The sequence below is a fragment of the Pelophylax lessonae genome (genome assembly GCF_965119305.1).
Source record: "Pelophylax lessonae genome assembly, chromosome: 6".
Taxonomy (NCBI): domain Eukaryota; kingdom Metazoa; phylum Chordata; class Amphibia; order Anura; family Ranidae; genus Pelophylax; species Pelophylax lessonae.
The window spans coordinates 84,479,848-84,756,121 of NC_138773.1; the positions used below are offsets into that span (position 1 = coordinate 84,479,848).

Genomic DNA, 276,274 nt, shown 5'->3' on the forward strand with positions numbered 1-276,274 from the left:
TAACATACATTTGAACAATATTCTGGATATCAGCAGCCAGCCCAAAAAATTGTCACTGCTTTATATAGATTCATCCAGTCTTACTATTATGAGGAGATATGCTCTATCACCTGCCACTGCACTCATCTGAGTCAACAGGTAAGACCATGTACTGCACACCCTCCTACAGATGCTCCATCATAGTAGTAAGATACGATGGACCATGTGACAGTTGTACTGGTAGGCTTCTGTTCGAATATTGCCCACAGGTATATTACCAGAGGAGAGGCATAGCTGTAAGAGCTGATCAGCATAGGGTGTTGCTATGGTATAGACTGACTGCACAGTGTGAATATACTGTATTTACTGTTTATCTGAACATGAACTAACCCTTTAACTACTTTGACTGGAGCATTCCTTTATACTAGTTCTCCCCTGTTTTAGAATGGATCATTCCGCTGTACTGTCTCCCGTTTTAAGCATGTGTTCATATAATCCTTGTCAAGTTTACCTTCTGGTGATAGCGGCAGGTCCCACTTCTTTCTTTCCCGCTACCAAATATTGTGTATCCATTCCTATCCAAATATATACAACGTTTGACTAGTGCTAGTGAAATGTCAAGTAAAATCGGTACATGCCTAAAAATGCATGACTGCTTCACTGATCAGTCTTTGTAGGGTGGTATGCAGGATAGTTCAATTACTGGAGTGTTTGGAAAGGGGTAGAGGAGGTGGCTGCAGGCTTCAAACAGAGCTAGATGGACTCTAACAGACAAGTGAGGTTGGAAAAAAAAGCAGCGCCACTTCAGTATAGATCTAAAAGTAATTTATTACATAAAAATAATGTAGTAACTCACACAGAAGAGATAGTGGGTCAGCATAGTGGATGGTTCATCTGCTACACTGTGGGGAGTTTGGGTAGGTAAACTGTGGCAGCCGCTGGTCCTGGTTGTGCTGGTGGAGTCCGACACTTCCTGTGTCTCTGGCGGCATTCCAGTTCCCTTGCATCACATCCAGTAGTGGCAGGGGGGTGCTTGCGTTTGGAGCATGCGTGCTCCTTCCTCAGGCATTCAGGACTCTGTAAAGGCCAGTCAAGACTCCCACCCCAAACTCCCTCATCCATGTCTTTATGGAGCTTGCCGCTTTATGTTCTTGCTGCTGTTCCCCATTGAAGAGATTTTGTTTTCCCTAAAACATGATGTACAGAGAAAACTACACTTTAAGAGGAAATTCCAATTTCCATCTCTAGGACAGAAAATGAAGCAAAAAATATAAACTGGCAAGTGTTTTAAACCTTCCCTACTCTATCCAAAACTAAAAAAAAAAAAAAAAAAAAAAAAAAAAAAAAAAACGGCTACACATTACACTTTTAGTGACAAATGAATGAGAAAATAAGTTGAGGTTTTCGATTATTAAGCCTGTTTCACATGGGCTTCAGCTTGTCTAATGGCACTTTTCCACTGCAAGTACCGGCTCGGCTCTACTCGGCCCGGTTTGGTTTTCCACCGCATGGTAATGTGTTGGAACGGTTCGGTACGGTTTGCTTTTCCACTAAAGTAGTACTAAAGTAAGTGGGTGGGATAACAATGATTCTCTGACCAATCAGTGGCTAGTAGTGACAAACAGTCAAGGCTGCATGCAAAGGATTGTGGGATATGGTACCGGTACGACCCTGTTGGAACCACAACTGAGGTGGTACTGTTTAAGCGAGCCATACCGTTCGGTTCCATGTAGTGTAAAATCGCCGCCGTACCGTACCGAACCGTTCCTACACCATACCATGCGGTACCAGCAGTGGAAAAGCACAAAAGCGAGCCGAACCGTTCGGTTCCATGCAGTGAAAAAGCGCCATAAGAGTAGTAGGACTTTTAAGGTGCCTAAAATAACTAAAAAGCCATAGGAAACTTCATATATTCATAAAAGAAACCCAAGCCCCTTTTCCTTTCTTTTTTTGTGTGAGGGGCTTGGTTTTCTTTTCTTTTTGGAAAAACCCTCATGGGCAATTGCCTTTTTGATCTCTGATGTGTGGAATTTTTTTCAATGATGTCTTGCTGCTGAAGTTGGCCTGGTGTATAAGAAGTGGAAGTAGCTCTTGCAGATTTGGTAGTATTTATATAATACACCAATTTATTACCTGTATTTTGACATATTATTATTACTACTCAGTTTGACTTGCTGCCTCAGCTCCACTTGTCCCCCTCTGTGGGAGATCCAACGCGGGGAGGATGTTACGCTCATTGGGTGCCTTTGGTTCCCTGGTGCGAGCTCATACATCCCCACTTCACAGCATTGCTCCATGCCACAGGTACGGACAAAGTCCTCCTGGTGTCTGCAGTTTGTTGAACATTAGATTGCACTGGTATAATTGATATCTGTATTTATTATGCTGTTGTTCATTTATATATGGAATTAGGTATATTGATTATATTTAATCTATTTAATAGTGAGACTGATACCCACGCTTCTTTCTGAAGAAGCCTCTCTGGCAAAACCGGTCAAAATATCTGAAAGCGTAATGGACAATTCAAGTCTAACAATCTCATATAGCACAGTTTTTATCTAAATGTCTTTTTTAAACTTTTGTCATTAAATAAAACTTTTTTTTATATCATTTAATATATGAAGTTTCCTATGGCTATTTAGTTATTTTAGGCACCTTAAAAGTCCCACAATCCCTCCTTGTTTTCTTTACACATATAGAGATATTGGTGCCTTAGAAAGATGATGATTGGCACCATCCATGAACACTTTTTGTATAAGAGTAGTGTGAACAGCAAGCTTTGACAAAGCATCTGCAGAGCTTTTAGCAAGCCTTGTTGAAGCCTTTAGCCCCGTTCACACTGAACGAGACTTTGAAATCACACAATTTCAAAAAGACACAGGTCATTTCAATTTCAGTTGCGACTTACCTGACAACTGTGCAACTTTTTGTACAGATGTCTATGCAAGTCGAACCTGAAAAAGCAAAAAAATCAGTGCGGTACCACAAAGTTGGAGTCACAAGGATTTGAACAGTTCCATTACTGACAATAGGGTGCACCTTGCAATGTAATATGCAACTGTCAAATCGCAGGGGTGTGAATGAGGGCTGAAAGTACCACTCAGCTCTAGTTGGCAAGTGTTGCACATAGATTCTAAGAAGAGAGTTGATAGCTACCTAAATAAGCTGCTAGCAGGTTTTAACACTTCTAGCAGCTTGTTGAAAGCCTGCTAGCAGCTTGTTGAAAGTGGAAATTAGCACTTCCCTTAACCCCTCCAATACTGGGCACTTTTACCCCCTTCCTGCCCAGGCCAATTTTCAGCTTTCAGTGCTGTGGCACTTTTAATGACAATTGCACGGTCATGAACACTGTACCCAAACTAAATTAGCTAAACCAAAAAAAAAAAAAAAAGTTTTGAAACAAAAAACGGAATTTTTGTAAAATCTTACCTGTAAAATTCCTTTCTCCGAGTCCTCCGACAGTCGCCGCCTCTTCATATTCGTCACAATGGGGTATTAGACTTTGCTCCGAAGGAGTAGCTAGGCAACAGAATATGTTAACATTAAAGCTTTTAACACATCCCACCCTCAAGGGGTGGTCCCCTCAGTCAATACCCTCCTACTTCCTGCAACCATATCTCAGTTTCAGTGGAATAGCAGTAGAGTATACAACCAAACCCCAAAAGAGGGGCGGGGGCGGCGACTGTCGGAGGACTCAGAGAAAGGAATTTTACAGGTAAGATTTTACAAAAATTCCGTTTTCTCTTAAGTCCTCCGACAGTCGCCGCCTCTTCATATTCGTCACAATGGGGACGTCCCAAAGCAGTGCAAACATGAGGGGTGGGAAACGCATCCGCGCCGTAAGGCAACGCAGTCTCCGCATCAAGGAAAGGAACCTCACCAAAGGAAGGAAACCAGCTGGGCAACAGGAAAAAAACTTGCTCAACAGGAGCAACAACCCAGGAAAAAACAAAGAACCAGGGGATAAAAACTTATCCCAACAGCCAGAGGTCCCAACAAGGGACCCTAGGGAACTGCCGCACTAAGAACCTTGCGGCCAAAGGAAGCATCCGCCGATGCCTGAACATCCACCTTGTAGAATTTTGTGAAAGTGTGCACGGCCGACCAGGTCGCCGCCTTACACACCTGGGCTACAGAAGCCCCATGACGACAGGCCCAAGACGTACTCAGAGATCTAGTAGAGTGCGCCTTCACAGGCACAGGGGGAACCTTCCCCTGCAAAGCATAGGCCTGTTCAATGGTCTGCCTGATCCATTTGGCGATGGTAGAGGCTGACGCCGCCATGCCCTTCCGAGGACCCTCTGGAAGAACAAACAAGGAATCCGTCTTTCGAAAAGACTCAGTCGATTTAAGGTAAACCCTTATCGCCCGAACAACATCCAAAGAATGTAGTCTCACCTCTTTCGGATGTTTAGGCTTCGCGCACAGCGAAGGCAAGACAATATCCTCATTGAGATGGAATTCCGAAACTCGCTTCGGAAGAAAAGAAGGATTAGGTCGCAAGACCACCTTATCCAAGTGAATAACCAGATACGGAGACTTGCAGGACAAAGCCGCCAGCTCCGACACTCTGCGAGCCGAAGTGATCGCAACCAAAAAGGCGACCTTTTTGGACAACATAGACAACGAGATCTCCCTGATCTGTTCAAAAGGAGCACGTTGTAACACAGATAGAACGAGATTCAAGTCCCAAGGGGGCAGAGGATCCCTCCTAGGAGGAACCAGATGCCGCACTCCCTGAACAAAAGTGCCAACCAAGGAGTTGGAAGCCATGGGACGTTGAAAAAGAACGGCCAGCGCAGACACCTGACCCTTTATCGTAGCCAGCGCCAAACGCTGATCGACACCTGTTTGAAGGAAGGACAACACTCGGGAAACCGAGTACTTGCGGGGTGAAAACCCCCTGGACTCACACCAGGCAAAATAGGCCTTCCAAGTACGGTAGTAAACCTTCCCCGAGGAAGACTTCCTCACGTTGATCAAGGTATGAACGACCTCAGGGGAGAGACCCCTCTCCTTCAGGACCTCGGTCTCAACAGCCAGGCCGTCAAAGCCAGCGACTGTAAAGCAGGATGGTATATCGGCCCTTGAGACAGGAGATCGTCTCGAAGAGGCAGACGCCACGGGGCGTCGACCGCCAGATTCACGAAGTCTGTGTACCAGGACCGGCGTGACCAATCCGGCGCCACAAGAATCACCGTGCTGCGTTCCAAGTGTAACCTGCGAAGGAACCTGGACAGCAACTGAATCGGTGGAAACGCGTACATCAGCTTGTACTGATGCCACGGGGCCACTAACGCGTCCGACGCGTCTGCCCGAGGGTCGCGCGTCCTTACCACGAACCTTCTCACCTTGTTGTTAAGACGAGACGCGAACAGGTCCACATCTGGAAGACCCCACTTCGCGCACAACATCTGGAAGACAGCCGGGTGGAGAGACCATTCCCCCTGATCCAGGGTCTGGCGACTCAGATAGTCCGCCTGCCAGTTCTCCACCCCCGGAATGTGAACCGCCGTTATCGCCGGGACATGAGTCTCGGCCCAGGACAGAATGTCGGCCACTTCTCGAGCCGCTCGGGCACTCCTGGTTCCCCCTTGGGTGGTTGACGTAGGCCACCGCCGTGGCATTGTCCGTCTGCACCCGAACCGGGCAGCCCTGCAGCCGGTCCGTCCAACGATGACGAACCTTGCCCTCCTTCCTGGGCACGGTGAACAGATTGGAATAAAACCCCCGAAATCTGTCCCGATGAGGCACCGGAACCACCACTCTCTGAGCCCTCAGGTCTCGCACCGCCAGGTGCAGATCCCGTAAACGCTCTGGAGACAGTTGAAGATTTGAGGGAAAAAATCTGCTCTCCGGCCGAGAGAGAAACTCGATCTTGTAACCAGATCGAACGATCTCCTGAACCCACCTGTCCCGCACGCAGGCCAACCAGGGTTGAAGAAAACCGAGCAAGCAACCCCCCACCCCAAAACTGGGTGAGGGCGCCCCTTCAGGCCGCACTGTTATGGGCAGCGGGTCCGGACTGACCGGACTTCTGTTTACCAGACCAGGGCTTCTTTTGAGAGCCGTGTCCCTTGAACGGTTTGCCCTTGTAGTGCGACCGAAAGGCACGAAAGGACCCCTGAGGGGGCCGAAAATTAGCATGCTTCTTCCCAGAAGCCCCCTTAGCCTTGGGGAAATGTGGCAAGAGAGTGCTCTTACCTCCGGTGATCCCCTTAATCAACACATCCAAGGACTCCCCAAAAAGGCGAGACCCATCATAAGGCAGATTGGCTAAGGTCTTACGTGAAGATTGGTCCACCGACCAACACTTCAACCAAACCAGGCGGCGAGACAACACCGCCACGCTGTGTACACGTGCAGCCAACGGGACTAAGTCCAAGTCCGCATCACACAGATACATGACACCCTGGTGGATTTGATCCACCATATCCAGGGTCGCCGGCGAGGCCGAATCGGCCACTAGGACGCGCCTAAGCATCTGCGTCCAACTTGCGACAGCCTGGGCCGCCATGAGAGAGGCAAACAGAGCTTTAAGCATAGAACCCGTAACAGAATAAGTATGACGGGCAAGAGACTCCATTCTTCTATCCGTGGCATCACGGAACACCGGGGAATCCTCTGCAGGAATCGCAGTGGATTTGTTCAAAACCGCAATTGCGTGATCCACCGGGGGTGGTACACACCACCGTTCATCAGTGGAAGGCGAAAAAGGATAACGCAGCTTGAACCTACTTGGCACAGCAAAAGGTTTGCGTAAATTGCGCCATTGTTCCTTAACAGCGCGCTGAAAATCATCATTGCAGGGAAAAACCTGCGGCGTCCTGCGTTTTCTCTGCGTCCCATAAGCCGCCAAGGCAGCGGGGGGACACACTTCATCCTGCAAACGCAGCGTTTGTTTTATGGAAGCAATCAATTCATCCATGATTGCAAGCTCTTCAGGCGAGCCAGGGGGAGAATTATCAACCCCCTCAACCTCAGCCTCCACCTCGGACCCCACTAGATCCAGGGAGGAGCGGGATAAGGAGACCCCCGCCATAACAGCCCCATCACCTTCACCCTCAGAATCAGAGGAAATAGAAACTCTGGGTCTTTTAGTAGATTGAGCAGCCACCAGCATCTGCACCTGAGCAGCAAGGCTGGCCACAATAGTGGCCAAATCCCCCCCTGGGGGGAAACAGCGGTCCCCTGGTTTTCCACCAATGTGGCAGGAAATTTGCCCTCCTGAGAATCCATTGCCCCAATATGATATGCCGGAGAATAAAGGGTTAACTGCCCCTTTAACAAGCGCGGCAAGCGCAGCCCACCGCACCACACACAAGCACAATGAGACCCCCACAGGGACAATAAACTGACACAGGCAATGGATATAGCAAGAACAGAAGGATAAAACCTGAGGAGACCCTCGCCGCTGCTGCTGCCACGATCGGTGTACCCAGGAGAAGTGATGAGACCAGGGCGCTCTATTAAAGCCTAGGGGAGGCTACAAGAAAATGGCCGCCATGCATGTAGAACATGCGGCCGGAGCGAGTGCAGGCAAAATGGCGCCATTTGGCGCCGAAACCGCCGCTCCTACAGTACAGTAATGCACATAACACCATCCATATAAAAAAACATGGCTGATCGCCACAGCGATCGCTGTATTGTGCCCAAACATGCCACAAAACATGCCCCACAGCACACAGCTTCTCACACTGAACAAGGCTGACACAGACAGTGTCACACAGCTCCCCCCCCACCCCCCTTGCAGCCCGCAGCATGCAGCAGAGTGATAGGGAGACAAACAGTGTGAACAGAGGCAGGTTACAGTCCCAGACTGACACCCCCCCAGACAGACAGGTCCCCACATAGATACACTTACCTCTCAATGGCGTGGGGGACCCGCACAGGCGAACAAGCCGCTGCACATGAGGCAGGGAGAGTCGCATACAAGACGCACAAAATGGGGGTTAAGAAACCGCACAGCGTCCAGTGAGGTAGCCACCTCACCAATCATCCCTGCACCGAACAGGGATGGGTCGTTCACTGCGCCAGGAGCGTTACCTGGCTGAACGCTCGATGGCAGGCTGGGAAGCCACTGACCCACGACCTGCGACCAGGGGGATCAGCCCGAGACCCAGCCCGCACGAATCCTCTTCGTCAGAAGAACTAACAAATGCTGACAAAAAGAACAGCCAAGTAAAGGTAGAGAAAAAACTCAAACAAAAATCAAAAAAGAAGAAAGAGGCTGGGGCACAAAGCCCCAGCACAGAGAGAACCAGCTACTCCTGACAAGCTAGACATTGAAACTGAGATATGGTTGCAGGAAGTAGGAGGGTATTGACTGAGGGGACCACCCCTTGAGGGTGGGATGTGTTAAAAGCTTTAATGTTAACATATTCTGTTGCCTAGCTACTCCTTCGGAGCAAAGTCCAATACCCCATTGTGACGAATATGAAGAGGCGGCGACTGTCGGAGGACGTAAGAGAAACTGGATTTTTGTAAGAACTTACCGTAAAATCCTTTTCTCTGAAGTTCATCGACAGACACAGCTCCTTATCTTCATGACATATAGGGTTATGCTCCTCCTTCTAGGAATAGGCACTAGGCAGGGGGGAGGGGAACATAACCACGCCTCTGGGGGCTGTCCCTGCAGGCATAACCCCTCAGACTCTGCAATCCTCAAACAGTTTAGTTGCAAGCAGTGTTTTAGAAGACAAACATCGCATCGGAGGAGCCATATGGTGCACTCCCTGGAGAAAAGAACGGATAGGACATGCGTGGCTAACGGGCGTTAAAAATAAATAGCCAAAGCCGAAACTTGGCCTTTGATAGTACCAAAAAGCCAACCGCTGTTCAACCCCCCTACTGCAAAAATGCCAAAACCCTATCGAAAACAAGCGATGGTGCACCGTCAGCGATTCACACCATGAAATGTATGATTTCCACTTAGGATGGTGTATCTTCATGGAAGTTGACTTCCTAGCCTTCAAGAGCATAGGAATAACAGAGTCAGAAAGACCCCAATATCTCAACACCTGACTTTCAACAGCCATGCCGTTAAAGCCAGAGATTGTAAAGCAGAATGGAAGATCAGAACTTGAGAAAGCAGATCTTGCGAGGAAGTCTCCAAGGGGTATCGGCGACCAGCCTTATAAGGTCTGCATACCTAGGCCCAGCGAGGCCAGTCTGGAGCCACCAGAATGTTTTCCACCTCTATCCTGCGCAGAAGCCTCCAAGGTAGTTTTAATGGGGGAAATGCATAAATCAGCCAATACCGACCCCAAGGAGCCACCAGTGCGTCTGTGGCGTTGGCCGGAGGGTCTTGAGACCTGGCTACGAATCTCTGCACCTTCTTGTTGAGGCGAGAGGCATACAGATCGACCCCGAGAGTCCCTCACCGAACACACAGGAGGCGGAACACCTCCGGGTATAGGGGCCACTCCCCTTGATCCAACACCTGATGATTTAGGTAATCCCCCTGCCAGTTTTCCACACCTGGAATGTGTACAGCAGAGAGGGGTGGAATAAAGCTTTCCACCCAGGCCAGAATCTAGGCCACCTCCTTTGCCACCAAGACATTTTTGGTGCCCCCTTGGTGACTGATGTAAGCCACAGCCAAGGTGTTGTCTGAATGATTATGAACTGGACAACCATGCAGACAAGTCGTCCAATGACTCAGACAAAGCTTTATTGCTCTGAGCTCCAAAACATTTAGCAGAAGGTTTGACTCTTCCATTGTCCAGGTACCTTGGGCACAGAGCCTTCCCAACACCCCACCCTAGCCCGACAGGCTGGCGTCCATGGTTACCACCGTCCAAAACAACGGAAGGAAGGACTTGCCCTGGCTCAGTGCTGGAGACTGAATCCACCACAACAGAGCAGATTTTGTGTTGTGGCTCAACCAAATCACAGAATCCAAGGACTTTGGATTTTTGTTCCATTTTACAAAAATCTCCCCTTTACAAAGGCCTTGTATGGAACTGAGCAAACGGAACAGCCTCGAAGGTCCATACCATCAGACCCAAGGATCATATGCAAACTCGTAGAAAGGACAGATTGGTGTCAAACAACTGAATCGCCCCCTGCAACTTTTGCGAGGGAAGAAAAACCCTCGCCAAGGCTGAATCCAGAGTCAAGCCCAGATAATCCAGTCTCAGAACCGGAGTCAGCGCGGATTTCTTCAAATTGATGTTCCAACCAAACTCTTGTAGAGGTCCGACCGTGATCATCCGATCCCCCCAACAAGGCTGAATGAGAGTCCGCTCTTAACAGAGCATCCAGGTAACCCAGTACCACAATCCCCCGCCTGCACAGCAGTGCTAATACCGGTGGGTGCTAGTACCTTGGTAAACACTCTGGGAGCGGAGACGAGACCAAAGGGTAATGTCTCAAATTGATAATGCTCCTCCGCTACCGTAAAGCGAATAAACCGCTGGTGTTCAACAGCGTAGATAGGGATGTGTAGATTTGCGTCCTTGATATCTATGGAGGCTAAGAAATCTCCCTGATGCAGAGACGCTACTACTGTGTGGATTGACTCCATCCAAAACCTCTGTACCTGCACAAAGCAGTTCAGGGCCCTGAGATCCAGGATGGGACACACCTTGCCTTCTTTTCTGGGCACAGTGAATGGATTTGGATAAAAACCCTGAAAACGTTCCTGATCAAGAACCGGCACAATAACTCCTTGCGACAGCAAGTCGTGTCCCTCCCATCGCAAGTCCCTTAACAGGACTGGGGATAATTGAAGATTTGACGGGAAGAACCTGTCTGATGGACGAGACCAAAATTCCATCTTGTATCCTAATCGGATCAGTTTGTGAACCCATTTGTCCTGAATCAAGGAGGTCCAGGGTTCCTGAAAGATTTAAAGATGTCCCCCCAGACTCGGGTGACGGCGTCCCTTCGTGCAGCCGAGGACTTGTCTGCAGGTTCAGACTGGCCGGACTTAGATTTTCCCGACCATGGCTTCTTGGAACCCCCAGAAGACCTAAACGGTTTACCTTTATCTTGCGACGCGGAGGCATGAAAAAGACATTTGTGAGCAGTAAAGGAAGGCCCCCGCTTTGTATGCAGTGCCTTACCCTTAGTGGATCGGGGCAGAATAGTGCTCTTACCCCCCCGTGATACCTTTGATCAACTTGTCCAGAGAGGATTCAAACAGCCTCTCCCCTGTAAAAGAGGAAGATCAGTCACAGCCTTCTTAGAAGCCTGGTCAGTCGATCAGCATTTTAGTCATACCATGGGCCTAATAGCAATTCCCACTGCTGACGTCCTGGCCACCAACAAAGCCGAGTCCAGGGACGTATCACACATAAACACCAGGGGCTTGGGTCAACTGGTCTATTTGTTCCAGTACCACAGGGGGAAGCCGTGCCGTTTCCAAGTTACTTTTCAGTAACTTCCTGCTACTACATGCAAATGGCAGGGCAAGGATTACACCCGTCGATCCATGGGATCCGGAAAGGTTGGAGACTCTTCCACCGGTACCAGAGTCGCTTTACTCAACTTGGCCACCGGAGAATCCACTTTCAGTGGTACAGTCCACCTATTGGACACCACCTCCGCAAAAGGATAACAGCGTGCAAAACGCTTAGGCACCACCAACATGTGCTTAACTACTTTAGCATTAGCCGCCGCAGATGTACTGCGGCTGGCTGGCGCTCCCAGGCAAAAGCCCATACGTGTATGGCACTCGCCTGGGAGGAGCTAGGGGGGCGATTGCGTGCCGCCGGAGGCGCGCTCCCGCCCCCACTTGTCAGCCGGGAAGCTAGTGCGCGTGGCAGGCGGCTCCGATGGCCGCCAGCCACTCACGATCTCCCGCCGCTGACAGAAAAGGACGGACAGCTGATGTAAACACAGCTGTCTGTACTTCTCCCTGAAGTTATCACAGCTGTCATGTGATCTTGCTTTATAGCAGTGGTTCTCAAATCCGGTCCTCGGGACCCACTAACAGGCCAGATTTTAAGTATTACCTTGGGGGATGCAGACTAGAATACTGCAATCACTGAGAAGCAAATGAGATCACCTGTGATGTAATTTAGTTATCTTGCAAACCTGGCCTGTTGGTGGGTCCCGAGGACCGGATTTGAGAACCACTGCTTTATAGGATCACATGTCTCTGTGATGACTTCACAAGCCACGCCCCCCACAGTTAGAATCACGCCCCTACAGTCACATTTAACCCCTTCATCCCAAACAGGGTTTACCCCTTCCCTGCTAGTGTAATTTTTACAGTAACAGTGCATATTTTTAGCACTGATTACTGTAGTATTGTCACTGGTACCCCCAAAAGTGTCAAAAATGTCAGTTGGGGGTCCGATCTGTCCGCCGCAATGTTGCAGTTAGGCAAAAAAAACGCAGATCGCCACCATTACTAGTAAAAAAAGAAAAAAAAAACAATAAAAAATTACAAATCTTTCCCGTAGTTAGTAAACTTTTGCACAAACCAATCAAAATACGCTTATTGCGATTTTTTTTACCAAAAATATGTAGCATAATAACAAATTGGCCTAAAATGTTAAAAAAAAAAATTGATAATTGATTTTTAAATTTTTTTTGGAGAATTTCATATAGGAGAATGTGAAAAATAGTGTTTTTTTTTTTTTTTCAAAAATTGTCGCTATTTTTTTGTTTATAGCGCAAAAAAAAAAAAAAAAAATCACACAGGTGATCAAATACCACCAAAAGAAAGCTCTATTTGTGGGAAAATAAGAACGTCAATTTTGTTTGGGTACAGCATCACACGACCGCGCAATTGTCCGTTAAAGTCACGCAGTGCCGAATCGCAAAATAGGGCCTGGTCATTGAGCAGCCAAATCCTCCGGTCTGAAAGTGGTTAAAGCGGAGTTCCAGCCATTCACTCACCTGTCCAACGGTCCAGCGATGCGGCCGCCCGAAGCCTCGATCCTCTCCCTCGGCGCCGGCATCACTGCTGTGGGCACCCGGCTGTGAAAGTTTATGGCTTCACAGCCGGGTACCCACTGCGCATGCGCGAGTCGCGCTGCGCGTCGTGATTGGCCGGCAATCTTCTGGGACCTCTGACGTGTCCCAGAAGATTGCAGGGAGGGAGGGGGAGAGGAGAACTTCCGTTCAGGGCGCCGCGGCGCTCCGAGCGGAAGTGGGAGCGGGTGCCTGTCAAAACTAGGTACCCGCTCCCCCCCCAAAAAAATGACATGCCAAATGTGGCATGTCAGGGGGTCAGGACTCCCTAAAGCGGAAGTTCCACTTTTGGGTGGAACTCCGCTTTAATGCGTCGCCATTGTTCATCCACAATAGTATGAAAATTCTGGACAAGGGAATACCCTGCCCAATTTACGGGATTTGCGGGAGCCAAAAGACACCTGCGTATCTGACGCTGTAGGTTCATCAGCCTATTTTAGAGTTTCCCACACGGAAACAATCAGGGCTTCCACCAATGCGCGTTCCCGCACGACGGTTGAGGAGGACAGGTCCTCTTCACCGTCTGAATGTGAAGACACCAACCCCTCAAGGTGGTCTGCGTCCGCGTTAACCATATCGGTCTCAGAATCCGAAGACCCCGCCGATGGAGGTGAGGGCGGAGGGCGTTTGTGGCTGGCAGCACCAGAAATGACAAAATCCACTTTTGACATCAGGCTTTGCAAAACAAAAATGCAATTTCTGGCAGTGACTGTGAACCAGAAGGTCCCGCAGTCGCTTCCAGGGGGTCTGCAGGTGAATTTTTATCCTGGGACTCAATTGCTCAAATAAACTTTTTTGTATACTGTCCCTTTAAGACCGCAAAAAACGCGGTCCCACCGCTATTACTGCGGATTCCCAATTCCCAATTATTATGTAATAATATAAGAGCAGAAGAGGAAAAAAAACCCAAAGCGAAACCCAGGAACGTTACCAGACCACAGAGAAGCATCCAGCCTGATCAGTGTAAAAACAAAACAAAAATGGATTTTTGTAAAATCTTACCGTAAAATCCTTTTCTCTTAGCTCATTGACAGACGTAGTCCTCGGTGATACAGCACCTTCGGGTTATGTTGCCTCCACAGGAGCAGGACTAGACAGGAAATAAAATGCTCTGGCCACACCCTAGGGGCAGTCCCCGAGGGTATATCCTCTCTCTCTCTGCCACAGCAAATCAGTTATGTCACAAAAGCAGTGTTTAGAGAATTTAACCCAACCCAACTCAAAACAGAGGGGCGGGTACTACGTCTGTCAATGAGCTAAGAGAAAAGGATTTTACGGTAAGATTTTACAAAAATCCATTTTCTCTATCGCTCATTGACAGACGTAGTCCTCGGTGATACAGCACCTTCGGGAAGTCCCAGAGCAGTATCACAAATGAGGGGTGGGAAAATGGAAATCAAATCCAAATCTAGAAGGCCCAACCGGTGCCAACTAGAAGTTTACAATGCTCATCCTTAATGATGAGACTCAACAAAAAAAAATTTTTCAACAGAAAAAAACCCTCGAGGTAGACCACCGGTCTCCTCAAATTGCGGCCTGCAGCACTTTGCGGCCAAAAGAGGCATCCGCCGATGCCATCACATCAATTTTATAAAATTTTGTAAAGGTATGTACCGACGACCAGGTGGCCGCCTTACATACCTGGACCACTGACGCCTGATGGCGAAAGGCCCAGGAAGTACTGAGCGCTCGAGTGGAGTGCGCCCTAACAGGGAACGGAGGACTCTGACCCTTAATAGAATAAGCCTGTACCACCGTCTGTCTAATCCATTTGGCAATAGTCGCGGCAGATGCAGGCAACCCCTTTCTGGGGCCATCCGTGATCACAAAAAGTGAATCCGTCTTACGGAATGATTCCGTAGCTTTCAGGTATACCCTGATTGCCCGAACCACATCCAAGGAATGCAACGCATGTTCCCGATGATGATTGGGCTGAGGACACAAGGAAGGTAGTACAATATCTTCATTCAGATGAAAATCTGAAACCACCTTAGGAAGAAAGGATGGCTTAGGATGAAGTACTACCTTATCCCTATGAATCACTAGGTATGGGGACTGGCATGATAATGCAGCCAGTTCTGACACCCTGCGAGCAGAAGTGATAGCCACCAAGAAGGCCACCTTCTGGGATAAAGTAAGCAAGGGAATCTCCCTGATGTTTTCAAAGGGAGGTTTCTGTAGAACCGACAAAACTAAATTAAGATCCCAGGGCGGTAAGGGCGCGCGCACTGGTGGAGCCAGGTGCCGCACCCCCTGGATGAAATTCCGCACCAAGGACTTGGTAGCTAAAGGTTTCTGAAAGAAGATTGCTAATGCTGAAACTTGACCCTTGATGGTGCTCAAGGCTAGTTTCTGCTCAACCCCTTTTTGCAAAAAAGCCAATATTCGAGTCACCGAATAGGTACGTGGAGGAAATCCTAAAGATTCGCACCACGCAATATAAGTCTTCCTTGTGTGATAATAGACCTTGCTGGAAGTCGCTTTCCTTGCTTTAATAAGGGTAGGAATGACTGAAGCTGACAACCCTCTGTCCTTCAGTACTTGGGTCTCAATGGCCAGGCCATTAAAACCAGCGACTGTAAAGCACGATGGTAGATTGGTCCTTGAGACCACAGACACTCCCTGAGACGAAGTTCCCACGGAACGTCTGCGACTAGCATGTCCAAGTCGGCCAGGCCGGCTTGACGAGGCCAGCCTAGAATTTCTAGGACCACTGGCGCTGACTGGATCTGAACCAGGCGTCCCTAGAGCTATCTGGCCCCGACCATCCGAGAAAGTCTGGTCGTTTTCTGTTCCCACACATTTATCAGATACCTGATTCCTATCAGGAACGGTGATCTTTTCTGGTTGGACCTCAGGGACCGAAGTCACCCAGCTAGAGGCTTCTTGGTCTGTCTGGTCAACCAGATCCGATTCCTGTGGGGAATAGAGACTAATCTTAGGAAAAGGTAGAGGAAAAGATCTATTCAGGGAACGGTGACTACCGCTCCCTGTAGTACTTAAATGTTGGAAGGGAAGAATCGCACCGTTAGTAGTAGTCGATGCTCGATCTAATGTCCTGAATACCGGTGAAAACGTCCCCCCACCCTCAACCCGGGTGGGGGCGCACCTTCAGGCTGTGTAATCCTTTGCTTCGGGTTTGGCTGAGTCGGTCCTCTGTTTGTCCGACCAGCCTTTCTTGAACCCTCCTGGAGGAGTCTTGCCTTTCCCGCTTGTTCCAGCCGGGCGTACGAACCCTTTATGGGCGGTAAAGAAAGGTCCTCGCTTGTTGCGAGGTCCCTTAGCTTTAGCAGCCTGTGGCAATAAAGTGCTCTTGCCCCCAGTGGCATCTTTAATGATTTCATCTAGGGTGGCCCCAAATAGGCGATTCCCCTGAAAAGGGAGATTCGTCAAGGTCTTTTTGGAACCTAGGTCAGCTGACCAGCATTTTAACCACAGCACACGTCTGAGGATTACCGCTGACATAGATGCATGCCCTAATAGGGGGGTAGCATCCAAGGCTGCGTCACAGACAAACTGTAGCCCTTGTATAATCTGTTCCATCAAATCAGATGTTCCCTGGGGGATATCTTTTCCCCTTAGGTCTTGGCGTACCAATCTCGCCCATTCCGTTAGTGTCTGGGAAACTAGACCAATAACAATTACTGGTCTAAATGCTGACCCTATCAGGGAGAAGATAGTGCGGGACTCCGCTTCCATCTTTCGATCCACCGGATCCTTAAAGGACGAAGTGTCCTCCACTGGGATAACCGTGGCATTATTCAGCCTGGAAATAGGTGGATCCACCACTGGTGGTACCGTCCATTTCTTAATGATGGATTCCTCAAATGGATAGCGTCTAGCAATACGCTTGGAAATAGTAAAGGTACGCTTAGAATGCTCCCATTCTCCTTTAATTTTATTACCAAAACACTTGGGTACAGGAAAAACCTTCACCGTTTTAATGGGCTTGTTAGTACCAAAAGGGAATCTCTGTTTCAGTTGCCTCTGCCGGTGAAACCTCAAGTCTTAAGGTTTCCCGCACCGCCACAACTAGTGCGTCCACCAATGCTTCTTCCTGAATTATAGCGGGAGAAAGAACGTCCTCCTCACTGTCTGAGGGAGCTTTACCTGAGATAACAGCCCTTGCAGAGGGACCTGCAGCTGCAGTGACCATCTCTGAATCTGAGTCAGAGGTGTCAGATAATATAGGGGTAGGCGGGGGTCGCTTTCTTGACCCCCGTCCCTGACAGGCTGCCTCTACCCGAGCCACCAAAGACTCCAAAACTGCTGTAAATGCATCCATACTCTGTGCACCGGCGGGTCCCGTGGCCCCCTCGAGGGAAACAGGTGGGGGTATTTGTGTGGCAGGGTCCATGATTATTCCAGTAATTTCCCGGAAAAATACAATTCAAATTTAAATAAAAAACTTTTTTTTTTTTTTCTCAGACCCCCAGCGCCACAAAAGCCCCTCAGTGTTACCTGCTAGGGATCCCTATCGATCGAGAGAGAGAGAGAGAGATAGACCCCCAGGCTCACCACTTGATGCTCAGAGTTCACTGCAACAGGTTACAGCGCTGTGTTCACAAACAGGAAGTCTTTTGGCTGGCTGCCCAGGAAGAAAGGAGGCGGCTCCACCCCTCTGCACGCCTTCCGGCGCCTCCCCTAGCTCCACGAGGTGTTTGGATCACCTCAAACATGGCCGCCCCCATGCTGGAGACACGAGGCTACGCCAAAATGGCGGCCTCGTGCGATCTAGCAAACAATGGCGGCGGTTAGTACCGAATAGCGGCGTGACTGCAGAGCATCACAACACCTTCTCTACATGGGGATTTAGCCTGGTCGGCGGTACCGGCCCTGGCGGACCGCATGGCCGTTCGGAAGGCCTGCTATCGCTGGAGACTTGACTAGGAAAGCAGTCTACATGTCCGTGGCTACTGACTGGTAGGATACTTATATTATCACAGTAAGATACCCATACTGCCACTAATTACAATCTTTTTTAACATGTTTTACAATTAGATTGTCAGCTCCCAAACCAAGCCTCCTGGCTTTTTGCACATAAAATCACTACCAAAGTAGGGGGATCTGTGCCATGTTATAGGATAGAGGGGAACTCATCCTTACCATACAGAGAGGGGCCCGCGTTCACCACAAGACCCGTCAGGGGAAAAGGGGGAACATGCTACTCACCATACCGGAACCAGGCAGGCACCAACTCCTGACAGTACCCCTCTCCAACGGGGCGGGAGGGCTGTCGACCAATACGGACGCCGTGACTCATGGTCCTTGGCGTTTCAGCGAGACGTTTAACTCGCGGGGTCAGTCCCTCCAGTGGGACTATGTCGCGGCCGACCCAGCGCGGAGCTATGGCCTGCACGCGCTCGTAGGCTGAACTGGGGTGACCACCGGATCTCAACATCCAGCCCGTCGCCCAGTTCAGCTTTCTTGCTTGAAGATCTCACAGGAACACTGGAGAAAAAAGCGGTCTAAAAAAATCTTTTTAAGAAAAAAATCCTGCCAGGGCCGAAGATCCCAGCAAGGTATCTAGGTCCTTACTCCTGACTAGACAGAAAAAAACTGATTTGCTGTGGCAGAGAGAGAGAGGATATACCCTCGGGGACTGCCCCTAGGGTGTGGCCAGAGCATTTTATTTCCTGTCTAGTCCTGCTCCTGTGGAGGCAACATAACCCGAAGGTGCTGTATCACCGAGGACTACGTCTGTCAATGAGCGATAGAGAAACACTGTCTGCAAAGGAAGAGGAAGAAGCTCTTCCTCTATCATTATTAGCCATGCCACATGCCTGTCCATCCCAAGGACCTCAAGAAAAATGGCCACTCATACATTCTCAATGTGGAAGTATAGAAAATGCAAACTAATGGGAACACAGAGATCATGAACCACAGCAAAATGGTGGTCCCAACGGCGCACCATGCGGTCTCCAGGACCCCCCAAAGGGGTCCAAGAACAAAAGGCATCTAAAGGTCCCTAGCCAGGGACCCACCAAGGACAATCCCCCCCCCTCAAATAAAGCGCCATAACAGCCACATTATTACCGCCCCCAAGGTAAAACCTGCTAGGGGATTTTAAAGGGGTACACCAGATTAGTACTCTGGGGTGCCAGGGAACCGAGGGTCCGACCATTCCGGGGGGGCCACGCCCCCCTGCGACCGCCAAGGGTGTTTGGGGGGACAATTTTATTCATCATACCACGGTACCAGGTGGGCACCACTCCGAAACAAATCACCTCCCACCCAGGATGGGGGTGCTGTCAGCCAAGGGGAAGCAGCGGCATTCCAGGACAATGCGTCCCAGCGAGACTGTCCACTTGCAGGCTCATCCCCATCTATCGGGGCACTGTCATGGCAAGGCCTAGTTCTGGACTGTAAACTGCTCACGATTGCTGGCCAGGCTGGGAGACCTGAAGGATCTAGATTATCCAGTGCAAAAGCGCAGCCGGCTGTTTCTTCTAGTTCCTCTGGATCTTGGTCCTCAGGAACTATTTAAAAAATAAAAAAAACTCTCTCTCCCTCTCTGTTACAAATAAGACCGAAGTCCCAGCAGGGAGCTAGGTCCTATTCCTAACACTAGGCAGAACAAACTGTTTGATGATAGAGTCTGAGGGGTTATGCTGCAGCGACAGCCTGCATAGGCGTGGTTAAGTTTTTTCCTGCCTAGTGCCTATTCCTAGAAGGAGGAGCATAACCCTATGAATCATGAAGATAAGGAGCTGCGTCTGTCGATGAACGATAGAGAAAACTTGTTTTTCTTAGTTTCGGTTATCCAACTTTGCAAATAATTGTTCTTCATATAATTTAGGCCAAAACTTATTCTGTTACATTTCTTTGGTGAAAATAATCCAAATCAGTCTAATATTTAGTCTGTAGGAATGGTACAGAGTCCACAAACTATGATATACATTCATCCCCTTCAACCTGAAATGAAGACAGTTTTTGTTTTATCCATTTGTATTTATAGCATTTAACTAAAAGGCAACACCAACGTCAGGAAAAAAAAAAAAAAAAATTCAAAAAAAGATTACCGAGTTGGAAAAAGGATCACCCTCCCCTGTCAGTATTTTGTTGAACCACATTTTGCTTTAATTATAGGCCTTTAGTCTGTTAGGATATCTCTTCACTAACTTTGCACATCTAGACTGCAATTTTTGCCTGCTCTTCTTTGCAGAACTGCTCAAGTTCAGTTAGATTTGATGGTGACCGTTTGTGGACTGCAGTCTTTAAGTTATTCCACAGATTTGCAATGGGGTTTAAGTCTGGGCTCTGACTAGGCCATGCAAGGATGTTCCCCTTTTTCTCCAACTACTGTGTGGTCATTTTTGCTGTGTGCTTTGGGTCATTGTCATGCTGGAAGGTAAACCTTCTTCCCATTAACAACTTTCTCGTAGAGGGCAACAGCTTTTTTTTAGGAATTTGACGGTAATTGCCCCATCCCTTTTTCTTCTATCCTGACAAGTGCTCCAGTCCCTGCTGCAGAGAAACACCCATACCAAGATATAATCACCTCTATGCTTTACTGTAGGAATGGTGTTATTTGGATTATGACTTCCGCCAGACATATAGTTTGGTGTTGAGGCCAAAAAATATGTAATTTTAGTCTCATCTCACCACCCTAAAACGCATCTGGAAGATTCTGAGGCTACTTGGAAAAAGGTGCTATGGTCAGATGAAATGTTTGGAAAAATTAACTAATTTCTAATCAATTATTGGCAAATCGTGCGAGAAATATAATCGAAAAAGAAATGTGTATGAGCTGTGACCTGTGAAGAAAAGATGATCCCCAAACACAAAAACTTTTTTCTGTAGCAACAAAGTGAAACGGAAGGCTTGGTTGGTCGAATTTTGAAATCAATGGTGGCACCACTGGATCTTTCTAAAGAAAACTTGTTTGAAATTCGACTCATGTATGGCCAGCTTTAGTTGAGTTTGTATCTGCCGTGACCCTGAAAGCCAGAGGGGAGTGCTACACATGATTTAAAAGCAAACAATGTACTTTACTCACTAGTAGAGATACTTTTCATAGGTCACGCAACTCAAAAACCGCATCAAAAAAACGCAACAGGGTGTGTTGATGCGTTTTCAATGCATTTCAGCGAGGAGGTGCGAATTATTTTTTTGAACTGATCAAAAATGCAGCAAGCAAGATTTTTGAACACCACAAGGAAAGCGCAACAGGCCAGCCTGAAGACAAAGAATTTAAAGGGATAAATTTTCTTGAGCTTCCCTTGTGCTAAAGGTGCCAATAATGGCTAACAAACACACTCATTTAAATTCATGATATTAATTAAAAAGTCAAATATAAAAATATAATACAATTATATATATATATATATATATATATATATATATATATATATATATATATAAATGGATTTTTGTAAAATCTTACCGTAAAATCCTTTTCTCTTAGCTCATTGACAGACGTAGTCCTCAGTGATTCAACACCCTCGGGTTATGCTGCTCTCTACAGGAGTAGGACTAGACAGGAAAGAAAACAATCTGGCCACACCCTAGGGGCAGTCCCAGAGGGTATATCCTCTCACTTCCTGCTCTAGCAAATCAGTTATGTCACAAAGCAGTGTTTAGAGAATTTAACCCAACCCAACTCAAAAACAGAGGGGCGGGTACTACGTCTGTCAATGAGCTAAGAGAAAAGGATTTTACGGTAAGATTTTACAAAAATCCATTTTTCTCTATCGCTCATTGACAGACGTAGTCCTCGGTGATTCAACACCCTCGGGACGTCCCAAAGCAGTACCACAAATGAGGGGTGGGAAAATGGAAATCAAATCCAATCTAGAAGGCCCAACCGGTGCCAACTAGAAGTTTACAATGCTCATCCTCAATGATGAGACTCAACAGTAATTTTTCAACAGAAAAAAACCCCCGAGGTAGACCACCGGTCTCCTCAAATTGCGGCCTGCAAAACCTTGCGGCCAAGTGAGGCATCCGCCGATGCCATCACATCAATCTTATAAAATTTTGTAAAGGTATGTACCGACGACCAGGTGGCCGCCTTACATACCTGGACCACTGACGCCTGATGGCGATAGGCCCAGGAAGTACTGAGCGCTCGAGTGAAGTGCGCCCTAACAGGGAACGGAGGATTCCGACCCCCTTCAAGGGCTATCCGTGATCACAAAAAGTGAGTCCGTCTTACGAAAACAAGTTCGTAGTAGTCAAGTGTATCCTTCTGAACCCCATCCAAGGAGTGTAATGCAAACTCCCAAGGATGGCTAGTCTTAGGACACGGGGAAGGTAACACAATACTTTTATTCAGATGAAAAACTCTGAAAACCACTTTAGGAAGGAAGGATGGATTCGGAAGAAGAACCACCTTATCCCTATGAACCACCAGATATGGGGAATGACAAGATAATGCGGCCAGTTCTGACACCCTGCGTGCAGAAGTAATGGCCACCAAGAAGGCCACCTTCTGGGATAATGTAAGCAAGGGAATCTCCCTAATATCTTCAAAGAGAAGTTTCTGAAAAACCGACCACACTAAATTAAGATCCCAGGCGGGAAGGGTGCGCGCACTGGCGGAGCCAGATGTCGCACCCCCTGGATGAAATTCCGCACCAAGGAATGAGTAGCCAAAGGTTTCTTGAAAGAAGATTGCTAACGCCGAAAACCTGACCCTTGATCGTGCTCAAGGATAGTTTCTGCTCAACCCCTTGTTGCAGACAGACCAAAATTCGGGTCACCGAATAGGTATGTGGGGGAAATCCAATAGATTCACACCATGCAATATAAGACTTCCATGTGCTGGAAGTCGCTTTCCTTGCTTTAACTGAAGGTAGGAATAACTGAAGCTGACACTCCCTTGTCCTTCAGTACCTGGGTCTCAATGGCCAGGCCATTAAGCCAGCGACTGTAAAGCAGGATGGAAGATCGGTCCCTAAGACCGCAAATCCTCCCTGAGAGGAAGTCTCCAAGGAGCGTCCGCGACTAGCCTCACCAAGTCGGCGTACCAGGCTCGACGAGGTCAGTCCGGAATTTCCAGAATAACTGGAATTCCCTCCACCTCTATCTGCGAAGAAGTTCCCGCAGCAACTTGAGAGGATGGAAGGCATGCCGTAGCTGATACTGCCCCCACGGGGCGATCAGCGTTTCTGCTGCGTCCGCTAGAGGATCGCGGCGCGAGCTACAAACCTCCGCACCTTCCTGTTAAGCCAAGGTGCCAACAGATCCACATCCGGGATGTCCCAATGAAGGGACAGCTAGTGAAAAACCTCTGGATGAAGAGGCCATATGCGATTGGATCCGAATCGGGCTGCTCTAGAGCTGCTCGCTCCAGTAAATCAGACAAAATCTGATCGCTCTCAGTTCCGATACCCTTATTGGTAATCTGGATACTATCGGAAGAAATGACTTCCCCTGGTTGAGCATCGGAGACTTCCTGGTCCGCTCGCTCAACCGGATTCCGATTGTCCAGGGAATCGAAATTCTGATTCCATTAAAAAAGAATCTCCTTCAGGAGAATTCGGGTATGAGACTGGGTATACGGTACTGCCTCTAAGAAGGCCACCATCAGTCCCAGCCAACTGACGGACAGCAACATCCGAATCGTTGACTGAACCTTCTGGAGTTTCTCCGCAAGGAGAAACTCTCTTGCCCAGGATGTATCCAACCTTAGGCCCAGATAGTTCAGTCTCCTGGTGGGAACCAGGGATGATCTTTGGGAAAGCGAAAAAACGCTGATGTCCTGCGATGATGGGGATATAAAGATAGGCCTCCTAAATGTCTATGGACGCCAGGAAATCCCCCTGATGCAGGGAGGCCACCACTGTACGGATGGACTCTATTTCTTCCCAAGTCCAGATTTGGACGCACCTTGCCCTCTTTCCTGGGCATTTGTGAATAGGTTCGAATAGAACCCCTGAAACCGTTCAATGTTAGAAGGGAAGAATCGCACCGGTGGAAGTGATCGAAACTCGATCCTGTGTCCTCCAGAAAGACATCGCCCCCACCCCAGAGATGGGTAGGGGCGCATCAGGCTGTATCTTCAGGCTTGGCTGAGCCGGACTTTTTGTTTAGCCGACCAGCGCCCTCTAAAGGGGCTTTGGAGGGTTTCGCCTTATCGCCCGCCCTCGCGGAACGAACAATTCTTTATGAGCAGAAAAGGAAGGTCCTCGTTAGTTACGAGGTCCTTTTATCCTAACAGTCTGTGGCAAGACAGCAGGTGGTACCGTCTATCCTATAAAGAGGAATTCCTCAAACGGATAGCACCTAGCCATGCGTTTGGAAATAACAGGGGTTCGTTTCAAAACGACCCCATTTGGGTAAAGGAAAATCCTTCGCCCTTTTGGTAGGCTAACAAGTACCAAAAAGGAATCTCAGTCTCAGCTACCTCTGACGGTGTAACCTCAAGACTAAAGGTTTCCCGGACGGACACAACTAGTGCATCCACCATTCTTGTGCTATGGCGGAGGCAGAAACGTGATCCTCACTGCTGAGGAGATATTACCTGAGACAACAGCCCCTGAAGTATCTGATAAACAATAGGGGTAGGCGGGGGTCGCTTCTTGACCCCCGTCCCTGACAGGCCACCTCCACCCGGGATACCAAAGACTCCAAAACTGCCGATAATGCATTAAAAACAAGTGGGGTACTGGAGGGTCCTGCGGCCACCTTGAGGGGATCAGGTGGGGATACCTATGTGGCAGGGTCAATGATTATACAAGACACTTGCCAGCGACAAAAAATGACAAAGTAAAAAACTTTTTTTTTTTTTTGTGTCCCCCAGTCGCAACAGCGCCCCTCAGTGTTACCTGCCTTTTTGGACCCCACAGAGAGAGAGAGAGAGAGAGAGAGAGAGACCCCAAGGCTCATCCCTGATGCACAGAAGTCTTCATCAGCTTGCTCAGTGCTTGTCTTGTTACAGACAGGAAGTCTTTGGCCCTATTTCCTGGGTAAAGGAGGCGGCTCCGCCCCTTAACACGCCTGCCGGCACCTCCCCCTGGCTCCATGAGGTGTTTGAGTCACCTCAAACATGGCCGCCCCCATGCTGGAGACACGAGGCTACACCAAAATGGCGGCCTCGTGCGATCTACCAGACAATGGCGGCGGCCTGCACAGAATAGCGGCATGTCTGCAGAAGGATCTCGGCCTCACAACCCTTCACCCTCATGGTGGTCAGCGTGGTCGGCGGTACCGGACCCTGGCGGGCCGTATGCGGTCCGTGGCCGTCGGGAGGCATCTGCTTAGCTGGAGGAATGATCTGGAATGCAGTATACATGTATAGACATCGCCCTGTGGCTTCTGACAGGTAGGATACCTTATACTATCACAGTAAAGTTCTAGTACTGCCACTGACTACAATCATTTTCACGTTTTTACAATTAGATTGTCAGCTCCCAAACCAAGCCTCCTGGCTTCTTGTACACAAAAATCACACTCAATTAGGGGGATCTGTGACATGTTATAGGATAGAGGGGAACCCATCCTTACCATTACAGAGAGGGGCCCGCGTTCACCACAAGACCCGTCAGGGGGAAAGGGGGAACATACTACTCACCATACCGGAACCAGGCGGGCGCCAACTCCTGACAGTACCCCTCTCCACCCAGGTAGGAGGGCTGTCGACCAATACGGACGCCGTGACTCATGGTCTTTGGCGTTTCAGCGAGACGTTTAACTCGCAGGGTCAGTCCCCGTCCAGTGGGACTATGTCGCGGCCGACCCAGCGCGGAGCTATGGCCTGCACGCGCTCGTAGGCTGAACTGGGGTGACCACTGGATCTCAACATCCAGCCCGTCTCCCAGTTCAGCTTTCTTGCTTGAAGATCTCACAGGAACACTGGAGAAAAAAAGCTGTCTAAAAAATCTTTTCTAAGAAAAAAATCCTGCCAGGACCGAAGATCCCAGCAAGGTATCTAGGTCCTTACTCCTGACTAGACAGAAAAAACTGATTTGCTAGAGCAGGAAGTGAGAGGATATACCCTCTGGGACTGCCCCTAGGGTGTGGCCAGAACGTTTTCTTTCCTGTCTAGTCCTACTCCTGTAGAGGGCAGCATAACCCGAGGGTGTTGAATCACGAGGACTACGTCTGTCAATGAGCGATAGAGAAATATATATATATATATATATATATATATATATATATATATATATATATATATATATATATTTTTTTTTTTTTTTTTTTTTAGCTAATTTTCGGTTTCAGTTTCCGGCCAATTGCATCCTGCATTTTCAGTTTCGGCACACCTCTACTTACCAGGTATACAACAAAGAAATAAAATCGAGAAAACAAAAAGGTTTTACTTGGAATGATAAACAGTATAAAATCTCCCTGCAGTTGTTACAACAAGAGTTGAGATTGTCGAATACAGGAATTAGGTAAGAGATAGTTATTGTGACACTTTATTTTGTTTTGCAGATGAGCCGTCACAAGGACTGGTTTGGGAGACGTTGCATTAAGCCCCCGTTCACACTAAGGCGACCTGTGAGGCGACAAGTCGCTCCGACTTAGAAAAAGGGTCCGGAGCTTCTTTGGGGCGACCAGGAGGCGACCGCCATAGACTTCAATGTTATGAAGTCCGTGGCGGCCGCTCCGAGGTCGCGGCGCGCTGCTCGCACTGCGACCTCGGAGTTCGCGGTGCGAAGTAGCGTCGCCCCTATGTGAACGGGGCCTTAATGTTTTTCTAGACAACATTGTCCCGTTCTTAAGTTTTTGGTGACAATTTATTTTAGTGGAATAAGTAAATGTGGGGTTTTTAGGAACCTTTTCCCAATTTTTGTTTACGTATGTTTAGAGTTTGAAGTCTACTCTAAACTTAGTAACACAACTGCTCAAAGTTTGGGCAATTTTGCTTTTCCTTTTTATTTTTTTTCCATCTTCTACCAGTTGCTAGACCTCTGCAAAATGTTGCTCCTCTCACCTTCCATGACCACAGTGGGGGAAGCCTACTTGTTCATTCATAGGAATCAAAGATGTTACATAAGAGTACAGATCATGAAAACTGAATAAATGTGAAGCTGCGCTAGTTGGAATCAAGGTGCCTAGACACGTAAGAGAACCTATGCCCGGGAAGGGATTGGAGGTGTAGACCCTTTCTCAAATTCTCTGAGTACTGTTGGCTGAGTTGAGTGTGTGTATGAAAAGGGAAAAATTAATCTACATAGTACAATGAAGGTGTTAAACATGAATATTGAATGGCTTGATATATAACCAGCTGTTCCGAGACGGTATGAATACATTTCTAAAAAAAAAAAAAAAACAAAAAAAAAAAAAAAACTGTCCAATGGCCAGGAAATACTAAGTATCAAAACTGGCAAAAAACCAGGACTCAAAACCTTAGCCAAACACAATGTACAAACTCAAAAGGACACAAACAAAACATTTGAAAAACAGCAGCTGCAAGCTTTACAGGCTAGCCATACATAAAGAGAGCAGCCCTGATTTTTTAGTCTTTTGTTCATAATTATGTAAATATCAAAATAGCTTTGGAGAGGGAAATCAAATGAGGAAGAAATCTTTGCAGGCTCGTGTTACAATAATACGCAAGGAGGGGAAAGGATGCAACACTGCTCCAGCTACGGAACGATTGCACTATTAAATGCAGATACAAAACTTTACGCGAAAATATTAGCGACGAGACTAAAGGAATTGATGCCTGAATGGATCCATGCAGACCAGACGAGATTTATCCCTGGGAGGGAAGGTAAAGATAATGGGACAAGAACCCTCTTGCTACTGAATAAACAGAGATCGAAGTAGCACTGGGGACCCCCTATCAATAGATGCCTATAAAGCATTTGATAGAGTAGACTGGGGCTTTACGATGAGTACAATAAAGAATTTGGGAATTGGACCAAAGATGTTGAGTTGGATTAAAGTATTATACAACCATCCTACTGCGTTAATGGAAGCCTATCGCCTTCATTTGAAAAAGAAAACCACAGCTGTAAGCATTACAGGCTAACCATACTTAAAGAGAATAGCCCTGATTTTTTTGCTTTTTGTAAATACCATCTCTCAATGCAGCTATTTGGTCATTGGGATTCAAATATTTTTATCTTTCGCTTATAGAAGGTTTTAGGCATTGATTGCTGTGTCCAAACTTTGTCAACTAAAAAGTGGTTGTATGAAATATGAACAAATTTTATATATATTATATACACATACACAGTGGGTACGGAAAGTATTCAGACCCCCTTAAATTTTTCACTCTTTGTTATATTGCAGCCATTTGCTAAAATCATTTAAGTTCATTCTTCTTCCTCATGAATGTACACATAGCACCCCATACTGACAGAAAAACACAGAATTGTTGACATTGTTGCAGATTTATTAAAAAAGAAAAACTGAAATATCACATGGTCCTAAGTATTCAGACCCTTTGCTCAGTATTTAGTAGAAGCCCCCTTTTGATCTAATACAGCCAGGAGTCTTTTTGGGAAAGATGCAACAAGTCTTTCACACCTGGATTTGGGGATCCTCTGCCATTCCTCCTTGCAGATCCTCTCCAGTTCTGTCAGGTTGGATGGTAAACGTTGGTGGACAGCCATTTTTAGGTCTCTCCAGAGATGCTCAATTGGGTTTAAGTCAGGGCTCTGGCGGGGCCATTCAAGAACAGTCACGGAGTTGTTGTGAAGCCACTCCTTCGTTATTTTAGCTGTGTGCTTAGGGTCATTGTCTTGTTGGAAGGTAAACCTTCGGGCCAGTCTGAGGTCCAGAGCACTCTGGAGAAGGTTTTTGTCCAGGATATCCCTGTACTTGGCCGCATTCATCTTTCCCTCGATTGCAACCAGTCGTCCTGTCCCTGCAGCTGAAAAACACCCCCACAGCATGATGCTGCCACCACCATGCTTCACTGTTGGGACTGTATTGGACAGGTGATGAGCAGTGCCTGGTTTTCTCCACACATACCGCTTAGAATTAAGGCCAAAAAGTTCTATTTTGGTTTCATCAGACCAGAGAATCTTATTTCTCACCATCTTGGAGTCCTTCAGGTGTTTTTTAGCAAACTTTATGCGGGCTTTCATGTGTCTTACACTGAGGAGAGGCTTCCGTCGGGCCACTCTGCCATAAAGCCCCGACTGGTGGAGGGCTGCAGTGATGGTTGACTTTCTACAACTTTCTCTCATCTCCTGACTGCATCTCTGGAGCTCAGCCACAGTGATCTTTGGGTTCTTCTTTACCTCTCTCACCATGGCTCTTCTCCCCCGATAGCTCAGTTTGGCCGGACGGCCAGCTCTAGGAAGGGTTCTGGTCGTCCCAAACGTCTTCCATTTGAGGATTATGGAGGCCACTGTGCTCTTAGGAACCTTAAGTGCAGCAGAAATCTTTTTGTAACCTTGGCCAGATCTGTGCCTTGCCACAATTCTGTCTCTGAGCTCTTCAGGCAGTTCCTTTGACCTCATGATTCTCATTTTCTCTGACATGCATTGTGATCTGGAAGGTCTTATATAGACAGGTGTGTGGCTTTCCTAATCAAGTCCAATCAGTATAATTAAACACAGCTGGACTCAAATGAAGGTGTACAACCATCTCAAGGATGATCAGAAGAAATGGAAAGCACCCAAGTTAAATATATGAGTGTCACAGCAAAGGGTCTGAATACTTAGGACCATGTGATATTTCAGTTTTTCTTTTTTAACAAATCTGCAACAATGTCAACAATTCTGTGTTTTTCCGTCAATATGGGGAGCTGTGTGTACATTCATGAGGAAGAAGAATGAACTTAAATGATTTTAGCAAATGGCTGCAATATAACAAAGAGTGAAAAATTTAAGGGGGTCTGAATACTTTCCGTACCCACTGTGTGTATATATATATATATATATATATATATATATATATATATATATATATATATATATATAAACCCCAGGTGCCATGGGGACTGGAACTTGCATCCTGATACCTGGGCTACACTGTAACAGTGGTCTAACCAAGTGCCCTTCCTGTGGGTGAGCGGACTAAGAGGTCAGGTTGGATGGTAATTGAGGTCGTGGCTTTGCAGCCTGCTGGAGCGGGATACAGAGCACATTTCTGTGAACTGGTGTCCTCCACTGATGGACGGGGCTGTGATGAGTGCAGCATGTCTGCCATTCTGACTGAGGGTTTCCCTTGCTTGCTCTCACTGCCCACCCACCTCGGACATCTTGGGGGCTTGATCTGGCCCCCTTTCCTTACCGCCGGTGAGTGGACGGGGCGTGACAGGGGACATGTACACAGATTATTGGGGCATTGATCATCAGTTAAGCCCATCAGTGCATCCTATCAGTGCTAGCCCCATCAGTGTTAGCTCATGAGTTACTTGTTTGCAAAATTTTATAACGGAAACTAAAAAAAAAAAGTAAGCAGTTCCTATTGCCCGACGCCCGGAGCATGCATTTCCAGGCACTGGGCAGCAGATTTAAAAAAAAAAAAAAAAACTGGCTCCTATATCAAAATATTAAAAAATTGTCAAACCCTGCTCTATAGTACGTACGTGTCTCATTTAAGAGCACTAAGTGTAATTTCTGTTTGCTGCTTCGTTCCTCTGAATCACTTCTGACAAGTGTTCCTGACACAAAGAGAAAAAACGGTGACAGAGGGGGCTCCAGCACACAGGCTGTGATTGATAGTCTCAGCTCAGTTTGTGTGAAGGGGTTGTACCCCCTTCCCTCCAATCAAGTCTCAGAGCTTTTCAGTGTGTAACTTCAGCTCTCTGCCCCCTGTTTTTTGACAGCTCAGTCAAGCTTTATGAATTCTGGACTTTGAATGGATGTAGAGAAGCAGATAAACAGGTACAACTGACGGAGGATTTGTTTAATTTCTGTGTAACACCTACAGCCAGTCACTTCATTGGCTATATGTAAGGGCTTGCAACCAGTTTAAACCTTTTTAAAAAAATAAGGAGGCCAAGTATCTTTTTTTTTTTTTTTTAATGAAGACTTTACTGTACTTTGTAACAGACAAAATGCTGTGCAATTTACCTGTATCTTTAAAAGAATAAGCCTTCCAAAACAAACTAAATGCCTCATTAAAGTGTTACCGAACCAACAATAGTAAAATGAGTGTGTATATGCAGTAAAGCACGCTTTGTAAACTCACTGTGGAATCTAAGGGGTTAATCCTTTGCATTGTGTATAAAGGCGGTTTGATCCAGTCTTCTCTGATCCGCCTCTTCTTTCACTGTCTCCAAACAATAACCTGATCTTTACAGAGCCAGGAGAAGGGCTGCACATGCTCAGTTTGGTCTGCATTGCTAGAGAGTTTTTTTTTTTTCTTGGGAGAGTGCATGTGATCAGCACAGGGCCAATCAGCACTGTCCAGACACAGGGTCAGGGGAGAACGAAAACTCCTCCTATAAGCTTTACTAGGAACTGATACAAGTCACAAGGCTGCTAAGAAGAGTGGAGTCGTTTTATTGCATCACAGGAACACCCTTTGTTTTAGGCCTACCCAGCCGTGACCAAAAAAAAAAAAACACATTTAGGGCCGGTTCACACATATGCTATGCGGGATCCCTGCGAATCCACTGCAGGTTCCCGCATCGCACTCAACTCGCAGGCAGTTCACACTGCCATATGTCATTCACTGAGGGGTGTCCATACAGAGTTCACTCCCCCAGATCAGTTCACATATCGCAGTGTGAGCTGTCAGTTGGCACATGAATCGAATCACATTAGGTGTAAACACCGATGCGATCTGATTCTGGTGCGGACCAAAAAAGGGTCCTGTGCGACTTTTGTCTACTGCGATGCGAATTCAGAGATACAATCTGTATGGCTTAATTCGCAACGCACAGACATCGCATGTGATTTGCAGAGCAGTGCGCTCAGAATCACATGTGATGTCTGACATCGCATATGTGTGAACAGGGACTTCGGGCCTTTGTACACTAAGCGTCATCTGTTCCATCATACCACCACATGAAAACCGAATCCTACATCTGTCTTCAGTTCACATCAGTATACATCCATTTTTCCATGTCATCTCTTAACTAAACACCCGACATATCTTATGAAAAATACTAATATAATACAGATTAAACAAACAGCTGACGTAAAAGGGGCGACCTCAGTTTATGTCCACAAAAACAGAAAAGGAAGCAAAGCTTTAGATTTTTTTTTTTCTGCAGACATAAACAGGCGCCGATGTAAGCAGATGTACGTCAGTTTACAGCCGCCCGCTTATATATATTGTGGTTCAGTCTGGAAAAAGTGACTGACAGATCCAGACGGAATGCCTGTGTGAAAGGGCCCTCAGAATGCCTGTGTGAAAGGGCCCTCAGAATGCCTGTGTGAAAGGGCCCTCAGAATGCCTGTGTGAAAGGGCCCTCAGAATGCCTGTGTGAAAGGGCCCTCAGAATGCCTGTGTGAAAGGGCCCTCAGAATGCCTGTGTGAAAGGGCCCTCAGAGGCAAGAGAACACTTGGGTTTTGAAAAAGTGTTTAAGCCCCGGTTCACACTACTGCGTGTGCGGGGTTCGCATGTAATGTCGGAGCGCACTGCTCCGACATTACATGCGATCAGCTGTGCGGTGCGAGTTTAGCCATACAGTTTGTATGGCTAAATTCGCATCGCACCCGCAGCAAACACGCACAGGAGGCATTTTTGCTGCCGCATCAGGATCGGATCGTACAGCGGTTCACACTTGTGCGATCCGATCCTGTGCGAACTGCACGATCGCACTGCGATATGCGATCAAACTGGGGGTGTCGTTAAGATTACATTGACACCCCCAGCGGATCGCATATGGCAGTGTGAACTGCCGAGGGTGCGTGTGCGATGCGGGAACAGGCTGCGAGTTCGCAGCCTTCCCGCATCGCATCAGTGTGAACCGAGCCTAAAAGGAAACCCGTGACAAGAGACCTACACGGGGGGGGGGGGGGGGCGGGGGGGCTGCCACCGCCAACAGGCCCAGCATAAAACAAACAAGTCAAACATTTTGATCTGTACACAAAGTAGCATAAATTCTGACCTTTTTTCTGTATTTTTTATGGGTAAACCTTGGAAGTAGATTGGTTACCATTTGGTTTACAAACCCCAATTAAAGCACTATTATTCACTGTATTTCTCCTATGATAGATTACCTTTAAATTAGAACAGCTGTCAAATATTTAGTTTACAAATTGAGAAGAGCAGGGATAGAGCCTCAGTCGGGTTTTCCTTGGTGTTAAAGTGTTAGTAAAACCTACAACAGTAAAATCGGTCTGTATATGCATTAACCACTTTAGGACCGGAGGATTTTCCTGCTTTACGTCCAGGCCACTTTTTGCAACTTGGCACTGTGCGAATTTAACTGACAATTGCACGGTCGTGCAACGCTGTACCCAAATTAAATTTATGTCCTTTTTTTCCCCACAAATAGAGCTTTTTTTTGGTGGTATTTGATCACCTGTGCGATTTTTACTTTTTGCGCTATAAACAATAAAAGAGAGACAATTTTGAAAAAAAAAACAATAATATTTTTCACATTTTTTTATATGAAATTCCCCCCAAAAAAATGTAAAAATCAAAATTTTTTCACATTTTAGGCCAATTTGTTTTCTGCTACATATGTTTGCTAAAAAAATATGTATAAGCGTATTTTGATTGGTTTGCGCAAACGTTATCGCAGCTACTAACTACGGTCATTTTTATTGTTTTTTTTTTTTTTTTAACGAGTAATGGCGGTGATCTGCGTTTTTTTTTTGCGGGACTGTCACATAGGAGATCCGCCCGCTTTGTTTACACAAGCGGACGGATTTCCTCACTCGATCCCCAACGATCGGGGAAGAGCGGCGGTGATCACCGCCTCTCCTCCCCTGGCCCGACTCTCGCTGTGTCTGAATACAGCGGGAGTGAGCCTCCGGCGGCGCGAGCGCGCCGCCCACAAGGGGAGGAGTCCAGCGACGTAGGTCTACGTCGCTGGACGGAATGTAGCCACTTTGCCGCAGTACGCTCCATGTGAGCGGTCGGCAAGTAGTTAAAGAATGCTTGTTTTTACTCACTGTGGAACCTAAGGGTTAATCTCCTCTGCACTATGTAAAAAGGCTGTTTGATCCAGTCTTCTCTGACCCTTCCCTTCTTCCACTGTCCCCCAATCCATCTCCTGATAAAACAGAGGCTAGGGGAGAAGCTGCACATGCTCAGTTTGGTGTGTACTGCTAAGGAGTTTTTTTCTCTTTGGAGGGAGCATGTGATCAGCACAGGGCCAATCAGCACTGTACAGACAGAGGGCCAGGGGTCCTGCATCCTTACAGGACAGTCAGAGCAGAATGAAAACTCCTCCTACAACCTTTATTTAGACACTGATATAGTTTAGACACTGATAGAAGTCAAAAGACTGCTCTGATGCATTCAGGTTTATATTTACTAAAACTATTGCATTTCCATGTTCTGTGAACTGCAGGAAACCAGATAAAGTGAATGCAGGGTCCTAGGTTTAGCAACACTTTAATACCGCCATCAACGAGACAGAAATGTGGGGAATCCATTCATCTGGGACATGACTAATTGAAATAATTTTTTTTCTGACCCTACTGGTGAGAATTCCCCTAACCCTCCTATTTGGAGCCAGATGTCACTAGGACAGGAAGGAGAAAGGAGAACTCCCCCCATCAAAATCACGTAAAAATAAAAAAATATATCAGTAGTCCTAATTCTTCCACTATCTCAAAAAACAAAAAATCTGGCTTGAGTGTCACATTAAGTCTCCATTCACACTGGTACAACTTGTCAGGCGACTTGGTCAGCCTGACAAGTCACGCACCGTCGCGTCCCATAGTGTAGTACAGGACCGGTTCTAATAGGAGCGACACAAGTCGCTCCAACTTAGAAAAAGGGTCCTGTACTACTTCGGGGCGACCTGGAGCGACTTGCATAGACATTCATTTTATGAAGTCCATGCAAGTCGAGCTGCACGTGACTTCACAGGTCGCCCCCTAAGTCGGAAGCGACGTAGAGTTAACGGGGTCTAATTCCCGTAACTGATAATTATAGTGAAGGACCTTCAAAATAAAAAGCACACAGTCTGATTCAACAACCATCTTCTACTTTACTCCATCAGGTACTCATTGCACACAACTTTAAATAGTTTAAATAATATATTAATTTATAAAATAACAGTAAAAAGCATTTCTGAGAACTCCGCCCGAGAAGGTAGGTCTGCAAAGTAAGTTTATAGCCCCATTTTTTTTTTTTTTTGTTAAAATGTAGAATTTTAAAAAAATTCCTCCTTTAAAAATTTGCCATCACAATAAACCATACATGAGAGTTGTGAAATCCCTTGTTGAGCATGAAATGTAAAGTAGAGAAACTTGTAGAAAATGTATTTTTTTCCCGTTCCAGGAAAACCTGACAAAAGGCAGACAAACATTGTTCATTTTTGGTATTGAAAATATTCTCTTTGACCATTTTATACATTTAGAAGGTTTTCTGGTTTAGGGTATCCAAAAAGAACAAAGTCTGGTTCATATAGTTTGTAGAGCTTTTGTCTCCATTCAAGAGGGATTTTGGAGAACCAGTCCTCCTCCCAGCTACTAGCAGTCCTGTTCCGATAACTGGGAGGAAACTGGAAGAGGGAGTCTAAGTTTAACTGCCTTAAAAGTTGAGATGCGTCTTCATCAAGAGTCTCCAACTTGCCTATAAAATCATAATCAATCTGGCAAGGATGACAAAGGCGGTAAATTTGGCGCCAGTGTTCGTTGAAAGGCTGCTGTTCTTCAGTCCGGGAATCTAAAAGGTACTGAATAAACTGAGAGAAAGATGGTTTGGCTCCCAAGGAAAAGGCCTCTCCTGCATTAGTGGGAACACTGGTTCTGTTGGAGAAGCGGGTTAGGATGGGTATAGCAAAACTCCGGTAGAAGTCTTCATTTTCAAGCTCAAACTTACTGCGGAAGGCAGAGATAAGACGAACAAAAGGATCTCGTACAAAGATAAATTTGGTGTATTTTTTCAATTTGATTTTCATCATGTGTCTAGAGAACTTCCCATACCTTCGCCAGAACTTGTTAAAAGTTAGGTGACTACTGGTATTGTGGACATCCTCACGAGGAATCAGTAGGGGGTCTTCGTAGGGAACACCCTTTCTGTCCAAGAGACTCTCACTCAAGACGATCATTACCCGCTTCCAGTTGGTACAGGCTACTTTCGGAACGTAGCAATAAATAACACCGTGTCGATCATCCACTATTAGATGATCCAATTCCTTGTTGGGAATGTCGTCAAAGTCCCGATTTTTTGTCTTGTAATTGAAGCTCGAATTGCCACAGAACCTGTGCAAAATTAATTTTCTCTCCTGCTGCACCAGTTCCTGATCTTGCACAGCCTCCTCAAGTTTTGTTTTAGAAGACCAGTCATAGCCCCTAACATTTTCCTCCAAGCTATTTGGCCCTTTCAAGGTCTCTTTTTCACCCTTTGCGCTTTGAAAATCATCCTTTACGGTTGCAAAGTTAAGAAATCCATCCAAAAACCTGTCAATGTCAGAGGCATGTTCGTTTTCTGTGGTTGGAGAGGTTGTTGTATGCTCCCCACCTGAGTGTGCAGGGAAGGATTTGGAGAAGGAAGTGTGAAGATTAAAATTGGCTGTTCCAACATTGTCCCAGTAAACGATGATGAAAAGTATCATAAAAACAGAACCCAGTACCACCACCAAGCAAAACAAGCGTGATTTAGTCATTCTTGTGCAAACTGTTGAACGTCTTGTCACAATGCTTTTACAAAGTGGTTCCCCATTCTGAGTCTGATGAAATCAACCTGGAAAACATGAATTTATGTTATCTCTATTGGCAATGATAGTGTAACAAATCACACATTGCAAATGCAATAAAAGAAATAGGAAATGGTTTTTAAATGCATTTTCAAAACTATACATTTTTCTTTAGCCAGCTTACTAAAAATATAACTTTTTCCGGAAAGGGTTAGTAATGGCAAAACATTTTTTTCTAAAAAAATATAACAAACATGTCATACTTACCTGGTCTGTGCAGTGGTTTTGCACAGAGCAGTCCCCATCCTCCTCCTATTGGGAGCCACTTGCTTAGGGGGCACTTATGCATGCTCACTCATGAGCCCCGCTCTGTGTCCATAAGACAGAGAGAGTGACTCAGCCCCAATCCCTCCTCACTGGCTGTGATTGATAGCAGTGGGAGCCAATGTCTCCAGCATCTCAGCCAATGAGGAGGGAGAACTGCTGCTCTCGTGAACATCACTGGATTGTGATTGGGCTTAAGTATTAGGGGGGCAGGGGGTAGCTGCAAGCTGAAGGTTTTTTTTTTACCTTCAGCCTTTAGAACCACTTTAATTAACAGTTGCAGGCAGTAAGTTTTAAGCTAACATACGGCTATGCTGTTTGGCTCTTTTTACACCTATGCAGGTGAAAAAGTGTGTGCGCGCATGTTTGCACATTTAGGGAAGCGCATTCGTTTCAATGGGATGCCTCAATGCATGACCCTGGCACAAAAGAAGTGCAATGCATACCTGTAGGCACATGCTTTGGCTGGTGCATTTGGGGTACAATTAAAAACAAATGTGATGATATTGTACCTGTTCCCAAGTTGCATAAGTGTGAACGAGGTTTAAAGAAGTTCTGAATAGGCAACAATAGCAGGATATTACATTACACAAAATTAATGGATCAGAGGAGGTACAGAGCACCCTCTTCTTTCTAGTATGTCAGCCATGCCTGCATTTTTCACCTTCAGAAGCTGTAAACAAGTACAGGGCACTTAAAAATAGAAACCTTACCCAAAGGTTTATAAAAACCTATTTTTAGTAAAATATACATTCTTTTGTGCACATAAACAAAACATAATCTTGACATTTTCCATGTAATATAAACAGGACTGCTGAAAAGGGATGCACTGATACCAGTTTTTTCAGAGTGGGTAAGAGTACGGATACTTTTACCAATTACCGATACCTATCTTTTTCATGCGGTTTCGATCCTTCTGAGGGCGATCGAAACAAACCTATGGGAGCTTATCAGTTATGTCGATGAGTCTGGTACTACTCTTTTGGTGGTGCTATTTAATTACTCTCCTGGGAGGATCATTCCTGCCTTTGTGATGCCAGATCTGCTATGTTAAACCACATCACCTCTGGAATATTTACCCCCCTTATGACCAGGCCATTTTTTGCGATACGGCACTGCGTTACTTTAACTGACAACTGCGCCATCGTGCGACGCTGTACCCATGTAAAATTTATGTCCTTTTTTTTCACCACAAATAGAGCTTTCATTTGGTGGTAATTCATCACTCCTTCAGTTTTTATTTTTTGTGCTATAAAAACAAAAACCGACAAACTTTGGGGGGAAAAAAAAATGGGATTTTTGACTTACCATAAAATCTATTTCTCTGATGTTCATTGACGGACACAGCTCCTGTCATTCTTGACCATTGGGTTATGCTGCTCCCTACAGGAGTAGAATTCTAAGTAGAAACTTCTGGCTACACCCATTGGCAGTACAAGGGGTATACTCCCTCGACCTGCTATAGCCACTTAGTTTTGTTACAAGCAGTGTCAGGAGAATTATAACTCCATAGACGGGTGGGTGCTGTGTTCATCAATGAACATCAGAGAAATGGATTTTACGGCAAGTCAAAATTACTATTTTCTTTCGTTTATTGAAGGACACAGCTCCTGTCATTCTTGACCATTGGGACATCCCATAGTAGTGCCAACATGGAACAGTCCTGAACCACCATCTGTCTGATCCAACTGAAAATGTTTGCAGAGGAAGCAGACAACCCTTTGCGAGGTACATCTTTGAGCACAAAGTCTGACTTCCTGAAAGACTTTGTAGCTGCCAGGTACACCCTAATTGCCCTCACCACATCCAAGGTATGCATGGCCTACATGGCAAGCATGGCAAGCATTCCTTAGGATGTTTAGGCCTGGGACAAAGGGAAGGCAACACATGGTCTTCATTTAAATGAAAAAGTCAGAGACCACCTTAGGAGGGAACGACTGGGATGATCACCCTTGAAGGAACAGGTGTTGTACCGCCCCAAACAGACCTTGCCGGGGTAAAAGAGCGAAACTCGATCTTGGAAACTAACAACTTTGTGGACCCACTTGTCTTGCACCAGGTAGGTCCACGGGTCGGGAAACCAGCGAAGATGTCCCCCCATCCCCCGATATGAGTGAGGGCACACCTTCATGCTGAAGGAGCCTTGTCCACAGGCCTGGAGAAGCCTGCTCTTGGCTTGCCAAAACCAGGTTATTAGGATCTGCCAGAGGAGGCCCTGAAAGGCTTCGAGCCCTTGCCAGTTGACGCTGAGGGACGAAAAAAACCAAGAAGGAAGGTCCAACGTCTATGCCAATGTCATCCAGGGTAGCTCCAAACAGATCACCTTGAAAGGGAAGATCAGTCGAGGTCTTTTTCGAAGTCTGGTCCGCAGACCAGCATTTGAGCCAAAAGACACACTGAAGGAACACCACCAAAATAGAGAGGCAAGCCATCAGGGGAGCCACATCCAAAAGAGGCATTAAAGATAAACTGCAGCCCCTGGACCAGCTAGTCCGCCAGTTCCGAAAAGGCAAGAGTTTTTCACTCTTCAGGTCACGGCGAAGGAGCTTAGCCCACTTGGTCAGAGTTTGCGACACTAGGGCAATGGTAAACACTGACCTCATTGCCGAACCAGGTGTACATAATGCAGGCCACAGCCTCCGCCTTCTGGTCCGCCGGATCCTTAAAGGCTGGGGACTCTTCCACCAGAATCATGGTTCTCTTGTTTAATCTAGAAAACGGAGGGTCCACCACTGGTGGCACAGTCCACTTAAGGAAGGACTCCTCATAGGGGTAACGCCTAGTAAAGCGCTTAGGAATCCCACGGGGACGCTTTGGTCGTCCCCACTCTTTAGCGACAATTCTGTCAAAATAGGCAGGGAAAGGGAACACCTTTGCTACTCTAGATGGGTTGCGAGTGCCAAAAGGTACCTGCGCCTCCATTGCAGCTTCAGCTGCGTCCCCCAGCTTCAAGGTCTCACGCACAGATACAATCAGTGCATCTACCAGCTCCTTTTCGTGCGCAGTCGCAGACATGGAGGAATGATCCTCACCATCAGAGGATTCCAGGCGCATGGTCATAGGCCCAGCAGGGTGACCCACGTCAGCAGTGGAAAAACCAGATTCAGAATTTGATGAGACAGATGAGGCAGGGGGCCGCTTTTTGCTAGCCCGATGCCCGCAAGCCATCTCCACCTGGGACACAAGGGACTCCAGGACCGCCGTCAGTCCATGAATAGATGAGGGGATCAGGTGGGGAAACGTGCTCAGAGTCACCAGGGAGACCTCACAAAAAGTGTAACACACTGCTAAGGGACAACCCCCACCGCACTTGCAGCACCACCCGGTTGTCAAGCACAAGGCACAGAGCGATCTTCAGCAGAGAGGGAGAGGACCCCACCAGACTCACCACCTGCCCACACAGGCACCTGCAGTCACCAGGAGAAACTGCACTACACATGCGGCGATCAGGAAGCTAAAATGAGCCAGGAGTCAGCACGAGCTAAATGATCAAGGAGTCAGCACCAGGGAATAAGGAAGAGGCTCACTGAAAATCGCCACCCACGGGGCTTCATTGTCATGGCTGCCGCTATTTGCAATGCATTCCACCTCCCGGACTACACAAACATGGTCGCCTTGTATAGGAGTACCCACCACCAGTCGATCGTCCAGTCACCGGCGGCACACCCCTCCGCCACCATCGCCAGTTAGCGCTCTTCCCCCACCACAGGTAAGGGGCCAGACCACCCAAAAAAAAAAAAATACATGTATACATGGAGGGAGGGGCAGGATGAGGAACTTGGAAGGGGGGGGTGCCTGCGGGAAGAAGGGGAACCTGGTGGTCTGATCGTCCCCCCTCCACACCCAAAACCCTCCAGGGATAGAGCTACTCACCATACCAGGAACCAGGTGGGCACCGCTCCAGACAGATCCTCCTCTCCATTGAAATAGGGGGGCTGTCTGCCAGGAGGAACGCTGCGACTCAGGCCAAGGCCAGGTCATATGTGACCTCGCAAGGCGTTTAACTCGCAGGGCCAGGACACATCCAGTGGGGCTATGTCGCGGCCGACCTGGCGCGGAGCTAAGGCTTGCATGCGCTCCCTGGCCACACTAGGGTGACCACTGGATCTAAATTATCCAGCCCGTCGCCCAGTCTGGCAGTTGATAGTAGATCTCACAGGGAAAATTCAAGAGGAAAACATTTTCTATCTAAAAAATTTTGCCAGGATCAAAGATCCCAGCAAGGAACTAGGTCCTTACCCCTGACTAGGCAGATAAAAAGTGACTATAGTAGGCAGAGGGAGTATACCCCCTAGGACTGCCTATGGGTGTAGCCAGAAGTTTTTTCTGCCTAGTGTCCTACTCCTGTAGGTGGCTGCATAACCCAATGGTCAAGAATGACAGGAGCTGTATCTGTCTATGAACGAAAGAGAAACAATATTTTTTACTTTCTGCTATAAAATGCCTCCAATAAAAAAAAAAAAAAAAAAAAAAAGGAAAAAAGTTAAAAATTTCTATCAATGACTATCATGACTATCAATTTAGGCGAATATGTATTCAGTTTTTTTGATCCCAATAAGCGTATATTGATTGCAGATTCTATAACTTTTGCGCAAACCAAACTATGGGCTATATCTATCTACGGAATTTATTTATTTTACCAGTAACGGCGCGGATCAACAGCGGGACTGCAACAGTGGACAAATCAAACACTAAGTGGCACTTTTGACACTTTTTTTTGGGAACCAGTGACACTAATACAGTGATCGGTGCTAAAAATATGCAGTCACTGTACTGACACTGGCTGGGAAGGGGTTAACATCAGGGGCGATCAAGGGGTTAACTGTGTGCCTAACTTGTGCTTGGTTACTTTTGGGGAGGAACTTGTACTATGAGAAGGCAAAGATCCGTGTTCCTGCTTTGCAGAAACACAGAATCAATACCTTCCCTACTGACAGAACGTCAAGTCTGCCTTGTGTACATAGCAGAGCGCCGCGTCCTGCTTGTGTCCTAAAAGATCAGTGGGTCCCAGTGGAGATAGATAGATAGATAGATAGATAGATAGATAGATAGATAGATAGATAGATAGATAGATAGATAGATAGATAGATAGATAGATAGATAGATAGATAGATAGATAGATAGATAGATATATGCGCAAGAGGTTAGAGCGCACATAGACCACTTTTATAGGGGGGGAGGGGGGGGCACATCTGTTTCAGACAGGCAGAGCATGAGAGTGGATGGTGTCACCTTGGCTATCTTGAAGACTCCTGTTTCCATCATGGCCTGTGGGACTACAAATCTCCATTTTCTTTCTTCTTATAGTTGGACTTTTCAGCTATCTTTGGTCACACATTCATAAATTTATATGCACTATATCGAACTGATGTTTGTTTTTAATCACAATTTATGCATTGGATCGCTTGGCTATTGAACTTGGTATTTTGTTGAGTGCTGGGTATCAGGACACCGTGTACAATGGCTGTTTATATTTTCTTTCACGTTAGCACAGGTTTAATATTAGAATTAATATTTAAGATTTTGAGATCAGACACTGTTTTCTAAGGCTCCATTCACACCTGAACGTATGGTTTTCAAGCTTTTTTTTTTTTTGCAGGTATTGACATCTAAACAAAAACACTTGCAATCTGCAAAAAAGAAGCTCATGTACTTTTTTGAGCTTCAGGCGAAAAAAACGGCGATATGTCAACAGGGGCCATTGAAATTAATAGGCTTTTGCGTGGGCATTTTGAGACTTCGGAGATGAGCATTTTACGAGCTTAGGTGTGAACAGGACCTTAAGAGTTGATCTTCATTACCTCCAGTTTCCTTATTTACTAAGTGAGGTTATTAGGAGCTGCCTGAATCTGGCTCCTGTGTCGGTAAAGTTACCAAAATGGGCAGCAGGGACTTTTTAACCTGGCGCAGGGTATTTTAAAGGGCCATACAGGTGGGAAAGCGCAAGGGTTTTATTGGCTTTCCCGAAACGTATACTCTTTTTGAATGACGCCCCAATGCACAAACACAGCAGACCTAAACACATGTGTGATAGCCCACTAAATAGCATGGATGTGCATTGTGGTGTCACATGCCAAGGGATGCCAAAAGTGGTACTGTACATGTGAATTTTTATTTGGTTTAGAGTTCATTCAAACTTAATGAGCTGTCCTCGTGCTTTGCGTTGTGGACAAATCCTTCATACCCTGTATACCTTGCATTACGCTTCCACAAATTCTAAAAGTGAATAAATGTGGTCATTGTTTGACATCTTCATTTGTGACAAAGACCTGCACTTGCTGATCGTCTGTGTATGTTGTATTAAAAAGTGGAAAATGATTAAAAAAAAAAAAAAAAAAAAAAACACATACATGATTAAAGTTTAACTAGTGTTCACCATCAATCATGTGGAAGCCCACGTTCACATTGGTCCGATCTGACATGTCAAATCAGAGCCAATTGCACCGTCCGAATTGGTGCGACGCTGACTTTCGATGCCGAATCGATACCCAAAAGTAGTTTCTGTACTACTTTTGGCGACTTCGGGGTGCGATTTCCATATACGTCAGTGGAGGAACCCCTACAGGTGTCGGTCAAATCACCCCTGATGTCGAACTGAAATGCCAGGCTGGAAATCGTGCGAGTTCAGCTGAACTTGCACGATTTCAAAACGGCCTCAGTGTGAACCTGAGCTGAATGAACCTCAGACTGCTGATTTTTCCCTCTCTAAGTAAATTTGGAAGTGGAAGAGGCGAATTCCATGCACAGTCTAAGTGAGAACAGCTGAACAGGCTGACACACTCCAGCAAATTTGTGGATATGGCTGAAGCTGTTGTTTACTCAGACTAAACTGGCTATGCTGAAGAAGGCACTGAACTCAGGGGAGAAATAGCTGATCTGTCCACGTGTCACAGATAAAAAAAAAACTGTCCACAAAGATGCTCTCTTTTTAAAACAACCCCAGAAGTGACCATTTTTAGTAAAATAATGCTACAGTACCAACATCTCTTTAAAGTGTATGTATTCATCTACCCAAAAGTGAGGGGGAATTCCCATCCAAAGCCCCTCTTACACGGGTCGGATCTGTTTTTATCTCTCAGGAGATTTGTCCACTGATTCTCTTGCCAAGAGGAGCAGGGCAGATGACCACTCCGTTCCCACTCAGCTTATGCAGAACCAACCAGGACACAGCCTGCTTTTCTCTATGGGTAGTCGGATGTAAACAGATCAGCTGTCCATTTACACCAAGGCTGCTCGGGGCAGCCTTAGAGGGAACGGATCCCCTCCATTTTTTTTGCTGGATCGAGTTGGACCCAGAGGTAGCTGGTTGTAAATTGACACAAGTCCAATTAAATCTGGCGCACCATAGGGGAGAATCCCTTATTTGGAAGGAGGCTTAAGCTGTCACGAGTCTGTGGTAGTGAGCCCTTATAGATCCCCAGCTCAGGATTCCCCAGGGCGCGGAGTCTAAGCCCCAGCCTGCTTCTTCACCAGGGCCCCTGATGGTGGGGATGGACTTGCAGCAGACTGGAACCAGGTCGCGGCCCCAAGGTAGGCCCAGCTGAGGATGTGGAGACCGCTGGCGCGTGCAGGGTAAACAGGAGACTATAGGGAGATCCAAGAGACAAGCCGAGGTCAGGACAGGCAGCAGACGAACACAGTCGGAGAAACGAAGCCGGGTCGGTACACAGGAGATCAGATACAATAACCATGGGATACATGGCTGGGAGCTCAGAGAACAGCAATGTTGCTCAAGCAAGGAGCCGTGCACTGAGCATGTGTATATATAGGGAAGCTGCAGGGAGGTGACCCAGGAAGTAATTGACAGGAACAGGATATAACCCACAGTGGAGTAGGCAACGCCCTATAGAAGCCCAAACACCACATGTGAAGGGAAGCAAGACAGAAGCACTGCAGCAAGGAGGTAAGAATATACAGACAAAACTATAGGCTAACTTGTGACATAAGCCCCGTATATGCTATGAGAAAATATGGGCGAACAATCGGCCGGTTTTCATTAATGATCCACAGCAAGTCAGAACTGAAGATAGAAAAAATGTACGCAAACGCTTGTATTTTTTTTTATTGTTTCTGATCATGCGTAGTCTTTCATTTCTGATATTTCTCGTACAATAATCGTACGGTACACATTAAATGAAAATAGTTTGCTTTTTTTTTTTCGTACAAAAAAAATGTGAGTTTTTCCCTTCGGAAATTTTTGTTCAGGTCGGAATCAGCAGTCGAAAAATGCGTACACACAACCAGAAAATTGTACGATTGTTCCTTGGACCAAAATGTTGGTCCAATTTTCTTATAGTGTGTACGGGACATTAGACAGTTGTCACCAAAACATGTGTCCTCAGTGGAAGATCTCTCCTCATCTCAGGACATCTTTAAAATGTAGGATTTCTCCTCACTTTGTCCCTGTGACAGTGGTCACCAGGACCAACAGAAGGGTCAAAAAAAAAAAAAAAAAAAAAAAAAAAAAATATAGTATGCCTTTTTTTTTTTTTTCCAGATAGAACTGGGGTTATGAAAGAAACAAAATATTCAACAGTTAATGGAACCGTGCCATGAGATAAACAAAGCTGGCCTTTTCTGACCACTATAAAAATGCTAGTTGACCGGTTATCCAGATCATTTTGCGTTATTAATTTTAGCCAAAGACCCAGAATATATATGAAATAAAGAACTCATGAAGGATTTCAAATCCTCCTGAGCTATCCTGCCAGGAAGTAGTCACTGCATGCTGCCAATCATAAGCATCCAAGGAATTCCTGGTTCAGACTAGGATCCCAACATGCCTGAGCTCATCCCTATTCATGAGTACCCAAGTACTGAAGGCAATGTATTTTCAGGAGGTTGGCAATCGTGTGTAGTCTTATCAATGCTTTTGAAGCAACCTGAAGACTAATGCCAGGTAAATTAGTTTTCTCTCTTTTTTTTTTTCAACAGTGCGGGTTGAAAAAAAAAAACAAAAAAAAAAAAATGGTCAGCTCCGGTTGGAGCCGCTGTACTAACCATCCAGTGGCAGCGGGGGGGGCTGGAACAGCGGCCCCTGGCTAATGCCAGCGCCCCTTGGCTGGAGGAGAACATCGCCCCTTGGCTGGTGGCAGCGCGGGGGGGGGTAGGACAGCGCCCCTTGGCTCGAGGCAGCGGGGGAGAACGGCGCCCCTTGGCTCGAGGCAGCGGGGGGAAAACGGCGCCCCTTGGCTCGAGGCAGCGGGGGGAAAACGGCGCCCCTTGGCTCGAGGCAGCGGGGGGAGAACGGCGCCCCTTGGCTCGAGGCAGCGGGGGGAGAACGGCGCCCCTTGGCTCGAGGCAGCGGGGGGAGAACGGCGCCCCTTGGCTCGAGGCAGCGGGGGGAGAACGGCGCCCCTTGGCTCGAGGCAGCGGGGGGAGAACGGCGCCCCTTGGCTCGAGGCAGCGGGGGGAGAACGGCGCCCCTTGGCTCGAGGCAGCGGGGGGAGAACGGCGCCCCTTGGCTCGAGGCAGCGGGGGGAGAACGGCGCCCCTTGGCTCGAGGCAGCGGGGGGAGAACAGCGCCCCTTGGCTCGAGGCAGCGGGGGGAGAACAGCGCCCCTTGGCTCGAGGCAGCGGGGGGAGAACAGCGCCCCTTGGCTCGAGGCAGCGGGGGGAGAACAGCGCCCCTTGGCTCGAGGCAGCGGGGGGAGAACAGCGCCCCTTGGCTCGAGGCAGCGGAGGGAGAACAGCGCCCCTTGGCTCGAGGCAGCGGGGGGAGAACAGCGCCCCTTGGCTCGAGGCAGAGGGGGGGGGGGAACAGCGCCCCTTGGCTCGAGGCAGCGGGAGGGGGGGGGGGGGGGGGAACAGCGCCCCTTGGCTCGAGGCAGCGGGAGGGGGGGGGGGGAACAGCGCCCCTTGGCTCGAGGCAGCGGGGGGGGGGGGGAACAGCGCCCCTTGGCTCGAGGCAGCGGGGGGGGGGGGGGAACAGCGCCCCTTGGCTCGAGGCAGCGGGGGGGGGGGAACAGCGCCCCTTGGCTCGTGGCAGCGGGGGGGGAACAGCGCCCCTTGGCTCGAGGCAGCGGGGGGGGGGGAACAGCGCCCCTTGGCTCGAGGCAGCGGGGGGGGGGGGGAACAGCGCCCCTTGGCTCGAGGCAGCGGGGGGGAAACAGCGCCCCTTGGCTCGAGGCAGCGGGGGGGAACAGCGCCCCTTGGCTCGAGGCAGCGGGGGGGAACAGCGCCCCTTGGCTCGAGGCAGCGGGGGGGGAACAGCGCCCCTTGGCTCGAGGCAGCGGGGGGGGAACAGCGCCCCTTGGCTCGAGGCAGCGGGGGGGGAACAGCGCCCCTTGGCTCGAGGCAGCGGGGGGGGAACAGCGCCCCTTGGCTCGAGGCAGCGGGGGGGGGAACAGCGCCCCTTGGCTCGAGGCAGCGGGGGGGAACAGCGCCCCTTGGCTCGAGGCAGCGGGGGGGGGGGGAAGAATAGCGCTCCAAGTCAGATATTGATGAGCAAAGGGCCGCATCTGGCCTCTGGGCCGCAGTTTGAAGACCACTGCTGTAAACTTTGAAGCACACAGGCAACTTTTGCTACAGCAATTCACTGGCCATGATCACTACACTAATAAACTGTTAGCGGTTGCTAACACATAGCTAACAATTAAGTGTAGCATGTAGTAGTGGCTTATCGCTATTAGTAGCACAATGCTCCAAATTTTGGGTGATAGATTGCTGCTACATTGTATAGGTGCAGATCTGCAGCAATTACTAAAGGTCAGTAGTGGGACTACCAGAGACAACGGCCACTGTAGGAAAAAAATCACCCATGTGCTCCCACCCTAGTATTTCCATAGACTATGATAATAGGTAAAAAACACTTAAAATATGCTAGGAAAAAAAATGCATTACTAAGATCTGAGATGATGCCACGTCCCCTGGCAACGTATAAGAGTCCCAGTTGAAAACAATGCAGCGTCCAAGAATTCCGTACCGGACCAAGCAGCTGAAAAATACTTGGGAATGCTGCTATCCTGAACAGCCCCTCCAGCTGCAGCATTAGTCACACCAGGAGAATAGACCCTTGCTTTTTCATGCACCTGTTCAAGGCCAACTTCTATATACGGGTCTCAGAAGAGATATTTACAACAAGCACTTGCTTGGTTTCCAGCAAACTTCAAACCGCTTTCTTGAAGGCATTAAAGGCGAAGTCCACCTTTTAGAAAGAAATTATAAATGCACGTATATTTGCGCAAAGAAATTGTGGATTTACTATTTTTTTCCCATAGAAGCCTGCAAAGTGTTGTACCTACAAACAATGGTTAGTGAATGCGATGCCAGGTTCCTACAGACTCTTCCTCCAGTTCTATGCTCGTACCAAGGTATGAACTTTTAGTTAGAGAGCTGGAGGAAGCGGACTACGAGTGCAGTGTATACCACGCTTGCAATTCACTAAATAGATAAATTAAAAGAGTAAATGGAAGAAGAGACAAGACAGGCCTTCAATAGAGTCACTACAGAAAGATATAAATGGGGAAATAAACCAAGGAAATAGCAAGAGTTTTAAAGAATAAAAAGTTGATCAATTACATTAAAAAAAATAATGAAATGGACCCTTCGACAACAGAAATGGCTAAAGCATCCCAGAGTTACTATGGGGCTCAAGAAGTATAACAAAAAAAAAAAAAAAAAGGATTCAAAAATACATAAAAGAAGCAAAATTACCTAGAATATCAACAGAAAAACTGCAAGAACAAAGGGGTCTGATGATAATATGAACAAAACAAATATAGTCAAACACTAGCAGCGCTAAAGCAGACGAACTTAAGTAATAATTCAAAAGTCCTTCACCATAGAGATGGGTATTCAGGTCCTGAAGCGGGTAGGTAATACACAGTCCTTTATAAAGGTAAGGGTGTGAGGGATCCTGACTGCAGCACCAGACTTCCACCACCACTTTGTGCACCCCCCTATCCTTAACACTCACCAGATGACAGTGAATAAAGATCCTTCAAAGTTTTCCACCACTCGGCTGTAAAACTGGACACTGGACCCACTTTTCCTCCAATATTCACACAATCTCCTCCGTTCAAAAGACCATGTAAGTGAACAGAGTGGGGGCAACAATAGTGTAATTCCGCCAATGACGTTTATTAAAACACACAGCAAACAACACAATGTAGCCCCTCTCCCCTCAAGATGTCTACTTACAAGAAGAAGCATCTAGTGAAGGCATTGAGTGAGAATATATATCCGCTGGACGGCTCTATAACCAAATTCTAAACCACTCCTGGGGTCTTGGAAGAGCTCCGGCGTGACTGTAGGTGTCCTAAGCGACCGCGCACAACGGGTCTGACGCGTTTCGTCTTCCGACTTCAACAGAGAGCCCGCTGCAAGCTGCAGAAAAACTGCAAGCTCTCAAGGTTCCAATCACACAGGAGGAGATAATGGTGGCATTAAAAAAACTCAGCGATAGGGAAAAGCCCAGGACCCGATGGGTTCACAATCTGATATTATAGAAAGTTTAAGGAAATCCGAATACCAAAATTTTGTAGATATATGAATGGGATAGGAGACGGAAAGGAGATGAGAGTAGAATCATTACAAGCATTTGTAACAGTAATACCCAAAGAAGGAAATGCAACCCTATGCTCAAGTTACAGGCCGATAGCGTTCTTAAATGTGGATACAAAACTCTATGCGAAAGTTCTAGCAACTAGATTAAAAAAGATTTAATGCTGGAGTGGATCCATGCAGATCAGACTGGTTTTTAACCCAGGTAGAGAGGGGAAAGATAACGGGATAAGAACATTGCTACTACTACTACTACACAAATCCAGGGATGTTAAAACCCCAAGCTTACTACTGTCACTAGATACTGAAAAAGCATTTGACAGGGCAGATTGGGAGCTTGTGCTGGAAACAATAGAGGATTTAGGTATTGGTCCTAGGATGAACCAAATAATAAGAGCATTGTACAGGAACCCACTAGCATCAGTATAGGAACCCAACAGCCTCAGTAAAGGTTAACAGAAACCTATCTCCTCCATTTGAAATGCTAAGGGGAAGAGACAGGAGTGTCCGCTTTCACCCATTTGTTGTGTAGCTGGAACCAATGCTAGCTACCATACGGAACAACGTATAGATATAGGAGGAGTAGAGATGGGACTCGAGGAACATATGCTGATGATATCCTGTTCTACATTTCGAATCCAAGAATAACTCTCCCAAATGTAATTAAAGAACTAAAAAAATATGGGGAAACATCACATTTTAAGATAAATCCAATCAAGTCAAATATCTTGAACATTGGGTAAGTAAGAGAGAAGAACTGGCATTACAAAAGGAAATCCGATTTACATGGGCGAAAACAGAACTAAAATACCTTAGGGATAAATATAACTACATCTTTAAAAAAACCTATACCATGTCAATTATATTTGACACAGAAACGTGTAAATAGGCCCTTACCCCTATAATTTGTATACAAAGTAACAAGACAGAAAAAAGTGGGGTTTTGCGGGCCAGTGGGAGTAGAAGGATCACGCCAAAACCAATTAAAAACAAGTTACATTTTATTCAAATTACAAGTAAAAGACATGGGCGATCACGCACATGTTCACAAGGACAAGACACATAGAAAAATTCAATAAAACCAATAAAAGGTCATTAGAGTAGAAATACATCCCATAAGGAGAGAACCAAGAGCCTGTATAGGATGGAAGATAGGTCTCAGATAGAGCGCGGTCAATGTAGGTCCCCAGCAAGCCGATGCGTTTCGCTCAAGGTTTCCTCAGGGCCAGAGAGACCATGACAGACCAGTAATTCCTTTTAATGACTCAGGAGGTGGCAGATTGTGGCAACACGCAGGACAATAGATATCAAATCACTCAATACTCATATGTAGCATCCAGAGTTTATGTATATTCTCATGTGTATCTGTGGTTAAGTGTCCAGCCCCTCAATCACTGCAAGGGAGCCACTTTATATGCTAAATAGGGTAACAACTCATAACTTGATAGCGGGAAATTCCTTAATACATCCAAATATCTCAGGAGTCCGATGATCAACACATTAGTATCTGTACTTCATATATCCAATTACAGCTTCCTCCTCACTCAGGCGGACCGGGTAGGATGGTTATTTTGTATGTATATATAGAGAGGGATATGCGATCATTACAACATATTTGCAGTATATAAGTAGCTTCAGGTAGGAACAAACACCGTCACATAATCCTAATTCAGGGAGGCGGGGATACCAGTATGTCCCGAACTAGACAAGTTCTTTTTGTGTAGTTCACGCCAATTATATTCCTTTGTTAAATGAGAAAAAAGCAGATTTAAAAAAAAAAAAAAAAAAATGTCAACACGTCAACTCTCCCTACTGGGCATAATAAATATGGTTAAGATGGTAATACTACCCAAAATCTTACACAAATTTCAAATGTTACCAAAAGATATTTCACAGACATATTTTAAAGTAATAAAAACAATGATATTAAAGTTCATTTGGCATGGAAGAAGCCTAGATTACAGTACACGACACTTAGTAAAGATAAATCATGGGGGGGGGTTAGCTGCACCAGACATAAAAAGATACTAACACAGCAGTCATAATTTCACAAATGATAGAATGGACAAAAAAAAAAACTAAGATAAGAGATGGGTTAAGATTGAAACTACATTAAGTAGAACACACCTGGGTAAGAACATTTGGATTCCACCAAAATATAGGGAAACATTAGGAGATATACATCAAATGACGAGAGTCGTTTACAAGACTTGGGACACGATACATAGACAAGCCAAAGGGAATATAATTCACCACTATTACCACTAGACGGCACAAAATACTTTGCACCGGGGAACGAGACACAATATGGCAATTGGATCAAAAACACGCAGTTAAAAAATATTACACAAGCAGGAAAAATAAGGCCAAATCAGAAACTTAAAAGGAGTGTGGAATGCATGTCAATGAATGGAGATATTTTCAGCTAAAACATTTTGTAGGGTCTCTGCCACAGCCTATCAGATCCAAGAAGGATCTGAACCTGGTGAAAAAACGATGCAACCCACAAACCAAAAAAAAAAAAAAAAAAAAAAAAAACACGGTACAGATATATAAAATGCTTACTGGGATTACAAGTCTGAAAAAGCCTCCATTCATACATGGGAAAAAGAGATAGGATCACGAGTGGGGGGGGGGGGGGGGGGGGGAGCATCAAATAAATAGAATATCGAGAGCTCTACACAATTCTGCGGCAGATGTAAACACTATTGAAATGAACTATAAAAGGTCTATTGAGATGGTATATAAAATATCAACCAGAGAAGTCCCCACTTTGTTGGAGGGTTGTGGCACGCAGGGCACAATGTTCTATATTTGGTGGGACTGCCCAAAAATTCGTAACTTTTGGCAGAAGGTGCAACAAAGTATTGGGGAGTTTAAAGGGGTATTTATCATTGATGACCCATGGGTATGTTTATTTCATAAAACCGATAAAATAAAAAAACGTTATAAAAAGTACAATAGTACCAAACCTGAAAAACGCAGATAAGAGGGCAATTCCAGAACTAGAACCAGAAAGTCCCACACCTAACTGGTTTAAAAGAATTGAATATATTTACAATATGGAATATCTAGGCAGCAAAGAAGACCAATTCTCTGACCAAAATAATCATTTTGACCAAATAATTATTTGGTAATGATTAAGCACACAGTCAGTGTGTGAAACGTGTCTACCTTGTCACGATTGTCATATTTGGATGTCCAGTCAATAAATCTGGATTTTGACTCAACCTGGAGTGCTGCCAATTCCTTTTCCTTTTATCAAGTTTCCACGGAGGTGAGCCGGGGCATGCACCGGTGTGAGTCATCAGGCAATTACACCACCTTGAGCAGTGAGTTCTTTGTCTCTTCAATAGCAGAGAAGACCAGGCAGAGGGATTCTCAAATGCGAGAAATGGGCAGACTATAAAATACTAGTAAATACCTAGAATTTTGGGGTGAGTAGGGGAGGAAGAGGGGAAGCGGGTAGGTGAAGAGGAAGGAGAGGATGCACAACAGAGTAGTAGATAGGTAGTTAACGGGGGGGAGGGGGTGCAAAGGTGTTATTAAAGCCTCCTTATATGGAGGTGGATTTTTGTACTTGTATATTGCATTGTAAATTAATAAAAATCTTAAAAGTAAAAAAAAAGAAGGGGGAATCGAGCTGTAAAGCGCTTTGACCTGAAAGTGGAGTAGGGTCTATATTTCTAGGGAGTTAAATATGTTACAGGTGTGGGGAGATTGCATTGGGTTGATTAAAAGGATATTACGCTGCATCTGTTCTAAGATTTGAGTTTACTTGGAAATAGCTGCCCAGCTGCTTACATGTATTGGGTCTCATTCAGATATGCAGACGGGAGCAGTAAAAGTAGGTGGTTGAGCAACAAATTTACTGCCCACTGCCCAAACTACATGTTCCATTTACTGGGCAGTACCACCACTGAACACAACCCATTCTATTTTTTTTTTTTATATGCATTATATTTAAAGAGAAACATTAGCCTCCTTTTTCTTGGCACTGTCCATCCCTCTCCACTGCCACCATTTTGGCATGTGCACAGATGTGCCGAAAGGGCTCTGCCCGGCCTTCGCACATCTGTACACATGCAAATTTCCCACGCAAAGATAGCAAAGGTTTGAGCCTTCTACAGCGCCTTGAAAAAGTATTCATACCCCTTGAAATTTTCCACATTTTGGTCATGTTACAACCAAAAATTTAAATGTATTTTATTGGGACTTTATGTGATAGACCAACACAAAGTGGCACGGAATTGTGAAGTGGAAGGAAAATGATAAATGGTTTTCAACATGTATAACAAATAAATATTTGAAAAGTGTAGTGTGCATTTGTAATCAGCCAATACTTTGTAGAACCACCTTTCATCACTGCAATTACAGCTGCAAGCCTTTTTTGGGTATGTCTCTACTTCCAGCTTTGCACATCTAGAAAAGGACATTTTTGCAAAATAGCTCAAGCTCTGTTAGATTGGATGGAGAGCATCTGAACAACAATTTTCAAGTCTTGCCACAGATTCTCAATTGGATTTAGGTCTGGACTTTTATTGGGCCATTCTAACACATGAATATGCTTTAATATAAACCATTCCATTGTAGTTCTGGCTGTATTTATAGGGTCGTTGTCCTGATGGAAGGTGAACCTCCGCCCCAGTCTCACTCTAACAGGTTTTCTTCTAAGATTGCCCTGTATTTGGCTCCATACTTCTTCCCATTAACTCTGACCAGCTTTCCTGGCCTTGCTGAAGAAAAGCATCCCCACAACCTGCTGCCACCTCCATGTTTCACAGTGGGGATGGTGTGTTCAGGGTGATGTGCAGTGTTAGTTTTCCGCCAAACATAGCGTTTTGCTTTTAGGCCAAAAAGTTCAATTTTGGTCTCATCTGACCAGAGCACCTTCTTCCACATGCTTGCTTTGTCCCCCACATATCTTCTCGCAAACTGCAAACAAACTTCTTATGGCTTTCTTTCAACAATGGCTTTCTTTGTGCCACACTTCAATAAAGGCCAGATTTGTAGAGTGTACAACTGAGACCGGGTTCACACTGATGCGAATCAGATGGAGGTTTCCCAGCATCAAATTTGCATGACAGGAAAGTATGACCAGCTCTCAATTGAGCCAGTTCACACACCCCTGGGGTGGTCGCGAAGCACACTGGAAAAGGGTTCTGTGCATCTTTGTCTCTGTTTCAGGTGGGAATACAGGCAAAAAATTGGACTGGATTCGCACCTGAAATAGTGAACAGGGACGCACTGCACCAAAGGCACCAACAGGCAGCTGCTTCAGTGTGAACCTGGCCTAATAGCTGTCCTGTTGACAGATTCTTCCACCTAAACTGTGGATCTCTGCAGCTTCTCCAGAGTTACCACGGGCCTCTGGGCTGCTCCTCTGATTAATGCTCTCCTTGCATGGCCTGTCAGTTTAGGTGGACGGCCAGGTCTTGGTAGGTTTGCAATTGTGCCATGCGCTTTCCGTTCTTGGATGATATATTGATTGAACAGTGCTTCATGAGATGTTCAGTTTGGAATTAGGGCCAAAACAACGAATCAATTAATGAACAACTAATCGATTATGAAAATAGTTGTCAACTATTTTCATAGTTACATAGTTGGTGAGGTTGAAAAAAGACATCAGTCCATCCAGTTCAACCTATGATGTGTGTGTTTGCTGTTAACCGTACATTGCATACCCCTCTATGTTGTGGTCTTTAAGGCGCCCATCTAATAGTTTTTTGAAACTATCAATGCTCCCTGCTGATACCACTGTTTGTGGAAGAGAATTCCACATCCTTACTGCTCTCACAGTGAAGAACCCCCTGCGTATTTTAAGGTTAAACCGCCTTTCCTCTAGTTTTAGTGAGTGGCCACGTGTCTTATTGTATTTCCTTTCTCTGAATAGGTTTTTCCATATGCTAGGGTTTCCAGTACAGTATTTGTACATTGATATCATATCCCCCCTCAATCGTCTCTTCTACAGAGAGAATAAGTTCAGTGCTTGTAGTCTTTCCTCATAGCTGATGCCCTCCATTCCCCTAATTATTTTTGTTGCCCTTCTCTGAACTCTCTCCAGCTCAAGCACATCCTTCCTGAGGACCGGTGCCCAGAACTGGACAGCATACTCCAGATGTGGCCGGACCAGAGTCTTGTAGAGAGGGAGAATAATCTCTTTATTTCTGGAGTGAATCCCCTTTTTTATACATCTCAGTATTCTGTTGGCTTTGCTTGCAGCGGCTTGGCATTGCATGCCACTGCCAAGCCTGTTGTCTACCAGTACCCCCAGGTCCTTTTCCATCCTAGACTCACCCAGAGGTCCCCCCCCCCCCCCCAGTGAGTAGCTTGCTTTCTGGTACCCAGGTGCATTACTTTACATTTTTCAACATTAAACCTCATCTGCCATGTAGTTGCCCACCCCCGTTATTTTGTTCAGGTCTGCTTGTAAGTTTTCCACATCCTGCCCAGAAGATATTGGCATGCTTAGTTTAGTATCATCCGCAAATACTGAGATTTTACTTCATAACTGATTAGTTGGCCTGCATACAGAACGCATTATGTTCACATATCAGAAGACACAGTGCAGCACACATACAGCTCAGTACACCATTCATACATGTCAGTAAGTGCCCGCGAACTTGTAAAAGTGTGAGGAGCAATGCCTTATGAGACATATTGTCCTGGGCAGGAAGTGAGTGGTTCTAAAGGCAGAAGTTTTTTTACCTTGCAGCTTGCTACTGAGGGAACTCTGAAACCAGGAGGAGCCAGAAGCGTCTGTGGGGGACCCCAGAAGAGGAAAATCAGGGCTGCTCTGTGCAAAACCATTACACAGAGCAGATAAGTACGTATGTATAACATGTTTTTTGTTTGTTACGTTTTTTAATCTGCCCAACAACAAATTGGCCAAAGAAAAAAAGGCATTAAAAATGCAAAACGCAAATCACAGCAAAATCACATGCGCAAAACGCACAGCAAAATGCACTTCAGGAATGGATCAGCGTTAAGCAGGCCATACACGCATCGATTTTCGGAAAAGAATATTCATAAAAAAAAAAAATCTGTGCACATTCGCTGAATGAAAGAATGTCGTTTGAAAATTTCACTTGCTTTTAACATTAGATTTTAAAGTGAATGTAATTTCTGAACGAAAACCACATTTACGGTCTGAAAATTCCTTCGACCGGGAATTTTTCTATTCTTCTCTTTCGAATCTTCCCGTCACAGTGGGGTCAAATTGATGTTCGTTTTCGACCAGTGACGGGAAGATTAGAAAAATCTAACGAATGTTCTTAGAATTACTTTTTTTTTTTTTTTGAAGGAAGACATACATCGTTTTTTATGGCCAGCATAAGTGACAGCAGGCGCAGGGAGCTTTTATCAAGCCACCGGCCTCTGACAAGGGAGTCTGTGATACATAATATATTACACTTCTGTCTGAAAAATCTGAAAAAAAAAAAACAAAAGCAGTCTTTCATTTTTTTCCCCTTTAAATAAAAGATTTGATCTCTGAAGCTGATGATATTTACCAGATTCAACCGCTAATAGTATAAACAAATTATATATATATATATATATATATATATATATATACATACATACACATACACACACACACCTCTTCTGTCTGTTTTTCCCCAGAGTGGATTAGAGATTTTGCTCCCTATCCATATAGTTGGTTATTTATATTTATCCCTGAGAGATTTAAGAATAAAATTGCCTTTTCTTTTAGGCCGCATTCACACTTGAGCGTAGCGTTTTACTGCTTTTTTTACCGCAATTTTTACCGTGATTTTACCGCTATTTTGAGACGTTTTTTTTCAGGCGTTTTTGGAGGCAGGCAGTGACATCTATCAAAAACGCTGGTAATCGGCCCAAAAAGAAGCTCATGTACTTTTTTCAGCTACAGGCGTTTTGCAAAACGCTCAGATGTGAACAGAAGCCATTTAAATTAATGGGGTTTTGCTTGTTGGGCATTTTGGAACGTTTTTTTTGAGCGTTTTTGGAGCTGAAAAACACTAAAAACGCCCAGGTGTGAATGGAGCCTTCAAGTTTACATATTAACTAAATTAAACATCACACTTTTTTTTTTTAAGGTTATTATCTGATTAGTCGATTAATCAGAATAATAAATAAAATCGGCCAACTAATCGATTATGAAAATAATTATTAGTTGCAGCCCTATTTGGGATATTTTTTTAATAACCTAACCCTCGCCATCTTTGCATGGGGAAAAGCTGCACAGATGCAGATGTGTCGTAGGGTTCAGCGAGACCCAAAACCCTGCAGCACATTTGCACACGAGCAGAATCCGGGAGGGACAAAAAAAAAAAAAAAAAAAAATTCTATCCAATTGTGAGATGCCAGTTTTCTCTGTCTTCTGTTCCCCCTTGCCGCCAGGATCTATGGAGCCCTGTATGGGTCTTGTGCTCCGTACTCAATCTATGAACTTTATATATTAAATTAATCTATGCAGTTAACGTATTGAAGGAGAGTGCTGCACCCTTGAAGGTAGCATATAGTAATTGCATTTGCACAGGTGGTTGGATGCAAGACTGGTAGCTGCTTCCTAGATCATTTATTTAGCACAGTTTTTTTTTTACTTTTTTTTATATAGGGTAAAGAACAGAACAGAGGTTGCACACATTTTAAAATACAAAAATATCCGAGATAACGGTTTGTTTCCCAGGAGGAAACGGTGGTGCATGAACCTTCATGACTTCCTTTCTGCACTCGTTTCTTTTAGTCTATTGTGGAACAATCATTTCCGGTCCTTGTTCTTTACATTTAGAGTTTAGACATGTCATCAGTGTTCTTAAAGTGGTATTGAAGTCATTTTTTGTTTTCAGAAATTGGATATAAACCAAAACAGTTTTTTTCCCCTTTAAAAAAAAAAAAAAATAAAAAAAAAAAAAGATGATAGATTAGATTAGATATACACTATCTCACAAAAGTGAGTACACCCCTCACATTTCTGTAAGCATTTTATTATATCTTTTCATGTGACAACACTGGAGAAATGACACTTTGCTACAATGTAAAGTAGTGAGTGTACAGCTTGTATAACAGATTAATTTGCTGCCCCCTCAAAATAACTCAACACACAGCCATTAATGTCTAAACCGCTGGCAAAAAAAGTGAGTACACCCCTAAGTGAAAATGTCCAAATTGGGCCCAATTAGCCATTTTTCCTCCCTGATGTCATGTAGAACTCGTTAGTGTTATAAGGTCTCCGGTGTGAATGGGGAGCAGGTGTGTTAAATTTGGTGTTATCTCTCTCACTCTCTCATACTGGTCACTGGAAGTTCAACATGGCACCTCATGGCAAAAGACTCTTGAGGATCTGAAAAAATGAATTGTTGCTCTACATAAAAGAGGTCCTATGCTAGTGATCAACCGATATCCTTTTCTTCATTGCCGATACCGATACTTTGGTCATTGCATATCGGTATCGGCTATTTTCGTACATTTAAAACCCCACCTCTGTACTTAAAAGCATTCAAAACGCCAAGTTTGGCTGTTTTGAATGCTGCCTTTTTTTTTTAATCTGGCGACAGGACCCGGAAGGGATGTAATGACATCACTTCCGTGTTTTTGCATGGAGACCCGATCAGAGATGAATGCAGCTTTGATCGGGTCTTCAGCGGCCATGCAGGCTGGTTGCCCGGGTCTCCCGGTGGGAAGGGAGACCCGGGCAAGCCGTGGAAGGTGGCGGGGGGGATATGTCCTCTCCCGCTCCTTGCAATGACAGCCGAGCGGCTTCTCAGCCACATCAGTTGTCATTACAAGATAGCCGACCGTCAGCTATGGACGCCGGTACCGGGTTGATGCCTCTAGCTGCAGGCATCACTCCGGTACAAGCACTTTCCGAAATATGGGTAAAATCAGCCACCTTGGTGGCCGATTCCGATATATCGGGGAGAGTGCATATCGGCCCTCGATATATCAGCTTTGCCGATAATCGGTCGATCCCTACACTAGGCTATAAGAAGATTGCCAAGACCCTGAAACTGAGCTGCAGCACGGTGGCCAAGACCATACACCAGTTTAACAAGACAGGTTCCACTCAGAACAGGCCTTGCCATGGTTGACCAAAGGAGTTGCGTTTATGTGCTCAGCGTCATAGCCAGAGGTTGTCTTTGGGAAAAAGACGTACTGTGACATACTAAAGCAGAGCATGATTCCCCCCCCCCCCCCCCCCCCCAGAGACCGGGCCGCAGGGCAGTATTCCAACATAACGACCCTAACACACGTCCAAGATGATCCCTTCCTTGCTAAAGAAGCTAAAGGGTAAAGGTGATGGACTGACCAAGCATGTCTCCAGACCTAAACCCTATTGAGCATCTGTGGGGTATCCTCAAATGGAAGGTGGGGGAGCGCAAAGTCTCCAACATCCACCAGCTCTGTGATGTCGTCATAAAGGAGTGGAAGAGGACTCCAGTGGCAACCTGTGAAGCTCTGGTGAACTCCATGCCCAAGAGGGTTAAGGCAGTGCTGGAAAATAATGGTGACCACACAAAATATTGACACTTTGGGCCCAATTTGGACATTTTCCCTTAGGGGTGTACTCACCTTTGTTGCCAGCGGTTTAGACATTAATGTCTGTGTGTTGAGTTATTTTGAGGGGACAGCAAATGTACACTGTTATACAAGCTGTACACTCACTACTTTACATTGTAGCAAAGTGTCATTTCTTCAGTGTTGTCACATGAAAATATATAATAAAATATATACAAAAAAGTGAAGGGTGTACTCACTTTTGAGAAAATATATATTAGTGCATTCATAAAGTATTCAGAACCCCCTTCACTTCTCTCAATTTTATGTTGCAGCCTGATACTACTACAGTAGTTTACATTTTGTTCTCATTAATCTACACTCTGTACCCCATAATGACAATTTTAGAGATACTTGCCAAACGTATGGAAAAGAAAAAACTAGAATATTACATTGGCTTAAGTATTTAGACCCTTTGCAACAAGACTTGAAATTTAGCTCAGGTGTCCAAATTCTCTTAATCCTTGTGGAGATGTTTTTACACCTCGATTGGAGTCCACCTGTGGTAAATTACATTGATTGGACAGTATTTGGAAAGGTCCACACCCCTCTATAAAGGGCCTCACGGCTGACAATGCATTCTGCTGCACTGAAGGTTCCCAAGAGTACCAGCGACCTCCATAAGCCCACGTTCACACTTTGAAATCATGCAAGCTCAGCTGAACTCGCGCAATTTCAAACCCGCATTTCAGTGCAAGTTCAGGGGCAATTTAATAGACATATGTGCGGGTTTCATGCTAGGGTTGCCACCTCATCCCTTTAACCTCTTGCCAACCAGCCACTGTAGTTTTATTGCAGCAGGTCAGCTCTACTGCATGCAACGACATACCTGTACTTCGTTTCATGCAATAGCCAGTGAGTGCGAGTGCTGATTGGCCAGAGAGGGAGTTAATCAGCAGGTCCAGCGGGCGGGATGTCCGCTGGCCACCTGCAAACGCTCCCCATTGAGACAGAATGGTGGTCTGCCTATGTAAACACGGCAAACCGCTGTTCTGTCACAGATGAACACAGGGATCTTGTGTTCCTGCTATTCAGAAACACAGGTCTCTGTGTTCATCTAGTAAGTCCATCCTCCACACAGTTAGAAAGCACTCCCTTGGGACACACTTAACACTTTGATCGCCCCTGGTGTTAACCCCTTCCCTATCCGTGTCATTAGTACAGTTTTCGTGAAATTTTTTTAGCACTGATTACTGTAGTAATGTCACTGGTCCCCTCATAATTGTCAGCTAGGTGTCCGATCTGTCAGCCACAGAACCTATGTAATTAATGTGTGTCCTGGTTTAAAGGAATGAGGTGGCAACCCTAGTTCATGCACAGATGTCTATTAAATGCGTCCCCAAAGCTGCCAAAAGTAGTGCAGGAACAACTTTCTGGTGCCGCTAGGAATCGGACTAGCAGTTGCCGGCAATAGCCTCTGATTTGGCATGCATTTTGGGGAAAGGGGAAAAAGCTGGACATAAGATATAAGTCCTAAGGCTACATTCACACCTGAGCGTAGCGTTTTCACGCGTTTTTTTATTTTACTGCGATTTTTACCACGATTTACAAGCGTTTTTTGTGCAGGCGTTTTTTAGATTGAATAGAGACCAATGGAAAACGCCTGTAATCTGCCCAAAAAGAAGCTCATGTACTTTGAGCGTTGGGCGTTTTGCTCACAGCGTCAAAACGCTCAGATGTGAACAGGGGCCATTGAAATGAATAGGATTTGTCTTATTGGGCGTTTTGAGAGCTGATCCTAGAGCAGAAAAACTCCCCAAAAACGCCCCAAAACGCCTACATGTGAACGAAGCCTTAAAACTTGAACAGAACTTGAATTTTTAAAATGTACCTCTCGTATTCAAAATCCTTGAGTGGTTAAATATAAAAAATAAAAACAAAAAAAAAAAAAAACAAACATATGAGAACATTATAAAGATTTATAGAACATTAGATGTTTTAAAGAAATATATGCAGTTTTCTTTAGATCAAAGTACTATTGGCCGATCACTGTTGAGGGAGTGGGGGAGCCAATCAGCCAGGTTGGACTATAACAGAATGGAACAGAAAGTCTGCCAAGCTAAATAAGTAATGAAATTATGATGATCACACTACGATCTTCATCCATCCAAAACATATTTTAGTTATGAGCGTACTCTGATAAGATAAATCGTTTTAGTAGGGTCCAGTAACAACAATATGCTGCTGGACCTTCCAGTTCTGCACAACCATTCTAATCTCAATTGTCCCAAGTCTAAAAGTGAACCTTCAACTAAAATTCTAAAACTGCCTCTATTTATTCGCTCTCAAAAAATATACACACAAATTGGACTAATGCCTAGTACACAGAAATCAGAAAAAACGGACAAAAAAATACAGCTTTAGAAGCAATTGCATGATAATCTAATTGTTAGTACACTGCTTTCGAGAGCTGATGACGACAGTTCATGCAAAATTATCTGAGGGGATAAAACTAATGCTAAAATCGGAGTGTGTAAATGCTGCATAGAAACCAAATCGCTTCCAGGTTTTATTGCCAAAACTGAAGTTGGAAGCCGATTATCTACCATAGCTGCACCAGATTTAGTAACTACCCCTATATGTCTAAAAAGCTAGCAGACCCCTGGCAATCATACCTACCAAATTGTCCAAAAGTATTTAACAAGCCCTCCAAATTATTGAGCTCAGTCGTTTTCAGCAAAGGGTGCTGTTATGCCTATCAGATGAAAAATCCCACTTTCGAAGCATTTGTACGATAATCTGATCGTTTGCACACAGCTCTCGAAAGCCGATCACGACAAAACAAACCTTTTTCTTGTAGGATACCAAAATGAACAATTTTTGTTTAATCAGTACAGTATTCGTCCGGAAAAAAAAAATAAATAAATTGGGAAGACCATGCATGTTCAGAAACTAAAGAATAAATTACACCACTTACAAAGTTGTATTCTGTCATATCAGAATTTTCATAACTTTAGTAACCGATTGGTTTTCGATAGGAGACTATATTGCAATTAAAACAAAGAAACAAAAAAGGGTTAAGATACTTAGGCTTCTTTCACACGGCCGCTCCGTGTGAAAGGTCCGCTGCGGGACTTTTTTTTTTTTTTTTCCACAGAGCGGATGACATTTGTGTCATCCGCTCCGTGTGCCCGCATATCATCCCATCCGTTTGCGGATGATATGCAGACATAATGTAAGTATATGGCACTGCGGATGTCAGCGAATGACACCACTGACATCCGATTTTCCTTCCTTTCCGTTTTTTACACGGAAGAAAAAATAGGGTTCTGTTCCATTCGAAAAAAACGGAACAGAACTGACAGGAGGAAAATCGGATGTCAGCAGATGGTATTCCGCTGACATCCGCAGTGCCATTCACTTACATTATGTCCGCAAATCATCCGCAAAAAAATAGGATGATTTGCGGACACACGGAGCAGCCGTGTGAAAGGACCCTTACTGACAGCCCCAGGTTCCAGCCTGTTGACCCATTCGACCCCATCTGTGTACACACTAGTGTAGTAGTAGAAATGGGAAACCTCCCTTGTGGGCAGGTACTGAATAATAGGGCAGAGCTAGGGGCGTTCAGGGGTTAAAGGTGACAGACTGCTACTTGAACAAAGATGAGACACCGAAAAGATGTTCAAATCTACAGATGTGTGTAGGAAAAAAAAAAAAGAATAAAAAGGATCAGAATTGTCCAGGATACAACTGAACAATGAAGAGAAAAATATGAAAATAATTGATGGCTTTGAACTTTGATGTTGGCAAAAGAATTCTTTGAATAACGTGGACAGTAAAAGAAACAAATTATCGTATTTTCCGGCGTATAAGACGACTTTTTAACCCAGGAAAATCTTCTCAAAAGTCGGGGGTCGTCTTATACGCCGGATGCTGAAACTTCGGAGCCGACTGAACTGTGCGGTGGGGGGGGGGGGGGGGGGACTCAAAAAGGGCCACGGTATGCCTGCTTGGATTGGCTCTCCCTGCTTCCCAGCCCTCCCTGTCTCAGAGACTATGGTATGCCTCTTTCACCCGTCTGCCCCGCCCTTGTATCCTATTACCGTACCTCCTTCTCTGCGTCTCGCTCCCGAGGACTGCAGTAAAGCGGTGCAGGCGCGCATGTGCGAGATCTGAGAGGCAGAGAACAAGGTACGGTAACAGGATACAATGGCAGGCCAGACAGGTGAAAGAGGCATGTTTTTCTGGTCACATCGCCGCTCTCTCTCTCTTTTTTCCATACCCCGGGCATATGGTATTTTTAATCATAGATAGCATCTAGGTGGTGCTGGATCACACTATATAAACGTGGAAGGGCTGGTTGTGTACAGAAAGCAAAAATATCTTTGCGTTACAGACAGGATGCTGAATTGGTTATGAAAACTGAAAATTCAAGTGACACAGTATCGTCTATGACAAACATGCATTCAAAAATTAAAAAACACTGTCACTGAGATCAGGGGCCATTTTATTTTGTTTCCTGAGTTAAAACTTGCCAATTATATTATCCTCTAACTATTGGGTCATAGTTTGAAATCAAAGATTGAAATATTGGCCATATTGAAATCAAATGTGATGTTTTTTTTAATTTTTATTTGGTGTGCGTTGGAAGAGGGGTAGTATATCCCAAACTCTATATTTTACCTGGAAAAGTTGGGGGTCGTCTTATACGCCCAGTCGTCTTATACGCTGGAAAATACGGTAATCCTTAAAACTCAATACTAGAAGCGGTCATGATTTGGACATCAAATATTTTAGCAGACACTTAACCACCCATCTATAGGACCAAAATATGTGACCACCCCTCTAATGAATTCTTCAACAAATCAAGCCCACCCTTTCTAGAAGACCAGATGAAGAGACTAAAGCAGCCTTTTTTGGACATACACTATATGGCCAAAATGTTGGCTACGAGACCAATCTCACCTACCTATATGGGCAAAGGTATGTGACCACCCCTCCAAATTGATCCTTCAACAAATCAAACCAAAGCTTTCTGGAAGTCCAGACAACAAGGCCAAGGCAATCTTATTTTTGATATACACAGTGGGGTTTATTTAATAAAATTTTGTGTAAAATCAGGTGCAACACTGCATAGAAACCAATCAGCTTCCAGGTTTTATTGCCAAATCTTATTTGAACAAGCTGAAGTTAGAAACTGTTTGGCTACCATGCACAGCTGCAATAGATTCTAAGTCCACCCTAAGGCCCCTTTCACACAGGCGGACCGTTCAGATCCACCTGTCCGTTTTTTTGGCGGATCTGAACGGTCCCCCCATGCATCCCTATGGGGCATCGGATGTCAGCGGAGACATGTCCGCTGACATCCGACCCGATCCGTCAAATCTGGACGGATGGAAACCCTATTTTCCATCCGTCCAGCGGATCGGATGGCATCGGATGAGAACGGACCGACGGTCCGTTCCCATCCAATTTCCCCCATAGAGATGCATGGGGAACAGACAGCTGTGTCTTCGCACACAGCACGGAGACACAGCTGTCCTCCTGCTGCTCAGCGGGGGATCGGTGGCTCGATCCCCCGCTGAGAAAAACGGACTCCGTCCAACGGACGGAGTGTGTGAAAGGAGCCTAAATGTCCAAATAACCGGCAGAAACCCAGCCATCACACCTACCCAATTGTTCAAAAGTATTCCAACAAGTGCTCCAAATTACTGAGCTCAGGTGTTTTCAGCAAAGGGTACTGTTATGCCTAGTACACACAATGAGAAAAATCAGCGAAAAAAATCTCACTTTCGAAACGATTATGCAATAATCTGATCGTTGGTACACAAGCTCTCGAGAGCCGATCACGACAGTCCATGCAAAATTATCCAAAGAGACAAACACGAACATTTTCCTTGTACGATACCAGAACTATTTTCGTTTAATCAGTTCAGTAGAAGAAAAGGGAAATAAAAAAAAAAAAAAAAATCGAAAGACCAAGACCACACATGCTGGAAAACAAAAGAATACATTTAAATACAATACATTACGCCACTTCCGAAGTTGTATTCTGTTGTACGAGAATTTTTGTAACGTCTTTATTTTCAATTGGAGACTTGCATGCAAAAAACAAAAAAAAGGATGATCATTTGTCTGATATGTTCATTGTGTGTACAAGGTTTTGGGCTCGGTTCACATTGCTACAACGGTAAAGGCAAGCAACTTTGCCCTGCTACTTGCTTTCAACTTGGATGCTATTTAGGGCTGAAATCGCACTCAAGTCAGATCAAAGTAGTGCAGGACCCTCTTCTAAAGTCGGAACGATCAGTTAAGATGGCACTCATTGGGAAACAAATTAGACAGGTCATGTGACTTGGGGTCTCGTCAGATTCCATGCCACAGCAGTGTGAACCGAGCCTTACAATCAAGCCTACAGAGACATCCTACATAGCTGCACGCTTCCTACCTTTGTAACAGTTTGGGGAAGGACCTTTTCCGTTCCAACACAACTGTGCGTCTGTCCACAATGCCAGCTCCATAAAGACATGGTTTAACCGGTTGCCGACCGCCGCACGACTATATACTGCGGCGGTCAGCCCCGGCCAGGCAGAGTGACGTATCGGTACGTCACTCGCCTGTCACTGACTTGCGAGCCTATTGCGGGCGGGCGCGCGCCCGCCGCGGCTCGTTCACAGACAAGCCAGTGCGTGTGACCGGCGGACTCGATGTCCGCCAGTCACACTACGATCGCTCCTGTGAAGGGAGAAAGACAGAGCTGCTTGTGTAAACAAGCTGCCTGTCAGTTCTCCCTGTGTAAAAGTGAAGATCTGTCCGTTCTACTATGTAGAACGGTTGATCTTTGCTTTTACACCAATAGGAATGTCCCTGCACAGTTAGAATCACGCCCCTAGGACACACTTAACCCCTCCCTGTCCAATAAAGTTAACCCCTTCCCTGCCAGTGTCATTTTTGCAGTAACAGTGCATATGTATAGCACTGATTACTGCAGTAATGTCACTGGTACCCCCAAAAGTGTCAAAAATGTCAGTCAAGGGTCCGATCTGTCCGCCGCAATGTCGCAGTACCGGAAAAAAAAAAAAAAAAGAAAAAAAAAAAATCGCAGATCGCCGCCATTACGCGTTAAAAAAAAAAACACCAAAAATGACAAAAATCTTTCCCTTTGTTAGTAAACGCGATAACTTTTGCGCAAACCAATCAAAATACGCTTTTTGCGATTTTTTTTACCAAACATATGTAGCATAAAACAAATTGGCCGAAAAATGTTAAAAAATTTTGATTTTTACATTTTTTTTGGGGAATTTCATATAAAAAAATGTGAAAAATATTGTTATTTTTGCAAAATTTACGCTCTTTTTTTGTTTATAGCGCGTGATCAAAAAAAAAAAAAAAATCGCACAGGTGATCAAATACCACCAAAAGAAAGCTCTGTTTGTGGGAAAAAAAGGACGTCAAATTCGTTTAGGTACAGCGTCGCACGACCGCGCAATTGTCCGTTAAAGTCACGCAGTAAAAAAAAAAAAAAAAAAAAAAAAAAAAAAAAAAAAAAAAAAAAAATCGCAAAAAAACCCCTGGTCCTTTAGCAGCCAAATCCTCCGGGGCTTAAGTGGTTAAGGAGTTTGGTGTGGAGAACTATAGTGGCCTGCACAGAGCCCTGACCTTAACCCTACTGGAAACCTGAAGGATGAACTGAAACACTGGTTGCCAGCCAGGTGTTCTCAGCCATCCGTACCCGATCTTACAAATCCTTATGTCCTAGATTTGACAGGTACCCGGTCCCACTTCTGCTCGGGCCGCCTAGGCGGCTCGGGCGGAAGTTCTTCTCTCCCCGTCCCACCCTGCAATCTTCTGGGACATGTCAAAGGTCCCAGAAGATTGCCTGTCCATTCAGTACATTTTCATTTTTAAAGCAAAGGTAAATGCATGCGTTGGTCCCGTACGCATACGTAAACCGCTATCGTACCACACACGTGAGGTATCTCCATGAACGTCAGATCAAGAGCAATAATTCTAGCAACAGACCTCCAGTGTAAATCTAAAGTGATAACCTGTAAAGGCTTTTAAAGAGTCGCCTACGGATAATAAAATGTACGTAGTTTGTTGCCCTTGCACCTGAATGCGCAATTTTACTCACCCCTTTCATTCATAGGATTTCTGTTTTTTCAAACATGAAGGCTCAGCATCACATGTGGGTGTTACCTAGAGCAGTCTGTATGCAAATGAATTCTGCCTAGGAATGGCTACTTGTCCACAATGACTTCTACCTGTCAAGGCATTTTTTGGATAACTCCTCCCAAAAGCCATCCCACCACTTACATTAGGACTATTAAGAAGAGTACTGAGACAGGGTGCTGTTTTCAGCAAACTCTGTGAAGCACCCTGTCAGCACCCCCCACTATCTGCCTACATTGAATTGAGAAGCACAGAGACCAAGTGATGACATCACTCAATCTAAAATCTTGAATTACTAGCATGTTGATGAGAAGAGGAAAGGCATAGGATTGAAGCAGATTACAATTCAGCTTTGCGTGAAAAAACTACAATTCCCATCTGTCACCACAGCAGGCCCTGTAGTTCTCAATACAATGATGTCACCTCATTCATAGCGCATCAATGCTTCCTCCAGCCCTGTAACTCAGTGGTATGGACCTGCGGCTGGAGGAAGAGTCTGCAGGAGCCAGAGCATTGCCCCTGCCATCCACAGCACAATGCTCTGCAGACAACACAAAAAAAATAATAAATACGCTTTTATTGATTTTTGCAACACAGCTGCATTTTTTTATTTTTTGTAAAGTACATTAACTGCCACCAGTGAATGTAGGACATCGGTGGCTTTAGCGGGTTTTCCACACACTCCGATGGCTGTGCAGCTGGCAAATCACTTTCACACAAGCCAATAAATGCCCAACACCCCCGCCATGTTTTTTTTAGGCTCTGCGCACCCATTGGCAGATCTGGGACCGCCATAGCGAGTGCTTCTGGGTAGAAGTGAGGGAGATCGGTGGACAGACACTTCCTGCTAATAACTCCGAAAAGTTGTATAAAATGTCACTTCCAGGTCCCCATGTCACTGTCCCCAGTGTAGTAGTCTCAGTGTAAGACGGGGGATCTTTTACACCCTTCTCATTAACCACTTCAGCTCTGGAAAGCTTACCCTCCTTAAAAATGACCAGGCCATTTTTTGCATTATGGCACTGCGTTACTTTAACTGATAATCGCGGGGTCGTGTGACACAGTACCTAAACGAAAATGAATGTCCCCCCACAAATAGAGCTTTCTTTTTGTGGTATTTGATCACCTCTGCGGTTTTTATTTTTTGCACTATGGACAAAAAAAACGCATCATTTTTGAAAAAAATATATATATATATATATATATATATATATATATATTATATACACAGTGGGTACGAAAAGTATTCAGACCCCCTTAAATTTTTCACTCTTTGTTATATTGCAGCCATTTGCTAAAATCATTTAGGTTCATTCTTCTTCCTCATGAATGTACACATAGCACCCCATACTGACAGAAAAACACAGAATTGTTGACATTGTTGCAGATTTATTAAAAAAGAAAAACGGAAATATCACATGGTCCTAAGTATTCAGACCCTTTGCTCAGTATTTAGTAGAAGCCCCCTTTTGATCTAATACAGCCAGGAGTCTTTTTGGGAAAGATGCAACAAGTCTTTCACACCTGGATTTGGGGATCCTCTGCCATTCCTCCTTGCAGATCCTCTCCAGTTCTGTCAGGTTGGATGGTAAACGTTGGTGGACAGCCATTTTTAGGTCTCTCCAGAGATGCTCAATTGGGTTTAAGTCAGGTCTCTGGCTGGGCCATTCAAGAACAGTCACGGAGTTGTTGTGAAGCCACTCCTTCGTTATTTTAGCTGTGTGCTTAGGGTCATTGTCTTGTTGGAAGGTAAAACTTCGGCCCAGTCTGAGGTCCAGAGAACTCTTGAGAAGGTTTTTGTCCAGGATATCCCTGTACTTGGCCGCTTTCATCTTTCCCTCGATTGCAACCAGTCGTCCTGTCCCTGCAGCTGAAAAACACCCCCACAGCATGATGCTGCCACCACCATGCTTCACTGTTGGGACTGTATTGGACAGGTGATGAGCAGTGCCTGGTTTTCTCCACACATACCGCTTAGAATTAAGGCCAAAAAGTTCTATTTTGGTCTCATCAGACCAGAGAATCTTATTTCTCACCATCTTGGAGTCCTTCAGGTGTTTTTTAGCAAACTCCATGCGGGCTTTCATGTGTCTTACACTGAGGAGAGGCTTCCGTCGGGCCACTCTGCCATAAAGCTCCGACTGGTGGAGGGCTGCAGTGATGGTTGACTTTCTACAACTTTCTCCCATCTCCTGACTGCATCTCTGGAGCTCAGCCACAGTGATCTTTGGGTTCTTCTTTACCTCTCTCACCAAGGCTCTTCTCCCCCGATAGCTCAGTTTGGCCGGAAGGCCAGCTCTAGGAAGGGTTCTGGTCGTCCCAAACATCTTCCATTTGAGGATTATGGAGGCCACTGTGCTCTTAGGAACCTTAAGTGCAGCAGAAATCTTTTTGTAACCTTGGCCAGATCTGTGCCTTGCCACAATTCTGTCTCTGAGCTCTTCAGGCAGTTCCTTTGACCTCATGATTCTCATTTGCTCTGACATGCATTGTGATCTGGAAGGTCTTATATAGACAGGAGTGTGGCTTTCCTAATCAAGTCCAATCAGTATAATCAAACACAGCTGGACTCAAATGAAGGCGTAGAACCATCTCAAGGATGATCAGAAGAAATGGAAAGCACCTGAGTTAAATATATGAGTGTCACAGCAAAGGGTCTGAATACTTAGGACCATGTGATATTTCAGTTTTTCTTTTTTAATAAATCTGCAACAATGTCAACAATTCTGTGTTTTTCTGTCAGTATGGGGTGCTATGTGTACATTCATGAGGAAGAAGAATGAACTTAAATGATTTTAGCAAATGGCTGCAATATAACAAAGAGTGAAAAAATTAAGGGGGTCTGAATACTTTCCGTACCCACTGTATATATTATATATATATATATATATATTTTTTTTTTTTTAATTTTCAGTTATAAAGCACACCCAATAAAAAAATGTAAAGCATTTAATTTCTTTACCAAATTTAGGCCAATATGTATTCTGCTACATATTTTTGGTAAGATAAAAATCTCAATAAGCATATATTGATTGGTTTGCGCAAAAGTTATACAAACTGAATATTTTTAGGGAATTTCTACTTATTTTTTTTTCACTAGTAATGGCGGTAATATTACTGCGGCAGAGTGGCTCGTTATCGTCTGACGACATAGTACTACGTCGTCAGACACTCCCCCTTCTGGGCGGCGCTTGCGCGCGGCCGGAGGCTCGCTCCCGCTGTTTTCATTCACAGCGGGAGTCGGGCCAGGGGAGGAGCAGCGGCGATCTGCCCCGATCGCCGGGGATCTAGTGTGGAGATCCGCCCGCCTGTGTAAACACAAGCGGGCGGATCTCCATAGTGACAGGGAGTGACAGATCGGACTGTTCAGCATAGCTGGACATCCGATCTGTCCATGACTCACTCAGTCACCTCCCCCCCTACACGTCAGTAAGCACCAGGCATACATTAACCTCTCCCTCTCCAATAAAATTAACCCCTTCCCTGCCAGTGACATTTTTACAGTAACAGTGCATATATATAGCACTGATTACTGTAGTAATGTCACTGGTACCCCCAAAAGTGTCAAAAATGTCAGTCAAGGGTCCGATCTGTCCGCCGCAATGTCGCAGTCCCGCAAAAAAAAAAATCGCAGATCGCCGCCATTACGCGTTAAAAAAAAAAACACCAAAAATGACAGAAATCTTTCCCTTTGTTAGTAAACGCAATAACTTTTGCGCAAACCAATCAAAATACGCTTATTGCGATTTTTTTTACCAAACATATGTAGCAGAAAACAAATTGGCCAAAAATTTTTAAAAAAATTGTTTTTTACATCTTTTTTGGGGGGGAATTTCATATAAAAAAAATGTTAAAAATATTGTTATTTTTTCAAAATAAACGCTCTTTTTTTGTTTATAGCGCAAAAAGTAAAAATCGCACAGGTGATCAAATACCACCAAAAGAAAGCTCTGTTTGTGGGAAAAAAAGGACGTAAATTTCGTTTGGGTACGGCGTCGCACGACCGCGCAATTGTCAGTTGAAGTCACACAGCGCCGAATCGCAAAAAGTGGCCTGGACGGAAGACAGCAAAATCCTCCGGTGGTAAAGTGGTTAAAGAGAACCTGTCACCAAAAAATGCATCACATAGGCGACTTTTTGTCCCCTATGTGATAGATAAAACCAATCCTACACCCAACACAAGCACTTAAAAAGCCCATAAAAACATTTTTTGTGAACCCCCCTCAACATACACAAGCAAATGTATGCATCTATACACGGAAGTGTTGACTATGTTACAGGTTACATATTGCTGTGCAAGTCAGAGTGAGCAATAATTCTAGGATCATTATTCACAGTCTGTTCCAATTTTAATTTTAGGGTTTGGCATGTTGGGTATCCATTTACTTGGTGCAACCTCATCTTTTAAATGATATTCCCCCCCCAAAATGGTGTAATATATAGGGTTATTGTGCCCAATCAGTGTATTTTTAATGAAATACTGCGTTTCACATATCGTTGTGCTAAGATTATGTGGAATAAAAAATGGAAAACTACCACTATTTTATTCTCTGGGGTGGCTGCTTTCAGAAAATATTTAAAGCCAAACTCCAGGAAAAATAACTTATTTAAATATATATAACTCAAAAGCCACAAAGGATATGAATCTACTTCGAGTGCATCAAATGCCCTTTTAGAACCCAGATATTACCATATAAAAGTGGCAATGATATCATCCCTGCTCTGTGCAGAAAGTAGAGTTGGGTGGTGTTGCTGGGTCCCTCCAACACTACAGGCGGCCTGTGGAAAACTACAGAAGGGGGCGGAGACAGGACCAGTCACCGTGCACAAGGAGAGAGAGCAGCAGTGAGAGGTCTTTATTACAGGAAGTTCCTGTACAGAGGTAAAGTCTCACACTGGATTACTGCACAGATCTGGGAGAAAGTCACAAAGCACACCACAATTCCGTCCTCGTTCACAATGGAGCGACTTGACTCTTGATTTGACAGGTCAAATCGCATAATAAATCACATCCTATTGTTGGCCATAGCCATGATCAAATCGATGCAGCGCTGGCAAAAATAGGACATGCACTACTTTTGCAAATTTCAGGTGTGACTTGAATAGACATCTGTTCATGAAGCTGCACAGATGTCTTCAAGGTCGCACTGACATGCAACTTTGAAATCGTGCAACGTCATCTGAAATCAATGTGAACGAGGGCTCAAGGAAGAGGACTCCTGTATTGAGAACGTTATTTGCTTATCTTAGAGTTCTGGGAGCCCGTCGTATAACGGGCGCGATCACAGGAGGGCCCTGGGGAGGTCTGCACTGCTGGTTGTGGTTGTCTGCACTGCTGATCACGATGTCAACAGAAGTTGGTTAGCGACTCTCTTCACCGCTCCTTCTCACGATGTCAGCGAGTGGGTAGAGGAGAAAGAGCCGATAATCAGCTTCTGCAAAAGTGCTACCAATCAGTGCCCATCGTACCGCCAGTCAGTGCTGCCAGTGTCCACAAGTGCTCGTCAGTGCCCCTTCATCCATGTCGCCCATCAGTGCCGCCCATCATCAATGTCGCCCATCAGTGCCGCCCATCATCAATGTCGCCCATCAGTGCCCCCTCATCACTGCCGCCCATCAGTGCCCCCTCATCAATGCCGCCCATCAGTGCCCCCTCATCACTGCCGCCCATCAGTGCCCCCTCATCACTGCCGCCCATCAGTGCCCCCTCATCAATGTCGCCCATCAGTGCTCCCCTCATCAATGCCGCCCATCAGTGCCCCCTCATCAATGCCGCCCATCAGTGCCCCCTCATCAATGCCGCCCATCAGTGCCCCCTCATCAATGCCGCCCATCAGTGCCCCCTCATCAATGCCGCCCATCAGTGCCCCCTCATCAATGCCGCCCATCAGTGCCCCCTCATCAATGCCGCCCATCAGTGCCCCCTCATCAATGCCGCCCATCAGTGCCCCCTCATCAATGCCGCCCATCAGTGCCCCCTCATCAATGCCGCCCATCAGTGCCCCCTCATCAATGTCGCCCATCAGTGCCTCCTCATCAATGCCGCCCATCAGTGCCACCTCATCAATGCCGCCCATCAGTGCCCCCTCATCAATGCCGCCCATCAGTGCCACCTCATCAATGCCACCCATCAGTGCCCCCTCATCAATGTCGCCCATCAGTGCCCAAGCCAACAGTGCCCCCTCATCAATGTCACCAATCAGTGCCCACCCATCAATGCAGCCCATCAGTGCCCCCTCAATGTCGCCACTCAGTGCCCACGCCAACAGTGCCCCCTCATCAATGTCACCCATCAGTGCCCCCTCATCAATGTCGCCCATCAGTGCCGCCTATCAGTGCCTCCTCTTCGATGTTGCCCATCAGTACTGCCCCCTCAGTGCCCATTACCGTCTCCCCATCAGCACAAATCAATGAAGGAGAAAAATGAGCTGTTTTCAAAATGTTATAACAAGCTGTGATAAAGTGTTTATTTCCAAATTTTTGGGGGTTTTTTTTGTTTATTTAGCAAAGAATAAAAAAAAAAACCCAGCGGTGAATAAATACCACCAAAAAAAAAGTTATATTTTTGTGAAAAAAAAACAAAAAAAAAAAAAAAAGACTTTAATTTGGGTACAGTGTTGCATGACCGAGCAGTTGTCGTTCAAAGTGCAACACTGAAAATTGGCCTGGACAGGAAGGGGGGTATAAGTGTCCGGCAGGCAAGTGGTTAAATGTGTCTGCAATAAATGCAAAACTAGCTCTGGCAGTGAAATGGTTAAGCAGCCCCCCCAAGAAAAAGAATTGATGCCAGCGTATTGGTCCCTGCCAGCGTATTGGTCAGCGTGTTTGTGTACAGAGAGCCACGCATGCGCAGCTCAGCGTACATCTATGGCACCGCTCTGTGCCCTGATGACTCCCATATACAGGGTTGGGAACGATGTCTTTGGGGCCAAAGGGTTTGAACCCGGGGGAAGGCGGCAGGGCAATGCTGGGGGGTTGCTTGCCAGGTAGGTCTGCCATTAGGTAGGATTAGATATTCTGAAGCCCAGTTTACATTTATTTTCTTGCAGCTCTCCATTCCTGCCAATCACCAAGTGGACTGACTGTTCCTTTAAGGATCTCTGTAGGTGTCTGATCCCCATCATCCCTTGTGTGCAGCAAGCTCCCAGTGTGGAGGAAGGTCTACAGTCCCCCCTCTTCTCCTTCTGGCTGTAGTGTTTGATGTGCAGGCAGCTGTATAGAGCGAGTCAGTGCAGATCTCCCCCGGGCCCTCCAGGGAAGAGGAGGATGGGGGGGGGGGGGGGTCAGTGATCGCCATAGAGCGGCGCTGTCAGCTGATGGGATGAGAGTATAAACATACATACACCGTACCTGCGGCCCCCCTAGGGTGACACACACTCCATGTCTGCAGCCGATCGTCCTCATGTAGCCGGAGGATAACAACACCCGCACCGCTCCGCTCCGCTCTCCAGCCTTCTATCACCACCCCGCTATCCAGCTAAGCCGGGAACCGCAGCCCCGCCCCCAGACAGGGACCAGAGAGGCGGGGCCCTATACATCAGCTGAATGCGAGAGGCAGCGCCGCCATCTTTGTTGTGGTTGCTGAGGGCAGCAGCGCATCATCTGCTACTGTTCCTGTCCTGATAAAAGGAAGTGCTGGAGGCATGATGTGACACTAACTAAACTAAAACATTCTTAAAGTGGCATCAAACTAAAAAAACAAATTTTCATCTCTGGAAGGATTACCCCCCTTCATGGCCAGGCCATTTTTTGCAATAGGGTCCTTGCACACGGTCCGCCACTGTTGGGGGACTCTGTGCTGCTCAGCGGAGGATCGATCTGTGTGCGCAGAGGGAAGTGTCAGAGCCCCGCTGTCCTCTATGGGGGAATCGGATGAGAATGGACCACCGAATCCGATTCGATCCCCTGGACAGATGGAAAATAGGGTTCTGGAGGTGCTGTTGCAGTTTCTGCCGCTGGCTCTGCTGCTCCTGCAGCTGGAGGATCTGCTGCACCAGCTGCTGAAGAAAAGGAGGAGTCAGATGAAGATATGGGATTCGGCCTGTTCAATTAAATCGTGTTACGTTTAAAATAAAGAAAACTTTATTTAAAAAAAAAAAGAAAATAGGGTTTCCATCCTTCCAGATTTAGCGGACAGGATCGGAATCGGATGACAGCGGGTGTCAGCGGACATGTCTCTGCTGACATCCACTGCCCCATAGGGATGCATGGAGGATCCAATCAGATCCGCCTAAAAAACTGACAGTCGGATCGTTCGTGTGAAAGGGGCCATACGTTGTTCTGCCGAAAACTCCAACTTGCCGAGAACTCTAACAGCGTTATTTCCAGTGAGTGTACACCAGGAAAAATTGGAGATTTCCACCACTTGGTGTTTTCACACATCACCAGCAGCCTTTACACTCCGGCAGATGCTATAATTAGTGCAGAATGTTAGTCCGCCCGCCAGTAACCAAAAACATGGCTGCCTCCAACTAGCGGGTGGTAGGATTGCCACCTCATCCCTTTAAACCAGGACACATATGAATTACACAGATTCTGAGGCTGATATAATGCATATAATTCACCAACTGAGTTTAATTACCACCTTAACTGCTTCCAGACCGCCCGCCGCAGTTATACCGCAGGTATACGTCGGTCGCGCGCCTGCAGCTAGGGGGCGAGCATGCACCACCGCTGGCCGGGCTCCCACCCACACTCGGCAGCAAGACTCTGATGCACGGGGAAGGCGGCACCCCGCTGAGAGAGAAGAACGGTCAGCTGTTGTAAACACAGCTGAACGTTCTTCTCTCTGGAATGATCACAGAGCTCCTTCTATGTAGGAACACAGGTCTCTATGATCATTTCACAAGCCCATCACCCATACAGTTAGAAACACACCCCTAGGTACACATTTAACCCCTTGATCACTTACTGTGTTAACCCCTTCCCTGCCAGTGTCATTATTACAGTAATAGTGCATATTTTAGCACTGATTACTCTAGTAATGTCACTGGTCCCCCCAAAAATGTCAGTTAGGGGTCCGATCTGTCTGCCGCAATATCGCAGTCCCGCAAAAAATCGCAGATTGCCGCCATTACTAGTTAAAAAAAAAAAAACCAATAAAAATGACATAAATCTTTCCTGTTGTTAGTAGATGCAATAACTTTTGCGCACACCAATCAAAATACGCTTATTGCGATTTTTTTTTACCATTAAGGGGGCAAATCCTTCTGGTCCAGAAGTGGTTAATCAGCCACAGAACCTGTATAATTAATGTGTGTCCTGGTTTAAAGGGATGAGGTGGCAATCCTAACCCTACTGTCCGCTAGTTGTCACCACCTTTTTTGGTTACTAGCGGGCAGACTAACAATATGCACTATACTAGCCTCTGCACATGTCGTAGTCCCGCTAAAAATCGCTGATTTTTAGTAAAAACCTAGTACTAGTCCGATCAGATCCGCCTGTCAGTTTTTTAGGCGGATCTGATCGGATGCCCCATTCAGCCCTATGGAGCAGCGGATGTCAGCGGTGACATGTCCGCTGACACCCGCTGCCATCTGCATCCGATCCTGTCCGTGAAATCAGGAGGGATGGAAACCCTATTTTCCATCCGTCCAGGGGATCGGATGGGACAAGCTGTCCGCTCTCATCCGATTCCCCATAGAGAGCAATGGGGCTCTGACAGCTCCCTCTCCGCACTGTGTGCGGAGAAGGAGCTGTCATCCGCCGGCTCAGCGGGGATCGGCGGATTGATCCCCGCTGAGCAGAGCACGGTCTGCAACGGAATGCGGACCGTGTGAAAGAGCCCTAAAAATTACATAAATCTTTCCCATAATTTGTAGACACGCTAGCTTTTGCGCAAACCAATCAAATCACACTTATTACGATTTTTTTTTACCAAAAATATGTAGAATATAAATTGGCTTAAAAGAATGAAAAATTTTTATTTTTTTATTTTTTTGGAATGTTATATAGCAGAATGTGAAAAATATTGTTTTTTTTCAGAATTGTCGCTATTATTTTGTTTATAGCGCAAAAAATAAAAATAGCTTAGTTGATCAAATACCCCCAAAAGAAGGCTCTATTTGTGGGGAAAAAAGGACATCAATTTTATTTCAGTACAGTGTCGCACGACCGCACAATTTTACATTAAAATAACACAGTGCCGAATCGCAAAAAATGGCCTGGTCATTAAGGGGGCAAATCCTTTCGGTCCAGAACTGGTTAAGATGCACGTCCAAGAGACTCTTAAAAATATCAATACTCCCTGCTGACACCACCAATTATGGAAGAGAGTTCCACATCCCTATTGCCCTGATAGTGAAAAAACACCTGAGCAGCTTAAGGTTAAACTACTTCTCCAATCTCATTGTGTGGCCCCATGCCCTCTTACACTCCCTGACACTGAGAAGTTTTTTCTATGCTGGAATCACCATTGGGGTATTTGTACATTGCTATCATGTCCCCTCTTAAGTGTCTCCTCTCCAGTGAGAATAAATTTAGTGCTTGTAGTCATTCCTGGTAATTGAGGTCTTCCAGTCCCCTATTAATTTCTTTGGACTCTCTCCAGTTTTACCACATCCCTTCTTAGGATTGGTGACTAGAACTGGATAGAATACTCCAGATGTGGCCTGACCTGGGTTTTATAAAGTGGCAGGATTATAGTTTTATCTCTGGAGTATATCCCCTTTTTTATACATGCTAAATTTCTGCCGGCATTGGTAGCTGCTGCTTGACATCGCATGCTATTGCTCAGTCTGTCATCTACAAGGACCCCCAGATCTTTCTTCATCCTTGATCCCCCCCAGAGGTTCTCCCCCTAGTGAGTAGTTTGCGTTTATGTTTATAGCCCCCACGTCCATTACCCTACATTTCTCCACATTAAACCTCATTAAACCTCATATGTAGTTGCCCACTCCATTATTTTGTTCAGGTCTTTCTGTAAACTATCTATTTCCTGATGTGAAGTTATTGCCCTGCATATTTTTGTGCCGTCTGCAAAAACTGATTTTAAGCTATTTATCGGACCCTCTACGTATATCAATTATGAATAAACTAAACAGAATTGCTCCCAATACAGAGCCCTGGGGTACCCCATTTACCACTCTAGACCAGTCTGAGTACGCGTTATTTATCACCACCCTTTGGACACGACCCTGTAACCAGTTTTCTATCCAAGAACAAAATGATGGTCGATGCCTGCAAACCTTAACTTGTAGATTAGGCGTTTATGGGGAATTGTATCGAATGCCTTTGCAAAATCCAGATACACCACATGCACAGGCCTCCCTCCATCTAGATGGCAGCTCAATTCCTCATAGAATGTTAGCAAATTGGTCAAGCAGGAACGACCCTTCATAAACCCATGCTGATTACTACAAATGATACGGTTTTCTATTGCAAATTCTTGAATATAGTCCCTTATCATCCCCTCCAATGTTTTACCTACTATTGATGTTAGGCTGACTTGCCTGTAGTTTCCAGGAATATATCTCTGCCTTTTTTTAAATATTGGTACCACATTGGCTTTTCTCCAATCAGGTGGTACAATTCCCATTAGTATGCTGTCCACAAAGATTAGGAATAGCAGACTGGCTATAACCTGACTGAGTTCTTTGAGGACTTTCGGGTGTGAGCCATCTAGTCCTGGTGATTTTTTTGTGTTAAACTTATCTAGTCTTTTCTTGACTCCGGCCTCTGTTAGCCACGAGGGTACGTCCTATGGTATGCTACTAACAATACCTGTGTGGTCAGGATACCCCTCTTTTTCCTGTGTAAAAACAAGAAAGCATTCAGTATAGTTGCCTTCCTTGTGTCATCTATAACCATCCTCCCATCATCGTCTTTTATGTGGGCAATGTGCTCTGATCTTGCTTTTTTACTGTTAATATATCTAAAATTTCCTTGGGATTTTGTTTTACTCTCTGCCATGTGTCTCTCATAGTCTTTTTTTTTTTTTGCCACCATGATTTTGTTCTTACACTTCTGACAATGACTCCTCCGCTTTCTATTTTTAAAATGCCACCTTTTTCTCTTTAATAAGACTGTTTATATTATGGCTTAGCCACCCAGGTTTAAACTTCACTGTTCTACAGTATATTTTTTGCTTGTTGGAATGCACTGTGGGATACCTTTGTTTAATATGTTCCTAAAGCATTCCCATTTTTCTTATTTGAATTAATAATGTAGCACCCCTCTGATACTCCAAAGGCAGGATAGCAACTCCAGTGGCCGGGGGGGGGGTGTAATATTTCACCTCCCTGGCTGAGTCCATGGCTAAAATAGGGGGACAGAGAAAGGATATTGGGCACTCTTGTCTTTTTAAAGTTTTATTGCAGAGCGGATAAGCAGGTGAGGGTTAGGGGTCCCAGACACCATAGCAGATCACTTACAGACTCTCCAGTTTGAGATCAATGTCCAGCTTCAGAGTGTCAGAACCTTTAGGCTGACCCAGCAACACTTTACGCATTTTCCCAAATTTCAGTGCATGTGAGTCACCAGGCCCTTCTGAGAGACCAGCCTTCTTCCTGGCTCTCTGCAGCAAGGGGTATCTCCTGGGTCTCCTCCTTGGCACAGCTTCCAACAGACCATGCAGGACAGCTTCAGGACCACTTCAGCCTACGTTAGGCCCCAAATCAGACTATTGGGTCTAACAGCAGAGATCTATCCAGCAGCACCTCCCTAGGCCTCAGCTCAGGGAAATTGAGCAAGCACATGGCTTACCCAAAATAATTATATCCTCCTCCAGCATGCACCAGCGGCATAAATCACCTACTATATTGGATGAGGAAAATATAAATATGTATAACTTAGTTTTGTTTGTGAAATTTCATACTATGACCAGTGATAGCAGTGACATCTACTGGAAACAGTGAGAAATCACAAGCCAATTTAAGCTTAGGGAAAAAACTATACAATCAGTCTGAGCTAACTACTGCCCAGCCAAAAACTAAATTGACAAAATAGCCACTGTTTAGAACTAAGGGAGCTCCAATAATATTACAGAGGTATTGTTATAAGGTTAAAGCTAAAACAGGCGTCATGCCAAATTTTTTTTATTTTTTGAAGATTGCAGCAAAGGCTTAGAAATGTAATTTATTTTTGGTTGTCTGTGTCCCTATTATGGGGACCACAATGAATATACACTATATTGCCAAAAGTATTGGGACGCCTGCCTTTACACGCACATAGAATTTAATGGTATCCCAGTCTTAGTTCAAAGGGTTCAATATTCAGTAGGCCCATTCTTTGCAGCTATAACAGCTTCAACTCTTCTGGGAAGAGGGATGAGGTGGCAATCCTAACCCTACTGCCCGCTAGTTGTCACCACCTTGGAACTAAGGGGCTAAGCCCAACCCCTGAAAAACAACCCCACGCCATAATCCCCCCTCCACCAAATGATTTGGACCAGTGCACAAAGCAAGGTCCATAAAGACATGGATGAGCGAGTTTGGAGTGGAGGAATTAGCTGGCCTGACCACAACCCGATAGAACATCTTTGGGCAGAGAGTGGATAGCCTTTCCAGAAGAGTTGAAGCTGTTATAGCTAAAAAGGGTGGGCCCTACAGGCTGTCCACAAGGTTTAGGAGTGTATCTAAGGGAGTGTTTGACCATTTTTCCAGAAGCGCATTTGTGAGGTCAGGCACTGATATTGGACGAGAAGTCCTGGCTCACAGTTTTCACTATAAAGGCCCGTACACACGTACCGATCGTCAGCGAACGATCGGCCGTCTTTTGTCCCTGGGCTGTCGGTGTCTGTTGAAAAGTGCAAAGACAGCACAAGAATTTTGTCCGCCGACTACAGCCGACTGCAGAAGTGATGTCATGTAATTGTTAACTTTCCCTGTGTTTTTTCTTTTCTGAGCATGCCCAGTCTTGCAAATCTGCGGTCTGTCGTCCGAATTCTGTACTGACTGGCGAACAATCGGCCGCTCTGGTGTCGGCATACAAAAATTTTTATGCTTGCAAGACAGACTCTTGTCGGCAGAATGTGCGCTGACGGCTGTCGGAGGCACCATACTAACAAGCGTACAATCGGCAGATCTTTCGTCCGCCGACGTTTGTATGCCGACGATCGGTACGAGTGTACGGCCCTTTAACCTTCAAGTCTCAAGCAAGTCCCAAGTTACTGTGGCGAAAAGCAAACAAGTCAAGTCGAGTCACTGCTAGAAGTCAAGCAAATCAAGTCAGGTCATTTATTTTGGTCAAGTCAAATCAAGTCAAAATACTGATCTACCCCAATTTTCACCTTTAAATCAGTTAAAAGTCAGTGGTCAAGAAAGGTTTTGTTTTATTTTCAACATTAACAAAACAGCTTAGTGCTTTTTTCTTGGCATATTAAAGAAACACTTTGAATGCCCAAAACAGCTCAAAATCCTTCGTCCGGTCATGTTTCAACACCACAATCACTAAAAACATGTTAAGTATTTCCATTGTTAAACAGCCAGTGTCCTAAAAATCAGAACACACTGAGGTGCTTTAAGTGTCAGAAACTTAACAGGCACATTCATTTTGTTTTAACACATCTTGAGAAAATGCAAATATTTATTAACTTAAAAAGTAAAGTCATTTCCAGTCATATGTCCCAAGTCAAAGTTAAGTCTCAAGTCATGAATACCAAGTCAAAGTCAAGTCGAGTCTTTTATTAATTTTAGTCAAGCAAGTCTCAAGTCCTCAAACTGGTGACTTAAGTCTGACTTAAGTCAAGTCATGTGACTCGAGTCCCCCACCTCTGCCCTTCGGAAGAAGATACATTGCCTACTTCCTCTTGTATTGCCTATATTTTCAATGCTGTGTGTGCCCATGCTGGGGAGATTTTTTCCAGATTTCCAATCTCTATGTCAGTGTGACACCTGGTCAGGAAGTGGGAATCTCCACAATGGGTAATAATCCATGTTCTCATCAAACTTGTCCCTGGAGAGGGCTCTAGGGTACTGGGTGCTGTAGCAACCACCAGCTGGAGAGAGACTGGATTATGAAAGCCACCATGAATATATTTGCCAGCACACCATGGATCTTCACATTGAGCCAAATCACATGCCTGATGAAAGGGTCATGTGTGACTCCAAAGCATTGCACTCTCATGTTTGTGATGTGATCATGCTTTATTTAAAAAAAAAAAAACATTTGGACTTGAAGATCTGTGTTGTGCTGGCAAATACACTATATTACCAAAAGTATTGGGACACCTGCCTTTACAAGCACATGAATTTTCACGGCATCCCAGTCTGTAGGGTTCAATATTGAGTTGGCCCACCCTTTGCAGCTATAACAGCTTCAACTCTTCTGGGAAGGCTGTCCACAAAGTTTAGGAGTGTGTATATGGGAATGTTTGACCATTCTTCCTGAAATGCATTTGTGAGGTCAGGCACAGATGTTGGATGAGAAGGCCTGGCTCGCAGTCTCCGCTCTAATTCATCCCAAAGGTGTTCTTTTGGGTTGAGGTCAGGACTCTGTGCAGGCCAGTCATGTTCCTCCACCCCAAACTCACTCATCCATGTCTTTATAGACCTTGCTTTGTGCACTGGTGTGCAGTCATGTTGGAACAGGAAGGGACCACCCACAAAGTTGGGAGCATGAAATTGTCCAAAAGGTCTTGATATGTTGAGACCTTAAAATTTCCCTTCACTGGGACCAACCCCTGAAAAACAACCCCACACCATAATCCCCCTCCACCAAATTATTTGGACCAGTGCACAAAGCAAGGTCCATAAAGACATGGATGAGCGAGTTTGGAGTGGAGGAATTTGCCTGACCTGCACAGTCCTGACCTCAGCCCAATAGAACACCTTTGGAATGAATAAAGCCCCGTACACACGTACCGATCGTCGTCATACAAACGTCGGCGGACGAAAGATCTGCCGATTGTACGCTTGTTAGTATGGTGCCTCCGACAGCTGTCTGCGCACATTCTGCGGACAAGAGTCTGTCTTGCAAGCATTAAAATTTTTGTATGCCGACACCAGAGCGGCCGATTGTTCGCCAGTCAGTACAGAATTCTGCCGACAGACCGCAGATTTGCAAGACTGGGCATGCTCAGAAAAGAAAAAACACAGGGAAAGTTAACCATTACATGACATCACTTCTGCAGTCGGCTGTAGTCGGCGGACAAAATTCTTGGGCAGTCTTTGCACTTTTCAACAGACACCGACAGCCCAGGGACAAAAGACGGCCGATCGTTCGCTGACGATCGGTACGTGTGTACGGGCCTTTAGACTTGATACTTGCTTGTGACTTGCACATGTGTGACTTACTCCCATGTCTGCAGAAAGGGTCTTCCAAAAAAGCGCAATTATGTGAAATGATAATGAATGCTGAACAGAGGTTTTAACTGCACTTTGTTTCTCAGATGCTTTTTTGTTATAACAGATTTATTACAGCCTGAAAAAACAGTGTTCACTTTTCCTTTTATTGCTCGGATGATAGTTGTCATTCAATGAAGGGTGTGATCAGAGATTAGGATGCAGCACCAGAAATGGCTGAATCAGAGTTTCATGTTGCAGCAGGAAAGAGATTTTTGTTATCCTTTGCATGATATGATATTCTGAGCTGGCAGCATATCTTCTCTAAATTGAACAATGAATACTCACAGATTTTCTAAGCTGTCTCCACTCAACCTAAAAAAGGAGTTTTTAACCTACTTGTGTATCTGCTGAAGAACAATCTCCTTGCGTTCCATGCTGGGGACAGGATGTAAGGTCAAATCTCCCAGTGGGGACACAGACAGGCAATAAAAACCCAAGCATACAGAATCACGGGCAAGGCTTAAGCCCCTCAAGCATGCTGGCTACTTTTAAATCTTCAGGAAATTGTTCTCGTTTTACAAAGTCATTGGGCTTGATTTACTAAAAGCTGGAGGGTGAAAAATCTGGTGCAGCTCTGCATAGAAACCAATCATCTTCCAGGTTTATTTTGCACTCTCAACTTTTATTAAATCAACCCATGACATTTGGGGATCCTCTCTGGATACAGGCATGCTTTATTCTCACTTAACACAGTTTAGCACTTCTGGGACCTAAAGGTAAATTATGACGCCCAGTGCTGTATCTTGACCTAGGCCAACAAGGCCCAGGCCTAGGGCGGCACTTTGCAGGGGGGTCAACAAGAAAGCTGCACCCGCATAAAAAAAAACAGCCTCCTTCCGGCTCCTGCACTAAAAGGGTTCCCGCCGACTTGCACTACACTTTTAGAATAGTGCCAGTCTTATGAGGTGAATTGGGCCGGAGGGCAGGGTCCAGGAGACAAATCAGTCTGGCACCCCCATAAAGCGGTCACACTGCTACCTGCTGGTATGATAATACCGGCCGGTCAGGACATTCTGACAGACCGCAGGTCGCCAACCACACTTAATTCAACTGGCCCGATGGCCGCCAATGCTAATAAGTGTGGCACTGCAGCTTAATGCTCCACCTACTCTCCTTCGCCCCAAGGTATGGCAGGCATCATGTCAATAATATAATTTATTTCTTTAAACATTCTTGTCCTTGAGCGAGCTTATTGAATTGCATCATATACAATTAAGACTTTTAATTGTATATGATGCCAATAATATTTTGGACTTGCTCACCTCATACCTGCTATCGCAATATGTCACTAGATTAGTAAGATTACTCCTTTCTTTTAGGATATTTGGATTTGTGTTTTCTGCCACTGATTATTTCACTTATTTGTATAATGACTATAGACTTCCCAGCCATTATAAAAATAGGTGAAATAAGCCTATGATTCTTTAAATATATCAACAGCAAAAAAACTAAGGCAGAGCATATTGCACACATAATTAACAATGATGGGAGGATGGTTACAGAGGACACTGAAAAAGCAACCGTGCTAAATGCTTTTTTCTCGTCAGTCTTTACACAGGAAAAGGAGGGGTACACTGACCATGACTGTATGGTTAGTAGTAATAAACAGGACTTGCCACCATGGCTAACAGAGGGGGAAATCAGGGAAAGGCTGGATAAACTTAACACAAATAAATCACCAGGACCGGATGGCATACATCCGAGAGTACTCAAGGAACTCAGTAAAGTTATATCGAGACCACTGTTCCTGATCTTTGCTGACAGTATTAGGACAGGAGATGTACCAGGGGATTGGAAGAAAGCTAACGTGATTCCAATATTCAAAAAGGGCCAGAGGCATATCCCGGGAAATTATAGGCCTGTCAGTTTGACATCAGTAGTATGTAAACTTCTGGAGGGGATGATAAGGGACTATATTGTAGAGTTTGCTAAGGACAACAACATCATCAGCAGTAATCAGCACGGGTTTACAAATGGGCGTTCTTGTCAAACCAATCTCCTTACATTCTACGAGGAGGTGAGCTGTGAGCTAGATAGGGGGAGACCAGTGGATGTGGTGTACTTGGATTTCGCTAAGGCGTTTGATACAGTTCCCCACAAGCGCTTAATTTATAAAATAAGGTCTGCAGGTATCGATAGCAGGGTTTGCTCTTGGATACGGAACTGGCTAAAAAGGCGGGTCCAAAGGGTAGTAATAAACAGCGCATACTCAGACTGGTCTGAGGTGGTAAGCGGGGTCCCCCAAGGCTCAGTCCTGGGACCAACCTTGTTCAATTTATTCATAAACAACATTGAGGTCGGGATCAGTAGTTCGATATCAGTTTTTGCAGATGACACAAAATTGGGCAGGGCAATAACTTCACAACATGAAAAAGATATCCTGCAGAATGACCTGGACAAAATAACAGAGTGGGCAACGACATGGCAAATGAGGTTTAACGTGGAGAAGTGTAAGGTTTTGCACTTGGGGACTAAAAACATAAAATCACAATACACGTTAGGAGGGGAGCCCTTGGGGGAATCAAAAATGGAGAAGGATCTGGGAGTATTGGTTGATGATAGATTAGGAAACAGCATGCAATGTCAAGCGGCAGCTTCCAAAGCCAACAGAATATTAGCATGCATAAAGAAAGGGATGCATTCCAGAGATAAGACTATAATCCTTCCACTTTATAAAACTCTGGTCCGACCGCATCTGGAGTATTCCGTCCAGTTCTGGTCGCCAGTCCTCAGGAGGGATGTGTTGGAGCTGGAGAGAGTCCAGAGAAGGGCAACTAAACTAATTAGGGGATTGGAGGACCTTGACTATGAAGAGCGTCTACAATCGCTCGATTTATTCTCCCTGGAGAAGAGACGTCTGAGGGGGGACATGATAGCAATTTATAAATATCTTAATGGGGATCCCAGCTTAGAAAAAAAGCTGTTCATTCGAAGGGATTGCATGAGGACTCGAGGGCATACAATGCGATTAGAGGAGAAGAGTTTTAACCTCAGGCAACGCGGGGGGTTCTTTACTGTTAGGGCAACAAGATTGTGGAATTCTCTACCACAAGAGGTGGTTTCTGCGGGTAGTATGGTGGCTTTCAAAAGACTCTTAGACTTACATCTCAAGGATCAGAACATTCAGGGGTATGGGAGATGATTACAGCCACACATGCCTACACAGGTTGAACTGGATGGACTATTGTCTTTATTCAACCTCACCTACTATGTAACTATGTAACTATGATTACAATTAGTGGCAGCAAACACAAGTCCAAATATCTTGAAAGAAAGGAGTAATCTTACTCATCCAGTGACATAAGGCTGCATTGGTGGGCACTGATATGCTGCACTGATGGGCAATAATATGCTGCTCTGATGGCCACTGATAAGGCGGCAATGGTGGGTACTGATAAACTGCACTGATGGGCACTAATGAGGCTGCATTGATAAGGCAGCACTGATATGCTGCACTGATGGGCACTAATGTGGCTGAACTTATGGGAACTGATGAGGCTACCCTGATGGGCACCGATAGACTGTGGTTGTGGTCTGTTGTTTACAGATGACAGGGCGGGTCATAAACAGGAATGGGTGGGGCCTTTACAGGAAGGGGTGGGTCATATTTAAATTAAGGGGTGCACAAGTTTAGTCAGGCCTAGGGCAGCACAAAACCTAAATACACCACTGATGACGCCTACACCATCATTCGTCAGCCTGCACCATCAAGTGTTCCGTCTCAGCAATAAAAGCCTTCCAAAGATTTAACACTCAATTACATTTCTAGAAAGAGATATGCAGTCAGATATACATTGTACTAACAACCTCCATTTTCAAAGTTTTACCTCCATTTTCCTGTTACAGAAATAGTGCTGGGTATCTAAATATTGCTAAGCAGACCAAAAGTGATGATCTCAGTAATCAGCACTGAGTACCATCAATTTTACACAGCACTTTACATACTGTGCATTCACATCAGTCTCTGTCCCAACCAGCTTACAATCTAAAGTTCCTAGCTTACAGTACATAAATACACAGACAGGAGCCATTTAACCAACGAGCATGTCTTTGGTAGGTTGGAGGAAACCAGAGTACTCATAGGAAAGCAAGAAATGCAAGCACCTGAAGAACATGCAAACTCCATGCAGATAATGTCCTGGCCTGGAATCAAAACGGGGATCATAGGCATGCGCAGGGGGTGTGCCAGGTGTTAAATCCACAACAGAAGATCTGGCGCCCGCTGAGAAGATAGTGGTGAAATAGTACAGCTTGGATAGTCTTAGCTGCTCAGGAATACCTCCATGGGAAGGAGAGTCAATGGCCTGCGCCTGCGCCTGCACAGAGTCCCCTCTCCACCGGCACCTGTGGTAATCCCTCTCCATTGTTCGACAAGGACACAGATGCAACCATAGTGACACAGTAAGATTTTCTTCCTAGGCGGCCACCCAATGGTTTTAAATTGTGTTTTTTTTTTTGGCTAATATAAGCTGGATTTTCATGTTAACTACCTTGGAGCCCCTGCCTGTCATTGTACAGTTGTTAATGATTATTGATTATTGGGCTCTCCTTCACCTTTAAGCCAGTCTTCAAGCTGTCTTGTGTTCTGTGTTGTTTGGTGTGCCAGGTGTGCCTGGGCACACCCTAATTACTATGTGCAGTGCAGATTCCCCCAACTGCCTGGACTTCCACCCTGTTGGCCCCACGCCCCCCAGTGCTGCTGGCTTCCCTCCTCTTCTCTCCCCCAGCTACTACATGGGATGTTTCAGGATGGAGAGTGGGTGAAGGGGCTAGTAAATATGTAATTGAATAAACACAGTGAACACACTCATTCACTGCATTCATTCATAACTGAAGCATAGTAAATTGAGTTTGCTATGCTTCAGTTTGTGAGTGAACAGGAAGCCGTTCAGCCCAGAGGACTTCCCATTTATTCACAGCCCTGTGCAGCTGAGGCTGCAGAGAAAGGCATGGGTGTTTGAGCTTTTGGGTGCACACTCTAATGCTTTGGGTGCACACTCTAATGCAATAGGCTGCATACACCTATGCCAGGGATCCAAGAAGTGTAAGACATTTTATTGGTGAACAGACAGATGATTGAAAAGGTCCACCTCCTTTCATTCATGAAAGCTAGAGTTTGGCCTCTATGAATGGAGGAGGTGGGTGCAAAGGGTGGGCATAGTTGGGCATCCTTGATGAGTTGGCTCTATTAACCCCTGCCAGCACCAGAAGTTTGTGGCAGTGGAGGGTGGGGGGGGGAGGAGGATTTCAAGTAATGCCACAGCCAGTAGCACAAGGGACACATCACACTAACTGTAAGTAATGTCCCTTGTGCTGATTTTATTTTTCTGGCTAAACTTAGGCTTTAAATCTTGTCTTTCTGTTGTCTCAGTAGCCTACTTGCTGATCACTGAATGTTTTAATAATAAATAGTTTTGCATTCCCATCTTAAGGTTTTTCCCTTCTCCTGTCTCCTTTTTCATCTCCCCAATTTTTCTGGGAGGAGTCATATTTCCAGATTTGTCTACAGCTCCACCTGGAAGTCACATCCAACACTGGAGGTATTATAAGCTATCTGTATGAGCTTATGAGTTCTACTAAGTGAAGATGAAAGGGTTAAAAAAAATATATTTTTTTTTCAAGTATGTATTTTTAACAGGATAGGACAGTAAGCCCTCATTTGCATTGGAGCGACTTGTCATGCGATTTGACAGGTCACACCCTATTTTCAGAGATCGCACTGTTCAAATCGGTGAGACGCCGGCTTTTACAGCGCCGCATCAATTTGAAAAAGTAGTTCTTGCGCTACTTTTGGCAATTTTGGGTGCGACTTGCATAGACATCTGTGCATGAAGCCGCACAGATGTCTTACAAGTCGCACTGACACGCAGCTCTGAAGTCGTGCAATTTCAAATGAAAGTCACACAATTTTAAAACCGTAGTCAATGTGAACGAGAGCTAAGCTATGAGAAGGTTATTGCTCTGCACTCTTCCCACAAGACTTCATATCTGGTTGTGTGAATGCAGCACACCTTAATCACTTGAGCTCTGGAAGGTTTTGCCCCCTTTTATGACCAGGCCATTTTTTGCTATTCAGCACTGCGCTAATTTTACTGACAATTGCACGGTCATGCAACACTGTACCCAAATGAAATTTCTTATTCAAAGTATTTTATTAGAGTTATGTACATACAATAGATACAACAGAAGTGTAAAAGTACCCAAATTAAATTTATATCATTTTTTTTAACACAAGAGCTTTCATTTGGTGGTATTTGCTCACCACTGGGTTTTTTTATTTTTTACGACATCAACAAAAAAAGATAGAAAATTTTGAACCCCCATGATATTTTCTAATTCCTGTTATAAAACATATCCAATAAAATGAAATCTCTTCATAAATTTAGGACAAAATGTACTCTGTTACAGATCTTTAGTAAAAAAAAAAAATCCCAATAAGTGTATATTAATTGGTTTGTGTCAAAGTTACGCCCCTTTCAGGGACGGTTCACATTACTGCGAGTGCGGCGATCGCATGTAATTCGGTGCGCACTGCTCCTTCATTACATGCGATCGGATGTGCGGATGCGAATTCAGCCATACACTTTGTATGGCTGAATTCGCACTGTATCCGCACCAAACACGCACATGACCCTTTTTTCCAGCCGCATCAGGATCGGATCGCACAGTGGTTCACACTTGTGCAATCCGATCCTGTGCGAACTGTCAGATCGCACTGCGATATGCGAACAAACTGGGGGTGTCGTTAACATTTCATTGACACCCCCTGCGTATCACATATGGCAGTGTGAACTGCCAGATGTGTGTTTGCGATGCGGGAATAGGCTGCAAATTCGCAGCCTTCCCGCATCGCAGAAGTGTGACCCTGGACTCAGACAGGTCGGACTCTGTCAAGTGGATCCGCCTGCTCAGAGGGGTATCTCTCTGCTGATCCCCGCTGAGCAGGCGGATGACAGGACTGTATCTGCTCCACTATGCAGAGCAGACACAGACACAGCCCGCTGTTCTCTATGGGGCAGTCGGATATAAGTAGACCGCCTGTCAGTTTCCATCCGACTGTCATCTGATCCGATCCGCCGGATGGATGGGGAACTGATCCCCATCTGTCTGTTTTTAGCGGACAGGATCAGATGCCAGCGAGTGTCAGCGGACATCCGCCACTCCACAGAGAGCAATGAATGGTGCGATCGGGTCTGCCAGAAAAACTGTCCAGCAGACCCAATCAGTCCATAAGTGTGAAAGGGGCCTTAATGCATCTACAAACACGATATTTGTCAATTGATCAGTCCTGATGACATATTCTATTTCTTGAGGCACTAAAATGTCAGGACAATACAAATACCCCTCAAATGACCCCTTTTTGGAGAGTAGACAGTCTGAGGCATTTATTAAGTCCCCATTCATACTAGCGCGACTTGTCAGGCGACTTGGTCGCCTGACAAGTCGCGGTGGGTCGCCTGCCATTGATTAGCACAGGACCCGTTCTAATAGGAGCGGCACAAGTCGCTCCGATTTAGAAAAAGGGTCCTGTACTACTTTGGGGCGACCTGGAGGCGACTTGCATTGACTTCAATGATATGAAGTCCGTGCATGTCACGCCGAGGTCGCGGTGCACTCTGTGCACCGCGACTTCACAGGTCGCCCCAGCAAGTCTTGGGGTCTTAGAGGCATGACAAGATTTTTTGATGTTGTAATTGTTTGTCACAATGTTTTGGAACATTAAGAATTTAAATCTTTTTTTTTTTTTTACATACTGTCACCAGTGCATCAACAGTGTCATCATATGACTGGTGTGGCGGTAATCAGGGATACTGGATATATTTTGTACACTGTTATTACTTATACAATGATGATCACTGTATCAGCAATAGCTTTAGATGTCACTAATGGGTTCCCCATTTATGAACAGCTTGCTTTGGATTGTGATTTGTGATTGTAGCAGAATGCAAATTGGCCTAAACTGATAAAGAAATGCGATTTTTTAAAAAAAATTTTTGGATGTGTTTCATAGCAGAAAGTAAAAAATATTGGACGTTTTTTTTTTTTTTCAAAATTGTCAGTCTTATTTTGTTTAGAGCGCAAAAAAAATAAAAACCGCAGAGGTGGTCAAATACCATAAAAAGAAAGCTCCATATGTGGGAAAAAAAGGGACATCAATTTTTTTTGGGTACATCATCGCACGACCACGCAGTTGTCAGTTAAAGCAACGCAGTGCCGTATCGCATAAAAATGGCCTGGTCAGGAAGGGGGTTAAACCTTCCGGGGCTGAAGTGGTTAATAAAACAAGGAAATGATTACTTCTAAATGTTTATAGAGTATGTTTAATATAAGAACAAAAGCAACTTAAAATTAAAAGTATAGAATGAAACAACATGTTGTCTTAATTTATTTGATATTTGAGCAGATGTGTTATATGAGATATTCCAACTTTATCTATGTTTGTTTTCCATATTCTTCTAGGCTCTTGCAGCAGCGCACATTATCTCTTGTTATCACGTGTCTTTTTATAAGTCGTTTGTGGCCTGTTTTTGATATTTTGAGGCAACATCAATGTTTTCGGGCTGGCTGGAATTTCTTCTGGACCTAAAGAACAGAAGATCAGACACGTTAAAATACAATCCTGTATTATGGGATGCCGGTCAGCTGTATTTTGGCTAAGGAAAATGACCATGACTGATTAAATATGGTGTCAACTTTAAGGGAGTGATAGGATGGGTGCCCAGAGAATCAATGTTTCATGGTTTTTCTATAAAAAGATGTGACAAATTCATATAAAACAGATATCATAATAAACATTAACAATAAAGGCACCTATACTGAAGACAGGCAGTGGGTGTCTTGGGACCTCCATTTTAAAGAACTGAAATCCTATTAATAAAAGGGGCATGCTGGGGACAATAGGTCCAGGTGGAAAGACTAGATAACGCTGGACATCCTTCAGCTAGGAAATGAGATGGGCTGCATCTGACTTTCTGTGACTTCTACTAAACACCAAGAAGCAGTTCCAGTACAAAAAAGGAGAATATACATCATCGTAAGGTGGGAAGTAGAGTTCAATCATTTGCCTACTGGGCACTTTCACCCCCTTCCTGTCAAGGCCAATATTCAGCTTTCAGCGCTGTCACACTTTGAATGACAATTACGCAGTCATGCAATGCTGTACACATTAAAATGTATAATTTTTTTACACAAATAGAGCTTTCTTTTGGTAGAGTTTAATCACCGCTGGGTTTTTATTTTTTGCTAAACAAACAAAAAAATACAGAAAAAAACAGGTAATTTTTCTCCTTCACTGATGTTCGCTGACGAGGCTGCACTGATGGGTACTGATAGGCGGCACTGATAGGTAGCACTGGTGGGCACTGAAAAGCAGCACTGATATATGACACTAATAATGAGGCACTCATGGCACTGATTAGCAGTACTGATAGGCACTGATAGATGGCACTAGTGGGGACTAATTAGCAACACTGGTGGGCACTGAATAGCAGCACTGGTCAGCAATGTGGGGACTGATGTCCTTGTAACAAAAGGCGGTTAATGGCTTTCTTCTTTCTTCCTCATGCTGTCAGCGTTAGGGGAAAAAAAGGAGATAACCGGCTTCTGTTTACTTCCGTGATCAGCTGTCATTGGCTGACAGCTGATCACGTGGTAAAGGGCCGCTGTGATTGGCCCCTTACCCTTATCTGTGATCAGCCGAGTCTGTGATCAGCATGAGCATTGGAGGACGTCCATGGAAGCCCTCCCGGCATTTTAAGCCAGCACTGTAGCAGTCTTTCAGGCTACAGCCCGTTTGCTGTCCTTTAAGCCAGCCATAGATGGTTCAAATCTCGGCCGGTTCAGCAGGGACCAGCCAAGCTCCAAACCAATGTCTGGCCAAGCTGAATGTACCCAAGTTGATCGATCAACTTGGGTACAACCAGCCTGTTGGATTTTACATCCCATTAATGCTAGCCGCTAGCAGTAATCACTGTGTTCTCCAAGCGGGGACAGCTTTCCTTGCCTACCTGCCGAGAGAACACAATGGTTCCACCGGAGGGATTCCCCCATTAAAAAAAACAAAAACTAAAAAAATACACTTTAATATATATAGCCTAGCTATTTTAATTCTACATTTAAGGAGAAACTGAACTCTGGAAGCTGTGCCTAAAAAAAGGCAGGTAAAAGGCAAATGACTAGACTCCTGTATTGCCTGTACTGTCACTGCAGCTGATCTTGTACCATTACAGTAAACCCCCCTCCATTGCGGGGGTTACGTTCCGGACCCAGCCACATTTTTTACTGTCACTGTACGTGTAAAAGCATTTTAAGGTCTTTAAACACACTTTTAAAACAATAGAAACTCATTTAACCACCTCCCACCCGGCCATTGTACATATCCGGCCAGGTGGGAGTCTCGTCCTTCTGATCAGACGTTCCGGAACGTCCTTCAGAAGGAGCGAGATTGCGCCGCCGCGGGCACGTGCATCGGCGCGATCTCGATGTGCCTGTGTCCCTCGGACACAGAGCAACAAGATGTGGCAGGAGGGCCCTGTGATTGGCCCTCCTGATCACACGACGGCTGTGTCCAATCACAGCCGTCATGCAATGTAAATACAGTCGTTGTAACGGCTTCGATCTCTTCTCCTCCTGACAGATCCTGTCAGTGAGGAGAAGGAGAGGATCGATACTGCAGCCGGGGGTATCAGTGAGTATTTCTAAGTACTCACTGATCACAGGGGGGGTCTGTGCTGGTAATCAGAACATTGATTACCAGTGCAGCCCTGGGAGGGGGGGTGCCACTAGAGCCACCAGGGATGCCCACCCATGACCACCAGGGATGCCCACCACGGCCACCAGGGATGGCAAAAAGGGCTCAGAGAGCCTGCCAGTGGTGCCCTCCTATCAGTGCTGCCCACCAATGCCATATATCAGTGCTGCCCACCAGTGCCCGTTATTGCCATCTATCAGTGCCGCCCACCAGTGCCCATTATTGCCCAGCAGTGCTGCCTATCAGTGCCCATCAGTGCCGATCAGTGCAGCCCATCAGTGCCAATCAGTGCCGCCCATCAGTGCCATCTATCAGTGCCCATCAGTGCCGCCGATCAGTGCTGCCTATCAGTGCCCATCAGCGCTGCCTATAAGTGCCCACCAATGCTGCATATCAGTGCTATCTATCAGTGCCACATATCAGTGCCCATCAGTGCTGCATATCAGTGCTACCTATCAGTGCCCATCAGTGCTGCATATCAGTGCCACCCCATCAGTGCCACCCCATCAGTGCCTCCTCATCAGTGCCTGTCAGTGCGGCGTCATCAGTGCTCATCAGTGCAGGAGAAAACGTATTTATTTACAAAAGTTTATAACCTAAACAAAAAAACTTTTTTTTTTTTTTCAAACTTCGTCTTTTTTTATTTGTGCACCAAAAAAATAAAAAACCTGGCGGTGATCAAATACCACCAAAAGAAAGCTCTATTTGTGGGGAAGAAATGACACAAATTTGGTTTAGGTACAGTGTTGCATGACTGCGCAATTGTCATTCAAAATGCAACAGCGCTAAAGCTGAAAATTGGTCTGGGAAGGAAGGGGGTTTAAGTGCCCAGTATTGAGGTAGTTAAACACATAAAAAATACTGAGAGACATAGCAAGAGCTATGGAAAACACAAAAATATTTCATTTTTAATGATTTATATAGTAAAATAACATTACAAAAAAAAACACAATATACCGGGACCGCAAAAACTGAACCGCGATGGAGCGGGGGTTTACTGTAATGACTTACCATGTCTTGCTCTGCACTGTGACGATGTATGTATGCCGCCATCTTTGTAGAGGCAGGGTTTTGCTTCCTCAGGTCAGAGCCTTCAGCAAGAAAAACAGTTAGCAGCACAGTAGTGACATCATCAAATCTCACTCCAAATCTGGTAAAACTAGCTGTAAGCGGCAGCAGTGCTTTAGATCTCTCTAACAAACCTATGAGGGCTTCTCAAAACAGCCATATTTATACTGAGATTATATTACACACATGTGAACTCTATTTAATAATTAGGTGATTTCTGAAGGCAGTTGGTTCCACTAGATTTTAGTTAGGGGTATCAGAGTAAAGGGGGCTGGTTACAAATGCATGCCTTACTTTTCACATATTTATTTGTAAAAAAAAAATGTTGAAAACCATTTATCAATTTCCTTCCACTTGACAATTGCCACTTTATGTTGGACCAATCACATACAATCCCAAGAAAATACATTTACGTTTTTTGTTGTAACTTGACAAAATGTGGAAAATATCAGGGGGTATGAATACTTATTCAAGGCACTATAATTGGTTCCTACCAACCCTTTTTGTTACAAGGAGATAGGGAGCCACTTACACAGCATAGAGCTGAGTTCTAATTATTATTTTTTTTAAATAACTTTTAGAAGGGCCTGGGAGCTTTTCAATTTTTATAACAATCTTGCGCATTTTATAACAATCTTTTATGCATTTCATAACACACCACTGCATGGCAATATCTATGCATCTGTAATATTAAAGTATAAGTTCACCTTTCGTAACGTTACATGTTACACACATATTTATGGTGTACAGTGGCGGTTCTATATTAAATTGCTCCCCGGGCAAGACTCCCTCCCGGCGCCCCCCCAAAAAAAAAACAACATGACAACATAACAATAAATGCAGAGTGCCACAGCATTGCCCCCAATAAATGCAGAGTGCCACAGCATTTCCCCCAATAAATGCAGAGTGCCACCACAGCATTGCCCCCTTTCAATGTAGAGATGCCAGCGTCACGCGTGCCACCTTTCAAAGCAGAGCGCCAGCGTTCCCCTCCGCGAAACCCGTCCGTGCACTTACCTCACTTCTCTTCAGTTCAGTCCCCGGATTCCCCGCGTCTCCTCAGTCATCCCGCGGCGCCTCCTCCTCGGCCAATGGAGTGGGGTTTGCCTCTCGGCCAATCAGGAAGCGGGAGGACCCGCTCCCTGATTGGCCAGGAGGAGGATCAGTGTAACAATAGCGAATTTTCATTCGCTATTGTCACACAATGGGCGGGCTCGGGGGGGGGGGGGGGAGCAATGCTCTGCGCCTCGGCTCGGCTGCCACAGTGAAATTATTCAAAGTTCCTTGGGCGGCCCGGTACCATTTGATCCACGGACCGGTACCGGTCCACGGCCCGGGGGTTGGGGAACACTGTCATGCCGCCCCCCACGTGTCATGAAAAAATGCCGCGCCCCGTTCGCCCATGCCTAAAACCGCCACTGATGGTGTAACATGTAACATGATACTGTTGCACCAGCCCCCGCATCCCCCCTGATACCATTGTGACAGCGAGCCGGGGATCTTCTCCCTGATCTTCCAGTCACAATTTTTTTAAAAAAAGCATGACTATATGAGGCTCTGCCCACCTGGCCACGTCATTCATTCACAGAGTCTGTGAATGCGAGAACTACAACTACTGACAGCCTTTGCAGCTGTTGGTTTGTTGTTAATAAATTAATTAATTTATTGCCAATAATAAAGGGCTGCGGCCAATTTCAATCCATTAAAGGTGTGTGTAGTGTTTTTTATTATCATTAATTGTATTTTTGAAGGATATTATATGGATTAAGTACTGTCTACGATACCATGTGATTTCCATTTGTATTGTTTGTTGAATTTCAATAAACTTTTTTTCCTGATGAAAAAAAAAATCCCCAACTTTTTTACAGTGAAGAGGCTGACTTATCCAAAAGCCTCCTTACTAATCCAGCAGATCTAAATTTAATTTACTTTAACTCGATTTTTCCTGGCCCCTTGACATGTTTGGTAAACAGTTCATATGCATGATATACTTTATGTCATAATTATAGCTTCCAGGTTTACAAACAGCTTGTGCTATCATTTTCCTAATCCTTATGAATCAAACTTTAATGTGTAATCCCTTATGTTCGCCATTTTAAAGCTAAATAGTATTGTCAGTTTGGCTACCCTTTTCTTTATTTCTATTCAGATACAAAGAAAAGGAAAGTAACCATAGAATTCCTAGAATTGTATTGGAAGCTTTTGCGTTGGCTGATGTAATAGACCCGAAGGCACATCTCCCACAAACGCAAATGTATTTTTGTTTCAGTCTAAGCCCTTAAACAGATCTTGTTCTACTCATACATAATTAATTATTCATCATCTCAATGGATTACTTCTATTCACATATACTCATATGGAATATTGGATTCTAACTTTATATTGTACAGCCGTGGCCAAAAATTTTGAGAATGACACAAATATTAAAGCTGTTGTATACTCAAAAAAAAAAAAAACCCTGCACAAGAAAGGCATAATGAGCTAGTATGCATCGCATACTGGCTCATTATGAAATACCTACCTTAAAACGAAGTCGCCTGGACACCGCTGAGGGAGCCGTCATGTTCCATCAGTGTCTCTTCCGGGTTCGGCGGCTCTGGAGCTGTGAGTGGCCAGAGCCGCGATGACGTCACTCCCGCGCATGCGCACGGGAGTTACTTTCCGGCAAGGAGCTTCAGAGCGCATGCGCCACTGGTGTCAGCCGCTGCATGCAGGGCAAATATCTCCTAAACCGTGCAGGAGATTTTCATTTTACCTACAGATAAGCCTTATAGGTAGAAGTTTAATGGCGGAGTATACTACCACTTTAATCTTCACAAAGTCTGCTGCTTCAGTGTTTTTAGATATTTTTTTAGATCTTTTTCTCCGATGTTACTATGGTATAATGAAGTATAATTTACAAGCATTTCATAATTGTCAAAGGCTTTTATTGGCAAGTACATTAAGTTTATGAAAAGAGACAATATTTGCATTGTTGACCCTTCTTTTTCAAGACCTCTGCAATTCCCCCTTGCTGTCAATCAACTTCTGGGCCATATCCTGACTGATGGCTGCCCGTTCTTACATAATCAATTTTTGGAGTTTGTCAGAATTTGTGGGGGGTTTTTTGTTCACCCGCCTCTTGAGGATTGAGAACAAGTTTTCAATGGGATTAAGGTTTGGGGAGTTTAGTGGCCATGGACCCAAAGTTTCAATGTTTTGTTCCCCAAGCCACTTAGTTATCACTTTTGCCTTATGGCAAGGTGCTCCATTATGCTGGAAAAGACATTGTTTGTCACCAAACTAGGATGGTTGGGAGAAGTTGCTCTCGGAGGAGCTGTGTTCTTAGGCAAAATTGTTAGTAAGCCCACCTTCTTGGCTGAGAAGCAACCCCACACATGAATGGTCTCAGGATGCTTTACTGTTGGCATGACACAGGACTGATGGTAGCGCTCACCTTTTCTTCTCTGGACAAGGTTTTTTCCAGATGCCCCAAACAATCGCAAAGGGTATTTATCAGACAAAATGACTTTACCCAAGTCCTCAGCAGTCCAATCTGTGTACCTTTTGCAGAATATCAACCTGTCCCCAATGTTTTTCCTGGAGAGAAGTGGCTTCTTTGCTGCCCTTCTTGACACCAGGCAATCCTCCAAAAATCTTAGCCTCACCTGCGTTCTGCCATCCTGAGCAAGCTCTGCACTGGTGGTGCCCTGATCCCGCAGCTGAATCAACTGTAGGAGACAGTCCTGGTGCTTGTTGGACTTTCTTGGGCGCCCTGAAGCCTTCTTCACAAATGCAGTGGAAATGTTTTTTATGGGATTAAGTTCATTTTTATGGTAAAGTGGGACTTTGCTATTAATAGCAATTCATCTGATCATAATTCATAACATTCTAGAGTATATGCAAATGACCATTATAAAAGCTGAAGCAGCAGACTTTGTGAAAACTAATATATGTGTCATTCTCAAAACTATTGGCCACGGCTGTATGCCAGGGCATGAAAACAATTAGCACTCTAAATGTCATTTGTTACCTGTTTTGTTCAATTATACATTTTGGGGATTTTAAATCTCTATTTGGAATATAGGTAAATGTCCATTCCTAAATGTAACTATTTTTCATATTGCACTAGAGACATCATAGAAACACAAAATAGTGCAAAGCATTTTCTCTGTTACAAAAAGTGATGGAAAACCCAACATCTGTCAGAGGAACAGGAAGAGAGGGGAAATCTTCCATTGGGGTCACCTGATCTGGTGATAGCTGTCAAAGAGGGGTTTCTCGCTCACTTTTAGGAGAGTTTCTTTTATTTCCTGTTGTTTTTGTGAGACAGGAAATTAGGGGACATCTCTCAAACAAAACATGGACAGTTTAATAAAACCACTCCCTACTTTATTTAAAAGAAACTAATTTTGGCTTTATGGCATTATGAGACTTCACAAAGTGACCCACCCAACCAATCCATTTACATTCATGACTCTTACCTCTCTGAAACAAGCAGTACATACCTGATTTAGCAGCACAGTCCATCTTTGGCTGAGTCACTGATGTAATAGTGCATGGATTATTCCTGTTCAGTTTTGGCCTGACAAATGTCTTATAGTTAAAGGCAGTCTTTACTTTAGTTGTGCTGTGTGATGATTTTCCATGTGCTGATTTGGGATGCGGAAGTTTATCAAGGCTTTTTCTATGAGAGTTGCGCTGCTCTGATTTACAAAGCTGAAAGAAGGTTTAACATGTTAACAGTGAAAAAGAAGAGCACATTTAGATAATTTACCAGTACATTGCTTAAACGAGCAATACAACCTGTACATGCACTTCCTATTTTCTGAGTATTCGGTATCACTAGATTCTATGCAGTGGTAGAAATACCACAACTGCCATCAAGGTAGTATGAAGCCACAAGGATAAGGGTGATGCTATCCATAATGTCCCACTCTCTCCAATACCCCCAATTCATTCCATTCCTCCCACCTGAAAAGGCTGTTTGACGGGAGTCACTTTGGTTGGGGGACCCGTGGAACCCAGGTTACCTTAGAGAGGTTGAGTAATCCCTCTCTCAGCCCCTCTTATACGTAAGTCACCCTGTGTCTATTAGGGGCCCAGGGTTACCAAGGAAATGATGGACAGCAACTTAATGGACACTGAGAATAAGGGTTGGATTACTTCAAATGGGACAGTATTATTTATTAACCATATATCTCAAGAAATATATGAAGACTATTCCTTGCCTGTTTGATTCTGAACATGTTCATTGAAAGAGCTAATCACATTGGCCTCTGTTCCATGTTCTTCAATGTAAGAAGCGGACAGTCTGTTACTGGTGGTTTCCTGCTTTTGTCTGTGTATCAAAGTGTGATGTGTTTTCTGTTAAGCATGCCTTTCCCATTGTTAATTGTTAATAAACTCACCTATTGTTTCTGTCCAGATGGCTAGGTAAATAGCTCAGGTTAATTATATTTCTGTATAGAATTTAATCTGCATACAATAATATAATCAGGCACCTAACCTGTGTGGGGTATATATTGTATGTGAGTCTGTTCAATAAAGGATCCAGATCTATACAAGCTATTCCTGGCTTGTTTTGTATGGGGCGCTGTAAAATCTGATATCTATGTCCAAGACTGAAGGAAGCGGTATTCTGACAGGAGCCCACAAACACAGTGGGGATCATGGTTCCATTACAGGCTGCATTTTGCATCATGTACATTGCATTATTCTTTTATCCAGGAACTCCTCTAACAAAGTCTTTGCAGTTCCCAGCTCAACCTACATACCACAGCCTATAGGACTTCACCTATCACTATTCTATATATATTTAATTTACTTAGCAGCAAATGGAGAAAACTCTCTTGTCTGGCTTAAAATTACTGTGACAAGGAGGCAAAAGATAAGAACTTCAACTGGCAAGGCCATTTCTTTTGGCGTCTGTTGGTGTTTTATGAGAACTTTTAAATATGCATTTTTAATTTATCAAGTTGCATTGGTCACAGGGACATAGGCACTCTGAACATGTAGGTCTTTAAAATGATAGTGTATTTCCAATATGCACTATAACCTATATCACCGGGAGGCAATAATTCAGGTCATACACCAAACCCACTGGTGCCCAACTTGTGGCACTAGGGCTACATGCAGCCCTTTTGTACTTGTGTGGCCTTTGGACTCCAGCAGTCCTTAGTGGAAGTGGAAGCATGGAACTTTAAAGGGGTTGTAATGTTAGAGATCCTTAGCAGTGTTGTTGTTTAGGTTGTTGTTTCCACATGTTTCCAAAAATACCTGTAGAACAGGGGTGCTCAAGGACCACTTGAGTGATTTGGTAACTGGTCAAGGGCCACAGTGAAATGAAATGGTTCAGAATTTGTTTTATTTTGAATAGCATAATTAATATTTTCCCCCTGCAGCCACTGAATATAGGCAGGAGGGAGATGAGGAGAAGGCAAGTTTCAGCAATTTCAGTAGGAAAATTGAGAGGATAGGTTCCTGTTCATGCCACCCCCGCCTCCACACCTATCCAAGTGTAAAACAGAATGTGACAGAGAGGCCGCACAGGCCCCCTGGAGCATAGGGTAGGGGACACCTTTGTGACCCCTGATGCTACACCAGTGGTTGGGGGGGTAAAAACCCCCCTAACCGCAAATGTAAATGAGCCGCTACTGTCCTGAGCCCCCTATAAGGCATACGCTACGCTTAGCCATAAACATCTATTATATCTTGTGGGTGTGTTGCACTTTCTAAAAGCGCACCAAAACTACTGCATTCAGTTTAAGGTCAAGGGCCAAATCAGAGGGCTCCGAGGGCCACATGTTGAGCACCCCTGCTGTAGAATATCAACAGGCTCTGACCATCTCCTGTAATATATGTCTTCTGTCTATTGCAGTCTAGGGCAGTGAATATTATGTGCAGTCCCTTGATGGTGCCAGCATCCACAGCTGAAGCCCTTTTACCTTGTAAGTTGACGACCACTGCACAAAACAATATTTTGTGAACTTGTTGACCTCCATGTTCTTTGAAAAGGAATTTAAGGTCAGTTTCCACTCTAACTTAAAGCTGACAGAAAGCAACTAAATTACAAAGTGAACAGCCAGCTTAAAGCAAACCTGTGCTAAACCCATGCAGAGTAAGGTGCCAGGTCTGCATTAATCTCCTCTCTCCAGCAGCTTATACTCACATTTCTTAAGTTCCTTATCAATTTGTTAAGCTACTGGGGTTGATGAAAATACCTGGTACTTCCGGTTATGGAGAAGTATCTAAATCACTCCTAGACTAGTCACTAGGCACTCGTGTTGTCATATACAGTGCATCCGGAAAGTATTCACAGCGATCCACTTTTTTCACATTTTGTTAATGTTGCAGTCTTATTCAAAAATTAATTAAATTAATTATTTTCCTCAAAATTCTGCTAACAATACCCCATAATGACAATGTGCAAGACGTTTGTTAAGAATCTTTGCAAATTTGTTAAAAATAAAAAAGGAAAAAAAAATTACCTTTGGCACCAATTACAGCCTCAAGTCTTTTTGAATATAATGCTACAAGCTTGGCACACCTATTTTTGGGCAGTTTCTCCCGTTGCAGGACCTCTCAAGCTCCATTAGGTTGGATTGGGAGGGTCGGTGCACAGCCATTTTTAGATCTCTCCAGAGATGTTCAATTGGGTTCAAGTTTGGGCTCTGGCTGGGCAAGTCAAGGACATTCACAGAGTTGTCCCATAGCCATTCCTTTGTTATCTTGGCTGTGTGCTTAGGGTCGTTGTCATGTTGGAAGAGGAACCTTCACCCCAGTCTGAAGTCCAGAGCGTTCTGGAGCAGGTTTTCATCAAGGCTGTCTCTGCACATTTAAAGGGGGAGGAGTACCTCGCTTCAAAGGTGCATAAGTGCTCTAAAGTGTCTTCGTGTGACTTCAATATATATACTATTACAACTGGTGTGTAAAAACTGCCTGGTGCTATAAAGTGTCTTAATGTGAAAATTAAATAAATATTCAATTATGCCTGATGAACCGTAAAAATAATAATTTAGTGTTGATAGGTGTATGAAATCACATACATACATGCGTATAAATAAATATACACTCTGAAATCTCTCAATAACTGGTGCCTATGGTGATATATATTTTTATAATCAAAAAGTGCTCTGTGCTTAAAAAGAATCTATAACGCTGTGTCTGGATATACTAACAAGTCTCTATATGCATTCACAGGTGATAAAATGCTGTTGATATTCCTAAAGTGCTTAAGTGTCCCAAATAGTGATAACAGTGATCGGGGTCTTCCTCCTATATTCACAAGCATGCAGGTGCTCTTCTGTGCTCGTGGCCACTAGGTGTCCTATATGCTCACCTCCATCTCTTCAATAATAAGCCTTTATAATGTCTCTCAGGGGGTATGCTCCTTGCTCCTCTCTTCCTCTGGAGCCCTATAGCTATGCTGGCTGCCGGTTCTCTCCTTATGATGGGGATCGGCTTTATGAAGTCATAGAAGGGGCCTCAAAATCTTCTCTGCTGCCACTTCCAGCAATGTCTCCTCTCTCTGTACATTACTGCATTCATCTTTCTCTCGATCCTGACTAGTCTCCTACCACTGAAAAACATCCCTACAGCATGATGCTGTCACCACCATGCTTCACTATAGGGATGGTATTGACCAGGTGGAGCAATGCCTTGTTTCCTCCAGACATAACGCTTGCCATTCAGGCTAAAGAGTTCAATATTTCAATAGGAGGACAGCTGTGTCTCCGTGCTGTGTGCGGAGACACAGCTGTCAGTTCCCCATGCATCTCTATGGGGGAAATCGGATGGGAACGGACCGTAGGTCCGTTCTCATCCAATCCCATCCGATCCGATCAGCTGGACGGATGGAAAATAGGGTTTCCATCCGTCCAGATTTGACGGATCGGATGTCAGCGGACATGTCTCCGCTGACATCCGATCCCCCATAGAGATGCATTGGGGGACCGTTCAGATCCGCCAAAAAAACGGACAGGCGGATCTGAACGGTCCGCCTGTGTGAAAGGGGCCATAGGGAATATAATATAAGGGAAGTAATTTATTGCGATAGCACCTACACTATTTTACCAAAAGTATTGGGACGCCTACCTTTACACACACATGAACTTTAATAGCATCCCAAGTCAATATTGAGTTGGCCCACCCTTTGCAGCTATGACAGATTCAACTCTTCTGGGAAGGCTGTCCACAAGGTTTAGGAGTGTGTCTATGGGAATGCTTGACCAGTCTTCCAGAAGTGCATTAGTGAGGTCAGGCACTGATGTTGGACAAGAAGGCCTGGTTCTCAATCTCTGCTCTAATTCTTCCCAAAGGTGTTCTATTGGATCGAGGTCAGGACTTTGTGCAGGCCAGTCAAGTTCCTTCACTCCAAACTGGCTCATCCATGTCTTTATGGACCTTGCTTTGTGCACTGGTCCAAATTATTTGGTGGAGGGGGAATTATGGCGTGGGGTTGATTTTCAGGGGTTGGGCGTGACCCCTTAGTTCCAGTGAAGAAAACTCTTAAGGCATCAGCATACCAAGTCATTTTGGACAATTTCATACTGCCAACTTTGTGGGAACAGTTTGGGGATGGCCCCTTCCTGTTCCAACATGACTACGCACCAGAATCTGATATGTTTTTTTGTGATGGTTTAATGATTTTTAACACTTTATTATGAATTGATTCACATTAAAATAGCATTGATATCACATATAAAAAGTAGCGCCTCATACATCTGAAAGAAATCATAGCCCCTTGCAAGCTAAGACTTCAGGGGAGCAATGGAATAGGTAAGCTTCTGATGCTGGTTAGAAGGGCATTAAAGTGACCCCATTGCTTTGCTCTACATTGGACTAAAAGTTAAGGGATGAGTTTAGGGGTTTACATGAAGAGTGTTGTAAATTGATTTGTTTTAGTCTTTCATGTACAATTATTGCTACTCTAAAACAAACATCAATGCCAAATCCACTGTCTTGAAATCTCATGTGCCAAAAACTCCTTTACCGATTTTCAGAAACTGAATCTTAGTAGCTTTCCTTTTAAAGAGGCTAAAGCCATCCATAGACGGTGAGATGTTCGCTCGCTCGATGGAACCCCTCCAGCGGAGCTATTGTGTTCTCCTAATGGGGGACGTTATTGCTAGTGTATATAGCCACTGGTAATAATCACTTGAAAGATTAAACATGCTGGTTGTACCAAAGTTGATCAATCAGCCTGCTGATATATGGTTTAAATCTCGGCCAGTCCCTGCTGAACCAGCAAAAATTCAAACTGTCTATGGCGAGCTTAAGGTGTGGGGGGGATTTATTGTGCATGACACATGTAACTGAGGACAATCCACAAAGACTGGAAATCCCTTTTGAACATCAAAGTAGTTACCTGAGAGGCAGGAACTTCAAATGAGTGAGACTTTTTCTGCAGCTTGTCCTTTAAACTGGCTGATGTTGTCCCGCTGGTGGCCTCATCTTTCCTTAGAACTAAACTTGGCAGGTTTTCAGTGCTCACTGCCTTCCTTACAGGTGTTTTGTGACCATGGGAATGAGTAACAGGAAGTTCCAAAGCATTGCCCTCCAACACTGGAAGTGAGGAAATGGCACTTCTTTCTTTAATGATATATGGGGATTCAGTTTCATTAACCCTTGAACGCCTTCTGGCAGCAACTAAAGAAATACTCCTTGTCCCAGTCACTATCTCTTCCAAAACATCCGGGCTCAGCTGAAGGACTGATAGTGAGTGTCTCTGACTATCATCCAGAGGATGGGAGTGAAGTCTGATTGGGGTTTCTTCTTGTGGAGGATCAATAATAATAATCTATAAAAAAAATTTAAATCATTCAATTAGGCAAGGCAAATATGCGCACCTCTCTAGGGCTATTTAAATAAAGAAATAAAAAGTGCATTATTGCCTCTGTGGCCTCTAAAATTAGGAACAAACCAACTGACTTATCCACTGATTTGCTAAAATAGCTCATATCTACCCTTTTTTCTCCACCCTGTATGTCCTGGAAATATAGACATATAGGAGAGAGTGCACTTATTGATAAGAAAAATGTTATAGGGAGCAATGTTTCTGGGCTCACAAAAGTCCACTGCAAAAGTCCCAGAACATTGATCCTCCACTGTAAGGTCCCTTTCACACAGGCTGTCCGATCAGGTCCGCCTGTCAGTTTTCCAGGCGAACCTAAATGGATCTTGCAGTCTCCCCTATGAAGTGGCGGATGTCAGCGGACACGTGTCCGCTGATGTCCGCCACTATCCAATCCGATCCTGCCCGCAAAATCCATCCGTCTGGTGGTCCGTTTCCACCCGATTTCCCCCCAGAAGAAAGCGGGACTGTGTCTGTTCTGCACAGCGGAGAAGACACGACCTGTCATCCACCTGCTCAGCGGGGATCAGCGGAGCAGTCCCCCGCTGAGCAAGTGGATTCCTGCAAAACGGAGGCGCTCATGTGAAAGGGGCCTTAATCACAAGTCTTTGAGCCTTTAAATTGTTGTCAGTCTTTCTTATATACTTATGCAGGCCAAAAGGGGGTAGAGCTGGCCCTCCTGTATTGGATCTAGGCTTCATCATTTTAGTACTGTGCCCAGGGGCAGGAAGAGGACTCTTTAAATACCTTTGGGTGCATGGACAGTAATGCAACGGGCTGTGGCTCCAATTGCATAAAAGTTCCTGGGACCCTATTAGATCAGCAGCAGGGGCCAGGTGCAAAAAGGGGACTATTTACTCACTTTTGGGAGCAGGAAGAGTAATCCTCTGCACCAAGGCTTCTGATATTTAAAGCAGAGCTCCACCTAAAAGGGGAAGTTCTGCTTTAAGACACCCCCCCCCCCCACGCTCCACTTAACTTAGCATGTCATTTTGAAGGTGGGGGAGGGCTGGTTCCTTATATTGATTTTGATTTGAGCAGAGGTTCTCCTTCCCCGCTCCCTCGCTGCAGTCTTTTGGGACATGTCACAGGTCCCAGAGAACTACAAGACCATCCACAAAGCACAGCGTGATTTGTGCATGTGCAGTGGGCAGCAAGCTGTGAAGCCAAAAGTCACATATCCGCCTGCCCACAGTTAGGATGCCAGCACCGGGAACCCGGAGGCTAGTAAAGAACTAGCCCTGATGAGGACGGCGCTTGATGGCTGGACAGGTAGGCGTCCATTTATTAAAAGTCAGCAGCTATAGTATTTGTAGCTGCTGACTTTAAATTTAAATTTTTTTTAAACAGACAGGATAACCACTTTAAAATAATATGATTGTAAAGTCTCGTTTGTTTTCTTTAAAAATATCAAACATGTTATACTAACCTCCTTTGTGCAGTGGTTTTGCACAGGGTGGCCAGAATCCTCCTCTTCTCTGGTCCCTCGCTGACTCACCTGGCCCCTCCCTCCTGTCAAGTGGACCCACAGCAAGCAGCATGCTATGGGGGCACCTGAGCCGAGCCATCCATGCAGTCACAGAGCCGCGGTTCTGACTTTGATTTACAGCAGTGAAGTCAATGGCACCGCTGCTGTGTCTCAGCCAACCAGGGGGGGAGAGTCCTGGACGGTCAAGGCACTCCTGCACATTGCTGGAGGAAGATAAGGTTCAGATAAGTATTAGGGCGGCTGAGGGGTAAGGGGGCTGTTGCACACACACATAGAATGCATTAAGATAAAAAACCTTCTGCCTTTACAAGCACTTTAGGCTCTGACCTCTTATTTTAAATAATGTGTTGGAGTCACGGAATGAAGAATTACTTTGCCTGCTCCAAAATCCAAAAAAATAAGTAAATGGTCTCCTCTCTGTTTCAGGCCCTTTAGAACCCCACACAAAAAAAAGACCCTCATTGTAAATCCATCGTCAGTCACACTGTCCACCACCCGCTGACTCCCCAAGCTGTCATCACCTATATAGGGGAATAGCAGGGATAGTGACAACACCAAATTCCATGACCAAATATGACCAGTGAGCATACTTGGGCAGGAATGCCACTGATATCCCCTCCCCTTTGCTTACATGGCAGGGGATTCCCGGTTATGTAAAACAAAGTACCAGTGACGTCAGGGGTTGCTAGGAATGAGGCAATACACATATATAGCAAAATCCTGTAAAAAAATTTGGTAAGGATTAGTGATCGACCGAGATCGTTTTTTTATTGCCGATACCAATATTTTGGTAATCGCATATCGGTATCGGCCGATATTGGCCCACATTTTCGTACATTTTTTCTTGACAGGTACTCTTGTGGAGGTATCTGGGGTCTAAAATAACCCAAACCCCTCCTCTGCAATTAAAAGCATTCAAAAAGCCAAGTTTGGCTGTTTTGAATGCTGTAAAAGCCGTGGAAGGCGGTGGGAGGGGGGGGGGGGACGTCTTCTCAGCCGCATCGGTTGTCATTACAAGACAGCTGACCGTAGGCTATGGACGCCGGTACCGGGGTGATGCCTCTAGCTGTAGACATCAGTCCGGTACAAGCACTTTTCCGAAATATCGGCAATATCGGTCACCTCAGGGGCCGATTCCGATATATCGGGGAATGTGCATATCGGCCCCCGATATATCGGCTTTGCCGATTATCGGTTGATCCCTAGTAAGGATATCAACAATCTACATATAAACGACCCCTCTTTAGGAAAGTACAGTGTCCTCTTCCACGTCAAGCCTGGAGGCCATAAAAAAAATTGACAAATCATTTTAAAACCCTAAAAAAATAATGATGCCAGCAGAAATTCTAAACATTCAAAATTCCAAACTTAAACTTGATACACACTTATCTCAAAATTCTTTGAATGTATAAACACTGGTAGATTAGATGTACCATTGCTCTTACAGGACTTTAGATAGCAAGGAAAGGTTTTCATTGCAATACATAAATCGACTCATATAAAATGCCATCTGAATCCTGTGACATTTCCAAACTGTACAATAGCAGAGCTTTTCTGTTGATGGTAATTTTTCTACCCTAGGCAGTAGGCACACATTAATCATTCAGCTTCCACTCATTTGCTATAGCCTATATATTTTTAACTTTAAAAAGGACATTCACAATGCACTATTTTAAGCTTCATTGCTTAAATATAGCATTCACAAAGAGTACAGTTCTACAGCCTGCAGCGAAAAAATAAATGAGTTGGTCCTAAAGTAGTATGGTCATGGCACAAGGATGGGGAGCTCTGGCACAGATATTGAAGTGGGACTATGCCAACGCTTTACTTTTTGTTTTTTCAAGGTCCTTTCACACAAGGGTGCCAGTGTTGGTACTCACCTCATTACTGTCAGCCTGTGTTGGTGCCCTGAGATGATGAAATGGTGTCAGAAGGCTTAAAGAAGAATTCTGTCTCGTTGCTATTATTCCTGGAGTGGATTTGCAGGTTCTGTAGCCACTGTGAAAATAAATGTAGATAATATGTACATTGTAGATCTACTGTTATATAATCTATCGTATAATGCTAGATTATGCACCCTTACATGTAAATGTGGTTGGGTGTTGCTTGTGACTTTCACTTAGGGTTGCACAGATACTGTTTTTTTTTACCAGCGAGTACAAGTACCGATGCCTTTGCAGTGCGATTTGAGCCCATACAAAATGAATGGGCTCAAAATGCACTTCAAATAATCTCATGTGATTTGAACAGGAATGCAGTGGGATTTCTGTCCAAATTGCATGCATTTTCCCCCACTACTCCTGTGTGGTCCCAATATAGAAAGACAGGGAGGCACCATCTAATTAGTGTAGCAATGGGAAAACAAACAGTTATTAAAAACTGTTATCACAACTCATGTTAAAAGTACGAAATATATCTTGCATGTCAAATCCAAAACCACGGCTGCTTGCGGTGCTTACAGGGCTGGAGGAGATGTAGGAAGTTCCAGGACACCTATGGATATAGGGTGGAAGTGATGTCTGACTTTACATCTTCGCCACCGATACATCTCCTCGACCCCTGTAAGCACCACAAGCGACTGTGATTTTGGATTTGATATGCAAGATATACAGTATTATAAACTTTTACCATGTGAGTTGTGATAAAAAAATTTTATAAACTGGTTGTCCATTGCTACACTTTTTAGATGGCCCTCTCCTGTCTTTCTATACTGGAATCGCACAGGAGTGGTGTTGGAAACCACATGCAATTCGGTCAGGAATCGCACCGCATTCCTGTTCAAATCACATGCAATTCTTAGCAGTACAATTTGAGCACATTCATTTTGTATGGGCTCAAATTGCACCGCAAAGGTATCGGTTTTGGGTATAGGGAGCATTTGCAAAAGTACACGCAACCCCATGGTAATATAGCAGTAGGAAAAAAGTTTCAGAGTGATACCAAAATGACTGCAATGTCAAAGATCAACATATATTCAGATAGCATAAAACAGTGTTTAAAGCAGGGGTCCTCAAACTATGGCCTTCCAGTTGTTCAGAAACTACAATTCCCATCATGCCTAGTCAAGCAGCTGAAGGTGCAGCAGAAGCGAAGGGCCACCATGACTGGGTTTGACAAAATAGGCGAGAGTGAACTAAGGGGTTAATGATAATAAGGGCTAAAGGAAAAATAGAGGACTTACCTTATTGGTGGAGGACATGGTGGGGTAGGGTGTGGTCCCAGGGGTCTTCTGGTGGGACATGCTGCTTGTAGCATCAGTTTAACAGGGGGACAGCGTAGAACAAGATTCTCCCACCCCCTTTTTTAATTGTTATCTTGGGTTTCCTTTTAGGGAGTAGGATGATAATAGTGTTGTCATATCAGCAGGCAGAGGTCCCTGGGTATTTGAAGGCAAGGGATGGTTACGTTCTTTGGTGAACGAGGGTCTGGGCCCATCTTCAGAATGGGGGTACCTGCCCTAATAAGTGTCCGAAGTAATATGGAAGTGGTTAAGCTGGCTGTATCGGCTGGAGTATGGATAAACGTTTGTCCCCGAGCCGGGGTAATTGCGGCTGGGGGCCCCTGCTGATGCAAGTTGGTGCCAGATACAGCCGGTTGGTCATTCAAGGGTGCCTTCAAAAATCTTCAGACCTATTAGAAGAGCAGGTAGCTATATCAGGCTGTTTATGTTCTGTTATGTTTTTTTTTAAGAAAAGAATGTTATATTATGTAATGAAGAGATTTGTTATTTATGGTTGTTTAATTCAAGGGGCTGCTATGGCCAGTAAAACCCAAAATAAAGATGTATTGATCTGAAGCTATTTTATGTCGGGTAAAATGGTTGAAGGAAAATGGCGGTTGTTGGGTAGCGTCATGGCAGCCGTAACATTAGGCAATACCCCAGTCATGTCTGTGAATGTCAGAGTTTTACAATGCCGCATGAGATATGTAGTTCCGCAAAAGCTGGAGGGCCGTAGTTTGAGGATCCCAGGTTTAAAGTATAACTAAAGGGAATACTTTTTAAATTTAGATAGAGTAGAGAGGGATTAGAATGCTTGTCAGTTTTTATTGCTGTCTGTGCCCCTGCTTAGGAGATTCACCCTCTCTATTTGTCCTGTTTACCATTATCATTGAAAGTGAAAGAAAAAGAAAATCACAAATTTTGGGTTGTCCCCAGAAGTGTAAAAGAGGGAAAAATCTTCCAATGGGGACACCAGTTCTGGTGATCTGGGGATCTTAAAGGAATTCCCTTAATTGCAGGGATTTCCTCTTACTTCCTGTTTGGTTATAGGACAGGAAGTGAATGGAAATCTCCGCATTGGAACATGGGTTATAATCCTTCCTCATTCTTTCTAAAATTAATAAAAAGTTTTGCCTATAGTTCTATTTTAAGGGTGACTGTTCTGTTTCTTCATACATAGAGGGCTTTGTGATTTTGTCCCCAGACTACCTCATTAAAATATAAGTATTTCACTTAATAAAAGGGGAACGGTCTTGTATTTTTCTGCCCAAATAAACAGTCTTTGAGCTTTTAAATTCTATTAATGCTCACAACTGAAATGTATTGATGGTATGTTTATATTAGAAATATAGGCTTATTTTGCAGAGATGTAATAGGTACAATTTATAGGTAAAAGGATACTGTGAATATTTGTCTCCTGACTAGTAGGCGTCTTAGGGTTTATTTGCTAAAGCTAGAGAGGGCAAAATTAGTCGCAATTCTGCAGAGAAACCAATCAGCTTCCAGGTTTTATTGCTAAAGCTTAATTAAACAAGCTGAGGTTAGAAGCTGATTGGTTTCTCTGCAGAATTGTGACTAATTTTGCCGTCTCTAGCTTTAGTAAATAAAACCCCTTGTGACAAGCAGGAATTCAGTAATCAGAGTAATCAGTACATTTCCTGTTGGGACAGTGTCAAGGAGCACATGCTGATCAAACTGAATTTCTGCGTTACATTTAAGAAAACAAAGAAATGTTCACCGTTGCACTACCTGTCTAAATCAGGACTTAAAGAAAGGGTTAATCTTGTGTGGGTTGCATTGTTCTTCCGATTGTCAGTGATTGGTCTATCATTCTGTTCAATGTCCAGATGCAGACGAACACCCCCAAATGTCTCAGGTTCAACTCCATTTTCTAAGATATCATTCTGGAAAGATGAAACATTTCTGTTATTTTTCAGAATACAATAAGGCATGCTAATATTAAAAATCACTAAAGCCATTTAGACATAAACATTTGCAATTTAAATTTCAAATGAAATGTTCAAGGGGAGGACTGTGATGATATGTGGGAACAGCCTTTCAAGTATCTAGTGTTGCAAGGGACTGACTGATCCAATTTAAATTCCTTCATTGGATCTATTACACACCAGCTAGAATAGCAAATAGACATGTGCATAACGAAAAAATTTGTTTAGTTTAGTTTAGATTGTTAAAGCGTAGTTCCACCTAAAAAAAAAAAATGACATAAAAATACCCCCGGGACAGTCAGGGCTAGTGCATTCCACAATGGATAGCCTCTGTACTGTCCCGGGTTGCACTTACCTGCAAGGAGAAATACTTACCTTGAAAATGTATTGTCTAGTGCTGCCATCTCAGGTGTGGGCAGCTTGAAGCCAGTGCGATCCTCTTCTGCGTCCTCTTCCGTCCTCTTCGGCCCCACGTTGCACTGCACCGGCCCCGCCGTCACTTCCGGTGCGTGCGCCTCATCCCTCCACAGCTTCTGGGCATGCCCAGAAGCTGTTTAGAAGGGAATGACGCGCGCGCACCGGAACTGACGTCGGGGCCGGTGCAGGCGCATTGATTCCTGGGAGCGATGACGTTCAGCTCCCAGGAATCATTGCAAGCCAGGAAGTGACGACGGGCCGTGGCTGCCGAGGGGAGGAAGAGGAAGTAAGGTATGTATATTTTCTTCTAATCCAAGGTAAGTAAAAATAAAAAAAAATGCGATTATCCATTTCTTTTTAAGGTGACACGGACCAAGAAGATGGACAGAAGTGTCATTTTAGGGTGGAACTCCACTTTAATCTAGTTCTTTAGTTTCATTAAATTTAGTTGATTCGTTCAATTCGTATTCGGGATTCATATTCTGAATTTGTATTCAGAGTTCGTTCTATGTATTTTTCAAATTTTCTTCAAATTTACCGATTTTTTTCTTGATTCTAAAAGTTCAAATTGATACATTTCCAATTGGTCGAATCGAAAATGTTCAATTTTTTTTCAATTCAAATCTGGCATTTACTCTTAAGGACTAGTTAGATTGCTTTCATGACATATGGTCGGGGTGGATGTATTGCTCTTAAATGCACCAGTTCCTTAATAGCATCTACCCCCCTGGAATCCCACACTGACCACAATAGACAACAAAGACGCGCAAGCAGTACTAGATATGATAATGGCATCCATGACCTCATAGATTATAACCAACCTAGCTTGCATATATCTTCTTGTGTGTGCACTGAGGTGTTACCCACAACTTCTCGTCCACCCTTTTTCCCCATTTTTCTGTTTTCTTTGCCTTTCTTATTTGAACGTTCTCTCCCATTTTTTGCTAAATATTACTGTTTAGAGGTCCATGGTCAACATTTTATAATGTTATATATGCTGACAGACTCTTGAATGGGCATGAGGACATAGTTCTGGATGTGCCAAACCAGTAAATAGGTTTGATTTCGATGAGGGTTACACTCTATTTGGCCTAGGAGCACAATCTGTTAGTTATGCAATCTACCTTGCATTGATATGTTTAAATGATCAGTGATTGGACGTGTATTTCTTTTCTCATTGCATACTTTCGTTTTGTACAAACTTTGCATAAATAAATAAAGATTATATAAAAAATAATAGGTTTATTCAAAATGTTAGAAGTGTTCTAAATAATAAATGTAATATCTTACTTTCAACATTTTACTATGTACATTACTTTGCAGAAGTTTAAGCCAGCTGAGAAAAAATAATGTCAAGTACAAATGCTTTTAAATATTTATATTTACTGGTTTCTTTTTATCAATTTTACACTTGCAAAGTGAACGAACAAAAGAAAAATCTTCATCAAATGATTGCAATGACTCTTTAAAGCGGAGTTCCGGCCTCAAACACCTTTTTTAACTAAAAATACCCCTATAATACTATTCCATCGCCCTTTACAGAACCGCTATTCTCATACTTACAAGGTGTACAGTATTGGATTTTAGTCAAAATCTTACTTTTAAAAACGCTGTCTGAGCGTGGACATTTTGGATGTGGGCATCTGAGGCCACAGTGTAATCTGCTGTGTCCTTCTTCCTGATTCCAGGGAGTGTTCTGGGAGTTCTTCCTGATTCCAGCCTCCTGGGAGTGATGACAAACAGCTCCCAGGATGCAATGCAAAGGCGGAAGTGACGTCAGTGTCCGTGGCCACAGAGGGGGGAGAAGGAGGAAGTACAATCAATAATGCCCTGAAAATAAGGTAAGGGACTCCCGAAAAAAATAAAAAATGCCCAATTGTTGATCAGCATGGCGAGCACTCCAGGAATCACTAAAGTTGCAAAATAAGCCGGAACTCCACTTTAAATCACCTTTGGCTTAAAGGAGTTGTAAAGGCAGAAGGTATTTTATCTTAATGCATTCTATGCATTAAGATAAAAAGCCTTCTGTATGTAGTAGCCCCCCTCAGCCCCCTAATACTTACCCGAGCCCAATCTCTATCCAGCGATGTCCACGAGTCCCTCGGCCGTCCGGGACTCTCCCTCCTCATTGGCTGAGGTACAGCAGTGGCGCCATTGGCTCACGCTGCTGTCAATCAAAGTCAAAGTCAGTTAGCAAATCAGGAGAGGGGGCGGGGCCAAACTGCAGCTCTGTGTCTGAATGCTTTTCCGCAGCTGCTTGCTGTGGGGGAACTCAACATGATGGAGGGGCCAGGAGCAGCAAAGAAGGACCCGAGAAGAGGAGAATCCGGGCTGCTCTGTGCAAAACCAACTGCAAAGAGGAGGCGTGCATAACATGTTTGTTATTTTAAAAAAAAAATGCAAGACTTTACAATCTTAAAAAAAAACAGCATTATTTCGAAATGGTACATCAATAACTCACACAGTCTTTGATTTCAACAATATGTTTACAGTTTGAATTTAAATAGAATTCTAAGTAAAATTTGAGTCAAATTTCAATTCCCATTTCAGACAAATTTGTTTAGTTATTCTGAGAATTCGGTAACATTCGTCTATACTATAATTTGGGGATTCTGATATATCAGAATCTCTGAATAACGAAAAATTTGCCTGAATATTTATGCAGAACAAAATGTTTCTAATAGCAAACATATATCTTACCTCCTCTGCTAAGTGCTGGTGATGTGCATACTTCCCTGCAAACTTTGAACACATTTTTTGGAAATGTCAGCTGATTCACAATTTCTGGTCAGAAGTTACTTCTTACATCGTTGAGGTACTAATTGTTCACATCCCTATGTCAGTCCAGGTCTGTCTCCTCGGTCTGGTCGGTGGAGGATGTGGTATCCTCTAAAGCCCATAGAACCTTACTCAGTATTCTATTATTCCATGGTGCCATTCTACAGGGCCAACTACATTTCTCGAGGTTGTGAGAATAAATTTGATAAGGTGTGGCAGGCTTGGTTAGCTACATCCTCCACTACCAGGTGAGGGTAAATGGTAAATTCAGGACAAACTTCATTTTGACACCAAATACCTTTGGGAGTTCGGTAGTTGGAGGGCTTTGGTAGAGTAATTGGATATCAGGATAGTCAAACTTTTATGATGGTTTAAACCTTGTCTTTCTTCAAGGTTCAAAGTAATACTTGTAATCTCCTTTTTCTTGACTTGATTGGGTTATCTGACATACTGTGACATTATGTAGCCTGGTTATTATTGGTGCACTCATTATCCCGTTACAGGTGTCTGGGGTTGAGCTGGTGGTTGGGGGGTGGTAGGGTAGTTGGGGTTTAGACTAGGTAGTTGATTCCGGTTATATAGCCAGTAGGTTGTTTTTCTTTCTGTAATTGCTGTTTTGGCCATGCAAGGCCTGTTATTGTGGCATCTGTCTTTTGGCTGCCAATACAATGTTCTTGCACTTTATAAACTTTAAATAAAAATAATTAAAAAAAAAAAATATGTCAAATTAAGTTATATGTAATATCTCCCCCAATTCCTTCATATCATAAGTGAATTGTGAATATCACACCTTAGATCAGAGCTTACCCTCCTATCAGGTGACTGTGTTCTGCTATGTGCAATCCTAGTTGCAGCACCATACAGGTACTGGCTGCTTTTCTTTACTTTAATGGACTGTCCATTGAATAGGATAATCAGCTGTTACAGCAAACCTGTATAGGTAATAAAAGCAATCAATGCCCGCAAGGGGGGGGGGGGGGGGGTAAGAACTTGTCCAGGGTCTAGTATTTGTTGTTCACATGTGGTGAGAAAGTAAAGGGGGGGGGGTTGTACACATAATTGTAGATTCTGACATAAGGTGCTCACATGTATGCGATACGGGAAACCTTCAAATCCACTGCGGGTTTCCGCATTGCATTCAAAACGCAGGCAGTTCACACTGCCATATGCGAACCGCTGGGGGTGTCAATACAAAGTTAACAACACCCCCAGATCAGTTTGCATATCACAGTGCGAACTGTCAGTTTGGACATGAATCGGATCGCATAGGTGTGAACCACCATGCGATCCGATTCTGCTGCAGACCCAAAAAGGGTCCTGTGCGTGTTGTGTCCGAATGCGAGGAAAATTCAGCCATACAATCTGTATGGCTGAATTTGCATCGCGCAGACATCGCATGTGATTTTCAAAGCAGTGCACTTTAAATCAAATGCGATGTCTGTAATCACACTGATGTGAACCGGGACTGATTCTTTGCCCCAGATCCCATGCGCTGCAATTTCTCTTATCTGTTAGTATTCAAGTCACCCAAAAGAGGATCAAGGACTTTCTGCAGGGGACAATATGGAATTAAAGGCAAGTACTGCACAAAAAAGATTTTTTATTATCTAATTATTATAAATTTTTTACTTTTTTATAATCTGGGGTTGGGATGTAGCCAAGCACAATTCTTAATGATGAGTACTGTACATTTAGGGTTTGGACTACAGTTCTATAATCACAACCTATTCAATAATATTTTTCGGCAGGCCTAAGCAATTTTCATCCTATTTTCACTGTAACAGCATTGTTTAAGTGGCCGTCTGAGTATATTAACATGTTACATATTGCTCAACAGGGAAAAATACCGGATAATTGTAATGCGCCTTGTGAGCAATATAAACATAATATATATAATTTGAGAAATTGAACCACACTTAGCCTTATACAATGCTAGCTCTTAAAAACATTTTACAAGTTTGCCCAATTTTTGCTGAAAATGTATATTTGTGCACATTCAGTAGGTTTGGTTTAGATTTAGGCTAAGGGCTCTTTTACACGGCCGCTCCGTGTGAGAGCTCCGCTGCGGTCCTTTTTTTTTTTTTTTCCACGGAGCGGATGACATTTCTGTCATCCGCTCCGTATGCCCGCATATCATCCCATCCGTTTGCGGATGATATGCGGACATAATGTAAGTCTATGGGGGTTTGCGGATGTCAGCGGATGACACCGCTGACATCCGATTTTCCCTCCTTTCCGTTTTTTGAACGGAACAAAAATAGGGTTTTGTTCAGTTCCAAAAAACGGAACAGAACTGAGAGGAAGAAAATCGGATGTCAGCGGATGGTATTCCGCTGACATCCGCAATGCCATAGACTTACATTATGTCCGCAAATCATCCGCAAAAAAATAGGATGATTTGCGGACATACGGAGCGCCCGTGTGAAAGGGCCCTAAGCAGTGGCGGTTTTAGGCACGGGCGAACGGGGCGGCATTTTTTCATAACACGTGGGGGGCGGCATGCCCGGGCCGCGGACCGGTACCGGTCTGTGGATCAAATGGTACCGGACCGCCCGAGCCCCGTTCGGCCATGCCTAAAACCGCCGCAGCCGAGCCGAGCCGAGCCGAGGAGCAGAGCATTGCTCCCCCCCGTGCCCACCCATTGTGTGACAATAGCGAATGAAAATTCGCTATTGTTACACTGATCCTCCTCTTGGCCAATCAGGGAGCGGGTCCTCCCGCTTCCTGATTGGCCGAAAGGCAAACCCCACGCGCCATTGGCCGAGGAGGAGGCGCCGCGGGAGGACTGAAGAGACGTGAAGAGAAGTGAGGTAAGTGCACGGACGGGTCTCGTGGGGGGGGGGGAACGCTGGCGCTCTGCATTGAAAAGTGGCACTCTGGCATGGCATCTCTACATTGAAAGGGGGCAATGCTGAGGCGCTCTGCATTAAAGGGGACAATGCTGTGGCATCTCTACATTGAAAGGGGGCATTGCTGTGGCGCTCTGCATTAAAGGGGGCATTGCTGTGGCGCTCTGCATTAAAAGGGGCATTGCTGTGGTGCTCTGCCTTAAAGGGGGCATTGCTGTGGCGCTCTGCATTAAAGGGGGCATTGCTGTGGCGCTCTGCATTAAAAGGGGCATTGCTGTGGTGCTCTGCATTAAAGGGGGCATTGCTGTGGCGCTCTGCATTAAAAGGGGCATTGCTGTGGCACTCTGCATTAAAGGGGGCATTCCTGTGGCGCTCTGCATTAAAGGGGGCATTGCTGTGGCGCTCTGCATTAAAGGGGGCAGTGCTGTGGCGCTCTGCATTGAAAGGGGGCATTGCTGTGGCGCTCTGCATTAAAGGGGGCATTGCTGTGGCGCTCTGCATTAAAGGGGGCAGTGCTGTGGCACTCTGCATTAAAGGGGGCATTGCTGTGGCGCTCTGCATTAAAGGGGGCAGTGCTGTGGTGCTCTGCATTAAAGGGGGCAGTGCTGTGGCGCTCTGCATTGAAAAGGGGCAATGCGTTTATTGGGGGCAACAATGCTGTGGCACTCTGCATTTATTGGGGGCAACAATGCTGTGGCACTCTGCATTTATTGGGGGCAACAATGCGGTGGCACTCTGCATTTATTGGGGGCAACAATGCGGTGGCACTCTGTATTTATTGGGGGCATTGCTGTGGCACTCTGCATTTATTGGGGGCATTGCTGTGGAACTCTGCATTTATTGGGGGCATTGCTGTGGCACTCTGCATTTATTGGGAGCAATGCTGTGGCACTCTGCATTTATTGGGGGCATTGCTGTGGCACTCTGCATTTATTGGGGGCATTGCTGTGGCACTCTGCATTTATTGGGGGCAATGCTGTGGCACTCTGCATTTATTGGGGGCAACAATGCTGTGGCACTCTGCTTTTATTGGGGGCAACAATGCTGTGGCACTCTGCATTTATTGGGGGCAATGCTGTGGCACTCTGCATTTATTGGGGGCAACAATTCTGTGGCACTCTGCTTTTATTGGGGGCAACAATGCTGTGGCACTCTGCATTTATTGGGGGCAATGCTGTGGGACTCTGCATTTATTGGGGGCAACAATGCTGTGGCACTCTGCTTTTATTGGGGGCAACAATGCTATGGCACTCTGCATTTATTGGGGGCATTGCTGTGGCACTCTGCATTTATTGGGGGCAATGCTGTGGCACTCTGCATTTATTGGGGGCAATGCTGTGGCACTCTGCATTTATTGGGGGCAACAATGCTGTGGCACTCTGCATTTATTGGGGGCAACAATGCTGTGGCACTCTGCTTTTATTGGGGGCAACAATGCTGTGGCACTCTGCATTTATTGGGGGCAACAATGCTGTGGCACTCTGCTTTTATTGGGGGCAACAATGCTGTGACACTCTGCATTTATTGGGGGCATTGCTGTGGCACTCTGCATTTATTGGGGGCAATGCTGTGGCACTCTGCATTTATTGTTATGTTGTCATGTTATTTTTTTTTTTTTTGGGGGGGGGTGCCGGGAGGGAGTCTTGCCCGGGGAGCAATTTAATGTAGAACCGCCACTGGCCCTAAGGGTCTGATGAAAAAAAATATACCTGAAGCCCACATTCATTTTTTTGTTTCTGGATATAGTAGGGAAGGGGGAAAATTCCCTTACAGGATTTTGCCATGTGTGTCCTATTGAGGAGATTTCCATTCACTTCCTGTGTTCTAATCTTATCCAAATGCTTTGTCACCAAGGTGAAGTGAATTTCGAGGACTGTTTTAGGTAACGAGACTGCAATGTTAAAGTGGGAGTTAACTCCCATGGATGATTTTAACCTATACGTAAGCCTATAGTAAGGCTTAACTATAGGTACAGTAAATATCTCCTAAACGTGTACCGTATAGGACAGTGAGGGTGAACCCTGGCACGCCAGATGTTTTGGAACTGCATTTCCCATGATGCTCATCAACTACACTGCAGAGTGCATGAGCATCATGGGAAATGTAGTTCCAAAACATCTGGGGTGCCAAGGTTCGCCATCACTGGCATAGGAGATATTTACATGTGAAGCTGCCGTTGACGTCGCCGACGCATTCGCTCTAAAGAAACGGCATACCCCTGCTGTTCCTTCAGAGCCCCGTGCGGTGAACAGTGGCTCCCACATGTGTGGGAGTGACATCATCGCAGCTTGACCAATCAAAGGACTGGAGCCCTGCCAGCCCGGAAGGAAGACTGTGTGAAGATGGAAGCCCTGTCAGTGGTGACATGGCACTGCTGGAGGGCTTAGTTTTTAGGTAAGTGTCACATAGGGTGCTAGCATGCAATGCATACTAGCCCATTATGACTTTGCCTTGCAGGTTTAAAAAAAAAAAAGCAGTTTACTACTGCTTAAAGGATAATCCCAGATTTCATTAGATGTTTGTAGACATGCGTATATATGTTTTTCAGATTATCCCTCTCTTGTTTTTGTAGGTCCAAGAACAAGTCATCCTTTATGTACTTAGATAGGGTTCTATTGAAATCTAAGATTTCAAGCAGGGAGTGTTCTGTCCTACTTACATGTGCCTTTTTGTTCTTGTAGTGAACTGTGAGAATAATCACTAGGACAAATAGAAAGCGCAATTTACTTATCTGACCTTGCCCATATATCAAATGATTAGCACAAAAGAGGTATACTTTAATCCTATTAAACCAAAAGTGAATCTAACCAGATGTTTTCGCTGTAATTCTTTACAACTGCTAATGTTTTTTTTAAAGGAAAATATACTGTCTTAAAAAAAAAATGATATAACATATTTAATTGTGTTTCACCTGGGTCTGATTTTCTAGAACTGATAACATTTAAATGTTTCTTCTTTGCAACCAAATGCATCTTCTTTTCAAGCAACACTCTGTATACAAACTTTCCATCCATCTGCTTATGTAATCAGCTTACCAATTTTCCCGTAAGCGTTCACAGAGTCAAAATCATTGACATGACATCCCCTGAAATAGGGTTTTTATCACTGGCAAAGGGACACTGGGGCTGCAGTTTTTCTCTTAGCAACATTGAGAATAATCATGTGATCCTAAAAAATACTCCTACTTAGCATGGTAATATCCACAGAACAGAAGAGATGGAGATCTATTGTAAAGTTTACTGAGGCTGGCCATAAACTATACAATTTTCTTGTACAATTTTCCTTTAGAAACCATATAATATGAGGTCAATCCTAACCACTTTGTATGCAATCAGGCAGGTCCTTGCACTACATAGTTGAAGGTAAATCTAAAGGAAATTGAATAAGAAAACTGTATAATGTATGGCCAGCGTTAGTCCTCCTAAGTAGATGGGTAACTCGGCACTCGTTAGACATCCTTAAATAGTTCCTGAAGTCATCAGGATTGTTCTCTTTCAATTCCCTCAATAGTGACATATGAGAGAACTGGTCACGATTCAGCAGCCACCTCTTGCACCATGCTCTCCTCCTCTTCATCTTCCCTTTCTGCTGCCTTTGGATAGCCAGGACTCCAAGACCAAGTATAGCAAAGGTCTCGGATGTTTCGATCTCCATCTTCCAAGATCGTTGTATAACGAAAAAGGTGATAAATCTCGAAGATTCTGAAAAAATCTGAGGCGCAGTTTCACGAATGATCTGAGAACAAAAGCCACGTCACATCCGGAAGAAGGAAGGCGTGGCCTCGGGGGTCACGCGTATACGTACTTACATCACACTCTACGAACAAAACGTCAAAAAAAAAAACAAATCGGACGAGAAATTTCGTGAACATTATGCACTGTCAACTAAAAATGGTTGTGAACGCGAGCATGAGAGAGAAAAATCGGAGGATATTTCATCCGATTTTCGTCAAGTGCGTACAGCCCTTAAGGGGTTGTATTGAGTTTAATTTTAAACTTTTTATTCTTCCTCAGTTGTACTTTACCTTAAATCTACTTGGAAGCAGAGACTTTTGCTCTTCCATCTGCTTTATTTTCACATGATCCATTTCAGGAAGATGTAAAAGCTCTGGATCATGGACCTTCTCATCTAAAATAAAAAAAAATAACAAAGACAGATGAGACAAGAAACAAATGCCAATGTAAACAGTGATAAACATATCCTAAGAGCTGATCCACATCCTGAAGTCATCTTTCCATGTGTGAATATTAATTTTAAAGGAGGGAACGTCTTTACTTCTATGGACACTACAGTGGTTTTTCAGAAATTCTAAAAATTCAGACTGAGGTTCATTTTGACTTGGTTCAGCTTTTCCCACAGAAAGAGGAAATCTGCCCAACAGGATCCCATACAGCAATAAAAACATAACCAAGGTCCCAACTCTTCCCACTTTTTCAAAACTAGAAGCAAACCTTCTGGTTAAGGTTACACTAGGGTAAAGCAAAGCATCCCTAATTAAACAAGATCTCCTCTCCAGTCTCCTCTTTACAGGTCTTTGCCCTTGTGCACTATAATGTTACGCTGTGGACTATGAAAGGCCCTCTGTAAACAACGTATGGGCCCAATATGATTTCTATTGCTTGGCCCATTAAAAGCATACATTATAACTAGGAGGATTTATTGCAATACCAGATTTCACAAGAAGGTGGCAGTACAGGTGACATCTACAACTCTGTGTGACAACAGCAGTGACAGTTCCCATTGTGCTGCCACCAATATGTGAAGAAAATACTCTCAGCTTCACCCTGCACAAAGATTTACCCTCTTAGGAGACCACATAAGTTGACTGCATTTAGAGCTCTCCTCTACCATCAAACAAAGAACATCAGCCAAGAGTCTTTTTATTAGAGCCAACAATATGATCCATTTAATGACCATTAACAGAACTTTGCTGGAACTCAAAAACCCAAAACTTTGTTAAGTATTTTCATTCTTGATCCATTTTTGTTTTTCTGTTGCATTATTGTGTCTTTTCTTCTTTTCTGTAAATAATTTGTATACATTGTTTTACTGTTTTTCTTATTAACTAATGTTTTAATAAAATATCTCTAATGCACTAAGGCAGAACTTAAAATGTTTTTTTTTGAAGAGTGCTAATAAATCATAAATCTCTGAAATATTCCAGAGAGGCCCTTAGTAATAAAATAAGAGCATGGATGGAGGGCCGGCATGACAGGGGTTAAAGGGTCTGAGAAACTGTAGGATTAGGTCTATATAAAAAACAAAAAAATAAATAATAATGAGACTCCAGTTAAAGGAAAGTTTTTGATTGGGTACAAGTCTGGGAGGGGGTGGAGCTGCAGGGGGTTGTGAGGCCAAGTAGGGTGTAGGGTCTCCAGTTGGAAGACGGACCAGCAAGGGAAAACTTCCCTCCTGCCTGCCCTGGTAATTTTTGCTTTTCTGGTAAGCAACTTATTGTTGGGTTGGGGGTTGCTGGGGATGACTGTTGTCAAGCAGCTGGTGGGGTGCAAGGTCCTTGTAGTAACTCCAGCTTGTTGTCCGAGTGCTTATTTAAGGGGTCGAAGGGTTTGACAGGTCAAAGTGGAAGGAGTCAAGACATCTTTAGTACCCTAGTCATGTCTGTCATGACAGTATGTATTACAGACATTTATTAAAAGTCATAGTTGCTATAGCAGATATTGTGAATGGTTGAGGTTTCCCATAAAACACCTGGGGGCAGCTGTTTAGTGTGTAAAAGGTTAACTGCGTAGTTAACAAAACCCAGTGTTAGGCTTGGTTCACACCTATGCATTTTTCGGTGCTTTTTGCAGAAATACACCACAGTTCATTTAACATGGTTTCCTACGGGACACACTCATATCTATGCTTTCTTCAGCCGCTGCATTTTTGGAAAGGGTCAGGGACTTTTTTAAACTCAAACCGCTGCTTTTTTGGTTCAATAGACTTCAATGGAGAAATTGCAGAACAACATGTACGCCTTTTTGCCGTGATTTTACCACGATTTTGCCACAAATTTCATTTTTTAATCTGTCCAACAACTAACTGGCCAAAAAAAAAAAGCATAGAAAATGCAAATCGTGGTATTAACGCAAAATGCCCAGCAAAAAGCACTGCAGAAACAGATCAAAAGCAAACTGCATAGATGTGAACTGAGAATTAATCACTCTGTCTGCTGGCATCTAGATTGTGGTCTGAGAGCTAGAAACTTTTTGTGCAGGGTGAGGCTAAGAGGGGTTAGTCACATATTGGTGGCAGCACAGTGGGATCTGACACTGCTGTTTCACTCCTGGTCCATGAAAATCCATGAGATGAATCATATGATATGTAAGGAATCAGGATCTGTATCAGGTAGTACACAAAGTAGTTCAAACTATTCAATAGAAGTTTGTTTGTTTTTGGGGAATGTCCTTTTGAAACACACAAGATCTTAAATAAAAGAAAAATAAATAAAATAGTGCACACCCACCTTCTTTAAAGAATTATGTCTCCTGCAAAATGACATGGCCACTTGGGAAAATCTGAAACCATTACCTATTAATGTTTGCTGCAGATGGATGATTTTCTCGCAGAGGGATCTGTAATGTTGGTAGCTCAGAATTACAAAGTCTTTCTGGTAGAGCAGGCTGTCCTTACACATGGACCTGGTTAGTAGTTCACTGTTAGAGACCTGCAGCTCATGTATTTTGTGCAGCAACCTAAACAACTCTCCTTGATCACTGCTGAACTCGTCAGGAATCTGCTTCTCCAGCTGGGATGCCTTAAATTTGGAATTTTCCCATTGTTCTTTCAGTGTTGTCTATGAAAGAGAAACATCATAAGAACTTCGGGAAGTCCGAGATACATTCAACATACCAGACATGGGAGTAAGTCACACATGTGCAAGTCACAAGCAAGTCTCAAGTCTTAACCTTCAAGTCTCAAGCAAGTCCCAAGTTACTGTGGCGAAAAGCAAGCAAGTCAAGTCGATTCCCTGCTAGAAGTCAAGCAAGTCAAGTCAAGTAATTTATTTTGGTCAAGTCACAAATCAAGTCAAAATACTGATCTACCCCAATTTTCACCTTTAAATCAGTTAAAAGTCAGTGGTCAGGAAAGGTTTTGTTTTATTTTCAACATTAACAAAACTGCTTAGTGATTTTTTCTTGGCATATTAAAGAAACACTTTGAATGCCCAAACAGCTCAAAATCCTTCGCCCGGTCATGTTTCAACACCACAGTCACTAAAAACATGTTAAAGCGGAGTTCCGGCCTCGGAAAAGTTTTTTAGATAAAAATACCCCTGGGACAATCAGGGCTAGTGCATTTCCTAATGGATAGCCTCTGAACTGTCCCGGGTCGCACTTCCCTATTGAGAAGAAATACTTTCCTTGAAAATGTCTTGTCCAGTGCTGCCATGTCAGTTGTGGGCAGCTGAAGCCAGAGCGTCCTCTTCTGTGACCTCTTCGGTCCCAGAATGCCCTGCACCGGCCCAGCTTGTCAGTTCTGCTGCAGGCGCATCATCCCTGCACAATTCTGGGCATGCCCAGAAGCTGTTTAGCAGGGAATGACGTGCCTGCGCCAGAACTGACGAGCGGGGCCAATGCAGGCGCATTGATTCCTGGGAGCGATGATGTTCAGCTCCCAGGAGTCAATGCAAGCAGGAAGAGACAGCGCGGACCGCGGAAGTGGAAGAAAGATAAGTATATTTTCCTCCATAACAAGGTAAGTAAACAAAAAAAAAAATTGGGACTATCCATTTCTTTTTCAGGTGATTGTCAGCAAGCGGATGGCCCAAAGTGGTTTTTGAGGCCGGAACTCCGCTTTAAGTATTTCCATTGTTAAACAGCATGTGTCCTAAAAATCAGAACACACCGAGGTGTTTTAAGTGACTGTGGTGTCAGAAACATAACAGGCACATTAATTTTGCTTTAACACATCTTGAGAAAATGCAAATATTTAATAACTTAAAAAAGTAAAGTCATTTCGAGTCATAGGTCTCAAGTCAAAGTCAAGTCTCAAGTCATGAATACCAAGTCAAAGTCAAGTCGAGTCTTTTGTTAATTTTACTCAAGCAAGTCTCAAGTCCTCAAATTGGTGACTTAAGTCTGACTTAAGTCAAGTCATGTGACTCAAGTCCCCCACTTCTGCAACATACAGGTTACAGTATATTATGAGCTGCTCTGCTATACTATAGAAAAAAACATCTACTGACAAGAACAAGAACCACTTGTAATGTTACTACAGGCGTAATACATGGATAATTGTATATGCAGAGGACAAAGCTCATTCATTCATATTAACATCCTCTGTTTGCTTCAATTTATAAAAAAAAAAGCTGTGGACTCAAATAATATTTTGCAGTGCGCAAGCTTTTGGGGTTGATTCACTAAATGAGTAGAGCATGTTCCCGTTACATAGTGAACATTTACTTTGCAAGACAAATTTCATTTAGCTTAGTGAATGTGGTAAGATTCACTTTGCAAAGAATACTCAATTACATGCAAGGAAAATGTTTAAAAAATATAGGATTCTCTTTGTATATGTTTGGATGATTAAAGTCAGCAGAGCTTGACCTCGATTCCTAAGCTACGTGATAATTTCCTGTTACAGTTCAATTTCACTTTGCCAAGTAAACAGCTTTTACTCCTTTAGTAAACCAAGGAAATTGCTTCATCAATTGGGCTCAATAACCACTTCTGAACTGGAAGGTCTTACCCCCTTAATGACCAGGCCCTTTTTTGCGATACAGCACTTTGTTATTTTAACTGACAATTGCGTGGTCATGCGACGCTGTACCCAAATAAAATTGATGTCCCTTTTTCCCCACAAATAGAGCTTTCTTTTGGCGGTATTTGATCACCTGTGTGATTTTTATTTTTTTCACTAGAAACAAAAAAAGAGTGACAATTCTGAAAAGAATATATATTTTTCACTTTCTGCTATCAAACATTCCCAATAAAAAAAACATTAAAAATCAAATTTTTCATCATTTTAGGTCAATTTGTATTCTGCTACATATTTTTTGGTAAAAAAACAATTCCAATAAGTGTACATTGATTGGATTGCGCAAAAGTTATCGCGTCTACAAACTAGGGGAAAGATTTATGTCATTTTTATTTCTTTTTTTACTAGTAATGGCAGCGATCTGCGATTTTTAGCAGGACTTTTGCGGCAGACAGATCTGACACTTAACTGACATTTTTGACACTTTTGGGGGGGGAACCAGTGACATTACTACAGTAATCAGTGCTAAAAATATGCACTGTTACTGTACTAATGACACTGGCAGGGAAGGGGTTAACACCAGCGGCGATCGAAGGTTTAAATGTGTCCCTAGGAGGTGCTTTCTAACTGCGTGGAGGATGGGCTTGCTGGATGAACACAGAGACCTGTGTTCCTAAATAGGAGGAACACAGGAGCTCTGTGTACACCACTAATAGAACAGCTATCTGCCATGTTTACATCGGCAGACCGCCGTTCTGTCTCCACGGGGGAGCAATCGTGGGTTCCCGGTGGACATCACGTCCGCTGGACCCACTGATTGGCTCCCCTGTACTAGCTGTCCCGCGAAACAACGACAGGTACATCATTTGGCGGGACAGAACTGACCTGCCACAGTATAAGGACAGCGGCTGGTCGGCTAGTGGTTAAAAGAAAGCAAATGTTTACTTGCAAAGTTGTGCTCACTTCAACCATCAAGTAAAATTTATATTTTTAGTAAATTAATCCCACTAGGTCAAGTACTAGAATATTTGTTGACTATAAAGCTAAAAAAAAAAACTGTGGAAATGTCCTTCCTCTGCATTTAATACAAATTCGCAAACTCGCAGTGTAGAATTTCAGCCAAAACATTTTTTTTCTAGTTCTGGATAGAGTGGGGAAGGGCTGGAACTCAATATGTGAGGAGAATGAAGACATACAGTAAACACAGCAATAGCAACCTGACAATGCTCTAAGCCAGTGATGGCGAACCTTGGCACCCCAGATGTTTTGGGACTACATTTCCCATGATGCTCATGCACTCTGCAGTGTAGTTGAGCATCATGGGAAATGTAGTTCCAAAACATTGAGGTGCCAAGGTTTGCCATCACTGCTCTAAGCCTTCCTCAACAAAACATGATTATGCTTTGTCCCAACTGGAGCAATGTGACCTGATTTTCTGTCCCATTTTCAGAGAAAATGAGCAGAATAATAATAACACAGCCACTTTCGCCAATATATCTAAATTAAAAGAAAAAATGGTTCAGTCTCCTCTTTAGAGCTTTGCAGATGTCAGTAAAGCTACCATAGATGGCTTGAGATTTGAACCATGTCTGAGCAGGCTGAGTATACCCAAGATGATGGGTTGATCAACTTGGGTACAACCAGCTTGTCTGATTTTACATGCGATTATTTCTAGCTCCTCGCCAGGAGAAAACAATGGCCCTGCCGGAGGGATTCTCCCATCAACACAGACTGTGGTTGCAGGAAAGAAAATCGCTCCATCTATGGCTGGCCCAACTCAGATAAACCTGTTCAAAGTGACAAGAAAACCAGACACTCCTTTATTTCTGCATACAGGCGACTATACTAGATGACATGTCACTAACTTAACATCCTTAGTCTAAAACCTAAGTATCAAATAACTGTATATTACGGCATAATGAAACTGGTGTGGTACTCATCAATAAAACTCAACGTTCAAATAAATAAATAGAACAAAGGATCGCAGCACCAAAGTGAGACCCTATTTGAATATTTAAATGTATCATATGAACATGACTTCTATAAATACTGAAGACAGTTTCAGCTTGTACAGCTCTTCATCAAGTCAAAAACATCTCTCTAAATACATGATATACTGTTTTGTTATCTGTGTTGGATGATTATTACTATTTTACAGGATTTATATAGCGCCGACAGTTTACGCAGCGCTTTTGATGATGGACCATTTTATTCTGATTCAGTTGAACTAGACCGCACTTCAAATATCCAGTTTGTTTTCTGGAAACTCTACAGAAAAAAAAATGGAAAAAAGAGAACCAGTGTTTTTGGTAAAATTATACTTTCCGAACACTTAAGAAGATGGGTTTTACAAAGTCTCCATAATGTGCATCCTAGGGCTTAGCCACTGCCAGTGCTGCAATTATGCATTAAAACCCAACAGATGTAAGTGAAGTTTGAAGTTTAGACTGGAGAATATTGCAGATAACTTGAGAGAGTGGAGTTGATTTACTAAAATTGAAAAGTGCAAAATCTGGTGCAGCTCAGCATAGAAACCAATCAGCTTTCATGTTTTCTTGTCAAAGCTTAAAGGGTAACTTCACTTTTGTGGGGGAAAAAAATAGCAAATAAAGAAAAAAAAATACAGCGTATACAATTGCGACACAAATTATATTGTTATTAATGTTTTTAAAAAATAACCTTTCCTTTTCAATCTGCAGCCGTTGTAATTTTCTGAAAATGAAATGCAATATGGCTACCTGGAGCTGTTCTGTACACAGAATGTATACTGACCACACCCCAGAAACATCATTTCCTGCTTGTGTGATTGGCTCACCAATTTTCCCAAAAGTCTGCCTAAGATACAAGTCAGATTTCTGGCTTCCCCTGCAACAAAAATGTCCTTTTTGGTGAGATACTCCCAATAGGAACACGTCTAAAGGGATGCAGGCCCAGCAGATTTCCTCATTAGAGTCCTGCAGCTGCCACAGCTGATTGATAATTATGAAACCACTCCTATTAGACCCACTCAGCACAGAGGAACAAACAATGACTTCTTCAGAATAACAAAAAGGTAGGAATCTGCAACAAAGTTTGTTAAAATCCGAGTAATGTACAGAGATCACCCAGAGGGGAATGTTTTTTTCTCAACTAAAGAGTTAAGCTTTAATTGAACAAGCTGAAGTTAGAAGCTGATTGGCTACCATGCAGAGCTGCATCAGATTGTGTACTCTCGGGTTTTGGTAAATCAGTCCAACAGAGACAAACCAATAGCACATAGGAAGCATGGTAATGCTCTCTTAGATTTGACATGTTTAGTCATTCTAAGATTAGAGCAATTGTAAAAAAAAATGGAGGTCCTTTTGAGGAGCCAATCAAATCAAATGGTGCTAAAGTGTCAATGTGTTGACTTGACAAGGACAGAAGTGAGTGTTTAACATAGCGTACATTTATACAGTCTAGTCAGTGTAGTTAAATACACCTTTTGAGCATTAGCATCAGGGAGCATATGATGGGCGCAAAGAGCTCAATATCTGCAGTGAATACAAAGCCTAACATCCATTGTCATATAATATCAAAAATAAAAACTGTACAAATTGTGTAACTATTCCATAATGACTATATGTTTGACATTAACCACTTCAGCCCCTGAAGGTTTCACCCCCCTCCTGACCAGAGCACTTTTTGCAATTTTGCACTGCGCTGCTTTAACTGGTAATTGCGTGGTCATGCAATGCTGTACCCAAACTAAATTTGCGTCCTTTTTTCCCACAAATAGAGCTTTCTTTTGGTGGTATTTGATCACCACTTGGATTTTTTTTTTTTTTATGCAATATAAACTAAAAAAGGCCTAAAATTGTGAAAAAAAAAAAGATATTTTCTACTTTTTGTTATTAAAAAAATCCAATAAATTTTTGTCATACATTTAGGCCAAAATGTATTCAGCCACATGTCTTAAGTAAAAAAAAAATAATAATTTAATAGGCATATATTTATTGGTTTGCCTTGCATTTAGTTTATGACTGCCTATCTCATTTCTTGAGGTGCTAAAATGGAACAGCAGTACAAACCCCCCCCCCCTCCCCACCCCAAATTACCCCTTTTTGGAAAGTAGACACCCCAAGGATTTTGAGAGACATGTTGAGCCCATTAAATATTTCATTTTTTTTGTCACGGGTGATTGAAAAATGTCACTAAAATGATATATTTCTCCCACATGCCATTGGTATATGTAAAATTACACCCCAAAATACATTCTGCTGCTTCTCCTGAGTACAGGGATACCCCATGTGTCAGACTTTTTGGGAGCCTAGCTGCGTACAGAAACCCGAAAACCAATCGCCACCTTCAAGCTTTCTAAGGGCGTAAATTGTTGATGTCACTCATTATCTATCACAGTTTTGGAGGCAATGAAATACCAAGATAGCACAAAAACCCCCAAAATAACCCCTTTTTGGAAGGTAGACATCCCAAGCTTAATGCTAAGAGGCATGCTGAGTATTTTTGCAGATCTTGCTTTTTGTTACAAAGTTTTGAAATTTGAAAAAATAATATAAATACATTTTTCTTAATTTTCCAAAACTAATGAGAGCTGCAAAATACTTGTTTGAGCAATATATCATTAGTGACAACTTTGTGTAAAAATAGCTTGGGGTGTCTACTTTCCAAAACGGGGTAATTTGGGTCAATTCCACATATACCCATGCCAAGTGTGAGAAATGTATCATTTAGTGACAACTCTGTGTAAAAAAAAGAAAATTGTAATTTTCCCAAAACTTGTGGCAAAATATAAAATATTCCATGGACTCGACATGCCTCTCAGCAAATAGCTTGGGGTGTCTACTTTCCAAAAAGGGATCATTTGGGGGGGGTTGAACTGTCCTGGCATTTTTTTGCCAAATATTAGAAGTTTATGCCACACATCACCCACTCTTCTAACCACTTGAAGACAAAGCCCTTTCTGACAATTTTGTTTACATGAAAAAACATTTTTTTTTGCTAGAAAATTACTTTGAACCCCCAAACATTATATAATTTTTTGTAAAGCAGAGGCCCAACAGATTAAAATGGTGGGTGTTACAATTTTTTTTTTCACACAGTATTTGTGCAGCGATTTTCCAAACGCAATTTTTGTGGGGAAAAAAAAAACACTTTTTCTAATTCAAATATAGAAAAACACACTTTTTTCCCCCAAATGTTTGGTAAAATAGAAAAGACGATCTTATGCCGAGTACATAGATACCAAACACAAAACGTTTTAAAATTGTGCTCGCCCGTGCAGCAGCGACAAACTACATACATATTTAAAAGCCTTTACAGGTTACCACTTTAGATTTACAGAGGAGGTCTACTGCTAGAATTACTGTCCTCGATCTGACATTTGCGGTGATACCTCATATGTATGGTGCAATTTTTGTTTACATATGATACGAGACCGAGCACTGGGGGACAGGAGTGCTTTAGTTTTATTTTTTTCGTTATTTATTTTTTTTATTTAATTTTATTTTTACACTGCCTATTTCATTTTTTTTTATATAATTTTTATTGTTATCACATGGAATGTAAATATCCCCCATGATAGCAATAGGTAGTGACAGGTTCTTTGAAAAATTTGGGGTGTATTAGATTGGTGTGATAAGATGCTGTCCCAATTTCCCAATGGTGCTGTTTAGCAAAACCGAAGTCGTGAAAAGCTCATAGCTTCTGGCTTCTTAGGCCATAGAGATGATTGGAGCTGTTGTGGTCTCCGATCAGCTCTATGGTTAGCTGGCGAAACCATCGGCTGCATTCTCGGGTTCCCCGGTGGGTCAGGAGAGACTAAGAAAACCATGGAAGGCGGGGGGAGGGGACGTCCCCTCCCACTGCTTGTTAACCACTTGCCGACCGCCGCACGACTATCTACGTGGGCGGTCAGCCCCTCACAGGCAAAGTGACGTAGGTCTACGTCGCTCGCCTGTGAGGGTTTAGGGAGCGAGCGCGCGCCGCCGGAGGCGCGCTCCCGCTCCCGCGTGGTCACGGACCCCCCCGCGCGCGTGACCGGCGGACCCGATCGCCGCCGGCCACTCTTGATCACTCTGCATACAGTTGAAGCCACAGCCAATCACAGTTAGAATCACGCCCCTAGGGACACACACAGCCCCTCCCTCTCAAATAAAGTTAACCCCTTCACTACCAGTGCATTTTTACAGTAACAGTGCATATGTATAGCACTGATTACTGTAGAAATGTCACTGGTAACCCCAAAAGTGTCAAAAATGTCAGTCAAGGGTCCGATCTGTCCGCCGCAATGTCGCAGTACCGCAAAAAAAATCGCAGATCGCCGCCATTACGCGTTAAAAAAAAAAACAACAAAAATGACAAAAATCTTTCCCTTTGTTAGTAAACGCAATAACTTTTGCGCAAACCAATCAAAATACGCTTTTTGCGATTTTTTTTACCAAACATAGGTAGCATAAAACAAATTGGCCGAAAATATTAAAAAATTTTGATTTTTACATTTTTTTTTGGGGGAATTTCATATAAAAAAAAGGGAAAAATATTGCTATTTTTGCAAAATTTACGCTCTTTTTTTGTTTATAGCGCGTGATCAAAAAATCGCACAGGTGATCAAATACCACCAAAAGAAAGCTCTGTTTGTGGGAAAAAAAGGACGCCAAATTCGTTTCGGTACAGCGTCGCACGACCGCGCAATTGTCCGTTAAAGTCACGCAGTGCCGAATCGCAAAATGCCCTCTGGTCGTTTAGCAGCCAAATCCTCCGGGGCTTAAGTGGTTAAAGCAGTCTAGCCTCAGAGACAAGAGAGAAGAGCACAATATGCGCTGGTTTCACTGGGACATGTTTCACTTTTCAGATGATTACCTATCCTACTCAAATTAGTTGAGCGTATTCATATGAGAGTTTTCTGCCCAGGGTTCTGTGGCCTCGCCCTTACTTCACCCCCCCCCCCCCATTCTTTCTATCTGTCTCACTCCTTCCCCTTTTTTCTTCTTCTCTACGACACCGTCAGTGTCCCCCTTTCTGTCTGAAAACATTTGAAAATGCCCTTTTGGTATTCATATATCAGCTTGTAGGAATGTCTAGTGTGCAGTCACCATTACCCTCAGTACGTCCTCATGCCGGCCAAGAGATAGATGCCGGTAGGGGTCCTGCTCCTCTCACTAAGCTCATACAGGGCATGTTCCTTGTAGCACTGTCTATCAAATGGCAATGTCTTGAATTGCTAGTTATATTCTGTTTACGAACTGACAATTGGTATATGTTATGGTTAATAAGTATCACCCTATATTAGTGTATTTCCTATTATGTACCACAGTTAACTGATTTCAGGACTATGATGCCATGTTTTGTTAATGTCTTCATTAATTGCATACCTTTAAAGAAAGAATTTTTTTAAAATAGGAGTTTAGCGGCTAATTAGCCGCTAGGATTGCTTTTACATGAAAGCGGACCGCCGGCTAAAAAATAATACCAAGATGATGTCTAAACCTGCAGGCATCATTTCAGTATAACCACTCAAAATCCAGCAACATACCAGTACGTTGCTGGTCCTTGTTGGGCATATATTGTTTTTTTTTTCCATGCAACCTGTGGGCTGAATGAAAAAACAGAACCTAACAGATTCCTCCATTCACATCGATTGATCGGTGGTATGTCCACCATTAGAATACTGCCCTGCATCCACCCACTTCTAAGTATGGGCATACATTTTTTTTCCTTCAGCCAAAAGGAACCTAACAGATAACAGAGAAGAAATCTCTGCCAAGAAAGTGAATAAAAATATATGCTGAAGCATAGGGGAGATTTGCCCTCCGTGTCCACCCCATCCCCTCTGCTTTGGTATGAATGCTTTTTTTTTTTCTGCGGTGGTGAAATCACCTCTTACAGCGCTGGAGACACGGATTTATGTATAGTGAGAGCAAACCCTGTTCCTGTCAAAATAAACAAATCAGTGTTGCAGCTGAATGGCATACTCGTAAAGCACACAACGGTTAACGGGAAAACACAGTATTAACAAAACATTAACTTAATTAAAACAACTTTTTTTTAATTGCAATCTGTGCCAAAAAAAAGAGAAAAAAATATATGGCGAAGCATAGAGGCAATCCACCCCTATGTCCATCCCAGCCCCTATGCTTCATCATATATGCTCTTTTTTAAACTGTGGTGGTGAAACCACCTCCTACAGTGCTGGAGTTGCTGATTTTATGTATTGTGAGAGTAAACCCTGTTGCAATCAAAATTAAAAAATCAGTGCTGCAGCTGAATGGCGTACCTGCAAAGCAAACAATGGTTAACAATAAAAAACAGGAGGGGGTTTGTTTTGATCCTGTAGCAGAGTAGTAGTTTTTTGCCTCCGTCCCTGTATATCTAAAATGGGGGAAATTGCTTGGTGCCTCGGGCCAAGAAGTGGGGTGGGACTTTTACGGGCAAGTGAGTTTACACACAATTTATAAAAGATAATCAAAAATATTTATTTATGTACAATGTTAGGATACAATTATTTATACTTATATCCAGTGCATAGGTGTTTGGGTTATAGACCCAAAGTGTGTTTAGAGGAAGGTAAAGTTTTTGGAAAATATCCGTGACATAGGTGAAAAGGGTGACTTGTTTTTGGACGTTGTTCTCTGTTTTTTCCAGGCTTGTTGCTTGGAAAAATCTGTTCACAGAGATCCAACTATAGGTCCAAAGCGTGTTTATCCAACGCGTTTCGGCTACTGGGTAGCCTTTTTCAAGGATTTTGTGGTTATCACCAATTCTGTGGAAATAGTGATAAATATTATTTTTGTCTTTTATGTATATTTATTGGTATATTTATTGTTTATTTATTAGTATATACATACTTTCTCTGTCTATTCTTGCGAGCCTCTTTGTGTCTGGACGAGTTCGCAGCAAGAACCACTATGGTGCAGCCTGAGGAATATATATATGTATACATTATGTATAATGTATTTAGTAAGTTTCTAGGTTTGTATAGGTTTTGAAAGGTTTCAAAACAATAAAAAACAATAAAAAATATTCAAAAATAATATTTATCACTATTTCCACAGAATTGGTGATAACCACAAAATCCTTGAAAAAGGCTACCCAGTAGCCGAAACGCGTTGGATAAACACGCTTTGGACCTATAGTTGGATCTCTGTGAACAGATTTTTCCAAGCAACAAGCCTGGAAAAAACAGAGAACAACGTCCAAAAACAAAAGTCACCCTTTTCACCTATGTCACGGATATTTTCCAAAAACTTTACCTTCCTCTAAACACACTTTGGGTCTATAACCCAAACACCTATGCACTGGATATAAGTATAAATAATTGTATCCTAACATTGTACATAAATAAATATTTTTGATTATCTTTTATAAATTGTGTGTAAACTCACTTGCCCGTAAAAGTCCCACCCCACTTCTTGGCCCGAGGCACCAAGCAATTTCCCCCATTTTAACAATAAAAAACAGTAACAATAAAACATTACAGGATAGCATAAAATACAGTAAAACAGTAGGAATAATAAAACGACAACTATTTTTGGCTTTTTTCTTTTTTGTGTTTTTTTTTCTTTTTTTACACTTTTATTGTAACTACTGTATAAACGTTCCAGGTTAGGGTCTCTCAAAATGTGATAGCCATCTAACATCTTTTGAGACCCTGTGTGAAAGTGTGCCCTAGGCTGTGCTGTGCTGTTCCCTATAATGATACTCCACTAGTGTGGTAGCGACGGAAACAGTCACTGATGCAAAAACCAGGTTCGCCAGGACAAGGGGGACAAAAATAGCAGGTGTCATGCATATATCCGCGCTGGCTACAGACGCTGCATATTTTTTGGGGTGCTCTTTGGGTAGGGGTACCAGGGAGGACATTCGGAAAATGCCTCTCATACAGCCGGTTCACTGCATATGGATTGGGAAATTGGGCCACAGCACCTTCTGGATACAGAAGGGCTGTGATGATCTCTTCCTGGAATTGTAGGAAGGATCCACTTCTTCCTGGCACTTTATATAGTACATTAAACGTTAAAAAGAGCCAATTGGAATAAGTATACAGTCATTTTTTTTGTACCAGCGTCTGGCCTTACGGGCAACTATGTATGGCCCCATCATCTGGTCATTGAAGTCCACTCCTCTAATTTTATGGTTGTAGTCGTGGACACGGAGGGGCTTCTCTACAACCCCAATTGCTGTTGTAATTTGGACTGCCGTATGGAAGACAGAATGAAAACTTTCTGTTTGTTCTTCCATCTCACTGCAAGCAATTCAATGCATCTCAAGCAGGCTCTCTCCCCCTGACTAAGTGGGGCATTTACAAGCTGTTGGGGGAAGCCCCATGATTAGATCACACGGTGCCACATGCCAATTCCTAATTGAAAGAGGTGTCTAAAAAGTGGCACGCTTGTGTAGATGCTGTCAACGTATAAATGGTACCCCTTTCTGAATAAGGGCGACACCAAGTCCCAAACAATCTTGCTGCTGCTCCCTATGTAGTCTGGGCAGTTGGGGGGAGGCTCCACGCTGTTATCCTTTCCCTCGTAAACCATGAAATTACATGTATAGCTTGTTGCCCTCTCACAGAGATTATACATCTTGACCCCATATCTGGCATGCTTGCTGGGGAGAAACTGTTTGAAAGCAAGGCGGACAGAAAATGTAATCAGGGACTCGTCAACGCAAACATCTTGTTGGGGGATATACAAGGCTGCAGATTTTTGGCTGAAGTGGTTTACGAGGGACCGAATTTTTTGGAGCAAGTCATATCCAGAATCACCCTGAGGACAACAAAGTTCATTGTTGTTGAAGTGCATTAACCGCAATATTTGCTCATATCGAGCCCTGGCCATGGCAGCAGAGAACACGGGCATATGATGAATTGGGTCAGTGGATTAATATGACCGCAACTCACTCTCTTTTTACTAATGCCCATGTTGAGGGATAGGCCCAGAAAGGTCTAAAATTCGGGATAGGTTTCCAGCCAAATTGTCTAGCAATGGTCAAATTTGGGTTTTTAGCAAAAAATTAATTAGCATAAAAATTGCTTTGGTCCACAATAGATCTGTACAAATCTTCTGTGAAAAACAGCTCTAAATAAAACAAGGGGAGTAAAATCCGCTGTTTTCTCCTGATTTCCGGGTTGGCCAGGGAATGGGGAAAGTACAGGCTCTGCAGAATCTCTGGGCTCCCAATCAGGAAGGGCACTATGGGCTCTACGGGCCTGCATTTGAATTCTTGGTGGCTGCGGGCCACTACTTATGCTTGCTACTGCACCAGCTTGAACTGCACTAATGGGACTCCCTGTCATGTTTCATTAGCACAGTGTACAGATTTTGTTTTCTGATCGCTGTATTAGTGTCATGGGTAATGCTAGTTAGCTAGTTAGGGTCAGTGTCAGTGTCAGACTTATTATAGCGTCAGGGTCCCTCCACATATTCCCTAATAATGTTTTACCCCCTGATCACCCCCAGTTAACCCTTTCACTCCCATTTATAGTGTCATTAGTAATGTGTACAGATCTTTTTTTCTGATGACTGTATTAGTGTCACGAGTGACATCAGTTAGCGTTAACATCAGCGTCAATTAGTGTCAATCCCAAACAGCATCAGATTTTAACCCTTTGCCTGCTAGTAACACTAACACACACACACTATAAACCTCCATTACTAGTATAGTGTCTGAACAGATTGATATCTTTGATCTAATCAGAACTATACTAGGGTCCCCAATAGTGTAGTGTTCCCAAAAATGTGGCGTTAGCAGGATCAGCCCTGACACCTGCAAGCACCTGCGTTTAGCCCCTCTGCCCAGCCCACTCAAACGAGTGCAGTATCAATAGATCACTGTCACTTCCAATACACAGCACACAAAAGCGCAATATTAGCAGAGTCAGGCTTGATCTCTGCAAGCACTAGCAGTTCATTTGTTTTGTAGCGGTTCAAACAGTCCTCAACAGGTGCTTTTTTTTATCTGTGTGTCACACTAGGTACCTGTAAGTTTAGTGACCAAAATGTCAAATGAAAGGTACACTAGTGAAGAGGCCTACAGGATACTGAGTATGACAGATAGGAGCGAAGGGGAGTCCTCACTGTTAGACCGTATACGCACCCGTAGAAAGCATCGGCATCCTGACAGATAGCTCTGACGACAGAGTAGTGGTCCCTGCTAAGGTCAGGCGTACCCGACCCCGTTCTTTTGTTACTGAGGTGCCAACTGGGGTGATCAAGGAGTTAAACCTTATATATATATATATATATATATATATATATATATATATATATATATAAATAAAACGGGTATATAAATATATGGCGGTATATAAATATATGGCGGGTACCCTAAACCTATCTGGGACTGAGGCTAACTGCTGCTAACTTCGGCTGATGCTAACTGGCGTCACGAGTGACACCAATACAGTGATCACTAAAATATCTGTACACTGTATATAGTGACACTGTGACAGGGAGTGAAAGGGTTAATTTGGGGGTGATCAGTGGGTAAAATATGTGCCTATGTGTACTGGTGTCAGTGTAGTGCTTGTGTACTCACTGTGATGCTCTCTCCTCACTTGCTGGAACCAAAAAGGGCTCCAGGAGGGGAGATTGCATAATTTCCTGTGCCTGTGCTTACATTACACAGGCACAGGAGGTTCTTCCATTGGTCAGAACTAATCAGCAGGTCCAGGCCATAAATCATTGGCCTGGACCTGATGACTGATCGGTTCTGAATTGAATCAGATTGCCCTGGGAACGTGATTTTGCGCAGCATGTACGTGGGGCTGCCCGGAACTGGTTAAAGAGGGAGTAAACTCTCTTTGTTGATTTTTACCTATAGCAATGCCTATAATAACGCTTACCTAAAGGTACACTAAATATCTCCTAAACGAGTACCATTTAGGAAATATTTACTTTACCAGCAGCTGGTGACGTCACTGGCGCATGCGTCCTGAAGGAATGGCATGCTGTTCCTTCAGAGCCCTGTGCTGCAAATAGTGACTCCACGTGCATGCACAGGAGTGACGTCATCGCCGACTACACATTCATACTGCCCGTGAACCCAGAAGGAAGACTGGGTGATGATGGAAGTGCCTACAGCGGTGACAGTATGTGTTCCAATGCATTTTTTTGTGCGTTTAGGTGCTTTGCAGTGCATTATTGATGCATTTTACCGCGTTCTAATCCAGTCCAGTGCAGAAAAAAATGCAGCATGTTCTAATTTTTTTTATGGAACTGAAACACACTGGAACTGATTTCACTGGTGTGAATTATGCCATTGAAAACCATATAACCTAGGCTACTATCCATGTGTTTTTGATGCAGAAAAAAAAAAAGCACTGGACCGCGTGTGAAGTGAACTGGCCCTAAAAGCAGGGATGGGGGAATTTCCACTGACGGACATTGTATTTGGCAGCTGCTGAACCTGTGGCTGCCTGAATACCCAAACAGTGATGGCACTTGATAGGATGCAATCCCTGTTCGCCGAATAATTTTCCACTTGGTTCAGTCAATTTTTAAGGTAAAGTTCACTTTTAGTATTTAGGGTGTAAAATATTACATGTTACTAAACAGCACCTGTCCGTACCCAAACCCCCATCCTCGCGACTGTGGACCTGCTCTCACAATTTAAAAACAGCTCTGCCCACACATGTGTCATTTAGTCACAGCGATCTGTGACTGAATGAACTACAAGTACCATCTTCCACGGTAGACGGCTTGTAGTTTCTAATTAACCGCGAGGGCGCTAATGAGTGTTCTCAAAGTTCATTGATTCTTCCTGCTCTTCAGTAACTGTCAGCCCATACAGGAGTTATGCAGGAGTCTGACGTTGTTGATTGTGGGTGCAATACTCTGCAGGGTCCCGAAAAAAATTTATAAATGCACATTTGTTTTATTTGCAAAAATGTGTTTTTTTTTTTTATTTTTTAAAGATGAACTTATCCTTTAAAATGACTTTTGTCAAGCAAAGTGCTGATGGGGCCACCTACAGCTCAAATTTCAGCCAAATGAGCAGTAAGAGGACGAATGTGAGCCACCTATAGCCAGCCGTAATGACAATCCAACATATCACTAGCCTATCAGAGTCTTTTAAAATACAGTGTACATAAAGGGTGATGTACTATAGAGTATAAGGCTGGCCATGATTCCAATTTTGTACAATTCTTGCGGATTCATCTGAAATTCGAGCCATGGTGGTCCTGATAAAACAACCTGGCTCAACAAATGGTGATGGAAAAATTGACTTGAGCTGGGTGGAAAATTGGACAAACAGTGACTGAATCCTATCAGCTGCAGTTATTGTATGGGTATTCAGACAGCTGCGAGTACAGTTCAATGGCAAGCAGTATCCTTGCCATTTAGCATAAATGGGGGAATCAATTGATTTTCTCTCCTTTAGCCTGCGGGTTGAACTAGGGAAAATCAACTGTATGTGGTTAGCTTTGGAATTATCTGGTCAAAATAGGTCATTTGGAGGTTATCTTGCTCTAAGAGACCAGAACAACAGAAGAAAATTTTTACCATCTTGGCAGATGTTTTCTGTTGTTCAGCAAGAAGTAGGTTAATTTCTTCTCTGGCCATCATAACTTCATGAGGTTCAGTAATATCTGAATCTCCGTCGTCTTCCTGTTCTCCCACATCAATTGAATCCACAGCAGTCTTCCTTAACCTCTGCTGGGTATAGCACCGAGGTCTGTCCTGCTCCCAGCTGCATCACAAAGAAAAGAATGAGCCAGGTAAAAGACTTTAGAGCAAAGTAATCAAAAGGATACATTTTAAACCCATTTCCCCCAAAATGACCCCAACAGGGACAAAGGCAGAATTAAAAACACATTTCATAGGAGTAGGAAGGTCTAGATCCTTTTGTAATTCCTCTGGATTTTTTTCTGAGTCTGCACCATTCAGCACAATAAGCCACACACTTTTACTACAACTTTACTACAGAGCACTGGAGGCCATGTAGCATCATAATGCTTGCAAAGACTAGCAACCATTGGTCAGTGGGGCGCTGTGATTGTGCTGGCCAATGAGAATTTATTTGGAGCCTTCCGGCATACCAAAAGTAAGAAGATATTCTCATTGGTCAATGCAGTCATGTGACATAATTTTTAAAAAAATGACCCAGTAAGAGATGAATTGCTACACTTCCCTGCCCTGCCTCCTGTTTTTTAACTTTCCACTCTTGTTTGCAAAGCAAAGCTGGTGGCAGTATCTTCAGCATCCAACACAACTCTGGTTGTATTGTATTTCTGCCCCCCCCTGCAGTGCTGTGGTTCCCCCTGCTGCCACTATGTTTTGTGTTGTTTGGTTAATTTCTTCTCTGGCCATCATAACTTCATGAGGTTCAGTAATATCTGCATCTCCATATTCTTCCTGTTTTCCCACATCAATTGTATCCACAACAGTCTTCCTTAACCTCTGCTGGGTTTAGCACCGAGGTCTGTCCTGCTCCCAGCTGCATCACAAAGAAAATAATGAAGGTGGTGGCAGAATCTTCAGCATCCAGCACAATTCTGGTTGTATTGTATTTCTGCCCCCCCCTGCAGTGCTGTGGTTCCCCCCGTTGCCACTATGTCACTAGTGTTTCCAAGGGATATAGTAGTGACGTAGGGGCTGGCAGGTGGAACCACAGTGCACAGCAGGAGATGCAGCAGGCATCAAACATACCAGATGCTAAAGATTCTTCAGTCAGCTTTGCTCTATGAGTATGTCAAGATTTGAGGAATGGGTGGCAAAGTTGGTAAGTGTAAATAGGCATTTGCAGGGTCCTTTTTATATCTTTTTAAAAATATGCAATAGGGTTTCTTTAATCTCCTCTTCCGAGAAGTCACTTAAGTATTGTAGCTTTGTAGCATATAAAAGGACTGATCTGTGTCAGACCTTTGTCAACAGCCAAGAACTGCACAGGCATACGGATTTTCATGCTGTGTCATCTCTGTGCCAGCATCTCAATCTAGGAAGTAGATACTAAGTCTGGATGATGCCTGAACAAAAGTGTCTTCATACTTCTGCAGAGAAAAGATGAAGTTATTTTCAGAGGGATGACTGTGTTCAGGTGCTGACTGGCAACTTTCGGCCCAGGGGGCAAGTACAAACCAGAGGCACATGGTGCCTCTTCCCACTCTCCCTCTTCATGGCCTCCTTCTGATCCCCATTCCAGGCTGAAGCTCCCCTCAGGTAATCTCTACTCACTGACTGAATCAAGGTTCCTGACCTGGCCACCAGGGTGGAGCTGGGAAAGCTCGGTTGGGGTTAAACAGGGGAGGAGAGTCTCCAGTGGGGCATGGAACCAGCCTCAGTTTAGACACAGTTTACACCATCTATGTTAGGGGGGAGGCTTGTGCTCTGTCCTTGTCTTCATCCCGCACTCAGTAGGTCAGCGGTGGGGACTTTTTACTTCTCTTCACCATCCAGTGAGCAGTGCAGCAGTGCAGCCTTTTTATGGGGCATCAGAGTGGCCCGGGGAGAAAATGCCCCCCTGCCCCCTGGCCCAGTCCTCCCCTGACTGTGATGTTTGTGAAAGGTTTTACAGTAAATACCTGCAAGTCTTATTCTTAGCATACATGCAATAAATGCATGAAAGAAAAACATTTTCAAGATGCCCGTTTCATGTTGGGGTTAAGGTCCGATTATTAGTTACATTTCAGGACCGGTTAAATATTCACTGTTAGAAAAAGTGAAGTGGTTAAGAGTTAACTGTAGGAGTTAGTTTTAAGATGTTAAGGGACAAGTGAGGGGTTGAATAGTTTTGTAAAATCTTCATTAATTCAAAAATAAAAAATTAAACTTAAAATTTTTTGTCAACAAAATACAAAATAATAAAAATATTGCATATAAATAGCTTATATTTTGATTTGCAGCCAAAAGGTGGAGCTCTAGGCTCATTCTCACCAGTTGACCAAAGCTTTTTACAGAGCTCAATAGTTCAAACTAACATTTACACACAAGTGAATTATTTAGAGGAGTGACTCTTCCTTCCTTTGGGCAACTCCATAAGAGGTGTCAATCAAGAACAGGGTGTCTGAAAGGAAACCTCTTATCTTCTATTGTTTATATTTGCAGACTGTCTGTAATTGGGAGAAATCACCCTCGCTCTTTGTCCTGGTTACCATTGAGGCCTCATGCACACTGGACATTATAAAAACACCAGTAGAGTTAGCTATAAAAATCAGTAGCTGTAGAATGAGTTTTGCAGCATTTTTGCAGTAGCTTTTTTCAGTGTTTTTTGGCCTTTTTTCTTTTAGCAAAACTATACTCTCACTGTCCCACAAAAGCTTATGGTTATAAATACACTAATAAAACGCTGAATAGCCGTTAGAGCGTTTTTACAGCTTAAAAACTACTATTAAAACCCACTAGTTCTGGGGTTTTTTCCAGCCAGAAAACATCCCTGCCAAAAAAACGATAACAGCCTACATGTGCATGGACACATCGGATAACATGCTGGGAAGTTTACTGGCTGCAGAAAAAAAAATCTAAAGCCAAAAATAACAGCTGTTAACCACTTAAGCCCCGGAAGATTTTACCCCCTTTTTTTCCACAAACAGAGCTTTCTTTTGGTGGTATTTGATCACCTGTGCAGCTTTTTGATCATACGCTATAAACAAAAAAAGAGCGTAAATTTTGCAAAAATAACAATATTTTTCAAATTTTTTTATATGAAATTCCCAACAATTTACTAACAAAGGGAAAGATTTTTGTCATTTTTGTTGTTTTTTTTTTTAACGCGTAATGGCGGCAATCTGCGATTTTTTTTGCGGGACTGCGACATTGGGGCGGACAGATCGGACCATTGACTGACATTTTTGACACTTTTGGGATTACCAGTGACATTACTGCAGTAATCAGTGCTATACATATGCACTGTTACTGTAAAAATGACACTGGCAGTGAAGGAGTTAACTGTATTGGAGAGGGAGGGGTTAAGTGTGTCCTAGGGGTGTGTTTCTAACTGTGATTGGCTGTGGCATGATGTGTAAGAACAGTGATCCACGGTCCTACATAGTAGAACCGTTTGATCACCATTCTTACACAGGGAGAACTGACAGGCGGCTTTGTTTACATTAGCCGCTTGCCTTTCTCCCGCTGTCACGGACGATCGCGAGTGCCCGAGCGGGAGCGCGCATCCGAAAACCCTTACAGGCTAGCGATGTATCCCTACGTCGCTCTGCCTGTGAGGGGCTGACTGCCGACGTAAATAGTCGTGCGGCAGTCGGCAAGTGGTTAAAACATCTAGTGTGCATGAGGTGTGACAGAGACAACTGCTTAAGGGGAATTTCACTTTCTTTGGAGAGATTTCCTTTTACTTTCTGTTGCGTCTCCAGAACCAGAAGTGAAGAGAAATCTCCCCAGTGAAACACATTTCGAAAAAAAAAAAGTGTCAGGGATTTTAACTAATGAGTTATAATCAGGAAGTATGGAGGAGACACAAGCATACAAGCAAGGTTTTTAATAATTTAACAACTTGACCTCCAGAAGGTTTTACCCCTTTCATGACCAGGGCATTTTTTGCTATTCAGTACTGCATTAATTTAACTGGCAATTGCGCGGTCATGCAATACTGTACGAAAATTACATTTTTATCATTTTATTTCACATACATAGAGCTTTCTTTTGGTGGTATTTGATCACCACTGGGTTTTTTATTTTTTGAGATATAAACGAGAAAAGTTTGAAAATAAACCCTATATTTTCTTTTATCTGTTATAAAACATTTCCAATAAAATCGAATTTCTTCATATATTTTGGCCAAATCGCATTCTGCTACATCTTTGGTAAAAAAAAAAAAAAATTTCCAAATAAGTGTTTAATAGGGATCGAACGATATTGTTTTTTCATTGCCGATACTTTGGTCATCGCGCATCGGAATCGGCCGATATGGGCCGATATTTTCGTACATTTAAAAAAATATATATTTTTTTTACTTGACAGGTACTCAGTGATCTGGGGGTCCTAAAGACCCCAAAACTCCTCCTCTGCACTTAAAAGCATTAAAAAAAAGCCAAGTTTGACTGTTTTGAATGCTGTAATTTTTTTTAATCTGGCGCCATGATATCTCTTCCGGGTTTTTGCATGGAGACCCGATCAGAGCCAAATGCGGCTTTGATCAGGTCTTCGGTGGACATGCAGGCTGGTTGCCCGGGTCTCGCGGTGGGACGGGAGACCTGGGCAAGACGCGGAAGGCAGCGGAGGGGGGCGCCCCCTCCCGCTCCTTGTAATGACAGCCGAGTGGCTTCTCAGCCGCATCGGTTGTCATTACAAGACAGCCGACCATCGGCTATGAACGCCGGTACCGGGGTGATGCCTCTAGCTGCAGGCATCACTTCGATACAAGCACTTTCTAAAATATCGGCAATATCGGCCATCTTGGTGGCCGATTTCGATATATCGGGGAAAGTGCATATCGGCTTTGTCAATAATCGGTCAATCCCTAGTGTTTAATAATTGGTTTGTGTGAAAATTATAGTGTCTACAAACTATGGTATTATATACTGGAATTTACGCAGCTTTTACTTTCTGACTGCCAACCACATTTCTTGAGGTGCTAAAATGACAGGGCAGTACATTCCCCCCCGAAATGACCCCTTTTTTGGAAAGTAGATACAAAAAGATATTTTCTGAGAGGAGTGTTGAGTCCATTAAATTAAAACATACATACATTATATTACCAAAAGTATTGGGACACCTGCCTATACACGCTGTATGCGGTCCGTTCTCTGCTCAGCGGGGGATCGATCCGCTGATCCCCACTGAGCAGGCGGATGACAGCTCCGTCTCCGCACTGTGTGCAAGGAGGAAGGTGTCAGAGCCCCGCTTCTCTCTATGGGGGAATCGGATGAGAACGGACCACCTGTTCATTCTCATCTGATCCCATCCGACCTGATCTGCTGGACAGATGGAAAATAGGGTTTCCATCCGTCCAGATTTCACGGACAGGATTGGACGAGGATGGCAGCGGGTGTCAGCGGACATGTCACCGTTGACATCCACTGCCCCATAGGGATGCATAGAGGATCTGATCAGGTCCGCCTAGAAAACTGACAGGCGGATCTGATCGGATGGTTCGTGTGAAAGGGGACTTAGTAGTTTCCTGGCTGTGGCCAATGACAGCATGTGTTAGCAAGAGGCGGAAAAAGGTGGCCATGTACCAGTATGGCCTGCCTTTGCCGCTCGCCTGCAGTAAAACTACTGTGGGCAAGCAGCAAGTAGTTAATACTAAATTTATAGTCCGTGTTTTATATTTGGTATGCTGACTAGCAGGATTCACCGCTCTGGTAAGGTTTTGAATGCTGCAGAGCTGGTGTTGATCTAATTCCTAAGTGTGATTTCTAGGTGTTATGAGTCGGTATCATGGCACTATGAATTTGAGAAACATTATTCAGACCCTGCCACCTACCCATCATTGAGTGCCCATTTTGGAGAAAATTATGTGCAAACTTTCAGCTTACCAGGAACCTGTTATGTTGCCAATGTTTTGTATGTCATATAGTCACACTATTAGTGAATTGTTACAGTACATCAGACTATTAAGTTACTTCCTTAACATATGGACATGACATCTGTGCCTTATAAGCATAATAACATGAGCTATTTGTGTACTGAATATACCCAAGGCGGCAGTAAGGTACTGCTCTAAGGTGATTAGCATCATGCTCTCCATGGTATATCAATTGTCACTGTCATGCCTCCTACGTGGTTTGGGAGCAGGTCACAAACCGTAAATTATCGTATCTTATTTACTATCTATTGGGATTATAAGCATATACTATCTTCATGGCATGGTCAAAAAGAAAAAAAAAAGACAACTATACATACTATATCCTCTTACGGTAGTTTGCAAGGCACAGTTGTAACATGTAAAAGCCATTCAGTGTACTTACTCAGCTATGGTAGCAAGATGGCGGACAGTGTCAATGTGTTGTTCTAGATGGGAATTATCCAGCTGTAAAAGGCAGCATTTCACCTTCATATGCTCCTCAAGAACACACTGAAATTGTTTCACCAAACTGATTAGCTTTTGTTCTTTGTTCGAGTCTTCAGTCTGAACTGCATCCTCTGTGGAAGAAAGAAGGTAAATACAACTATGCATTAGTATGGGTTCAAGTATGTTTTCAAACTTTTGTGATTTTCCTGTTCACCATCATAACCTTAGTCTATCCACGTAAGGAACAACCAGCACCACTTTTACTCTCAGCAGCCAACAATAATGACATCTTCCTTCTACATCTGAATATTCCAATGGCATCCTCTTTCTGGGTCACTCTTATAAACAGATCTCTGCACCGAATTCCCAGCTACGCTTAACTGCAACTATTACAAATGCATCTTTCTCTCTCTGGATTTTCTACTTATACATTAAAGGAAAATGAAGGAGTAAATCCTTTACTTTCTTCAGGGAATGCTTAGGAGAATTTATTCGCATAGGAATAAACACCAGTGTCGGCCACTGCTGTGATAATATTTAGCTTAGGTCAGTTTAGCTTAGGAGGTCTAGGGGTAGCCTTAATTCCAGAGATGTATAGTAACGAAGTAGAACTACTTCACTACTGTACTTAAGTACCGAAAGGCGGTATCTGTACTTTCCTAGAGTAGAATTTTTTTCTCCTGCTTCCACTTTTACTTCACTACATTTTTTCAATGATTTCAATACTTCTTCTCCGATATTTTTTTTTTGTGCTGCATAGTTACTCGTTACAATTATAAAAATTACCACTGCCAGAACAGTAGATGGCAGGTTTCATGAAGCTCAAAACATGTTTATTATCAGCGCATATGAAAATAAAAGCTACTGTATGTATAAATAAAAGCTGCATTTGAAATAATAAAAAACAATATGATGTTCAAACTTTTGACTTCTTTCTTTAATAACTACATAACACAGTACTTGTCCTTTTACTTTCAGTACTTGAGTAGCAATTTTTTTTTCAAAACTACTGGTACTTTTACTTTCAGTACTTGAGTAGCAAAATTAAAAAAAAAACTACTTGCAATACTTAAGTACAAAAAATGTTGAATACTTTAGTACTTCTACTCAAGTCACTTTTTGATCGAGCACTTCCACTTCTACTCAAGTCACTTTTTGATCGAGCACTTGTACTTTTACTCAAGTATGGGTTTCGAGCATATGGCAGAGCATATTGCACACATAATTAACAATGATGGGAGGATGGTTACAGAGGACACTGAAAAAGCAACCGTGCTGAATGCTTTTTTCTCGTCAGTCTTTACACAGGAAACGGAGGGGTACACTGACCATGACTGTTTGGTTAGTAGTAATACACAGGACTTGCCACTATGGCTAACAGAGGGTGAAATCAGGGAAAGGCTGGATAAACTCAACACAAACAAATCACCAGGCCCGGATGGCGTACATCCGAGAGTACTCAAGGAACTCAGTAAGGTTATATCCAGACCACTGTTCCTGATCTTTGCTGACAGTATTAGGACAGGAGATGTACCAGGGGATTGGAAGAAAGCTAACGTGATTCTGATATTCAAAAAGGGCCAGAGGCATATCCTGGGAAATTATAGGCCTGTCAGTTTGACATCAATAGTATGTAAACTTCTGGAGGGGATGATAAGGGACTATATCGTAGAGTTTGCTAAAGACAACAACATCATCAGCAGTAATCAGCACGGGTTTACAAATGGGCGTTCTTGTCAAACCAATCTATTAACATTCTACGAGGAGGTGAGCTGTGAGCTAGATAGGGGGAGACCAGTGGATGTGGTGTACTTGGATTTCGCTAAGGCGTTTGATACAGTTCCCCACAAGCGCTTAATTTATAAAATAAGATCTGCAGGTATCGACAGCAGGGTTTGCTCTTGGATACGGAATTGGCTTAAAGGGCGTGTCCAAAGAGTGGTAATAAACAGCGCATACTCAGACTGGTCTGAGGTAGTAAGCGGGGTGCCCCAGGGCTCAGTCCTGGGACCAACCTTGTTCAATTTATTCATAAACAACATTGAGGTCGGGTTCAGTAGTTCGATATCAGTTTTTGCAGATGACACAAAATTGGCCAGAGCAATAACTGCACAGCATGAAGCAGATATCCTACAGAATGACCTGGACAAAATTACAGAGTGGGCAACGACATGGCAAATGAGGTTTAACGTGGAGAAGTGTAAGGTTTTGCACTTGGGGACTAAAAACATAAAAGCACAATACAAGTTAGGAGGGGAACCCTTGGGGGAATCAAAAATGGAGAAGGATCTGGGAGTCTTGGTTGATGATAGATTAGGCAACAGCATGCAATGTCAAGCGGCAGCTGCCAAAGCCAGCAGAATATTGGCATGCATAAAGAAAGGGATGTATTCCAGAGATAAGACTATAATCCTTCCACTTTATAAAACTCTGGTCCGACCGCATCTGGAGTATTCTGTCCAGTTCTGGTCGCCAGTCCTCAGGAGGGATGTGTTGGAGCTGGAGAGAGTCCAGAGAAGGGCAACTAAACTAATTAGGGGATTGGAGGACCTTGACTATGAAGAGCGTCTACAATCGCTCGATTTATTCTCCCTGGAGAAGAGACGTCTGAGGGGGGACATGATAGCAATTTATAAATATCTTAATGGGGATCCCAGCTTAGAAAAAAAGCTGTTCATTCGAAGGGATTGCATGAGGACTCGAGGGCATACAATGTGATTAGAGGAGAAGCGTTTTAACCTCAGGCAACGTGGGGGGTTCTTTACTGTTAGGGCTACAAGATTGTGGAATTCTCTACCACAAGAGGTGGTTTCTGCGGGTAGTATGGTGGCTTTCAAAAGACTCTTAGACTTACATCTCAAGGATCAGAACATTCAGGGGTATGTGAGATGATTACAGCCACACACACCTACACAGGTTGAACTGGATGGACTATTGTCTTTATTCAACCTCACCTACTATGTAACTATGTAACTATGTAACTATGAGTACTTTATACAACTCTGCTTAATTCTGATAAATGTAAATCTATCTCTTGGGAATTCTGAAAGGTATGAAGTACAGACACCCAAAGGTGCCTGAAATCAAATGATGAGGATCGAACTCCTATCAATGTTCGACCTTGGTAATAAATGGGTGCTTGTAGTGACTGTAGCAGATGTGCCACACAAAATCACAGTAAAACAATGAGACCATCACCAGTGCTCCATTTCAAAAACACTGTTGCCTTCAGAAAGGGACCCTGAGTGGCCCGGAAAGGTTGGCTTATTTGAATAACGTGTCATTATACTAATAAAAGAGTTTATATCTTCCCCAGTCACCACTGTATTTACCTACTGTGATCCTGAGCTGTCAGGGCTACCAAAAGCCGCTCTACTGTTCCAGGGGTTTTACAATCTCCTCTGATTTCTCTCCTCTCCATCCAGCACAGCAAAGAACAGTCAAGACAGATTCTGATTGGTCGGTGCCATCGATGTGATGGGATCCCGGGAGGTGAATACGGTGGGAACTGTTGGGGATGGGGACGAGGTCTGGTTTTGGTCACCTTTACAGATTTTCTGTAGGGGTGGACTAACGCTTTAAAGTAAACCTGCACTGAGAGAATACGGAGGCTGCAACTGTTGACCTCTTCTTTTTAAAACGTTATCTGATCCAATCACATCCACGCTTTTGAGGGCAATGAAGAGGGACAAGAAAAAGACCACTAAATATTCCCTTTAAATCTCTGGCTGGTTTTTGGTATATTTTAGAAAAAAATTACCCTGTTATCTGGATTATTCATTTTGAATGATAATACATTTAAATTACAGAGAAAAATAAATAAATAAATGAGTGTATATGTTTGCACAAATGCCATGCTGGTTTGATTCAGCAAAGCTCTGACACTTCCTCATAGTAAAAATACTTACCCGCCTCTCTCCCTTCTTCTACACATTCTTATTGGCTAGTGGGGTAGCTCATTATGATGATGTGCCAATAAGAATGTGTGAGGTGGGACATAGCGGCAAGTTCTGACATTACATGGAAGTGTCAAAGCTTTGCTTGATCAAAACAACCTGACATTTGGGTGAAGCAGGAAGATGCTGAATGCCTCTGCAGTTCCTTTTGACTGCCTGACCTTCATATATCAGCAACTTTCAGTATTCTTAAAGTGACAATCTCTTTAACTGCTGTTCTCCACAGCTTCATATGCTAACTTTCCTATTTTTCCCCCCTCTCTGTTCCATCACTGAAGGCAAAGAGATAAAGACCTGTGTAACCCTCAAATTGCAACATGGAGGATTGGAAATGACAAAGGCTGAATCCTCCCTTCTCATCTTGCCATGTAACAGCCCTAAGAGCCTGAGTGGCCACTCATCAAGTACCACTGGTGCTGCATAGGAGGATGAAAATGAGTCACATGCTCCCCCATACTCAGGGTAGCAGGTGAGCAAAAGAAAGGTGAGTATGCAGGGCTGGAGAGGGCAACAGTTAAGCAAATCTTGTTAGAAAAAAGCTATCCTACACACCATCCAAATGACTTATAAGTAGTAAATGCATGGCAACCTAGGTAATAAGGTTGATTTATTAAAGGCAAATAGACTTTGCACTTTTCAAATGCAGTTGCACTCTGAAAGTGCATTTGCTCCAGTGTTTAGTAAAAGAGGCAAAATTTCACTCTGCAAAAATCACCCAATCACATGCAAGGAAAATTAAAAAATATATAATTTTTTCTTGCACGTGATTGGATGATGAAAATCAGCAGAGCTTCCCCTCATTTAATAAGCTCTGGAGCAACTGCACTTGCAAAGTACATAGTCTATTTTCCTTTAGTAAATAAACCCAGTCACTGTGTAGCCAGATCCAAATAGATGCCTTATAAATGCAAAAGCTATAGTATTACTACAGCAGCATTAACATGGAACACTGATGTTTCAGGTCACGCAAGATCCTGTTTTCAAGGTGAAAGGTATCTACTCGATAATAGGGTCCTGTGTGGCAACTAACCATTGGGGTTCCAAGTTAATGCTGCTCTAGTAAAATTACAACTTTAGCATTTACAAGTGTTGGCCTGCTGACTTCTATTTGGAAGGTAAGTGAACCTGTTACTTTGCCCTGCATGGCCAAAGTGTACGTTAACTTTAAGTAAATTACAATTAATATTTAAAGGATTAAAACCCTGCAGACCCATGCTTAAGCCTTTCCTACAGCATCACTGAGATACACTATATAAGCAAATGTTTGTAGACACCTGATAATAACACCTCCCTATATAGCCAAAAGTACTCTATGTGGACATCCCTCCAAATGGTTGAGTTCAGATGAGTCTAAGGGTACTGTTAACCACTTAAGCCCCGAAGGATTTGGCTGCTAAACGACCAGAGGGTATTTTGCGATTCGGCACTGCGTGACTTTAACGGACAATTGCGCGGTTGTGCGACGCTGTACCTAAACGAATTTGGCGTCCTTTTTTTCCCACAAACAGAGCTTTCTTTTGGCGGTATTTGATCACCTGTGCGATTTTTGATCACGCGCTATAAACAAAAAAAGAGCGTAAATTTTGCAAAAATAGCAATATTTTTCCCTTTTTTTTATATGAAATTCCCCCAAAAAAAATGTAAAAATCAAAATTTTTTAATATTTTCGGCCAATTTGTTTTATGCTACCTATGTTTGATAAAAAAAATCGCAAAAAGCGTATTTTGATTGGTTTGCGCAAAAGTTATTGCGTTTACTAACAAAGGGAAAGATTTTTGTCATTTTTGTTGTTTTTTTTTTTAACGCGTAATGGCGGCGATCTGCGATTTTTTTGCGGTACTGCGACATTGCGGCGGACAGATCGGACCCTTGACTGACATTTTTGACACTTTTGGGGTTACCAGTGACATTACTGCAGTAATCAGTGCTATATATATGCACTGTTACTGTAAAAATACACTGGTAGTGAAGGGGTTAACTTTATTTGAGAGGGAGGGGCTGTGTGTGTCCCTAGGGGCGTGATTCTAACTGTGATTGGCTGTGGCTTCAACTGTATGCAGAGTGATCAATGGATCTACATAGTAGATCCATGTGATCATCTCTCATACAGAGAGGAGAATGACAGGCAGCTTGTTTACACAAGCTGCCTGACTTTCTCCCTCTCCCCCGCCGATCGCAGAGTGGCCGGCGGCGATCGGGTCCGCCGGTCACACGCGCGGGGGGGTCCGTGACCACGCGGGAGCGGGAGCGCGCCTCCGGGGGCGCGCGCTCGCTCCCTAAACCCTCACAGGCGAGCGACGTAGACCTACGTCACTTTGCCTGTGAGGGGCTGACCGCCGCCGTAGATAGTCGTGCGGCGGTCGGCAAGTGGTTAAGGGTAGCAGTACGTGGGGAAAAATAGCAAATAAAGAAAAAACTATATAGCATATACAATTGTGACACAAATCATATTGTAATTGAATGTTATTAAAAATGACTTTTCCTTTTCAATCTGCAGCTGTTGTATTTTCTGAAATTGCAATGCAATATGGCTACCTGGGGCTGTTCTGTACACAGAATGTGTACTGTCCACACCCCAGAAACATCATTTCCTGCTTGTGTGATAGGCACACTAATTTTCCCAGAAGTCTGCTTAAGATACAAGTCAGATTTCCGGTATCCCCTATAATAGAAATATAATTTTTGGTGAGATGCTCCCAAAAGGAGCACTTCCAAAGGGATGCAGGCCTAGCAGGTTTCCTCATTAGAGCCCTGCAGCTGCCACAGCTGTTAGATAATTATGAAACCACTCCCATTTCACCCACTCAGCACAGAGGAACAAACAGTGATTTCTTCAGAATAACAAAAGGTAGGAATCTGCAACAAAGGTTGTTATAATCCTTGTGGTGTACAGATATTACCCAGAGATTAATGCTTTTTTCTCAACAAAAGTGGAGTTAAGCTTTAAAGCTACGACATACAAAGACATTTTAGACAACTGTGCAATTCTAACCTTGTGGCAACAGTTTGGTAAAGGGCTTTTTCTGCTCCAGCATTAAAGTGTCCTTGTACACATAGCCTAACCTATAAAACATATTATGAGTCTGGTGTGGAGAAATTCATGTGGCCTGCAAAGAAAACTAACTGCAACACTACTGAACACCATTGGGACGACCTTCAAATGCTCTTTTGGCTAAAAGGGCTCTTATTCCCACATACGCACTCCAAAATCTTGTAAAAAGTCTTCTCAGAATAAATGAGGCTGTTGAAGCCACAGAGGCAGACCAACTCGATGTTAATGTCCGTGGTTTTGGAACCTGATGTCCAACAAAATCATATTTAATAGTCAAGTGTCTACAAAATTGTTACCATATAGTGTACATTTTGGTCTTGTTTTTGGTGCCAAGGATGAGAAGAGATGACAAGAGCAATTACAAGTATTACAGATGGAGATTTTCAAGTTATTACAAGCTACCACAATACCTTGTGAACTTCTAATTTTTACTTCTGTTTTCATCAGTCTTCTTATCTCCCGGCCATGTTCATTGATTCTTTGATGTAGTTTTTCTAGTTCATTGTGAAGATTGTAGAGCACCCTGCCATATTTGGTGGCACGTTGGGCAGCATTCTCATAATTCTGTCTCACCTAGAAAAAACATTAAATGAAGGAATGCAGAAAGAGCAAAGTCAGAAGTAGATGTAAAGCTGAACTGAGACCAAGTTCTTGTTAACCATACCAGCCCATCAAATTGAATACATTCTATAATCTGCTCTGGTCAATGAGTGATGGACTGTGATTGGTTAGTATTGCCAATGAACACCTTTCTTTGGAAACTCTCCTAAAATGTTTAAAGACTTAAAAGAAATAGATCACCCCCATAAAATGTTGAGATGATGCCGTATTATAGTTAAAATAAAAAAAATGTACATATTATCATTATTAGTTCATTATTAGTTCTTTTGTTACAGCCATGTGACTGTGCCTTGGCACAGTCTCTCAAGGTCTACCAGAAAATAGGAAGGTTATGTCATCTATTCTACTGCTGACAAGAATCATTTCCTTCCTTACCCCAGTGATCACTCACTCATTCTGATTATTATAACCTTCTGGCATGACACATTATGAGCCCCCATTCACATGAGTGTTTTCTGCTCATTTCCCTACACCTGACTAGACAGAATCCCATTCTTTCTAATTGTGCCTGTTAAGACTTGTATGCTCAGTCACCCTATGCTCAAAAAAGTAATTCGCTTTTTTTAGTGTTGAAGGCAGTTTTGATCCCGCAGAATTCAAAAGGAATGCCCGTAAACACATAATACACGCAATTTTGCTCTTTCTTTCCACACCGGAAGAACTCCTCTCTTCTTATAAAACTACTTTCTGATCAACTGCTCTCTGATCCATGCCCAGGCCAGAAAACAATCTCCTGACGCTTGATATGCAAGCAAAAATGCCTGGAAAACATCTAAAAAGGCTCGTTCAGGTGGGTTTGGACTTGAATCCAAACACACCTGAAATCATCCAAAATTAATATAATCCCTAACCAATATAATTCTGCCCTACAAAAATACAATTCCTGCCTGCACACTGCCAAACCTGCCTATTATATCACTCTTATTAACACCCTCTCTCGCAGTCTCCTTCAACACTTTTCTACCTTCAACTCTCTACTTCATCTTTAATTACTCCGCCCACTAACTCACCCACTGAAGCAGGCTAACTATAGGACTCCATACCTGAGATGGGTCCCACCATTTTATCGGTCGACACCATATTTTGGACCCTCATCAAGGACCCCAACCGCCAACGTCCTCCTTAGCAGAACAACAGAAATCGACATCACCAGGGTGGGCGGGAGGGACGTTTCTCCTATGATCTCCAGTCTGCAAGTGAAGCCCTTCACTCTTCCCCTCCCACTACTCTCTCTCCTGACCCCCCCCCCCCATCACCTTGTCTGCTCTGCCAATAAGGTAAGAGTCCTGACCTCTCATATCCCAACAACTAAATTAACCCCCTACTGCCTGGTTTTCCTCCCACCTCATCATGTATGACCTATGCTTATCCTTTAGTTTCCTTCAAGCTCCAGGCATGTCTATAGTGCCAAAATACAGACGTGCTATAGATCTTGTGATCCAATGCTGGATTTAGATCACATGACCCAGAACAAGCCACACTGTTGGTTACAGCTAAAAAATATGTTTATTTACTTTCCTACATCTCTTTCCAACATCAAAGACATATCCCTAATGTTTAGGGACCTTGAGATTGAGTTTATGTCAACTTTAAAAATGAAACTCCAGCCCAATCAATACATGCACATTACAAACATGTATGGCGGCTGTCACTAAATGGCGGCCCACGGTCCATTGGCGGCCCACACGATGCTTCCGCCCGGACCGCGAGGCCGCCTCCTGTTATCAGTCACTGGTTTGCTGGGACCGCGGGTGTCCCAGCAACCAGTGACGTGCTGTGTGTGCTCCACGCCCACTCCTTACTGTGAATCCCGGCTCACTCCCAGCCTGTGTCCTGCCGGGCCGCGAGTAGGGGCGTGACGTCATGCGCGCGCCCCGCCCCCTGCTGCTCGTGGCTCCTGTCTCGACTACTGGCTCCAGATATGTGGAGCACAAGGGGAAAAAGCAATGTGGTCCCCAATTTCAAAGCTGCGGTTTTTAAAGTGATGGGCATATTTTGTAGTGCTCATTAGAGTGCCCCATAAAAAATAAAAATGTGCCCATCAGAGTGCCCCTAACATAAAATGTGCCCATCTGCGTGCCACTTATTTTACGCTGATGGGCATATTTTATGTTAAGGGGCACTCTAATGGGCATATTTTATGTTAAGGGGCACTCTAATGGGCATATTTTATGTTAAGGGTCACGCTGATGGGCATATTTTATGTTAAGGGGCACTCTAATGGGCATATTTTATGTTAAGAGCAACGCTGATTTACACGTTTTGTTATGACCATCAGAGTGCCCCCTAAGATAAAATGTGCCCATCAGAGTGCCCCTAACATAAAATGTGCCCATCAGAGTACCCCCTAACATAAAATGTGCCCATCAGAGTGCCCCCTAACATAAAATATGCCCATCAGATTGCCCCCTAACATAAAATGTGCCCATCAGCGTGCCCCTTATTTTATGTTAAGCGTCACGCTGATGGGCAAATTTTATGCTAAGGGGCACGCTGATGGGCACATTTTATGTTAGGGGGCACGTTTTACACATTTTATGTTAGGGGGCACTCTAATGGGCATATTTTATATTAAGAGCAACGCTGATGGACACGTTTTGTTTTGCCCATCAGAGTGCCCCCTAACATAAAATATGCCCATCAGAGTGCCCCCTAACAAAAAATGTGTAAAATGTGCCCATCAGAGTGCCCCTTAACATAAAATGTGCCCATCAGAGTGCCCCCTAACAAAATGTGTTTATCAGAGTGCCCCTTATTTTATGTTAAGGGTCACACTGATGGACACATTTTATGTCAATGGGCACTCTAATGGGCATATTTTATGTTAAGAGCAACGCTGATGGACACGTTTTGTTTTGCCCATCTTTCTGAGTCATAGCACAGACTTCAGATTCGGACCTCGGCCCAAAGAAAATTTTGGCGACCGGACCTCCTTGAATTTTAATTCATTACCCCTGATGTGTATGGGAATAGCTTTAGTTGCTAAAGGTTTTTTAAATATGGCCCCCAACAATTTATGTCTGAAAATAACTTTGTCCTGAAATAACTATGTCCTAAAAATGATCATCATCTTTAGCTTTCATGGCAGTCACTCACCCTGGTCCGGATGTTTTTGGTTCTGCTTGCATAGATCAGAGTGGTGCGAGATTCATCATAGACAGCTATGGAGGGACTCACATGTGCTATCATTACTGTTCTGCTGTTCCCACTCAGAGCATCCTAAGATAGAAAATATCTGGGTTATATGAAACCACTTTTTTTGCTCTATTGTACTTACCATCTGTAACTAAAAATGTAACTGGGATTATTTAATAAGCTAATTGAAGAAGAAATTATGTATATATCTTTCACCTTCAATTCTTTTTAAGCCCCCATGTACAGTGGACATTTTTACAGCTGCTCCTAAGGGCATCTGGCATTTTTCCTGTTTCTAAACTGCCCTGCATGTTAGCCTAGGTGTCCATGCACACATAGGTTTGTTCAGCAGCGTTTAGTAGCAGGAGAATTTAGAGTCAGGAAAAAAAAAAAAATAAACACTTCCAGTGCATCTAGGAGCAGCAGACTTTGGGAAGAAAAAAAATGCTTGACCCTTGTAAATGCACATTTAGTGTTTGAGCCTTAATTCATTTCAATGGCCATATATTATGGCGAATTAAATTAAGTAATACCCAAACACTTGATTCAAGTAAACGTGCTACACACTTTTACAAGCATCCGACTTCTGTTTTGCCGAAACGCTGCTGCTCGGGGAAAGGCTTCTAAGAGAGTTTAGGAAATGTCCAGTGTGCATGAGGCCTAAGAAAAACAGGAAAAGCTGAAATGCCAAACGCAGGGGCCATAGCAAATAAGTATACTTAGGTCCAGAAACAGGAAACAGAACACAAGCAAAGGTTCAGTGTAAGGACATGGAAAGACATTGGTTCATAGGCTCATGTCCAATGATCATAATTTGTAAGTATTAGAAAGGGGGCTTTAAGAGCTAAAATATTTTAGGGTCGGAAGATCACACAGGAGGAAACATTGAGAAGGATAGAACATGAGAAAAGAAAGTATGGGAGGAGGCAGGGAAAAGGGGTAGCACTCATAACCCACAGACTTGGGTCAGGGGTATATGGGTAACATTAACGGGCTCTCAGACTTATTGAGTCCAAGGATGGCAAAGCATAGATGAGTCAAGGTTCCCAAACTTTAAGAAATTTCAGCTGTGAGTCTTTAACGATTCTGGATATTTTCTCATTCACAATCATCAGGTCTTTACCTTCCTGAAAGGAGACTGAGGACTTCTTCCAAGCCCCGGCAATGGTTTGCTTTGCTGCTAAAAACAAGTACTTTGCCCATTTTTGTTGGTAATGAAAAAAGGTCCAGGATCGGCTGGTGAAAAAGAGTCATCTGAACTATTAAATGAAAGAGGGATTGGAAAAGTCAAAAAATTCTGGACCAGTCCAGAAAGCTATAAGTTTAGGGCAGGACCACCGTACATGGACTGCATCTCTCCAAAAGAAGTAACTGTCAAATGATCTGTGGTTCCTTCTGCCAGTCTCTACATGACTACAATGCCCTGGGGCCAGTGGAAGAAGCCACATCACTTGGTAGGAAACCAGGAACCCAACACTCCTAGATCTGTGTTGGGTTAATGGGCACCATAGTAGAGGGCTGCATTGGGTTTGGGCTCCAATGGGACCCGCGGGACCAAATGCAAATCTTGGGGGAGCGGGCGGTTTTACCTCTGCTGTGGGCGGGAGTGGGCGGTCAAAAGATTTTGCAGAGACCCGCGGGGAACGGTGCAATTTGGTGTAACGTATTTTCCAGCGTATAAGACTACTTTTTTTATAATAAAAAAGATACCCCAAAAATCGGGGGTCGTCTTATACGCCAGGTACTGTGGCTTCAACTAGTTACAGAACATCCCTATTAAAAATGTTAGCCCACTGGATGTGTATACAGTACCTTTGGCAACTTACAGAACATCCCTGTGCTGTAATACTCTAAGTACCGTGCTGAGCCAATCAGTCAGAGAGGCGGGCTTATACAACCTTTGCCAATCAGAGCAGACTTTGTATGCAATAATAGAATACACAGCTTGCCGGGATTGGCTCAGCGTGGTAAATAGAGTATTACAACATAGGGATGTTCTCTAAGTAGCCAAAGCTTACTGTATACACATCCAGCAGGCTAAACTATTAATAACAGAGAAGTTCTGTATGTAGCAGAGCTACAGTACATATTAGGGCACATTTAGCGGGCTAAAATATTTAATAGGGACGTGATGGCTCCACTGATGTTCTGAAATGGTGTTGCCTCAGAAGAGGGGGTAGTCTTATATGGCGAGTATAGGGCGAAACCGCAGGAGTGGACACAAACATTGCAGGTGCGGGCAGGAGCGGACACAAACATTGCGGTGCGGGCGGGAGTGGAACACAAACATTGCGGGTGCGGGCGATCCTGGTCATACATTCAGCGGGTGGGGCGGGTGCGGGTTTAATAAAACAGTCCCAAGCAGGGCTCTACACTATAGCTCCTAAAGGGTATGAAAATCGATGACGCAAGTGGCCGGACTGATACGTTTAATATCCCTTCTTTACAGGGAACCTTCTTTTTAACTTATTTTTGCTACAAAGTTGAAATTTAGTTTTTTTATTTGCTACAGCTGCTGTCACATAACTTGCATAACATGAATTATGTTCTATGTCCCTGCAGGCTGATGGTTCCTGTAGAAATCTGCTCTCAAGTGATAATCAGTCATCTTCATAGCGCTGAGCTTTCAAAACTGTATGGGATAATAACTTCTGGTCTAACATTGTAGCACACTGAAAAAATCCTGACGGGGGCCAACAGATCTTCCCTCACTCCTCTGTTGACACAGATCCTTGCAGTTTATTCACAGAATATAACATGTTTCTTGAAAGAGGAAGAGCATTATGCCATTCATTTGCCCCTCTCTTATTCACAGAACACGTTGGGCCTCGTTTACACAGAGCGTACTGTAGTGTACACCCATGCAGGGTCGTGTTAACCCGCATGGACATGCAGAGATGTTCTTTGCATCCCTGTGGATGCAGTCTCATTGATGTAAATTGGGACAGTTTCTGTGTCCCAATGTGACATCTGGGTGAAAGCCCATGCTTATCCCTGAACTCGTTCGGGAACATGCACCCACACTCATATGCATTGATGTTCTTTATAGTACACCCTATGGGAACAAGGCCTTACATTCAGTGAAAGCAGGAGGAAGGAGAAGAAAGTGGCAAGCCCCCATTATTTAGCACTATTCACTGCATTTTATTTGATATTTTTTATCATTTATATATAATTGCATATAATACTTTCTAGTGTCTACAAATTGTTTACTGAGCATTGACTTGAATGTGTATATATACACAATAGTATTGTTTCACATAGTGTGGCACATTTATTGAATTGCAATATAGAGTTACAGTAAACCCCCGTTATATCGCGGTTCAGTTTTCGCTGTCCGGGTATTTTTTGTTTTTTTCTGTAAGACCTATTAATATTATTTTACTAATTAAATCATTGTTAATTAAGTATTTTTGTGTTTTCCATTGCTCTTGCTCTGTCTCTCAGTATCTTTTATGTGTTTCTATTGTTTTAAAAGTGTGTTTAAAGACTGTAAAATGCTTTTAAAAGTACAGTGAAAGTTATAAAAACATGCCTACAGTGTTTTTAAATAGGGTATTTCTATTTTGCAGATTTTCACTTATTGCGGGTGGGTCTTGAACGTAACCCCCGCGATGGAGGGGGGTTTACTGTATACATTTTTTTGTTCTTAGATTTAGATACCGTTAAATCCTGTTATATTGTAAAAATGCTTACTTTTAAAAGTCGCGTCAGTTTACTGTCTCTGTAATTAACATGAGCATGGCTGCCTCGCTCACTCAACGCAGTGATGCAATTTCCAAGAGCTAAAAGAGAGCGATTTATGTGAGCGCCTTCTTTCATCCTTTTTCCTCGGTTTTGAGTCTACAAAACAGAAAGCAGATTCATTAATGCTCTCATGCTATTGTGCCATTTATAGAAAGATTTACACATTCCCCAGGAAAGACTTTCACAACATTATTTTAGGCCAAGTGTGATGTGACTCTAAGGAGACAATCACATTCCAAGGAAATGATTCACTAAGACTGAGGAAAAACAAAATCGGTCTGTACCTCACAGAAACCAATCAGATTTCGGCTGTTGTTTGCTTGTTGCAATTAAAAAGATGAAGACAAGCACATCTCCTTGGTCCTCTGCACTGTCACTGTCCTTCATGGAATTTGGCTGCTTTATTCAGAAGCCTGCCTACCATTACTTTTTAGTTTGGCCATAGACTATACAATCTGGTTGTACAATTTCCTTTAGATCTACCATCAACTACGTAGTGCCTGTCTGATTTGATACAAATTGAATGGATTGTTTAGGTCTGTCCTCCTATTACATAAGTAATTTTGGTAAATGTAAAGGAGGTTGTACAAAAATTGTACATTTAGATTGTTTGGTGTAAGGCCAGACTTAAAGTGATATTAAACCATGGTTATTTAGGCACTTTCAGAAGCTGATTTATTCACTTACTGAGTATGTAGCTATTTTATATTTTAATCTTTGCCCATGTTCCTGTTTGAGTCAATGACATGATCACTGCCCCAGGTTTTCTGTTTCCGGGTGGCTCCTCTCTTTTACATATAGTAGGTGAGGTTGAATAAAGACAATAGTCCATCCAGTTCAACCTGTGTAGGTGTGTGTGGCTGTACTCATCTCACATACCCCTGAATGTTCTGATCCTTGAGATGTAAGTCTAAGAGTCTTTTGAAAGCCACCATACTACCCGCAGAAACCACCTCTTGTGGTAGAGAATTCCACAATCTTGTAGCCCTAACAGTAAAGAACCCCCCACGTTGCCTGTGGTTAAAACGCTTCTCCTCTAATCGCATTGTATGCCCTCGAGTCCTCATGCAATCCCTTCGAATGAACAGCTTTTTTTCTAAGCTGGGATCCCCATTAAGATATTTATAAATTGCTATCATGTCCCCCCTCAGACGTCTCTTCTCCAGGGAGAATAAATCGAGCGATTGTAGACGCTCTTCATAGTCAAGGTCCTCCAATCCCCCAATTAGTTTAGTTGCCCTTCTCTGGACTCTCTCCAGCTCCAACACATCCCTCCTGAGGACTGGCGACCAGAACTGGACAGAATACTCCAGATGCGGTCGGACCAGAGTTTTATAAAGTGGAAGGATTATAGTCTTATCTCTGGAATACATCCCTTTCTTTATGCATGCTAATATTCTGCTGGCTTTGGCAGCTGCCGCTTGACATTGCATGCTGTTGCCTAATCTATCATGAACCAAGACTCCCAGATCCTTCTCCATTTTTGATACCCCCAAGGGTTCCCCTCCTAACGTGTATTGTGTTTTTATGTTTTTAGTCCCCAAGTGCAAAACCTTACACTTCTCCACGTTAAACCTCATTTGCCATGTCGTTGCCCACTCTGTAATTTTGTCCAGGTCATTCTGTAGGATATCTGCTTCATGCTGTGCAGTTATTGCCCTGGCCAATTTTGTGTCATCTGCAAAAACTGATAACGCACTACTTATCCCGTCCTCAATGCTGTTTATGAATAAATTGAACAAGGTTGGTCCCAGGACTGAGCCCTGGGGCACCCCGCTTACAACCTCAGACCAGTCTGAGTATGCGCTGTTTATTACCACCCTTTGGACACGCCCTTTAAGCCAATTCCGTATCCAAGAGCAAACTCTGCTGTCGATACCTGCAGACCTTATTTTATAAATTAAGCGCTTGTGGGGAACTGTATCAAACGCCTTAGCGAAATCCAAGTACACCACATCCACTGGTCTGCCCCTATCTAGCTCACAGCTTACCTCCTCCTTTTGAAGCTTCCTAGAGAGCCACCCTTGCATGCAAGGTCTAGAGTTGTGTCTCCCTACACCAGGGGTCTCCATACACCAGGGGTCTCCAAGCTTTATAGCCCGAGGGACATATTGTAGATTTTACAAATACTCACAGGCTAAAAAATGTATTTATTGATAAATGAATTAATACAATTTAAAAAATCCCATGAGAGCCTTTCTGCACATCTGTGTCCCCATCAGAGCCGAAAATACATCTGTGGCCCCATCAGAGCCTTTCCGCCCACCTGCGTCCCCATCAGAGCCTTTCCGAACACCTGCATCCTCATTAGAGCATTTCTGTGCACCTGTGTCCTCGTCAGAGACTTTCTGCGCCCCTGCGTCCCCATCAGAACCTTTCCACGCACCTACGTCCCCATGAGAGACTTTGCACACACCTGCGTCCTTATTAGAGCCTTTCCGCACACCTGCGTCCCCATCAGAACCTTTCCATGCACCAACGTCCCCATTAGAGCCTTCCTGCACACCTGCGTCCTCATTAGAGCCTTTCCGCAGACCTGCGTCCCCATCAGAGCCTTTCTGCGCCTCCTGCGTCGCCATCAAAGCCTTTCCCCACACCTGTGTCCCCACCAGAGCCTTTCCGCACACCTGCGTCCCCATCAGAGCCTTTCCGCGCCCCTGCGTCCTCATCAGAGCCTTTCCACACACCTGCGTCCCCATCAGAGCCTTTCCGTGCCCCTGCGTCCCCATCAGAGCCTTTCCATGCACCTGCGTCCCCACCAGCGCCTTTCTGCACACCTCAGTCACCATCAGAGCCTTTCTACACACCTGCATCCCCACCAGAGCCTTTCCGCAGCCCTTTGTCCCCCATCAGAGCCTTTCCGTGCACCGGTGTCCCCCATCAGAGTCTCCTCCACATCTGCGTCCCCCATCAGTGTTATAAACATTCAAGTCCAGCACATTGCTGTTTACATTTGCCTGCATCTGCCTCTTACATTGCTGTCACTGGCACAGTACAGCTCTCCTGCACTTCTCGGCTCCCACTGACTGCTACACAAGGAGAATGTGTGCGGAAGGATCGGTAATTTAAACAGCAGGCGGTATCTGCTGCATTAATGATGTCACTGGTTGTCAGAATGCTTGCAGTCCTGACAACCAATCCAAGGGCATGCGTGGCATAGCGGGAGGGGGTGCAAGGGAGCGGCTGTGTCTGATGTTCTTCGGGACTTCTTGCTGAGAACAGCAGGAGGGGGAGCAACCATACTGACAGTTCTGAGAGAATATACAAGCGGGCCGGATGTGGCCCATGGGCTGGGGTATGGAGACCCCTGCCCTACCCTGTTCATCATTAGCCTAGGTTAGCAAGGCACTTCCCTTCTTTTCCTTCCTCCTCCCACCTTCCAAGCTAAACACACTGATTTAAGACTGCACTGGCTACTATTAACTCTTTCATGTGAAGACTGGAAGTTCGGGGAAGCAACACAGAGAGCAGGAGCCAGCAACATTGAAAGTTGTACACTGTAAATGCAGTGGTAAGAATTTTAACAAGTAGTTTACTAAAGAATGTTTATTTTATTGTGCTCAATATGTTAGGCTAAACTAGCTGAATGTTTAAATCAGTGTTTCTCAACCTTTGTAAGTCAAGGCACCCTTCCAAATCATGCACATTCTCGAGGCACCCCATTCTAAAATAAAAAAAAATGAAAGTAATAAGTTTACATAATGCAGCAACATCTGCGCAAGTAGTACGCCCAACATTAGAGGTGATTTATTCTTCCAAAGCAAACACATCCTTTGCACACTGGTACTGACTAGTATTCCAATGTTTCATTTCTCCGTCATTTTATCTCCCTCAGCTGTGACCCCAGTGCTGATGGAGAAGGGTAGGGGAGAGGCAAACAAGGATGCTGTGCAGGCGTACTGGTTTGTATACAATTTTTGGGCTATTTTTAGGCATTTTGCCAAGGCACCCCTGAAGAAACCTGGAGGCACCCCATATTATTATAAATAATACTTTAACCTGGCCATATACTGTTCGATTTATTGTTGTCAGTCTGCGGGCTGAGCATAAGAACAGAGAGATTCCTCCATCTACACTAAACAGCTCGGATGAACAAACTTCCCTGCTGGCCTTTGAGGTCACCAAAAGCTGACAGAATGGCTGAACAGCAGCTGCAACTGATTGGATGCAGCTGCTGTTCAGCTAAAAAAAATTTAGGAAAGTTTCTTTAGCAAAATTCAATCAAATTGTCAACGTATGTGGAACAATACAGGGTAGGTGGGGCCACCCACTGAATACATTTTGACCAGTTGATCAGAAACCACCACTACTCCACTTCCTTTCAATTTCAGCAGCTGGTGTGATCAAGGTTATGGGCTTTAATACAAAGATAAATTGCACCCCATCATGCTGATTGGAAAATGGAGGAGCATGTAGCCATCCCTCTGCTCACTCTGCTCTCTTAAGCCTCGTACACACGATCAGATTATCGAACAAATTTTCTTTAGTTTTTTGTTGCAGGCTAGTCTCATATGGAAAGTGAAGAGGTTACTTTCATACGAAAATTCCCGTACGACAGAATTCAACTTCCGAAGTGATGTCATGTGTTGAATTGTTTTGTATGTATTCTTTCGTTTCCGAGCATGCCTAGTCTTGCTCTTATGATTTTTTTCGGACGAAAACTGTACTAATTAAACGAAAATCGGACGTTGTGTTCACGTACGATAAAAATTTTATAGCCTGCACATCCAGTTTTTCTTGCACGAAAATCCGTAATCGGCTGTCGAAAGCACTATACTAACTATCTGAAAATTGGCAGATCATTCTTCGAACAAAATTTTACTTCCAATTTTCTTATCGTGTACGGGCCTTTAACCTGTCAGGTCTATTCCCTATCAGCATACAATCACTGCAGAAGAGTGTAAGGGGCTGCTACAGTAGTTCCTCTTTTTTCCGGTCAGAGTACAGCTGTATAGGGGTTACGGGAGATTAATATCAATAGAAATGATGAATTTACACTAGCTGCATTGAAAAATGTTAAAAGATGTTTAATAAATTCATACCTGAATTGTCCTTTTACATAAACCTGTACGTGCACCTTTGTCTACTTAAAGAAGTTTACAATATTAGCAGTACCTGTGATGCCCTTTCTGACCCTGCCAGGTCTATCAGCAATAACTTTCCCATCCGTGCTTCTTCCGGAGTACTTAACTTGCTGTTCTTTTTCACAACAACTTGGAGTATTGCATGGGACCTGGAAGATGTCTTGTTAGCTGCAGTTGGTTCCTGAGTGCGGTGTTTATTTCCTCTCTGTACCAAAACCATGGCCTGTAACAAAATACAATTACTTATAGATTTTAATTCATCTCATAGTTGGAACTACTATTACAACAGCTCTTACACATGGGAGCAGGGGGCAGCCTGGAGGGTGAGGGGCGAACAGCAACCCCCCACAACTCTACTCTTCTGCCAAGCCATATATAAATAAAATGGCCCAGGCTCTGGTCAGTGTTCAGACTACATGCAGTTCCTCTTTTCAGAATTGTTTTGCAGGGATAACATCAGCTGCTTCATGTAACCAATGACACAAATTATCTTGCTTTAGCTGAATCTGTAAGAGGCATTCTTCCTCCCACTACCAATTTAAGGGTGCATTTTTCCTGCCAATGACTACTAATGTAAGGGGGCATTCCTCCTGCAGATGACCCCAATGTAAGAGGGCATTCTTTCTGCAGATGACCCCAATGTAAGGGGGCATTCTTCCTGCCGATGACCACCAATGTAAGGGGCCATTCTTCCTGCCAATGACTACCAATGTAAGGGGCCATTCTTCCTTCCAATGACTATCAATGGAGGGGGCATTCCTCCTGCCAATGACTACCAATGCATGGGGGCTGTCTTCCTGTCAATGGCCACTAATATAAGGGGGCATTCTTCCTGCTAATATTTACCAATGTAAGGGAGCATTCTTCTTGCCAATGACTGGCAATGTGAGGGTACTTTTTTCCAGCCAGTGACTACCAATGTAAGGGGGTATTCTTCCTGTCGATGACCACCTATGTAAGGGGGCATTCTTCCTGCAAATTACCACAAATGTAAGGGGGCATTCTTCTGGTTACTAACCTATAATAGGAGGGAACATTCTTCCTGCCACTGAACACCAATGTGAAGAAGCATTCTTTCACCCACTAGTCAGAAAGGTGGGCATTCATACTGTCACTGAACACCAATGTGAGGGGGTATTCTTTCTGCCAATTACCACCAATATAAGTGTGCATTGTTCTTCCTACTAGCCACCAGTGGGAGGAGGCATTCTCTCTGTCGCTAACTTTTAATGGGAGGGGCATTCTTCCTGCGACTAACTACTAATGAAAAGGGCCATTTTCGTGCTACTGAACACCAATGTAAGAGGCCATTCTTCCTTCCACTAGCTACCAATGTAAATGGGAATGCTTCCTGTCACTAACCTCTTATAGGAGAGCATTTTTCCTGCCATTGTCTGCTAATGTAAGGGGTCAGCTTTCCTGACACTAACAAATGTAAGGGGTCAATCTTCATGTCACTAACCTCTAATGTAAGGGGGCATTTTCATGCCTCTGACCACTAATGGGAGAGAGCATTCTTCCTGCCACTGAACATTAATGTAAAGGGATGCTTTTCTACTGACCACCAATGTAAAGGAACACAACACTACCAAAAAAAGAGGGGAACTTTTCACTGACAATGAAAGGGGCACATCATTGCCCACTAATGTAAGGGGGCACTACTCTAACCACCAATGTAAATAAGGTAGTTCTTATTGATAACCAATGTAAGAGAGGCATTTATAATAATAACCACCAAGGTAAAGGGTGATTCTTTAAAGACCACAATCATAACAAAGGCAGTTACCCTTTATCATTTATATGACAGACCCATTTAAAATGGCCTAGGTAAAGGGCCTTTTAGTAGGTGCCCCTGTCCTTTAACCTCGTCATAACCAATGTGAAAGGGATACAATAGGAGTGATGCTTAGGCCACCACAGAGCACATGGAAATACAGTAGAAGGCAAAAATAGGTGAAAATATAGGCTGCTGGTTATTTCTTGGGGTGAAAAATATGCTGCAAATAGTTCAATGGAATGTGGTGGAGCCACTCAACATTTTGCTTTGATTTGTAATTGCTCCTTTGAGTCATATGTACAGTTATTTTCCCCAAGAGCAACAAGGGCTGATGTTTAGTTGGATGTAATACAGATGATCTGTCCACAATTACCTTCTCAGCACTAGAAGGACAAAATTCAGTAATCCCCGAAATTTGGATGTTGCCTTTAGAGTCATCTCTCAGATCCAAAACCCCAGAAGGATTTAAAAGGTCACGGATTGTCTCGTTGTAAATCTGCGAGTAAACAAAACAAGGAAGGTCACTGGCCATACTATGTGGTTACATAATAACTTCACATAAAAATGTACTGCTTATGTTTGGAGGCATTTACCTTGTTTCATTATCCGATTGCTTGAGACACCCTTTATTTACCGCATGACTTAGGACGGGCCATAGACAGTTTGAATCTTGGTCAGTTCAGCAGGAACCGGCTGAGATTTGAACCATGTATGGGCAGGCTGAATGTACAACCAGCCTCACTGATTTTTCATGTGATTACCACTAGCGGCTGGTATAGCTGCTAGCAATCATCACTGTCTTCTCCCAGCAGGGACGGCTTCCATGGTTGCAAGAAAGAAATTTGCTCCGTCTAAGCCCGGCTTTAGACTGAACAGGTAAAAATAAGAGGGTGCTCCAGGCTTCGGAAATCTCTCTAAACACACATGTGGACAAATATATTTTTTCAGATAATGAATATTTTCAATTTGCAATAAGTGAGTAATGAGTAAACAATATATGCCCATCATGTACACATTGTGAGATAAGTTATTTTGTAGTCAGCGCACAGATACCATTTACCTGTCTTGGTCTAACCAAAACATCTAAAAAAACAGGATCTCCTTTCTTTATCTTGCTGTTGAACAATAAAGGTGATAATATGGTTTCTATGGGCTACACAGAAGGAGCTAATTTATGCAAACAAAGAAGATGTCCAGACATGTTCCTCCTGACGTAGGCACAACCCCTTGAGCCCTTTCCATACATAGATTGTGTGTGCAGTCCCTAGGGAGAAAGGGCAGCAGAATTGTGTTTCTGGAGAAGAAAATACTGTTATATCTGTAGGACAGGTAGGGGCAGGGATGGGTGAAGTTCTATAGGTGGGGGGGGGGGGGGGACTCAGGCAGGCCTGGCAATGCGCTGCACCTAAAAAACACATTTGTGAAAATACTAAACTTCTGAAAGATAAAACACAAAGATATGAATTTGTCCAGCTTTGCCTACAATGTAAATGCATCTAAAAAAAGACCTGCTGCATCTAATATTCTAATATCACTCAACATAGGTCAAAAGCAGGCCGTCTACATGAACCCCAAAGGTGGGAGTGTCAGAAGGGGTGTATCTGCTGTTAGGCAAACAAGGATTTTGCCTTGGGTGGCATTTTCGAGGCGGGCGGCACAGCTCATAATCAAACCAGAACCAAACGGGTGAGAGCTCTGTAGGAGAGCTGCCCTGGCAGCTGCCATTAGGTCCTCCAGGATCCCTAGAGGAGGAGAGGCTGCTTGTGCATGCACACTGGGCTGTGGACAGGGTGCAAAGTGCATTGTGATAATAGACCTAGTGTTGGTTGGAAACGGGTGGGTGGGCAAGAAGGTAGGTGGCAGCGACTGCTGCAGGGGTTGTCCCCTGTTCTGTAGTCACTGCCCCCTCACAGCTCCCCCAGTCCTGCCTCCTGGAATCTCTTGCAGCTCTGTTAGATCCACTCCTATCAAGGTCGTGCCCAGCTAATAGAACACTGCACCTCTCACTATACACCCTGCCCCCACCTCATAGAACACTGCACCTCTCACTATACACCCTGCCCCCACCTCACAGAACACTGCACCCCTCACCGGCCTGGGGTTCAGTCACGGTTAAAAGTTCCAGAGTGAGTGCACCCTAAAGTCACATTAAGGGCCTATTTACACTAGTTGTGGTAGGACTGCATTGGATGGCTATTACAGCATAGTCATACCGCAAGAAAAGGAAAAATGCATTGTCTTCTACATGACCAGTTAACACCACCACATCGTAATGACATGCACTAAAAAAAAAAAGTACTCCATGCAGTAAGTTTATTCAATGCAACACAGTGAGGCGCAATCCACTGCCTCACAACGTGCTGCAGCAGAGAACTTGAAAGGTCACTGTTTGATATTTCAATAAAGTCTGTTAAAAAGAACATGATTGTCACATCTGCACTGCTGTCATTCTACCACACACCAGCAGCTGCTTCAAATGCAGCTGTTGGTGTGACCCAGTCCTTAAGGAAACCTGAACTGAAGTTAACAAGTATGTGAGCCACAATGGCTGAAGTCCTAAAATGCAGGTTGCTTGGCCATTACATTGATCCAATGGCTTTGAAGCTTTTGAAGTCACTGATATGGTTCAAGCTTGCAGCAAAAAAGTCAAAGTGAAGTCAGAACACCTTATGCATAATAGCATTTTCTTTTTTTTTTTAACAGTTAAGCATAATTAGATAGTCAGCATACAAGCCTTTTTATTAATCTCAGTACCGATGTTTCTTTATGGCACTCCATTAAATACATCCATTATTATTACACTTGTAGCAGTATAGCAGTACATATATCGATATCTATTTTTCTATGTGTATGTACAGTATCTGACAAAAGTAACCCCTCACTTTTTATTACTATTTATTATTTAGTTATATCTTTTCATGTGACAACACTGAAGAAATGACACTTTGCTACAATGTAAAGTAGTGAGTGTACAGCTTGTATAACAGTGTAAATTTGCTGTCCCCTCAAAATAACTCAACACACAGCCATTAATGTCTAATCCGCTGGCAACAAAAGTGAGTACACCCCTAAGTGGAAATGTCCAAATTGGGCCTAATTAGCCATTTTCCCTGCCCGGTGTCATGTGACTCGTTAGTGGTAAAAGGTCTCAGGTGTAAATGGAGAGCAGGTGTGTTATATTTGGTGTTATCGCTCTCACTCTCTCATACTTGTCACTGGAAGTTCAACATGGCACCTCATGACAAAGAACTCTCTGGGGATCTGAAAAAAAGAATTGTTGCTCTACATAAAGATGGCCCAGGCTATAAGAAGATTGCCAAGACCCTGAAACTGAGCTGCAGCACGGTGGCCAAGACCACAAATCGGTTTAACAGGACAGGTTCCACTCAGAACAGGCCTCTCCATGGTCGACCAAGGAAGTTGAGTGCACGTGCTCAGAATCATATCCAGAGGTTGTCTTTGGGAAAGAGACTAATGAGTGCTGCCAGCATTACTGCAGAGGTTGAAGGGGTGGGGGGTCAGCCTGTCACTGCTCAGACCATACGCCGCACACTGCATCAAATTGGTCTGCATGGCTGTCGTACCACAAGGAAGCCTCTTCTAAAGATGATACACAAGAAAGCCCGCAAAACAGTTTGCTGAAGACAAGCAGACTAAGGACATGTATTAAGGGAACCATGTCCTGTGGTCTGATGAGACCAAGATAAACTTATTTGGTTCAGATGGTGTCAAGTGTGTGTGATGGCAAACAGGTGAGGAGTACAAAGACAAGTGTGTCTTGACTACATTCAAGCATGGTGGTGGGAGTGTGATGGTCTGAGGCTGCCGACACTGGGGAGCTACAGTCTATTGAGGGAACTATAATGCCAACATGTACTGTGGCATCCTGAAGAAGAGCATGATCCCCTCCCTGGGCTGCAGGGCAGTATTCCAACATGATAAGGACCCCAAACACATCTCAAAGATGACCATTGCCTTGCTAAAGAATCTGAAGGTAAAGGTGATGGACTGGCCAAGCATGTCTCCAGACCTAAACCCTATTGAGCATCTGTGGTTCATCCTCAAATGGAAGGTGGAGAAGCACAAGGTCTCTAACATCAACCAGCTATGTGATGTCATCATGGAGGAGTGGAAGATGACTCCAGTGGCAACCTGTGAAGCTCTGGTGAACTCCATGCCCAAGAGGGTTAAGGCAGTGCTGGAAAAAAAATTGTGGCCACACAAAATATTGACACTTTGGGCCCAATTTTGACATTATCACTTAGGAGTGTACTCACTATTGTTGCCACCGGTTTAGACATTAATGACTGTTTGTTGAGTTATTTTGAGGGGACAGCAAATTTACACTGTTATACAAGCTGTAAACTCACTACTTTACAACTTTACATTGTAGCAAAGTGTCATTTCTTCAGTGTTATCACATGAAAAGATATAATAAAATATTACAAAAATGTGAGGGGTGTACTCACTTTCGTGAGATACTGTATGTATAAGTATTAATATACTGTATAACTACAATTCATATATTTACCTCCAGATATGACAGGGATACAGAACATTCCATACTTTCTCTATTGTCCTCAATAGCTTTGAAGAGGTCATTAAGAGCTTGAATGTATATTCCCGATTCACTGTCCATCCCTAGCATTGTATATGTTTTACCTGTACCTGAGATAAGTGAAAGGTTAAATTCATACAGACCTATAAGCTTAAGCAAATGCAACTATTTATTAGGTAAATAAATATATTCTCTAATTAGTCTATGTGCATAGCACCCAACTGTCCCTCATTTGGAGGAACTGTCCCTCTTTTGGAACCAAGTCTCTCTTTCTTCTTAGTTGTCCTGCTTTTTGGCCCAATGTGAAGATCTCTATAAAAATGTATTACTTACCTATCAAGAGTGTTTTTTGCATTAAACCTTTTATCTAACCTCACATTCCATTTGCAATTTTGAAGAGCCAAAAAAGGAAAAGTAGTGATATAAGGCTAAATCAATAACTTTTTGCACAATAATCCTCATGGTCAATGTTACTGGATGCAAGGTAGGGGCTTGTTATTTTTGTTTCCTACATACTTTATGTCATAATTTGTCCCTCATTCCAATCTTACAAAGTTGGGAGGTATGTATTATGCTTGTGTAGCACCCTCCTAGCATAGTACGTTGAGTAAAATTAGTCTGGCTCCTTCTGTAATCAAAAGAGCAGTAATTGCTTGGCCTGGTCTGTTCAAGATTTCACAGGCATTTGAATGCCTTCCCCTGCCTCTAGAAGAAGCTTCCAGAGCTTAGGGTAGGAAATTTAAAGCAACCAGCCCAAATATTTTCAGGCTCTAGCAATCCCTGGAGAGGAGTGTCCAGAAGGTGGCTGTAATTGTAATAAATAGTCTTGAGACACTGGAAAACAGGGTTCCTTCTCCTCAAGAGGGTTCCAGAGTCAGAGGAGCTGCTACCCTCAGGCTGCCCATGGACTGTACAGCTTCTCTTGAGGCCTCAGTGGCGCCAGGGCCAAGGGATTGACTTTGATTGGAGCTGATTGCAGAACCACACCACAGGGAATCTGGTCTGGAGAGGTGCTGTCTCATTCACTGGACCATGTTTCGGAGGAAGCTGGAAGGTGGCAGCTAAAGACCCTAAACTTTATATATATACAGACACACATATACTGTATACACACACACACATACATGTACAGTATATACAGACAGACACACTCACACCAGCGAGAATGTGCCTGCACATTTCTCCTCACTTGATGGACCCTAATGGATCTCTGCAGTCTCCTGTTATCCCCGACCTCATCTAGCCCCCTCCAGTTCTGCAGCTTTCCTTGGTTCTCCTATGACTCATACCTCCCTCTCTTGCTGGAAAATCCTCACAAGAGTGAGAGATAGAGCTGGGCATGATGTAATTAGCCTAGGCTTTTCACTAGACAAGAAAGAGAAAGTGGGCTGTATAAGGTATTTACTGGCAGAAAAAAAATTGTTTTACTATCCAAAGTTAAAACAACAAGGGCAGAAGATTTATTTATTTAAAATTACTGAAGGTCCACTTTAAACAGGGTTAATGACCTTCTCTTCTCATCACATGTTCAGGGCTAGTGATTACCTGCTAAGGCCCAAGCCCCTTATCCTGGGAAGAAGGGGAGAAGGTCACATACCTTTCAGCCCTGGAAATCATTTCATACCAGCCCCATAGCATTATTATACCGACCCAACAGAATAGCGCCATTATTTTCTTGTTCATAAAAGGGAAAACCATGCATTTTAAAGCATTTTAAAGCACATTTGAATAGTATATTATATATAGATAAGACAGATATGAAAGCATGTAGCTTCATAAATATATATATATATATATATATATATATATATATAAGCAAATTCCGGTTAACCTCCCTGGCGGTAATCCCGAGCATGACTCGGGGTGGATTTTTTAGTCCAGGATCGGTATGCCCGAGGTAGTCACGCTCGGGGTAGATGTGCAGAGAGCGCAGCGGTGTCTCTTACCTTCTCCTGGCGATCCAGCGATGATCTCTCATTGCTGTGACCGCCAGCCAAGATCCCCGCCGCTCGTCCGTCGGTGTGATGACTTCCTAGTTCCGTTCCCTGCAGCAGCAATGCTGTATGGGAGCGGAACTAGGGAGGAAAATTCAAAACGTTGCACAAAACACAAACACATAACACATTTTATATTATATATATATATATATATATATATATGCACACACACACACATATATATATATATATACCTATATACACACGTATATATATATATATATATATATATATATATATATATATATATATATATAAAATTATATTGTTGATTTGATTATAATTCATGCATTATATATTTTATATATATATATATATATATATATATATATATATATATATATATATATATACACACACACACACACACATATATATATATAATATATAACGCATGAATTAAAATCTAATCAATAATATAATTTTATTATATAATTTTATTATATATATTATATATTATATAATAAAATTATATTATTGATTTGATTATAATTCATGCGTTTGTGTTTCAAATTTATTACATCTGGGATGTCTACTAGACTTGTTTTGGTCAGGTTTAAGTCAGTAATTACTAAGAATTGTAGGCCTATAATACATAACGCCAAATTTCCATGAAAAAAATTGTACCGCTTTTGGTACATCATTCCTGACATAATCATACCGCCAGGGAGGTTAAAAGTGGTAAAAGTGCAGACATGATACAAGAGATGCAGAGGCTGTGGACATGGTACAAGAGATGCAGGGGCTGCGGACATGGTACAGGAGATGCAGGGGCTGCGGACATGGTACAGGAGATGTCAGAGGCTGTGCGGACATGGTACAGGAGATGTCAGAGGCTGTGGAAAAGGTACAGGGGATGCAGAGGCTGCGGGCATAGTACAGGAGCTGTCAGAGGCTGCGGACATGGTACAGAAGATGTCAGGGGCTGTGGGCATGGTACAGGAGATGTCAGAGGCTGCGGACATTGTACAGGAGATGTCAGAGGCTGCGGACATGGTACAGGAGATGCAGAGGCTGCAGGCATGGTACAGGAGATGTCAGAGGCTGTGGACATGGTACAGGAGATGTCAGGGGCTGTGGGCATGGTACAGGAGATGTCAGAGGCTGCGGACATTGTACAGGAGATGTCAGAGGCTGCGGACATGGTACAGGAGATGTCAGGGGCTGTGGGCATGGTACAGGAGATGTCAGAGGCTGTGGACATGGTACAGGAGATGCAGGGGCTGCGGACATGGTACAGGAGATGTCAGAGGCTGCGGACATGGTACAGGATATGTCAGAGGCTGCGGACATGGTACAGGAGATGAAGGGGCTGCGGGCATGGTGCAGAAGATGCAGGGGCTTTCGGGCATGGTGCAGGAGATGCAGGGGCTGTGGCATGGTGCAGGAGATGCAGGGGCTGCAGACATGGTACAGGAGATGCAGGGGCTGCGGACATGGTACAGGAGATGCAGGGGCTGCGGACATGGTACTGGAGATGTAGGGGCTGCAGACATGGTGCAGGAGATGCAGAGGGTGCAGGCATGGTGCAGGAGATGCAGGGGCTGCAGGCATGGTGCAGGAGATGCAGAAGCTGCGGGCACGGTGCAGGAGATGTCAGAGGCTGCGAGCATGGTATAGGAGATGCAGGGGCTGCGGGCATGGTACAGGAGATGCAGGGGCTGCGGGCATGGTACAGGAGATGCAGGGGTTGTGGGCATGGTGCATGGGCTGCAGACATGGTACAGGAGATGCAGGGCTGTGGGCATAGTACAGGAGATGCAGGGTTGCCAGCATGGTGCAGGGGCTGTGGACATGGTACAGGAGATGCAGGGCTGCAGGCATAGTGCAGGAGGTGCAGTGCTGCAGGCATGGTACAGGAGAATCTCCTGTACCATGCCCGCAGCACTGCATCTCCTGCGGAGAAGTCTCGCTTACCTTGTGGACCAAAGGAGCCTTACATTTAAAATGGCGCCACGACGCGCCAACACGTCACCGCGCATGCGCCGCCTGCACAGGAATAGCCAAACATGTACGGGCTTTCCCGAGCTGTGGCGCCACATGCGCACTGCGCTTGTCGGGCCGGCCGTGGCCATTTTTTTTCAGGTATTCGCAGCCCCAGGGCAGGGGGGACTTGCCGGCCTACCGGGAAATTTCCCGGTATCCCGGTAGGCCAGTCCGGCCCTGCATACTCTCCTAGTACTGGGTAATTCTAAGGCCCCATTCACACCTGAGCATAGCGATTTTCAGGCTATTGTATCTGAGAATTTTGCAAGCATATTACATGTATATTCAAGTTTCAGGTGTTTTTGTTTTAGCCAATAGAAAGCACTAGGGGAAGGAGATTACAGGTGGAGAGCTGCTGTTATGCCAAAAACATGTGACAAAACACTTGTAAAATGCTCACGTTGAGCATTTTTTAGGCGTTCCTATTAAAGTCTATGGGCCAATCTGCCAACAATCTGCCCAAAAGAAGCTTGTGTACTTTTTTGAGCAGCAAACCTTTTGCTAGAGTCGAAAAAAACGCTCAGATGTGAACAAAGGCTATTGAAATTAATGGGATTTTGTTTGTTGAGGGTATTAGAGATACAAGCTTCAAGTAGAAAATCGCTCAGGTGGAGAAATATATCAGAGAAATTAGGAAATGTAACAGTGAAGGAGTGCAGAAAAGGTAGGTATCAGTGGGTGGGTGGGAGTGTGCTTTCAGAAGAAGATGTCACTTTTTCCTGAAAGGGCAAGGTGGCACATTCTCTTTATATGTTTATTTGTATAACAATCACTGTATAAGTGTATATACAGTATGTAGACATTATAATACATGTTGTGGCGCTCTCTAGTGGAGGCCTGAGATGTAGTGCATTCCCCTGTTATCAGATATACTAAAACAATAAGGGCACACTTTTCTCGCTTTATGGTTTACATCCAAATGCATTACTACCTGTTGGGCCATAAGCAAACACTGTAGCATTATATCCTCTAACAATTCCATCAACCAGGTTTTTGGTAGTTGATTCATAGACGTGTTCCTGAAAAACAAAAATACATAAAGGGATTAGAATGGCACTTCTTTCAACTCATATTTCAGTTTAAATGCAAAATGTTTTGGTCCTCCTAAATCAAAACTGCCTGACATCCTGTACACTCTGCCCATGCTGCACTGAAATCGTAAGCACTGTTATTAGCACTGCTCATTGCACCTCTGTGAACTTCAGCACATATCCTCATATAATGGAGATAAGGAGATGGGGAGGTGTTCTGTAGTTCTAACACACTTCCTGTCCTAGGGTGCTCCCCTATGAATACAGTAGAGTGAGTGAGCATTGTCACCCTAGGACAGGATGTGTGTTACTGGCAGGATCGTAAAAAAAATAAAGGAAACCAACCGGAAAAATCCTAAAAACATTGCAGGTTAGTAGATGTTTTTGTGGCACCCTCTGACACCCCAAAGGCAGGAAGACACCTCCAGAAGCAAGAGCCCTTCTGATAGACCAGCCCTCTTTTTGGCTCTCCTGGCTCTCCAGCAGGGCCGGCCTTAGGTGTTCAGACGCCCTGTGCGAGCTAATCCTGTGGCGCCCCCCCCCCCCCCCGCCCATCTTCACCCCTCACCCCCTAGTCACCTAAACATACATGTATACATTACATATATACATACATTACATTACATGCATACATTACATACATACATTACATACATTACATACATTACATTACATGCATACATTACATACATACATTACATACATTACATTACATGCATACATTACATACATAACATACATACATTACATTACATACATACATTACATTACATACATGTATACATTACATACATGTATGTAACTGCCATTACCAATGCAATGATATAGTAAACATGTTATTTTTATGCATTATTTTATTGTATTTTACTTCTTCTTTTTTTTTTTTTCCTTATGTTAAGACAGTTAAGTCCCTTATATCCTCCCCTTCATTGTCAATAAAATAAAAAGTATTTAGCCTAATTTGTCTTAAAAAGTAGATACACACAGCAGTGACACTAATGCCCCGTACACACGTGCAGATTATCTGAAGACTTTTGTCTGCAGACTTACCAAAACCATATAATATGAGGTCAAACCTAAACACTTTCAATTTGTATGCAATCCGGCAGGCCCTTGCACTACATAGAAAAGGTAAATCTGAAGACAAAAGTCTTCAGATAATCTGCACGTGTGTACGGGGCATTACTGTTCTGTGGACGGTGGCTTTGCATTTAAAAATGGCGCCTCCCGGCGCTTAGACGCCACTGCGCATGCGCCATCTGCCTGAGAATAGCCGAGCGCGTTCGGGTTTTCCCAAGCAGCGGCGCCTGTGCAGTGTGCCTTTCGGGAGCCTTTTTTTTTTTCAGGTGCCGATCCGTTCCGATGCGATGCTCTGTCTTCACCCAGTCCCAGGGCAGGGGGACCTGGCAGCACCTGCTGGTATGACTCGTTCGGACTCTACTCCACTGATGTGAGTAACTAACTGTCTGCAACTCACAGTCTACGAGCTGTGATGGCCGCACGGCACCCCTGTTGCCCATGGCGCCCTGTGCGGCCGCACAGCTCGCACACCCCAAAGGCCGGCCCTGCTCTCCAGTGAGAAGAAGGGCATGTTCCCACTACACAAAAATGTGAATGCGGCCTAAGGGTTGCACCATTGGCCTCTAATTATTCTAACTCTAACTATTTTTTATAGCCAATATTGTCACCTGCAGGTCAGCACAATAAAAAAAAAAAAACTTTATTAAAAACATAAACAGGTCACCAATTCTATCACTTATTTATTAATAGGTTGGTTTATCGTTGCCAAAAAAATACCTCTGCTGGTAAGGGACATCTGTAGATAAAAACAAACTGTGCAGCTTTGACCAAAGTTGAATAATGCCATTGCTAAAGGAGTAGGCCATTTATGTACTGTACCTCATAAAGCCTGACTGGAAAACTCCCAGGACTTTGCTAAGGATGACGCTAAGAGGCACCTAACTGTTACTGTTCACCTTCACAGGAGGGAGCTCTTAAACACTCAGAGCTACTGCATCAGAGCAGAGAAAGTGCATGTGAGGGGGTTTGAATCAGAGAAAGAGCTCACTCCTCTGTTTGTGGAGGTGAACAGAAACAGCTAGTAGTCTCTTAAAGTGATTGTAAAGTCTCATTTTTTTTAAATAAAAATAACAAACATGTTATACTTACCTGCTCTGTTGCAGTGGATTTGCACAGGGCTGCCCGGATCCTCCTCTTCTCGGGTCCTCCCTTCTCGGGTGCTCTCCTGGCCCCTCCCTAATAGTGAGTGCCACCACAACCAACAACTTGCTATGGGGGCACCCGAGCCGAGTCACAGCCCTGTGTATCCATTCAGACACAGAGCTGTAGCCTGGCACTGCCTCCTTTCTCTCCTCATTGACTGACTTTGAGTGACAGCAGCGGTAGCCAATGGCGCCGCTGTTGTGTCTCAGCCAATCAGGAGGGAGAGTCCCAGATGGCCTAGTGACTCGTGAACATCTCTGGATAGAGCAGGGGCTCAGGTAAACATTAGGGGCCTGAGGGGGGCTGCTGCATACAGAAGGCTTTTTATCCTAATGAATAGAATGCATTAGGATAAAAAACCTTCTGACTTTACAACCTATTTAACCACGTCGGTACTTAGACGTTAAATACCAGGGTTATGGCAGCAGATAGCTGCCATAACCCGGTATTTTTTTAAAATAGTGGGCAGTCTGCTTTAACATAAAAGTGGTCCCAGCGGCCGATTCGCAGCGGGATTACTTTTATGGGTGGGGGAAGAGGTGCCCACCCCCCTCCCGGTTGTTTTCCCCGCTTATGTGAGTTGTCGGTAGTGGGGAAAACGATCCGGTCCGATGGAGTCCTAGGCAGGAAGTCGAGTGAGGGCAAGATGGCCCCCACTAGACTCTATGGCCTTGGAGGACCGGAGCAGCGGCATACGTCACTTCCTCACAATGGCCTAAAAAGGGCCCATTTTTTTCTTGCTGAAAAAAAAGACTTTGTTTTTAAGTGCAGGTGTGAGATCTGAGGTCTTTTTGACCCCTGATCTCACAATAAAGAGGACCTGTCTTGCTTATTTCTATTACAAGGAATGTTTACATTCCTTGCGATAGGAATAAAAGTAATCAAAAAATAAATAAATAAAAAATTTAGGCTACATTCACACCTGAGCGTAGCGTTTTTCGCGCGTTTTTTACCGCGATTTTACCGCGATTTTTGCGGCGTTTTTTACCGCGATTTTACCGCGATTTTTACCGCGATTTTTGTGCAGGCGTTTTTAGATTGAATAGAGATCAATGGAAAACGCCTGTAATCTGCCCAAAAAGAAGCTCATGTACTTTTTTGAGCGTTGGGCGTTTTGTAAACAGCGTCAAAACGCTCAGATGTGAACAGGGGCCATTGAAATGAATAGGATTTGTCTTGTTGGGCGTTTTGAGAGCTGATCCTAGAGCAGAAAAACGCCCCAAAAACGCCCCAAAACGCCTACATGTGAACGGAGCCTAAAAGGGACAGTATAAAAATAAAAAAAAATAAAAAATTGAGAGCGCTCCGTCCCTCCAAGCTTGCACGCAGAAGCGAACGCATACATAAGTCATGCCCACATATGTAAAAGGAACCACACATGTGAGGTATTGCTGCAATCGTTAGAAGGGGAGCAATAATTCTAGCCCTAGACCTCCTCTGTAACTATAAGCTAGTAACCTGTAAAAATGTTTAAAAATTTGCCTATGGATATTTTTAAGTACCAAAGTTTGTCGCCATTCCACAAGAGCGTGCGCAATTTTAAAGGATGACATGTTAGGTATCACTTTACTTTTCATAACATTCTCTTTCACATTTAAAAAAAAATTGGGCTTACTTTACTGTTTTCTTATTTTTAAATTAAAAAAAGTGTATGTTTTCCCAAAAAATTGCGTTTGTATGACCACCGCGCCAATTCGTTGTGACATAAAGTATTGCAACAATCTCCATTTCATTTTCTAGGGTCTCTGCTAAAAAAAAAATATATATATAATATATGGGGTTTCTAAGAAATTTTCCAGCAAAAAATACTGATGTAAACAACAAGTGTCAGAAAAAGGCCTGGTCCCTAAGTGGTTAATAACGTTCCAGGTGTTTTCCAGTCAGGCTTCGAAAGGTAAGTAAATTGACTGCACCCATAGCAAAAACCTTATTCAACTTTCCTCAGAGCTGCACAGTTTATTTCTGTCTTCAGACTATCTTATCTGCATAGGCATTTTATTTGGTAAAGGTGAATTATGCCCTTAAAGCTTCTAGGAAATAAGACTTGTCTGTGTGATCTATAGACAAGCAAGTTTCAACTGTCTTTTTATTAGGTATGCACCGATATATCTACTGCAGAAAGTTATCAGCAGAAAAAAAAAAGATGTCTATATGGCGCACGATTTTGCTGTGATTTTTATAGGTCATGGGATTTAAAAACATTTTTGCGGCTTTTTTGATGCATTTCAATGGGGAGGTATGTAGCATGCAACGGAAGCACATGAGACCAGTGTGAAGACATTGAATTTAAGGAAATGCATTTTTCCTGAGCTTCTCTTGCGCTTTTTTAATGCAAAAGAGCTTCAAAAACTATTAATTAAAAAGTTGAATTTTTTGCCAAGTGCATACTGAATTTTCCGTTTCTGTCCAGAATTTTAATTTTGGTGCCCCACTAATTTATTTTATTTTTTTTGATTAGGTAAAATTCAATTATTGGATCAGACAGGCAGCTACTATTGGTAGATAAGTTTAAATTTACACCGTGTTCATGCAAAATGACAGTTGATGTTTGCTAAGTACTTTGCCTAATAAAGTAACACAATTTCTCATTTCTGTTTGAGTCCAAATATAATTTAAAATGCAAAGCTATAAAAGAGAGCAATTTTAGACATTTTAAATAATTATCTGCAATATCTGAGCCAAGAATAACATCAAGAGCTTCCATTTCCAATCAATTTTTGGCATACATTTAGAGATTAAAACAGAACATAGCAAAACTGATGATTTTCTCTTGTTTATAATTCAGCAATCACTACATAAAAAAATATATATATACATATATATATATATCAAATATATTTTTAAACTGTTCCAAAATACTGCAATTTAGCGCCCTATGTTTTATTTCGAGAAAACTAATATGAGTATTTGCAATTCAAGATTCACCTAGAATGCATCCGATTCATTCAATCTGCCCAAAATGCAGTGGATCCCCTATCAGTTTGCTCACTATTATTGTGATAGCACAAAAAAAAGGTGCTCCTACACGAATCAGAGAGACATTTACCTGGGTAGCATCCTGATCAAACACAGCATCAAATACAAAGGTCCTATCTCTAGAACGCTTTGCACGCAAGAAGTCTTCAGACCCTCCTGATGGATCCTTCAGCAGCAGTATCTGAAAGAAGAGATCACAGGGAGAATATTTATGGACCAGCAGTATCTGAAAGGTCAGCAGTGTCTACTACTAAATCTAGCAATTAATTAGTAGATCTTGTATGATCTGGATAATGGGCCATGTTCAAATTTCAATTTCTAGTTAAAGCTGCAAATTTTTTTTGTATTTTGGTAGAAGGTGTTGTCTGGAGGGCTGAGGCAAAACAAAAGACAAAAAATTGGGTTCTTCTTATGTCTTGGATACTCCAACACTACGAACTACATGCCATTTTTCTTGACTTTTTTCCAATTCTCCTGGAAAAATTGGGTGCTCCCATCAACTATTGCATGTTCCAACACCTCTCCATCATATGTCATATAAAATAAACAAAGAATCTAGCAGGGGAAGTGGGAGACCCTCATAATGGCCACAGCAGATGTGCATACTCAAGAACTCAAACAGAGATTGCACTAGTAGAGTCTCCAAAGGATAGAAGAAACTGTCAGGTTTGGGTGGTCTAAGATTTTCACCAAAAACTAATATTCAGTTATCAGAGCTGAACGCTTTACATCTGTAGAGAACCCAACAAGAACTGTAGTGGTTTCACCTAATCCTTTCACTGCCATGGACATCAGGCTCTGACATGGAGCCCTGACCCAGCCCTGCCCCCTCTCTCTCCTGATTGGCTAGCTGACTTTAATTGACCGCAGGGGTAGCCAATGGCACCGCTGCTGTGTCTCAGCCAATCAGGAGGGAGAATCTCAGATGGCTGAGACATTCGTGGACATCGCTGGACAGAGAGGGACCTCAGGTAAATGTTAAGGGGTGCTGTGGAGGCTGCTGCACACAGAAGGTTTTTTTTTTTTTATCTTAATTCATAGAGTGCATTAGGATAAAAAAAAAAACATCTGCCTTTACAACTCCTTTAATTTATTTAAGTAATTCGATTCAAAAAGTGAATCTCATATATTATATAAATGTGTTACACACAGAGTGAGATATTTTAAGCATTTCTTTATTTTATAATTATGGCTTACAGCTAGTGAAAACCTAAAATTCAGAATCTCAGAAAATTAGAATAATTTTTATTACAGAAATGTTGGCTTACTGAAAAGTATGTCCATGTACAGCATAGTGTGCACTCAATACTTGGTCTGGGTTTTTTTTGCATGAATTACTGCATCAATGAAGCGTGGCATGGATGTAATCAGCCTGTGGCACTGCTGAGGTGTTATGGAAGCCCAGGTTGCTTTGATAGCGGCCTTCAGCTTGTCTGCATTGTTGGGTCTGGTGTCTCTCATCTTCCTCTTGACAATACCCCACAGATTTTCTATGGGGTTTAGGTCAGGCGAGTTTGCTGGGCAATCAAGCACAGTGATACCATGATCATTAAACCAGATATTGGTACTTTTGGCAGTGTGGGCAGATGCCAAGTCCTGCTGGAAAATGAAATCATCATCTCCATAAAGCTGGTCAGCAAAGGGAAGCATGCAGTGTTCTAGATATTCCTGGTAGAGGGCTGCGCTGACTTTGGACTTAAAAAAACACAGTAGACCAACACCAGCAGATGACATGGTTTCCCAAATCATCACTGACTGTGAAAACTTCACACTTGACCTCATGCAACTTGGATTCTGTGCCTATCCACTCTTCCTCCAGACTCTGGGACTTTGATTTCCACATGAAATGCAAAATTTACTTTAATCCAAAAAGAGGACTTTGAACCACTGAGCAAGAGTTCAGCCTTTCTTTATTTGCCCAGGTAAGTTGCTTCTGACTTTGTCTCAGGTTCAGGAGTGGCTTGAAACAGGGAATGTAACAGTTGTAGCCCATGCCCTGGATACATCTGTGTGTGGTGGCTCTTGAAGCACTGACACCAGCCATAGTCCACTCCTTGTCAATCCCCCACCCAAATTCTTGCATGGCTTTTGCGTCACAATCCTCTCCAGGCTACGGTTATCCCTGTTGCTTGTGCACCTTTTTCTACCACGCTTTTTCCTTCCACTCAACATTCCATTAATATGCTTGGATACAGCACTCTGTGAACAGCCAGCTTCTTAAGCAATGACCTTTTGTGACTTACCCTCTTTGTGGAGGGTGTCAATGACTGTCTTCTGGACAACTGTTAAGTCAGCAGTTTTCCCCATGATTGTGTAACCTACTGAACCAGACTGCGAGACCAATTAAAGGCTCAGGAAACCTTTATAGGTGTTTTGAATTAATTTGATCATTAGAGTGTGAAACCACAAGTCTACAATATTGAAATTTTTCACAATATTCTAATTTTCTGAGATACTGAATTTTGGGTTTTGACTAGCTGTAAGCCATAATCATCAAAATTACACGAAAGAAATGCTTGAAATATATCACTCTGTGCGTAATGAATCTCCCACTGGCCAGGGATTGATAAAAAAAAAATACCTTGGTCAGCAGTGTTGGGGCCCTTAAAGAAAGCAAAACAGTTCCCAGCAGACCACAGATAAATTAGTACAACGTTGGTCTTTTACCAGACCCAGGGTGCCCTTTTCTGGGTCTCCGGAAACATGCTCTGGTTCAGTTTAAGTATGCAGTGCATACTAGTACATTTTGGCTTAAAGCTGCCAGGGACCCATTAAAAAAGAAAAAAAAAACAAAAAAACATTAAAGACTTTACTACTGCTTAATGAATTAAAAAAATATATATATATATAATATATATATATATATATATATATATATATATATATATATATATATATATATATATATATATATATATATATATATATGTAAACACACACACACAATATAACCAAATTTTTTTGTAAAATATGAAAGATGATGTTAAGCTGAGTAAATAGATACCCAACAAGTCATGCTTTAAAATTGCACACGCTCGTGGAATGGTACCAAACTATGGTACTTTAAAATTTATGCAGGTTACCAGCTTAGAGTTACAGAGAAGATCCAGTGCTAGATTTATTGCTCTCACTCTGAGGTTTGTGGCGATACCTTACATGTGTGGTTTGAACACCGTTTACGTTGGTGTGACCTATGTATGTGTTCACCACTGTGTGCTTAAGGCTGAGTTCACACTTGTGCTATGACAGACTTTGCATGTGATTCGAATGCAAATTCAGCCATTGAAATTGTATGGCTGAAATCGCATTGCATTCACACCATAATGGTGCAGGACCCTTTTTTTGGGCCGCACTGGAATCGGATGGCATAGATGTTCATACCTATGCCATTGGATTCCTGCACCATTTGACAGTTCGCACTGCAATCTGTGAACTGATCTGGGGGTGTCATTAACTTTTCATTGACACCCCCAGCGGTTTGCAGATCTCAGTGTGAACTAGAGTGTGATTCGGGTGCGATGCGGGAACCGGCACTGAATAACATGGTTTTACGCATCGCACCAGTGTGAACCTGGACTTAAAAAACTTTTTTTCAATATATTTTATTATTTATGCACTCTCCCCTTAAAAAAAATGTTTTGGATCACTTTTTTTCTATTACAAGGGATGTAAACATCCCTTGTGATAGAAATAAGCAGTGACAGGTCCTCTTTATGGAGAGAAATTGGGTCAATAAGACCCCACATCTGTGTTCTATAATGTAAAGCATTAGATGAAAAAAAAAAAACATTAATCTAACGCTTTAAAAAAAATGGCCTTGTTTGCATTGGGCTGGACTGGAACTGACATCATGACGTCGCTCCAGTCCTCCTAGACCATAGAGCTGAGCGGAGGTCCTCTTTCCTCAGCTCATCTCTGTTTCCAGCTGCCACAACCACTGGATCGGTTCTTGGGGCTACCGATCATCTAGGTAAGCCCAGGAACCAGTGGGAAGTGGCGGGGGGGGCACCTATCCTGCCGCTTCTAAAAGTGATCCAGTGGCGAATCTACCGACCACTTTTATTGATTAGAGAATCGCTGGTTGAAAAAACAATAGTGGAGTTATGGCATATTGCTGCAGCCATAACACTTCTGACCAAGGAAGTTTTTTGTCTATGGCCCGGTCGGCAAGTGATAAATGAATATTCAGTTTAACCCTGGCAACACTGCAGGAGGATAATACAGCAGTAACAAAGGAAGAAGTCATGTAGCAGTTACCAGCTAAAGTTCAGGTTAGTCAATAAGACAGGAACCTTTAGGAGGGTGCAGTAAAATAACTGCAGCGATTTCACCCTCTCTGCTGCTATAGCTGCTCAGATGATGGCACTCTAGCCATGCCTAACTCCATAGTCCTTTAGATTGACAGCACGTTCGTTGCTCTTACTGTATGTGTTTGGGGAGATTATGTAAAAGCCCTGGTTAGTCCCTTGCACTCCCTCCAAGACTGTCTACTAAATTGCTGGAGAAGTCTATCCTCCCAGCCATATTTACCATTACAAAAAAAAAAGGAAGCAAAATAAATTACATTGAAAACATTAAAAACATGCCAACATACCTTGAAACCCACTCTGAACCCACTTACATGGACTTCATATATATACTACCTCTTAAGAAAATATTGATAAATGTGACCAAAGACCTCAGGTTCTGGATTGTGCTAGGCAGTATCTTGGTCCTTCTGGGAGCTGGTGCCCTCTCCATAACTGCATAGACACAATATAAAAGGCAAGCTATATTGCTCTATAGGTTTTGCCTATGCATTCATATTTGCTGGGTTACCAGCTCCCCTAAGGAATAAAATGTTGCCTATTTCTCATTCATGAATTTCAAGAGAAGGACCCTGGAGTCCTACGGCGTTTAGTGATACAATGCTGCACTTCCAACCACCATCTCCATTATTCATGAGAACATTTATTTTATTAATTTGGTTATTGATTTTATATATTGATAACTTGCTTAGATCTTCAGTGCCATTATAATAATAGTCCATGCAAATAAATTGTCCATAATTCTTACAACCAAATTACTCAGCAACAACATTGATTGAATAGCAATTTTTCGTAGGTTCTCCCTTACAATATATTTTAAAAAAATCCATTCACTAAAATATTTTATCTTCATAGCCGCATAAGAGCTTATCTTTAACGATGGCAATTAAATCAGATCCCCATTGCAGTACTTGTGTCTGCCAAAAAATGCATTACTAGCTTAATTATGTCTTCAAATAATCATCATAGTGATTGAAGAACTCTTTGCCAATCATGTAACAGTATATCTTCATGTCAAATTAAACAAGGTAGTAACCCATAACTGAATCCATAGTCTCTGAACAAACCCATTGTTTGGCAATGACACCAAACATTCAAGTCTTGTTGTTGCCCGGGGGGGGGGGGGGCATCTCTTGCACTCCTGCATCAACCAGGTTGATATCACAACTGTATATAAATACACATGGCTGTACTTGTATGTTAGTGACTAATGGGATGGGCAATGCCAGTACGGACAATCTTTAACCAATGTTAATCAATGGAGTGGGATAAAAAAAAATCTATTAATCTGCTCTAATTCCCTGGAAGTGTACAAAAATTATGTCTAGCAGCTAACACAATATCATGATATCAGATATTAAAACGTTTAAGTAAAAAATGTGCAGCGCTTGAAGTTAGCAGAAAAAAATGTAGATACAAAATTTAGATACAAAAAAGGTGCAAACCAAAATATTGCCTTCTCAAAGTGTGCTGAGTAATATACTACCAAAAAAAAGTGAATATAACAATAAATATCAAACAGTAAAAAGAATTAGTGTATGAAAGTGTTACTCAGCAGTATCGAACCAACAGTATTGAATCTGCACCATATGAATATCCGGATGAAACCCTAAAAAAAAGCACAATCCCGAATATTGCCTAGTAAAAGTACATTATGCTATAAATACAATCAACAAATACTGTACATCCAAACCAATAAATGAAAATTCATGTAAGAAAAAGTCCCAATGCCAAGTGAACAAAAAGAGTGATGACTTCAGTCAACAATAGTGTGTGATTCTCAAAATTCCTTCCTAACAATGTCCAGCCAAATATATTAATACACGTATGGAGAAAGTCCCAATGCCAGGTGAGCTTGAGAAATGGTGATTTCGGTCAGAGGTGATGATAGCCTAGTTCTTACAAGTGCCCCACCCCACACTGTGCATTAAGAAGGCTTAAGCCTAGTACACAAGGGCGGAATGTCAGACCGTCTCAGCTAGTTCAATAGAAACCACCAAAGGCACAGGCCAGTAGCTACCCCTGTATTAAAAAATAAAATAAAACCCTAAATACCTCAGCCGAGCTGCTATGTTGCGTCTATGAAAAAGCAACCCTGAAGCTACTGGGGAAAGCAGACCTACTCAACCTTTCTCTGCTGGTGGAGCTCTATCTCCTTCTACCCTACTGGCATTTCTAAGTTTGTTACTGGCCCAGGGATGGAAGGGTTTTACATTTAGTTGCTGTAAGTGGAAACTGCTTTAAACATATGCATACATTTTTTATAATTACCTTAAATTTTTGTTACTCATGTATTAAAAAAAAAAAAATACTGTTACTTACTTGTTCACCAAGTTTGTATGTTATACACTCAACACCTCTCTCTATTTCCACCTGGTTAAATGGGCGGATTCGCAATGCAACCTGTAGGATGTTTAAGAGAGGCAAATACAGTATTACTCAGAAAAAAAGTCTGAAGGCCTGAAAGGTAAATTCTCACAAAGCCAGCAATACAACATAAAGAACATGTCCTGAGCTTTTGTAAACTCATTTGGGGCCCAGAATAAATGGCAGGCACTAAGATATCTGATTAGCTCTAACACAGATAGCAAGGGTAACTTGCCCTATATTTGTGGCAGTGTTGAATTGTAAGTCTTGTTAACTTGCTGCATGGCAAGTTGTACACTTGCAGAGCACTTAAAGCGCAAGTTCCAGTTGGCACTTTTCCAAATTCAGCCACAGTGCCCCCTGTGGTGGGGATTACTTTTACACAACATATATGAACCAGAACTTGCAGCAGACTTGCAGAATGTTTGAAAAGAAAGTTGATCTGGAGTCATACAATGCGGACTTGCTGCAATTGTTCAACACACTTGTAAAGCCTGAAAAGTCTAGCAATAGCTTAGTAAGTTTCAAACTTGCAGCTCAATTGCTTGCTATCTGGGAACAGGTCACATTAAACACATTTTTATTTCCAGTTTCTTTCTCTATAAATGTGGAAGCATAAAATAGAGTGTCTTTGTACTCATTATCAGGAGCAATGTCACACTTGGAAAGACTTGGTTTCCTTACATTTAAAGTGGTTCTAACAGCAAAAGTTGTGTTTTCATTTATTCTCTGCATTAAAGGTAAAAACACTTTCAACAGCAGTAACCCCAGTCGTCGTCCCCCCCACCTCCCAACACACACTTAAGTCAATTCTTGATCCAGCACTGTCTCACCTACAGCAGTTCTCCTCCCCTCTTCCTGATCTCACAGGCTTTGCTGATAGTAGCAGGAGCCATTGGCTCCTGTTGCTATCAATCATATCCTGTGAGGAAGGAGCAGGGGGTGGGGCCAAGCCACGCTGTGTGTGTCAATAGATGCACACAGTCCAACTTAGGGTCACTCTGTGCACAATCGTTACACAGAGCAGGTAAGTATAACATGCTTTTCATTTTAGGAAAAAAAAATAGGTTAGGCTTACCAGTAACTTGTTTTCCAGGAGCCTTTCAGGACAGCGCCTGAGAGATGGCTCCTTCCACTTGCCAACAGGAAACACCACTTTCACCAAACTTTAAAATGAGGCTTCTCCCCACAGCTCATCAGTTGCAGTAGAGTACCTCCAGCCCAGGCTGGAACACATAATCATATGGTTAATACCAGCAAAAAAAACAGGGTGGGTCGTTGCTGCCCTGAAAGACTTCTGGAAAACAAGTTATCGGTAAGTCTAACTTGGATTTTCCTTTAACGTCTTTCAGGACAGCACCTGAGAGGATAAACGAGACTTACTAACTAGGGAGGGACAACAGACTGAAGGACCTTTCTGCCAAAAGCCTGATTCCCTGCTGACAGAAGGTCCTGTCTGTAATGATGGACAAACGTTAGATAACTTTACCACATAGCCGCCTTACAACTTTGATTTGGGGTGGCACCAGCATTTTCTGCCCATGTAGTGACAAGATCTCTAGTAGAGCATGCTCGAATTCCCAGCGGGGGAGATAATTCCATCTGGGAGTAAGCCTCCAAATTAGCTGATTTAAGCCACCTAGCAATTGACCCTTTAGATGCCTGGTGGCCCTTTTTGTTGCCCGAAAAAAAAAACAAAGAGTCTGATGACCTAAAGTCCCTTGTTACCTCCAGGTAATGTAATAGGATTCTTCTCACATCTAGATTATGAAAAAGTCTCTCCTTAACCCCTGAAGGGTTAGAAAAAAAGTTGTCAGGATAATATTCTGAGACCGATTTTAAACTGACGATACCTTAGGCAGAACAACCTGGATCCGGTATACCAGTATACCAGTATAATTCTATCTGGTAGATGGACAAGAAAGGCTCCTTAACTGATGTACGGTATACTGATTCTTCTTGTGGATGTAATCGCAACTAAAAAAACGTCTGGAGGGTAAGATTCCTCAAAGAAATAGATTCTAAAAGTTCAAAAGGCTCCTTTGTGAAGCCTTGTGGAACCACTGACAAATCCCACTTAGGAAAATGTTTAGCAGGCGCTGGTCTGGAACGAGTAAGTGCCCTAAAAAATCTTGCGACCAAGGCTTCTGAAGAAATTAGTCTCTCCAGGAATACACCTAAGGCAGCCACTTTCACCTTAGGAGTACTAACTGTACATCATTCTGTAGGAATTCCAACACTGACACAATATCTTCCAATGTTCGATTTGTCGAATGACACCAGGCATTATAGACCTTAGCGTAAATAGCTCTAGTTACTTTCTTCCTACTAGAAAGCAAAGTGGTTACTAGAGGTTCTGAGAATCCCTTACTCTTTCATAGCTGCTCCTCAGATACCAGGCAGTGAGGCTTAGCCTGGCTATATCAGGGTAACATACTGGGCCTGCTTGACTCCAGGATTTTTGTTGACAGCAACTGAAGGGCCTTGCTTCTCATTCCCCCTTGTTTGTTCAAGTAAGCCACGGCAGTGGCGTTGTCTGATAACATTTGCACATGGGACCCCTGGATGTTTGGAGAGAAGGCAGCCAAACCAAATGCGACTGCCTTTAACTCTCTTTAGTTTGAGGACTTCATTGCCTCTGCTCGGGACCAAACTTTTTGTGCCAGATACTGATACCAGTGAGCCCTCCATAAACACATGGTGGCATCTGTTGTCACTCTTCTTTCAATCAGAAAGACCCATAGTAAGCCTTTTGACAAGATCAACTGATTCCTCCACCACCAAAGAGTCCTTTTGATCTTGGTGGGGATCTCTACCTTTGCTTCTAGGGTTTCTAGACTGTGATCCCATACATTCAGCAGGAGACTCTAGAGTGGCCTGAAATGGAGCCTTGCCCATTGAATGGCTGGCATAGTTGAGGTTAGGGTCCCTAGGGCTGACAAAACCTTTCTGACCGACATCTCCTGATTTGTCTGTAGCATAGCTACTACATTCTGAATTTTGTCTTTCTTTTCTTTTGGAAGGAAGATTCCTTGCTCTACTGAATTTATCTGGTAACCCAGAAACTCTACTAGCTGAGCTGGAGTGAAGTTTGACTTATGAAGGTTCACAATCCAACCCAAGGTTTCCAAGTGACTGCGGGCCTTGCCCAGGTCTTCTTGCAATCTTTCCCTGGAAGGAGCAAAAAAAAAAGGAGGTCACCCAGATATGGGATTACTGAGACTCCTTGAAAGCGGAGAGGAGCAAGGCCTTCTGCCATTACCTTTGTAAAAATCTTAAGGATGGGTTTGTTAGCGAAGAGCAAAAGGATTGAATGGTAGCATCCAGCTCTTTTTTAACAGATGCGATGAAGTCGCTGCATGCAGTAGAAGCTTCCTCTTTAACCACGGTGTCAATGCATGTCTGACATAGTGTTTTCTTCTTTTTAATCACCAGGTCAGAGCTCTTAGCTTGCCATAACGAGAAAAAAAACACAAGACAAACCATCCCAGTGAGTCAACCTATTCTTCATCAGAGTCACCCCAGGTGCACAGGAAGCATAAACAAAACTCCATGTGACCAGACAGGCCCCAGCCACCAGGAGGAGGGAAGAAAGAAGGAGAGAGACCCCACAGTAATCAGGGCAAGGTGACCAATCCACCCCTTACCTGGGCCTTACTGGTGCCTGTGCCTGTCCCACTTGCTGCCGCGACCCGGTCCGTAACAGTGTTGCAGCGTCCACATGTGGCTAGGTACGCCGGTTTCCAGACTCCAATAGCACCGCTGCGCTGGACCTGAAATAGGCACCAGATCTGTTCCTCCCCTCTCCCTCTGCACTTTTTCCAGGTGGAAGTGATGCCTGCTCCATGAATACTGCCCCTCACCGGATACCTCACTACCGGTCGGGTGAGTCGCCACTCAGCAACTGAAAAAAATGGCGGCTGCACCTGCGCAACTAGACTGGTGGGCGTGGCCATGAAAAGAGAAATGTCCACTGCCAGTCTCTGTCGCCACCTAGGAGCGGCTTACATGAGAAGTACAGCCTCTTCCCGAGCACCAAAGGATAGGGAGCCCATCCATCAAACATTTTGTGTTTGGAAGGAAAGGACTCCTTAAGGAAAAAACAGGTATGATGGTCTCTCAGGACAGCACCTAAGAGCTCCTGACTCCCCACTAGGTGTTCCTCGGCCGGAGAAAACACAAAAACTGATGAGCTGTGGGGAGAAGCCTCCTATTAAAGTTTGGTGGAAGTGGTGTTTCCTGTTGGCAAGTGGGAGGAACCATCTCTCAGGTGCTGTCCTGGAAGACGTTAAGGGAAAAAAGTAGGTTTAGAACAGCTTTGAAGGGATTATAAAGGCAGTTGTTTGTTTTTTATCTTGATGCATTCTATGTATTAAGATAAAAAAACCTTCTGTGTACAGCAGCCCCCTTCAGTCCTCCTAATACTTACCTGAGCGAGACTTTATCCAGCATTGATGCAGGAGTGTCTAAGCTGCCTGGGACTACCCTCCTCATTGGCTGAGACAGCAGTGTGGCCTGATTGGCTCCCGCTGCTGTCAGTCAAAATCATTTAGCCAATGAACGTATTCATAATATGTAATGTAGTGCTTGTAATTCCCAGCCATAATAAAAAGATTAAATATTAAAAAAAAAGATAATTTAGCCGATCAGGAGAGAGAGGGGGCAGGGCTCCATGTCTTAATAGACACACGGAGCTGTGACTCGGCTCGGGTGCCCCCAAAGCAAGCTGCTTGCTGTGGGGGCACTCAACAGGAGGGAGGGGCCAGGAGAACCGAAGAGGGACTCGACGAGAGGAGGATTTGGGCTACCCTGTGCAAAACCAACTGCATAGAGCAGGTAAGTATACCCTGTTTGATATTTTTAACAAAAAAAAAACAAGGCTTTACAATCACTTTAAGGCCAGTGATCAAGATGCACTGCACTGCAGTGCATAGGTTTTCATGTGTTGAGGCATGGTGGATTAGGTAGCCCATTCAAAATAGGTTGGCTGTAAGGAACCTTATCGCACACAATTTTAGTGCATTTTACATGCTTTTGTGTAGGTACATTGTGCAATAAAATAAATGGCACTGAAATGTACTAATGTGTGCTACTGCAATGCCAATGAGTGAATAAGCACTTAACCTCTTCACGCTGGCCATACACATATATGCTGTCTCTCAGCGGGTGATAATCATGTGACCACTGTGACAGTTAATCACGGTGGACACACAACCAAAATGACGACTTCTGCCTCCCAGCATCTGAAACCTCTTAAAAGGTCAGCAAGCGCCTCTGCTAAGCGGTTAAGCTGCCCATACTTTCATATGAAAATTCTTATTTGAAAAAAATCTGAACATTTTTACAAAAATTCTCAGAACATTCCAAGGTCCTTTGAAAGATTTTGTTTGTTGTTATCATTTGATTTTGGAATGAATGGACTTTACAGAATGAAAACCACATATACGGTTAGAAATTTGTCTATGCAAGAAAAAAAGTCTGTCCTGCTTCTTCAATTTTTCTCATCACTGCAGTCAAAATAAACATCAGTTTGTTCCACTAATATTAGAAAAAATAACAAAACGTTTCTAAGGGTCCTTTCACAGGGGCTTTCCGGTCAGGTCCGCCTGACAGTTTTTCCTGAACGGATGCTCCATGCACCCCTTGGAGCAGCGGATTTCAGCGGTGCCATGTTCGCTGACACTCCCTGCTACCTGATCCGATCCAGTTTGTGAAATCTAGACGGATGGAAACCCTATTTCCCATCTGTCTGGAGGATAGGATCGGATGAAAACGGACAGGCGGTCCGTTTTCATTAGATCTCCCATAGAGGAGAGCGGGGACCTGACAGGTCCATCTCAGCACAGAGAGCGGAGATGGACCTGTCATCCGCCTGCTCAGCGGAGATCGATCCCCTCTGAGCAAAACTGAATCCGCCGGGCGGAAAGCCCATGTGGATGGACCCTTAGAACATTTTTTTCCTTTTCACCCACCTCTGCCTAGCTGTATCAGGACCATATAGATAAATGTACATGGATCCATTATCTGAATTGCCAGGGCTGTCACACAGTCACTGACCTGAAACAAGTATCCAGTATCAGCAAACTATAAGGGAAGAACTGGTAACTGTCCAGGAGCCCTGAACCCCAGGAGAGGAGGGAGAAGGGAAATATGGGGTGCTAAAAAATATTCTACACTTCAGTGCTGTTCACAGTACATCAATTTAAACTTTGCAAGTCTTTGGACTTTTTTTCAGAAGGTGATCAGCAATGGTAACCTTTGTACTGTTCACAATAAAGGGTTCCTTTAAAATCATCAAATATTCATCGAACTGAGGGGGGTCTCATGAGCTCAAAATAGCTTGGAGCCCAATGTACAATTTATCCACTGCTGGTGTACAAGATTCACTTTAACGAGTTGCATGGAATCGAATGATTGTCCAGGTTAATACCACATTTGTAATTTATATCTATCAAAGTTAAACATAATACAATCTGGACTGGGCAATTCCCTTATTACTCCATATTCCTGTCTTATATAACTTTGTAGAAAACCTTTTCCCCAGATATATTATTACTGCCTGAGGATAGCAAAACTTACTGTGATTTGGTGGTAGTGAAAGTCCTCTTTGATGTTCATCGTCTTCTCAGAATGTCCCTCTGCATCTATCTCCCAGCCACCTTTTGTTGTGTGTGTGGAATTAGCATTACGTCAGTTCAGTACTGAGAGGTATGATACAGCAGTATTGATTTATCTTCTACACAGCACACCTGTGCTGAGACACGAAGGAAAAAGGCTATTCCCATGGTACCATTGCATCAACTCATATGATGGTACCTGTGTGTATGGAGACACCTAGCATCTGTTGCAGACATGTTAGAGGAGCAAAGTGCACTCAGTAAACTAGATAAACTTGCTTACTAAGAGAAAAACATTTAGATCAACAAACAGATGCTCTTACTTTTAAACACAGTACCTGCCCGCCTTGTATTAGCAGAAACAGTTCTAGGACCTGACACCTTCACAAACTTGTGTCTGTACCTATCCCTCCCAATTTAGAATTTTTTCATAAGTTTTTTAATAGACTTGTTTGCTATTTGTGTATAAACTTGAGCTTGAGCTACTGAGTTTTGTAGACAACAGGCATTTTTAGTAAAGCGGGTAAACATAGCAAATTTGATAAACAGGCTTACTGAGAGAAAAACATTAAGATCAACAAACAGATGCACTTACTTTTAAACACAGTACCTGCCTTGTATTAGCAGAAACAGTTCTAGGACCTGACACCTTCACAAACTTGTGTCTGTACCTATCCCTTCCAATTTAGAATTTTTTCATAAGTTTTTTAATAGACTTGTTTGCTATTTGTGTATAAACTGGAGCTTGAGCTACTGAGTTTTGTAGACAACAGGCATTTTAAGTAAAGCGGGTAAACATAGCAGACATGCAAAAAGAAGCCCAAGAGCTCCACTTGATAGTTAGTCCTAACTATTATAGTCCGAACTATAATAAATATAGCATCAACTTTCATAAACCAAAATGTCAACGCAGTGGAGGTTTTCGGCACTTGAATGCAACAAAAATCTGCATAAAATCGGCATCAAATGTAAGTTAAAATGGGGCACACAACCTCCAGTCACTGGGTGTGAACGGGTGTGTTTGCTTAAAGTGGTTGTAAACCTCAGACATGAAATATGAACAAAGCATATCCCTCTATAGTGTGTAATTGTCTTAATTAGGAGCAATAAGTGTCATTTCTGCCTGCTGCTTCATTCTTCTGTTATCAGCATGAACCACTTCTGACAAGTTTTCCTGACCCCAAGAAAAAAAAAGGTGACAGGGGAGGGACCTTCAACTGATTTACAGCCTCAGCTTTATCCCTGTGTGCTGTGTAAAGGTAGGTGTGTGTCTGTCCCCCAATCAGCTCTCAGAGCTCTTCTCACTGAGCTCTGCATAGTGTAACTTCAGCTCTGCACCCCTTTTTCTTTTTAACTCTTAGACAAGCTTTACAATTTCACACTTCAAACAAATGTAGAGATGAAAGAGATGCAGATACACAGGTACAACTTACGTAGGAGGGTTTGTTTCATTTCTGTGTATCACCTGAGCCCAGTCACTTCATTGGGTATATGTAAGGATTTAAAAAAACCTTGAATGTTGCCCTGAATGCTTGCTTTTACCATCTGGACAGCTTTAGAACCTGCAGACCCACTGCTCTATTTAGCGGTTTCTCCTAACCCATTTTAGAGGGGGAATTCCAAAAATTCTGGCATGTATGTTTTGGATGGGCTTCTGTTTCTAGCACCCACATAGCCATAACAGGTTGAAGATCTCCCTGTGATGGTAGAGTTGCAATTTTAGGTGATTAGTAATATCTTAGTCAGCACATATGATGCTTGACATCTGCAATTATACTTGTTATCAGAATTTTCATGATCATTGGTTAATCACAAGACCTAAAGTCATGTCAAATATGCAATATCACGCCAGCACCAAGAGCGCTAAAAAGCTCAAAGAAAATACCTGCTTCTGTTTGGTGCTTCCCTACTGAAGGAAACATAGTTGGTGAGGTTGAAAAAAGACACCAGTCTATCTAGTTCAACCTATGATGTATGCGTGTTTATGTCAAAAGTACATCATATACCCCTGTATGTTGGGGTTGTTAAGGTGCCCATCTAATATTTTTTTGAAACTATCAACATCCTTACCGCACTGACAGTAAAGAACCCTCTATGTAGTTTTAGGGTAAACTGCTTCTCTTCCAATTTTAGTGAATGGCCGCGTGTCTTTTTAAATATCCTTTTACTGAAAGGTTTTTTCCCTATGCTAGAGTAGCCAGTGCGATATTTGTACACTGATATCATATCCCCTCTCAAACGTCGTCAGAGAGAATTATTTCAATGCTCGTAGTCTTTCCCCATAGCTGAGATCCTCTAGTCCCTTTATTAGCTTTGTTGCCCTTCTCTGGACTCTCTCCAGCAGTTCCATCACATCCTTCCTGAGGACCGGTGCCCAGAACTGGACAGCATACTCCAGATGTGGCCGGACCAGAGTCTTGTAGAGTGGGAGAATTATCATTTTATCTCTGGAGTGAATACCCTTTTTACTTCATGCCAATATTCTGATGGATTTGCTTGCAGCAGCCTGGCATTGCATGCCGTTGCTGAGCCTGTCATCTACTAGGACCCCCAGGTCCTCTTCCATCCTAGATTCCCCCAGAGGTTCTCCCCCTAATAAGTACCCCTGCAAAATGTTGCTTGCAAACGATGGAGCAACACCTTATTCTTCTAGCCAGGATGAGTGGCCATGAAGCAGGTATTTCTTTGCACTAAACAGGCGCTGTTGTTGGCGAACTGTTGACAGTATCGTAAGTAGGAATTGGCTCTAAGGATGTATGAAATAGCTCTCTAAGGCCTCATGCACACTGGACGTTTTTGGAGCTGCTGTTAGCAGCGTCAGACGTTTTTTTTTGCAGCTGCAGAACGCCCATCCATGTTATTCTATGGCCTCATGCACACATAGAGCTTTTAGGAGCTCCAAGTGGCATAGGCGTTTTACAGCTCCAAAAAAAACCCAGGAACTGTGCGTTCTGGAGCTGCAGCGTCAAGCTGTAAAAACGTCTGACGCTACTAAAGGCTGAATAATGTTATACGTTTTTTTTTCTTCCATTCAAAATCAATGGTTCCCTATGGGAGCCTATTGATTTGAATGGAAGTCGCACCGCAGGTCGGATCAGGGTGATCCGACTTGCGGCGCGACTTGCGCTGTGAGAATCTTGAGGGGGAACTCCACGCCGAAATGGGGAAAAAAACCGGCGTGGGGTTCCCCCCCCAGGTTCCAAACCAGACCCTTCGGGTCTGGTATGGAATTTGAGGGTAGCCCCACGCCGAAAAAACGGCGTGGGGTCCCCCCCGAAATCCATACCAGACCCTTATCCAAGCATGCAGCCCGGCATACCAGGAAAGGGGAGGGGACAAGCGAGCGGCCCCACCCCCCCTGGATCATACCAGGCCACACGCCCTCAACATGGGGGGGGTGTGGGTGCTTTGGGGCAGGGGGGGGCTCTGCACCCCCCACCTCAAAGCACCTTGCCCCCATGTTGATGAGGACAAGGGCCTCATCCCCACAACCCTGGCCAGTGGTTGTGGGGGTCTGCGGGCAGGGGGCTCATCGGAATCTGGAAGCCCCCTTTAACAAGGGAGCCCCCCAGATCCCGGACCCCCTCCCTATGTGAATGGGTATGGGGTACACTGTACCCCTACTCATTCACCACATGAAAGGCAGTGTGTGTAAATAACGACAGGAGACGCTTTGGAAAGTTTATTAAAAATCTTCATCCGGCTCTTCTTGTCTTCTCCTCTCCGGGGGTCTTCTGCTGTCCGCTCCTCTCCGGGGTCTTCTGCTCTTTTGCTGTCCGCCCTTCTGCTGTTCTCTCTTCTTGTCTTCTCCTCTCCGGGGGTCTTCTGCTGTCCGCTCCTCTCTGGGGTCTTCTGCTCTTTTGCTCTCCGCCCTTCTGCTGTTCTCTCTTCTTGTCTTCTCCTCTCCGGGGGTCTTCTGCTGTCCGCTCCTCTCTGGGGTCTTCCATTCAAATCAATAGGCTCCCATAGGGAACCATTGATTTTGAATGGAAGAAAAAAAAACGTATAACGTGGCTTAACGCACGTTAAGCCACGTTTTTCAGCCTTTAGCAGTGTCAGACGTTTTTACAGCTTGACGCTGCAGCTCCAGAACGCACAGTTCCTGGGTTTTTTTTGGAGCTGTAAAACGCCTATGCCACTTGGAGCTCCTAAAAGCTCTATGTGTGCATGAGGCCATAGAATAACATGGATGGGCGTTCTGCAGCTGCAAAAAAAAACGTTTGACGCTGCTAACAGCAGCTCCAAAAACGTCCAGTGTGCATGAGGCCTAACTCTCAGTAACACTCACTTTAACCAGTTCTGGAAGGATTTACCCCAGGCAATTTTTTGGGAGTCGGCACTGTGTTAATTTTAGGGACAATTGCGCAGTCGTGCAACGCTGTACCCAAATAAAATTGTATTTAACAATAATAATACAGCCACTCCCGCTCCCCCCCCCCACAGCTAAGATAGTAAGCCCTGGAGCATCTAGCCATGGTGCCCATAATCTTTCAAATTTACCCGGGCAGCCTCTACGTTGGTATACATATTTTTTGAAAATGAGTGTATTGTCTGTATTAGTTACCCATTGCTGATAAGAAGGGGAGCCAGGCATTTTCCATTGGAGCAGCAATGCTCTACGGGCTTGAAAGAAAGCAGGAGTTTAAGACACCTGTGTGAATTATTTCAGAATAATATTGCTAAGAATGCTCAATAATTAGTATTTAGGGTCAAGGGGTACCTTAGAATGGAATACCCTATTAAGGGTACCAAGAACTTCTCTCAAGTAACGGCGGAGCTTTGGGCATCTCCAAATGAGGTGGATATGGTCACCCCTATCTCTTTGACACCTATAACACTCAGGCTCTGCAATCACTCCCATATTATGGAGCTTGGTTGGTGTGAAGTGCACTCTCAATATTATATAGAGTTGGGATAATTTCAACAAGGAAATCATGGAAATAGCCACCAAAGCTTGGAACACCTCTTCCTGTGGGTCCCCTGATATTGAACCTACATCCCTCTACCATCTCTGTTGTGTCCCAGTAGGGTGCGCACCCAGAAATTAATTCAGCAGCATGCTGTAGCATTGAGATATTAGGCCCTTATCATTAGTAACTGAGGAAAGAAGATGGAAAACTGGAGTTGGTGATATGACCCACTGTGTATCTTGGCCCTGGGCTCTAACAGCGTGATGCAACTGTGCATAATAGAATTTCATGTAGTATTAGGAAATGGAGAATTTCTTCCACAGAATTGAGAAGGGTAGCAGAGTCCCCTGTTGGAAAATTTGAGTTAAATGGTTCACCCCGAATGCCTTCCACCTAGCGCCGTGCTGTAGTTTAGCAAGCTCATCATATGTTGGGTTACCCCATATCGGCTGTATATTGTAAACCCCTCCACTTTCTGCAATTTTTTGCAATAAGTTATAAGTGGGATAATGTTTATGGGGTTTATTAGAAATCCCAGCCTCCGATCCTTCTGGAACAGAGTTTCTTCCAGTAAATTTTCCCATAATACTGGTGGCTGATGATGGGGAGCAGGAGGGTGTAGTTGAGGTAGATTTAAAAGTACATGTAAGATGTTGTAGCTGAGCCGCAATATGATATAGCCATGGACTGGGGAGTGCCAGCCCACCTTCATCTTTGGGTTTTTGTAGCTCTTCAAGTTTAATTCTGGGTGGAATATTTGGAACGTTTTAGGGGGGATAACTACTGGAGAATTATGTAGAGGGTATAGTGATTGGGGCATGAGGATCATTTTGATTACATTTATCCTGCCTGCCACAGATAATTTGAATTTTCTCCCCATATTGACTTTATCTCTAAACCACATCAGCAAGGGGTGTACGTTAAGGCAACAGTATTCCAGTAAATTGGAGTTGATGATACCTAGATATTTAAATGAATTAACAGTGGGTATAGGACACGATCCATTATCCAATAATATTGCAAATACAATTAAGGGCTCATTCACAAGTGCAGCAGGCATTGCTGCTCCTCTAAAAAGCGATCTAAGTGTGTTTGACAGGTGGTGAGGGGGCAGTATGTTGCATCCTCACCACCTGATTTAAAACTATGATTGCTGTGCAATGTACGCGATTGCGACACGTTAGTATGCCAATTAGAGGTTTAAATCAGGGGTGAAGAGGCGACACTGTTCTCGGTGATCTTTGACTTCTCCCATGTTGTTCAGGTAGATATCCACCTCTTTAAGGTTGCCTACCCCTGCTTTAGGGAATTGAGCACTCTGTCTGGCACATCTGTGACTGCACCTTGCAGGCAGCATGCTGCGGGACAGGACCAAGCTTTGCCGCTGGTCCAGACTGACAAAGGGCACTGAATAAAACTTTAGGGTAGGGCAGTAACTTTTTGAGGAACAAGTTCAGCAGCGTTGGATTGGCCCAGAACCGCAGGCAATGCGGCCCACTGCCCCCTGACAATTATTATTTTTTTGCTGGGGAGGAAGGAAGTCGAGTTGGGGGCACGGCCATAGTGGCTTCCAACTAACTGTAGGCAGAGGCTGCCTCTGAGCCTCTGTCAATGATAGACAGCACATTGGTGACATCTATCATAGGAGCCGGTCCAGGAGGCAGGACTTCGTATGACAGCGGTCGCCGGGTAAGCGGGAGATCCCTGCTCTGTGTAATCCAGTGGCTCACCTCTCACTTCATAGCAGACTGAATTGGATGGGCATGCACTGGTGAGGCTACATTGGATGGACACTGATCAGGCTGCATTGGATAGGCATGCACTGGTGAGGCTGCATTGGATGGGCACTGATCAGGCTGCATTGGATGGGCATGCACTTGTGAGGCTGCATTGGATGGGCACGCACTGGTGAAGCTGCATTGGATGGGCACTCAGGCTGCATTGGATGGGCATGCACTAGTGAGGCTGCATTGGATAGGCATGCACTCGTGAGGCTGCATTGGATGGGCACTCAGGCTGCATTGGATGGGCATGCACTAGTGAGGCTGCATTGGATAGGCATGCACTGGTGAGGCTGCATTGGATGGGCACTGGTGAGGCTGCATTGGATGGGCACTGGTGAGGCTGCATTGGATGGGCACTGATCAGGCTGCATTGGATGGGCATGCACTGGTGGGGCTGCATTGGATGGGTACTGATCAGGCTGCATTGGATGGGCATGCACTGGTGGGGCTGCATTGGATGGGCACTGATCAGGCTGCATTGGATGGGCATGCACTGGTGAGGCTGCACTGGATGGGCACTGATCAGGCTTCATTGAATGGGCACGCACTGGTGAAGCTGCATTGGATGGACACTGTGTAGGAGGCATTGGATGGGCATGCACTAGGCTGCAAGTGCTGTGCGATCTCCCGGTAGACTTAGGATGTCTGCAGTCAGTGACAGAGCCTCTGCTTCCTGTATAGTTCCAGCTCTGTCACAGGCGGAGTGATATGAAATGCACTCCACCTGTGACAGGAGCCATACAGGAAGCAGCGGCTCTGCTATCTACTGCAGCCGCTGCTTCCTCCAGCAGTACCCAATGTCATGACCAGCAGTACCCGCACGACCAGCAGTAACCGCCAGCAGTAACCACCAGCAGTCTGCAAAATGAGTAGAAAAGGTATGTGCATTAGCGTGTGTAAATTGTTGCAGTATGTTTTTTAATAACTAGTTGTGTCATGTCCTTGTTCATATATGTATGAAGGACATGACATTTTCTGTCTGCCTAAGTCATGTGTTTTAGGGGTGCAGCTAACCCCCAGCACATAACTGTAAATTTCCCAGCATGTGCAGTGTTTCTGACTCCTACCACCATGACCACTTCAAATCACTGAAGTGGTCATGGTGGTTAGAGTGTTACTTTAATATCTCTCAGAAGAAGTAAACCTCTGTATACTGATTCCATTTAATTTCATCATCCTCTAGTTGTGTTAAATTAGTGGGGGGTGGCTGGCTGGAACGGGAAGGGTGTGGCGGCGTTTTATTACTTATTACTTATTACTTATATACTTTAACCACTTAAGCCCCGGAGGATTTGGCTGCTCAAAGACCAGGCCCTATTTTGCGATTCGGCACTGCGTGACTATAACGGACAATAGCGCAGTGGTGCGACGCTGTACCCAAATGAAATTGATGTCCTTTTTCCCCACAAACAGAGCTTTCTTTTGGTGGTATTTGATCACCTGTGCGATTTTTATTTTTTGTGCTATAAACAAAAAAAGAGCGACAATTTTGAAAAAATAACAATATTTTTCACATTTTTTTATATGAAATTTTCGAAAGAAAATGTAAAATTCAAAATTTTTTAACATTTTAGGCCAATTTGTTTTCTGCTACATATTTTTGGTAAAAAAAAAATCGCAATAAGCGTATCTTGATTGGTTTGCGCAAAAGTTATTGCGTTTACTAACTACGGGAAAGATTTATTTCATTTTTATTGTTTTTTTTTTAACTAGTAATGGCGGCGATCTGCGATTTTTTTTTGCGGGACTGCGACATTGTGGCGGACAGATCGGACCCCTAACTGACATTTTTGACACTTTTGGGGGTACCAGTGACATTACTACAGTAATCAGTGCTATAAATATGCACTGTTACTGTAAAAATGACACTGGCAGGGAAGAGGTTAACTTTATTGGTGATCAGTGGGTTTAATGTGTCCCTAGGGGCGTGATTCTAACTGTCAAGGGGCGTGGCTTGTTAGATCATAACAGAGACAAACGATCCTACATAGTAGGATTGCATAGCTTCTGTCATTAACTAAGGGAGAATGACAGACGGCTGTGTTTACATCAGCCGTCTGCCTTTCTCCCTTTCCTGAGCGAGATTGCGAGTGGCCAGCGGACATCAGAGCCGCCAGTCACTCGCGCGGGGATGTCAGTGAACGAGCGGGGGCGGGAGCGGGCTTCCGGTGGCGCTCGCTCGCCCCTGGTGGCGCGTGCTCGCCCCGGCGGTACGTGCTCGCCCCCTACAGGCTCCTGGGTGAGAGACGTAGTACTATGTCGGTTTGCCCAGGAGTGGCTGACTGCCGCAGTAAATATACTGTAGGCAGTCGGCAAGTGGTTAACTATAGTATATATTTTATATGTGGCCCGAGAAAATTTCTCTACACTCAATGTGGCCCAGAGAAGCCTAAAGGTTGGACACCCATGCTGTAGTGTATTTTCACCCCCAGTTTTCTTTCTTCAACTACAGCAGTGGTCTCCAAACGGCCCTTTGCTTGCCTTTATCCGGGCCCTTGGGACATTCTTCCTTCCTTTTGACATAAACAATGGGGTATTATTTTTCCCAATGATACCAGTGAGGGGGCACTATTCCTCACACTGACACGAATGATGGGGACACTATTCTTCCCATCAATACCAATGATTGGGAACTATTCTTTCTCCACCTAACCACAGAAGTGTTTTGTAGTTTTTTACTCCCACTGACCACCAAGCCTAAGGCGTTATCTACTCACACTGTCACCAGACCAGCCCACCAAAAGTCTGAAGGACAGTAAACTGGCCTTTTTTTTAGAAAGTTTGGAGATCCCTGAGCTAGAGTAGCGAATGTTCAAAAACCCTATAAGTTTTTTTTTTTTTTTTTCGTCTGTTACCTTTTACAGATTTTATCTTGTGACAAGAGATATCCATACCTACCAACCATTTTGAGGCTATTCCACCATTTTCACCAAATCTAGTGGTCCCATGGTCCCTCAAAATGTCCTGCTGGTGGAATGCTATTCCCAGCACCTAGTGCCAATATATGACTTCCAGCTTAGTGCAGGGTTATGTGTGCAGGGTTATGTTTTTGGTGCACCTTCCTGCTGGAGACCCCTTCTCTATGCACTGTGAGTCCCCATTGGCCTGTAGTCCAATGGGGTGTCTACTATTGTGCTGTCCTCTCTGCCTCATGTGGATAATCCATGTGTTAGGGTTTAACCCGGGCCCCATGACCCTGCAGGGCACGGACACCTACCTGGTTGGCACTGGGGAAAAATATGCTTTGCAGGTTGTTGTGGTAGTGAGTGTGTAGCTGGGGAACACATTCCGTAACACATTATAGTATAGGGGTCCAGGATAAACAGAACATAGATTTGTGATCACCTATAGCTCTTCAGTACGTGTAGAACTACAAGTACCAGCATTTCTTGGAGATCTATCTTTCTAGCTGGAGTGTGCTGCCTCTCCAGTAATCCAGAAAAGTGTATGCCACTACAAGGGGCATGTACTGGATATAGGCAATACTACTAAACTAGTGGGTTATTCAGGGTTCTGAAAAAGAAGATTAAAGGGGTCTGATCTGAGGTGTGAAAGTAAAGGGCTCCTTTATACTGCAATGCTCATGTTTGGTGTGCAGTTCTGCATGCAGGTTTTCTTCATTCGTTTGTGGTGCATCTTTTGTTATTATTTTATTATTTTTTTTTTAATTCTTTAGGCCCCGTTCACACTGGGGCGACGCTACTTTGCCGGGCGACCTCAGAGGTCGCGGCGCGCTGCTCGCACCGCGACCTCGGAGCGGCCGGCACGGACTTCATAACATTGAAGTCAATGCAGGTCGCTCCGGGTCGCCCCAAAGAAGCTCCGGACCCTTTTTCTAAGTCGGAGCGACTTGTGTCGCTCCTATTAGAACGGGTCCGCAGCTTCTCTATGGATGGCGACCTACGGCGACCTGTCAGGCGACCAGGTCGCCTGACAGGTCGCCCCAGTGTGAATGGGGGCTTATTCAGGTAAACAGGAATAAGATACAGTTATTATTTATTTTTACTGAATTGCATTTACATGTGTTTGCAGTGCTTTTACTTGCACTCTGGTGCAGAACTTTGCATTAAAAGCCTTAGAGACAATTTCAACACTTTTCAAAATAGGGTTTAATAATAAAAAAGTCAGAATGGTGCAAATAAAATATTTACAGAAAAAAAAAGGGTGTTACAAGGAAACAAAGAGACAGTAAGTGCCAGTTCACACTAATACGACTTGTCAGGCGACTTGGTCAGCTTGGCAAGTCGTGCACCGTCGCGGTCATTGAGTAGTACAGGACCGGTTCTAATAGGAGCGACACAAGTCGCTCCAACTTAGAAAAAGGGTCCTGTACTACTTCGGGGCGACCTGGAGGCGACTTGCATTGACATTCATTTTATGAAGTCCGTGCAAGTCGTGACGAAGTCGCGCTACACGCGACTTCACAGGTCGCCCCCTTATTCGGAGCGACCTAGTGTGAACCGGCACTTATGCAACTGAGAAATAAAAAGGAGTTGAAAATTAGGAATACTTGCAAATCCTGGTTTCTGCAGAGTAAAAGGAATAAGCAAAAACGGTACAGTGGATCTCGCAAGTCCTGTTAGGTGTTCCGTGGTTTGATGTTAACAAGATCACAATGTGTTGGCCATCCCCTTTTCTCTGGTATCAAATGGGTGTTGGCAGAGGCCATCTGACCAATTAGTGGATTGGTTAATGGAAAGTGTCTGTGTGTGTCTGATCAATGGACTGATAAGGTCCTGGCATCAGTTAACAGTTTGTGTTTGTAGCCCAAGTAACCTCACCAGGGTTCCTGCCGGCTGACACGTTTTGAAGGTTACCCTTCTTCATCAGAGCCAATGATAAAGAAGGCTCTGATGAAGAAGGGTATTTAGTGCCTATGATGATCTAATTCATATAGGTACCAACTTCCAGATAATAATCAAATATCACAAAAGATAGGGTAAAGGGATAAGAGAGACCTCAAACTCCCCAGTGTAGAGCAGTGTTAATTTCGTCAACTAAAACCGACTAAAATGTTTTCGTCGACTAAATTAACACAATTTTAGTCGACTAAAATACGACTAAAACTAAAACAATTCAAATGACTAAAATACGACTAAAACTAAAATGGCATTTTAGTCTTAAGACTAAAATATGACTAAAACTAAAATGGCATTTTAGTCAAAAGACTATAACTAAAACTAAATCGAAATTTGCTGCCAAAATTAACACTGGTGCATGCTCAAAGCTTAATACCATGAATAATAACATATTAAATTTTTCACTCCAGGACCAGCAGTAGTATATAATGAGTTTGGAAATTGTAGAGAAATGCTTAAATAATGCATTACAAATTACAATTGAACTACACCCATTCGATTATAGATGACTAAAATGAGTTTTAGTCGACTAAAATGTAGGACGTTTTAGTCGACTAAAATGTACTGGAGTTTTAGTCGACTAAATACGACTAAAACTAAATCACTTGCAGAAGACTAAAATGGGACTAAAACTAAAATGCCATTTTAGTCCTAAGACTAAAACTAAATTGAAATTTGCTGCCAAAATTAACACTGGTGTAGAGGTACTCAATGGAAAAGGGATGGGGAAACAAGGGGAAGTTTTCTGGATTTTAGGGTACCAGTAGCTGCTAATAATAAGATAGGATTTAATTTATTTAAAAAGACATATCTTTATTACATATAAAAATTGGGACAAAGCCAACACATGTGCAAATAACAGTCAATAATTACAGACATTCAAGTAGCTAATCATACTTGGGAAATAATACAGAGACTATGGAGAATAGTCGGAATATCTCCACAGTAAATTGTAGTCTGATCTCAGTCTGATCTCTACATGTTTCGCGGACAAAGCCGCTTCTTCAGGAGAAGACACAATTTATTACAAAGCAGCATGATTCTAAGAAATAGAACAAAATTTGTTAGATGGAACCAACAGAGCATCTTTACATATTGCATGATAAACAAGGTTTGATCATATAAGTGGGGAGAATTATCTATATTACCTGGAGTCAGCATAAAGCAAGACATGCCATAGGGGAAGGGCAGAATCATCAAATTGTCTCACCGGCGGGTGTGGGAGACCTTGATAGTAATATAAAAAATATGTAATACAAGTGCTTGAGCAATTAGTGCATTAATTTGGTATATCAGTATGCATATCCAAAGGAGGAGAAAGGAAAGAGGACAGGGGAAATAGAAAGAGGAAAGGGGAAGGGGGGGGGGAGGGGAAGAGAGGAGAAGCGGGAAAACTAGAACATAGATGGACATGCATTGGCTGGTAATGTTCCAAATAAAATAATTAAATTACCTTTCAGTAGATTTAACTCTATTTAAACCACGCAGAGAGGGGGACCGAGGATGTGGCGAAATTGGGAACACCGTTGGGGTCATAGACACCAATATCATATAGTATATCCCTGGGGGGACTCGAAATGAGGCTGTGTAGATCGGAAAACGATCTCACCGGGGTAGCTTCACCATTAGCTTAAATTCTAGTGATATATGGTATATAGTTAAGCCATCCTATCCGGGAATGTGCTGATGGTTATATCACAGAGAACCCTTATTCGTTAGGGGGAAGGAGATCATCTCCTGAAAAAAATAAGCAAAATGAGAATAAGGGGGAATTACCCATAAAGAATCTGCTGACAGAGTGAATAGTGGCAGATTCAAAAAAAGCCCAAATATTTTGTAATTACCTCGTGGTTCACCTTGCGGACATCCTCTCTGCGTGGAGCATAAGAAGCCGACGTTGCCATGGAGGCAGCGCTGGCTTCTTATGTGTCTCCAGGCGTATCCGACGTCTTGGCGCCGCAATGGGAGACGTCTGACGTCATACGCCCAGTCCCAACGAAGTGCGCATGCGCGTGGTCAGCGCCGTCGCACTCTACCGGATATCCGGCAGAACCAGCGGATATCCGCCGGCTCAGGGGACACACACCCGCCGGGGAGAATTGACTCCGCCCAACACCCCCAGGCATGTAGAGCCTATGTGACGACAGGACAAAACAGAGAATTAATACATTTAAATGTACAGTTTACAAAGCCCATAGTACAATATAATATGACATAAATGGACATAAATAAAAATAATATAACAACCGGTGGAGTACATATGCATAAGCATCGAGGTATCGCTGCAAACACATTTTTGGAGGGATGATATGGAATACCATCCAAATGATGTAGGCCAACAGTATACAGCCAAGTGTATATGACATCCATTGGAGGTCAGGGGGAGCAATGGAGGGAAGGGGATGATAAAAAGAAAGGGGAGGGGAAAAGGGGGAGGTGGGAGAAGGGGAAAAAAGGGAAGGGAAAGGGGGGTAAAGGTAGGCCGTTCAGAGATCTTGGGATATTCCAAAAGGCGCCAGAAAAATATCATAAAAAAGGTCTATGTGAAATGACCTCATTCAGGCCTGGTGGAACGGTGGCATTAAGCCTTTCGATCCACTTAGTTTCACATTGAAGCAATTTTTTGTCCCAGTTGCCACCCCGAGGATCTTCAAGGATGGCATCCAGGACCAAAAATTTTACAACTTCGGGGTGGTATTTGTGATGGATACCTATATGGCATCCTACTGCTGTGAGTGAAGGGTAACCTTCGGAATGTGTCAGCCGGCAAGGACCCTGGTGGGGTCCTTCTTGGGCTAGAGGCTTTGGCAAAGTTTGGTGATTGTAGCCACTTGTAGTGGCCTGATGAGCGAGTTTACTACCTACACTTGTGGGTAGTTATATTTTATTTTAATAAATTTATGTTGGATAATATAGTAGGCTAGTGTGCCCTCTGTTTCCATCTAATCTCTGGAGGAACCCTATGGTGCCGTTAAACCCTGGTTGAGAAACCCTGAGCTGGGTGGAAAAACCCCAACCACTTAGGGGGGCTTCACACTGCCCCACTGCAGTGTACCCACTGTTTCATTGCGGGTTAGCTGCACTTTTCCTATAGACTTCTATTATGTCCTGTGGTTTTTGTGCTCTTTCTGAAAGCCAAAACTGCAAGACATAATAGAAGTCTATGGGAAAGCGGAGGTACGCAGTGTTGCATCTTGTGCTGTGGCCAAATTGCAGCAGATCAGCGTGAATCCACTCATGTATATGTGGCCTTCCACCGTCCTCTTCCGAATAAGGCTGGATACACACTATACAACTTTTGTTGTAAGATTTCCTTTAGCTTTACCTTCAACTATGTAATGCAGGGGCCTGCCTGATTGCATACAAATTGAAAGTGTTTAGATTTGACCTCATATTATATGGTTTTGGTAAATCTAAAGCCCCGTACACACGATCAGATTATCGAACGATCTGTCGTCCGTTTTTTGTGGTATGCTAGTCTAATGTGGAAAGTGAAGAGGTTAATTTCATACGAATTTTCCCATAAGACAGAATTCTAATTCAGAAGTGATGTCATGTGTTGGATTGTTTTGTATGTGTTCTTTCTCTCTGACCATGCCTAGTCTTGCTCTTAAGATTTTATTCTGTCGAAATCTGTACTAATGAGACGAAAATCGGACGTTGTATTACAGACGACAAACATTTTGTAGCCTGCACGTCAGGATTTTGTCAGCCGAAAAGTCGGAGTTGGCTGTTGAAAGCACCATACTAACAATCTGAAAATCGGCAGATCGGTCGTCGGACGAATTTTCCCTACAGATTTTCTTATCGTGTGTATGGGCCTTAAAGGAAAAAATCTAAAGACAATTGTATAATGTGTATGACCCATTAGTGTCCCAGACGCAAGATTTCTGATGCAGCGACAGCTCTAAATTTTATATTTGCTTTCTTTCAGTCACAGAGATGATGGCCTCCGGACGGCAATGAATACCTCCTAGGAATTCTATACAAAACAATAAAAAAAGTAGTGTTTTCACATAAACTTTTATTGAGTGTCATTTGCTGAACTTTTCCTGAAACACATTACTGAGCAGACACCATGAGCCTGCTACCTCAGCAGCATTACAGCCCAGCCTCTGCTGCCGCCGCCATGTTGGATTAGTCCATTCTACTTTCAGAAGTGGGGAGTCCCCACTTGACAACAAGCTGACTTGGTGCAGCATTTGGAAATAAATATTATTTAGTCACCATGATAGCCCGTTGCTGGTGACAAAGAAGAGCGGTAGGAGTGTGGGCACCAGCGGGTGAGCCTGTGAGAGGAGGAGCCCAGGGGGTGGAAGGTGACCTCCCCTTTGTCCGGCGCTGGTTCGCTCCTTTTCCGCCCGACGCCGGCTCCGGTGCACATGGCCCGCTAGTAGCGCCAAGGCCCCGGATTGTAGTGTGGACCGAGCCCAGAGAGGGGAGACAACATCACGGCGGAGCAGAGGTGACGGTGATAGAGGAGGGGATGCACGGGCCGGACGAGCTCGCTATGGAGGACGAGGAGGGTACCGAGGAGGAGATTTCGTTCAGTGACCCGGAGGACTTTGAGGACGACATCACTGAGGATGGTGAGGCGGGAGGGAGATGGAGGCCTCAGGGCGGACACACGTGGCTGCTGGGGGAATATAAGAAGCAGCAGACTGGGGGGAGAGGAGAGGCCTTCTCCATACGCCTTCATTGTGTATGGAGATCTCCATTATGGCCTGGTCTGATTACACCTGCAGGCCCCAACATCTGGAGGGAGACTTCTCATTATAACCTAGGGATGAGCGCCCACCTATACTATAGTGTTTTATGTCAGAGTGTCTCAGTCCCAGCATTGTCCTAGGATCACTCTGTGACGAGGGGTGGTATGAATGGGCCGGTGACGCTAAAAAAAATGCCAAAAAACAGACGTGCAGCGGTTTATCGCAATGCATTTTGGATATTCGTTAGGGTACTAATTGTGCCGTATTCAAATTACTGGGCTGAGGAAATGCGTGCCGCTACATTTGATGGTTGGATAACAACACCCCTCTAATCACGCGATATGTACATACATGTAACTTGTATTGCACTGCAGGTTAACATGAGGCTCACGAATATGCGTACAGCAACTCATTTGCATAATTGGGCTCCTGTATACATGAGAGGCGGGGAAAGATGTCACTTTTTTTTTCTTCTAGGTTTTACTATAGACGTGTCTAAATCTCCTTTGTCTCTGAAGAGTGATCTGTGTTTGGATCGCGCTCCAGACGCTACTGACAAGTGGTGAGGAAGCAATGCGATGTCTGCTCACCTCCTGCTTTAACCCCATTTTTGCTGTCATGCGTACCGCAACTGCGTTTGCATCACTACGTCATTGAGCCTCGGTTCACAATAGATGCCGGTGTAAATTGGCTCCGGATTTCACACCGCATCAAAACTGCAACCTGTTCATGCGAACCGATTGCAGAGTGTATGTTAACGACACTCCGAAGTCAGTTTGCTAAATGCAGTGCAGAATTGAATCTCATGGGTGTGAACATCTATGCCATCCGGTTCTGATGCAGAGAAAAAATAGGGTCTGGCACGAGTTTGCTGTGAATGCGGTGCGATTTAAACCCTACAAATTTATGGCTGAAATCATACCCCAGAGGCGTCGCATGTAATTCACACAGGAATGTGCTGCGATTCCTATGAAAACGACATGCAGTGTCCTGCACCACATCATTGTGAACCCAGGCTGACTTGAATGCATAGCGAACGCTACACGTCGGGTTAACTTTTCCGTGGGCATGAAGATATTAAGTCCCGGTTCACATATATGCGATGTGGGAACCCTGCGAATCCACTGCGGGTTCCCGTATCGCATTCTGTTCACACTGCTATATCAGAACTGCTGGGGGTGTTAATACCAAGTTAACGACCCCCCCCCCCCCCCCAGATCAGTTTGCATATCGCGGTGCGAGCTGTCAGTTCAGACATGAATCGGATCGCATAGGTGTGAACACCCATGCGATCCAATTCAGGGGTAGACTCAAAAAAAGTGTCCTGTGCGAGTCGTGTCTAAATCCGATGCAAATTCAGCCATACAATCTGGTTGAATTTGCATTGCACAGACATCGCATGTGATTTGCAGAGCAGTGCGCTCCGAATCACATGTTATGTCTGTCATTGCTATAGTGTGAACCGGCACGAACATCCCAATCTGGTGCCTATTGACGCCAAACACCCCCAAAGTCTAAAGGCCCTAAAGATGCACCGCATGGTGCTGTGCAGTGTGAAAACTGGACGGGGGTGCCATTATCAATTAATAGCACATCCGCTAAGAAGCAGCGTGTTCCTGAGCGGGACGGTAATATGTTCAGGATAAAACGAATCTTAAAAATGCTCCACATATTCTGACCAACCTGTATAAATAAAGATGTGTGTACTTGCCTATTTTCCGCCCAGTCTGGTCATGTGATCGGACACATCCCCCCTGTCAATGAGCAGCAGCGGGAGGGGAGGGAGCTCTGACGACAGATGGGTCATAGGAGCCTATGGGTGATGTCACCACTCCCAGGCATTGTCGAGCGCTCTTTCCTCTCCCCTGCAGCCGTGCTGGTTGACACGGGAGATCACGTGACCAAGGAGGACTGAATGTTGCTGAACTATATGCATCTTTCTTCCACAGGTTAGTCAGAGTAGGTGTTAAATAGGTGAGAGAGCATTTTTAAGATTACTCTGTTTTATCCTGGAATTCTACTAAGTGTTTCAGGCTTCAATGTGCAATGCAAAAACAGGACAATTTGCCTCATGAACGGCACCCTCAGTGCACCTTGCAGACAGAAGTGCATTGCCGTGTGTTGTAAAAACAAAAGTGGTGGTCCAACTTTTCTACCTTTTGAGGTGCGTGCTGACTTATTCATTTTGAATGGGCTGCCTAACGCAGCGCTTGTTAATAATAAAAATAACTTGTGTGCTTTAACACGCTGCACCTCAGCAGTTGTGTGAAGGTGGCCCCGAGGCTCGTTTCACACCAGCCGTCCCAATCACATGACTGCTGGTTTACACTGGGATGAAACCCTGCCAATGCGCCAATCTCCACTGTTTGCTATTTGTCTTCCTTTTTATTCTGTTAGAATTTATCAGAAGTGATATTTAGTTAAAGGCTAAATTCATCTTTTGGAAAGAATACATGCACATATGTTTGTAAGTAAAAGAAAAAAAGGTTAATTTTTATTATTTTCTTAACTGCCTGCAGAGCATTGCACCCATGATCAGCAGGTTGTGGGTGCAATGGCACATACTGCCTACAGCTGTCTGCCCATACCTCTGTATAGGCAGACAGTTCCTGAGCTGTAGGCAGAGTGAATGAGCTACGGGTGTGCTGATCAGTGCCCCCGCAGTTTATTTAACCTCTTCAGCTCCGGAAAAGGTTTTACCCCCTTAATGACCAGGTCATTTTTTGCGACACAGAACTGCATTGTTTTAACTGACAATTTTGTGGTTATGCGACGTTTTACCCAAATTGTCCTTTTTTTCACCACAAACAGAGCTTTCTTTTGGTGGTATTTGATCACCTCTGCGGTTTTTATTTTTTGCGCTATAATCAAAAAAAGAACCAAAATTTTGAGGGAAAAAAAAATTTTTTACATTCTGCTATAAAACATTCCCAATTAAAAAAAAAAAATGTAAAAAAATATATATTTTTTTTTTCATCAATTTAGGCCAGTATGTATTCTGTTACATATTTCTGGTAAAACAAAAATCCCAAAAAGTGTATATTGATTGGTTTACGCAAAAGTTATAGCGTCTCCAAACTATGGGATACATTTATGGACTTTTATTTATTTTTTGTTTTTACTAGTAATGGTGGAGATCCGCGATTTTTATCGGGACTACGACATTGCGGCGGACAAATCTGACAGTAACTGACACTTTTTGGGGACCAGTGACACCAATACAGTGATCAGTGCTAAATGCACTTTTACTGTATAAATGACACTGGCAGGGAAGGGGTTAACACCATGGGCAAACAAGGGGTTGTGTGCTCCTAGGGAGTGCTTTCTAACTGTGGGGGGAGTGGATGCACTAGAGGAAAAGAGAGATCTCTGTTTCAGCTTAGCTGAAACACAAGATCTCTTTTACTCCCTGACAGAACAGCCGTCTGCCTTCTATATTTCCGCCGAGCTATCGGCCGCCAGACCCGCTGATTGGCTTGCGCTGTTTCCAATGGTAGCGGGGGTGGCGCTCTGGTGGCCCACATACCCCTGAAATCACATGCATGTACGTGATTTTGCTCAGCCAGGCTACCCTGCCGCAGTATATATGTGGCAGGCGGTCCGGAAGTGGTTGCACTTCATTCCTGTCTGTTGCAGTGGTGGACAGAGCTTAGTTTATTTATTCAGATTTCCTGTGAAAATTACAGATTCCTGGAAAAAAAGTACTGCATTCAGTGCTTACATTTTTCTAGTGCAGGAGGGTGGTGTAAACTGGCATCCATAGGAAAAAAGGGTTTCTGCATCAGAATAATTGAACGCACGTAAAATATTTTGCAGTATTGTTGTGCACATTACTGCACTGCAGTATAGAAGTGTGAACCCAACCTTAAGGCCTGTTCACACCAGCATTGTCAAGCTCTTGCCCAACGTGAGAACAAGGCAATTCGCCCCTATGTCCTATTGTTTCAGGTCACATCATTGCAGCGTGCACTTAAAAAAAGGATGCATTGCATTTTCTGCGCAGCGTGCTCTAATGAACTTTAACGCATCAACATACTGTGGTCCTATACAAAACCATAGAAAAATAAAGCCATACATGCTAAAATACACATCTGCACTAATAGCCTAATACACACAGGCCGGAGGGCATTGACCGGTTCTATAGAAACCGTCCAAAAAGTCTGCTAATCGGTGCTTTCGGCCAATGGCTGAGAGCGCTGACCAGTGTGTTCTGGCAGAGGGGGTGTCCACCTGTCAGAACACAATAGCTCAGATGGGAAGATCACTGACTGTACTAACATCTGATTGTTAGTGCAGCCGCTCCTTCTGCTGGGTTGAACCAAAAAAAACCTGGCTTAAGTCAGTCACCTGTAAGTGAAAATGCAACAAAGAAAGATTACATCTCCCCTGCCAGACAGACTTTGGCTGTGTGGGAGAATTGTGGAATGACAGAAATACAAATCCCTTAGCAGGTAAAACGGCTCCAATATCTTATTGATTTTAGCTGTTTGACTGGGTTTCAGCTTTAAACAATATTAAGTGTTGGATTTAAAGTGCATCTACTATATCCAAAGCCTTTTTTTAGTTTACAAGATTTAGTACAGGATAGATAAAAGCCTATGTATTTTTATTTTCCATTTGAAAAAATTCACCTTTTAGTTCTGGAGGAACAATAGAAGTGAGCGGTAATTTCCTAATGTCACCGGAACAGTCCTCCCCATTGGAGGATTTCTCTCTTCTTCCAGTGCCGTTGGCAACCATAAAATACCTGCGATTTGGGACTGCAAAGTCGCATGACAAGTTGTACTCCATGATTTTAAATGAGTGCCATTCATATCTGTACGACTTCAAAGTAGTCCCTGCAGTACTTTGGGACGATTTCAATGCATTTTGAGGTCCAAAGACATAGGCGTTGGTTCAAATCCAGTCAAAATCGCGTGACTTTAAGGTCACATGTGTGAAAGGGGCCTTAGGTGGGCATAGTAATCAACAATATAAAACAAATAGGAAAAAAAAGTATCAAAAGTCTGTTCGTTGGATTGTCAGATCTGCCCCTCGATTTCAAATCTTTACTGAATAAGTTGACACCTGGATGCCTGCTGAATGATATTGGCTGCAAAAAACACTTTCCCTTTTGCATGTGAAACTGCTACTTCTCCTTGGAGGATTATTTAGTGTGTACACATGTAGGGTTTTTTTGGTTCTGCTGGCTTTTTTAGCTGACACGTAGTCAGTTGGTTGGCTATTGTTGATAAACCTGTCATGTCAGCACAGCCCATCTGTATATGTTCCCAGCCCTTACAAGAGATAATCTTAGCAGAGGTTCTTTGTGTGTAATGAGCATGTTCTCTCTACAATACAACAGTATTATTGCCCTCATAAGTTGCAGGGGCTGGCTCGGCCTGTAAGTGCCGGTTCACATTTGTGCGATTGCGGAGATCGCATGTAATTCGGAGCGCACTGCTCCTAAATTACATGTGATCTCATGCGCGGTGCGAATTTCAGCCATACACTTTGTATGGCTGAATTCGCACCGCATCTGCAATAAACACGCACATGAGGCTTTTTTTTTATCCGCAGCAGAATCGGATCGCATAGTGGGTGACACTAGTGCGATCCGATTCTGTGCGAATTTGCAGATCGCACTGCGATATGCGAACGCAACTGGGGGTGTCGTTAACTTTTAACTGACACCCCCCGTGTATCGCATATGGCAGTGTGAACTGCCAGAGGTGCAGATGTGATGCGGGATCATGCTGCATATTGGCAGCGTTCCCGCATTGCACAAATGTGAACCAGGACTATGAGTACAGAGAGCCGAGGCCACAACAAAAACAGTTAAACAAAAAGTAAAACATGAACAATGGGGGTGTGTGGCGAAAAGTTTTTTTTTTTTTTTTATCTGTTTACTTTTTGCTGTTTGAGTGTGCGTCTTGTATTCAATATGTACACTTTGCCATTTTTTGTTAATCTATTAAACTTCACATAGCAGACCGAAATACAGACCTGCTTTTTTTTTTTTTTTTTTCCCCCCATCGTCCAGTGCACCAAGGAATGCCAAAGCAGTTTTTCACACATGACTGCATGTTATGTTGGAGTGTACGCCGTACAACAATGCAATTAGGGGACTTTGCTCTCAGACCTGAAGCGAAGCAGATGGCTAAAATCAAATTTTATACATATAAAAACTTGCATAGAACATCCAGAACCACAGGCTATCACTGTCTGTGCGAACGGCCATGAATAGCTGCGGCCACCTACAACCAATCAAACCATTCCCTACTTCATTTAAAACATACGAAAAGCTTTGTTCACTGCCCGTTTCCCTTACTAGCAATGCTGGTGCCTGCACCCGAAGCCGATGGACGAATCGGCTTGGGGTGCCGACATCGCAGGCTCCCTCAGTAGGTGAGTGTCCTTTATATTAAGTCAGCAGCTACAGTATTTGTAGTTGCTGACCTTTAATTTGTTTTTTCTTTTTTTCCCCAGGCTGGAACTCTGCTTTAAAAGAGAAGTATAGCCAAAGCTTTTTGGTTCTACTTTTTCTCCTATGGATCACAGAGGTGCACTTAGTTCTACACTCCTGTGACCTGTTTTTAGCCGACGGCAGGTTAGGGAACAATCCTGACTTTACAGTCGGGATCCACCCAGAAGCCTGGACTGGCAGCTTACGCAGCATTTCCGCTGCGCCGCCAGCTGCTCCCTGCCCAGTGCTCCAGTGAGATCTGGAGGGGCAGAGCAGCGAGCCGGTGACTGACAGTCACAGCTCTCTGCTCAGAGTGGAGGGAGGGAACTGAATGATCATCCCAGAAATAAAAAAGGTTTTTAATGAATGCATGTTACTGAAAAGGGCTCTTCATAGCCCGCAATCACTTTCACACAGCCAGCAGAGCTATTGAAAATAACAAATGTCATCCTTACCGAGAGGGGGCTCAGGTAAGTATTTGGGGGGCTGTTGCACACAGAATACTTTTTTATCTTCACGCATAAAATGTATGAAGATAAATCTTCTGACTTTAAAACGACTTTAACTCTAAACTGATGAGCTGTAAAGGCTTTTAAAGCATCAGCTATGGTGTTTTGGGCACCATCGTTTTTGCCGATATCGCGGACACACCCAATTTTAGGACATGGAATGTGTGGTATCTATTTACTCGATGCAACCTGATCTTTTATTTTTTAACCAAACGTGGGTATAATATGGTGTGGTTTTACACTAAAATTTATTTTATTCTTTTTTCCTAAAAATTTGCGTTTATTGAACAGTTGCGCGAATATCATGTGAAACAAAAATTTGCAGCTATCACCTTTTTCTTCTTCAGGGCCTCTGCTTTTAGAAAATATATAATGTTAATTAATTGTATTGACAAAAATTAAGATTTTTACATATATGCAGAAACAAAAAAATGACTCTGGAGCCGAACTGGTTAAACGAAACTTGATGTTGGATGTTAGGGCAAGACCAAACTAAACAATGTATACACTTGTGTAAGATGCTTGATCTCTAGGGTTAATGTTGGAGGATGCTGCAAAAATGCACATCTGATAGAACCAACGCTGACTGGTCCTAAGAGAGTTTTCCAAATTATGTTTTGCTTTTCTTTCTGTAGAGTTGCTTGGCGATATCTTGAAAGATCAGCCACAAGAAGCGGATGGCATAGACTCAGTCGTTGTGGTGGATAACGTCCCTCAGGTCGGACCTGACCGCTTAGAGAAGCTGAAAAATGTCATCAATAAGATTTTCTCCAAGTTTGGAAAGATCACTAATGAGTACTACCCAGACACAGAAGGAACTACTAAAGGGTGTGTATGCAGTTTTGCTGGATATTATTGTGCAATGTTTTATTCGCTTTGACTCATTTACTGTGTTAATGGTGTTATCTACCATTTCATATTTGTGCAGGCTTTAGTCTCCAGATTTGAGATTTTAAAGGGTAATTCCGCTAAGCGCTTTGCTGGTTTACAGAACACAGTTGGTCAGGAACATGTACAGGCAGCCAATTTCCCTAGCCAATGCCATGAGCTCTGCTCATCTAACATGGTCAGTAATTCAGCCTTGCTACCTGTAGGACAGAAGCGCTCATACTATTACTGCGTAGGACAGAAGCGCTCATACTATTACTGCTTACAGCAATGTGTGGGGACTTGATAGATGACAAGACCAGGCATTTGGAAAAATAAATATATCATAGTGTTGTGCTCTGACTCAGACTGTGAAGACAATAAGGCTGTGTATGGTGGACAGGATCTGTCAGGTGGATAAAGTCATTTGACTTTATACAGCCGTGGCCAAAAGTTTTGAGTGACTCAAATATGCATTTTCACAAAGTCTGCTGCCTCAGTTTTTATGATGACAATTTGCATATACTCCAGAGTGTTATGAAGAGTGATCAGATGAGTTTAAATTAATTGCAAAGTCTCTTTACCATGAAAATGAACTTAATCCAAAAAAAAAATGCCACAGCATTTTAGCCCTGTCACAAAAGGATCAGCTGACATCATGTGAGTAATTCTTTTGTTAACACAAATGTCAGTGTTGATGAGGACAAGGCTGGTAAATCACTCTGTAATGCTGATTGAGTTAGAAAAACAGACTAAGTTTTAAAAGGAGAGTGGTCGTTGAAATCAATGTTCTTCCTCTGTTAACCATGGTTACCTGCAAGGAAACAAGTGCAGTCCTCATTGCTTTGTTTGCACAAAAAGGGATTTACAGGCAAGGATATTGGTGCTACGAAGATTGCACCTAAATCAACCATTTATCAGATCATCAAGAACTTAAAGAAGAGAGGTTCAATTGTTGTGAAGGCTTCAGGGCACCCAGAAAAATCTAGCAAGTGTTAGGACTGTCTCCTACAGTTGCAGGTGTGAGTACATCTGCAGGAACAGTGAGGTGAAGACTTTTGGAGGATGGCCTGGTGTCTTGACGGGCAGCAAAGAAACCACTTCCCTCCAGGGAAAAACAGCAGGGACAGACTGATATTCTGAAAAAGGTACAGGGATTGGACTGCTGAGAACGAGAGTAAAGTCATTTTCTCTGATGAATCCCTTTTCCAATTGTTTGGAGCATCTGGAGAAGAATAGGTGAGCGCTACCATCAGTCCTGTGTCATGCCAACAGTAAAGCACCCTGAGATTGTTCATGTGTGGGGTTGCTTCTCAGCCAAGGGAGTGGGCACACTCACAACTTATTATGCAGATAAAATGTATAAACATTCATACTCCCAAGCTTAGGTAGCATAAAGCCTTAGGATCCACAATGATGCATCCTGCTGTGACCTCATGGTGTTACAGGAGACAAGTGTATCTTGTCAGCATGCAGCTGCCGACAAGCTGCACACCGACCACTCGCCCGCTGCTAGGTAAACGGAGCTTTTGTATTTTCACATTATTCAGTGCCCACTGATTCTAAGAGCAGGTGGTGTTTTAAAATCAGACTTAACCCCTTAACTGTCAGATTGTACTGTTTGATACTTCTGTCTTTGGATCTATTTAAAGTAAAAGACCAGGCAAAACCTAACTAATTCTAAACCCGCTCTCTGCCACATTCTAAACTAAATCTATCTAACTCGGTAAAGCAAAAATCGCTATACTTGCCTATTTTGCAGCCTGTCCGGTCCTAGCATCAGCTGTCAGTGGCGGCTTCATTGTGGAGGTGGGTTCAGGAGAGGCAGCCGACAACTAGAGCCACATAGTAACTCTATGGGTGACGTCACTTCCCAGGCATTTCACAGCCGTTGTCCGTCGTCTCCTGCACAGACCTTATGCCGCTGGAGACCGGATTGGCTGCAGAATAGGTAAGTACAGCGATTTTTGCTGTACAGCGTTAGATTAGGGGGAGCCCATCAGCGGGTCCTACCGGCCAACCACAGGCACTCCCTGGAGAGACAGAACGGCAGTCTTCCTATGTAAACAAGTTAGAATGCCATTCTCTCTGAGATGAACACAGGAATCTTGTGTTCCAGCTATTTAGGAACACAGGTCTCTATGCTCATCTAGTGAGTCCATCACCCACACAGCATCCCCTAGGGAGGCGTGGCCTGGCGCGGCATGCTGTGAGACGTGGGTGAGGTGAGCTCTGCCTGACGATTATCCTTTCTCCCTCATCCTGTTGCCCCACGGCGACACACACCCCGATTTGCCTCCCACACACTCCTGGCACCCGCGGCATCATGTCTCCGCCAAAGAAGGCCACTGAAACGACGGCGAAGCTGGATAAATACCGCCGCCAGGAGAAGGAGGCCTCCTCTCAAGATGGTGCTGCCCTGGGACAGGAGGTGGGGATGGCTGCGGGTCTTGATACGGCCAGGATGCTTGATGCTATTTCTACCTGCCAGACAACACTCACTGCAAAAATCGAGGAGGTAAAGGTAGATGTATCCCTGATAAGGCAGGACATGCAAAAAGTTAGAGAGCGTGTCACTGAAACTGAGCACCGGATCAGTGAGATTGAGGACCCCCCCCCCCCCCCCCCCGCAGAGCTCCACAGACAGATTACAACAACAGGTGCAACAAATCCTACAGAAACAGGATGATATGGAGAACAGATTGCGTCGCTGCGCTTTATAGGCCTGCCTGAGGGATCGGAGAGCGCTGACCCTACTTCATATTTGGAACATTTTCTTATTCAAACTTATGGGAGGGACTCCTTCTCACTCACCTTTGTGGTGGAGCGGGCTCATCGCCTGTCGGGCCGTCCACCGACCCTAGGGTGCACCCCCACGCACATTCATAGCAAAATTTCTCAATCATAGACAGGGTCGCTATCCTGAGGTTGGCAAGGGAGAAGGGGAACATCCCACTCGGGAATGGCAGGATCGCAGTCTTCCTGGATTTTTAGGCGGAGGTCCAGAGGCGCCACAAAAGTTTCATGGAGGCCAAGCGTAGACTGCGGATTAAGCACGTGAAATACGCCATGCTGTTTCCGGCCCGCCTTCGAGTGGAAGGCGAAGATAGGGTCCACTTTTATGATCCGGAATCGGCCATTGCCTGGTTGGAACACCTTGAAGCCGGTGGCTGAAGTGGCTTCTACCCCCTTCCTCTGTTGCACCCCCAGGTGCTATCTTATAGCCATACTCCTATGGTATTTCCTCAGCTGGACACCTCTGTACAGATTACCCTGCCCTGCCTCTTTGGGAACTTATGTCTTCCATGATGCCCTTTGTTTCTCGTGGATTGTGTTCACCCTCCTGACAGCGCACTCAAGCCTCTGGCTCATTTCCTGAGGTTTACTGTGGACTCCCAGTATTCCCACACTATGGCTAGTGGGACTCTACCAAGACGCATGTTCCGGCGGAACACCCAAGCTCCACGTTTTGTTTTTCACGTTTTCTTCCCAATATTTACCCGTTTTTTTTTTTCTTTCTTTTCACCCCATGTTGTTTTGAACCCTCTCACAGGATATGCTGCCCAGCAAGTTTTTTCTCGAACCTGCCGTGTCAGGTGTATGTGCCCTGATCTATTGCCTCACTCTTTTGCATATGCTCCTCAGGTCCACCGGGCCGGCCACGCATTCCCACACTAGGATCTGCCCTATGCTATGTTTTAAATGCGGCCTGGCCCTGGCATTTTTTTTTCTTCTTCTTATCCGTACCTTTTTGGATGTCTCAGACTTTTTTTTTCATTGTTTTTTTTGGGGATCCAAGCCCGCAAGGGTTGGGGGTGGTGCAGGGTGGGGGGGATGAAGTTTTTCATTCAGTAACAATGTTATTTCTGTGCAAGTACATGTATGGTATCATTGTTTATGGTTTGGTGACTATGATGCAACCTATATCTGTTAAAGAGAGCCTTATATTACTCCTCCTCTGTTGCCCCCTTGACCTTTGCACCTGGGGTGCGACTGAGATCCTGGTGGCTTCTGCCCCCTTATGTCTGGTACCACGGTTATGGCCACCCTGAAAATACTGACGTGGAACGTCAGGGGTATGAGGGACAAGATTAAGAGGACGGCTGTCTTCAATTCCCTTAAACAGCTGCGTGCGGACATCTTGGTCATGGTTGAGACTCATCTGGATGGCCGTATGCAGTTGTCACTTAAGCGACCGTGGGTGGGTTGGGTGTATCATTCGGCGTACACCTCCCATTCCAGAAGTGTAGCCGTCCTTGTCACTAAGTCGGTACATTTCCAGCTCCTAGGATCTCACATCGACCCCCAGGGTAGATATGTGTTTTTACGTGTGTCTATATTTGGGGAACCCATGCTCATAATGGCCTTTTATATCCCGCCCCCCTTCTCCAGTTCTGTTATATTGGAGGGGTTTGCCTTCCTGGCTCAGCACCCGGCCTTACCGGCTGTCTGGATCGGGGATGTTAATAATGTCTTTGCTCTTGACCCTGCTCTTGACAGACTAGGCACTTCCCTCCCAGGTGTCGGTTTAGGCCTCGAGCATTAGATTTGCCCGGCTCCTGGCGAGTTTTGGGCTTCTGGATATGTGGTGTACTCTATACCCCTCCCAGAGGTCGTACTGCTTTTCTGCATCTCACCACTCAATGTCCCGAATTGACCTAATATTGTTGTCCCGGGCCTTACTCCCTAGATTGCTTAAAGCGGGTTTCTCCCCCAGGTCGCTGTCCGATCATTGCCCATACTGGATCGTATTATCTTTGCCCCACAGTAGGCCGCCGCCAGCTTGGAGGCCTAACCCGGTGTGGTTGGCTTTGATGGTGGGGGAGCACGCTCTGGATGAGGAGTCAGTTTTTTGCTGACAACGAACACACTGCCTCTCAGGGGGATGTGTGGGAGGCATTTAAATTGCATGTCAGAGCTACCCTACAGTCCCGTGTTAAAGCAATTAAGGTGGACTCTGCTGAGGCCTACCCTCGGGCAACAACCAACCTTGCCACGGCCGAACGTGCCTTTTTGACTGACCCTACACTGGCTAACGAATCCCAGTTTAAGCTGACCTCCAAGGTAGTGACCCAATTGGGCTACGAATGAGCAAAGACAAAACTGTTTTTCCAAAGGCAGAGGCTTTTCGCGCACGGGGAACGAGCTGGGAAATGACTTGCCTACCTTGTCCACTGTGAGGACCGTCCTCCGGTGGTGATTTCCCTGACAACTGACTCAGGTGCCCCTTTGACAGATCGCGGGATGGTTGCGGAAAGGTTTCGCTCCTTTTTTAGTGACCTTTATACCTCCAGAGCCCCTACTGACTGCTCGGACATGTGTGCATTCTTACACACTGTAGAATTCCCTACGTTGTCGCCCGAGCAGGTTGCGATGTTGGAGGCGCCGCTCATCGAGGACGGTCTCCCGGTGGAATTCTATGCCTAACACTCTGAATTCCTACTTCCTAAACTACTTGCCCTCTTTAATCAACTGTTTGAGGATCTCGCCCTGCCCCCCTCTATGAGAGAGGCGCTGATAGTATTCAAGCTGAACATGACAACCCGGTTAGGAGGGTGGTGGTGACACTGGACACGGCCAAAGCATTTGACTCGGTGGAGTGGTCCTTCCTGTGGGCATGCCTTGAGAGATATGGCTTTGGACCAAACTTGCGGAACTGACAGAGCAATTCTCACTCCCCAACAACATGTACTATAGATACCTTCAACTTGGCCATGCATTCCGCACTCAGTTTTCGGAAGCTCCACCGAACCCTGAGCCTGTCCCAATTTTAGAGCTAAACATCTCATTTCCCTGTTCTATGCTGAACTTCACACGCCCTCCTCCACCGAGATAGCCTATGCGCTTAAGACCCGCTGGATTCAGGATGTTGGGCCTATTGAGGATGAGGAGTGGGAGGAGGCACTGGAGACCTGTCAGAGGGTGTCCCCTAAATTGTCCAATAGACTCACCCAGATGTTCATCAGGCTTACCTTACACCCCTCAGAGTGGCCAGATACCAGACTGACCGCGACCCTGGGTGTCCGATGTGCCACGCAGATGGAGGCACCTTTTTCCACTTGCTCTGGAGTTGTCCTCAGCTCCGGGGTTACTGGCAACAGGTGGTAGTTTTCCTGCATGACAAGATGGGATCTCCGCTACAACTGGACCCCAAGCAGTGTCTCCTTGGTGTATACCCAGATGGGGACATGGACAAATTCACAACTGCCTTCTTACAGGAGACGCTGTTTGCAGCCAGGAAATTAATAGCCAGGACCTGGATGCGGGACAATCCCCCCAACCTTTTGGTATGTGGATACGGGAGGTAAATGCCGCTATCCCCTTTTTATAAACTGCTCTACAAACACAGGGGGTGCCCTGTTCGATGAGATCTGGGACAGATGGGTGCAATGCCCTGATACGAGTATATAGACATGTTGTTGTTAATAATTTACCCCGCATCGTCAACACACTTTTTATGCCCTATGTTTACTGGTTGTATCTTGTACACATACACCTTGCTGTTCTCTGTGTAAGTTGCGTGTCCTGATGTACTTGCTCAGTTTGATTCTTGTGTTACCTTCACTTGTACTGTTCTGAAATCTCAAACTCACTGTTTGGGGGGGAAAAAAAAGAAAGCATCCCCCTAGGGACACACTTAACCCCTTTGATCGCTCCTGGTGTTAACGCCTTCCCTGCCAGTGTCATTAGTACAGCATATTTTTAGCACTGATTACTGTAGTAATGTCACTGGTCCCCTCAAATGTGTCAGGTGTCCAATCTATCTGCTGCAATGTCGCAATCCCGCTAAAAATTGATGATGGCCGCCATTACTAGTAAAAGAAGAAAAATATGTAAATATGCCATAAATCTATGCTCTAGTTTGTAGACTTGATAACTTTTGTGCAAACCAATCAATATACATTTATTGGAATTTGTTTTACCAAAAATATGTAGCGGAATACATATTGGCCTAAAATGATGGGGAAAAAAAATAGATTTTTATTTCTCTCTTTTTTTTATATATATATATATATATATATATATATATATATATATATATATATATATATATATATATATATATATATATATATATATATATATATATATATATATATATATATATATTTTTTTTAGGGGGTACAGTGTCGCAAGTTCGCAATTGTCAGTTAAAGTAACGCAGTGCTGTATCACAAAAAATGGACTGGTCATTAAGGCGGTAAAACCTTCCAGTCCAGAAGTGGTTAACTGACAGCCAAGGATGTGTCCTTCTCCTGCTCTGCTTGGATCAGCACACAGATCCACTGCTGATCAGAACAAAGTCTGCCCCGTGTGGAAGGGCCCTTAAGGCCCCTTTCACACTTGTGCGACTTGAAAGTCACTCGATTTTACCGCGATATTGACGCGACTTTGTTGCCGCGATTTTGATGCGAGTTTGACTGGGCTTATAATGTCTTTTCCTCAAAACGCATCAAAATCATGCCAAAAGTAGTGCAGGGACTACTTTGGAGTCGGTGCGACTTCAAGTTGCACAGATGTGAATGGGGTTCATTGGAAATAATGAACGATTTGTCATGCAATTTTGCAGTCCCAAATCGCTTGACAAGTCGCACAAGTGTGAAAGGGGCCTAAGGCTTTGCTAACTGGAGTGGACACCGCCTCAGACAGGTAAAGAGCTTTTCTTCCCAAGTAAGGTAATGAGAGGCTCATTGTGATTCTTGCTGTAGGCAGCACTTTGTTGACAAATGTTGGGTGATAACAAAACACTGAGCCTGTAGGAGTTTTTATTTTTTTTCCCTGTCCCCTCCTTCATTTATTGCAATTTTTCCACACTTAGGTATATTTTCTTGGAGTACGCATTACCAGCTCAGGCTCAGGATGCAGTAAAGAATGCCGATGGCTACAAGTTGGACAAGCAGCACACCTTTAGAGTCAACATTTTCACAGACTTTGATAAGTAAGTCTTTGTAGTTCTCCTTTTCATATTAAGGCACATTTAATTGGGTTGTATGTTCTCCTTAACAATTTTTTTGTCTTGGCAGATATATGGTCATTGGTGATGAGTGGGAGGTTCCTGAGAAGCAGCCATTTAAAGACTTTGTAAGTGTACAGATTGTTCTACCTAAAAATAATTAAATTCCCATGTTCTTTTTTTGTCATACTGGTGGATTGTGTAGGTTGTGATACTGGCTAATTTTATATTGGCAGTGAATATCCGGTTAACTTTTTTTTTTTTTTTTTTTTATTACATTTTTTGCATTTTGCTACTAAATGTTTGTTGGCACTTGGACTTTAGCACCACCACTTTTGAGGTCAGGAGCCTAATTTGCTACCTTGTTTTATCTTCTAGGGTAACCTTCGGTCTTGGCTTGAAGATCAAGACTGCCGTGATCAGTTCAGTGTTATATATGAGGCAGGTGACAGAACGACCATATTCTGGACTGATGTGAAAGAACCAGTTCCTGTTGAGGAGAGAGCCGTAAGTGAAATCATGAGTGTTCCCATTCTGTATGCGTGTTGCATTTATCCCAACTCACACACTCATAAAAATATCTTTTGTAGCGATGGACTGAAACATATGTTCGCTGGTCTCCAAGAGGAACCTACTTGGCTACCTTCCATCAGAGAGGTATTGCTTTGTGGGGAGGAGAGAAATTTAAGCAGATTCAGAGGTTCAGCCATCAAGGGGTACAACTCATTGACTTTTCTCCTTGTGAGAGGTAGGTTCTTTAAGGTATCCTTCCTGTCTATTTGTCTTTGCTTAAGCCCCGTACACACGTAGCGATTTTCGGCCGTTAATATTCGGCCGCCGAACGATCGGCCGATTGTCGGCTTGTTAGTATGATGCTTCCGACAACCGACAGCGACTTTTCGGCTAAACAGAATCTGTTGTGCAGGCATTAAAATTTTTGTTGGCCGTCACCAGAACGCCCGATTGTTCGCCAGTCAGTACAGAATTCGGCCGACAAACAGCCGATTAGCAAGACTGGGCATGCTCAGAAAAGAAAAAACACACGGAAAGTTAACCATCACATGACATCACTTCTGCAGTCGGCTGTTGTTGGCCGACAAAATTCGTGTGCAGTCTTTTGCAGTTTTCAGCCGACAAGACAGCACCGGACAAAAGACGGCCGGTCGTTCGGCCAACATTCGGGACTTGTGTACGGGGCTTTACAGATAGAATCATGAATTGCAGCAAAGTTGCTTACATCACTCATGCATTGAACATATGAAAACATGACGATTCAGGAAATTAGAATGGATTCCAATTTCTGCACCAAACTAGTTTGTTGTTGCTTGGGCAGCGCAGATGTTGATTATTCTTCAGTTACTTTGAGTGAAGAAATTTGTCACAGGGTATGAAGTCTCTCTAAACAGTGTGGGTTATGTCCTTTTACATAAGAAATACCAGTGTTGGGTGGCCTGACCTGTTGTGTAAAGTCTACTTTGCTTCTCTGCTATTTCCCTTCCATCTGCGCTTAGTCTCAGAAGGGTGGGGTATCTGCGTCATGCCTCCCAGATGTGTTTCCCTGCATCTTCCTCTTAGTACGCACGCAATACAGTCAGTGCCTGGGTTATAGTGACTCCTTATCCAGACACCAAAAAATCCATCCTTTCTACATTCCTAAACTGTGAATACCCCAAGGGTCCCTGTGATTCTCACTGCACTGAAATGCTCTAGAAGAACATAGCAGAGGTGGGGGACTCGAGTAGCATGGCTTGACTTAAGTCACCAGTTTGAGGACTTGAGACTTGCTTGACTAAAATTAATAAAAATACCCAACTAGACTTTGACTTGGTATTCATGACTTGAGACTTGACTTTGATTTGAGACATATGACTCAAAATGACTTTACTTTTTTAAGTTATTAAATATATGCATTTTCTCAAGATGTGTTAAAGCAAAATGATTGTGCCTGTTATGTTTCTGACACCACAGTCACTTAAAACACCTCAGTGTGTTCTGATTTTTAGGACACTGGCTGTTTAACAATGGAAATACTTAACCTCTTGCTCCCTGCCCACCGCACATATACTGCAGCACTCTGCCGCTGCTGGGCAAAGTGACGTATGCGTACGTCACTGGCTTAGCCTCCTGTGGGGGGCGAGCGTGCGCTCGTTCCCTGGGGAGCTAGCTCCGATGTCCGCCGGTCACTCGCGATCTCCCGCAGCAGAGGGAGAAAGACAGATGGCTGATGTAAACACAGCCGTCTGTCATTCTCCCTTAGATCATCACAGAGGCTATGCGATCCTGCTATATAGGATCGCATGTCTGTGATGATCCAACAAGCCACGCCCCCAGGGTCACACTTAACCCCTTGATCACCAATACAGTTAACCCCTTTCCTGCCAGTGTCATTACCGTTATAGTGCATATTGATAGCAGTGATTACTGTAGTAATGTCACTGGTACCCCCAAAAGTGTCAAATGTCAGTCCCGCAAAATAGATCGCAGCTCGCCGCCATTACTAGTTATAAAAAATAAAGAATAAAAATGACATAAATATTTCCCGTAGTTAGTAAACGCAATAACTTTTGCGCAAACCAATCAAAATACACTTATTGCAATTTTTTTACCACAAATATGCAGCAGAAAACAAATTGGCCTAAAATGTTAAACAATTTTCATTTTTATCAAATTTCATAAATAAAAAAATTTGAAAAATATTATTCAAAATTGTCGCTTTTTTTTTGTTTATAGCGCAAAAAATAAAATCGCACAGGTGATCAAATACCACCAAAAGAAAGCTGTTTGTGGGGGGGGGGGAAAGGACGTCAATTTTGTTTGGGTACAGCGTCGCACGACCGCGCAATTGTCCGTTAAGTCACGCAGTGCCGAATCGCAAAATAGGGCCTGGTCTTTGAGTAGCCAAATCTTCCGGGGCTGAAGTGGTTAACATGTTTTTAGTGACTGTGGTGTTGAAACCTGACTGGATGAAAGATTTTGAGCTGTTTGGGCATTCAAAGTTTCTTTAATATGCCAAAAAAAAAGCCCTAAGCAGTTTTGTTAATGTTGAAAATAAAAAAAAAAACCTTTCCTGACCACTGATTTTTAACTGATTTAAAGGTGAAAATTGCAGTATATCAGTATTTTGACTTGATTTGTGACTTGCCCAAAATAAATGAGTTGACTTGCTTGACTTCTAGCAGTGACTTGACTTGCTTGCTTTTCGCCACAGTAAATGGGGACTTGCTTGTGACTTGCACATGTGTGACTTATTCCCATGTCTGGAACATAGTACACAGAGAGATATACTCAGTCTTCTGGCAGGTGAGCGTTGGCCTTTTGTCAAACGGACCAGACCTACTTGCCTAAGGCCCCCTTATTCTATTCTGCTTCTCAGTTGCTGGCTTTACTGGTATGGCTGTTGACACGCGAGACCTAAAAGACCCAGGTACTTTAGATAGTCAGAAATTGCCCTGTCGAATCTTGGACACAGCTCAAGCCAGAATATTCATCCTTCAGAAAAAGACCCCTTCAGTCCAACATACTCAAGACATGGAACAAGCAGATGTAGTCCTTGGATCAACCAGTGCTTCTGTCCAGTCAAGCAAATATCTCCCAGGCATGGTGGATCTCCAGGCATGCCCTGGAATTAGGAAACTCTAGGAAAACTTGGAATGTGGTAATGACAGATGCGAGTCTTGCAGGCTAGGAGAAAGTTTACAACTCCCGACTGTTCAGGGGACATTGTTCCCATTAAAGTCAAAACTTACCATCAACATCCTGGAACTGATAGCCATCAAACTGTCTACAAAACTGGACCTTCCTTCTACGAGCATGCCTAGTCAGTGTACGATTGGACAATGCCATAGCAGTGGCCTATATGAATCAAGTGGGAACCTGATGCCTTTCAAGACACGAGTCTACTCATAGGTAGAATCTTACATTCTAGCTCTCTCAGCCGTCCACATTCCAGAAGTGGGCAATTGGCAGGTGGGTGAAATTGTTGATGCCTAGACCGGAGACAGTGGTCTCTGCACCCTAAGATCTTTCAAAATCCATGTCAAAGGTGGGGGAAACATCCTGCCTTCCAGATTTAAACAACAAGCCAAACAAACCTTGTAGCTAAGATCAGGCATCCTCTAGTTTTTGTAGTAGATGTTTTGTTGATCTTTGAGTTCAATTCCAGCTGGTTTAGGTGGTGTTTCTGATAAAGATTCTCCCTTGATTTGCTGAACATGCTGGAAGAGCATAGAGGTGTTGGTAATTCTCATTGCTTAAATTGGCCCTGAAGAACATGGTACACAAACTTCTGGCAGACAAATTTTAGCCTCTTAGTCTCTGGCTTTTAACAGCATGGCTTCTGACTCCATCATTGCCTCTTTAATTGGAGCAAGGAAATCCGACTTAACCAAGACTTACCATTGCACGTGAGGGGGCCTTTGCATAATGCAAGACCCTAGGGAGTACATTGTAACTCTTATTTTAGCCTTTCTTCAGTCTGGTCTTGACCAATATCTAGCCCTGAGTATCTTCAAGGGACAGAATCCATCCTTATCCATGCTGTACCCATTCTTTTCCAAAAACTCATTGCCTCACAGTCCCCCCTATCAAACCTTTTCTGCAGGGAGCTGCTTATATCATTCCCTCGATTCAACCACCTGTCCCCTTGGGATCTCTACCTAGTGCTCTCTGCTCTTCTGATACCCTACCTTTTGAACAGATTAGTAAACCTCACCTGTTTAAGGTTGACTTCTTGGTCGCTGTCACATCTGTCGGAGCCGCTAACAAACAGGTTGGTCCTGCTTGTGGGCCCTCGTAAAGGACAGCCTGTCTTCTTTGCTCCACCTTTGCCAGGTTACATGTTTTTCCAGGTTCTGCCAGGTGGGCATTCAGGGCATTTCAAACTGCTGTTTGAGTAATTTTTAGGGTTCTTTAAACCCATGTGGGCCTGTTAGTATTGTTGTCCGCCCCTCATTTTGTATTTGTTGGATTCTTCCTGTGGACAATAAAGTCCTGTACTGTATGATTAAGATGATGGGGAAATTGGATTTGCCTGTAAATTTATCATCTTGGAGTACAGGACACAGGTACCTCCCCTTTTTCTTGAGCACGCTTTATTGCTTGATGTAGAAAAACAAAAAAAAAAAACTGGGGTTTTGGAGTGGGCATGGCTATAAGGGTACGCTGTAGGGGCAGACCTAGAAAATGTTTTTTTTTTGCCAATGTCCAATCACCTGAAGGTAGGAGTATATAATCCATGGTCTTTGAATACTAGTCCTGAGCTGTATTCCAAGATAAGGTGTTTAATTATGCAGTATGCCTAGGTACTTACATGTGCTACTATGTTTAAAGTGTTTGCAAAGCGAAAACCTTTTAGTTTGTTTTAGGAATTCCCATCTTAGACATTTGCCACCATTGTAATATTTCCCTAGTGGGGATACAGCAATAAAAACTAACCCTGCTGTATCCAAAACAAAAAAAAAAAAATGTTGCTTAGTAATATAACGTCTGAACCTCTTGTTGCAGGTATCTTGTTACTTTTAGCCCTCTTATGGACACTAAGGATGACCCACAGGCAATCATTATCTGGGACACTCTAACTGGACAGAAAAGGAGAGGATTCCATTGCGAAAGTTCAGCTCACTGGCCTATCTTTAAGTATGTGATCTTAAATGCTTGGTTTTTTTTTTTTTTTTTGGGGTACAGTAGTAAGTATCTGCTATTCTCTTCTTAGGTGGAGTCATGATGGCAAATTCTTTGCCCGAATGACACTAGATACGCTCAGTATTTATGAAACGCCTGTAAGTATATAGCTTTTTGTTTTCCTTACAATTACCAGTTAAAGTAGTGCAATGTCGAATAGCAAAATCCCTCCCCTTGGACAGCCTTGTTTGGAGTTGGGACTAGTCTCGCAGGAGTGTTATTACAGCCAGCCAGCCACCCACATCCGCAGCCCTGTGCCAGCCAGCCACCCACAGGCCCTGTGCCAGCCAGCCGCCCACCGTAGGGTGTCAGCCAGCCACTAAGCATTAAACAATTAAAACAAAAATGAACATGTGCAGTACCAGATTTGTGTCAAAAATTGTCTTTAATTTTTCAAAACTTTAAATGTACAAAATATGGGCCGATACGGTGTGACCATAATATCGGTATCGGCCCTGAAAAAAACATATCCGTCTATCCCTACAAAATATGGCCTGGTCATGAAGGAGATAAAATCTTCTTGCGCTCAAATGATCAAAAGTAACAACTACAGAAACAATGCAAATATAACAAGGAATGCGTTGTGCTTTTAGTGCCGGTTCACATTTCTGTGATCAGAGATCGCATGTAATTCAAAGGGCACTGCTCCTACAATTACATGCGATCTCTGTGCGGTGCAAATTCAGCCATGCAGTTTGTATGGCTGAATTTGCACCGCAATTGCACCCAACTCGGCACAGGACCCTTTTTTTTGGTCCACAGCAGAATCGGATCGCATGGTGGTTCACACTAGTGCGATCCGATTCTGTGCGAACTTTCAGATCGCACTGCGATATGCCATCTGATCTGGGGGTGTCGTTAACTTTTAGTTGACACCCCAGCGTATCGCATATGGCAGTGTGAACTGCCAGGGGTGCGGATGCGATGCGGGAACACGCTGTATATTCGCAGTGTTCCTGCATCGCAGAAATGTGAACTGGCACTTAAGCACCACAGGTTTATAAGTGCCCAGTTTTAGTTTTTGTATTAAATCTACTACACACAGGCAGGTTCTCAATAATGCTTTACACTGAGTAAATTGATGATTATCTGTGATTAGAATAATTGTTAGATTCGACTATACTGAATGTACTGGATAATAGTGGTAGGTAGTTTTTACAGTATTTAATGAACCTTCTCTTTTAACCTGGGAAAGCTTCCAACTTTAATAAAATGTTACAATTGGCTGCAAATTTGTTGAAGGGCTTAGTGCCAAATCATTACACAGAAGTTTATATTTAAACAAGCCACACTGCATTTGGAAATGATGGCAAAAATAAAACACAGAGTAAAGAATGTAATTCAGGAATACAAGCAATGTAGATTCAAACAAGTCAACATTTGCTTATAAGGGAGCAGCTAAGCAGTTCTATTAGCAATGAATAGTCATGGAGGTCCCTGTTTTTGGACTCGCAAAAGCTTTGAAATGCATTTCTAGCAGGTTTATTGGTAGCAGCGTGACATGATTTACAATTGTTTATCTGTTTTCTCATGCAGTCCATGGGCTTGCTGGATAAAAAGAGTTTGAAGATTACTGGAATAAAGTAAGCTTATTCATTGTTGGTGACATGGGTTATCAGCCAGCCTTTACTTTCTGTAAGTCCTAATGGTGCATTGTCTTTCAACAGAGATTTCTCCTGGTCTCCCGGCGGTAATATCATAGCGTTCTGGGTTCCAGAAGACAAAGATATTCCTGCTAGAGTGACCCTAATGCAGCTTCCATCCAGGCAAGAGATCAGAGTCAGAAACCTTTTCAATGTGGTTGACTGCAAGCTTCACTGGCAGAAGAATGGGGATTACCTCTGTGTGAAGGTGGATAGGACACCAAAGGGAACTCAGGTAGGTACCAGTTATTTTATGTGGCCCAAACTATTTATTGTATAGTGTGTGCATGATCAAATCTTATGATAGTCAGGAAAATAGTTTGATTCCTTTCTTTATCTCTAGAACATGTTTGAAGCACAGTAGTCTTAATAAAGTAATATGCATTATGCATGTTTCACTTCCATCCCAAAATCTGAAAAGAGGTTTATTCTTCCTTTAGTGGAAAGTAGTATTTGGGAAAATCATTGTTCCCTTTTACCCCAAGGCCAACTGGAATCCAGAAATGCTGGTGTACACCACATACAGTATACAGCATAATAGTATAGAGGCAATTTCTTCCAAACTGCATACAACTGTGCATGGTTTGTTGACCACCATTGGTCTAAACTGAGGAAATGGATATATTGACTTCTAGGGAGTCGGGATTGTGAACCTTTCTGATTATATTTAATAGTGCACGTATTAAAGTGATTGTAAAGGCAGAAGTTTTTTTTTTTTTTTTTTTTTTTTTTATCCAAATCATTCTATGCATTAGGATAAAAAAAAAACCTATGTGCAGCAGCCCCCCTTTTACTTAACTGAGCCCATCTCAATCCTGGGTCCTGACTGGCTGGAATGATCAAAGTCTGAGCTAATTAGGAGAGAGGGTGGGGTCGGGCCGTGTCACAGCGCTGTGTCTGAAAGGATACAAGAAGCTGTGGCTCAGCTCGGGTGCCCCCATAACAAGCCGCTTGCTGTAAGGGGCACTCAGCAAGAGGAAGGGGCCAGGAGCGCTGGTGAGGAACCTAGGAAGAGGTAGGGGATGGGGTAGGGGATGATAGGGGCTGCTCTGTCCAAAACCAGCAGAGAGCAGGTAAGAAATTTCTGTTTAATATACCATTGAAAGTGTTTTGTTTTCTGTTTTAAGGCCTAAAATTATTTATGGATCCTGCCAGAAATCTTTTGAGCAGATAGCTTCATGTGCTACCTTTTTATCAGTTAGTAGTATTCCTATCACTTTGGACTACAATACACCCTTCTACCTATGTTAGAGGTAAAAGGTCGAGGTTTTCTTTAGTCATGCCTAGGGTGACCACACAGTTTTTCCATAGATGCAATATGAGTGCAAGTGGTTTCACCCTGATACAAGAAGTATTTTTGGCAGGATCACTCAGTGAACATGAAGGGGGGGGGGGGACGAATGCAGTGGTATCTAGTAAACTGCAATATTACATTTTTGTTCTTGGGTTTAGTTACTTTATTACCCTGTCCCTTTTGTTAGACATGTTTTTCATATAATAGTTCTGAATGTATTATAGTTATATTGTTTTTTTGTCTTGCTGCCTGCAGGGTGTGGTGACCAATTTTGAGATATTCAGAATGAGAGAGAAACAAGTCCCAGTAGATGTGGTTGAAATGAAAGGTAAATTGTATTTATTTTCTTGTAATCTTTATTGCACTAGAATATTTTTTTTTGTTTTAAGAAAAAACACTTGCAGGGAGGTCATGGCATGTCTTCAGTTAGAAGCAGTAAAAACAGGCAATTGATCTGCTTTACCACCCACCTAAACTGCAATCGTGACCAGAGGTGGTATTGTATATTGCTGCGGCTGCAGTGCTTTTCATTTTTAAAACTGGGTCTTGACACAAGCCAAACACTTGACTCTTGGTTTATGTTGTTTCAATAGAAAATTCCTGTTTAATAAAAAAAAGCCTTTCAGAAGGAGGCCATATTGCCTCCTGAATACTTGGCAGCCACTGCTCCACCATCCTCTGAAATGCAATCCACTGCAGATCACGTTTTAGAGGAGATGTAGAGGCTGCTGCTCTTGTAAACCATCCCTTAAAGTGGTTGTAAACCTCAGCCATGGAATCTGAGCAATCTGTAGTGTTTACTTATCTCTCCGCAAAGCTCCAAATCCTAGTACACACGGGCTGGATGTCAGGCAGCATCAGCCGGTTCAATAGAAACTGGATGGCATTGGGCCCGTGTGTACTGTGGCCAGTCTGTCCCCCTGTCAATAACACGATAGCACATCAGGGGAGATCGCTGTGCCAACATCACATAGCGGTTTCGACCTAGGTTTTTTTTTTTTTTTTCCCGCTTAGCCCGCTGGGTTGCATGAAAAAAAAAAAAAAAAACTAGCAGTGTGTACCCCCCCCCCCCCCCCCCCCCCCCCCGGTGCTTCCTTACTCTGTTATCAGCATGAGTCACTTCTGACAACTTTTCCTGGCACATGAGAGAATAATTGTGTAGGGAGGGGGCTCAGCTCACAGCTTGTCTATTCACAACACAGTTCTTCTGCTATGTGAAGGGGGGGTATGTTCCAATCAGCTCTCACATTGTCTCTGCAGCTTCTCCGCCTTCTCCTCTGTGCTTCTGACAGTTGAAAAAAGATTTTCACACGATTCTGCCCTTTTGAAGGAGTGTAGAGAGAAAACTGCAGATAAACAAGTAAAACCTATGTAGGAGGACTTAAATCATCTGAGACTTTTTACTTCATTGGGTATATGTAGGGGTTTACAACCACTTAAAGAGAAAAAAAAAATCTTGGAGTATAACCTGGTTGTGAGAAAATGACTGGGCAGGCTCATACTTTTGCATATAGTATATCGTCAATGTGGATTACTAGACTTTGGACTGCGTAGGTTTTTTTTCTATGCAGAATTTACTGTATGTACATGTAAAACTAACTGATTACATCCACCTGTGTAAAAAAAAAAAAAAAAAAAAAAAAAAAAACCTAGTTGGGTGCCTTTTTTAATAGCCACCTATAAGTCCTGTAGCAGGCCTGGTCAACACATAATGTAAACATGCAGCTGCTGAAATTCTGCTAGAGCTGCTTGACTGGGAGCTGATGTAATGGGCCAGGGTGTGCCCATGTGTTGCTAAGCAGGTAAGATCACTGAATGCATATCCCTGTGACTGAGGGGCCTTCACCATCACCATTAATGAGACAGGCCCCATCGTATGAGCTGGAAGGCCTAACCAGCCCATATACTGCACACATCGGCAAGAGAAAAACCAACGCTGAAATTCTGCTAAAGCTGCTTAACTGACAGCTAATGCATTCTGAAACACAGCCTTCCCTATCATCATTTCTATCCGCATTATAGTAGTGGTCTGCCTGCAAGCTGGCACACTTAAGGCACAGCATTTTCTTCCAGCCTCGCCTAGGGTTAGAAACCGCTCTGGTGGGGTAATGCAGGAAAACCCTCACATTGGTTTTTCTCTTTCGTTCATTGACACACCGCTCCTAATCTACTTAATTATTGGGTTATACTGCCCTCTACAGGAGTAGGTTACAAGGTAGAAAAAGTCTGGCTACGCCTATGGGCAGTCCCAGGGAGTATACTCCCTCTCTGCTATAGGTACTCAGTTTTTTTTTTTTCTACCTAGTCAGGAGTGAGGACCTATTAAATTTGTTATTGCATACTCATGCTTTATTCATATTTTTTGGCATCCACCTCATTTAAAGTCCCACGGGGCGCTCTTTTTTTTGTTTTTTGTTTTTAGTTCCTTGCTGGGATCTCTGGCAATGTTTTCTTTTAGATAGAAATTTTTCTCCTGGTTTTTCTCTGTGAGATCTACAATCAACTGCCGGACCGGGCGATGGGCTGGATAATCTAGAGCCAGTGATCACCACAGTCTGGGCAGTGCACTTTTCTTTCGCAGGCTACTAAAGGCAAGGACCCTCGTTGGCCCTTCTTGGCTCATACATTTTTTTTGGTTTTTTTTTTCATCCCTCAGGGTCGACTGACAAGGGCTCGAGCCTTTCAGGGCCTCCTCTGGATGATCAAAACAAACCAGGTCTAGCTAGTCAAGAGCGGTCTTCTCCTTCAGACCTCCGGACAAGGCTCCTTCAGAATTAGGGTGCGCCCTCACCCGTATCTGGTCCCGCTTCAAGATTGAGTTTCGCACTTCTACCTCCAAGGTTCTTTCCGTCCAACTTGCGCCTGTCCCCGGACCGCTTACAGGGTCTGTTTGGGGCTGGTACAAGACCTGTTACTTCAAGGGGTGATTGTCCCGGTTCTGACTTTGGAACCTTTTCAGGGTTTTTACTCAAACCTGTTTACAGGAGAGAAAGATTATCAGTTTGTGGCATTATCCTTTTGGTCTTGCCTCTCCTCCTTGGGTCTTCACAAAAGTGTTAGCCCCGGAGCTGGTGTTTTTACGCCAACGGGGGATCACGGTACTGGGCTATTTGAACGACCTTCTTCTGCGAGCGGAGTCTCCTACTTCTCTGGTGGACAACCTGGAAATCACCACATGAACTCTAAAGGGGGTTCGCCTGGATTCTGAATTTTCAGAAGTCTGCTCTGGTTTCGTCCACAAAGCTGGACTATCTGGGTCTGACTCTGGACTCGGCCTTAGCCAGAGTGCTCTTTCCTCTGGACAATATCCAGAAATTGCAGGCTGCAATTCCTCTTTTGCTGTCCAGCAGATGGTCATCCCTCAGGACTTGCAGGAGGGTGCTGGGCCTGATGGTGTCTACCTTCAAGGTGGTTCTGTTTGCACAGTTCCATACGAGGTCCCTGCAGGGAGATTCTGGCCAAATGGGACAAGACTCCGCAGTCTCTGGACAATTGGATCTGGCTAAGCCGGGGAATGAAAGAGACCCTGATATGGTGGCTTCGTTTTCGGGCGCTTCAGCTGGGCAAATCCTTCTGTACCTTATTGGACCGTGTTCACCACGAATGCCAGCCTGTCCAGCTGTGGAGGCATCCTCGGTAAAAATTCTGCTCAGAGGCTCTGGACACTGGAAGAGTCCAGACTACCAATCAGTCTTGGAACTCCGAGCGATCAGACTGTGCCTGGACCATAGGACGGATCGTCTTCAGGGATGTCCAGTGCGCATTAATTTGAACAATGCCACGGCCGTGGCTTACGTCAATCACCAGGGGGGCACGAGAAGTGTCCTGGCGGCTCTCCGGGTAGCCGGCATTCTAAGGTGGTCAGAACGGTCTGTTCCAGCCCTCTCCCCCGTACACATTCCCTGGATGGAAAACTGGCAGGCGGATTACCTCAGTCGGCAGGCGCTGGACCAAGGGGAGTGGTCCCTTCATCCAGAGGTTTCATCAGTTGTGTCTCTGTTGGGGTATCCCGAGGTGGATCTGTTGGCGTCTCGCCTCAACAGAAAGGTGCAGAAGTTTGTGGCTCGGTCACGGGATCCTCTGGTGGACGCCACAGACGTTTTGGTGGCCCCGTGGAGTCAGTATCATCTGATTTACTCCTTCCCTCTTCTCCCGCTTCTGCCAAGAATTCTACACTGGATCGAGGTAGAAGGGATTCCGGTCATTCTTGGTGGCTCTGGACTGGCCTCACCGGGCTTGGTACACCGATCTGGTGCGGCTGGTTGCCGATGTTCCTTGGAAACTTCCCCCTCAGGGAGGATCTGCTGTCCCAAGGGCCAATCTTCCATCCTGCTTTGCAGTCGCTGGCTTTGACGGCTTGGCTGTTAAAACACCAGGTGCTGATGGATAGAGGTTTGTCTGAATCAGTGATTCCAATGCTGTTAAAAGCTAGGACATATACGGCTAGGAAGATCTACCATCACGTGGAAGTCGTACATTGTGTGATGTGAGTCTCTTGGTGTTCATCCTCGCTTTTTCTTGTTTGCACAGATCTTGACCTTCCTTCAACAGGGTCGGGGGGGGGGGGGATTTGATCATAAATTGGCCTTGATTACTATCAAGGGTCAGATGTCGGCATTAGTCTTTCAACAGGCTTTGGCCACATACTCCCTGGTGTGTACCTTTCTTCAGGGATTTAGGCACTTGGTCCCTCCAGTGTGGTCTCTGTTGCCGCCTTGGGACCTCAATGTAGTGCTCTGTCCTCCAGAAGCCTCCTTTTGAGAATCTTCGGGAGATTCCTCTGCTTGTGCTGTCCCAGAAGCTGGCCGCCTTGGTCGCTATCACCTCTGCGCGCAGGGTGTCGGAATTGGTGGCGTTATCCTGTCCTTCACCTTCCTTGGGGGTTCAGAGATAAGGTAGTTCTTCGTCCCTGTCCGTCGTTCCTTCCAAAGCTTGTCTCTGATTTTCATTCGAATGAAGACTTTGTGTTGCCTTCCCTGTGTCTCAGGCCAAAACATCCCAAGGAAATTGCTTTGCATGACTTGGATGTGGTCCGGGCAATTGGGGTGTACCTGGCAGCTATGGAGTCATTTAGGAAATCAGACTCGCTATTTGTGCTTACGGATGGGCCTCAGAAAGGGCTGTCTGCTTCCTCTGCAACCATTTCCAGATGGATCAGACAGACGGTGATTCAGGCTTATTCCATCAAGGGTCAGGTTCCTCCTTTCCCTGTCAAGGCGCACTGTACTCGGGCGCTCAGTACCTTCTGGGCCTTCTGTCAGGCGTCAGTGGCACAAGGCGCCCACCTGCTCGACGGTGCACACTTTCACAAAGTACTATAAAGTGGATGTGTTGGCATTTGGCTGCAAGGTTTTGCAGACTGTTGTTTAGAGGACCTGGTCCTCTTTGAGGGTGTATTGTTTTTTTCCAGTTTTGGTTGAGCTCCTGTTTACCCGATTTGGTATAGTTATCTATGGGAATTTCTTTTTTGCTGTTCCCACCCTATGTTTAACACTGCTTTGGGACGTCCCAATGGATAAGATCAGGAGCTGTGTCTGTCAATGAACGAAAGAGAAAATTGAATTTTTGACTTGCCGTAAATTCCATTTCTCTGATGTTCATTGACGGACACAGCACCCACCCCTCTGGAGTTGTAATTCTTCTGACACGGCTTGTAACAAAGTTGAGTACCTATAGCAGTGAGAGGGAGTATACCCCCTGGGACTGCCCATAGGGGTAGCCAGACGTTTTTTCTGCCTAGTGTCCTACTCCTGTAGGGGGCAGTATAACCCAATGGTTAAGAAGATCAGGAGCTGTGTCCATCAATGAACACAATGATTTTATGGCAAGTCAAAAATCCCATTTTCTCTGGAATTCCACATTTCAGCTGTGCTGCCCAAAATGTAGGTGGGAGTTGAAGTGTAGGTAGAGAGACAGATGAGTGAGCACTTCTAGCGCACACATCTTTAGCCATCCCTCTCCATTATGAGGCCTTCTTTTAGGGAGAGTGTAATATATGCATTGGAACTTGTTAGTTACGTGCCTTGTGAACTGTATACATTGACCTAGGTAGGAATGGCTTCTAACTAGGTGCCAGCTTTTCTGTTGTTTATGCATGCCCAGACTTTAGGCAAAGCTCTTAAACCAAGATTCGTTGCTGGGAAAAGTATAAATGTAATTTTGTCATTGTTTTTTTTTTTTTTTTTTTTTGTTTTCCTGTAGATGGCATCATTGCTTTTGCCTGGGAACCCAATGGTAGTAAGTTTGCCGTGCTCCATGGAGAAGTCCCTCGGATATCAGTATCTTTCTACCATGTCAAGAACAATGGCAAGATTGAGCTTATAAGTAAGTCTGGATTTGTCCTCACCTCAATCTTTAGGTGGTGTTAAATAGGCAGCTGTACATAGCAACGCTTTTTGTGATCTATTTTGACATGGTTTTATATCTGGTTTTTAGAGATGTATGACAAACAACAAGCAAACACAATCTTCTGGAGTCCACAGGGACAGTTCTTGGTCTTGGCAGGATTGAGAAGGTATGTATTAGATCTCCTCTTCTCTGCTTTGCTTTACTCCCTTCCTCTCCAAAGTAATTTACTGCAGCTGTTTTATTGGTTCATCTTAGATTTATAGTACCAAAATGACAACAGCTTGAGTAAATCTAATCCTGTAACTCCTTAACTTTCAGCATGAATGGTGCCCTGGCCTTTGTTGACACCTCAGACTGCACCATCATGAATATTGCAGAGCATTATACAGCCTCTGATGTCGAATGGGATCCAACAGGCCGTTACGTTGTCACATCTGTGTCCTGGTGGAGCCATAAAGTAAGAACTAATTTTGTTTTAAAGTGACAGTCAACTCCGCTATCAAAATTTGATTATCCACTTGCCGACCAGCCGCTGTAATTTTACTGCGGCAGCTCGGCTCTCTGACAAGAAGGGACGTACCTGTATGTCATTTTGTGTAATAGCCAATGGGGGGGGCGCGCGCTGATTGGCCTGTAGGGGAGCCAATCAGCGGGTCCGGCGGACGCGATATCTGCCGACTTCCCGCGATCGCTCTCCGTAGAGACAGAGATACAACAGCGGTATGCCAATGTAAACAAGGCAGATTGCAGTTATGCCAGAGATTAACACAGGGATCCTGTGTTCCTGCTATTTAGGAACACAGATCTCTATATTCATATAGTAAGTACATTCCCCTCACAGTTAGAAAGCATCCCCTAGGCCAGGGGTCTTCAAACTATGGTCCTTCAGTTGTTCAGGAACTACAATTCCTATCTTGCCTAGTCATGTCTGGGCATGTCAGTTTTACAATGCCTCATAGGATGTGTCGTTCCGCAACAGCTGGAGGGCCGTAGTTTGAGGATCCCTGCCCTAGGCACACATTTAATACTTTGATCGCCCCTGGTGTTGACCCCTTCCCTGACAGTGTCATTATTACAGTGCAGTGCATATTTTTAGCACTGATTTCTGTAGTAATGTCACTGGTCCCCTCTAGTGTCAGGTGTCCAATCTGTCTGCCGCAGTATCGCAGTCCCGCTTAAATCGCTGATTGCCGCCATTACTAGTAAAAAATAAAATAAATAAAAATGACATCAATCTATCCCCTAGTTATCTTGCGCAAGAAGTATATATCCATACTATTATTGGGATATTTTTTACCAAAAATGTGTCGCAGAATGGATATTGGCCTAAATTGATAAATTTAATATTTTTTCAGAATTGCCGCTCCTTTTTTATGTTTATAGCGGAAAAAAATAAACTGTAGAGGTGATCGAATACCACCAAAAGAAAGCTCTATTTGTGTGGGGGAAAAAAAGAACATCCATTTTATTTTGTGTACAGCGTCGCACGACCGCGCAATTCTCAGTTAAAGTAACGCAGTGCTGTATCACAAAAATGGCCTGGTCATTAATGGGGTAAAACCTTCCTGTCCAGAAGTGGTTAAATGGTCCCCCTGCAGTGGTATTGTGCTAGGAATCTTTGCAAACTAGCACATTATGGCAGACTTACCTGTCCAGTGGAGCCCTCCAGCAGTGTGCTGTCTCTGCTCCAGTTGCTTCTTTCTACCCCATCTTCTTTCCCGGTTTGTGTTGTCCAGCCATTTGAATGGCCTGGCCGCGATGATATCACTGCCTTGCGTGCACGCAGGAGTCACAATCGCGGCACTACCCTTACTGCCTTGATGGCGCACACAGTGTGTACTGAATGCACAGTGACATAACTGGCTCTTGCCTATATGAATGTTTTCTAAACCTCGTAAGTTCAGGAGATATTCACTGTACCTACAGGTAAGCGGTTGTATTTTTGTGTGAATAAGGTGACAAAAGTTTTAGAAAGCATTGGGTCTGCATACGCAACAAGACATCCTTTCCAAAGCTAGTTATCACTGATATGTCATTTTTATTTTAAGTTTGAAATATTTATTGCTTTTATGACACACTGTGTTCTGGAAGCAAATATTTGGATCACACGTTTTTTAATTTAGTTTAATGATGCTGTAAAAGTAAGGGGTATAGACAACTATATATTTGAAGGCTTTTGTACATCGGTGTTCAGGGCTGTTTCACACTAGGTGCGGTGACTGATGTTTTTCCAGATCAACGGCACCGTTTGTTTTCTTTGTGCCTTGTTCACACTGCAACAGAGCCCCCTAAGTCCTGAGCAGTGAAAGGCATACTGTGTATGCATATTCACACAAAGGACCAAAGTTCACCTGTAGGCGCTGCATCTTATGCCTTTCTCTGCGCTGAGGCTGTACAGATCGGTAAACACATTTTAAACAAGGCCTTAGTCCTGTACTCCTCTTTTTCATACCTTGCCATGGCAGAGTTTGATGGATGGGTTGTAAGAGAAATAGATTAGACCTGCACAAATGCTCTTGTCAGATAGCCAAAGCAAGAAAGCAAAAGATTTACTAGTGTTGCCATCTAGAATTAGCCCTATTAGCACAGGGTAACCTCCAGGTTTACTAAGTGAACTGATCAACCTTCTAAAATTCTAATGTTTCCTAATTAAATATTAATATTTTAAAGCCAAGCATACTGTATAAGATACTATTACTTGTTATAGTAAAATGTGTACATTTGTGTCTCAGCTAACAGGAAAAATCGTGTTTTTATGTTGTAAAGGTCATATTTGAATAAGAGATTCTCTTCTTTTGTATTGTAGGTGGATAATGCATATTGGTTGTGGACATTCCAAGGTCGTCTTCTTCAGAAGAACAACAAAGATAGATTCTGTCAGCTTTTGTGGAGACCAAGACCCCCGACTCTGCTGACTGCAGATCAGATCAAGGTACATAGTGTGGCGTGTACCATTATGTATGCATTGTGCAGTGTATGTGGTAGGCCTTGGCTTTTAAAAAGCTTTCTCCTTTTGAGAACACCACTGATTTCTTTATTCTGCATATTGTTTCTTTAGCTGCTTGCTACCTTTGACTGCAAAGGGAGCTAAAAGCTGAACACGTAGATTTCCAGTTTGTAGATTTTGCCAGACCATGGCAACATTATCTGAATTCGTCATGCGTATACTCTGAAACCTTTTACTATCTAATGTTAAGGGGTAAGGAGGTAAACTGATATGGTAGACCAAAGCATTTTGATGCCATATGAGAAAGAAAAGGTAAGGCGTTATGACCATGTAGCTGTCCTATTATGTATATGATTTATACTTGAGGCAAAAATACACCATTATATATTATTAATAGAATTGGAGTGACAGGCATGGAAATGGTTGAAATATCTGTACTTGAACTAAAGTTAAAGAAATAACTTTTTTTAAATGAGTGATGTATAATGTATTTTTAATGTGACTATTTTTTTTTTCTATAGCTAATCAAGAAAGATTTGAAGAAGTACTCAAAAATATTTGAACAGAAAGATCGATTGAGTCAATCTAAGGCTTCAAAGGTAAAACCATATTGCAAATGGATCCTAAACTCTTTAATTCCTACTGGACAGTGAAGGTGCAACTTTTCCTAATGTCAAATGGGTACTGCATATTGCCACCAATAGGCACCTCATTTCTTTAAATCTTATTAGCCTGATGGGGCATTGAAATGTCATAAATTCATTATTAGAACCAGTTTTAGCATTTAGGGCTAAAATGTTCTTTTAAAATGCTTTCAAATAGCAAGCAGCGCAAAAGTCCTGAGAGTGTGGGAAAGTACAGTTGAATTTCAGTGACATGTTCAAATCACAACATGTTGACGCTCGGTCCCAGACCACTATTGGGTTTTATACCAAAATGTCTTGTTGGAAGAATGCAGTAAGTAAGCCACTCTTGCGTTGAAGTTTCATGGAAAACCATTCTTTCAGTAAGGCTGGCCATAGACCGTTCTAATTCCTGCTGAACCGGCCGAGATTCGAACCATGTATGGAAAGGCTGAATGTACCAAATTTGTCAATCAACGTTGGTACAACCAGCCTGCCTGATTTACTTTACTGCTACAGCTGCTAGCAATGATCTTCTCCCGGTGGGGAAATGGCTACCTCTAGTAGGGTGGACCTGTATAGTATCCCAGCTATCCGATAATGAAGGTAGATTTATATTTTCTCTGCACAGAAATCCATGCGTAGGAACATTATTCTACATGTAGCACTGTCCCTGTAGGGCTTGCTGTGTGATGATTTATTGGTTCTTCTCGGATTACCTACAGACAGTCATTATGGGATTTGGTTTTTGGTAATTATTGTGTAACTTGGATGGGAATAGTGGGATACTCCAATTTGAACTATTCACAGAGAAGGAAAACTCTCACTTGGCCTCATCAGGTTATTTGTGGAAGCACACACACACACTGCTTTAACCATACTGCCACTTGTATGGAAGAATTCCTTCTGCTCTGACTAGCATCAGACTTGATGCAGCTACATTATCTTCAGTAAACATCCCCTTTACTGACATCTGTCCACTGACTCTTCTAGCAGAAAAAGGGTGGCCCTCTCAAGACAGGTCCTGTGACACAGATCCGTACTCACTGTAGGCAGAATCAGATCCTTTCCAGTGTCTTCCTTCCAGTCCGCTATGCAGGACATCTGGGTTTAGCTCCTCTCTGACTCTCGGGTCGACCACCTGAGGCCGCATGACTGCTTCTACAGAGGAGGGGCAGCCGCCTCCTCCCTATGGGACCCCGCTCTCCAGCTGAAAGACTCAGAGCACATGTGCCCTTGGCATTTATACAGCATCCCAGCATGTACCGAGGCTCTTTCCTCTGCCAATCACAAGGGCTGTACTAAATGCCTGTGCACTTATTTGTCAGGTTTCCTCCCACTGTCCAATATGCCTCCCTATTGGTTCAGTATGAAACACTTAAGACAAACTGAGCTGCACCATGAGCAGACCTCACTAATAGATCCTGCCATCTGGTAGGCAGAGAGCAACATAAATTTACCTGGCATTCTCTCTGGCAGGCAAACCCAAAAACTATACTCTCTTCTAGCACCTACCTAGGAGGGTGCAACATACAGATTGCAGATACCTAGCAGTTTACATTTGGAGCAACTGTTGTGCTTGTGAACAATTGGGTCGTTTGGTTTTGGTACCTATCTGAGAATAGTTTCATAGACCTGGTTTTGAAACTTTAATTTTGCATTTCAAAGGAACTGATTGAACGCAGAAGAACCATGATGGAAGAATACAGGCAATATCGTGAGCAGGCACAAAAGTTATACTTGGAGCAGAAAGAGGCCCGTCTGGAGCTCAGAGGAGGTTTGTATACAGTGCTATATCTCATAATACCATGCTACCAGACATGCGTGTTCTAATCTGGTTCCTTCTATTTCTTGCATTTGTTAGGTGTGGATACAGATGAGTTGGACAGCAATATTGATGACTGGGAGGAGGAGACCATTGAATTCTTTGTCACTGAAGAAATTATTTATTTGGAGGAGTAATCCATTAACATTACAGTAGGTTCTTCTTCCCCCAACACCCCCTCACCCTTGAATAAATGCTTTTGTTATTTGCACATGTAATAAACTTAGCGCAGGGGCTCTCAAGTTTTTTTGTTTTGTTTTTTTTTATGCAACTACACAGACACAAAAATTACTGTACTGAGCTTAAGAACATAAATATAAATGTCAGCAAAGCCCAACAAAGACACATAATTACACACACTTCACAATTTCTGTAAACTTAGTAAAGCCAAGAGAATATTTTATTTATTTATTTTTGACATGTAAAATTAGCAATGGGGTCTCTTCACCTCTCAGTTTTGTCTGTGAAATGCCCTCCAGCATGCTTGCATTTTAGTCCCCCATACAAATCGGTTTAATTTCTTCACAGGTGTTGAAATGGGTGGCAGTGCTGTGAGTGGAAATATTATTAGGTTTTTATCCAAAATACAAAGTCTGTGATATATATAATATTTGCGTTGTCTAAACCCCGGCTCGGATTGCGATAGTGTGTATGTTTTAAAAGCTAAAAAGTGATTTAACACTCATCCCAGATTTACACTTGGACAAAACCTGTCTGTTTCCCCCACAGTCAGTGTTGAACATCGCATACCTGATGATGTCATTGTAAGAAACACTAATATAGTGTAAACCGGGGCTTATTGTTTTCATGCGCTACATTTTATGACTCGCATGTGAATAGCACAGGAATCACACCGCGTTCCTGTGAAATTAAATATCATGCAGTGCGGTGCGATTGGAGCCCATTCATTTTACCCCTTGCCGACCGCGCTATAGCAGAATGACGGCTACAGCATAGTCGTCCAGTTCTCCGTGATTGCGCCCGCGGCGGGCTCTGTTTTTGCAGTGTCCTCCAGATTGAGGTAAAGTGCCGATCAGCGACTCTTTACCACGTGATCAGCTGTGTCCAATCACAGCTGATCATGATGTCATTAGAAGCTGGTTACCAGCTCTCTTCACTGCTCCTTCTCATGCTGTCAGCGCATGGAGGAGAGGATAAAAGAACCAATAATCGGCTTTTGCAAAAAGTGCTGCCAATCAGTGCCTCCTCATCAATGCCTATCAGTGCAGCCTCATTACCACACATCTGTGAACAAGGAAAATTACCTGTTTGCAAAATTTTATAACAAGCTATGAAAATTTTTTGTCTTTGTTTATTTAATAAAAAAACAGCAGTGATATAAATACCACCAAAAGAAAGCTCTATTTGCGTGGGGAAAAAATGGTAAAAAAATTTAGTTTGGGTACAGTATTGCATGACCACGCAGTGCGACAGCGCTGAAAGCTGGCCTGGTCAGGAAGGGGTTGAAAGAGCCCAGTAGGCAAGTGGTTAATAGACCACAATCGCATTGCATTGTACCAAAAAAGTGCAGACACCTTTTTTAGAGGTATATTGCATGGGTATTTTGTACACTGCGATCTGGTGCGGGCAAATCGCACTACTTTTGCGATCTTTTGGGGTTCATTAACTTTTTGACCCCCGCAGCAGATTGCAAGCTGTGATTGCGGGGCTGGAAACCCTCAGGGATCACTGCGTTTCCCACACTGCATATATGTGTGAACCGAGGCTTAAATGTGCGTAATGAATTATAGCAAGTTTCTCATTTGCACTTCTTTTCTTCTTTTTTTTTCTTCTTTTTTGGGGGGCTATGTTTAATTCACTATTTTTTGTACACGTTAAAAATATAATTTGATCCTGCAAAAATCTTGTCAGTTAAACTTCTCTTGTCTGCTGTTAGCGCTTAGCATTGTTCCCAGTCCCCTGACTACTGAACATCTCCCCTCCCCATGTTATGATGTTATGAAGATGAAAGGGGAGGTGTTCTCTAGACCTAACACTTTTTTTTCTATTCTGGGGTGAAAATGCTACAGATACACTACAATGTTTAATCGTCACCGTGGGAGAGAGAGGTTGTTATTGAAATATAGGGTATGCAAGTCTGGAAAAAAATGCAGTCACCACATGTCTTCAAAATAAATATAGATACTTTTTTTTTTTTCTTTTTGGTTTAGATAAGTCTATATACAATAATAACCCCCAGCAGTGGTGTCAGTACTTTTAACCTGTCCCACATTGGTGGTCAGTGGTAGTGAAATTTAACACCCTCCAATTCTTGTGTTCATGTCAGAGAACGTTAGTGGTAGTAATTTTTTTCCCCCACAGGTAAGCTTATACTAAAGCTTACATGTAGGTAAAATGAATATCTCCTTAAACGGATGGGTGGCCTGCCCCAGGTGCCACACACGGGGGTTGTCAGGCCGGCGCCTCCGGGCCGTCTTGCATGTCCATGTGAAAGCAGCTACAGTAGCTGCTCCTTCAGCCCGCACTGCTCACCCAGCCCTATTCGGTGCAGCAGTCATTGCCGGCCCGGGGGGGGGGGGTCATAAACTACCCAGCTACCCCATGACCATGAAGGGGAAGATGCTGCAAGGAATCCCATCGCCTGATGCCACCGCCAGACCGTAAAAGTGAGTGCCTGAGCAGCCTCCCTGTGTGCCTGGATAGGAGGAGCGGTGGGGGGCAGCTGCATGTAAAGGAATTGATCTTTCCATATTCCTCCTGCAGGAGGGAGAAGAGAATCAGGCATTCAGTGGCTGCAGGAGGATTATGGAAAGATCAATTCCTTTATATGCAGCTGCCCCCGCCGCTCCTTCCAATCCAAGAATTTTTCCAATGTACAATCTAATATCTATTTAGCCAACAATTTCTAGACAATTTTGTTTTTCAGAAGAAACCTGTTCATAAATCTTTCTCTTCATGCAGCATTGTCCTCCCTGGCATCAGCAATTGCTCTCTACAAAAATACACGACTCCAAGATTCTATCTTCGTCCTCCCGCGACCGTGAATGGGACATTACATCATTCCTTTCCGAAGTTGTGCCTTTAATCGTCTCCAGATCTTTTTAAAGAGCGCTACTTTTAAATTGAATACTCTGTACCACCACTGAATCCATCTAGCGAAGGAAACTGCTGCTGGTACTCCGAGTCACTTTGTCTCGCCATGACTCTGCTTCCTGATGCTCGATGCACATTGATTCAGCTTGCCAAGAGCCTTTTCTACTTCCCTACTGAGAGGACAGTCAACTGTACTTACTGGCGAAAGAGTTACAACCATATACTTCTACTTACTACATCATTTAGTGTGCTGATCCAGCACTACAGTGGACTGTACCCTCCTCCATTCAGATTGCGACTTTGCAGGATGAAAGATGGAATTTAAAGTAAACATATATTTAAAATATGTATGTGTGGTTTTGTCTTGCATTAATCTGTTTTCGTCAGCCGTAGGCAATATATGTGGTTGCATGGTAATGTGCTTTAATTCCATGCTGCCACGTGTATGCATGCAGCTGGTTCTACTGTTTTGCGCTGGATATGCGCTCACTTTGTACCCCCTGCACTGTTACTTTGCTGTCAGCGGCAACTCCCAGCCATGGCTTGTAATCAGGTGCCTGAAGAATTGGCTCTAGATCATGTGATTTCAATGACTGCTAAATCAGTTTACACATGATTGAGAAGCCCAGGTAACTCATTTGACGTTAAGCACCCCTTTATGTGCTGGCAGGAGGGAGATCACATGTCAGATGTACACCATGGCTTTCATTCATAGACCTTGTGTTCTCTGTGACCAATCCCATGGTATAAGGACCAAGCAAAGCGGACCTATAGGCTATGGCCTGTGGCATTTGGATACATTGCCACATGAATGGATGTTCCTAAAAATGATTGCTTATACAGTGATCATCACTGTAATAGGCAATCATAGTATTAAATAAAAAAAATACTGATCTCTTCCCCAGAGCAGTGCAGTGTCACTATGGTGACACTGCACTGCTCTGGTCACAGTATTTAAAACATATAATAGTAAAATGGAAACTAAAGTTATGAAAATTGAAAATTATATATATTTTTAACATACTGTCACTTGTCAGTGTTCCTGATCACCGCCACACCAGTCATATGGTGATGCTGTACTGCTCAGCTGACAGTATGTTCAAAAAAAAAGATAAAAACTTGAAAAGAGAACTTTTTTTTTTTTTTTTGCAATTGAGCAATTAAATAAAAATTGGAGCAAAGAATTACAACTTCAGAAAACTCGCCATGCCTCCTACTAAATACCTTGGGGTGTCTGCTTTCCGAAAAAGGGTTCTATGTACTATCCTGGGATTTTAGGGTCTCAAGAATGAGAGAGGCCGTTAGTACATCAGAATTGATCAATTTTCAAATAGATATGTACCATAGTCTGTAGACTCATCACTTTCACATAGAGTAAATAATATACACCGATTTAGGTTATTTTCACCAAAGAAATGTAGCAGAATACATTTTGGCCTAAATTTTATGAAAGATTTATTTGCAAAATTTAAACTTAAGAAAAATGTTTATTCAAAATTTTTGGCATTCTTTTGTTTTATATAGCAAAAAATTAAGACCCAGTGGTGAATAAATACCGCCAAAAGAAACCTTAGTGTGAAAAAAATGATATAAATTTAATTTAGTACAGTGTTGCATAACTGAGCAACTGTCATTCAAAATGTGACAGTGCTGAAATCGGAAAATTAGCATGGGCAGGTGAAAGGGTCTGGTATTCTAGTGGTTAAAGATCTAAATGGGAATGTGGGCTGTTTCAATTATTCCAACTTTATTTCTGAACAGCGAAAATGATTCCCTTTGGGAAATGGAGACTGATTTACTAAAGGGCTAGATTTCACTTTAACCAGTTCTGGCCATTTTTTACAATTCGGCACTGTATTACTTTAATGGAAAATTGCGCAGTCATGCGTCACTGTACCGAAATAAAATTTTTTTTTTTTTTTTTTAGCACAAATAGATCTTTCTTTTGGTGGTATTTGATCACCTGTGCGACTTTTTTTTTTTTTTTTTCTCTTTCAATAAGTGTATTTTGATTGGTTTGCGCAAACGTTATCGCGTCTAGAAACTAGGTGTATGTAATTTTTTTTTTTTTAAACTAGTAATGGCGATCTGCGAAATTGCGGCGGACAGATTGGACCCCTGACATAATTGGGGAGGACCAGTGGCATTACTACAGTAGTCAGTGCTAAAAATATGCACTGTTACTGTAAGGACACTGGCAGAGAAGGGGTTAACCTAGGGGTGATCAAAGGGTTAATCGTGAGCCTAGGGAAGTGTTTTCTAACTGTATGGGAATGGAGTTTGTGAAATGACCACCTATATAGAAGGATCACAGGCACTCTGTGATCATTTCAGAGAGAAGAACGGTCAGCTGTGTTTACAACAGCTGAATGTCCTCCTCTCTCAGCAGGGACTGATCGCAGGTGCCCGGCGGCAATCGCGTCCGCCGGTCCCGTGGATCGGCATTCCCGCTGCCTAGTGGGGGTGGGGCGTGCTCGCCCACTAGCACCACGCGCCAAATTAAGGCAGTTTTGTGTTTTCAATAACTCGCATCACATTTGCAAGCAGTTCTTGAATTTTGCTTCGTATCACCATCTTGCAGCCTCTGTACAGCAGAGCTCAGACTAGGAGAGAAAAGCAGCACAGGGAGCCAGCCAGATGTTCTGCAGTGCATGTGCTACAAGAAGCATGCTGTTATAGTGCATCCGGAAAGTGTTAACAGCGCTTCACATTTTCCATGTTTTGTTACAGCCTTATTCCAAAATTGATTAAATTCATTATTTTCCTCAAAATTCTATAAAACAATACTTTATAATAACAATGTGAAAAAAGTTTGTTTGAAACCTTCACAAATTCATTAAAAATAAAGAACAAAATAAATCACATGTACATAAGTATTCACAGACTTTGCTGAATACTTTTTTAAAGCACCTTTGACACCCTCAAGTCTTTTTTGAGTATGCTAGAAGCTTGGCACGCCTATTTTTGGGCAGTTTCTCCCATTAATCTTTGCTGGACCTCTCAAGCTCCATCAGGTCGGATGGGGAACGTCAGTGCACAGACATTTTCAGATCTCTCCAGAGAGGTTCAAGCCTGGGCTCTGGCTGGGCCACTCAAGGACATTTACAGAGTTGTCCTGTAGCCACTCAGTTGTTATCTTGGTTGTGGGCTTAGGGTCGTCGTTCTGTTGGAAGATGAACCATCGCCCCGGTCTGAGGTCCAGAGCACTTTGGAGCAGGTTTTCATCAAGAATGTATATTGCTGCGATTTTATCTATCTTTCCCTCTATCCTGACTAGTCTCCCAGTTCCTGCCATTGAAAAACATCCCCACAGCATGATGCTGCCGCCACCATGCTTCACTGTAGGGATGGTATTGGCCAGGTGATGAGCAGTGCCTGCTTTCCTCCAGACATGACACTTGCCATTCAGACCAACGAGTTCAATCTTTGTTTCATCAGACCAGAGAATTTTGTGTTTCATGGTCAGTCCTTCAGGTGCCTTTTTGGCCAGCTCCAGGTGGGCTGTCATGTGCCTTTTTTTACTTTTTAGGAGTGGCTTCCATCTACTATACAGGCCTGATTAGTGGGGTGCTGCAGGGAAGGTTGTTCTTCTGAAACGTTCCACACTGGAGCTCTGTCAGAGTGACCATTGGGGTCTTGGTTACCTCCCCGATGAAGACCGTTCTCCCCTGATCGCTCAGTTTGGCTGGGCAGCTGCTTTAGGAAGAGTCCTGGTGATTCCATACTACTTCTATTTACGGATGATGGAGGCCACTGTGCTCATTGGGACCTTCAATGCTGCAGAAATTTTTCTGTACTCTTCCCCAGATCTGTGCCTCGATCTAATCCTGTTTCGGAGGTCTACAGAAAATTCCTTGGACTTCTTGGGTTGTGCTCTGACATGCACTATTAACTAGGGATGCACCGAAATGAAAATTTTGGGCTGAAAATGCAGGATGCCCTTGGCCGAAAACCGAAAATTACTTTTTCCCCCCCAAAATTTTTAAAATGGATAGAACAGTGGCATACACCAAAAACAGGTAGTGATGTACACCTGTCGCTGCCACCCTGTCACAGTATATGTACTGTGATGGGTTGGCAAGAGGTTAATTTAATTACCAATGGTATTTGTATTATGAAGCATGAGGGGTTAATGTATTGTCACTGCTGGTCACTCATCTATTAGTGATCGACCAGTGGCAGGTAATTAACCCCTTTGTGCTGCATTAGTGCAACCAGTATCGGTGCAATCAGTGTTAATTAACACTGATACTGGTTGCACTAATGCAGCACAAAGGGGTTAATTACCTGCCACTGGTCGATCACTAATAGATGAGTGACCAGCAGTGACAATACATTAACCCCCTCATGCTTCATAATACAAATACCATTGGTAAGCTGCCTCAGCTCCCCCCCCCATTTCCCCCCACCCCACTCCCTCCCTCCCCCATCTCCCCCCACCCCACTGCCTCCCCGCTATTAGCTGTAACTATGTGAGAGCTTCACTTCCCTGTCAGCGAAGATGCATGCCTGTCAGGGAAGTGAAGCGCTCACATAGTTACAGCTAATAGCGGCCGCTCGCCCCGCCCGGTGTCAGGTCAGTTCTATTCTCATTCACACATAGTCGTGCTGAGCTGACAGGGATGGATCACATAGTTCTATCTATAGCGGCCGCTCGCCCCGCCTGGTATGTCCATTCATTAATGCACAGATCGTAGTAGGGACATCATTGAGAGGCGGACGGCCGGCCAGAGGTAGGACTTTTAAAACCTGCCCTGCGCTGCGACCTCCTCCTTCCCCACGGCGGCCATATTTATTTTCGGCAATGTTAACCCATTATCGGCCGAAATGAGAGAGGCTCGTTTTCGGCCAAAATTTCGGTGCATCCCTACTGTTAACTGTGGGATCTTGTATAGACAGGTGTGTGCCTTTCCAAATCCTGTCCAATCAACTGAATTTACCACAGGTGGACTCCAATCAGGTTTTAGAAGCATCTCAAGGATGATCAGTGGAAACAGGATGCACCTGAGCTCAATTTTGAGTGTCATGGCAAAGGCTGTAAATACTTTTGTACATGGGATTTTGTTTTTATTAACCACTTTACCGCTGAGTACTGGAATAGTACTGCGGCAAAGTGGCACGATCCCGTCTGACGACGTAGACCTACGTCGCCAGACTCCTCCCCTGTAGGCGGCGCTCCCGCTGTTTTCATTCACAGCGGGAGTCGGGCCAGGGGAGGAGCAGCGGCAATCGCCGCTGCTCTGCCCCGATCGTCGGGGATCTAGTGTGAAGATCCGCCCGCCTGTGTAAACACAAGCGGGCGGATCTCCTCAGTGACAGGGAGTGACAGATCGGACTGTTCAGCATAGCTGGACATCCGATCTGTCCCTGTCTCACACAGTCGCCCCCCCCCCACACGTCAGTAAGCACCAGGCATACATTAACCCCTCCCTCTCCAATAAAATTAACCCCTTCCCTGCCATTTTTACAGTAACAGTGCATATGTATAGCACTGATTACTGTAGTAATGTCACTGGTACCCCAAAAGTGTAAAAAATGTCAGTCAAGGGTCCGATCTGTCCGCCGCAATGTCGCAGTCCCGCAAAAAAAAAAATCGCAGATCGCCACCATTATTTGTTAAAAAAAAAACACCAAAAATGACATAAATCTTTCCCTTTGTTAGTAAACGCAATAACTTTTGCGCAAACCAATCAAAATACGCTTATTGCGATTTTTTTTTTTTTTTTTTTACCAAACATAGGTAGCAGAAAACAAATTGGCCAAAATTTTTTTAAAAAATTGGTTTTTACATCTTTTTTGGGGGGAATTTCATATAAAAAAATGTTAAAAATATTATTATTTTTTCAAAATAAACGCTCTTTTTTTGTTTATAGCGCAAAAAGTAAAAATCGCACAGGTGATCAAATACCACCAAAAGAAAGCTCTGTTTGTGGAAAAAAAAAGGACGTCAATTTTGTTTGGGTACGGCGTCGCACGACTGCGCAATTGTCAGTTAAAGTCGCACAGCGCCGAATCGCAAAAAGTGGCCCAGACGTAAGACAGCAAACTGCTCTAGTGGTAAAGTGGTTAAATTTGCAAAGATTTCAAATAAAACTTTCAAAATATTGAATTTATTCAGTTTTGGAATAAGGCTGTAACATAACAATGTGGAAAAAGTAAAGCACTGTTAATACTTCCTGTACAGGGAGACATTAGAGATGAACTCTTTAGTCTGCCTCTCATTTCACAGACCGAAGAAGGGACTGTCACCAGAACATCCATTTCAACCACAATCATCCCAATACGATATGTTCCTTTAACCGCTTGACTGCTACTGCGGCAAAGTGGCTCGTTAAGGTCTGGCGACGTAGACCTACGTCACCAGACTCACCTCTCTCAGCGGCGCGTGCGCCGCCAGAGGCTCGCTCCCACTATTCAGACACAGCGGGAGTCGGGCCAGGGGAGGAGAGGCGGTGATCACCGCCGCTCTTCCCCGATCGTCGGGGACAGAGTGAGGAAATCCGCCCACTTGTGTAAACAAAGCGGGCAGATCTCTTCTGTGACAGGCAGGGACAGATTACAGGATTCAGCATAGCTGAACCTGCGATCTGTGTCACACAATCCCCTCCCCCCACACAGGTCAGTAAGCATGAGGCATACATTTAACCCCTTGATCACCAATAAAGTTAACCTCTTCCCTGCCAGTGTCATTATTACAGTAACAGTGCATATTTATAGCATTGATTAGTGTAGTAATGTCACTGGTACCCCCAAAAGTGTCAAAAATGTCAGTTAGGGGTCTGATCTGTCTGCCGCATGATCTGTCCGCTGCAATGTCACAGTCACGCATAAAAACAACGCAGATCGCCGCCATTACTAGTAAAAAATAAACAAAAATGACTAATCTTTTCCGTAGTTAGTAAACCAATCAAAATACGCTTATTGTGATATTTTTTTTTTTTTACCAAAAATATGTAGCAGAAAACAAATTGGCCTAAAATGTTAAAATAATTTGGGTTTCTAAATTTTTTTTTTTTTTTTGGGAATGTTGTATATCAGAATGTAAAAAATATTGTTTTCGTTTTCAAAATTATCGCTCTTTTTTTCAAAAATTAAAAAATCACACAGGTGATCAAATACTACCAGAAGAAAGCTCTACTTGTGGGGAAAAAAGGACATCAATTTAATTTGTGTACAGCGTCGCACGACCGCGCAATTGTCTGTTAAAGTAACGCAGTGCCGAATCGCAAAATATAGCCTGGTCAGGATTGGGGTAAAATCTTCCGGTCTTAAAGTGGTTAAAAATACACTCATTGAGAATTTGTTTGTCAAAGACATGTAGCTAAATACATTTTGGCCTAAATATATGACAAAAATTGAATATATTGGATTTTTTTTTAACTGTCAAAGTAGAAAATGTCAATTTTTTTTGCACAATTTTCGCTATTTATTTAATTAATATAAAAAAAAAAAGAAAAGCGCAGAGGTGATCAAATACCACCTAAAGAAAGCTCTGGTTGTGGGAAAAAAAAAGGACGTAAATTTCGTTTGGGTACAGGGTTGCATGACCGCACAATTGTCAGTTAAAGTCACGCAGTGCCAAGTTGCAAAAAGTGGCCTGGACGTTAACCACTTTACCACCGGAGGATTTTCCTGCTTAATAGGTTAACTCCACTGTTGTGTGTGGGGGAGGAGCCAAAAAAAATTGTGACTCAAGTCATACTGTGTAAGTAAATGGTGATCAAATTGACCTTTCCTTTTCAACCTGTGTGAAATGCAATTCAATGTGGCAGCCTGGAGCCATTCTGTACATAGATTGTGTAGAGCAGTGGTCCTCAACCCTGGTCCTCAGGGCCCACTAACAGGCCAGGTTTGCAAGATAACTGAAATACATCCCAGGTGATATAATTTGCTGCTCAGTGATTGCAGTACTCTAGTCTGCATCTCCCCAAGGTAATACTTAAAATCTGGCCTGTTAGTGGGCCCCGAGGACCACTGGTGTAGAGGACACCCCCCAGGTATTTCATTTCCTGCTTGTGTGATTGGCTTACTGATTTTCCCAGAAGTCTGCACTAAGGTAAAAATTTGATTTCTCTGTCGCTCATTGACAGACGTAGTCTTCTTGATTCACAAGAACTGGGTTATGTTGTCTCCGCAGGAGTAGGACTAGGCAGAAAAGAAAAAACGTTCTGGCTCCACCCTAGGGGCAGTCCCAGAGGGTATATCCTCCCTCTCTCTGTTACAAGGCATCAGTTTTTTTCTGTCTAGTCAGGAGTAAGGACCTAAGTTCCTTGCTGGGATCTCTGGTCCTGGCAAGATTTTTTTTTTAGAAAAAATATTTTTTAGGTAGTTTTCTCCAGTGTTTTTTCCTGTGAGATCTTCAAGCAAATACGCCGGACTGGGCGACACTAGTGGTCACCCCAGCCGGCCTACGAGCGCGCGCAGACCATTGCATTGCGCTTGGTCGGCCGCGACACATTCAAGTAAGTATGCGGGGCCGGGCGACGGGCTGGATGTTGAGATCCAGTGGTCACCCCGGTTTCTGCCTACGAGCGCGTGCAGACCAGAGCTCCGCGCTGGGTCGGCCGCGACGGAGTCCCATTGGAGGGACTGACCTTGCGAGTTAAAAGTCTCGCTTAGACGCCAGGAACCAGAGAGTCGAGGCGTCCGGAGTGGTCCACAACCCCCCACCCCGGTGGAGAGGGTATTGTGAAGAGAGGGTGCCTGTCGGTTCGGTATGGTGAGTAAACGTTCCCTTTTTTCCTCGTTATGAGGCAGTATGAATTATGGGCCCCTCCATACATGGTCAGTATCTGTCTGACACTAAAAGTCCCCCTTGTAAATACAGCATGTGTTTGGTGGGAAGTGGACTTGGTTTGAGAGCTAACACTCTACCCAGCAGACTGTAGTATTACAGCAGACATAGGAGGTATAATCCTACCTTAATTGTAGTGTACCTCCTGCAGATCGATAAACCGCCATTTAGCAGAGATGCAGGTGGATGTGCTGGGAAAAACGATTTTGGCAGTCCGCCGCCATTTTGCCGTAGACCGGGTGCATGAATGTCCTCAGGTCAGGCTGGCCGCCATGTTTTTGGAGTCTATTGTCTGCTGTATGGGGGCGGCCATGTTTGATGAGCCCAGCTACCTCGTGGAGAGCTGGGAACGCCGGAAGGCGTACACAGGGGGCGGAGCCACGTCCTTCTACCCGGGAAAACTAACACAGCTCTTTCCAGTCTGTAAAAGACAGACGCTGACTGCAGTTGGTTGGAAACTTCTCTGCATCGGGTGGTGAGCCTTGAGGGTCCCTCTCTCTCTCTGTGGGGATCGAGAAGCAGGTACTCTGAGGGGCGCTATTGCGCTAGGGGGATACACATAAAAAAAAAAAGAGGTATTTTTTATTAAAAAAAAAAAAAAGTTTTGTTTTTTCTTGCAGAGGTGTCCTGAATTAACATGGACCCTGCCACTCGTGTATGTATCTCCACCGGATCCCCTCGAGGTGTCTGCAGGATCCTCCAGCACCCCACTGACGGTTGAATCATTGTCAGCTATTATGGAAACTTTTGTGTCCCGGGTGGAAGTGGCTTGTCAGGGACAGGGCGCAAGAAAGCGACCCCCGCCTAACCCCTTATTATCTGAAACTTCGGATTCAGAATCTGAGCCTATTTCTGCAGTTGCAGGTACTTCATCTGGGATTGGTGTCTCGGGTACTGTCTCTTCAGACAGTGAGGAGGATGTTTCGGCATCAGCCATAGCCCGAGAGGAAGCGTTGGTAAACGCACTAATTGTATCTGTTCAAGAAACCTTAAGATTACAGGGTATTCCGTCGGAAATAGCTGAAACTGAAATCCCCTTTGGGACTAAAAAACGCATCAAAGTAGCGAAGGTTTTTCCATTGCCCAAATGTTTTGGCAATCCAATCAAAGAAGGATGGAGTCTGCCAAAACGCACTTCTGCTATTTCTAAACGCATTAACAGGCGTTATCCGTTTGAGGAAACCCTCATTAAGAAATGGACAGAACCACCTGTGGTGGATTCACCAATTGCTAGATTGAATAAAGCCACGGTTATTCCTTTAGAAGACGCTCCGTCTTTTAAAGATCCAGTGGATCGCAAGATAGAAGCTATGTCTCGCACCATGTTTTCCTTGATTGGATCAGCTTTCAGACCAATAATTGCTATTGGGCTGGTTTCGCAGACTGTAACTGAATGGACCAAGTGGTTACTTGTGGGAAGAAGTCCCTCAGGCGGTATCAGATTTTTTGGAACAAATGATACAGGGGTTACAGTTTGTGTGTGATGCGGCGTTAGACGCCACTCCGTTATTGGCGCGAGCATCAGTTTCAGCAGTGGTTCTCAGGCGTACACTGTGGCTAAAAGGTTGGTTAGCCGACCAAGGTTCCAAAAAAGCATTGGCTAATATCCCCTTTGTAGGAGAGCGTCTATTTGGAGCCAACTTAGATGAGATCATTAAGGATCTCACGTGAGGAAAGAGCACCTTTTTACGGCAAAATGTTAAAGGTCAAAGACGAGGGCCTTCTTTCTCTGCTCACAAAATGTTTTTTCGTCCCGCGGGTGAAAAAATTAAGTCCTCCAAAGCTCCTTCAGGAGGCTTCAGGGGACGTTGGTCGGGCAAGCAAAAGCCCGCCCCCTCCAGACCTGAAGATAAATTGTCCAAAGCCTGAAGATGCGCCCCCACCCATAACTGGGGTGGGGGGACGTCTTCGCCGGTTCCCGGATCCATGGCTTTCCAGAATCCCGGACAAGTGGGTTTGCGAAGTCATAAGGTCAGGATACAAGATCGAGTTTCGATCTCTCCCACCGGCGCGATTCTTCCCTTCCAATATCCGACTATCCCCGGATCGTCTAGAAGATCTGCGGAGAGCAGTCACGGATTTACTACAACAAGGAGTGGTAGTCCACGTTCCTTGGACAGAACGTTTTCAGGGGTTTTATTCAAACCTATTTACAATACCCAGGAAAGAGGGCAAAGTGCGTCCAATTCTGGACTTAAGGGCACTCAATTCCTTTCTCAACATAAGAAAATTCAAGATGGAATCCATTCGCACAGTAGCAGCCTTCCTGCATCCAGGGGATGTCCTAGCATCCATAGACATCAAACATTCCCATTTTCGCAGGACATCAGCGGTTTCTACGCTTTTCCGTAGAAGAGAACCACTATCAGTTTGTGGCGTTACCTTTCGGTCTCGCCACGGCTCCTCGGGTCTTCACGAAGGTGTTGGCCCCAATGTTGGCACTACTGCGCCAAAGAGGCATATCGATTCTAGGTTACCTAGACGATCTCCTGCTTCATGCAGAGTCTCCTCAGACCCTGCTACAAAACATAGAAATTACTATAATTTCTTTACAGGAATTGGGGTGGCTGGTGAACCAGCAAAAGTCATTTCTGGTTCCCACCCAGAGGCTCGAATATCTGGGTCTAATTCTAGACACAGTCAGGACAAGAGTTTTCCTTCCGGTAGGGAAACTCCGGAAGATTCAATCAGCAGTCCAGTTGTTACAATCCAACAGCTGGTCTTCTCTTCGAACTTGCATGAGGGTTCTGGGGTTGATGGTGGCTTCCTTCGAAGCAGTCCCATTTGCCCAGTCCCATACCCGAATTCTTCAGCAAGAGATTCTTCTCAGATGGAATCGGAATCCGGAATACCTGGACAATCGGATCCGATTGAGCAAACAGACCAGAGAGTCTCTGGTCTGGTGGCTTCGGTCTCCGATGCTCAGCCAGGGAAAGTCATTTCTGCCAATATATTGGACGATAGTGACCACGGATGCCAGTCTATCCGGATGGGGAGGAATTCTCGGTCAGTTATCTGTCCAGGGACTTTGGTCCCCGGAAGAATCCAGGTTGCCGATAAATGTATTGGAACTGAGAGCGATCAGACTTTGTCTGATTCACTGGACCGAGCAGCTCCAGGGCAGCCCGGTTCGGATCCAGTCGGACAACGCCACGGCTGTGGCTTATGTCAATCACCAGGGGGGCACCAAGAGTGTCCGAGCGGCCAAGGAAGTGGCTTGCATTCTTCGCTGGGCGGAACGATTTGTTCCAGCGATCTCTGCGGTGTTCATTCCGGGGGTGGAAAATTGGCAGGCAGATTATCTCAGCCGTCAGACTCTGGATCACGGGGAATGGTCCCTCCATCCAGAAGTTTTCCACCAGTTGTGCCTACGTTGGGGCACCCCGGATGTGGATCTGTTGGCTTCACGATTCAACAGGAAAGTACAGAGATTCGTGGCTCGCTCCCGCGATCCTCTAGCAGAGACCGCAGACGCACTGATCGCCCCGTGGGGGCAATACCAGCTAATGTATGCCTTCCCTCCTCTCGGGTTACTGCCAAGACTTCTTCGTAGGATAGAGGAAGGAATTCCAGTAATCCTGGTAGCTCCGGACTGGCCTCGCCGAGCTTGGTACGCCGACTTGGTCAGACTGGTGGCGGACGTCCCGTGGAGACTTCCTCTCAGGGAGGACCTACTGTCTCAGGGACCGATCTTCCATCCTGCTTTACGATCGCTGGCTTTAACGGCCTGGCTATTGAGACCCAGGTGCTGAAGGACAAGGGATTGTCAGCTTCAGTTATTCCTACTCTAGTTAAAGCAAGGAAAGCGACTTCCAGAAAGATTTATCATCGCACATGGAAGTCCTACATTGCATGGTGTGAACCTCTGGGGTTCCGTCCACGGTCTTATTCGGTTAGTCGAATATTAGCTTTTCTGCAACAAGGGGTTGAGCAGAAACTGGCCTTGAGTACTATCAAGGGTCAGGTCTCAGCATTAGCTATCTTCTTTCAGAAGCCTTTGGCTACTCATTCCTTGGTGCGGAATTTCATCCAGGGGGTGCGACATCTGGCTCCGCCAGTGCGTGCGCCGTTACCACCCTGGGATCTTAATTTAGTATTGTCGGTTCTTCAGAAACCTCCCTTTGAAGATATTAGGGAGATTCCTCTACCTACGTTGTCCCAGAAGGTGGCCTTCTTGGTGGCTATTACTTCTGCACGCAGGGTGTCAGAACTGGCCGCTTTATCTTGTCGTTCCCCATATCTGGTGGTTCATAGAGATAAGGTGGTTCTTCGTCCGAACCCATCCTTCCTACCAAAAGTGGTTTCAGAATTTCATCTGAATGAAGAAATTGTATTACCTTCCCTGTGTCCTAAGCCCAGTCATCCTCGGGAGTTTGCTTTACACTCCTTGGATGTGGTCCGGGCGATCAGGGTATACTTGAAAACGACAGACTCGTTTCGCAAGACGGATTCACTTTTTGTGATCCCGGATGGACCCAAAAAGGGGTTGCCTGCATCTGCCGCGACTATTTCCAAATGGATCAGACAGACGGTGGTACAGGCTTATTCTATTAAGGGTCGGGAGCCCCCGTTCCCTGTTAAGGCGCACTCCACTCGGGCACTTAGTGCGTCATGGGCCTTTCGCCATCAGGTGTCAGTGGTCCAGGTGTGCAAGGCGGCTACCTGGTCGTCGGTGCATACCTTTACAAAACATTATAAAGTTGATGTAATGGCATCGTCTGATGCCTCGTTTGGCCGCAAGGTTTTGCAGGCCGCCATTTGAGGAGACCAGTGGTCTACCTCGAGGGTTTTTTTCCGTTGGAATTTTTATTTGAGTCTCATTCTTTGTTTATAATGAGCCTTTAAAACTTCTAGATTGGATTTTGATTTCTGTCAATCCCACCCCTCATTTGTGGCACTGCTTCTGGATGTCCCAGTTCTTGTGAATCAAGAAGACTACGTCTGTCAATGAGCGACAGAGAAAATCGGATTTTTGGAAGATCTTACCGTAAAATCCTTTTCTCTTAGCTCATTGACAGACGTAGTACCCGCCCCTCTATCATTGAGTTGGGTTGGGTTAAATTCTCTGTTGCTGCTTTGTGACAGAACTGATGCCTTGTAGCAGAGAGAGGGAGGATATACCCTCTGGGACTGCCCCTAGGGTGGAGCCAGAACGTTTTTTCTTTTCTGCCTAGTCCTACTCCTGCGGAGACAACATAACCCAGTTCTTGTGAATCAAGAAGACTACGTCTGTCAATGAGCTAAGAGAAAAGGATTTTACGGTAAGATCTTACAAAAATCTGATTTTTTTGGCATCCCCTGCAACAAAAATATCATTTTTGGTCAGATACTCCCAAAGGGAACTCAAGTCTAAAAGGATACAGACCCTGCCACTTTCCTCAAAGTCCTGTAGGTGCAGTAGCTGATAATTATGAAATCTCTCTCATACAGATTTACTTTGCACATGCACACAAACCACTATTTCTCCAGAATAACAAAAGTTAGGATTCTGCAACAAAACACAGTAAAACCTTGAATTGGGAGCATAATTAGATCCAGAAACATTCTTGTAATACAAAGCACTCGTGTATCAAAGCAAACTTCCTCATAAGAAATAATGGAAACTCAGATGATTCGTTCCACAGCGATTTATTCATAAGTCCTTCAGTTTATAGTCCATATAAAAAGATTATAACTATGTGATAGATTGTGTAACCATAAAATGTTGATCCACAAATGGCGCCTCCACAAGGGGATTAGACCCAAAATCCAGCAGGAGCTACAGAGTATAAAAGAGAAGAGAGGCGCTTCTTAGTGTAGCAATATGGTTACATTTAATGAAGGTACAACATTAAGCAACTCACATGGTTGATGTTTAAGAGGCACATCTAAGTATGCAGGCATCCAAGGTAAAGCTGTTCACATCCTTCTCACCGCTGTCAATCTGCAATTGTGACCGGGAAGACTACCCTGCAGAAGAGCGATCTGAAAGCAAGGATTGGAGCACAGTGTAGAAGGCATGATGGCAGTGCGGAAACGCTCTAGGAGGACAGCTTTAACCCGGATGCCTGCATACTTAGATGTGCCTGTTTTAATCATCAACCATGTGAGTTGCTAAACGTTGACCCTTTATTAAATGTAACCATATTGCTACACTTAGAGGCGCCGCTCTTCTCTTTTATACTCAGTTGTGACATGACGCTACTCGTATATCAAGAGATCGCTAGTTATCAAGTCAAAATTGATTAAAAAAAATATTGCTGGTCTTGTAACACTCTCAATCCAAGGTTATACTGTATGTTCACAATCCTTTCGACGTACACAGAGGGAAATATTTTTTTCTCCAGTTACTAAACCTTATATAGCTCTCATATATAAAGGGATCGGCCAATATTCACTTTTTTGAAAGTATAGGTATCGGCCACAAATTGGTCGATATGACTGATATTTTCTTAAGGTAGGGCCTATTTGGCTGGGGAGGAGAAGGGGGGGGGGGGGATTAGAGCGCCGCCTAATTACACAGAGCAGGGTTCTTCTGCTTACCCAGCGTGGGCGCTGTCATACAAAGTCCCATCTCCTGGACCGGCTCCTACCTATGATAGACAGCACACCGGTGACGTCTATCACAGGAGGCGGGGCTTCGTATGACAGCGCCCACGCCGGGTAAGCAGAAGAACCCTGCTCTGTAATCAGGTGGCGCTCTAATCCCCATGCACCGGTCACTCTGCATTGGATGTGTGATTGAATGTGCAGAATATCGGCCGATACTTTGTAACTAAAATATTGGTATCGGCCCTGGAACAACCATATCGGTCTATCCCTTCTTTGTACGGTGGACCATTCATTTTTTGAAAGTTTTATTTAACGAAGCAAATTAGCTGTTCTGTAAAGCCTTGTGAGCGAGGCCTTGCAGTAAGAAAAACCACTAGCATACAAGGGTATGAATGTTTCACTGTTTACCCATTGGGCACTTTATAAATAAACTGCTTATGCAATACTTAGTAAATGCATGTCCCTCAATACCCCTTTCAAATTGTTTATGCCCTCTATCATTGTGTGATATTGGTAATTCAGCTGGATATTTGGCTAAGAATGAATAAGCAAATCGGTCTTATTGAGATAATAGAAATAAAAAACAAATGCTTCTTTAATTAATTTTAATATTCTAGTAGTTTTTTTTCTATTTTTTGATACCCTGTACTTTGGTAGTTTGACCAATAGAGGTCAGGCTTACACTATTAATGACATGCATTGTACAATTTATCAAGGTGTGAAAAATAGTAATTTTGATGTTGATATGGAAAATTTTGAGTCTTGAGTTTCAGAATGTTTTCACTTTTCTGGCCATTGAAAAAGACAATCCATGGTACTTATAGAGCAGATGTGTAATTTTGACTCCTGGAACTTGAAAGGCATTCCTGAAAAAATGTACCAATCTGAAGCATGAGTAAAATCCATTTCTCTGAATTCATAGATACAAATCATAACTACTGGGTTGTATTGCCTCCCCTGAAGTAGGACTAGGCAGAACAAAAAAAGCACCTGCCTACGCCCTTAGGCGTAAAAAAAACACCTGGCTGAGCTGGTATATAACCTCCCTCTCTGCCCATGTGCCGTCCTGAGCTAGTATATAACCCCCCCCCCCCCTCTGCTCTAGGTAATCAGTTTAGTAGCAAGCAGTATCAGAACTCCATAGAGGGCTGGGTGCTGTGTCTATTGATGAACTCAGAAATGGATTTTACATAAAGTACCAAAATCCCATTTTCTCTTTCATTCATCGACAGACACAGCGCTGCATAAATCATAACAACTGCGACGTCCAAAAGAAAAATGAGAGGTGGGAAAAATAACCCAAGGCTAAACATAAGATCCCTTAACCAGGACACAGGAGCCCCATCTGAAAAATAAGTTCAAAGAACAGCCCCTCTTAAACAGCAGCCTGCAAAACTTTGCAGCCAAAAGAAACATCCGCAGATGCCAAAGTATCTACCTTAAAGAATTTTGTGAAGGTATGCACAAACGACCAAGTGGCCACCTTGCAAACTTGCAATATTTGTGCCTGATGACGGAAGGCCCAAGAAGTACTCAATGCTCAAGTAGAATGCGCCATAACAGGGAAAGGTGGAACCTGACCTTTAATGGAATAGGTCTGAGTCACCGTCTGCCTGATCCATCTGGAGATGGTAGCCGAAGAAGTGGCCAGCCCTTTCCTTGGTCTGTACGTAACCACAAAAAGCGAGTCTGACCTCCGAAAGGACTCAGTACCTGCCAGATACACCCGAATCGTACGGGCCACATCCAAGGTATGCAAAAAAAAAAAATTCCCTGGGATGAGCCAGCTTGGGACACAAGGATCCTACAGACCACTAAATAGGGACTGCAACAGGATAATGCCGCTAATTTTGATACCCTGCGGGCCAAGGTAATAGCCACCAAGAATGTCACCTTCTGGGATAACGTATGCAAGGGAAATCTCTTGAATAGTCTCAAATGGAGGTTTCTGGTGAACTGAAAGTACTAAATTTAAATCCCATGGTGGCAAAAGAGACTGTACAGGACGAGCCACAGAAAAGGATCGAGGATGAGCGCCAATCGACTCACACCAAGAAATGTACGCTTTCCACATACAATGGTATATCTTGCTGGAAGACGACTTCCTCGCCTTCACCATAGTTGGGATCACTGATCCAGACAGACCTCTATTCCTCAGTACATGGTTTTCAAAAGCTAAGCTAATAAAACCAGCGACTGTAAAGCATGATGGTAGATCAGCCCTTAGGACAACTGCTCTTCTCTGAGAGGAAGCCCCAAGGGACGTTTATTGCCACCAGACTGATTGGAAGATCCTCACTCTTGATTCATCGCAGGAATTGCGTAAGGAGCCTGAGCCGAGGATGATACTGGCCTAACCGTGGCCCTTGGACGCATGCGGCGTCTGCCAGAGGAACCAGTGATCTCGCTATGGACCTCGGTATCCTCCTGTGGAGCCGAACCTGCTAAACGAGCTACATGTAGGATTGTTCAAAAAGAACTGTCTTGAAGGTGGATACCACCAGACTCAGCCTGTATGCAAAATGGGAGACAGAACTGTGTAACAGTAGCTGGATAATCACGGCCTGTGGTTCCTGAAGTTTGTCCAGAGTAAGGACCACCCTTGTCAGAATTAGAATCAGACCTAGGTAAATCAATTCCCTGGACAGGGATGGGGGGCCTTTAGGTAGTTCGGACATCACCTGAACCTTTGCAGAAATTAAATCCGCACAAGAAGACTTGGGACCTAAAAAAAATCTGAAAAGGACAAGCTTTGTCCCCCTTTCTGGGTACTCCCAAAATAACGTCGTGGATCCCCTTGAAGCTCATGAAGGAGGTCCACGAGGCCGGAATCCAGCGAAGATGTCCCCCCGCCCCAATAATGGGAGAGGGCAGACCATCATGCTAAAGGGGTCTTGCCTGAGGGTCCAGAGAATCTAGCTCTATGCTTACCAGACCGAGGATGCTTGGAACCTCCCGGGGAAGATTTGAAAGATTAATTTCCCTTATTCGCCGTTCCAGCAGCACATAATTTTCTATGTGTTGAGAACTAGGGCCCCCCCATCTGCGACGAGGCTCCTTCCCTTTCCTATACTATGGCAGGAAGGTACTCTTCCCCCCCCCCCCCCCGTGATCCCCTTAAAGATTTCATCCAGGGTAGCCCCAAACAGGCAATCGCCTTGAAAGGGCAGATCAATGAGAGCTTTCTTAGAGGCTTGGTCTGCGGACAAATTCTTAAGCAACAGCACGTGCCTAATCACCGCCGCTGAAACAGAAAGTTTGGACATCCAAAGCTGCATCACAAATAAACTGCAGCCCATGGACCAACTGGTCCTCTAAATCAACATAAGCAGCGGGGACCTGCTCACCCCCTAGGTTCTGGTGCAAAAGCTTGTCCCTTTCAGTTAGGGTCTGAGATACCAGGGCTGAGGCAATGTCGAACCAGCCATAGTAAACTGTGTGCCACAGCCTACGCTTTCCTGTCAGCCGGGTCCTTAAAGGATGGGGATTCCTCTACTGGGATCATGGTAGCTTTGTTTAACCTGGTAACAGGAGGGCCCACCACTGGTGGACTAGTTCACTTTTTTAAAAGTGACTCCTCAAAAACGTTTCTTACAGCAAAACCTGTCAAAATAAGGCACATAAGGAAACACCTTTGGAGTGCAAGGTGACTTATGCATACCAAACCACACAGCCACACCCGTGGCTACATCATCCTCCATTTTTAAAGTCTCACGCACTGCAGGAATAAGTGCATCTTTTTAATTCGCTGCAGTGACCACAGAGAAATCATCCTCATTATTGGATGGATCTGGGGGTGTGATATTAAGCCCCCCTGGACAGGCCGCGTCCACGGTGGCATCAGGGTCAGAATCAGGTGAGACAGACTGAGCAAGGAAACGCGGGGGACACTTCCTCCTGGGCCTTTGCCCACACGCCACTTCCACCTGGGACACTAAGGACTGCAGGACCACCGTCAGTGCAACCATGGGAAGCTGGGGTTGTGAGGGACCTGGCACCTCCATGAGGGAGGTCAGTGGGGGAGATGTGATCCTGAGGCTCCAAAAGAAACGGAAGACATTGCAGTACAAAAACGATCTTTTGGAACCACTAAAGGATCCTCCCAAGGCTCAGGGTACCTATTGGCAGCGAGAGAGAGATAACCGGGAACCCCCAAGGACCCAGCATGACCATGGATGCCATCTCCGTTCATATGTCCTGGGCACAGGAAGAGGAATTTTGCCATCCCTATTCGGTCGTCTCCAGCGTCTCCCGGGCTAAGGGAAAATGGCCCTTGTGACATCATTGGGCAACACAAACATGGCCGCCAGCTGGAGACCAACCAGATTAAGTAAAAATGACCATCAGCTACAGATGTTGAAGCAAACTGCACCCTCTGCAAGGAGACCCCCCCCTAAAGGTAGGACACACGTTAGGGGAGACCTTGCTGCGCACTCTGCACCGGTCTCTGCACTGGGACCCGCGTGCACTATACCCACACTGAAAAAAGTAGGGCATACACCGAGGGGTCTCCTACACTGGGAGCCCTCCAGACTACCACGGGAGGATGCACACTATCCCAGGACCCTTACAGAGTGGGGACAGCGGAGGAGGCCCCAGGAGTCTCCGCTGCATCCTCTGCCCTGGGACCCCCACCAGACTTAAGGTCCAGACAGGGGGGAAAGGGAGTGGGGGAAGCCCAGCTCACTGAAGGATTTAAGGATGGGAGGAGGGAACCTGCAGGCAGGTCCAACCGTCCCTGGAGGTTACCCACGTCCACCCTAAAAAAACTAGCAAATGGGTAGAGGGGAGGCGGAGGGACTGTACTTACCCTTCCATTGGTGCCGGTAACACTCCAGACAGAATCCTCGCCACCGAAGTAGGGAAGCTGTCGGCCAAGGGACCAGTTGTATGGGACCCTGCGAGACGTTTAACTCGTGAGCCCCCCTCTGTCTGTGAGGCTATGTTGCTGCCAACATAGCTCGTAGCTGTGGTCTGCGCTCGCTCGCTGGCTGGGGGGGACCACTAGATCTAGATTATCCAGCCTGGCAACTGATTGTAGATCTCCCGAGAGGAAAAAAAAAAAAAAAACAGATGTAAGGAAGGAGAAACAATCCCTAGGACCAGAGATCCAAGCCGGGAGCCTAGGTCCTTACTCCTCACTAGACAGATTAAAACTAATTACCTAGAGCAGAGAGGGGGTTATATACCAGCTCAGGAGGGCCCATGGGTGTAGCCAGGTGTTTTCTGTTGTGCCTAGTCCATCTCCTGAAGGAGGCAATAAAGCCCAGTAGTTATGATTTATGGAGTTCTGTGTCCGTCGATGAACAAAAGACAAATATATAATTGTTTCCCCCCAAAATAAAAGGGCAGCTGAATAAATGTGAGCACCTTGCTCTCTGTTATCAGACCAGGGAGTACTAAAAAGTACTGAAGAAACAAGCTTGGTATATAGTAATAAATAGAGATTAGCTCCACAGTCAACGTAACCCCTATGATGTCAATATATTTATTATTATTTTCTAATAATGCTTTTTTCCATCATACTAATTTCTTGTGTTCCTGTACCTATATATCATTTTTCAGGGATATAAGGTGGGGATCAAATGCTTTCTTCAGGCAAATTTTTTTTTCCAAAAGTTTTTGGGGCTATGTAATAAAAACACATTGCAACAATATTGTGGCCAAGTATTAATAAATGAATGCTGGATTTTGCATTGATAAATTGGTTTAGCTTAGACCAATGCAAGTATGCATGTTTCAGAATTGGCTAATCCCCATGGAAGCCAGAAATCACTGTAGTACATCACTACTGTGTCCCGTACTGACTAGGGGTCAGCAGAACTACCAAAACTGCCACTAGGGGGAACTGCCCTTTCAACGAGCTTGAGGTATCCAATTGAAGCTTCATAAATAGTGAAATTTCACCAAAACAGGCTTTCTTCTCAAGGTGATGTTTTTCTAAATTTGCTCACCCTTTGATAGAGTCACTTGAAGGGTTTTACAATTCTCAAGGACTGGTAATGGGGTAGCCAGACAGGTCAAGCCTTCAAATTTGATGGGATCATAGGGCTTTTACCAGTTTATTAATGAATATTCTAAAATACCTGTCATTCAAAGTAACATTTCACATTTATTTTCCAGCCGTGGTAAATACTTTCTTTTCTTGTATATTCGTACAGCTTGAACAAGACGCTTTACAAAGAAATGGTGTACCTTGGAAAACCAACAGCATTGTTGCAGGAATCCAAGGAAGAGGCCATCATGGGACAACAGCTTGCTGTACATTTCCTATAAGAAGTTAAAAAAAACCCGAACCCGCCGGAGCCTGGATCCCAGAATTGGAACTTGGCACGTAGGAAAAGGCTGACATTGAAAATGGAAAGCCTGCTCATAATCGTGTCATCTAACATTTATCGAAGGGCTTTTAAATGTATATTCTTCAGCTTCGACAAGACACTCTACAGAGCATCCCTGTGCCCTGGAACAAGAGCAGCATTGTGGCAGGAAGGCAAAAAAGAGGTCATCATATGACAACAGCCAGCTGCACAAGTTGAGGAAGATAAAAAAAAAAAAAAACTGACCCTACTGTAGCCTGGATCCCAGAATAGGGACTTAGCATTCAGGACAAGGCTGACATTGAAAATGGAAAACCTGTCTATCGTCATCAACATGCAAATATGTTTGAGCTGTTGGCCCCTGTATGTACTGTACATCAAAAAGCCCCAAAGGCCACATTTCATCCAGTGCCTGAAAAAATAAAAATGTACTGAATTTCCCCAGAGCACAAACCTGCATCTCCACCACCATCCAGTGCTATGCAACCATGATTTGGGACCAGATCATCCACAAGGTAA

At 44.0% G+C, this 276,274-nt stretch overlaps 3 protein-coding genes across 3 annotated transcripts; 1 reads left to right on the forward strand and 2 right to left on the reverse strand.

Moving 5' to 3' along the window:
• Positions 1-34,854: 34,854 nt before the first annotated feature.
• On the reverse strand, positions 34,855-75,529 carry CHST12 (carbohydrate sulfotransferase 12). The gene is made up of 2 exons (XM_082259955.1): positions 75,366-75,529; positions 34,855-36,580 (listed from the first exon to the last, which is right to left on the reverse strand). The coding sequence occupies exon 2, from the start codon at positions 36,501-36,503 to the stop codon at positions 35,241-35,243; it is 1,263 nt and encodes a 420-aa protein (XP_082116081.1). The 5' UTR covers positions 36,504-36,580; positions 75,366-75,529; the 3' UTR covers positions 34,855-35,240.
• A 17,218-nt stretch (positions 75,530-92,747) lies between these two features.
• Positions 92,748-198,664, reverse strand: LOC309558628 (kinesin-like protein KIF19; the record flags this gene model as incomplete). Its single annotated transcript, XM_082261694.1, has 22 exons — positions 92,748-92,881; positions 100,604-100,814; positions 106,465-106,896; positions 110,320-110,437; positions 113,409-113,563; positions 123,674-123,777; positions 126,181-126,445; positions 142,827-143,013; positions 149,186-149,360; positions 156,648-156,810; positions 159,955-160,077; positions 163,690-163,836; positions 168,856-169,047; positions 170,975-171,097; positions 175,133-175,269; positions 180,074-180,161; positions 185,443-185,553; positions 192,002-192,082; positions 195,001-195,217; positions 195,309-195,495; positions 198,019-198,103; positions 198,626-198,664. The coding sequence occupies 22 exons, from the start codon at positions 198,662-198,664 to the stop codon at positions 92,778-92,780; spliced, it is 3,444 nt and encodes a 1,147-aa protein (XP_082117820.1). The 3' UTR covers positions 92,748-92,777.
• A 15,897-nt stretch (positions 198,665-214,561) lies between these two features.
• On the forward strand, positions 214,562-254,459 carry EIF3B (eukaryotic translation initiation factor 3 subunit B). The gene is made up of 19 exons (XM_082260274.1): positions 214,562-214,805; positions 222,515-222,707; positions 230,566-230,685; positions 230,771-230,828; positions 231,079-231,207; positions 231,291-231,448; positions 236,203-236,334; positions 236,411-236,477; positions 237,916-237,962; positions 238,047-238,257; positions 239,572-239,644; positions 245,518-245,640; positions 245,752-245,830; positions 245,983-246,121; positions 248,471-248,596; positions 249,133-249,210; positions 250,903-251,011; positions 251,099-251,211; positions 253,982-254,459. The coding sequence occupies exons 1-18, from the start codon at positions 214,703-214,705 to the stop codon at positions 251,194-251,196; spliced, it is 2,043 nt and encodes a 680-aa protein (XP_082116400.1). The 5' UTR covers positions 214,562-214,702; the 3' UTR covers positions 251,197-251,211; positions 253,982-254,459.
• Positions 254,460-276,274: the final 21,815 nt, after the last annotated feature.

Coding starts and splice junctions, on each gene's coding strand:
- EIF3B (XM_082260274.1), top strand. CDS start 214,703: ATGCACGGGCCGGACGAGCTCGCTATGGAGGACGAGGAGGGTACCGAG. Junction 231,449..236,202: donor GACTTTTCTCCTTGTGAGAG/GTAGGTTCTTTA, acceptor CTCTTGTTGCAG/GTATCTTGTTACTTTTAGCC. Junction 249,211..250,902: donor GTCAATCTAAGGCTTCAAAG/GTAAAACCATAT, acceptor TGCATTTCAAAG/GAACTGATTGAACGCAGAAG.
- CHST12 (XM_082259955.1), bottom strand. CDS start 36,503: ATGACTAAATCACGCTTGTTTTGCTTGGTGGTGGTACTGGGTTCTGTT.